At 41.3% G+C, this 219399-nt stretch overlaps 2 protein-coding genes, 1 long non-coding RNA gene and 1 other non-coding gene across 11 annotated transcripts; 2 read left to right on the top strand and 2 right to left on the bottom strand.

Moving 5' to 3' along the window:
• Window positions 1–1969: 1969 nt before the first annotated feature.
• LOC136017387 (uncharacterized) lies at window positions 1970–7107 on the bottom strand. The gene is made up of 2 exons (XR_010613923.1): window positions 6110–7107; window positions 1970–4437 (listed from the first exon to the last, which is right to left on the bottom strand). It is a non-coding gene; the product is annotated as an uncharacterized LOC136017387 (long non-coding RNA).
• On the bottom strand, window positions 4720–4990 carry LOC136018035 (small Cajal body-specific RNA 13). Its single transcript, XR_010614198.1, has one exon. It is a non-coding gene; the product is annotated as a small Cajal body-specific RNA 13 (non-coding RNA).
• A 311-nt stretch (window positions 7108–7418) lies between the features above and the next one.
• Window positions 7419–14287, top strand: GLRX5 (glutaredoxin 5). The gene is made up of 2 exons (XM_065685566.1): window positions 7419–7725; window positions 12903–14287. The coding sequence occupies exons 1-2, from the start codon at window positions 7440–7442 to the stop codon at window positions 13079–13081; spliced, it is 465 nt and encodes a 154-aa protein (XP_065541638.1). The 5' UTR covers window positions 7419–7439; the 3' UTR covers window positions 13082–14287.
• Window positions 14288–15203: 916 nt separating this feature from the next.
• TUNAR (TCL1 upstream neural differentiation-associated RNA) lies at window positions 15204–200395 on the top strand. 8 transcript variants are annotated; one of them, XM_065684861.1, is made up of 6 exons: window positions 15204–15386; window positions 16968–17214; window positions 53849–53965; window positions 139557–139677; window positions 170132–170427; window positions 199557–200395. In XM_065684861.1, the coding sequence occupies exons 5-6, from the start codon at window positions 170389–170391 to the stop codon at window positions 199740–199742; spliced, it is 225 nt and encodes a 74-aa protein (XP_065540933.1). In that variant the 5' UTR covers window positions 15204–15386; window positions 16968–17214; window positions 53849–53965; window positions 139557–139677; window positions 170132–170388; the 3' UTR covers window positions 199743–200395. The 8 variants fall into 8 exon arrangements, with proteins under 8 accessions (XP_065540933.1, XP_065540931.1, XP_065540937.1 ...); XM_065684859.1 differs by lacking the exons at window positions 15204–15386; window positions 16968–17214 and adding an exon at window positions 24036–24344; XM_065684860.1 differs by lacking the exons at window positions 15204–15386; window positions 16968–17214 and adding an exon at window positions 34133–34304.
• Window positions 200396–219399: the final 19004 nt, after the last annotated feature.

Genomic DNA, 219399 nt, shown 5'->3' with positions numbered 1-219399 from the left:
GAAGCACTTATAATGCTGCAGGATAACTACTCTCCCTTATTAGCATGACATGCCCATTTATTCACACTCATAACCAATGACAAACAAGAATTACAAGGTATTAGGATGTTTCCCTTTATGTTTGCTTGGGTACAGCAATGTAAAATTGGTAATCAAATAATGAGTCACATGGCAGTCTTCGGGTGGGAGGAACAGCATTTGTTGGCAGAGTAACATTGTGTGCAGCATACCAGTGACATATGTCTTTGGCATGACAGGCTTCAATATTGGGTCTTCTCAGGGTTTTGGGGTTTATTTGTGTGATATTTTATAGCTACTAGAAGTTGGACATTGCTTGACAGAAAACTGGGTGATCATAGGAGTTGCTACATAAGAACTCATCTCAGTCAGTAAAGAATGAAGAGCCATAAACTTTAAATGCTAATGTCTGATCAGTGTATCTTTGGGAGCACTAGGGCAAGGATCACACTGGTAAACCATGTGACTGGTACCTTGTGCAGGGAGTGAATGAAAGATTACAAGCAGCTTGCTTATCACCATTGTATGGCCATTATGGTGATGAATGGCACAGAAGGTTGAGACATTCTGCTACTGTTCTCACCTAAAATCTTTGAGGTTTTGTTTCCACTGTCTTGGGAAAGCCTATTTTGCATGCACCACCCAACTTCAGCCCTTTCAGTCCTACCCTCTCCACTTTTTCTGTGGTACATTTATTTTTTAAACCCCAAACTCTTCTATTCCTAACTTTATCCAGTGCTGCTCTAGTGGTTTCTGCTGTCTATGCCATTAACCTCTTTGCTACAGCCTTACCTACATTCCTAGTCAGTCTCATTCTCACTCCCCTTCACACTCCCCAGGTGTCCCTCGTTAGCTTACACATCTGGTCTGAGAATCTTCCTGCTCTGAAGGGACAGACACAGCAACTGGAATAGGCTTGGAAAGGAGACACTGTCCTATCCATCTCTAGGAGCAACCAGTGTAGCTATCTCATCAGATAAGTAGTTCCTCTCTGCCCGAGTCCCAGCCTGCCACATATTTGCACATCCTCTTCTTACTTTCACACTGGAAACAGATTCTAGCCCAACCCACAAAAATTCAGAAATATTGGGACAATATCACATACAATGGGGGAAAAAAACCAACCCACAACAACCCACCAAAAAACCCAGCAAACATTTTGCTTAATTTAGTTTGTAAATATACAAACAGGAGTTTGCAGAACCTCATACCATGGCCAAACATGGCCAGATTTCCATGCCCATCCTGAGAACTGATCTTTGCAGAAGTTTCAAGCCCTCAAATTCCACACCACAGCTGTCTTCTGAGAGGCATCACACTTCACATCTGCTTCATCCAAATTCAAGGCCTCTTTAGCAAAGCACAAAGCATTGTGCAACTCCTGTGAAAAATTTTAGTCAAAACGAATCCAGTTGGCATCAAAACTTGAAAACTTTGATCTATACAAAAAGATGCAAGCTAGATGAGGGTCACTTTATTCTGCACAACACTTAAATAGTGGGAGTAGGATCATCTTTTTACAAGTGTCATTGGTTGCAGTGACTAATTTTAGTTTAGGTACTTGCTTAAGTTTTTCTTCATCCCTGCTTTAAGATAGCACTTTTGCACTTCCACAAGCATGTGGTATAAGAATTACCCTCTACATTTTTTACAGAAATGAGAACTTATTTATATTACATCTAATATAAAATTACATTGGTAATACTGTAACTGAAGATGAATGGCTTAACAAAAAGCTTCCAGGCTCTCTAGAAATACTTTAGTATAGATCTGTCAAGCAAAGATTAAGCAACCACAGTACATGTGATTTAGGGTCACAGCATTAGCTAGACTATAGTTCCTTTTCAAAGCAATGTTATGAAAACTTAAAAAAGTGCTAAAAAGTATACACACATTCCTAAACAAACAAGCAAACAAACAAAAACCCAAACCAAAAAGACTAAAACGGGAATGATGAAAAAATAAAACCTTTATTGAAATATTGTGGTAACAACTTCAAGAGTATTAAGATTTAAAAATACTTTATAATTAAGATTCTCCACAACAAACACATCTACTTCACAAATACAGCCATGTGCACAAAACACTAATTTTTACTTGAAGAAGTATTTCATACAGTTGAAACTCACATGTAATGACACATGCTTGGTACTACATGTCTTCTGCCATGGAGAAGATCAGATGGCCAGCACTGTTTATTAAAATTGAGGCAAGTTCTTGTAAGGAGATGCATTTCTCAAACTGACAGAGAAAAATACCTTACTGTATTTTTCTTTTTTAAAAAACCTTTTACAAAAAGAAATAAGGGAATTCAAAAGTGCTGAACAAGAACAGCTGTAATCGCTCTGTGAGGCAACAAATGTCCAGTTACTACAGCCTGCCATTTTAATGAGGTTGGTAACTCAGGCTCACCAGCCAACAGACCTGAGCTATGGGAGCCCCCTCTTGGGCATGAAACACCTGCTAATCGGAGCTTTGTCTTGCCCCACTGCAACTGCACATTCTTAAAATAAGCCACGCCGACAAAAGCACTCTTGCCATCCTAGCTGTACACAAGAGTATGCCGGTAGAACTTAACTGGGGCACAAGAATCTTTTTTACAGGCAAAGTGTGCCCTGGGGGTTTCCCCACAGTTATGAAAGACCAGAAGACATTTCCCATATTTTAAACAAATTATAATTTGTCCAAATTACCATACCAAGTTAAATCAGAAACTCAGAACCCAGGATCCTGTTTCTGTAATACTGGTCAAACATGAATGTACAGGAAGCAAGGAACAGGACATGCATATCATTATAATCCTGGTCCCTAGCTTTCTATGGCCCAAGACTTGATCCCATAACAGTATCTGTATATTTAGCAGATCAATTTTATTTCTTGACTTTGCCCAGGTTTTTTTAGGCCCGTGAAAGATTTTGACATTCATAGCTCCTGGGTAAAAAGAGGCAAGAGGTATTTTCATTAAATGTAACATTTTTCAGCTCAGTATAAAAGTTAAAAGTATATAAAATTATGCCTCCTCTGTAATACTGAAAAAAATAAGCACCACTACCATCTGCAAGTAAGGAACAAGGATCTAAGATTCTGGTCAGGCAGAATAGTTGTAAGGATCCCGCTTATCCCAAATAATAATTCTACTCTATTACAAAGTTCATAGATGTCCTGGTTCCAGGACAGCTTCACAACTAACAAAGCAGAATGTTACTACAAAAAGGCATATACGCAATCTCTTAATGAGAAGCAAGCTTGGAGAGTGTCTTGTTTAAAGGTCCATGTTCAAACTTTAGCATGATCATTCATTCTATTTGGTAAATGTGGGACTCACATTTTTCCTTTGGTTATTAGCATGGCCTCTTTCTGCCAAAGGCATCCTTACATGATCCAAGTAAAAAAACCTGCCTTAGATCATGTAGATCACCCATCAGTTAAACTGACTTAGGTTACTTTGTACATATTCTTCACCTGTTGTATCTTAAAGTTAATACAAACACCCTCCTGGGAATCTGCTGTAAATCTAGAAATATTACTACCCATCTAGTTCAAAACCAAATTTGCTTATAGGTCTTCAGGTGAGATCCAAAACTGGAAGTTAGATACAGCTCAGATTCCAAAACATTAGTTTCCCATAGGACCTGAGCTTCTATGCCAGTAAAAGCCCTGCATCACTTCTACATTTTCTGCTGCTTGTTGCACAACTTCTCAAACTAGCACATCTTCAAAATAACCAGGAACTTTCCACAGACATTTCTTCAGTATTCACAGTTTAGGCATCCCACACAAATTTTAACTGTGCAGTCCAGCACTGTAAGTACATTTTAAGCATTCTTGATGCTCTCAAAATTGAGGATGTATTGGTGCTGCCAGGTGTTGCCTGGAAATTGACCTGGCATGCAGAACAGCTGCAGCCATCCCACTATAAAGCTTCAAAAAACAATAAAAGCACCCAAGTAGAGCTCAATTGTTAAGGCACAATAAGGGACTTCATTTCCAGGTGCTATCACAAGTCAGAAAGACGGACAGATATCTGACCTGGACACAAAGAGGTGTCCTGTTCTGATATGCTGAAATGGGACTTCTCATCTTTCTCATCAGCTAAGCTAGCCCTCCCATTTTTAAAAACAAAGCAAACAAAAATATTTCTGCTGACAATATCATTCTTAGATGCCTACCTTCTTGTGCACTATACAAGAACCTCAAACCACCAATTCATAACTAGTAGTTCTGTTCACCAGTAGAATGCCTGGAACTAACCTAATGTGTGACTGTTAGCATTTTAGCCCTGAAGTTTGAATACTGACATTTTTATTACTGTTTTTAAAATGAGGTGATAGGTCTTCTAACAGGAACATCAGCAAAATGTCAGGAGTCTTATAGGAGTCCCATTAATATTTCTTCTGAACAGTTGATTTAAATCATTATCTGGAAAATACAACAAGTTTCATTTAGACTGATAGAAGACTGGACGAGGTAACAAATAATTATCTCTTTGGTTCTAGTGTGTACATGGGCTAATTGTTCTAGGTCTTATAAGTACAGAAAGTGTTTATCCACAAGTAGAATGCTGCATACTGTATACTCCAAAAGCATTTGACCATATTAAATATATTATCTCACAGGCCAGTCTCATGAAACTACAGTGATTATCTGTAAATTCAAGTACTTTTATTTAACCCCATACACAGACTTGAGAAGCTTTCTAACATTTATAGCAGTTTTTCAGTGTTCAGCAATTGTTTCTAGTTTGCTAAACAATATCAGACTGCAAAATTGCTCTTACTGTTGATAGATCAATAATGACATGGGATAAGCCATTATCTCCGTGGCAACAGAATTGTGATGTTAGAGGAATATTGCGCATGTTACTGCTGCGACTCTTACAGGCATGCCTCGGCTTCCTCACACAGGTGCTCTCTCTGCAATCCTGGTATGCCCAGAGTACTAACAACCAAGGGCACCTCTTAGACTACAGAGTCAGAAACTGCAACTGTGATTACATTATTCTAGAAGAAGCATATCATCGTAAGAGTTTATTTCACTTCAGTTTAATGTCCTTATTTTACTTATAATTTCTAAAGAACCATGTCCTCATAGAAATAGAGAGAATGAAATTCAGGAAGGCAAGTAATGCAAAGTTCTTTTTACAGCCCAATATTATTTTGAAAGAAGACATTTAGGTACTTTCAAGAATAGAAAAATTTCTTTCTTTTTACTCAATTTTCATTTCATTCTCCTCTGACTCCACAGGATCTTAAAGTGGCAGGAGTCTTTCTGCTAGATTAGAATTACAAACTAGGCCACTTGTGCTATCACACTTAACACTTGTTAAGCATCTGTCTTCGTATATCACATCAGTTCAACAAATAGACGTATTTTTCCTTTGCAGAATTTACTGAAGTTTTATCTGGCATGAACTGGATGCTGGATTAATTTTTTCATATTGTGCAATTTTGCACCATATTAATTACAACATATAAACCACAGAAAACAGTAACTTCTTTGTGGCTTGATCAGTGTGACTATGGCTGGCTTCTGATGTTCTGTTGAAAACAAAACATACTAACGCACAAAATGCACAACGTTCATCAACAGTACGTGAACTTTACCTTTAGATTCATAACAGAAGCATTTCTTTGTCATCAGATATACTTTCAAATATAAAAGCAACACTTTTTTATTCAGAAACTATTCACATGGGATGACAAACTGAAAGTTTGCCACAATTTCCCAGGGAATGTGTGCTAATTAAATTCAAATAAAGGACAACAAAAGTCATGCCTGAAGGTGGTTTCACAGAAAATGAAAACCAAGTTGTCACTCAAGCATCACCTGGATTCCACAAAAATCACAAACTAGCAAACAGCCTTCTGAACGCTAAAAACAAATTGGTCTCATCTGTAAAGCTCTCACATGAGCAGAGCTGGGTGGAAAAAATATTTTCCTTACAAATGCAAATAATACAAATGGCCATTAAATATACCAAAAGGCCAGGTCCTTGATTAATTGTGGATTAATACTCAGAAATACACTTTTCTTATTTGCAGGACTGTGGTTTAGCATAGAGGAAAACCTTTCAATATTTTCTTCTACTTACAGGATGGACCTAGCTGGTGCAGGAGACTCCATGCTCTCCTCCAAGTTCCTGGAAAGAATACAGCATCTGCTCAGGAGCATAGAGTTGGGTGGACACGGTCCAAACTCAGCACTTCTCTGGCTGATGCTGGGCAGTTCTGTGCATCTGCTAGCATCCACTGAACCAAGCCCTCTGCACATACAGCCAGCCAGACCGGTCTTGCTCTCATCTCTCCCTCTTGACGTTAAAAAACACGTTAATCACAAAAATCACATTAAAAAACAACCAAGCTCGAGCAAGAGAAGGCAGCCAAACAAGTCACTAAGCACAGCCAGAGCCACCAAGGAAACACACCCACCCGCACTTTGTCAGCTACCCACAGAAAAACTCCACTGCCTCCGGTAACAAAAGGTGCCGACTCTGCGGCACTGTGCTTTTAAAGACATGCTTCCACCGCTACACCTCGCAGATCTGAACGCGCTTCACCACCAAGAAGCATCACTCAGTACAGGCAGCCAATACCTCACAGTAGCCCGTCCCTTTGTAATCCCGTTCTACCCAGGTCCCGTTCAGTCGCTCAACACTGGTTTGACTCCTGCTAGCACCCACACCCAGGGAGCACCGCCGAAGGGCCGGTGGGATGAAGCTCCAAACCCCGCCGCAGGGGCAGGCGGCGGCAGCACAGCCTCCGGCTCCAACACAGAGCCCCACCGCTCCACCCTCACTGCTCCACGGAGGCCCCAGGCTCTGCCCACACGCCAGTCCCGAAAGCAGCGGCTAAGCACGGCTGCGACCGCGCGGCAAGCGCGCCTGCTCTCCCTTCCCCGCCGCATGGCTCGGGCTGCGCCCCGGCCGCCCCATGAAACCGGCACATGAACCAGGGGGGAAACGGACGGCTCCGTGGAGAGCAGGGGAACGCAATACGCCCGTTCCAACAGGAGGCTAACACACGGCCACCGCGAGCTCAGCCTCCACCCGGAAACGGAAAGAGCTGCATGCCCATCACAAGTCCCCGGAACTTCCCGAGCAACGCGCCGCGCCGGGTAAACCCGACCAATTGCGTCCGCGAGAGGCGGGGATTAAGCAGATCACGTTAGATTGACAGGTCTTCCTCCCAGTGGAACTGCAGCAGCGCCGTTGCATCCACAAATAGAAAAGCACGGTAGCCCCAGGGTTGCTGGGTGGGACGAGGCTCACTGTGTCTTCACGCAACTGGCTGTCAGTGTTGATTGGCAGGTGACTAAGCCTATGTGTAGGAGGCGCTCCCCGTCGCGACCCTTCCTGCTCTCTGCCAATAGGCGGTGACGCTGACTTGCGCCTGGCAGTGGGAGCGGGTGGGTGGCGGAGGAGCATGAGCGGGTTGATGCGTGTGGCTTGGCGGTTGGGGGCCGCCGCCGTGCGGGGCCGGGGTGGGCGCCCGCTGAGCCAGGCGGCCGGGGAGGGGAGTGGCGGCGGCTCAGGGTCGCGGGAGGCGATAGAGCGGCTGGTGCGGGAGCACCCGGTGGTGGTGTTCATGAAGGGCAGCCCGGAGCAGCCGCTCTGCGGCTTCAGCAACGCTGTCGTGCAGATCCTGCGCCTGCACGGCGTGGAGGACTACCGCGCCCACGACGTCCTACAGGACCCCGACCTCCGCCAAGGTCAGCGGCGGGCCGGGGCTGGGGCCGGGAGCAGCGGTTGCAGGGGGTCACCTTTGGGTGCCGCCTCCCCCGCTGCCGGGGCTGACACATAACCCGAGCCGGTCCCTTGTTTCTCTCTGTGTAAGGCCGCTGTTAACGGGGCAGAGCCAGAACCACGGAGTGTTGATCTACTGTCGGCCAGCCCCTCGGGAGGTCCCGGCCTGTGCAGCCTTGCCGGGGTTACCCCGAGGGCTTTGGCTTTCCCGTGGGCCGCTGGGATACCCTGCGGAGCTCTGTGTGGCAGCCCTTGCTTGCTTCTCATGGGCATAGCTTGGTTTTGCTCACTTTCTTGTTTGCTGTTTTGTCTTCTCCTTAGTTGTGTTTGGTTGCTTCTGTAGCCCCTGCTGGGCTATGTGCCAGGGTTTTAGGGTCTGTGGTGTTCGAAGCGTATCATAGAGATGTGCTATTGAGGTTGCTTTGCCTGGATGTCCCTTTTCGTTTCTCTTACGCTTACTGGGCCCAAGAGCGTCTTAGTTATCAGCCCAGTGCAGTTACGTTTAGCGGGGTGATCAGGCTTTTCATGCCACACTGCCTTGCCTAGTTAACAGAGCTGTGTTAAAAGACCCCTAAAATATTTAGTTATCAGATTTCATCTTCCCTTGCAGCAGTGTGGTGAAATTTCATTAATTGCTTGGACCTCTTGATTCCCTGCTGGCACAGACTGTGGGGCTTATTTGATAAAGTACAAAATTATGCTAATCAGTTGCACATTTTCCCCATTACTGCTCAAGTGGTAGAAACTATTCCATGTACATTTTTTGCCAGTTGTAGAAAGCTAGTACTCTGCTTTTGTAATGGCATTCCTCTTTCCCTCTTCTGTGTGCATAGCTGACTGTTGAGGTTTTGTGTGGTTATTTGAGGAAGTTTTAAAAGCAAAACAGCTACATAGTAGCTAGTCTTGCAGGTGCATGGCATTAACAGTTACTGTCCAGAAAATACAAAAAAGTGCTTTAGAGCCACATGCTGGCAGGTATCTGGTGACTTCCTTGTCCTGTGTTTTTTGGTATCATTTGACTAATTGAGTTTTTCAGTAGCTTTTAGCTGAAAGGCTGATTTTTTCCAATCCGTGCAGTTCAAAGGTGTAGCAGTTGGTATGGTATTAAAGCTTAAGTATCGGAATTTGGGTGTGGTGATGTTTTTTGTTAATGTTGGTTTTGTTCAAGTAAATCTTCTACTACCTTTAGCAGTTGAGCAAGTCATGGTAGTTTTTTAAACTTTATTTACATATCTGAATTTATTAATTGTATGGTTTACTACAATAAACTTATAAACCAGCTTTGGCACTTGTCTGACTGCACAGAGAGACAGCTTGATTTATTAATCGCATTGCTGGGTGCATGAGTTGATATAGTTTGTTGTACTGTGAGGCGAGTGACAGAACCAGTACCAGGTTTGGAGTGCTGAAGAGCTGGAGAACTGCTTTCAAGGCCAGGAGGTTGTCTTACTGCTTTAACTGTGTTACTGCACCCTAAAAAGCCAGTATGTGCTTGCTTCTGCTGGATGGCAATCTCTGACAGAGGAGGGGGCAGGGCTACTGGAAGCTGTAGCTCTGTAAATTGCCAAGTGTGATTAGCAGTGATCACCTGAAGACTCTCGTAGTCTCCTCCAGGATCTGGCCTCAGGTTCTGAAAAGTTAGATATGCAGAATGAGACACTTTCCTAAACTCTCTCTGTAAATATAGTCTGATTTGCATGCGCATGGGGTTGATGCTGAACCTTTAGCTGTAAAAATACCAAATGCATCAATTAAAGATTGATCTATAAGGAGATTACTGTATGTGAGTTGGTCACCAGCTTTGTATTAGATCATAGAATCAGCTAGGTTGGAAAAGACCTTTAAGATCATCAAGTCCAACCTTTATCCCAGGAGTGCCAAGTCCACCACTAAACCATGTCACTGAGGGCCTGAATGTAACTTAAATGTGCTTAAATGAACTTAACTTACTATGTATATGTATGCTTATACATATATGTAGGAAGAGCAGTGTATTGGAGAAATGGTGATTCAGGCAGGTCTGAAGTGCTGATGGTTTCTTTCCTGTATCTATTGAAACACCTTGTTTTCGGGTTGTTACACTTCAATTGCTGAAACTTGCCCTGTGTTAAATAAGGCAATCTGTAAAACTAAAGCAACCCCTGTACTTGCCTCTCCACCTAAAAGAACATTCAGATCTGTTAAACTAAATAGGTTTTGGTACTCCATGTGATTTATCTGAACTTGAGCTGAGGATGTGCTTCCCTGAAACAAATCTTTCCTTATTAAAGCTGATTTAGGAGACCTCAGTACATTCCACGACAATCCAAGTTCCTCTGAGTTGGCTCTTCCAGAAGTGATGCTGCTCTCAGCTGATGGACAGCATTAGGCTGGTTCAGGTCATTAAGGTGGCAGAGAATCTTGGGATTACATACTGGACAAATAGTGGTTTAAACTGTTTTGAGCTGTTGTGGTAGTTCACCCTTGGATTTTTTTTCATTTACATTACCTCAGCATAGGATGCTGCCAGGAGGATGGTTGCGATCCATTTTCCCACCCTTGGACCAGCCTTCTGACAGTCATGCTTGCTCCAGTGGTAACTATCTCCATGAAAATGTGTTGCTTTCTGGGGCAAGCGTGGTTGGAGTGAGATTGGTTGCATGAGTCTGTTCTTTCATTCTCTAGTGCTACTGCTGGCAAGAGATAGGATACTAGTTGGTAAGTGGAGTTGGGAAAATGGGGTGGGAGTGTTCTAGGTACCCCTTTCAGTAGCACTTCGCACTCATTCTGGTTTTGCAGTTACTTTAAAGTGTGCTAGCTCGATGTCGAACTGTAAACCTGATCTGTGCAGTGTGGTTCAGCACAGAAGCTGCAGCTTCTGAAGCCCAGCAGGGAGTGCTGATCTGCAGGGAGGGGGAAGGATATCCCTTGGGGTGGCTTGTACTGCCAAAGGATTCATCATGAAAGTGCCTCCTGGGTGCAGCAAGTATTGACCAGGCTAACTTGCTTTAATACTACTAAAACAGTATCAGTAACTACTATACTAAGCTAGTATTTGACTAGCCAGTTCAGGAGGTGTTCAGTTTGTAATCTGGTTGAGCCCTGGCATGAACACATTTAAGGCAGCTTGTCCAATACATGAAATGCAGCATACAGAGCAACTAATCTTGACTGTATTCATTTTTTTGTCTGAAGTTGGATAAGTCCTGGAAAGTGCTGTTGGAGCTGGTACATATATGCAGCTGAGTCCTTGAAAATATTTCTGTGAAATGCTTATTAGCAGTGGGTTTAATATGCAGAGCCCTTGGTATTCAATTCATGTTTAGCTTTACAGTATCTTAAAACCAAACCCTGTTTTCTATCTGCTGTGGCTCCTTTGAGTAGGGTTATCCTTAAGCATGCCTTACTTTTGGGACTCAGTTTTGCACTGCAACTAGCTCTGTGTGCTCAAAGGTCAAGGAGTGTTTAAGACAAGCACTGCTAAACCCAAACTAACATTGAAGCTTATGGTTTCTGTAAACTGTATCTAGACAACTGATGGAGTCTGTAATGAAACACTAAGGAAGAAGTTACGAGTGGTGATGCGGGAGATTATGCTAGGTGGTTGTGGGTTCTCTTTGGCCTTGATTTATATGGTAAACTTGCTGGTTTGAACTTCTAAAGCATTAGGTGTTCAGACACAAAACCTGAAGTCAAATAAAATCTCCCGGCTGGTGGTGTACTTTGTTGTTAGGAACACTTTTTTTTTTTTTTTCCCTAGGTTACTATTTTAGTAGTTTTTTTTAACACACTAAGGGGAATTGGCCAATTCCCCTTTGACTAAGGGGAATTGTTAGCTCTATTTCATCTTTTATGCATTTGAAATAATAATCCAATCACATATTGATGCACTTATGTGTATATATATTTATATAACACTTCCAAGTGTTCTGAGTTCCAATAAAGTAAGCATAATTTGCTTATGGTTATTTTTTTACTTCATATATTTTGGGTTTTACCTTTAGACTCTTTAGAGGTTAAAATATTTTCTAAGGAGAGAGCAAATTCCTTTGTGTTTTCTGCTGTACAGGTCTAATATTTGCTGTTAGTACTTTGACAGCCTGTACTAAAGCTTGTACTTGCTTGTTTAGAGGGCTGACTTCCAAGGTGAATGGGCTCTGATGATCTGTAAAGGCACTTTTGTTGTCTGCAGGCTTAAATTTGCTGTATGGGTTTCTATGCCTTTAGTAGAAAAATTCCAGGTATTGCGTATTGAAAATGTATAAAGATGTTAATCCAAAACTTGGTATCTTTAGTAAGTGCTGGTGGGCTTGGTGTGAGAGCATGCAGATGTAGAATTTGGCTATTTCCTCTGCTATAGAAACAATGGCTTTGTGTGAAGCATCATTTAAAAAATGGCAAATTAGATATAATGCTGCTTCTGTATAATTTTTTGTGATGTCTTTAAGTGCAAGTCAGGATTTGGTTTATACCAGCTAACCAGTATTTTTGGATGGTCTTGCATTTGTCTTCTAAGAAGGATAAACTTTACTTGTGTGCTTCATAACTGTGAGTGGAGCTCAGTTTTGTTTAATGGGTACTTTCAAAGAGACTTTCAGCCTTTGTGCCCCTCCCATGGGCTGTAAGGTCTGGCAATGAAAGATAAAGCAATTTGAAATTCGTAAGGCTCCTAGAGGGGTGTGTGTATCTTGCAATTGAAGTTGCAGTAGTAAATGTAACTGTATTAATTCAGTAAGAACATAAAGTATTTTAAAGTCCCTTCTGGAAATATAAAGGATAACTGAATGTAAACAGTTCTCAATATTTTCCAATATCTCTCATTTAATTTATTGGAAAATCATATTTGCTTGTTTCCTGGGAGAGAAAAGAGGAACTACATTTTACCAGTTCCTGTTTAAAGTCAGTATGGGAGCTCTGTATCTTTCAGCCACATCTTTAAGCTTTTAAGTTGGAGTGAGGACTAACCTAAGTGTAATGTAGTTTTTCTGATAGTGCTCCTGTTACATAGATAAGTTTTGCCTCAACTGGAAAGAAATGAAAATATTAGTAGTATTGTCAGGTGGAAGCAATGTATTCTGTTTAAAATGCTGTATTATTTGGAGAGGGTAGAAGACTTAATGCTCTTCCTTTCTTTTTTTTTTTCTTTTTTCCCCCTCTTATGCAGGAATAAAAAACTATTCCAACTGGCCTACCATCCCACAAGTATACCTCAATGGTGAATTTGTTGGTGGCTGTGACATACTCCTCCAGATGCATCAGAATGGAGATCTTGTAGAAGAGCTGAAGAAGCTAGGAATCCGTTCAGCACTTCTGGATGCAGAAAAAGACCAAGACAAAAAGTAAAATGAGCAAAAACCACAAAGATGCTGTGAGAGGAATAAAGCAAATCTTCGATAAGAACTTGTTACCAGTAAAGCCTTATGTTCTTCAGCTCGAAGAAGGCATTTGTCGGAACTGACACTAAGATTTTTCTGTGAATGTCTGTTAGTTCATGGTAGATGTAGTGATCTCAATATTTTGATTATGGATATTGTGAAAATGTGAGTATAACTATTGCACTGTAAAGCTTACATTTGTGGAAATTTGTGTTTGGAAAAAGTTCACTTCTGAAACCATTTTCTTCTTGGATTGAGGGGAGTAAACCAACAGAACTTGTATTTTTATGGATTTTGAGTGTGTGTTTCTCTGTTCTTTGATACACAAACCTACGCAAACACTGTTTGCACTGCCTTGCTCCTTTTGAAAAAGTGTCAAGTAATAATGTATTCGTTTTGCCGTAAGCTCCTTCTGGTAAGACTTCCTGAGAGTCTGTAAAACTTCTGTAATCACACATGCTATAGGAGAAAAATAGTCTTCAAACAATATAGGAGAGAAAAATTATATGAGAGTACATGAAATATGCTTTCATTCCAAAGGGTAAAAATAAAGGCTTATACAAATTACATGTATAATGGTCATTATTACTTTGTAACTTTCTGATAGCTTTTAAAAGGTTGTTACGAATTGTGCCTCAGATTTTATAAAATCTTTTCTACCTCTTGCAAAGTAGCTTTCCCCCTGCTTATATGCTTTGTATAAGTTCTGTGTCAGTGCTAAAATGTGAGAATTATTTAAGGCTTCAGTATTCTATCTTGAAATAGTACAGGAAAATACTGCAGTTAGTGCTGTAATCTTGTATTATTTGCTAGTTACTTGTTATCTTGTTATATTTGTTGTATTTCCAAGTTATTTCACCTGACTGCTGTGCTCTGAAGAATAGGGTCTTCAGACATGGGATTAAGAGATGAAACGTTCCATGTAGATGAGTGCAGCAGAGAGGCTACTGAATAGATAAATACTTCTTTGTGGAAAGTCCCTGAAGTCTTCAATGCCTAACTAACCACATTTCTCCAAGTGAAAACATAAGATTGACCAGTGTAACTTCAGCTGTACAGCAATACTGCTAAGGTTAAAAACTAACCAAGCTGTTTCTGCTTTTATTAATGTTAACTAGTTTGTATGTCAATTAGGAAAATTATTAGAAATAAACTGTATGTTGATTGTCTACAATAGTTCCTTGTCATTTTAAATGACTAATGAAACTGATAATGCTTTTGTTTTGAAACCCAGAATGTTTTCCACTGCACGGGTTAGTTTTAGAGAAAGAAAAAATGGTTAAATGATTAGTGAAAGTCAGGATTGGAACTTGTAGACAAGAGAGATTTGATGCAGATTCCAGTTCTAAATACCTCCTGTCCATTTGAGCAAGCTGTCCAGTGAAGCAACTATACTGGTACATTTGTTGCAGAATTTGCTGAACTGGTTACAGTAAGTTTATTGTACAGTTACAATGCGATCAGTATCACCAGTATTAAATACAGCCTGTACATTTTCTGTGTATTGACTTGTTTGTGTTCTCTGGGCTTTCGTACTAAAAGTATCAAAACCAGAATTGGAATCTTATATATCCTGATTGGTTTAGGAGTGAGGGAAGAGCTTCTGATTTATAAGTTTATCATGCAGCTTCTTGCACATGCCTTCCCTGGAAGTAAGGCAGTAGGCTAGAGCAAAGGCAGTTTTCATTAGAAAGACCATTGTACTGTGTCCAATTTAGGGTTGTCGTAGAGTGTGACTGAGAGGAATGTACAGTGCTGTATATGATCAACAAGCATTCATATCTTCCCAGTTTCGAAGATCACTTCTTAATTAGACACCCAGAAATGCTTACAGGACAACAAGCTGCTAGCTTGTGCTTCCCTTCTCAAAAAGAAAGAAAACCTTCTAAGCATGGCTGTTCTTCTCGTATGAGTTTAATGTCTGAAGACCTTTTGAATCAGAGTAAAGAAACAAACTAGACTTCTTAAAGATGGAGGGAGTCAGTAGAAACTTTTCTCACAGGGGGCGGAGCCAGGAGCCTCGGCGGGAAATTCAAACCGGGCACCACCAACCGTTGCCGGCCAATTGCTGAGGTGAGCAGCTCGAGAGAGGACGCCTTTAACACCGGAGCGGGGGAGAGGTCAGCGTCCAGGAGCCTCAACTCAGAGCGGCCAGAGCCACCGAGGGAGCTTCCAGCCCTCGACAGGACCTGCCCAGGAGCCGGCAGCTCCGCGGACGCGAGCAGGGACTCACAGGGGGCGGAGCCAGGAGCAGCGGCACCAACCCTGAGTGGGTAAAAACCTGCCCCAGGGAGCGCGGCGAGCGGAGCGGGTCGAGGCAGCTTGCGCGGCCGCTCGCTCGGGCAGGGCGGGATGGTGAGCACCCGGCGTATGGCCAGGGCGCGGACTGGGGGCTCTGCCCTGGCTGTCCCGGCGGTGGCAGCGTAGGCACCCAGACAGAGCCGATGAGAGGGGAGGCTGCAGTGCAGAGCTCGGGGTGTAGAGGGTGCCTGCACTGGTCCTGTGAGGGAAAGGAGCACGACGGGCAGGGCTGCGCTCGGTGCTCCCTGGTGGAGGCCCTCCTGCAGCAGGGGCTGAGCTGCGGAATGCTATTAGCGGGCTTCAAGATGTCAGGGTAGCTGAGAGGAAGCGGGGCTGCTTGCTTCAGCCCCATACTGTGCGGGGGCCTCAAGCTTCCCCTCCAGCTCATGAAGGAAAGAAGGAGGCCACCAACCTGGGAAATTGGGAATTGGTGACAAAGAAAAATAACAAAAGAAGGAGGAAAAGGACAATTAAAAGCAAGGAGCTTCCTCCTAAATCTGTTGTCCCCACGCAGAGCCGCTTTGCTGTCCTGCTGGAGACTAATGGGGAAACGTACTTGCACCAGAAACAACTGCTGGTGCACTGCTAAAGAAGATCTCTAGTGGTGCTGCCAGGAAAAAGCAGTGGGTCATAGCAGTAGGGGACTCTATGTGGAAAGGCACAGAAGCACTCATCTGTTGGCCTGACCCAGTCTCAAGGGAGGTGTGTTGCCTACCAGCGGCACAGATCAGGGATGTTGCAGAGAGGCTGCCTTTTCTAGTAAGTCCCACAGACTATAACCCGCTTCTAGTGATCCATGTGGGTGCTAGTGATATAGATAATAGTAGCCTGGAGAACGTAAGAACTACAGAGCCCTGGAAGAGGTGGTCAGGGGCTCTGGAGCTCAGATAGTCTTTTCGTCAATTCTCCAGGATACAGGGGAGGACCTTAAAAAAGCTAGGAGGATTGGACAGATTAATAAATGGTTAAAAGGGTGGCGTCATAGTCAGGGGTTTGGGTGTCTTGAACAGGTCTGCTGGGGGCTGGTGAAGCTGCTCCAAGTGGTTTTAGTAGGAGGCTTGCCAGACTGGTCAAGGAGGCTTTAAACTAGATGTGTTGGGGGAGGGAGGCATCATTCCATCCCAACACACCCAGTCAGTTGCCAACACCTATAATAAATGCTCGGAACAATGTAGATATATTCCAGCCACTCCAGCCAACAAGCCGGCTTCAATTGGAGCTCAGCTCAGATGCCTCTATACAAACGCCCGTAGCATGGGGAACAAACAAGAGGAATTAGAGATGTGTGCACATCTACGGGGGTATGATATAATAGGCACCACAGAAACATGGTGGGATGTCTCCTATGACTGGAGTGTTGGAATGGAAGGTTACAGGCTCTTTAGAAAGGACAGGCCTGGCAGGCAGGGAGGGGGAGTTGCCCTTTATGTTAGGGATAGGCTGGAGAGTATGGAAGTCTGTCTGGGGACAGGTGAGCAGTTTACAGAGAGTTTGTGGGTCAGGGTTAAAGGGAAAACAGCTGTGGGAGACATTACTGTGGGGATCTGTTACAGACCGCCTGATCAAGGAGAACCTGTGGATGAAGCACTCTACAGACAGATAGGAAAAGCCTCACACTCACAGGCCCTTGTTCTTATGGGGGATTTCAATCACCCTGACATCTGTTGGAACGATGGCACTGCACGGCACAAGCAATCCAGGAGGTTCCTCGATTGTGTGGAGGACAACTTCCTTCTGGAAGTAATAGAGGAGCCGACAATTGATACACGAATTGACTCCACAACTCGTTAAAGTTGTAAAGTAGGTATGCTTTATTCAGTGCTGAGGTGCATGGGGATCGTTCCTCCAAAGTATGCACACCCAGGGTCGTTTTTCCTTTACATTTATTCCCTTACGCCTATACATATTTAGTATCTGTCCCAGCTTCGTATTATAATGAGCTAGAAGGTCCTTTGCGCCTGCGCAGTGCCCCCCTCTGGTCATGAGCAGGGGTCTCAAGATGAAGTAAATGAGTCTTCCTCCTGTGGGCAGGGGTCCTCAAGATGAAGTAGATGAGTCTTCCTCTTCTTAAACTTTTCACCTTTTAATCTTCGCACATGGCTTTAGGGTTTAGTCGGTACCTCATCCATAAATCATCAGCTTCTCCCCCTTATCAATAGACCCAGACATTCGCAGTTCCTTGTCAATAGTTGCTTATCAGTAGAATCAGCCCTCTGTCTCCTCCCCTTATCAGTAGTAAGCATGATAGGTGTTTACAGCAGACAATACTTTTGTTTAAGCAAGGGATTCTTCTAACTCTCTTATACAATCCCCTGTATTTTTCCTTTGTACATTTCATTAACCCTGTATCAATCCCCCCTTTTCTATAAAGTAAGTAAATTCTTTTACTATTATTTATGACAGAGCTATCCATGTTCTTTCTATCGATTTACAAAGTGATTTTGATATACATTGTACATTTCATTGACCCTGTATCAATCCCCCCTTTTCTATAAAGTGAGTAAATTATTTTACTCTTCAGACAAGTTCCTCTTTCAACCAATTCTTGCGGAAGGTATCTCTCAGCACCTTATTATATATATTTGATAGAGAGTTCAAAATCATTATGTATCGTAACATTCGCCAGTTCCAAACAAATAATTCAATAGACAATATGAAACTAATACTAACATTAGAAGAACAATAATGGGGTGACACAACGTATTCAGTATGCCAGTTGCAGTTGGTGGTCATCCCAAAGGTACATTTCACCAGTGGTGGCTTGTATCTGGTCCTACCCTTAGTAGGACTCTGCTTATTTCTTCCATATTATGATGGATGCCTGTTTTCCTGGACCCCTCTTATCAGGTTTGGATTTTATCAGTTGGTGGGATATAGCTGGTGCTGAATATGCAAAGTCACACCCAGTGATCTTAGTAAAATTATAAAAACAAAATTAGAATGATTCTTAACAGTCATGATTTCGTTATCATTATCTATTCTCACAAAAGCATAAGCAGTTCTTAAGCACACACATACACAATATATACAAGTACAATATATACAAGTACAGTCCTTGGAGTAATGCCTGGATGGATTTCAAAATGAGAAGTGCCTTGTTCTGTATCAAGGCATATGTTCTTAAAGGCTTCTGGCCAATCTGAAAAGATATCCGTTAGTGCCAACAAATATCTATACCCCCCTTTTCTTGGCAGTTCTGTAAAGTTGATCTGCCACTGTTGTCCTGGTTTGTTGTCCCTCCTAATTTGACCCATTTTGGGTTTAGGATTATTTTTGGGGTTTGTTTGGAGGCAGAGATTACACTGGTGAGTTACCTGTTGAATAATAGCATACAGAGTTCTAGCCATAATTTTGCTTATCAAATATTTATATCAACTCTCCAGTGTGTTTTGATGTGCATTCTTTACTAAGGACCATAACGAAGATGAGGGAACAATTATCTTTCCCTGTGGTGTACTAGCCCACCCTTCATCTTGACCTATAATTAATTTCTGATCTTCATTATAGTTTGGCTTACCTTTTAGAGAAATTTTCCCATCAGGAATTAAAGCTCCTTCAGTTGTTATCTCACCTTTTGCAGCTTATTTTGCCTCTCTGTCTGCCAGCTCATTTCCCTCCTCCAATTCTGAGCTCACCTTCTGGTGTGCCTTGATGTGCATAATTGCCACCTTCTCAGGTAGTTGGACCTCTTCCAACAGTCTCAGTATTTCTTGTGCATGTTTAATGTTTTTTTACTTGTGAATTCAACAGTCCTCTCCTTCCAAATGGCACCATGTGCATGCACAACTCCGAATACATATCTTGAGTCTGTATAGACATTTATGTTTTTTCCTTTTTCCAATTCCAGAGCTCTAGTCAGAGCAATCAATTTCACCTTCTGTGCAGAGGTGTTTATGGGTAACGGTCTGGATTCTATTACTTCAGCATGTTGTTTTCCACTGATGACATAGCTGTTCCCAGTAAACCAGGTTTCTGCGTCGTCTAAAGGGGTATCTTTCAGGTCCGGACGACTGGAATATGTGGCCTCAGTAGTCTGCTGAGGCTTGCTCCACCATGATGGCTTGATATTTCAGAAACCTTTGTGGGGAAAGCCAGTGCCCGCCTTTCACTTTCAGCACTGCAGACACTGTATGGGACACCAGCACATTTTCTGGCCCAAGGTAAATCTTTTAGTACAACTGCTGCAACGGCCCTGAGGCATCCAGGCCATCCTTCAGCTGCAGAGTCCAATTGCTTACAGGCCCAAGTCCTGTGCTAGTATTCCTAAGGCAATTTCTTGTTTCTTATGGGAGAAAAGAAAGAATGGTTTACTCACATCTGGGAGTCCTAAGGCTGGTGCCAACCTCAAGGCGTTTTTAATTGGTGGAAGGCTCAAGTCGCTTCTCTTGTCACTGAAGATTCTTGTTGTAGTGCATATAGAGGCTTAACAATTAGTCCATGATGGTAGATCCACAATCTACACCATCCTGTCATACTGTCCAGGCAACACAGGCCTCTTCTGTCTGGGTAGCTATTAGGATGTCATCTATGTACTGCAGTAACTTCTCTTCTTCCGGTGGGGCTTCCCAGGACTATTAAAGTCTTTTGAAAGTTGTTCTCCAAACAGGGTGGGACTGTTCTTAAATCCCTGAGGCAACACCATCCACATGAGCTGGATTTTGCACCCACTCTTAGGGCTTTTCCATTCAAATGCAAAGATTTTTCTGGCTGGCTTCATGGAGAGGGAGGCAAAAGAAAGCATCCTTCAAATCTAGAACAGTTAGAATTAAACCTAGCCAGGGATGTTAAGGATAATAGGAAGGGATTCTACAGGTATGTAGCAAACAAAAAACAGACTAGGGAAAAAATAGGCCCCCTGAGGAAGCTTTGGGGAGAACTGGCTACACAGGATTTGGAGAAGGCTGAGGTTCCTAACGACTTCTTTGCCTCAGTCTTCACTGGCAAAGGCTCTGACTGCACCACCCAGTTCTTAGAAGGTAGATGCAGGGACTGTGAGAATGAAGACCTTGGGCCCACTGTAGGAGAGGATCTGGTTCGAGACCATCTTCAAAATCTGAACGCGCACAAGTCCGTGGGACCTGATGGAATCCATCCGCGGGTCCTGAAGGAGCTGGCGAATGAAGTTGCTAAGCCACTGGCCATCATATTTGAAAAATCATGGCAGTCAGGTGAAGTTCCCGACAACTGGAAAAAGGGAAATATAACCCCCATTTTCAAGAAGGGGAAAATGGAAGACCTGGGGAATTACAGACCAGTCAGTCTCACCTCAGTGCCTGGCAAAATCTTGGAGCACATTCTCCTGGAAGGCATGCTAAGGCACATGAAAAACAACAAGGTGCTTGGTGACAGGCAGCATGGCTTCACTGAGGGGAAATCCTGCCTGACCAATTTGGTGGCCTTCTATGATGGGGCTACAGAATTGATGGATAAGGGTAAAGCAGTTGATGTCATCTACCTGGACTTGTGCAAAGCATTTGACACTGTCCCACACAACATCCTTCTCTCTAAATTGGAGAGACATCAATTTGATGGATGGACTACTCGGTGGATAAAGAACTGGCTGGCTGGCCACACACAAAGAGTTATGGTCAATGGCTCGATGTCCGGCTGGAGACCAGTAACGAGTGGTGTCCCTCAGGGATCGGTGTTGGGACCGGTCTTGTTTAACATCTTCGTCGCTGACATGGACAGTGGGATTGAGTGCGCCCTCAGCAAGTTTGACGATGACATCAAGCTGTGTGGTCCGGTTGATACACTGGAGGGAAGGGATGCCATCCAGAGGGACCTTGACACGCTTGTGAGGTGGGCCCATGCCAACCTCATGAAGTTTAACCATGACAAGTGCAAGGTCCTACACCTGGGTCAGAGGAATCCCAGGCACAGCTACAGACTGGGCAAAGAAGAGATTCAGAGCAGCCCTGCGGAGAAGGACTTGGGGGTGCTGGTCGATGAGAAAATGAACATGAGCCGGCAGTGTGAGCTCGCAGCCCAGAAAGCCAACCGTATCCTGGGCTGCATCAAAAGGAGTGTGACCAACAGGTCGAAGGAGGTGATCCTGCCCCTCTACTCTGCTCTCGTGAGACCTCACCTGGAGTATTGTGTGCAGTTCTGGTGTCCTCAACATAAAAAGGACATGGAACTGCTGGAACAAGTCCAGAGGAGGGCCACGAGGATGATCAGGGGACTGGAGCACCTCCCGTATGAAGACAGGCTGAGGAAGTTGGGGCTGTTCAGCCTGGAGAAGAGAAGGCTGCGTGGGGACCTAATAGCAGCCTTCCAGTACCTGAAGGGGGCCTATAGAGGTGCTGGGGAGGGACTCTTTGTCAGGGACTGTAGTGAGAGGACTAGGGGTAACAGGTTAAAACTTAAACAGGGTAAGTTTAAATTGGATATGAGGAGGAAATTCTTTCCTGTTAAGGTGGTGAGACACTGGAATGGGTTGCCCAGGGAGGTTGTGAGTGCTCCATCCCTGGCGGTGTTCAAGGCCAGGTTGGATGAAGCCTTGTGTGGGATGGTTTATTGTGAGGTGTCCCTGCCCATGGCAGGGGGGTTGGAACTAGATGATCTTGAGGTCCTTTCCAACCCTAACTATTCTATGATTCTACGATTCAGCTGTTGAAATGCAGACTATAATTTCCAAATTACCTTGGTTACCTTAAATATGTGCAGGTGGTAATGGTTTGTAGGGACCCAATGAGAATCTGCAGGTGGTAGTGGTTTGTAATGACCTAAAGAGAATCCACAGGTGGTAATGGTTTGTAAGGACCTAAAGAGAATCCGCAGGTGGTAATGGTTTGTAAGGACCTAAAGAGAATCTGCAGGTGGTAATGGTTTGTAAGGACCTAAAGAGAATCTGCAGGTGGTAATGGTTTGTAAGGACCTAAAGAGAATCTGCAGGTGGTAATGGTTTGTAAGGACCTAAAGAGAATCTGCAGGTGGTAATGGTTTGTAAGGACCTAAAGAGAATCTGCAGGTGGTAATGGTTTGTAAGGACCTAAAGAGAATCTGCAGGTGGTAATGGTTTGTAAGGACCTAAAGAGAATCTGCAGGTGGTAATGGTTTGTAAGGACCTAAAGAGAATCTGCAGGTGGTAATGGTTTGTAAGGACCTAAAGAGAATCCAAGGGCCAAGTTCAAAATTAATTTTGAAACAGCTTTGCCAGTTAGTGAAGTTAATTCTAACAAACAATAGAGGTATAATGATTTTCTCTTTTTAATTGTTGCAGCTGTTCTACATAAAAAGCCCTGTGACTGCCTCTACATGTACACTGAGGTGCTGGCATGTGTGTTCATCTTTTTGTAGCTATATGTTGCCCCTTAGAGAGGGCTTGCTCAGCATCTTTTAAAAAGGAGCTTCTGTAAAGTTAATCAGCAAAAACTTCTATAGGAACTTCTGTAAAGTTTCACTTCGCACATTCTTCAAAGCCTGAAGGTTTCTATGTACAGTTTATCCTCAAAACAGTGAAGTAGGACACTTGAATCTTCATGTTGCAGACTTGCAGAAACTGAAACACAGAGGTTTGCTACTTGTACTGTAACAGCTATAGAGAGAATAAAGTTTTGGAGCCTTTAGTCTTAAGCCTATGATCTACTGGTTAAAAAACATGTGCTTTTATGTGCTTTTACAAGGGTATCTCAACAAGCATTTTAGAGCTCTCAAATACACACTACAATGAGGATCTCTGAAATACTACTTGTCAGCCAGGATTTTCCCCTTGAATGGTGATACTATGAAACCTAATGTTTTGGTTCTTATCTACCATTTTACTTGTCTAAAATCTAAACAGCTCCTTAAGTACATTTAGGTGGGGATCTTTCATTTTGGTTGGTTAGTTTGGCTTTTTGTTTGGTTTTTCTGGGTTTTTTCTTTTTTTTTTTTTCCCTAGTTTGGGTTTTTTAGGGTTTTGGGGGGTTTTTTGTTACTTTGTGGGTTTTTGTGGGGATATTTTGTTGGTTTTGTTAGTTTGGTTTGGTTTTGGTGGGTTTATTTTGTTTGTTTGGTTTTGGTTTTGTTTTTTTTTTTTCTTAAAGAAAATACAGGTATTCTCTGAGAAGCAGTGCTTTGATTACTTCAAAGAGGATGTGCTCCATGAGGACGTGGTACATATTCAAACCTTCACAGCTCAGAAGAGATCAGTTTTAGGGGTGGTATTCCAGAGTGTCTTGTACTGCTGATTTTAAAAACGTAGAAAATCTAGGATTCTTCAGTGTTTCTTGTACTTGCCTGCCTGTCTGTGATGCTCCGTGAGAGACAAGCAATAGTATGTTAAAGGAAAGGTGTGCAAGAAGGCTGATGCTGCCTGGAAGGAAAGCAAATAAAAGAAAACACATTAAAAATTTCAGGTGGCTCCGGAGGAAGGTTGCAGAGGGTCGCTTTGGGGAGATGCTCTCGGGGCGTGTGAGCAGCCCGCTCGGCGAGCGGCCGAGGCCACCCAGGAGATGGTGCTGTTGAACCGGGGAAGCGGCATAGCGCTGACCCAGAAGCATCTTTCAATGCGGTCCTCCCTGTTTTCCATCTGTGTTGCATGTTATTCATTGGGATCCTCGTTTCCTTCTGGGAGAAGGTGTCAGTTTTGAACCCGGCGCGTATCCCGGTCTGGTACGTAATGCTGCTCCCAGACAGACGGCCCTACGCCCTCAGTGGAGATGACGCTAGCTCCTGAAGGCTATGTTCTTCCCGCGGACTGCGTGGCTGGTGAGAAGGTAATGCCGAGGAGGGGAGCAGCTTCACAGCTCACTGCCCTCACCCGAGCAACTGCCTGAGGAGCACCGCGCAAAGCCAGGCGTTAGCCCGGTGCCGGCTGCATCGCTGCGAAGGGTGGGAGCAGTGCACCCACCCCCTGCGGGGTCTCCTCAGGGACCCACCGCCTGCCAGCGTCCCTCCGCCATCCTCTGCCGTGGCCTGTTCCCACGTACACGTGTCTGGGAAAGGTAAGTGCAAGGGTGGCTCTGTTGCTCCACGTGAGGACTCGAGCGGGGCCGAGCATGGGGTGCAGTGCTGTTCTGCCTCTGGTGTACAGTGGGTGCAGGGTGTGCAGAGCACAAGTGCCGCAAGCACATGATGGGGTGTGCGGCTCTGGGTACCCTTGCCCTGTGTCGCAGGCCACAAGGCACCCACCTCCCTTCTGTGCACGTGGGCCACAGCGAGCATATGGGGCTGCAGCCAGCTCCAAATGGGAAAATTTGAGGTGGCAAAGGGGAATTTGGGGTGGCCCAGCAAAGCAAAAGGTCAGATGGTTGTGGTGATGTTTTCTATTGGTTTACTGTTTTACTAGCATCCTCTGATTGGGTTTAGAGGCTTCAAATCAGCGCAGAAAGAGCAGGAGGAGCTGGAACAGGTCAGCAGACGCACTGGAGGTGGCTGTAGCAGCATAAAGTCACCAGACCAGGGATTTGCAGAACACTTAGTGGAAGAGTTCAGGAAAGGCCTTTTCCCCATTTGCAGAAGGGCTCATGTCTCTTGGTGTTTCGGCATGCATAAACAGACAGTGACTGGGGTTTTATATGTGATATAAATTACCAGCTCCAATTCCCCAAGTCTTCTACCTGAGCTGTTTTCTATCTGAACAGGTATTACCAAAATTAGGTCTCTATACATTCAGGCACACAGCAGAAAGCGAGCCTACTGCAGGTATTTGGGTGGCTTACAAGGCCTTGCGAAGTGCAGCCACGGTTCTGCTACGAAGCTATTTTGGGTTAGTTGCACCTAGCTCTGTGGCTGGTGAGGGAGAGGGCCAAACCATACGTGATGTGGACCCACCAGAGGGGTCAGTGGTGTAAGGATTTGAGGATTACATTTGTTGTGCTGCATTTCATTGCATCTCTTCCTAAATCATTAACAGTGAATCAGTGGCCAGAGATAGGCTGATTTTCCTTTTTTTTTTTTTTTTTGTGGGTTGATGTGCTGTGGTATGGAATACCTCTTTGGCTAGTTTGGGTCAGGTGTCCTATCTCTGCTTCCTCTCGGCCTCCCCTCGTCCCTGGCAGAGCATGAGACTCACAAAGTCCTTAGTCAGAGTAAATATTACTTAGCAACAACTAAAAACACCAGTGTTACCAGCTCTGTTCCCAGGCTGAAAATCAAAACACAGCGCTGCACCAGCTGCTAAGATGGAGAAAAACTGCTACTGCTAAACCCAGGACATGGATGATTGTTCTCATAGTGAATTTTTTTTTCTGCTGGTGTCCAACTGGAATCTCCCACTCAGTAACTTGTGCCCATCACCCGTCATCTTTTCCATGTGACTCCTTGTAAAAAGGGAGTCTCTATCTGCTCTGTAGCCATCCTTTAAATACTGGAACATGATGATAAGGCTCCCCTGAGCCTTCTTGTGTCCACGCTGAATGAACCCAGCTCTCTCAGCCTTTCCTCATATGACAGGCTTCCCAGTCCTCTGACCATCTCTGTCGCCCTTCTCTGGACCCTCTCCAGCCTGTCCACATCTTTTTTGTAGAGCGGGGACCAAAACTGAACACAGTATTCCAGGTGTGGTAACTAGGTGTGTCAGCAGCAGGAAACCAGAAGAAAGGATGGAAGAAGTTCCTAACAATTTAGGAAGAAGCATAACAGAAGTAAAGTAGCTCAAAGCAAGCCTGTTCTGCGGAAGAACTGTCAAATTTTAGGGCTGGAGCTGCATGTCACTCAAGCCCAGGCCACAAGAGTGAGTGCTGTTTGGAGGAGATGTTTCAGGGCTCAGGCTGTGGCTTTAACACAATCATAATGGTCCTGCACATCTCTGTCTCAGAAAGATAAGCTCTTTCTGTGTATGGAAGGCAAGTCTCAGGAGGCATCAGACAGTCTGTTTTAGGGACAGTCTTGCACTGAAATTTTGGACAATATCAAGTGGTAAGGATCAGCACAATTACTCAAAGCTCTGAGATCTCTCTCCTCTGAGACCCCAAAACATCAAGATACAGTGTCAGGCTTCCCTTCACCTCAGAAACGTTGCAGTTCTTTCTGAGCCAGGAACCCTGCCCCCACAAGTATGACAGTATGTGCTGTTTTCTCTCCCAATGTCTGGTGCCTTGGCTGGTGGCAGGGTTCTTCATTTGAGATGGGCAGTGTTGGCTTGACCTCCCTTGCGTGCAGCCCTTCCATGTCCAGCAGCAAGTATTATCATCACTACACTTGCAGAAAAGCAGCTTCTACCACCAGGTTGTTACTGATATGGATCATACACTCTGGGTTTGCCAGGTACTGCCTAGCTTCTGCTTTTGTCAGGTCCAAAGCAGGGGGCATGTGACCTTGTTTTCCAGCCTGGGCCAGAGCCGTAAGTATGCCTTTTTAATATGCCTAAATCCTGATATCCTGATTTTTGGTTCTTAATGTTAAGCAAGTGCAGGAAGAAATTAAGGGCAAGATTGCATCTGAAGCTGATAGCAGATGTATTAATGTAATATGGTCCAGTATTGTAGTGGGAAATAAATACAGAAAATTGTTCCGAAGTTCAAATTTTGGGCATCTGGGCTTTAGTCACATTGAGAGGGTTAGTAAAGAACGCTCTTGAGGAAAGAGTGCAGGAAAAACAATCCTTAAGGATGCCATGAATTCTACTTAAGAACAGTAATAGAGTCTGGAGGGTATGTATGTTGCTAGTAAAAATATTACTAGGCAAGCAAACAGGATACCAGTACAACTGAGTGGCAGGGCTAGAGGTTTTTTTGAGTCAAATGGGAACCCTTCCACGTTTGAAAATCTAACCTTAGCTTTCCAGTACATTGGTTTATTAATTAGCACAAAGACTACATGAAAGGGAAATTAAAAGCAAATACAGTGGGCTGCAAACAGCTAATATAAGTAAAATAAGAATGTTTTGGGCTTGTCAGGCAGAAGAGTACAAATAATTAATTTGGTAGTTCAGAAACTGGATCATTGAAAGTTAAAGGCAGAAATTAAAGAAGATAAGGGCATTGCTGAGAATCCAAATTATTTCTTTGCATCACTCTTCAGCATAAAGAATATCAGAGCAATACCTACTGGGACTTGCTCTTTTCTGGTAATCAAGATGTGTTGGAAGAAGAGCTGGTACAAATCGATAATTTAAAATGCAGCAAATCATCAGGTCCAGATGGTACATTGAAAAGTTCTGAAGGAGCTTAGTATGAAATAACTGATCTGCAGCAAAAATATGCCTTCCCTAATTAAAAACAGCTATTTCATTGGAGAAGTGGAGGGAAGCAATTGTACCCAAAGTTAGAAACAGGATTATGATAATTTGAGGGTAAGCACACTCTTACCCAGGCATACATTTCTGCTTTATAAGTGGTTGAAAACAGAATGTGAAGTAGGAAACAAACAAACAGCAAAAAAAGGGAAGATGGTGTCATGATAGTATCTAAAGACCAAGAAAAGTCATTAATCAGTTGTAACTCAAACTGGGCCAGTCTTGTCATGAACAAAGAAGCAACCACTTTAATTTAGATAAACCTCAAAGGACCTTTAGCCTATGTAGGATCAAAGAGAAGGGAGCTTGCTGCATATCTCTTGGCTGATGTGACTGTGCCAGGCTGTGTGTCCAAAAACCCCTGACCAACCTTGACATCTCCATGCTGCATCAATCCCATGACTTGTTCCTGCTCTGCGATGGTGTTATCCCACCTATGTGACACCAGCCCCTTCTTCCAGCTGTCCTGGGAGGTCAGAAACCAAGAAAGGGCATGAGTGATCTGTTTCCAGCCTCTGAGAGAGGTTGGACTCAGGTTGTTTCTGTGTGTCTATTAGGCTTAAGAGTCTGTAGAGATGAATGTTGTTGAGAAAGCTGACAGGCTGCTTTTAAATTTGAAGTCTTACAGAGGATGTAAAGGCTGTTCTGGGGAACTGCAGGAGGGCAGAAACTACCAGTTGAGGAGCATCACTAGTAGCTGTGGTGGGGAGCGAGAGATATTAACCAAAAAGTAGAGACCCTCTAACCTGTTATGTAAAGCCAGGAGCTGGCTGGCTGAGTCCTCTTTGCCACTATCGGTGTCACTCACTAGAGGTATGCATCCTACTATTTAAATAAAAATTATTTTGAATTAGATATGTAACAGGAGGAATTTGGTACCAGGGAAATAGAAAATTAACATGGCAAAGAATGTAACTTCAGAAGAAGAAAGAAGAGGGAATATATTAATTCCCCCTCCAATGTCGATGCAGGAATTCATTAGATACCGTTTCAATGTCAATATCATTTTAACAATGTCCCTGTGTGTTTACAGTGAGTACTCTGGATGAGCTGAGAGGAAAATGTCATCAGAATCCATACCTTTACCATTAACAATTTTCTTTTTCTATTATAATTTTATGCAAATTTGGATTATTTGTGGCCTCTTCAGTGTGTTCTTTGTTCCCATGTGCTGCCTCAAAGTACACACCTGCTTCCATGCTGCCAGTGAAGACTGACAAATTGCCCATGATACCTGGGAAAAAAAGAAGTATGATTCTGTAGAACAGTTTTAAAACAAACAAAGACTTGTACAAAAAATTCAGGGCCAGACCTGTTCTTTAGTAGAAATTAGCAGTTTTCCTCAACTTCAGCCAGTGATTCTTTACTTTTATAAACAGACAACAGAACTACTACCTCCTTGTTTCCACTTCTTTATCCTTTGTTTTTCCCTGTCATTCCTTCTTCATTTCTTCTGATCTCTGTTTCCATGTATTCTTCCCTCATTCCCAGGATATCCCCTTCCTTGCCTCCCTTTTCCAAGGCAGTGATACTCCTCTATATTTGCTTCTGCCTCCTCATAGCATTGTCAGCTCACAGCTGTACTGACTCTGGTGCCCAGCCAAAGTCAATTATGCCAGCAAACTAATTAGAAGGCATAGGATGTTATGCCTCACTCTTGAGATCTGTGCATCTCAACATTTCTGTGTGCTCTGCTGGTTAGAAAATGCTGATTTAAAGTAACATTAAATGATAAAAACTAAAAAAAAAAAATATTTAAAGGCTTCTGTAATAACCCTTCTGGTTTTCTCTCTGCTCGGTGCAGTGCAATTATTTCCATATCAGTAAGCTCCAGTATATAGCACTTCAGTGTTTCATTAGGTACTTGGTAGGGAACAGCATCAGCCACAAGATGCCAGGAGAATCACTATATTTATGGGTGATAAACTGGACTGTACATTTTAGAAAGACTCTGTTTCACATTTTCCTTTAAATTTTCTATGCAGTCACAGAAGGAAAGAAAAAACAGTGCAGAGGTTCCCAGGACACTTTTAAATTAGCTGATTTATTTCTAAGATGTGAAATCAGTTCAGCCATAGAAGCAATGGAACAAAGCAGCATGGCTGATTCACTCAGCTCCCCAGTAGTCCTGAGTGTCCCACTGGTCAGCTTTTTCAGTGCTCTTTTCTACAAGTCTCCCCTCTCTAATGCTGTGGGATGCTGTGGCTCATGTTGTCATACAGTAATTCAGCTGCTTGACATGCCAATTTGATGATATACAGGCTTATAGGCTTTTCCAGAAGCATGATCTACAGTAGCATTGTGTTGCTAACAGTTCAGGGTTAGTAGGTTTGGGTCCTTCCTTTTCATTTATGAAAACACCCGTAACTGTCATACTTCAAGAGAGCTAAGACCCTACAAAATACTTGAACCACTTGTACATCAATTCCATCATCAAATCATAGAATAAAAGAATGATTTGGGCTGTAAGGGACCTTAAAGATCATCTAGTTCAAAGCTCCACTAAGCCAGGTTGCTCAGAGCCCTGTCCAACCAGGCCTTGAATGCTTCCAGGGATGGGATAATCTACGACTTCTCTGGAAAACCCATTCCAGTGTCTCACCACCCTCACAGTAAAGAATTTCTTCCTAATGACTAATTTAAATCTATCCTCTCCCAGTTTAAAGGCGTTATCCCTTGTCCTGTAACTACATGCCCTTGTCAAAAGTCTCTCTCCAGATTTGTCCTCTCCAGGCTGAACAAGCTCAGCTGTCTCAGTTTGTCTTCACAGGAGAGGTGCTCCAGCACTCTAGGCATCTTCATGGCCTTCCTCTGGACTCTGGACTTGCTCCAACATGTCCACGTCCCTCTTACGTTGAAGGCCCCAGAGCTGTATGCAGCACTGCAGGTGGAGTCTCGTGAGAGTGGAGTAGAGGGGGAGAATCCCCTCCTTCAACCTGCTAGCCACGCTCTTTGTGATGCAGCCCAGCATATGTCTAGGTTTCTGGCAGTTCTATGATGCTGCCAAGTCATATTGAGTTTGTTTCTTTAAAACTGCTTTCTCTGTCTAAGTCTCAGGCCAACATGGGGTGATCTTATTACTTCTACACTAGAATAGTGGACAGCTGACATCTCTTCCCATACCCAAAAGTGCTTTGGTCTGGATAACACAATAAGATGTTGTTAATGGTTGCCTAGAGCAATTCTAGAAACCATTTTACTCCTCATCAAGACAATGAGATTTTTCCTTCTCAATAGTAGGACTGTGGAGTGCGAAACAGAGATTATAGGCACAGTCCTGTGGAAAAAGCTTTGTGTTAATTATCAATAGCATCTTGTGAACTCTTCTAAGTTATCCAAGCTGTGAATGTTTGGCTGGGCTCCAGCTGGCAGAAAAATAGATGTGTTTTCTGATCATCCTGCCAGAATAAGGCAATGTGTAACTATGCAGTTTGTTACTCTTTTTCTCTCATACACCTCCCTAATGAAGAGTCCCTCCCCAGCACCCCTATAGGACCTCTTCAGATACTGGAAGGCTGCTATGAGGTCTCCACGCAGCCTTCTCTTCTCCAGCCTGAACAGCCCCAACTTTCTCAGCCTGTCTTCACACAGGAGGTGCTCCAGTCCCCTGATCATCCTCGTGGCCCTCCTCTGGACTTGTTCCAAGAGTTCCATGTCCTTTTTATGTTGAGGACACCAGAACTGCACACAATACTCCAGGTGAGGTCTCACGAGAGCAGAATAGAGGGGCAGGATCACCTGCTTCAACCTGCTGGTCACGCTCCTCTTGATGCAGCCCAGGATATGGTTGGCTTTCTGGGCTGCGAGCTCACACTGCCGGCTCATGTTCATTTTCTCATCGACCAACACCCCCAAGTCCTTCTCCGCAGGGCTGCTCTGAATCTCTTCTTTGCCCAGTCTGTAGCTGTGCCTGGGATTCCTCTGACCCAGGTGTAGGACCTTGCACTCGGCATGGTTAAACTTCAAAAGGTTGCCCACCTCACAAGCGTGTCAAGGTTCCTCTGGATGGCATCCCTTCCCTCCAGCGTATCAACCGAACCACACAGCTTGGTGTCATCAGCAAACTTGCTGAGGGTGCACTCAATCCCACTGTCCTTGTCAGCGACAAAGATGTTGAACAAGACCGGTCCCAACACCGATCCCTGAGGGACACCACTCGTTACTGGTCTCCAGCTGGACATTGAGCCATTGACCACAGCTCTTTGTGTGCAGCCATGCAGCCAGTTCTTTATCCACCGAGTGGTCCATCCATCAAATTGATGTCTCTCCAATTTAGAGACAAGGATGTTGTGTGGGACAGTGTCAAACGCTTTGCAAAAGTGCAGGTAGATGACATCAACTGCTCTACCCCTGTCCATCAGTTCCGTAGCTCCATCACAGAAGGCCACCAAATTGGTCAGGCAGGATTTCCCCTTAGTGAAGCCATGCTGGCTGTCACCAAGCACCTTGTTGTTTTTCATGTGCCTTAGCATGCCTTCCAGGAGAATGTGCTCCAAGATTTTGCCAGGCACAGAGGTGAGACTGACTGGTCTGTAATTCCCCAGGTCTTCCATTTTCCCCTTCTTGAAAATGGGGGTTATACTTCCCTTCTTCCAGCCATGATCGCTGCATCCAAGGCTGCCCTGGAGTACCACATTTCCAACAAGCCCTTCCCTGTTGGTGAGCACAAGGTCAAGCATGGCACCTCTCCTTGTCCCCTTCTCTATTACTTGCAGAAGGAAGTTGTCTTCCACACAATTGAGGAACCTCCTGGATTGCTTCTGCCGGGCCGTGCTATCACTCCAACAGACGTCAGGGTGGTTGAAGTCCCCCATGAGAACAAGGGCATGTGACTATGAGGGTTTTCCTATCTGTTTGTAGAGTGCTTCATTTGCAGATTCCTCTTGATCAGGTGGTCTGTAGCAGATCCCCACAGTGATGCCCCCCACTGCTGTTCTCCCTTTAACCCTGACCCACAAACTCTCTGTAAACTGCTCACCTGTCCCCAGGCAGACTTCCATACTCTCCAGCCTATCCCTAACATAAAGGGCAAATCCCCCCTCCCCACCTGCCAGGCCTGTTTTTTCTAAAGAGCCTGTAACCTTCCATTCCAACACTCCAGTCATAGGAGCCATCCCACCATGTTTCTGTGATGCCTATTATATCATACCCCTGTAGATGTGCACACATCTCTAATTCCTCTTGTTTGTTCCCGATGCTACGGGCATTTGCATAGAGGCATCTGAGCTGAGCTCCAATTGAAGCCGGCTTGTTGGCTGGAGTGGCTGGAATATATCTACATTGTTCCGAGCATATATTATAGGTGTTGGCAACTGACTGGGTGTGTTGGGATGGAATGATGCAACCCTTCCCCAGCACACCTAGTTTAAAGCCTCCTTGACCAGTCTGGCAAGCCTCCTACCAAAACCACTTGGAGCAGCTTCACCAGCCCCCAGTAGACCTGTTCAAGACACCCAAACCCCTGACTATGACGCTACCCTTTTAACCATTTATTAACCTGTCCAATCCTCCTAGCTCTTTTAAGGTCCTCCCCTGTATCCTGGAGAATTGACGAAAAGACTATCTGAGCTCCAGAGCCCCTGACCACCTCTTCCAGGGCTCTGTAGTTCTTACGTTCTCCAGGCTACTATTATCTATATCACTAGCACCCACATGGATCACTAGAAGCAGGTTATAGTCTGTGGGACTTACTAGAAAAGGCAGCCTCTCTGCAACATCCCTGATCTGTGCCGCTGGTAGGCAACACACCTCCCTTGAGACTGGGTCAGGCCAACAGATGAGTGCTTCTGTGCCTTTCCACATAGAGTCCCCTGCTGCTATGACCCACTGCTTTTTCCTGGCAGCACCACTAGAGATCTTCTTTAGCAGTGCACCAGCAGTTGTTTCTGGTGTGAGTGCGTTTTCCCCATTAGTCTCCAGCAGGACAGCAAAGCGGCTCTGCGTGGGGACAACAGATTTAGGAGGAAGCTCCTTGCTGTTAATTGTCCTTTTCCTCCTTCTTTTGTTACTTTTCTTTGTCACCAATTCCAATTTCCCAAGTTGGTGGCCTCCTTCTTTCCTTCATGAGCTGGAAGGGAAGCTTGAGGCCCCCGCACAGTATGGGGCTGGAGCAAGCAGCCCCGCTTCCTCTCAGCTACCCTGACATCTTGAAGCCCGCTAATAGCATTCCGCAGCTCAGCCCCTGCTGCAGGAGGGCCTCCACCAGGGAGCACCGAGCGCAGCCCTGCCCATTGCGCACCCTCACCTCACAGGACCAGTTCAGGCACCCTCTACACCCCGAGCTCTGCACTGCAGCCTCCCCTCTCATCGGCTCTGTCTGGGTGCCTACGTTGGGCACCGCCGGGGCAGCCAGAGCAGAGCCCCCAGTCCGCGCCCTGGCCATACGACGGGTGCTCACCATCCCGCCCTGCCCGAGCGAGCGGCCGCGCAAGCTGCCTCGTCCCGCTCCGCTCGCCGCGCTCCCTGGGGCAGGTTTTTACCCACTCAGGGCTGGTGCCGCTGCTCCTGGCTCCGCCCCCTGTGAGTCCCTGCTCGCGTCCGCGGAGCTGCCGGCTCCTGGCCAGGTCCTGTCGAGGACTTGAAGCTCCCTCGGTGGCTCTCGCCGCTCCGAGTTGAGGCTCCTGGACGCTGACCTCTCCCCCGCTCCGGTGTTGAATGCGTCCTCTCTCGAGCTACTCCCCTCAGCAATTGACTCAGGAATTCTTATACAGCTTTCCACTTGGAGAAGGTAAAGATGAAAGAAAATTAAAGCTTTTGCTTTTTTTTTTTTCCTCTTAAGATGTGTATTTTGTCTGGTCAGTTATTGTGAGTTTATTTTCCAGAACTGTGAAGTGCAGCTGGAACTTTAGGTGCCTGGTCACTTTGAAAATAATTCCCAGGGTTTCCAAATCCAGGGAAAAGTCCATGGTGGTTTATGTAGAAATTCTGGTGGTGAGGGGGAAATAGAGGGCCCCTTTTTCATAGGAACTTTCTTACTCAAGAACCTCAGGGATTATAAATACTGAAACCTTGCTGTTTAAAGCCCTTTCCACTTGGAGGTAAGTTGAACTCACAGAATCATAGAATAGTTAGGCTTGGACAGGATCTAAAGATCATCAAGTTCCAACCCTCCTGCCATGGGCAAGGACACCTCACACTAAACCATCCCACCCAAGGCTTCGTCCAACCTGGCCTTGAACACCACCAGGGATGGAGCATTCACAACTTCCCTGGGCAACCCAGTCCAATGCCTCACCATGCTTACAGTAAAGAATTTCTTCCTTATATACAATCTAAACTTCCGCTGTTTAAGTTTTAACCCATTACCCCTTGTCCTGTCACTACAGTTCCTAGTGAAGAGCTCCTCTCCTCTTCCTGCATCCTTGCAGGCCCCCTGCAGATATTGGAAGTCTGTTATGAGGTCTCCACGCAGGCTTCTCTTCTCCAGGCTGAACAGCCCCTACTCTCTCAGCCTGTCTTCATACAGGAGGTGCTCCAGTCCCCTGAGCATCCTCGTGGCCCTCCTCTGGACTTGTTCCAACAGTTCCATGTCCTTTTTATGTTGAGGACACCAGAACTGCACACAATACTCCAGGTGAGGTCTCATGAGAGCAGAGTAGAGGGGCAGGATCAGCTCCTTCAACCTGCTGGTCACACTCCTTTTGATGCAGCCCAGGATATGGTTGGCTTTCTGGGCTGTGAGCTCACACTGCCGGCTCATGTTCATTTTCTCATTGACCAACACCCCCAAGTCCTTCTGTGCAGGGCCGCTCTGAATCTCTTCTCTGCCCAACCTGTAGCTGTGCCTGGGATTACTCTACCCAAGTGTAGGACCTTGCACTTGTCATGGTTGAACTTCATAAGGTTGGCATCAGCCCACCTCACAAGCGTGTCAAGGTCCCTCTGGATGGCATCCCTTCCCTCCAGCATATCAACCGGACCACACAGCTTGGTGTCATCGGCAAACTTGCTGAGGGCGCACTCAATCCCACTGTCCATGTCAGCGACAAAGATGTTAAACAAGACCGGTCCCAACACCGATCCCTGAGGGACACCACTTGTTACTGGTCTCCAGCCAGATATTGAGCCTTTGGCCACAACCCTTTGCATGCTGCCATCCAGCCAGTTCTTTATCCACTGAGTTGTCCATCCATCAAATTGATGAATTCCACCAGGAAGTGTAGGAAGTTCTTGCTTTTTCAGTCTGTATTTCTCCCTTTAGATCTTCTGAAAATAATTTTACCCTATTCTGGCATTCAGAGCATTCCCAGTGAGTTCTGGAGACCAGTTTCTGGGGACTTGAGTTGGAGATCACATCCTGGAGGATGGAGGTATAAAACTGTAATTGGTTTCTTCAGAGTTTATTTTCTCCTCCTATTATTTGACCACAGACGAGCGATTCACTCACTTAACTTTAGATTGGCTCATGAGATTGAAGAACCCGTACTTGCACTCATATTTTAAGCATCTCCTACCGTTCCTTTATAGACAGGCAGTTGAATGATAATAGATTTGAACTCAAAGTACTTATTTTCTTTACCAAATTGAAGTGTAGCTGAAAGCATGCAAGGTTTGGTGTAGCTGTTAAGAAAGTGATTTACTGTTTTTCAAAACAGACTGCTGCTTTTGTTGATATGCCCCACTGGAGCTCAACAAATGTGTATTAGTTTTATTACCATGATGATACAAGCTGGTACAATTCTGATGAAATTCAAAGAGGCACTTGTGTTCTCTCCTGATTGTTATTAGGGCAGAGCAAACAGTTTAGGAGGAGACCATGAACTCTTACATCAGTTTGTATGGGCCATGGTGATGACACCAGAACAGGCATCCTGAGATTCTTTAGTCTTTGCTGCTGACTCTGCTGAAGATGCTTCCTTCAGGGCTCAGGTTCTGTTTCCCATTACATCAATGAATTAACCTAATTTTTAAATGTTGATTAACCCACTGAGTAGGGATTGTTCTTGAGTATGTTTCTGCAGTGACTTGACCAGTGACAAGTGAACAGAGATGCTAGGTTTGTTTGTATTGTCTCCGTGTCCTTCTCAGGAAAATGGGCTATATATGGTGGGGCACGCAGGCTACAAAGCACTAGGCTGTGGTGCTGCTGGGTCATAACTGGTGCATAAAACCTGGGTAGGTTTTAACATGACAGCTAGGCAAACATCATCTGCATGGAGGTATCTGCATGTGAAACAGCTGTCTGTGCTCTGATCATAGTTGCTGATGGTCGGTCAATACTGCCGGAGGGAATCCAGAGTGGTGTGCAAGCACCAGGGGCTTATTCTAATTGCTTAAATTTAGGTATCTGGTGCCATTTATGATGCCCTGGACAAAATGGGACATTCAGAGAGCTGAAGATACGACACAGAACTTTTGCCGTTCTGAAGTGGCAGCTACAGGCACCTCTGGCTCTCAGTTTACACAGTCAAACCTACCTGTCTATTTGAGGGTAGGCTGAATTGCAATCTGGACACATCATTCACATGTAGACACATGGATGGAGGCATTTTCATCTCCACCTGAATCCAGCCCCTAAAGATACAGGTCTGGCTCCTGAAGAAATTTGGAGTTAAATATCTGGGTAAGCAGCTCCAGAGGGCAATCTATTCAACCTTTTTTTAATACCAATTATAGGATGAGATGAATTGCCTTCTGAAAGTGCCTTTCACCAAACTGACTACAGAGAGACACTAATCATATTAACTGTTTAACTTTCAGGTTAAGAAAGTGAAAAGCTTCCCACCTTTTACTTCAGATGTAATCCTTTTAACTCCACTGACCCAGAAATAGATTTCTTCAGTTACCTGTAGGAAAGGTTGTACAAGAGTCCTGGTAATGATATTCTGAACCCCAGGAGCATCTTGAATGTGTCTGAACTTTGCAAAATGTAATTGGCTTAAAGATAGAATTGAGCTAAGCATAAGCTAAAAGCTTACTGTTTTCCCTTCTCCAGATAAAACTTCACACCTTTGCAGCCCCCAAAATTTGTGAAAACAGGAACGCTTTCTAGCTCTATTACCCCAAACAGTTTCAGCCTTCACCACCTGGATGGTGGTTTATTATCTCCTCCCACTATTTTCCTCCTTTTTGAAAGATGAAAACAGTACAGTTTCACTAAGGTTGGTCTGGGAGACATACAAACCATGATGGCTGCTGTGGGATTGATGGGGAAGTTTAGTGTAGGAGTAATGGCATTTTCAAATTAAGGCTGGCTGGCCCAGATGCTCTTTATAGACATATCTCATTTAGAAGCTTAAGTGAATTACATGGTCAAAGTTTTAAAAGGAGGTGGGAGGGGAAAAACTGGGGCAACTGAAAAAGTGCAGCAGTAATGAATGTCTGAAAAGTGCCATAGGGACTGTTTAAATCCACAATTCACCGATCACCCTGGAGATATGGGGAAGTGGAAATCATTGTAGAAAAGTAAACAGTAAATCTTAAATGGGTGTAGGTTGAGGTAACTCCAGTGGGATTAATTTTACTTACACCAGTGAGAAAACAACTTTCACAAGTGTGGGCTGATGGCTCTGGTGCGAATGTGATAATGTCACCTTGATATATCATTAAACAATGTTATTTTGTCTCCATAATTGTCCAGAATGTAACATTCTACAGTTGCTTTGATTAGTTCCAGTTGCTTTTAGTTTGGCTTTTTATCTGTATATAGATGGTAAGAATGACTTGAACTTTAAACAGAGTGCACTCATTTATTCTTGATTTACATATACGTAGAAAAATGCACATTTACTTATCAAGTAGAGTGCATAGAGCTAATGGGATGAAAGAGCCAGGGAGATACTGGCAGCTAACAGTTGCCCCATAGTCACTATTCTGTGCTTAGATCCATACAGAGGGGCATATGTATCTGTATGGGCTTCTAAGGAGACCAGTCAACAACTTAACACTGACATTCTGCTGTCTGTTTTCCTGTGGTGCCATGTTAATAAAGATCCTAAACGATCTTACAAGTTGTAATTAAAAGAGGGTCACAAACATTATGATGCCAGGAACAGTGCCAGGCTGCTGAAATCCATTAGGGAATTTGCACAGGAGCTTTCTGGCAAAAGAAAGAACAACATTGACATTCCTGGGTCTTGGCTCTACACCACAAAGGCAAGGGTCTCTGTAGCAGTTACCTAGGCAGTCCAGGATTTCCTCTACATGTGCTGGCTGTTGCAGTCAAGAGTGCTGTCTGAAGCTGTTATCAAGGTTTTCTCTTTGCAAATAAATTATAATGCCATAGAATCTTGGAATGATTTGGGTTGGAAGGGGCCTCAAAGATCATCTAGTTCTAACACCCCTGGTATGGGCAGGGACACCTTCCACTAGATCAGATTGCTCAAAGCCCCATCCAACCTGGCCTTGATGGTCTGGAGATCTGCTAGGTTGATAGGGTATGATTGCAGCATGAGCCCATAAGTGAACTTCTCTCATCTGGGACCACTGAGCTACCAAGCTCATGTCCAGTTGAGGATAACTCTCCTGCAGGATGCCATGTGCTGTTGGGAAGTACCCTGGCACCCAGTGGTCAGCCACATGTGGTGATGTGCCAGGCTGTGTTCCCTGGCTCTGACTTATTATCACGGCCTGGAGCTTGGAATAGAGCAGAGCTTATTGTTCTGGATAAATAGCTCCCTGTGCTTCCCAGGGGAACAGCTAGGAGGGAGTCCCATCCTAGGGAAACTGATGAGTAGTTACAGAAGGAAGGCAGCAGGGATACTTTCAGCATCCTGAAGTGGGAGAAAACATAACCAGGTTGTGCAGCATAGCTGAAAATGTGATACTTCTAATGAATCTGTACTAATCATTTTACTTCTCCCCCTCCATATCTGTGCTTCCCTCATCTCAGGCCTCTGTACATCTTTCTTTCTTTGAACCAGCACTAAAATCTCTTACTTGAAAATTTCCATAGGTGGAATTGGATGAAAATAGGCCAAAAAAAAAAAAGGGGGGGGGGGGGCATCTCTGCCTTCACATCCACTTTTACTGCTTCTTATAATTCTTTGATTTGATTTTTACCATCCTTTCACTCCTCCAGATGCTGTCACAGCTTTCATGCATCAGCACAAAGCTTAAGCAACCTCATCAATCAGTCATCCTACCTCAGGGCAGCAGGTGCCTTAGCAGGCGTTATTTGCTGGAAGGAGAGATTTCACTGTGCTTAGGTTGGTCAGAAGAGCAGTTGATATCAGCAGTGGAATTGGAGGAAAATCATGGTCCCATGCACAGTGGGTGTAGCTAGTGGCTAACTCTGTCACTAGAAAACATCACTTCTCTTTTGGAATAATAGATCTGGCAACTGAACCCACCTTCACTATTAGTTTGGATGATGACAGGAAAATGAACTCTCCCATATAGAAGACTCTGCTTGTCCTCCACTTACGTAAGTCAGAGCTTCAGCTTCTGGGCTCTCACTGAATGCCTCCTTGTCTTTGTACTCTTCCAGCTCATTTGATAGAGTTTTGTGTGTCAGTTTTGGGTTAGTTTTTTTAAATTATTATTTGTCCTGGGTTCAGCAGCAGCAGACATTTTTCTCCTTCTTAGTAGCTAGTGCAGTGCTGTGTTTTGATCTTTTGGCCTGGGAACAGTGCTGATAACGCCGATGTTTTCAGTTGCTGCTCGAATGTTTGGTCTGGCCAAGGACTTTCTGAGCCTCGTGCTCTGCCAGGAAGGAGGGGAGGCTGGGAGGAAGCAGAGACAGGACACCTGACCCAAACTGACCAAAGAGGTATTCATACCACAGCACGTCATGCCCAGGGAGATAACTGAGAGTTACCCGGAAGGACACACTCTCTCTCTCTTTGGGAGGGTCGAACTCGTTCGGCGGTGGTATCATATTCTCTTGTTATTGTCTCTTATCAATATTATCATTGGTGGTAGCAGTAGTGATTTGTGTTATACCTTAGTTACTGGGCTGTGCTTATCTCAACCCGTGGGAGTTACATTCTCCTGATTCTCCTCCTCATCCCTCAGGGAGTGGGGAGGGTCGGGTTGGGGTGAGTGGACAAGCTGTGTGGATCGGTTTAAACCACGACATTATTTTTCTTTAATTTTTTTTTTTTTTTAAGAACCAATGTCTTAATTACACAAACGCTTGGTGGAGAAGAAGGCTCATCTCAAAATGGTTAAGCCTTAGGTTCAATTTGGTTGAATGCCTGAAATTTTGCTCTGAACCAGTGGCAGTCTTTGAATTTATAAATGCTAATATCCACCTGAGATACTGGTCCAAATCAAGAACAAGTCTTTTATTCTATTCAGGTTCCTCATCTCTGCTTATCACCATAGCAAATGAGCACTTTTCAAGCAACAAGTGGCACTTTTTCTTCCCAGCAGTTTTGGTGAGAACAGCCAAGGTCTGGCCATTCAGGCCAAAGACTTAAAAACCAGGGTTTGATATTTTTGAGGACACTTTCAAAATTTAATACAAATTATCCTTGTTTGGCAATTTGTCCACTCTTGGGTGGCCCAAGTTAATCAAATATGGGGTGCAGGTTCAGCATCTTTTCTATATCCCAAAGCTGTGGAGTGACAGAGCGTCCACAACAGTGTTTAGCCACTGAAGCCAGTGCCCGGGGATGAGCGATCAAATCAGATAAATTAGAGTCCGAAAACAGCTGAAGGCATGACAGTAAGACAGGAATAATTCTTCAGTTATTATGAAATTGTAGGTTTTTAAATGTTCTTACATTTAAAAATTAGGAATTTATGTTTTCTTGCTCTCTGAGTAAAATTTAGATTTAGATTTAGAATTTAGATTTAGATTAGGATTTAGAACCGACACTGAACAGATAAGGGAAACCTGGATTTGGGATTGGATATGTAGATGATGGATTTGGGAATTTTCAGCTTACGTTAAGGCTGGAAATGTCACCAAGGCAGGGCATTTTGTGCTATTTGGAGATTTTTGTTTCCAGGTTTCAGTTTTCAGATGTCAAGGAAGACAGACAGAATGTTACCTTTCTGACTCCCATGCAAACATAGTCTGAGCACAGAAGGGTATCCAGCAATATTTTAGTCTGAAGGAACTTTTCTGTCACCTGCAAGAGGTGAGCAGAATTAGGAGCTTCTTTTCTTAACCACCCATGTTTGAATACTGTTAGTATTTAGTACTTGTTCTGAATCCCAGATAATTGCTTGAAGTGCTGAACTGCTATCTCAACTTACCCACATGCAGCTAATAATATTGATCACCCTAGATTGACCTTGAGAGTTAATAACTGTTTTTTCCCTTAGTTTTCCTTGATGAATGGTGCTTTCTACATGCCAACTTGTAATTTTGTCAAGCTATCAGATCATGGGGTCTGATCCTGCAGGCACTGAAATGTGAGCAACATTTGCTAAAATGGATGTTTCTTTGGGACTAATAGGACTATTTATGTCTAGGCTGAGGAAAAAGTACTTTTTTTACAGGATTTGGCCTGGGGGTAAGTCTGCACAAATGTTTGAGTATGTGGAAAATTACTTGAAAGCTGGGTAGGATACACAAATAAAGATTTGGGGCTGTAAAAGCCAGGCCTTCTTTTCTCCATCAAATAGTAATGCAGTTCTTTTCTCCATCTAATAGTAAAGTACTTCTTCCTCTTCCCTCCTTTCCCCTCCTCCCAAGTCTTTCCAGAAGTAAACACCCTGGTTAAGACACAAAATACAGAGATAATATTTGTCTCATCATATTTGGACGAACATTTAGAGGTCTTTTTGCTGTAGGTATTCTGAACATCTTTTTCCCAACTGGCCTTGAACCAACTGAAGACTTCAGTTGTGGTTACCTTATATTTATATGCTGCCCTGCTTACGTGATCCTCCTCTTGGGATTATCTTATAATGAACGACCAATACTGCTCTTGTTCTGTATGACATTTTTCTCCTAAGCTCCTATTGCACTATGTGCCTGGACAGTTGTGTATATTGCTCTGCTAAAGTTTTCTGTTGAGACCCCTCCAAGAAAGACCAGAGCTACCGCAGGACTGAAAATTGAGAATGTAGCAAATAGGGTTCTGTCAAAGTCTCTGGAACATTTTTATGGAACATCTCTCCTGCAGAGAAGACCAAACAAATCTGGAAAGTCTGACGTAGCACTACCAACTCAGAGCTTGGCACCACTGAGAAAAGCTTTGCAGAACTGTGTTATCCAAGAGACACATAGTGAGGGAGTTTCAGGGAAGAAACAGTCCTCTTCACAACAGTGTTCTCACATCAGCACTAATGCCAGTTGGCGGAGCAGTGTGTGGGAATGATGCGCAGAGAGTGTTGTCCTGTAGCAGCAACCACCCAGCACTTCTCTAGCACTGATTTGTCTCCCCCATAGGCATATATAACTGCCCTGTTTCCTTCGGACAACTGGCATCACCCAAAGACACCTCACATTTCTAAAAAGCATCTTGACAAACTAATCAAACACTGCCTCTTCCTGGTTTTATACTCAATTATCCCCTCCCTGTTGCACCCTCAGCTAAAGCAGATTGTTGCAAAATCCATTTAAAAAGCACAGCAGTTTTATACTGAAAGATATCTAGCGGGCAGAAAATCCAGAGGGAAATCTCATCTCTCAGTACAAATGAAACCTCTTTTATTTCATTTCTGAAAAATCAAGCACAGAGTTACATAAAGCCCTTTTTTTCCGCCCTTTCTACACAAAGCAGCAATAATAATAAGATATATGTCTAAGGCTGGGATATAATCATACCTTTAATCAAATTTTTTATTTGATTAAAGCTTACTGTAGTGGGCAAAGACTCTGAAGTTCAGGTGTGAGTTGTGAAGAAACTGCTCGGCCATCCATAATCCTATCTGAAAGCAAGTGTATTTTTAGAGTCCGGCTGTGCAACATGGGATGCTCCTGAGTTATTTGTGCATAACCATGGTTGATGTGGAGAATATATTTAGTTCAATATCAAGATTGTGCTACTGATCGCAATTCTGTTATTTTTCACGTTTGATTCAAATTGTAATTGGCCAAACAGTAGCTGGGATCCAATTAACTGTTAGCAATGGAAATCAAGGTTTCTGTGATATCTTGTTTTATTGCATCCTTCAGCACATTTTGTAACCCTTTGAGAAGCAGTTCTACAATTACACTTACTGAATTTCATTGCCAGCAGTTAACGCCTAGAGTAATAAGGGTATCAGAAATCTCTAGATCATCTCCCTTGCATCTTACATCTTACTCATCTTACTTACCATGTTGAGTGCCTTGAGACATGTCCCCCAGAACATGTGCAGTGTAGCTGTACCATTTGAATTTGACTTTGTGTCCAGCCCAAGCTGTAAATACAAAAGTTAGGGATCCCAGGGGAGCATCTCTGGGCACAAAAGCTCTTCTTCTGTTTCAGCCTGCAAGGAAGGATATGTGCTATTACTCACTTTCTGAAACTGCAAAATGTGGTTAATGAACTGACCTCAGTTGGCCTGATGTTTGCTTTTACATCTACTAATGAAAAATGTGATATGAGAGCTGTGGTGACTGTTATCAAGGGGCAAAATACCTGCACTGGAATAGGGTATGATATATACAAGAGAGAAGAGGATTGGGTCTGTGTGACAAGTTGTTTTGTAGAGAGCATGCCTGAAATGAGAAGGATTTATGTGTTACCCTGTCAGTGGGTATGGCAAAGGCTATACCGGAGCACAGACAATATCATGCTAATTGCATTTCTTCTGATGTCCAAACCCCTTTTCTTCTTTCATACACTTGGTGATTTTGCACATCTAGCATTATGATCCATTAAAATGGGGAGTTTCTGTCACTAGATTAGTCAGCTATTACTGAATATACAAAAGGCAGTAATTTCCTTAAATGCCTGCTATTTCTGAACATCCTGTGTTTCTTCTGCAGAAAGGGAAGATTCCCTTTCTTCCTCCAACTTTACTACAGTTCTCTTTTTGCCTCAGGTAACAGTTTATAATGTGATTGCTCCATGCTTTCCCAGTGCAGCTGTAAGTTGTGAGATGCTGGTTCAGAATGATGCACTGCCGAAACCAGCTGGCCTGCTGCTATTTAATGGCAATATAAGACTGCGCTTTTTGTTTCTTTGTTTTCTTAATTATTTATTTATTTTATTTTAAGATGCTTAATTCACATACTTCAGGCATTGGGCACTGTCAAACCCAAAAGCTTTTGTCCTCTGAGAGGGCTCAGCCTTTCCTCCCTGCATATGCAGTCAGTCTGGCCATCTGCAGGCTGGATGTGGCCCTCTAACTTTTACAGAGAGGCTTCTTGGCTGGGTATCAGCTCAGAGTCTGATCCGGGAGGTAAAATGCTACTTGGGCAGGATTGAGTGGGGACAGAGTGTACGGAGATGTAGTGAGGTGGCTGCCAGGTCATCTGGGTGAGGGAAAGCTGCTTGCAAGGAGGGAGGCCCCTGGAGTAGCTGGTGTTCGGGTCAGTGGCTGCTTGGAGAGGATAGCTGCTATCTGCCTGGGGCAGGAAATGCTTGTAAAATGGGGAAAGCATGACCAGGTCAGGGAATCTCACATGGGAGATAGGATTTCTGCTCAGAGTACTCTATACCATCACCCTCGATGGTACTGTGCTTTACCTTGATGGTACAGAACGGGCCCATTTCATGGGCTAATGTGAGCCAGTAAAGGTTACTCTTTCAGACTCCTGTGGTTGCTCAGAAAACTCACACTGGCTTGGGCTTCATAGATGAAATATAAGCACTACTTACATCTGCTTAAAATCTGATTTTAACTTGAAATTTGTGTTCAGTCCAGTGGTGAATGTATCTGCTATTAAATTGCTCCATTAACTGTAAAGCAAAGCTTAATCTGCTGTGTTTTACTTTCATGAAGTGCTTCTAAGTGCTGGTAATGTTCCCTTTATTGTGCTCTAACTTTACAGGAAAATGAAAGCTTTGTCCCAAAAAATAATAATAATAAAAAAAAAAAAAAAAAAAATAGAAAGTGCAAGACTGTAGGATTAAAACACCTGTGAAAGCAATGCAAAGACTCAAAAAAGAGAGATGGGAAAATCATCATTACCAGGAAGGATGAAGTGGAACAATACTGGAGCAATTCACTGTTTTGCAGTTTCCTTTCCAAATATCCAGCATGGTCAAAGAGCCCTACTAAACAGATTACCTTAAGTACTTGTGGAAAAGAGTACAAGTGCAATCCAGAAAGGCAATTACTTGTTTCATTCAGATGGAATTTTTCAGTTTATAACATGGAGTTAATTGCCTTTTTTTTTTTTTGTTGTTGTTGTTGTGGTGGTTTTTTTTGGGGGGGGGGGGGGTGACGGGGCGGTGTTCTCCTTTTTCCCTGTAATGGTCCTTTGCATAGGTTTAGTCATCCTTGAGGGCAGCTGCTCCATCTATACAGCAATTGCCAGATGATTACCTCTTTAATGTTTTCACTGAGTACTTTGCTGGTTAACCTCCTTAACTGGAGAGCTGCTTATTGATATTTATGTCTTGTCAGCATAGAGGTTCATTAAGCATTGGTAAATGACATGTTTTCATATCTGCTGACACTAGAAATGCAATATGATTAATTGCAAATTGACTTCAGCAATAGAGTGCAGCAATAGAGTGCATTTAACACACATCAGTGGATCATTCTTACAAGCAGGGCTGGATTTTTTATGGCTGTTTATGTCTCTCTAATATCCAAGTATAAGTTCTCCCAAGTCAAGCAATTCTTAGTAAAAATAAATGCAAAACTCAGTCCAACAATTGGTCATGTATCTCAAGCCATCTGATAATGCGCACAGGAAATTTTGGATGGCAGGATGCTGAAGGTCGTGAAACAGCCCTGATTGCCTCACCTCTGCTGGGAGGCAGAAAGGGGCTGGGGCAACTCTTGAGGTGTTTCGTCCCCTGCCTTGTTCTGCACCGGGAGCAGCTCTCCAGGGCTCTCCCTTACTTGCTAGCTTGCCACCACCTCCCTTTTTCTGCCTGGGCCTTCTCCATCAGGAGGGCGACACTGAATCTTGCCTATAGCCCGGGCTGCTCTGCAGATGGCCATGTGTATGTGTGAGGCCCAGAAGCCAAGCTTACAGCCACCTTTGTCACCAGGTCTTGCTGGGGGTCAATGATGGGTAGTCAAGAGCTTCCGGTTTCTCAGATGTGCATGGTCATTTACTCTTCTGTTGCTTGATTTTCTGGTAAAGAAGATGAGCTCACACTAAGTTGGGTCCAAAGTGCTGCTTTCTGATATTTTCTTACTGCAGCAGCAGCAGTTCCTGAGGAATATGCAGTTGCTTTTAATAGTTCAAGCCCATTGTTAAACTGTCTGTCAGCCTTGGGGATAGGGATACTGGGGTCAGAAGGCAGGGCTCTGAAACCCTGCTGCTCGTGGTGGTAGAGCATTCACTACAATAGCACAGTCAGGCACTGGGGATGTCCTGTGGTGTGGAGGCTTGGGGTGTTGATCATCTTCATCAGTGCTTTAACCTCTCCTCTAGGATGAGATCTGACAGCCTGTCAAATGCAGAAAAACAGCAACTGTGTTCGTTCAAAGTGTCTCCTGCCCAAAGGTGTGCGTGTGCATGAGTTTTGCTGGATATCCCTCGCTGGAGCACAGGTCCTGTTTGCTTTTGGCCAAAATTTCTAGGAGCAATTTCTGTTCCAATTTAACAAAACACTGGAAAATAAAAGAAAGCCATGAATGCAGGTGGTAGCCCTGGGAACATCCAGTGCTTATATACTATGCCAGGACATATCTCCTGTAGGGTTGGATTGTCACACATTGTTGCATGTTTGAGACTCCTCACCAGTAACTGAGAAAAAGTGGAGAGGATTTATTTACATGATGTCTGTTATTTTATATACTGGAGGAAAAATAGTTAATGTCCCGTGTTGAAGTCTCTTTCGGAAGAAAGTAAGACCTTTATGTTGTTTTAATGGGGGTAGGTTTGGTAACTTAAAATCAGTATGTAAGTCAAAACATAGAATCATAGAATAGTTACATCTTGACATTCATCTGAGCTATTCTGGCTCTGAGCTCATGCTTTTCTTCAGTTAGAGTATTTGCTATTGTCTTCATACGTTGTGTTAACTTTATTGGGGTTTTTTTGTCGTATGAAAATGAAATTAAACTTCAGATTGTCTCTGCTGTATAGAAAAAAACATGAGCTTCCAATCTAGTCTGTTTGGTTAGTGATCTTCCTGAAGAAAACTTTCAGTGCTGCAGTCTTCCTGGTTATGATTATTCTCATTGAAAATCCAGAATCATATTTGGTTGGTTGTGTCTGTTTGCTCTCTGTAGACTTGAACCCATGTGAAATAACATTGTTTCAGCACCGTGGATGACGGAATGCAAAATTAATATTGTGGCTTCCTAACAAAACAGCTTTGATGTAAGATTCCAATATCCTTATTTTGTTACAGAGCCATAATGCTAGTTTAGCATTCTATTTTTCACAGTGCTGAGACGATACTGGTGGACTTATGAGGAGTATAGCTTTGGAGTTCATGCTGAGGTAGAGTCAGACAGATTACAGCAAATTTCAATCCAAGTTTTAAAAAAGGGGGGAAAAAAGATACCTGTAAGTCACAAAATAGGAAATCTTATGGAAAACAATGATAGACTTGACAAAGGTTAGAAATGTGAAGAAAAAGGGGCTATCTAGAGAGGTTTGGTTATCTAAACAAAAAGTATGGCAATTCCACTAAATCCTTGACAGTTTAACCAAACTCCGCTTTTGCATGCAAGTAAGTACGAGCAACATTTGGAAGCAGGAAAGGAAGAAAGAACAAAAGCCCTGTGTATTTTCAGAGCATGCATACATTCCTTCTAGCATTCACCAGGAAGGATAGTATGTGAAAGTGCAGTTATGCACTCAGCCACTGATAAACAAATTGACATCACAAAGAGTTCTTCCGATTTCATTTTCCTTTCTTAAAATCAATTTAAAAGTAATTTTATTTCAAGAATGAAACTGCCTGAAAGATCAGGAACATGGCCAAGTAGGTAATTTATAGGCAATTCTAACTCTGGATGGTGATGACCACTAACAACAAAATGCAAGGAAACAAGATCCCGTAGGTCTTTAAACTGAACTTTTAAAATCTGCTGGAGACCTACTGGGGTCAGGCTTTCTCAGAGAAACTGCAGACTCCATTTCTGCTGCCTCTGTCCAAATAGGACAGCCACTGTCAGGCTGTAAGAGGAGGTGTCTCTCTTCTGGGCCGCCTCTAGACCCTGGGCAGAGCTGTGGCACTTGCAGATGGAGGAAAGCACCTCTGAGTTCCTCTGCAGAACCCATCATGGTCCAGCTAAAGGGTGGGACCAGAGATTCATCACTCCCTGGGTTGGTGAGTGTGCTTGGAGGCTGCTGCCTATGCCAGAGCTGTACTCAGGCTGGGAGCAGAGCCACTGACCCAGCCAGGGTGCAGGAGGACACAGAGTAGGAGTTGCAGAGGCTGGGGTCCTGCTCTTTGAAACTCCTCTGGTTTTGACAGACAAGAATCCAAGTTTCAAAGTTACACACAGCTGCAAGGATAAGGAAGAAAATTGACCAGAAATACCAAAAAGACCAGTGTTTCAGTGAGGAGGATAGATTTATTGGCTGTCTAGACTGAAGTTAGTTTCGTATTCATACTTTAAACGTTTTAATCAGGGTTTACACTAACACCGTCTAGCCATTCCCTGATTAGTTTTATGAAAACACTAACCGTGACATTTTGACAACTTTTTTTCCTTTCATTTAGCCTCTCATTTAAAGTTGTTTTCATTGTCTGCGGTTTAGCGATTCCCTTGGTCTGCTTACACAATCCAAGCCCTTTGAAGAGTGACAGCTCAGCATGCCTGATGGCAGTTCCCAGCATGGTGTTTAATTCTCAATTCAAGGTCAGCAGTGGAGCTCTACCTCTGTGGTACTACACCAGCATGATGCCAGGTTTTGCAGTCAGCGATGCAAAGTTGGCTTCTACACTCGCACAATGTATGTGTGAGAACAACAGCTTGCAGTTACCAGGGACCAGCGGAGGACATGGGGCTCTCCTTCCCCTGTGCTTCAGGCAAGCTGCTCCTGTCATCGTGTACACACACAAGTCCTGTACCTCCCAGTGCAATCTGACTCTGGAAGAGGCTCCAGCTCTAAGCAGTTCCCAGTAGCTTCTTCCTTGTGCTAGGACAAAGCTGTGCAGCTGTAAAGATGCTCTGGTGGTATCACATGTTGACTTGCGAAGTTCATGTTCAGCACCACTGTATCAAACAAACGCGCCAAATCACCTAAGAACTTAACGCAAGACACTTATTGAAGCAGAAACATATGCCACCTATGTAGAGTTATATTGATGCATGTGGGTGCTGTGAATGTCATGCCAGAATCCTTCCATGGCTTATGCTGCTTAAATACCTTTTGAAAGTCTGAGTCTTTAAGTCTTTTTAATACTGATGTATTTCTTCTCATTTTTTTTTTTCTTTCTTGCAAAGCTGCTGTGGTTTTTAATTCATTGGCGTTCATGAGGTGCTGAGGCAGGGCATTTGGTTGTCAAAGGCAGCACTTTGATAGACAGCCGGGGAAGAAGTTGTAAACATGTTTCCAGGGAGACAGGGGAGCTCACCAACTCTGCAATTGTCTGAAGAAAAGAGCGACTCTCATGTCTGCATCCGTGCACAGCTTGCCTTAGTTTTGTCCCAAAACAGGGTCTGTCACCCAGTGTGTAATAGCTAATTCACACATGGAACCAAGGGGGTGCTAGGTGGTATCGTGCAAAGCTAGCACAGGACCCCATGCAAAATTGATGTATTTGTACTATTCAGTTCAGGTTAGTAACTGCTCATAACCCTCACACCATTTAATGATTTGGCAACTAATTTACACAAGGTTACATCATTGATTCCTTTCTATGCATGCTCAGGGAAGGGTCTTTTAATCTGGGCAGGGGTCTTTTGACCTGTGGGTGTGGTTTTTAGTATTATAATGAGGATAGTTCATCTAAAGGACACGCTAATCATGTTGTGCTGACATGTCCAAGTCATATCTTGATGACAACCATGTGTTTTCAAGATGTACCAATCTTCAAGGATAGTTTTTCCTGATTAGAGATTTGTTAGCCCTGTTTCTTAATCCACCTCACAAGGCCAAAACCTTCTCCCCAGATAGGAATTCTTTTCGTTAGTCAGTGTTGTTCTCAGGTCATCCTAACCTTTTAGGAGGTCCCTGTATTTGTTCCAGCTTTTTCATAGTAACCCAAGTTCCAATTTTTTAATTATATGTCTAGATAACATAAGTCCCAGTTTTTTAACTGTATGCCTACAACATTAAGACTGCATTAAGTTCAGGAATTGCCATTCCAGTCGCACTGAATCAATGCGAGGAGCTGGTCTTTCAATTTCATTGGAAAAGGGGAAGATAAAGGGTCTTGGTGTCGTGTGAAAAAAAGTCCAGAAAAAGTGGTAAGATGGCACCATTCAGGCCAAACTGTGGGAGGCTGGAAATGTCGCTGGTAGCTGCTGCTGGAGGACAGAACTGGCTGCAGAGATGCTAGGAATATAAATAGTGTGGTTGTGGCCATCAAGGACCAACTGTTTCCTGTAAAAGCTGCCTTCATGCCCTCCTGCTTCTCTTTCAAATGCTGTCCAGCACGTTGATGACTGGATAAATCAAGTTCCAGTATAAGATAGATAAAGATAGAATAAAGATAGATAGATAAGTAGATAAATCTAGTTCCAGTTTTGAGAGCTCAAGATGAGAGCACAGAGTTGCTTGCTCTTTCCAAAGGTAACTTTCTAACTTGAGTGTGAATCAGAAGCTAAGAAGAATGGTGACATTTTACAAAGTTAGGGCGCCTGAAAATGTGAAAGATTCTGCCTCATGTAAGGCCGAGGGGAAAAGAAGGTTAAGACTGCATTTTTAATATTGTTTGGGAATCCAGGTCCCCAAGACAGGCAATGCGCATCCTTGTGAGCGTGAGGGAGCACTGGGGAGAGTGCGTGACCCTCTGTCACCATCTCCCTCCTGTAGATGGTGACAACATGTTTATAGCAGGAACATGGTCCCTGTTCCCAGGGCAAAGAGAGGCAATGGGGACCTGAGGAACCAAACAAATAACCACTTTTAAAAATCTTCTCTCCTCAACAGCAAATACATCTCTTCTTTACATAATGTGAGTACCTGAGGATTAATTAAGAAATAACAAATGTGGGATTTTGGTACTGGAATTAGGATTTAGAGAAATCTGATGAAGTGAGTAGTGTATAGGGCTTGAGATAAAATAGGCACAGCAATGAAATTGATAATAAGGGAAACACTCTGGCAATCCCCAAATGGAAACCCTCATTGATTTCTTGTGACGCTTAGAAAGAGAAAGGCCAATCAACAGATTGACAAGCACTGCATGAAGGAAAAAAACACATTACAGTCAGGCGATAATTCCAAATCAAAAGGAGTTTAGAAGAAAGAGAAGTGTCTAAGCTTGTTTGCTTATAACTGAACTTTACAAGCATGGATGTCATTCCCTGAGGGCATGACTGTATTGATAATTCCAACAATAAAATTTAAAAGGAAAAAAAAGAACAACCCAGAATAACAGAGTACAGTGGGGTATCCATAAATTATTTCTTCTGCTATGCAAAAGAAGGAAAAGACTGCCCATAAACAATTAATTCAGCAGCAGCCTGAGGTAATGATCTGTGTCAGAAATTCAAATCTCTACTTTGAATGATAATATTTTTTTAATCACTCCAAAGATTAGTAGTGCTGGTCTATGACTAATAACTTATTTTTTTTAGTTGAGTTTATTAATATTATACAAATCTAATCTGTTTCCTTGTATTAGTTTCTTTTTCTGACTTCACCTATATTGGATTGCAAAATTTGGCTGACAAAACCATCTTTTCAACACATGTGACCCTCTGTGATAAGAATATAGTTTTTGTTTTAAAGGACCTGGTCTGGAATTTAAGTCTCTGGTATCTGGTTCCCATTTCTTATACAAACTTTATATATGATCTTCAATAGAGGGCTTAATTTTCTGTGCCTCATTTCCCTTTTTAAAAGATGACTTTTGGGAAGAAGGTTCCCAGCCTTAATCCTTTGAATAACTGGAATCTTTCTAGTTTCCAGGATGGATGTCTGTGGTAAGTTTGCATCCAGTACCTTTACGTCAATATTTCTTTTAAATTAAATAGTTCTTTTCCTCTTCTGGTATGTAGTTCTTGGATACCTTACAGACTCCAATTCTTTCAGTCTGTTTTACTGTGCAAGACAACTCTTCTAGCCTTCTGTCATGAAACAATACTCCTCTGATCACCTCCATAAGCCCCTGAATGCCTCCATTTCAGTGTGAGTTCTTGCATGCACTATCCAGATGGGATTTCTCTGGTGTTCTGTGTATGAAGTTCCAGCAAGAAATTTTTCAGAAATGCTTGTACCCTCAAAAATACGAGAATCTTTCTGAGCCTGTTCACTCATAAAAATACATCGGATAGGGACAGGTACTTGTAGTATCCCAACACCATGTCTATCACTCTGTCCTCTAACCCTCAATGCACAAAGGAAGGTCCAGCTGAAAGGTCAGCATTTCCTGGGAGAAAGCCTGCCTGAGTAAAATACAAAATCAAACAATATGACAATAGTTACTCTCCCTTGGATCTCCAGCCTCTCTGCCCCTCTCCATCCGTCCATGTTCTGCTCTCTTACAGTTGCTGGCTACAAGAAGAGCACCTGGTATAGGCAAAACTAGCCCATCCTGGGGTAATGTGGCTGGCAGGAGCACCCCTCTATGGCATCCTGGCAGTTGCAGGTGTAAGTGCGTGAAAAGAGGCTGCTGCTGCCAAAAAGGAGCCAGGCTGAAGGTTCAGCCAGTGTTAAGTGCTACCCCTCTTCAGGGCTTAAGGCTATACAGAATTACCTTAGTTGCGTACCTCAGGGGAAACTACAGGTGATGCAGATACATGCAGTTAATGAGGCAACATTCTTACTGGAACCAATTCTTACTGGAGCCAGTTCTTACTGGAACCAATAGGATTTTCTTTAGTCCCTGAAAGATGGGTATGGTCCACCTTGCTGTTGATATGAAGTGGAGCTGGGATAAAAGGGAAACGTTAGGGACAGAAGTTGTTAAATGTGGGGTCTGGATATGTCTGATATTTCTGGGATTTAACTGATGATAGGCTCTAGTTACAAAATGCAGCAGCTGCGAGTGTGTGCAGTCTCCCTCGCACAAAGGTGTTCCATTAGAAGGTGCTCTGAGATGACTGCTGCCTTTTATTTACTTTTTTTCAAAAGTGGTTTTTTTTTTTTTTTCGCACTTACAGTTCTTGAATGGGTCTGTTTTAAACTTTAGGTCTTAAATATTATGCCTCCAGATTGAAGCATTTTGTTGTTTTTCTTGTTTCTAGTGCCAAGATCACAATCAAAAGGGAGTCACCAATAAGGATTTGGTGTGCAGCTAAGAAACTACCCGAGGAGAAAGTTCTGAACAAAACAGGTCATTGTTGTTTTTCCCGACTTAAGAGGTAAATTCTTTGTGAAATAATACAAAGTTAAATTTTTTGTTTGCTTCTTTTGAGTTATTTGTGAAAAATGTTGTCTATAAATAAGTTTTTTCCTGAAGTTGGCTAGAAACAAGGTGGATCCAAATACTCTTAAGCTTGAAAAAAATATAATGTGAATGAGGTGTGGCTCTGGGATATCTTGTCTTTTGCTTCCTCCTAAGTCTTTGTTTCCTCCTAACTTTAGGGGTGCACAAAGCCTTTTTTTGGGGAAGATATAAAGTGTAGTTCCAAACTGCCTGCTGAAACTTATCTGTCTTTTAACGTGCCTCTGTCCATCTTGTTTCTGTTAGAGTAATTCTCTCTTGGTCTGTGTGTATATATCTCAGCAGTGTGTCTCTCAGGGTGCGTTTAGTACTTTGCAGTATCATGTCCCAGTAGTTTGTAAATGCCTGTGAATAGCTCAGTTTTTCAGAGAAGTTTGTTGAGTTGGCATTTTCCTGCCTGGAGAGGAAGGCTCAGGTGCACTCAAAGAGGTTTCTGTTTTGTGACTTGCCTTGGACTCAGTGCTGCCTCTCCTTGTGTCGTGACCTGAGAGAACTCATTTAGGACAACCTCCCTCCCTTTGGGACCAAGGACCAAGTTCGTGATACCCTTGTGCTGAGCTAAGGTGAAATGACACCAGCTAGCCAGTTTTATGATTTATTAATACAAAACAGAAGGCATATGGTTTGATATAACTCAACAATGTTTATTCTGACTAGATCAGCAAGTCCCGTGCCACATGTTTTTCTTAGATCTAGTCAATATTCAAGGAAAAAGAGAGGAGAGAAGAGAGAGTAAGAAAGGGAGAGGGAGAGGAAGGGATAGAGAAGTATGTCATGTTGGTCCTCTTCACCCAGGGTATTGTCGATGGTGGGAACTCTCTCTCTGACTTCAGCCCTGCACTTTTATGTTCATGTTATTTTGGGGTGTTATCAATATTTTTAATATGAAGTGTAGAGAGGCATTACTACGATAATGATGGGCATAGCTTAGTGAGCACTTTGGCAGCTCCAAAGCTAGGGTTCCCTCTAGGGTCCACCAGGTGGTGGTTGTCCTTCATTTCATGGTGTCTGCCTTTTGAATCCATCCTCTGAGTCAGCTCATCCTTGAGTCATCCTTTCATATTCCTGTGGAGGCTTATCAGCTTTGAACAGAGGGGTTAGAACAATCCTATCGTCATAGTTTGGATAACCACCATCCTTGTTACTTGCTTTGTTTATGCTCAAGGCCTCCCATGGTCAAATGCAAATGGTGCCTGACACAAGCTCAGTTTCCTGTCTCTGACTCACACTACAGAATGTAAGTGGTGTTTGAGACAATGTTGATCTATACAGTCATCTGACAAAAGCAATATTGAGAATGTTTGGCTCAAGTCCCTAATTTTTTTAATTTTTTGGATAAAGAGCAAATATCTCGTGTGTGTATGTGTGTTTGTCCAGTATGTCCCTTATTAGGGTCTGATCCAAAAGGTTCCCATGGGATTTTGATCAGGCCTAATGGTCTGTTAGGACAAACTATGTTTTGACCCATCAGAGTTAATGGAATTAATCTGGGAGCGATTCTACTCTGTTCTAAAGTCTCTGGTTTAAAAATGTTTGCTTTTAGAGGGGAGGAAGCTTGAGTTGCCTCTTCTTTTTGGAGTGCTTTTTTACTATTAGTCTCACTCCTAATCAGGTTGCTCTTCGGTACCTAGATACATCTTTCTGCTAACATTAAATACACAAAGAACACCTCTACTTTAGATAAGATTTCTGGGTATCCGCACTCCCAGGTGTCTGGTACCAGCACACTGTATCACAGGATGAACCTCTCTGGCCACAGCTAGAACAAAACAGTATTTTGCCCTTGAATAAGAAAATTACTCTCCTGTGGCAGTAGCCTGAATAAATTATCTTGCTGGGTTTTCTTTTCATGCAATCAGCGATTTCTTCTTCCAACAATAGAACAGAGGTCAGAAAATGCTGATTCTAAACCACAGTTCTGAACACAAACACTTAGGTTTTTATGCCACTTCCTGTTTTGCAGAAACCACTCCCAAAAAGTAAAAATTGAGGCCAAAATCTCTGAGAAAAGAGCGACTACCTAAGGCCTTGTCCACTGTTCATCTCTCTTCCAGGGCAAGAAATTGCTGCTGAACTATTTACCAAGGAGGAGAATTGGCTCCAATCATTAGAGGAGCATTAGACTCCAGCAGGACTTTGAATACATATTTAAAATGTTTACTAGCGTGTGTGAACATACTCATTTAGAGCAGTTAGAGACTGAGCTTTTCGTTACAACTTCAAACGAGGTTTATTTACCCTCACTGTTTTTTAACTTCCCAGACTGTAAGATGCTGTCTCGTTTTTTTGTTCTGCCCTGAGCTCCTGGCCTTTCATATTGTGCTTGTGGAATCAGAAGTGAGACGTTTTCTACGATACAAGATTCTCTTACGTGGACATTGTCTGTGTGATGTTTTGTGTTCTAATCTACCCATGTTGGGTATGTGTGTGTGTGTAAAATTCTGCTGAGGTAATACTCCTTCTGCTGAAGACTATGATGGGGTGGTTGCAGTGGTTTTGGAATATTACCCTAGTATGGTTGAGAAGCATTTAATAGCACCACGTTGGATGTCGAGCTCATTAAATCTCTCATAGCTATTCCATGCTTGACGCAATCAGAGCTATATTACACTAATGGTTTCTCATAGCTATCAGTTTTTCAAAACCTTGCACTTTAAACAGCTCCTTCATCTTTTCTCAAGATTTTCAGTCTTCTTTTGGATAGCTTCTGAGAATGAAACACAATGAAACATTTATTAAGCTTTCTGGGAAAACTCTGGAGGCAGAATTTATTAATACTGAGAATCCATTGTTGATGCTGTTGTTCTCAACTGATAAGCAGTTTTATGCCTGCTTATGTTTTATTTTTACTTTTTAAAAAAGATGGACTGGATTGCAGATACTCATTATCAAAAATCTTTCTCTGGCTCCTGAGCTGGCAGGAGACTGAATCCTCTGTTTTCAGGCTTAAAATCTGAAGCTTCTGATCTGTGCCCATAAAATCAGCTCTGCTTCTATCAACTAAGGGAAAACAATTTCTTATTTTGTCTGCTCTTCAAATGTTTCTCCCAAGGGTACTTCATATTGGCCAAAGCTGACTTGTCTTTTGATGGCTAGCATATTTATATACATGCTTCATAGAGGTATTTCCATCCCCTCTGCCCTGACACTGACTTCCCTCTGTCCCAATACAGCAGTCTATGATATAGCACTTCCCTATAGCCTGTGATATGACTGAGGCTGGGAATATTATGACTGTGCTAGGGTGGAAATAGATGGTATTTGTTGTTGCTGAGATGGTGAGCAAAGCTGCGCTAACAGGGAAAATTACTAGATCCCCTTCAGAGCTTTTCTGAACTGCTAACCTTAATTTGACATTCTTAATGTGAACCTGAGGCACAGGTAGCTACAGAGATGGCTTAGGGATGGAGGCAAACTGAGCCCTTGCTGATGGTCAGAAATGAGAAGTGGCAAGAGAGAGCTTTCTTCTGGACTCTAGGACTCAGGGTTTACCATAATTTAGTGGGGATTAAGGCATTCATGTGTAACATTGTGTAAAGAATAACACCATCCTCAAAAATACTGGCGTTAAATAGTTTCTTTCACATCAGCAATACTATGTATATGATAGTATTTTGATGAAAATTGCTGTGTTATATTTAAATGTGATACGCAAATCCCATATAAACCTTGATCTTCTGAATTGAAAGCATTTTTAATCAGTGTCCTTGAAATACTTGACTTGCAGCGCTCCATCAGCAGAATGGTCTGATCAGGCTGCCCCTTCCTATACTCTGCCAGGGGATGAGGGATGACCACAGACCTGATCCTCCTGAAATACACCTGTGTCTTCTGGAAGAGAAAAAGTGTTACAATGTGTTATAATACACTCACACTTACTCCTGTAGCGGGAGGCACAGAACCTTTTTAGAAAGCATAGTCTGCAAACCATGCCCTGCTGGGTTTTTCAGTGGAGATATGTTTTGATTGACATCCCTAACTTAAACTGAACCCTTTGTGTTCTGGGTGTGCTGGAAGTATCTACTTGACAACTAAAGTCAATAAAACACAGCCCACTGTGCAGCGATTGGAGTTTTGGTACATATAATCTCTGCATCTCACTGTGGTGAGAAATTACTTCTTGAAATGAAATGTTCTTTTGTGCTTCAGAATGGATAATGGGTTATGGGCAAAACCACAGTTAGTTTCTTTGAGAAAGGGCATGTTAGAGTAGCTGAACTTCCAGTAATGAGAGTGATGTGAGGTTTGTTATCTGTATAAGGATTTGCATTCCAGATCTTTGTTCTGTCTTGATGTTTGCTATTTAGTTTACTTCAAAATTTTATTTATTTATTTATTTTTAATACGTCGGAGAGCTGTAGGGTTGGTTGGAACCCAGAGGTCCATGTACTTCCTCTGCTTGGGTAAGGGAATAAGACATCCCTTAGTAATTACATCTGAAATTGAAGAAGACCAAAGCCTTTATCTCTCATTAAAGTCCAGATTTGTTTTGGACTCTTTTCTAACTTTATCTGTATTTAATTAGAATTTTAGAGAAAAGGCAGCTTTGCAGCTGTTAGTAATCATCCTGGAATAATTTCTGAACCTTGCCATGACATTTTTCTGCTCCTTATTGAGGTCTTTATTGAGTTCTTTCCAAACTGCTGCAGTAAGTACCCTCTTCCCTGGGTGAACAAATCTCTCTCAAGATGTTTTCATGCCCAGTGTGTGCAAAACTGCAAAGAGTTAAATTCATAGAAGAAATTCCCTGCCTTTGTTATGCTCCTCACAGCACTGCTAGGCCTGGCTCATTGGCAAGTCTAATTGGTGCTCCGAGCCAGGTCCATCCACCCACACAGGGAGGCTTCAGCCAGCCACAGTGTTCGAGGAGCCAGGCCTGTGTAGATGCTATCTCTGCTTGTTGAGTTGACACAAGACAAGTTATTATCATATAAATGAGATGAGGTCTTAGATAATTGCGGACTGAAAGTAAAACTGAGCTGGACTGCTTGTGGCTAGAAATTTTAAGTGTACCTTTCTATCTTCAATTTTTTTAAGTCTGTATTCTTTTTTCCTCCCTCCCCTTAGCCACCTCTATAAATGATATAAAGAGCCCTTATGTTTTCTATCAGGCTGCCCGATGTGAACTGAATTTTTTTCAACATGGAACTTTCCTGGTGCCTGCTGGTTATTATAAAACCTGTATGCAGAGGTAATAAAATTACTTTGGGGAAAATACGGATGTCAATAACTTTGACCAAAATAATCCAGTGCAGCCATTTTATTCCATTTTCTTTAGAAAAGAGTCAAAGAAAATATCTTTGGCTGATTCCTTCATTGTTCCTTCATTGTTCTGCCATGCCAGAAGGTGGATGGCTGAATCTGGAAGAAGATACTTTTGCTAATAGGTTGGTGTCTTTATTTTCTGTTTTCAGGTATCTGACTACAGTGTGGAGTATAAGCAATTCAGGAAAAAGTGATACTCTGCTGCATTAATCTTACAATTTTCTTCCTCCTCTGTAGGTCATAAAACCCCAAGAAAAGGAGGAAATATTTTCATGTGTCTCACCAAGGCATGGTGGAATCTTAAGGGTCACTTTTAGTAGCTAAAAATAGTGTTTGGTGGTTTGTTTGTTTGTTTGTTTGTTTGTTTTCTCAACTAGAAATCATCAAACAGCCTATTCCTGAAACGGCGGAATATCTGTTGAGATAGCGAAGCAGTGATCATAAATCTCTGATTTGTTCTAGGGATCAAATTTGCAGGTCAAGGTCAGGTCTTGCTCACACTAAGCTTGGTTGAAATTCAGCCTTTCAGAGAAAACTAGAATCGCCATGCTGGGCCTACACCCAGGAAAAGATGCCTGAAGCAGGACACACGGCTCATGCTGGATGAATTCTGGGAAGCTCAACTTGAGCCAGAGGACTCTTGAGAGCAGCATACATGAATGAAGTCTATTTTTGTTAATAGCAGTGTGAAGCCTAAAACTCTCCTCTGCCTACAATCTGCTTTTTCTAACCTAGTTTCGGTTGTGGATGGTGGGTTTGGGGCGTTTTGTGTGTGTGTGTGTGTGTGTGTGTGTGTGGTGTAGTTTTAGAAAGAAAAAGATGAATTTCCTGAAAGAATGGCTAAGATATGGAACATTCTTTTTGAGGAAGATACTAGTAACACCTTAAGTCTGTAATAGGTATGTAGGGTAATAGTAATGTAGTGCATCCAAAGGGATGCTGTGTTGCAGTTTCTGCTTCTGCTGCACCAAGTATGATCTTGCTAAGAGTAGAGACAGGACCACCAGAAGCAGGAGAGCTTTTCTGCTTGCCAAACCTGGGGTCCTGCTACCGGAGGCAACTGCCATTTTCCTCTTGTGAAAATGTCTATGCCTTAAGATAGCTACTGATTTTTTTTCTTCCCTCTTCCCCAATTGTGAATATGTTCCAGAACCTGTCTCTTTGGGTGTTTTGAAGACTTCTCATTTCTAGTCTTAACATATTCATGGTCAATTTACGACCCTGTGACTAAATCAGGTAGATCACTGCCCTGGACTTCAAGAGAGCAGACTTTGGCCTCTTCAGGAGCCTGCTTAGTAAGGTTCCATGGGATATACCCCTAGAGGGCAGGGGGGGCCAAGGCTATTGGTTGTTATTCAAGGATCACCTACTACAACCTCAGGAGTGTTGCATCCCAACTAGAAGGAAGTGCAGCAGGAGGGCCAGGAGACCTCCTTGGATGGATAAGGAGCTACTGAGGAAAATTCAAATGAAAAAAGAGGCTTATAAAAAATGGAAGCAAGGACAGGTGGCCTGGGTAGAGTAAAGGGATGTTGTCTGGGAAGCTAAGGACCAGGTTAGGAAAGCTAGGGCCCAGTTAGAATTAAACCTTGCCAGGGATGTTAAGGATAACAGGAAGGAATTCTACAGGTATGTAGCAAATAAAAAACAGACTAGGGACAACGTAGGCCCCTTGAGGAAGCTCTCGGGAGAACTAACTACCCTGGATTAGGAAAAGGCTGAGGTTCCGAATGACTTCTTTGCCTCAGTCTTCACTGGCAAAGGCTCTGACCACGCCACCCAAGTCTTGGAAGGTAGACTCAGGGACTGTGAGAATGAAGACCCTAGGCCCACTGTAGGAGAGGATCTGGTTTGAGACCATCTTAAAAATCTGAATGTACACAAGTCCATGGGACCTGATGAAATCCATCCGTGGGTCCTGAAGGAGCTGGTGAATGAAGTTGCTAAGCCACTGGCCATTATATTTGAAAAATCATGGCAGTCAGGTGAAGTTCCCGACAACTGGAAAAAGGGAAATATAACCCCCATTTTCAAGAAGGGGAAAATGGAAGATCCGGGCAATTACAGACCAGTCAGTCTCACCTCAGTGCCTGGCAAAATCTTGGAGCAGATTCTCCTGGAAGGCATGCTAAGGCACATGAAAAACAACAAGGTGCTTGGTGACAGCCAGCATGGCTTCACTAAGGGGAAATCCTGCCTGACCAATTCGGTGGTCATCTATGATGGGGCTACGGAACTGATGGACAGGGGTAGAGCAGTTGATGTCATCTACCTGCACTTGTGCAAAGTGTTTGACACTGTCCCACACAGCATCCTTGTGTCTAAATTGGAGAGACATCAATTTGATGGATGGACCACTCGGTGGATAAAGAACTGGCTGGATGGCCGCACACAAAGAGTTATGGTCAATGGCTCGATGTCCAGCTGGAGACCAGTAACGAGTGGTGTCCCTCAGGGATCGGTGTTGGGACCGGTCTTGCTCAACATCTTTGTCTGTGACATGGACAGTGGGATTGAGTGCACCCTCAGCAAGTTTGCCGATGACACCAAGCTGTGTGGTCCGGTTGATATGCTGGAGGGCAGGGATGCCATCCAGAGGGACCTTGACACGCTTGTGAGGTGGGCTGATGCCAACCTTATGAAGTTCAACCATGACAAGTGCAAGGTCCTACACCTGGGTCGGAGCAATCCCAGGCACAGCTACAGGTTGGACAGAGAAGAGATTCAGAGCAGTCCTGCAGAGAAGGACTTGGGGGTGCTGGTCTATGAGAAAATGAACATGAGCCAGCAGTGTGCACTTGCAGCCCAGAAAGCCAACCGTATCCTGGGCTGCATCAAAAGGAGCGTGACCAGCAGGTTGAAGGAGCTGATCCTGCCTCCCTGCTCTGCTCTTGTGAGACCTCACCTGGAGTATTGTGTGCAGTTCTGGTGTCCTCAACATAAAAAGGACATGGAACTGCTGGAACAAGTCCAGAGGAGGGCCACGAGGATGCTCAGGGGGCTGGAGCACCTCCTGTATGAAGACAGGCTGAGAAAGTTGGGGCTGTTCAGGCTGGAGAAGAGAAGGCTGCGTGGAGACCTCATAGCAGCCTTCCAGTATCTGAAGGGGGGCTATAGGAATGCTGGGGATTGAGTATTCATTAGGGACTGTAGTGAGAGGACAAGGGGTAACGGGTTAAAACTTAAACAGGGGCATTTTAGATTGGATGTAAAGAGGAAATTCTTTCCTGTTAGGGTGGTGAGGCGCTGGAATGGGTTGCCCAGGGAGGTTGTGAATGCTCCATCCCTGGCAGTGTTCAAGGCCATGTTGGACGAAGCCTTGGGTGAGATGGTTTAGTGTAAGGTGTCCCTGCCCACCGCAGGGGGGTTGGAATTAGATTATGGTCCTTTCCAACCCTAACTATTCTATGATTCTATAATTCTATGATTCTATGATCCAAAACCATAGAAACACGTTTCTATTCTACAAACTTAACGATACCTGTGTATTAAATAACTTCATATCATAAATAACCAATTTAAACTCAGTCTAAATGCTTATCCATTTTGGGATATAATATGAAACTTTTACAAAAGATTGCCTGAACAAAGTTCCTCTTTAAATAGTATCTTTCTTAATTTCTAATGCCAGTGGTTCAATATTGCTGTTTATGCTTGCTATCCCATTTCAGTGTCCTTCATTTCATTTTGATGCATTGCCTGCAGCAGGGGAATTGCTCAGGAGCTCATTTACTTTTTTGTGACTTGGCAGAACAACCAGAGGAACAGCAAGCCCAAGGAAAAAAGATAACACTACAGATTGGTCATCAACAGTACCTACAGTGTCACAAGGTTTTAATATAAATAGATCTTTTAAACTTTAATGAGAGATTTTTGAAAGAGTGGTCAGAAGTTTCAAACGAAACTGGATCCATGTGAAGAAAAACGAATGTGTTCCTCTGGAACACAGTGAGTCTTAAAACCCAGAGCTCTCCCAAAGTGTAATGCTATGGATATTGAAACACAGACAGAGAGGACATCGGATGGCATGAGAAGAAATGTCTAACAATAGAGGCAGAGTGAAAGAATAATGAATGCTAAGATTAATATTTCAGCAGTATATTTAAAACCATGTTATTGCAGTGCTTGAGGCATTAAATTTGCTGGGCTGACTAGTGTGGGAAAACAGTTTATTTTAGACATTGTTCAGTCTTGGAGAACTTGCAGAAGTTTTCAACCAAGCTAATGCATTATGCATTTGAATTGGAGAGAAAAAAGTGTAAAACTACCTACAATAAAAATTGGTGGAGGAGTAGAAATGCTTGGAGTTGAAAAAAATAAAATATGAAGAGCATCCAAGGAGATTAAAACTTGTAAAGAAAGAACAGTGAAGGCAAAGGAAACAAATGAGAACAACTGGGAATTTCATCACACAATTACTCAAGGATATTTAAGATTCACTTTCTCCACTGGTTAATCTACAAGGTAAAAACTAAATCATCAGCTTGCAGGAAAACAGAAATGGAGTCAGTAGCTTGGTAATTACAATAATAATAATAATTGTGGTTACTATTCCAATAATAATGAAAAAGTTGTTATCAATAAACAGTGAGGTATATATTGTGGCTCCTGAGGTGGAGTGTGAATACTAGTATCCTGTATGAAGGAGAATTGGCTTCTGGAGCTATCAGCTGTAGCCTGCCCCACATCTTTTCCAGCTTTTCCGTACCCTGTTCCCAATGTGAGAGGACATAGGAGTGGCAGTTATAAAAATGCATGCTAACCTGCCTTCTTAAAAAGCTTAACTACAGTAAGGGCTAGAGCAGAGATCCAATGTATTCATTAAACATGGGGAAAAAATGGTGTTAGAAGCAGCCTCTTGCTGTTGGTAAAAACTGGTTCTCAGTGCTGAAGGAAAAGGAATTTGTCTCCATCTTTAAGATTGGGTATTTGGGAACAGTGTGATTTCATTTCTAGAGGCTCTTTTTAAATGTTTTGTGTATGTGTGTAGCACTTTATTGTTTATTGTGTGACCCCACAGCAGAAAACCTTGGGCTCTAATTTCTTCATTGCTTTCTGCCCTGCACCCCCAACTCATTCTTCAGCTTGCCAAGAAAAGGAGCGAAACAACATTTTCTCTTCTGGTTAAACAAAGCAGCACCCCCAAAGGCATGGACAAAAAACAACCTAACAAAGAGATAAAATTTAAGTACATGCTATACAATGTGTTTAAGTTTGATTGCCAGGCATCAGAGCTGGAAAAAAAATTGAGGGGGAAGGGGGAGAAATCCATACTATATTATTGAAGATAGTGAAAGTGTCTGTTAAGGAATCTTGCAGTGTAGCAGAGCATATATGCTGTAAGAATTCAGGTAACTATGTTTTAATGCCTTCACAATGTAAATAATAGTGAATTCTGTACAAGTCATGGCCTTGAGGTTGCTGAATATTTTCCTTCTAATCTCCTTGTTGGCCACTCTGTAGCATGAAAAGGGATGTGGAGGTGAAAGAAGTGAGAGAACAAAAATGTTAGCTGTGAAGGAAAGCATTGGTGGCTACCTGTAATCATGGAATTCAGCTAGCAAGGGTGAAACAGCCTCTGCCTATAGAAATGCTCATCAGTCATCCTCTTAGCACCTGTGGCAGATGCTTTCTCCAGGAGTGCAGTGCTGGTGGCTGCAGCCCTGCTTCGGCTCAAATCTGCATGGGAGTACTGCGGTGACGGCACACAGAAACCCTGACAGATTGCCCCTGCAAAGACAGCTGCTGCCTTTACCTTGCAAGCTCCCACACTGCTGAGAAATAGTGCAGGCAGCCAAAACCAGAGCTGTCTTGTGTCGGCACTGAATCAGAGTAGCTGTTGCCTGGGCTCTGTGTGTTTGGGGAAGCTTTCTCAAGGAGAGCTGGAAATTAAGTTATAGTCTCGGTTGTGATGTGCTATAATGAGGTGTCTTCAGGTTTTGCAGTTGCCACATCTGTTCCTCTGTTGGCCAGATGGCCCATTTGAAACCATCTCATCTGAGTTATACCTCTTTACTGTCAGCACTTGTTTTCCATCTGAACTTCTTAAACACAGCCCTATAGTCGTATCCAACCTTTAATTTCTGAACACAGTATAGTTATTACTCACCTTGCAGGTAATTCTCTGATGCAGGATTTTTCTGGGGTGTGATCTCTCTTTAAGTTTTCCTCATGGAATGCTTCAAAGCTTTTTTCTGTGGTTTTTTTTTTTTTTCTTTATTAGGGTTCTTTATTTCACAAATTTAAGAGCTGATTGTGGAAGAAAATATTAGCAGTCATAACCACAGTGCTACTGAAGTCCTTGTAGCCTGTTTAAAAGCAAGATCTAACTGGAGCTTGTTTGGGTTGAACACCTCTGTGTAATGTCATGGCAAAGCAACTCTTTCACTAATGAGTGACTGGACTGTCACTCAACAGGACTTGTTTCAGTGCCATGGTAGATCAGGTTGTCCTGTGTTCGATCAGCCCACATACAGCCAACATGGGGTTTGCCTTGATAGGTGGGCAGGACTACTCTCCTCCCTAAGCCCCAGGGCCAGGACCATGAGGGAGTTCCTTCCCTCCCTATGTATCCAAGTCTCCTCTCAGAAGAAACCATAGTGATCACAAGAAATGGTGATCACGCCATCTCTCCTCCTGACTTACAGGTAGGACATAGCAAACACATGCATCTGAAGACCAGGCCAGTAGGATAAACCCATCTCATGCTGAACCTATGGCTTAAGTCCAGTTATCATTTTTCTGTCTTTTGTTAAAATAGGGTTTTAAGATGCATTAGTATTTGGATTTACACCAGTGTCTAACTCTGGAAGTTGCATACTTGAAAGGTATTTGGGAGGGCTACAATATTAATAAATTTCCCTTTCTTGCTTTTAGCCATCTTTTTTCCTGACTTGTGCTCTTTGGTGCAATGATCCAGAGACTTGGGGCAATGTGTATGCTTGGAACAGAGCAGCATGTGGCTTTTGACTGTTCCTGTGATGTACTGTCAGCTGCAGAAATTGCAGCCTGGATTATGACAGGTGGGAAAATGCAGAGTGTGACAGGTCAGGTGTAATCTTGGCATTTGCAAAGAAATCTAAATTGCAATTTAAATTAAGCCAGGAATCCCCTTTTGCCAGCCCTTATGTAACTTCTATTCCCACCTGAAGAGCTCCAGGTCTAAAAATAGCAGAGAGAAGACTGTCATTATGAGGTTACGTAGTGATTTTAATAATAAAAATATGCTCAGGGTGGTTGTAAGCATTTCTGAAAATACCTGGCATGTCCTCTACTAAATGTTTGCTTACCACTTGGGCAAGTTTGGATTTCTCCTATGGTAGATCATTGGGCTGAATATCCAGGGGACTGAGTTAAAGCTTGAAGGAGAAAGGTGGAACAGTGAAAACGCTCAAGTAGGTTTGCTGGGTGTTAAGTTTTTGCCTATACATATACAAGTTATAATGTTTTATGTAGCCAAATCAAATTGCTTATCTTTGTCACTGTTATCCCTGTGCATAAGTGCCCATGATTTTAGTATGTGGGATCTGAGTTCCTGACTCTACTCTGTGTGGTTTAGTGTGCAACACTGAATACTTTCTCTATCTACATTTATTTCAATGTTTTGGGACAGAAAATGATCCAGGAGATTTGTTTTCCCTTGTCTGTGAACTTCTTTGCCTCAAAGTGTTGATAATTTAAGAAAGGAGATTTGAGTAGAGCTGGACTGTTCCAAGTCCTAAACATATATAGCAGGGAGCAAACATATACTGCTTATGCTTATGGGAAGATTAAACCTAAAAAACCCCGCTGAAATTCAATAACATAAAAGTAATGAAAAGGTCTTCATTCCCAATATTCTCCAAATTCACATGATGTTTGTATTGTGCTGTATTTTGACAAGTAAGAAAAAGCTTGTGGACTATTTGGGTCATGAAAGACTAAAATGTACTTTGCAACCATAACTTTATGTATCAATAAATACTTGGGCTTTTCAGAGACCTTGAGAGCTATTGTTGGCTATGAAAACATCAGTTGCTGTCCAGAAGAATAATATTGGAAACACTGATTCAGTAAAATGTGCACCATAAACCCCTCAGAGTAATAAACAACATAATAAAAACTGTCAGTGTCGTAATTGTTTAAAAGGTGCCTTCAAATCTGAAGCTGAGACCTTGTTGTTAGAATAATGACTGAAGATGTGAGAAATTTATGCCGGGTTCTCTCCTTGCCTGTGGGTTTTCTCTGTGACCCATGATCTGTCCCCATTTAGCTCTGCTCCCTGAGCGCTGGCTCAGATGTCCAGCTGAACTTCTGCTTCCCGAGGTTGCCATCAGTCAACCAAATGCGTGCATGCTTTTTACTTCACACTTGCAAGAGGTTTAAAGTATCAGCTTCAATTAAAAAGATCAAGCTTTATGTATCTTTTTAATTTTGCACATGTGCCAGGTGATAACTTCTTGCAGCTTCATTGGCAAATAGAACCTTACCATGTAGCTTGACTGGGTCCCAAAATGGGGACAGTATTCCTTTCCCACTTCATATTGCAGAGTACTCCTGTGATGGAAGCCATGTTATACCAACAAGTGGTTTTGGGTGGTTCTGGATAAAGGTTTATTTTCCTGTTCAAGTAGTACTTAGTCATGTGAAATATTCTCTAGCTTGAGTTCAGCTTGCTATTAGTCACTGCTCCACACAGCCCACTAGCTTTATGCCTGTGGCCATGTCTCCCTGACCAGAGGCAACACACATCGCTGCAGCTGCTGGAGAAACTCCATCAGCTCGTGTCCTTGTAGGATGGTGTTCCTACAGAACATCCTTGCTCTCTGCTGGTTGTACCACACATGAGATGAAGCCAGTTGTTAGGAAGGTATTGAAGATGAGCTGCCTTAAAAGGGAGACTCAGGATTAAATTACATGCGTAGATGTAGGAGATGCTGGGAAAAAACATACTGCGTGGCTGGGTTTGGTCAGGGGGAAATCCTTCCAGCAGCTTAGTGTGTTCTCTTACCTTGTCATGGATTATTCACTGACTGGCAAAGATGTATTAAACCAGTGTATACTTTCTCCAGCCATGGATGTTAATCGAAAAAATTTGAATACTGTTTGCTTCAACATTTTCCCTAAAACAATTATTGCTATTAAAATTTCCATGGCAATTGTAATAACTGAAAATACCAGAGGAGCTCACCTACATGTTTTATAATTTGATTTATGGCCAATGACAAGCAGCTAGGCAGATTCTGTTGTGCAAGAACAATATGAAGAAAAGCAAGTTTTTAATCTGTTTTAGGACCCTGTGGATGTAGGTTAAGGCTGTGCTAATCTTTTCTGTGTATTCCTGACTCAATGACACTTAAAGCTGTTTGGTAGAAATGCAAACCTTTAAACAGTAGCAAACTGGACTTCCATCAAAATAAATAATAATTTAAAGATTTATGCTGATAACCTCTGTTAAAACACACACGGAAATGGGAAGAAGGCTTCCAGTTGTTCAAGCATCCTGTGAACTTTCGTTCCCCCTCAAGCTGGCAGACTTTAATATCGTCCCTCATTCTTGGGCACAGAGCTCAGGCAAAACTGCTAAACTTGGCAATGACAGTTTTCTTAATCTCTTGTCATATCTGGATGAGAGCATGAAGCAGGAGTTTGCACTAAGCTTCTCTACAAGGAGAATGCTTCTCAATAGCCCTTGCATAAGACAGCTTTCAGCTCTTTACTCAGATGACCTGTGCAGGTGAATTGTGCTGGTGAGCTCCGCTGCAAAGGCTGGGTTTGTTACTTCTTTCTCCCCTTTAGAAAGACATGCTGTATGCTTTCTTACTTTGAAGTCTGTGTATGTGGAGGAAGGGTATGAAAGCAACCTGTACAAGATATCAGAGCTGTATTCAGACCTGATGGTTCAGGCTGAAAGCAAACACAAAATTCCCATTGTTGGGTCCCCCCAGGAGACAGAGGGTAAGGCAAGCTGGAAACGTAGCAGAGAGAGCTATAGAGTAAGCAGCTGTGAATAGGTGAAACCTAGACCAGCTGAGGTCAGGTGTGTGTGACAATTTGTTGTTTTAACGTGCAGCAGTAGTGACCTCTATCAGGATGAGAAAGTTACACCCTAAAAGAAAACGGGATAGGATGCTTGCTGCAAAAATCTTGTGCAGGCTGTCCAGGAATTTCTTCCATGCAGGAGAGCTGTACTGTTTGTGTGCTACGACTTCTTGCAGTGAGCCAGAGCAGAGGCTGTTTATGAACCAGGAATGGCCCCTAGGGGAAAAGAGGGTCCTGTTACCACTCTGGTGGCAACTGAGTTGGAGAATTTCCACCCTACAAGACATGGCGACACGAGTTCAGTTACTGTAGGAGGGGTAAGATGAAACTGGTGGACCTAGTAAAATTAGCTATCTAGATGAAAGAGTCATGGAATTCATATTACAGTTTGGAAAGCAAGTATTGTGTGCTATTCTGTTTACACTGCTGGTGGTATGTGTTCTTTGTCTTTTTTTTTTTTTTTCTTCTTTTCAAAGTGGGGTTTCCAGATAGGGAATTCACCCAGAGTTTTAGAAGCAACCCAGTTTTTGATTTACTCCCCATACAAGTCCCAGTGGAAGGATCAGATGTGGTTGAATAAGAGGGATGTAAACAGAAGAACCTGTATGAATTTGTAGGGCATCCTGCTGCAAGTAAGTTCTTGTTGATAGTGGAGAGATTTAAAGAGGAACATTCCTACTTAACTTTCAAATTTATTATTTTTTTTTTAACGGAAAAAAGTGTAGCTGACAGAGGGCTGTGGTGTATTTTGCTGAAAACTTCCCTTTTCCTTGAACACTGAAACCAAGAAAACCCCCAGTCATTAACGGGTGAACAGTGTTTCACTGTCCTCTAGGAAGCCTAGCTTTGTGGGCCATGAAGTAGTGCCCTCCTGTTGTTAGCAGTCTCATTAGCTGGTTAAAAATTTCATCAGTGAGTTAGTGTGACAGTGGGGCAGCTCGTAGGAAGCAGGTCAGGGATGCTCAGCACTGTTTGCAGGACTGTTTCAGAGAAAAGTGCACAGGGAGCTGGAGGGATGAGAAGTCTGGCTGGGAACAGTTTTTTCACTGGCCAGTGCTTTCCATCTGGTCTGGTGGCATGAAGTGTGTGCTCTGGGTGAAATTGGTACTGGGAGAGGCAGGAGGAGGTAGTGTGTTGTTCTACTCATCTGCACTCATCCATCTTCTAGTGAAATAACCAAACGCAGATCCGAAAGTGCAGCAGGCACCTACGCAGTCTCCTTCACGTCTGTTTAGAGTTTATAGATATATTTTTTTGAAAGGATCTTCAGCAGGTTCGAGTACTGATGTGGATGCAGACACAGGCAGTAGTTTGCAGTCCTGAATATTTTCTTTAAACGGCACTGACTTGCTGCAGCATTTGCTGCACAAACAATAAGGGCTGTATGGCCTTAGGTTCAAATATTAGCCGTTATTCCAGAGTACCTCTGAATCTCCCATGTCTTCTTCCAAAATACTCGTAAGATATAGAGAACAGGAGGAAGATAAAGCATTAGTCTTGACTCAGTACACTTTTCTGAATTTTCACTGTAGTCTAATGCTTTACTCGGCAATGGATCATAACTTCCTTGGGGCTCTTCCTCTCCAGTGAACTCATAGGATGAGGCCTGATGCAAGGGAAAGGTCCAGGCAACTGGCACTGAGCCAGGGCATTTCCTTATTAAAGCTGTCATGATCCTGTCATTGTGGGGACACCTTTTATTTTGTTTGGATACCTTTTTGGGCAACACATAATGTAAGCAGGTATAGCTTAAGACAGTTCAAATTTAAACCAAACTGATTACAAAGCTACTTTCACTTGCTCTGCTCAGCAGCTGAAGGTTTTGTTTATATTTCCATAATAGAAGCTCTGGGCAAAAACTCTGTGACTGTGACTCAAAATCGGGAGACTAAACAGTTTCCTTATTAAAGACTTCAATGTGGCACTGCAAATTGCCCAGCAAATATAATCCTATTAACCAAAGTGGAGAGATGATATCCTTTTATGCTTAGAATCAACAAACACTGCAGACTAAATGCTGCTTATCTCAGACACTTAACTAAATAAGCACTGAGAACTGAGTCTGATGGTTGGCTACTAGACTTACCAAAGTAAATACAGATAATACCACATGTTTTGAAAGTGCCAGTGAAATCCTGCTGCTGCTTTTACCGGTGTATCTCTAAAATTGGTTTGCCTGTTTGTTTTGCCTTGCATAACTTTGTGCTGGCTTGCTTTTCTCTCTTCTTATGAAAAGTTTCTCCATGTTGCAGTATTAGCAACCTTATCCCATTTGCTAAATTAATGCAAAACCTTCTACTTCTTCCAAAATACTATACCGAAAATATAGCTTCAAAAATACTATACCAAACAAATGCCAACAAATCTATAATGTCAAGTTTACAGAACCTGGTGAATAACAACTGTGAGCATCCATGAAATCTTTCTTCAGTGCTACTATGTACATTTGTCGTGAGGTAGTCTTCAAATGCAAGCTCATATAGTACTTTATCCTAAGCTTGTTTTAATAAGGATTTTCATGCTCAATCTCCTAAGGATTTAAAAAAAAAAAAATTTTTTTTGAAGTGTATGATTATCTTTGATTTTGGCTTTTCATTTTTTTTCCTTACAAAGTCTGTATATATATATATATATATATATATGTGTGGATAATCCCTAGGAGATGTCACATCTATCCTTCAGTTGTTGATTCCAGTCTTTTCTCATGTCTATACCAGTTTGCAGCTCCTAAAGTTTCTTTTGGGATGTATTTTATGCAGTTATTGCCCTGCCTCCATGTAATTCCTGGTCTTGTTTTACAGTTGATATTTGCAGATTACAGAAGTTTAAATAAGCCTTCAGACTCATTCTCATTTTTAGCAACGTCAGCCTCCTGTGAAGAGCAGATACTTGTAGAAGTCAGTCTTTACTATACTTGTAGAAGTCAGTCTTTACTAGTGTTGCCTATTCTACTTTAAGAGAACTCCAACCCCAGTAAATCAAACTAAAGCAAATACTATAAATAATTTAGCTGATACATGTGGCTGTTGTATTAGTGGCTTTAGCGCGTAAATGGTACCTACATCATCAGGGAACATATTGAGGATCATAGAATCATAATTCAGGCTGGAAGTGACCTCCAGAGATCATCCACTCTGTCTCCTGAAAACAGGCCTAACTAGATCAAGCTGTCCAAAGCTATGTTCAGTCCCAATCCTGGGTGCAGTGAAGCCCATGGATTGCTCCATGTGGAACACTTGAGACACCCCAGGTGTGCTGGAGAGTTACTTGTGACTTTCTGCTTTAATGATATGAAGCAGGATGCATGAATAAACTCCTGGGTAGATAGAAAGATAAAACACAGTTAAGTATAGAAAAGGCTACAGTGAAGTTTGTTCTCAGAGGAAAAGACTAGAATAGATGCTGAAGAAGTGAAAAAAGTGGTGATGGAAAAGAGGATCCGTAAAGAGAAAGGTGCTGGTAGATGCTGTGAGTTTTCAAGTGCTGAGCTGGCAGAATGTGAAAGTGAACTCTAGGTTACAAATTTTTGCCTGGGAATTTCATATCCTTCCTGAAAAACTTACCTTTAAGCCCCTGTTGTGAGGTGTGGGCATTTATTCTTGAGAGAACACTCAATATTTCTAATGCATTTTATTGTACATCATGTGTGTCTCCTGTGGTGTGATGTAATGTAACATGGCATGTGGTGTTATAAATAGAATGATGAGATCTTGCAAAAACCTGCCTGGCAGGCAGACTCACTGTCCCTCCTTTTAAAAGGCTTCCTGAGCTGTCCACTATGATCCTTTCTTTTGTTAAAAGATACCTTCCACCCAGGCACCCTCGTGCTCGGGTTCCTGGGGAGTGGTTGGGGTAGAATGGCTTTTTCTCCCAAATTCCTTTTGCTTGTCAGCAACACAGCAAAGACTTCATGGGGGTAGTATCTTGCTGCTCTCAGCTTCTACCTCTACTTTCATCTGTGTCTGTGTGTTTCTAATTTGCTCAGTGCTATGGGCAAGATGTTAATTTTAGCAACCCTGTGTAGTTACTCTGAAGTCACTGGGGTTAATGCATGTGTACAGTATAGCTCCAATCAGAATCTGGCCTTATGTTGTCTTAATATTTTTGGCTATTTTTTTGGTCACTGCCAGCAAATTCAATCTCTCTGGCCTTAACAACAACACTGCTGTTAGAATAATATTCTGACAGTAGTTTAAAATAAGGAAGGGAGTCAGAGTTACAAGCATGACAACATGGGAGAAATACCCTGGGTTTTCTGGCAGTGACGCTGGACTGCAATTTTATGGTCCCCAGCTTGCTCTGTGCTTTCTGGAAGAGTGATGGGTTACTATATTTATATCTATCAGTTAAGAATACAGCTTTACCAGCATTTACTTCTAGACCTGTTGGGGTTTCCAGGCAGGCTTTTCCTCTGAGTATCTAACCAAGAATAGTTCCTTTTACCTGCATTTTGTATAAGAGTTGAAGATCGTATCAGTTGCCTACTAGTAGTCATTAGTCTAAACCATCATCTGTAAAACTGGACCTATCAGGGCTCCCTTTTATGTTTCATGTCCTAGTGTGTGGCAAAATATATGAAAAGGGACTTTATTTTTTGCTAGCAATTTTTAGTTGCTTTGTCTTTGCTTTTCTTGCAGCCGAAATTGATGTATTTCTGAAGCTGTGTGGAAGAAGCATTAATGAACAGTGTGATTTACGTGTGTTTTGTCGAATATTTCAATAGATCTATGAGGATACTGTACCATATATCCCTGAAACCTTGACATGGCGTGATATCCTGTTGCAAAGCTTGTTACTTCTGTTGAATAAACCCCGAATATATTGTAATACTTCCCAAAGTCTTAAATGGTTTTGAGACACTAGTTGGCAAGTAAATACAAGAAGAGGGCAGTTTGGTGGCGTTTGCTCTCCTTTGGCTGAGTCACACAGGAGAAGTGTGCATGCAGAAGTGAGTTCACATAGTTCCTGAAAGGTGATGAGAAATAGTTAAATGTAGCAGACAAATAATTGAATGGTTTGATCACTTCCCACTGCTAGTGAGTCCATACATAAGAAAACATTAACCAGGGAAAATGTTAGTGCATGAATGATGCATTGAGTTGAAACTCCACACATTGTGTTTGGCTCAGTAATTTAAGCAAAACCAAAACAGATTCAGCCTAAAGCAGCATAGCTCTTGTTAAATTTCACAACTCATGAAGCATTTCAAATGCTATAGTGTTACAAATTAAAAGCACATTTATATGCATGATTGAAGGCATATCAAGGGATGGGGTTTATTTTGCCTTTACTCTTAATCTTTCCAGCTATACTGAAACATGATCCTTTATTAAACTGTTATCTTGTGGCTTGCCTCTAGGTTTTTTGTATCTCTCATCCCCATTTGGATCTGCTGCATGGAGTGTTATTTTCTTTCTGGCCACTTTTAGGGCTGTTCTTTGCAGCCAGACTTATTCTCCTCCAGCTGCAAGGATTTATTTCTACCTTCAGTACAGAAAAGCAGTTGGACCAAGTAATGAAAGGAAAGGTTGCTCTTCTTTCCATTACAGAACATTTTTCTTCTAGATCTAAAAGTGTTCCTCATCAGAAACAAATGGATCTTGCATGGGCTGCAGTGCCGAACTGTGCACAACAAATTCTGGACTTCCGCAACTATTTAGTTGATAGCCAGGAATTATGATAATACAGGGCCCTCTGATACTGCTTAAGGAGCAAAACCAAGTGCTACAATACAGGAGGATGTATGTGCAATATTATTTGTCTCAAATTTCCAAACAAAAATACATAGAAGTATTAGAAGAAATTGCTTATGAAACCTTCAATGCCTCTTTCAGTCACTGTAGCATCTAGTCTCTAGTTTCTGATGGATAAATGTGAAGATGGGGCTAATGAGCTAGGTGAATTCTGTGAGATTTGGAGTTTGTTTAATGTTTAAATTTCATTTTAAATGTGTAACCACATTGAAGCCTGGATTCAGCAATGCAAATGAATCTGACATTAAGCATGGCTTTAGTATCTTCCTTGTGTCAAAGAATACTTCCTAGAGTAACCTGTGTAAGTTTTGTAAAATTAGCCAAGGCTTATTTTCAATTGCCTTGTAATGAGACATACAGAGCAGCAGAAACACTTAGTAGAAAGGTAAGGAGAAACTACTTCCCCCTGAACTCCTCATCTTTGACTAAATCCACTGGTAGGCGATGTCTGTGGTGTTAGTTCTCATGCTCTTAACTCCACCACCACTTGCCCTTAATTACACAAGGAGCTGGCACCGGAAAGAAGATGCATCTGCAGCTGATGCAATGCTTTTTGCATCAGACAACTATCTAGTAAAACAATGTTTAAAAACAAATCTTAATGAAACAGCTTTTGCATGTTTTTAAAATGAACAAACAAAAACCCAGCACAAAAAAACCCCAACACAAACTTTCTGTTGCATTCATGGATTTGTTCTTTCATGGCACTCATAAGGGATTCCCTTTTACTGAAAAGCAACGGTTAGGAGCTTCACAGCACAAGGTTTTTTGTGGCAAAAAAGCAAGCTGTTCCTTCTGCTGCATTTACCCAAGTCTACCATTTGTTTGGCTGAAGCATGAACCATCCTCTCCTGCAGTGAAGTGGCTCAATAACTGCGTTGTGAAAGCTGAAGAACTGTGGATGAATACAGGGAAGTAATTAACTTAAATCCAGATGGTGTGTCTATGTTGTCAGAGACTCTTCAATGCATAGAGCTTCCTGCAAGAAAAATTACTGCACAGTTGGGAAAAGTAAACGAATTCAAGGACACTGATATGTAGCTGCTATTTTACACTTTTGCCTCCAAGACACTGAGATAGTCTGAAGTTCTGAGCTACAAAGAAATGCATTATACAAAGTGGGGTAGAAGACCACACATACAGGAAATACAGTGTGCTTTGGTCACACAGTGGCAACAGCAGTGGCAACTGCTGCCGGGACTCAGTATACCTGGGTGATTCAGTCATACTCCTTGAGATGCAAGCCTGACTGACTGTGTTTTCATGGTGGTTTGCCTAAGTAGCCTGTGAGTTGTTTTGGTTTTGGTTTTACCCTCCTTTATTAATAAAGCTTAAAAAACAAAGCAAGGAGGAAGAAAAAAAAAAAGCCTTCTTACATAACCATGCAGGGAATGTTAAGGACACATACCACACCTCACTACAGCAAATGTCATCAGCATCCTTAAAGTAAATGGTGAAACAAAGGGTTTTCTTTTTGTTAAACCCTATTGCACATTATAGCTGTGCAATGAAATTTATTCCTCACAAAGCTTGTTTGAGACCTGCGTGCCAGAGTTTCTATGCAATTCTTCCACAGTTGTCTTTGAGCTTAATAGTCTCCCAGAGCAGCTGAACTAAGCACCCAGTAGACTTTCCTTTGCCATGTCTATCTTGAATATTGGAACAGCTGAGATACGAGTTTATGTATCTCTCTGTTTGTAAGCAACTGGAGTCTGCATTTGCTCCAACCCATTCTTGTACATGCCAAGCTTGTCCCTATGGGAAGTCAGTCTCAGCATTTTTGCACAACCTATAACCAGGCAAGGTGTTTTCGGAACAACTCCAAAGTCAGAATAATCTTTCTATTGAGAACATTGCATGCAACTGAATGAAACATAAATTAGTTTCTTGCTTTAATACTCACTTTATTTTTTAAGGCTTTTTGCTAAATGAGGAGTTGGTTTGTTATTCTACAGATTCCTGATGAAAATAATTAGTTTCTCTCACCATCGAGAGTCAATGCAATAAACTGTTCTTGAGACCTATCCTGATGAAGATAGGTGTTTAAAAGGGTTCTTTCTGCGAGTAATTGTTTTCTGTTATCTGGAGAGAGTAATAGATTTACATCCCAGAAACAATTGCAGTCTGCTGAAATTGGTCACGTTCACAAAAGCCAATTAATTTTTTCCGCTGTTTTATACCTAAGAGTTCAATTTTTGTATGGAAACTATCTTGAGTTACAGTGATATGGGGTCAAACTTATCAGAATATATTTTTTGGTCATCCATCACTATGCTGTGTGGGTCTTGGCTTCAGTCTCCTCTGTTCCCCTTTTCCCCTCCCAGCCAAAACATGTCCTGCCTACTTATTTCCTTAGGATTTGTGTTTGTTGTTTGTGGTTGTGTTTCTTTTTTGTTTTGCTTTGTTTGTGTGGTGTTTTGGCTTTTTTTTTCCCCTTGTTGTCGGCTTTTTTTTTTTTGTTTGCTTGTTTTGTTTTTTTGTTCTCTCACCAAATTTGGCTAAAAGACCTTTAATCCTCCCTGCTTCTTATGCCTAGGTAGATTTCTCTTGTATCTGGAACATCCCCTTGGGGCTGGTGTTTCTGCTCAAGGGTGTTGGGGTTTGGATCGTCATCAGAGCAATACATTTGAGCCTGCTGGAGAATAGTGGCTGATCCTCTGGCTGCTCCTCTGGATAATAATGCCTGCTCCTTGTTTAAAAAATGGGCCAGTTCTTGGGCTCACAACTGGTAATTTTGTGACTGTGCTCCCTGAGGGCTTCTGGACTGCTTGCGTTTAAGTATGGGAGAATGAACAGTGATCTGGGTTGCTGAGTCATTATCATAAATGTTTTGTTCAGAGGGGGATCCTATTAACATTGAGCTAAATGCAAAATTTATTTTGACTACCTAAACCTGTAAGATATATAGGGCCTTTGTTTTGGTCTGCATATATGCTAACTTTGAATAGGATGATTAATACCTTATTACTGCTTGGAATTACAAAACCGAGTATAATAGAAGTTCAAACGGCTTCTTCATCTATTGTATATGAGTGCAACTCAAACAAGTTTCCAGGTTTCATTCACAAGAGAGCAAGGAGTGGTTAAAAACAGTACAGGAGGAGAACATAATTCATTTAGATTCTTAAACTCTAGCAAACCCATCCTGACAACCCTAGCAGAGGAAATACGAAGCATTAACTTAAGGATGAGGAGTCCTTTAAAAAATGATAGACATGAGTGCCAGTAAATGTGCCATAATGATTTACACTTGTTTGTTTTGGTTTTTGTTGTTTTGTGGGGTTTTTTTTGTCACTTTTTTGTTTTCAGTATATGTTTTTCTCCTGAAATATCTGCCCTGGCAAAATAATTTAAAGTTATTATGTAGCTAAGGACTTCATTCAAGGCTGATGTTACATTAGGCAACGAAGCAATATGAGATAGACAATGATCTCTACTGAGTTTACTCTCAGAAAAGCCAAGGCAGACTAATAAAAACAGGCAACAAAATAGAAAAATGGTACAAATTAATTTCTATTTGAGGCACAGCCTGTGCCGGGTAAAGAATAAAGTGTTCTAAAGTATTTATTTCCTTCTTTAGTAACTGCTAAGGGAATAGCATTCATATGTGCAAGAGCCAGGGATTTTCTTCTAGAGACAACTCAAGTAAAAATTGCAGAGATCATTTCCATGCCTAACCACACTGTTTAAGTGTATGGTAAATGTAGTCAAATGCTGTCTTGTATTCCTATTTACAAATATTAACTAGAGACAGTTTGGGCTTGTTTTAAAAGTAATATACTAGAATATCTGTGCTCAGCAAGTGTTGTTCAGAGGTCCAGTTCCAGTGAATTTGCTCTGCTCTTTAAAGAGGGATACAGCACTGATTTCAGTAGAAAGGGAAATGGCCCAAATGGACTAAAAAATTGGAACAAGTGGATTACAGAACCAGTTCTTAATTTCATTTGCCACAGAATGCCTGCAGCACGTGGACACTAGTGGAATTGACCTGGCAAAGCAGAATCCAGTTTTTTCTTTAGTATGGGTGCTGCATCTGCAAAGAGAATGGTGAGTCTGATTGTACTTCAGTTGCTGGAAAGATCTGTATGTTTACGATCTCAGTGCAAAGATGAAGTTTATAGGTCTATAAAAGAACCTTCTGAAAGACCAAGTAGTAGAAAAGGTATATATTAACACTGGCATAGCTTGTTATGAGTAAAGCTGGGAAAGACTAATGTGTCCACAGAGTCTCCTGTTACCAATCCTCTTGAATCCTATGCTTACACTTCCCTGACTGCAATATACTTTATCTGATCCATCATATGTTCTTGTAGAAACTTTCTAGGTAAAACTAAACAGCCATTATTCAGCTGAATGAACTTGCCTAGGCAAGTGAGTAAGGACAGAAGCTGCCAGTTACGAGGTGGAAAAATTTTACCTGCAAAATGGAAACACAGGCTTGCAAATATGGGCTTGAAAGCATTTTTTTATCTTCTCCCTGTTCTTACTAAACTAAAGTGCTAAGGTTTGTGTTGGCCCTGTTCTTTCTGAGGTGTTATCTCCTGTAGTAAGTACAATCTACACCTTCTTTTCGAAGATGTAACAACTGGGTAGGTAGGCAAACTCATTTTCTTTTGATTTGTTTTAGAAATAAATTACTGACTTGACTGTGAATTGCTAAGTTCACTTTTGATTGTAACTTGTTTCTGTCAGATTAATGGATGACCATATTCAGCTGGTTTGTAATGTATCACTGGATGCAATTTGCCCAGGATGCTCTACCCACCTATTATATATACACTTAACAACTTCTTTATCACATAAACTCTTCATGTCTATGGTGAATAATCAGATCCTGACACCTACTAAATCTTCATCGATTTTTTTTTTTTTTAGTGTATGATAGCTACATGGGTGGTATTCAGTGCATTGAACTTGGTCTGTTATCCCAGTATCTGATCTTTGACAGAAACAAGGTGCTCTTTATCCTTATGCTAGCTCTTGCATACTGGTTCACTCATCTCCAGAAGATCTCTGCTTCTAACTTTCATTTCCCTCTGAGATTTGCTGAGCTATCCAGTCTCATCTCCAAATCTTTTCACAACTCTTTATTTGTTGAGGGTCTGTGAGGGCCTTTGTAGGAATCCAGAGCATTTCCACACTCCTACACATGGAAATGTGGATCTTACATGTAGGAATATGGAAATGCTCTGGATCAACCATCTTTGTTTTATACTGCCTCAAACTCCTCTTCAAATAAAAGTCTGTTGTTATGCAGAGGTCTATTGTTAACACACATGCTATTTTAGCTAGTCTTACACTCCTGAATTTTTCATGAAGTGCAAAGTTAACATTCAAAACGTTATTGTGAAGCATAAGGAGACCCAGTGAGCCAAATAAATTGAGTCACCTGTTGAATAGGCGCAGCTCTTGATATGACAATTCTGCTGGTGCTGGACTCATCATAGTACAAATACAAGTGGGTGAATTGATGTGGTATGTCTGAAATTGCTTTTCTTCTAAAGAATATTGCTCTGGGGCTTTAATGTATGTCTGATCTCATCAGGTCCAGGGGATGTGTAAGTATCTCAGCTGTTATGCCACTTGTGACACTATTTGTTGATTTCTAGTAGAAGTAAGTAGAGTACCAAGTTTGAATATATTCTCTGTGGGCAAGGGCTCAGACTTTATATCTGTATTTCAATAAAATTGTTAGGGAAAAAAAAAAGTATAATCGCTAAGACAGAAATGTCTTAGACTAATAGTTTGGCTTCAGTGTATTTTAATAAATAAAAATGCATGACTACTAAAGGGTTTAGGGATCACAGAGTTATTCATATTTAGTCCTATTGTGTAATATATATAATTTAAACATAGACATGCAATCAAGTGGTTTAGGTAAAAATGGAAATTATAGTACAGTCCAGTCCAAGCTTCTAAAATCCTTTCTTGAAAATGTAAAATTTTCATGCTATCTCTGTCCAGGAAGGAATTTTTTCTTGCTGTTACCTTTTACAGATCATGAAAGGAAGGCATAGAAGTTGGAAATCTTGCTCAGAGTCATAGACGAAGCAAGCATTAGAACTTGGAATTTGGTCTTATTTCTTATTCTTGTGTTTGCAGTATGAAGGCATCAACATCAAATAAGCTTTGCATTCAGTTTATTTTCTTTCAGAACCTTGTCCAATCCCCTCTTTCTTATCTCCTGTTAATTTGGGTTTTTTTGTAGATAAGGGGATCTGTTCTCAGTGTATCTTTCTTTCCTGCTAATAGGATATTGGAGAGATACTGTCTCTGATATTGCCTTGCTTTGATGCTTGATGCTTTCTTCCACAGTGGCAACCCAGAAGACATGTCAGTTAAATAAGACTTCCAGCTTCTGCCCGGTTATCACTGATTAGATTCTGATGGAGAGGCCATTAGCAATTGGGTTCGCAGTCTCCAGATGTATCTGTAGTCTTCTTGACGTAAGAATCTAGGACATCTCTGAAATACTTATCAATCAGGCTTCAGTAAGAAATCTTACATAGGTGTTGTTCTTTTAATATATTTTTATTGCAAGCTCTAAAAAATATCTTGCAAATATGTGTGATAAGCTATGAAACATTCTGCTACAATAAGAACATTTGTGTGTAAGGGAAAGAATATTAAAAGGAAAAAAATCAGTGTCCCGTTCACACATTTTGAGATGTGTTGGGAAATTTTAGGAGCTATATTGACAGTGTATTCTAGTAGGTTTGCTGTTGTAAACTGGGATTATCTAGAGCGGCAGAATGACTGCTGCTCACACTGACACTCTTTTAAAATTAAACTTTATGCTGCTCTTTGCTGCATTGCTGAAGGTGTTTTTCAAAGTGAGAAGGCCAGTTAATGAAGTTGGAATGAGGAGGCAAGTTTCCCAAATGCTTTAATGTGAGGCTTACTCTGAATTTGCCCAGGGTATTGACAGAAGGTTAGTTTACATACATGGTGTGCCAGCAGACTCAATCCTGATATAAGTAGCAGTGATGGCTCCAGGTAACCTGGAAAATACTGAAGCTGAAACAGAAATTTCTGAGATACTTTCCTTAGGATTTGGCAATTACTTAGTGTTTCTTCCAAGGAATATAAAATTTCAGGGAGTCATTGGACAAAAAGTCTTAGAAAGTTCAAATTGTAAAAGATGCAAAGGACTGCAGGCTGTCAGTGAGCTGGAATCTACATCATCACTGTGAACAACACCAGATAAAAATTAGTATCTTGACTTTTGAAGTCACCAAAACTCAGATTCTTTTAATTCAAATTTGATATTCTTGTATTAAGATAGTCACCTAGACTCCTAGAGTTAGTGGAGAGATAAACTTAACTGATCCTAAAGCAGGCTCTGAAATGCTCCTGGAAGAGCTCATCGTTCCAAGTTTAGCCTATATGATTAGCCTCTAAACTACATGGAATGCATCCTGCCCCAAATTTCAATCAGTCAAACTCAAGCCTGGCCTTATAGATGATGTCCCCTTATACTGCAGGTTGAGGTGGGGGTTACTCTAAGGTGAAGACTGTCATTCCACAGCACTGTGAGCTGCAGGGCATGCTTAGAGCAGATGGTGGAAAGTAGTGGTGCTTTCTGTAGCCCCTTCATTCCACCATAAACATCCATCAAACCTAATGGCCAGAGTGCTCCCTGCCAGGCAATATAATGATGCATCTGTTAATCACCTAGCTGAAACCTGGTAATGGTCAGGCACAGTAGAGTGAATCATGGTGAAAGTCAGACATGTACACAAGGGTGAAAAAAACCCAAGTAATTGAAAAGTAGTAAAGTAATAATTTGACTGATTACAGTTTGAGTTGTAAAGCTGAAAATGCTTTTGAAGGGAATTAAAGAAGCTGGGAAGGGCAGAAATATTAAATTATCAGTGCAAAGAATGATTATGTTAATACCTTGCTGAGCTTCCAAGCATACCCTGTGGGAACTAGATGTTTACAGAGCCCTGAACAAGCACTTTCTCAGCTAGGTGCTTATGTACTCAGAACAACAAAAAAAATTCAACACAGCTATCTTCTCTGAGCCAAATCTTCTGCGTGCTTGCTAAATAGCACAGATGGAGAAGTTTCCACAGGGGCTTGAATTGAGGAGGCTAAAGGGATTGAGGGGAGGAGTGGGGAAATTCTTGATTGCTTAAAGAGATTTGCTCCAATACCTAAACTTTTGACAGAGTTTGAATGAACCTACCTCAGTTATCTTAAAAATTTATGTTAATTTGCCCCATTTCTTTAGGCTGCTTTGGTGAAATTCTCCCTATCTTCAGATGTATTACAAGCCCCATCTTAGCCGATCACCCAAAGCTTTCTGCAGAGTCCGTGGAAACAGGCACTTATTTCCTCTGCTCTGCATGTCTGCCTCAAGGTGAGATGAGCTGTGTCCTAGCGCTACCTTTTTCCCATCCTTGACTGTTGTGGGAGCCCAGATGTCAGTCATCCATATACCACTGAGAAGACTTTCAGCCTTTATTTGGATAGCTTAGTTATTTGGCCCAGTTAAAGTAGTCCTTTTAAGGAGGTGTGTATCTATGTTAAAACAATGTCATAGGCTAATGTTTTGCAACCTTTTCTTTAACTTTTTCTCATTTCCATGTCTAATCAAGGCTATAGATTCCTATTTTTACTACCTGAGTATCATGAAGGCCTTGTGGTATGATAATAAATGGCTCTTATTCCTACTAGGCATAAGCATGCTTTTTCCACACAGCTTTAAAGTCACTGGAGGCATGACAACATACAGTGGTGTGTCATAATGCCACTTTTTTAGATCAAATAACTTCCCTTTTTTGGCAAAAGGGTTCATACTGAATGCCTACAAGAAACCCTGCCAGTGTTACAAGTGACCCTGAGCAGCTGGTGGGAGAGAATTCGGCAGAAGCTTTGTTCGGCATTTGCAGCTCTGAGCTGGGGATGCTCAGTCCAGATGGAATCTACAAACCATTCAGCTGCCAAACTCAAATATGCCTTTAGTGGTCATGTGTAAAATGGCACTTTTTTCAGTTTGGAAACTGTGAAAAATTTGGCAGTTTTTCCTGGAAACAGGAAAATTCAGTAACCTTCCAAAACCAAGGTCCATCTTAAAAGTGAACAGACCTTTTTTTTTTGAGAAAGCAGAACTTCTGAATGTGTCACCTTGAAGGAGCTGTGTGTTGGCTTTGCTTTGTTTTGTTTTTTGAACACAGACGACAAAACGGTTATACGATTTTGCTGTTAATTTTCCAAAATTCAGCCTGAGGCAGGCACCCATTGGGAAATTTCCATGGCCTAAATAGACTCACAAAGCAGGTTCTACAAAGGGATGTTTGAGATAAAGGAGCACAGCAAGCACTGCTTATAGTACGGTGATGCTACCTCTGGAAATGCATGGATCATTTATTACAAAGTTTTTGTGGATTAAATGAGAGCCATGCTTGAGCTTCATTCTGCAAGAAGCAGATTCACACCCAGGAAATACGGCTTTAGGACTTTTTCCTATATACACAGTCACTGCTGGGCACCTCTGTGCCTTGTGTAAATGCTAGGCTCTCCTACTGGGAGAACCAATCCAAACCAATCCTAATCTTTTAAAAAAGTACAAGTCATAAATGCAGACACCCCCCTAAAGAATGATTTTTAGGAGACCTTGAAGCAGCTGGTGTTTAAAAATGTTTTATGTATCTCAGTGCACTGGCATAGACTAGACCTTCATGTGCCACATGGAGCTGAATGTGAAAGCTGGTTGGGTAATGCAGTTGCGTTGCCATCCTGGGTTAGGTAGATGGGCATCCCTGTGCCATGAGCATAGTAAGGACTGTATGCACGGGTGTGCAGAGTCTAACACAGAGGAGCTGCCCTGGGCTGGCAATGGGATCTGGGTAGCCAAAGGAGAAACCTGCCTGTGTCTGCTGAGCTGCTTTCTCTTTGCTACAATGATGTTTGGTGTGCATGTGCAATAACGTGACTGTGGATCCATGATTACATAGACCCTGCAGACAGTTGTCCCAGTGTAAGAGAATGTGTGAGTACTAGTGATGCTAATGAAGTTTTGGAGACATGATGAAGCTCTTCTGTTAGGCTGAAGGAGTCTTCCTATTGAGGTACTGCTCCAAGGACAAGATAAACATTTGGTCTGAACATGAAGTGCAGGATTCAATGTAGTCAAACCCTGAGATTTCTCAGCATCTCTTTAAGGGAGTGTGCTTACAAAGAAGGAATAGGGAGACCTTGTCTCTAGAGCCTGTCTCTTATCTCTTCTCTGTCATAAACCGCATTTCTTGAAGCAAAATATATGCATTGTAAATGCCCTCTGGCTGTATTGCTTAGGTTTTTTCTTTTTTTACCTTCTTCTTTGTGTACAATTGTACCAATTTCCTGCACTCAGGGGACAATGATCTGCCTGAAAATTACTTGGCTGCTCAGGACAGTCTGTCATGCTGTCTGGTGGGAAAATCATGACGATGTCTAGAAGGAAAGGGTGTTTTTTCTATCTGTATAATTACCCAATCTAGTTTTTACCAGAAACAGCAAGTAACAGCTTAAGCCAAGATCTGCCTTCACTAAGTGCAAGTCCAAGCACTTTGCACACTCTCAGGCATGGGTTGCCCCTGCTGGCAGCCACCTTGCAGGCACTGGTGTAAAAGCTCCAGGCATTTCTGGCGATGCTGTGTGATCAGGCACCCAGCTCCAGTGGTACCTAGGGCTGTGCTTACAGATCTGTCGCGTGCAGTCTGAAGAGATGTCTCAAGGGCCTCCCTTGCATCCAGCACAGTATCTCAACAGAACCAGTGTCCACTAAAGTCAAGAGAAGTGCTCCAAAATCATTTACTCATTGATTCTTTACCCTTTCACTGATTAATTCTGAATTTTTAGAATTATGTAATGGGCTTTGTTTTGTTTTCTTGCCTTTTTGTTTTTTATTTCACCCCAAACCAGATCAGTCTTTATCTACTCTTTGGTTACTTCCAGGGTGGCGTTAGCACCTGAATGTACACAATCTCGCATGTCCTGGAGGCAGGTTTGTGATATATGTCCCCTCATTAACCAATCTACAAGAAGACTAGAAATTTTAAAAAGGCAATTGTAACTTGAAGCAAATATCAGCCTAATTATTTGTGATAACTTCTGTCATGTATTTAAGGCAAGCCCCTGGAATAAAACGACTCCATTTTTCTTTTCCCTCATACTGTTCTTTTGACATTCTTGACCCCTGTGGTCAGAATTAATGCACTGAAATCCAGTGAAAAACACAGAAAGAAACATGTACTTAACGTTTCATGTTATCATTGAGAGTCTTCTGTAGATGGACTTTTAAAGATTTTCCTTTAGGCTGATAACATCTAAAAAGAGGTCAGATGTTACAGTAAATCTCACCTGTATGGGTTTATATCCATCCACATACTGAGGCTTCAGTCTGAAGCAGTAGGTTTTGTGGAAGCTTTTTGCAATGAAAAGGAGGCCATGCAGTTTTATTGCCACTACCCAGCGAAGCGTGGCTCCATCAGAGCCTTTTATCGGGAGTTTACAAGTGCAGCGTTACAAATGAGTTTGCTGGCAGGGAGCTGACCTCTCACTGTGGAAAGCAGAAACTAGTTTTACAATTCAAAACGTCAATGTATGGCCTTGTGGGATTTCCACCTGCAAAAAGACTGTCTGAAAAAGGCTTGAAACAGATAACAGAGGTACATGCAGAACGGCGAGCCCTGCCTGGAGAGTAAAGCTCAGTGCACGCTCTCTTCATCAGAGCAACCAGACCTCTGTGTCATGCTCAGAAGTTTTTCCCTAATAAACTGTGCTTTTCAGCAAGCACTTGCTAATTGCTTAAAAGTCAGCACAGAGAGCTTGCCATCTGGGGATGGCATAGCTGCATCCGCACTACAGTCTGCCTATGCTGATAAGCCTTGCTCAAAATCAGGGCTTGATAGCTCAGCATTGCACTGTGGGGCTGTGGCTGTGGTGATCCAGATCTCTGCTGGCTCTGGCACTTCTACTTCAGCTGCCCTGGCCCTACCTGCTCCCATCAGTGCAGATGTGCCCTAAGTCACCTCTTGTGTTAGTGAGATGGTGCCAAGTCATGTGCAGGGCTAGGGGGGGTAGAGTGAATAATTAGTTTTTCAGTTCATTGGGAAAGTGCGTGAAGTGGATGGAACATTCGAATTGGGATGGGAACTTTGAGAAGAGGGGTTTATTGTGTTCAAAATGAAAGAACATGTTGAAATGAGCAGTAGCTGTAGAAGGGAAGTGTGAAAATGTCAAAATGAAGTGTGTTGGCTCTTAAAATGGCTGTCAGGTTTTAAGGCATATAAGGAGACAAGTTGAATTTAAAGATTCTGGGGATGTTACTGAATTTATGCTTTTGGTGCAAAAAATATGGGGGTGAAAAATATCACCCAGCTCTGATGTGGAATTGTAAGAAGAAAGGAAACTATAGGCATTACAGGGGAAACTGGAACAAGAAATGTCTTCCTGGTACATGATATAGGAGAAGAAATAATTAAGACCAGGCAGCCTGAGCAAAAATGGTAGTGTCAGGTGTGGACTAACTGTTAATAGTGATAAATGCAGGCTAAGGGAAACAGTTATTCTCATTTTTCTTTTCACCCACTTTGTACTGATGTAAAGGACTACGATTAACAGAAATTTGAGAATCGGGTCCTTCAAGAGTGGTAGAGCCAATATGCAACCATATCTGTTTGCAGGGCACGTATGAGTAAGGTACAAGGAATTGGGGGGGGCAAAACCTTTGTCCTAGAAAAGGTCTTCTCATGCCCACACACAACATATAGGTGTCCATGTTTCTAAATTTCATAAAAAATAATTAAAACTAAACAAAAACTTTGGCTGGAAATTAGCTTGTGGCTCTCAAGGAAAGCTGATGGAGTAGTCCAGTACTCAGGACCCATTTGCTACTATACCTAGTTCTGTTAAACTGTTGTCACTGGCAAGCAGCAACCTTGACAAAGTAATTCCTGCCCACTTGGAGCCAGCCTGTTGAGGAAGGTTTGCTGTGCCCACACAACATGTGGCTTTTTGGGCTTCAGTGCAACAGCAGGCACTGATGGCTAGTATCAAAATTCAATCTCTGCTGTTGTTGCTTTCTTACCAATAAAAAGCATACAAGTACAAGTCTGGGGAGAATACGATAGTGTCAGGTGATGATAATTACTTTCCAACAGAAAGTTGCTTTATTCTAACACTGGGGGCTGTTTTTTTTTCTTGTTTTGTTTTTTTCAAGTATGTTACCTGTTATATTAAGTTATATTTAAAGTATGTTACCTACTCCACTCCCACCCCACCCTTTGTATAGCTTTTAAAGACAGTATGGGTATCCTGAAGGAACAGAAAGAAAATGGTTTGGTAGGGTAACTTTGGATGGGAAGGAACATAAGACTTGCTTTAAAGTCTGTACTTATCTTTAAAGTCTTCCAAATGTACTTTTTTAAATGCTCAGAGAACTCTGTGCACAATGAATTTGTGTGTTTCTACATTTCTGAGCTGAACAGTACGTGTGAAGCAAACTTAAGTGTGGCACACCGCTGACTGAATACCAATCTCTGCATAATTCTCCTTGTGCAGGAGGCGGAGATTTTTCATTTCATACTTCGGTAAAGACTTGCTGCTGCAAATCTCTGGATACAGATAACTTTATCCTGCCTTCAGTGTTCATTAGCACAGAGATTTTAGAAAGTTCTTTCCCAGACTGGGCTGTATAAGGTGCAAAGTGTTTCTAGCCTTTGCATTTGTAATGGGAGCGGCTTTGAATACAACCAATGTGCTTGTTTAAACCAGATTTCACATTACTGTTTGTAGAGAGAACACAGCCCAAAGAGCCTCTGTGGAGTTCTGCCTTCATTAAGGATCCTTGGGATTTGAGCAAGGAATTTGGATTTACTAACTGTATCAACTAGATCCTCATTAGCATCACTTTGAGATTTACAGAATCTAATCTTGCAGAAAGCAAGAGAAGCTTTTATTCACCATCCATTTTAGACCATAGCATATGCTGTAGGGGTGGCCAGCAGTGATAACCTGCTCCTTCCCCAACTCTGGAGCTTTGTGTTGCTTGACATAATTATAGTTGCATTGAACTTCATGCTTCTGCCCAGTCCTGGCACTTCTTATGATTAGGTAGCATTTGGCAGATTTTCTGTTTCTTGTAGCAACTATCTGTTGTGTGCCTTTTGGTATTGCCAGCTGAGCTGTTTCTGAACAGAGACTTCTGTCTGCTTCTTGGAAAAGGTCACAGATATTTTGCTGTTTTGCGCTCTGTGGGATAGAAGGTCAGGTCAGAAGCAGTCTGGTCTTACTAGATGATATTAGTTCAAAACAAGTTGGGTTTTTTGCATAGTGAAAATATTTGGGGTTTGTTTTGGTTTTAAACTGCTATATAAGAGCAGTCCTAATACTTCATAATTTAAGGTGAGTGCCTCTCACTCAGACTGAGTCCTCTCAGACTCTCAGACTGTTCTTTGCCGCTGCTTGAGACCGAGGTGTCCCTTAATTTCTTCCTAGCTTTCTCTGACTTGAGCACCAACAGGTCCTGCTACAGTCCAGCTTCACAATAAATAGCTCTCTTCTGGGTGAGCGACAGCTTCCAAAACCATAGTATTTTAGCCAGCTTTTTTTTTTTTTTTGTAGGCATTCTTTAGCTACCTCCTCTGGCAGTGGTTGCTGCTCTGTTCTAGTTCTGAATTAATTAGTTTGCCATGATGGTTTGACTTACTTGATCTGTCTCTCCCCTGAAACACCAGTGTGTTTCTCTCCTAACAATCCAGTTCTGCACTGGTCACTTAACCTCATACCAACTAAGATTTCCATTCACATACTCTGGTTAATGATAAACAGGGAATAGAGGAGTAAGAAGTGGTTGGTTCATGCTATATGATGTGTGTTTGCCCCTTCTTGGACTAATTCTGCCTGGCATGCCAGGGAGACCATTCGCTTTGAGGTGTGGAGAGCCAAGCTCTGCATCCTTTTGCACGGGCCAGCCTTAAAAGTCCTGCAGGAGGGGACCATGGAGGGCGTGCAGTACCTTCAAGTGGGAACCAGCATTACGGTTATGCCCTAGTGAATAGCTGGGGCTGACAGGACTGCAGTGCTTTGCTCTTGTGGTTTGCTCCTGGAGTTTTTTTGACTGCTTTTGAGAACTGCTATCATTTACAATTACCAATTTGTACAAATGTATCTTCTGTACTATGCATCTTCTTTATTGTTTCTATGTGGGAGAGCACTGATGGTTTTTGTCCCATCTATAGAATCATGAGATGAAATTACAGTTTGATTTCAAATCTTTCTGCATTTTGAAAGGTCAGATAGACGTCTTTACGAAACCAGTATTTGGGCTATGCTTGCTTACCAGTAAAAATGGATCGCAACTAATGAAAATGGATGATGTATGGTTTTGGTTTTTGTTGGGTTTTTTTTTTTTGTTTGTTTATTTATTTGTTTGTTTTCAAAACTTTGAGAGCAATTCAGCTATTTTTTTAAAATGCATTTGAAATTTTAAGTCCAAACTTTTTCTCCTATCGCATGAAAGTGAGCTTCTTGGAATCCATAATTTGTCATTTTAAAAAGACCTGTTTTCTTAATTTAGAAGGGGAGATGCTACACAGAGGAGGTGTGCAAGCAGGGAAGTCTGGAGAATTACACATTTTTCTAGTGTTTGCACTGATTATGACATTTTGGATGAGGTATCTTGTGCTCCAGTTTCCCCCATCTATGATCAGAGTTAATACTTGCTTCACTAAGAAACCTTAACTTCAGAATCTCAAATCCCTGTTATGTTATTGCTTATTGCAAATCAAGTTAATGTACTTAAAAAGACTCATATGCATGCAAGAGATTATAAAAGGACTGCTCACATGGTCTAAATGAAACACATTAACAATATATCTACTTTTCCCAATAGTGTGTTAGAATGCAGAGGCGTTCGCAGGATCAGTACTTTATAATGGAAAAATACACATCTTTATATTATGGAAGAAAAGTTTTCATTGTGCTATAAGTGGTATGGCTCGGAAGGACACCAGATGCTTTGAAAGTCTGTTAAAAGTTAAATGGCTAAAGGGAATGGTGAGCGAATGCATTATTATTACTTGGAATAGAGCCATCAGCTCACATGATGCCTTGCAATTGCCGAAAATAACCAAACTCCTACCCTTGAGAGAATATAAGGTGGGACATTGGTTCATGCTGAGGAGGGGAGAAATTAATTCTATTAGGAAGGTGGGCAGAGGACTGCCTCACAACAGAGATGAGCTTTAAAGTTTTCAGGAAAATGAATTATGTAGGAGGGATAAACAAAAATGGAATAGGTTTTGATTGGAAGATTTTACTGTGGGGGTGGTGAGGTACTGGAACAGGTTGCCTGGAGAAGTAGCAAATGCTACATCCCTGGCAGTGTTCAAGGCCAGGTTGGAGAAAGCCTTGTGTGGGATGGTTTAGTGTGAGGTGTCCCTGCCCATGGCAGGGGGGTTGGAACTAGATGATCTTGAGGTCCTTTCCAGCACTAACTATTCTATGATTTAAAATTCCTTCTAAGTCTAATGCAAGGGTGGTGAAGTAGGTAGCTGAGTACAGCAGTCTCTACCTCTAGAGAACTTTAGGTGCAAGGTAGACAAACATTTGTTTGCTTTGATATAATAGGTGGTTTATATCCTGTCCTTGTGTGCGCTTGGCAACCTATTGAGGCTTTTGCCTGCCAACTTTTTTATGATCTTATGAAATGTGCCTGCTTCATCCATGCTGCTTCTGGTTTTAACTGTCCCTGATTCTACGAAGACTTTGTGTTGTTTCTCTTTGCACTGGTGAGAACAGCCTTCAGATTCGTGTACTGCTAAAATTCCATCTTTTTCGTAGTATTTTCATTGCTCAGTGGAGTGTTGAACCCTGTTCACCAAAAAAATCACTTCAGTAAAAGGAGGGACATTTGGTAGGATGTGAATGTAGGGCTGGTCTAATGAAGTTTCACTTTTTTATAGAACACAAAAAAAAAAAAACCCGAAGAAATCTTTGCAGGTGCTGCTTTATGCTATACGTGTAATAGATGCAAGGAGAGCACAAACTCGCCCCTGGCACAAGCTACTCTTTACTGTCAAATTTTATTGTATGACAAAGGAGGGTTTCCTGTGCAGCAGCTGATGCATAAGAATTTCCTCTAAAGCTGTTGGAAAATAAAACCACTGCTGGCAGCAGGTGTGCTTCTGCATCCTCAGGGATTCAATCATTCACCCCTTCAGCCTGGTTCCCATCCCTATTGAACTTCATTATAGAGAAGCTGGTGTTTTCACATAAATGAGATGAACCCATAAACAAGTCCACAAGAAAATAAGTCCTCCTATTTGACTTTGCCTTGGGTACAAATTGCCATCCCGAGACTGCTTTTGTACATAGAATCATAGAATAGAATAGTTAGGGTTGAAAAGGACCTCAAGATCATCTAGTTCCAGCCCCCCTGCCATAGGCAGGGACACCTCACACTAAACTATCCCACCCAAGGCTTCATCCAACCTGGCCTTGAACACTGCCAGGGATGGAGCACTCACAACCTCCCTGGGCAACCCATTCCAGTGCCTCACCACCCTAACAGGAAAGAACTTCCTCCTTATATCCAATCTAAACTTCCCCTGTTTAAGTTTTAACCCATTACCCCTTGTCCTGTCACTACAGTCCCTGATGAAGAGACCCTCCCCAGCATCCCTATAGGCCCCCTTCAGGTACTGGAAGGCTGCTATTAGGTCCCCACGCAGCCTTCTCTTCTCCAGGCTGAACAGCCCCAACTTCCTCAGCCTGTCTTCATACGGGAGGTGCTCCAGACCCCTGAGCATCCTCGTGGCCCTCCTCTGGACTTCTTCCAGCAGTTCCATGTCCTTTTTATGTTAAGGACACCAGAACTGCACACAATACTCTAGGTGAGGTCTCACAAGAGCAGAATAGAGGGGCAGGATCACCTCTTACTACCCTGAATTTATCTGTCTCCCAAGGCTGATTTTGAAAGTTGCTTGATAAAACCTTCCTGTGTGTGTATTAGTACTCCTTTCTTTGGATACTGCTCAATGCAGCAATAGAATTGGGATATTTTAATCCTCTGTTTATTATACATGAGTGTATGTGAGGGCTCAGTTTGGATTGATGTGCTGACTTGGGCTTCATGGTATTAGTAGACAGCTTAATCTTCCATTCCTTTGCTTTAGTGGGTTTTTGTCCTTTTAGGATGTTGGAAAAAACATTTCTTTCAAATGTGTTTTCCTAATGATAGCATTTTGAGTCTCATGACTTATTTCAGGGCATAATAGTTAAATAATATCTCCTGCAGAACATTGAGAGGTCATTTTGAAAGAAGCTGCCATAAATAGTAGTGATTAAAATATGTCACATTAATGGAAATTCAATGCATAAAGGGACTTTAAATGGGGAAGCCATCTAATATTTCCATGAAACTGATGAACTTTTTATGTCAAAGCTATGTTAGGTTTGCTGTTTAAAAGCTTCATCCTCTATGTTATAACCTAGTCACTTCCATTTGGCTACAGATTCTCCTTGTTCATATCCTGCTTTATGCTAATGAAAGGCTAGTGTTCCTCTTCTACAGGATTGGGTAACATGAGTTTTTATGGTTTTGACTAAATCTTGTCTATAGTCAGATTTTAATTCTAAGAAATTCACCTCTGGCCACTTTTTCAGGTGTTCTTTGCCCCCTAGAAAACTTTTCTCAAGATGCATGTCCATGCCTAAGGTTCTGTATGCTCTGAAATACTTCTGGGTATACTTTTCCAGTTGTTACAGAATAAATGTATTCAGATGTGTTCTAGAACAGCTCCTCTGTAAATGCACTTGCTGATCCATGTGGGGAACATTCTGCAATAGTTACTGTGTTGTGCCCCCTTATTCTGGTTTAATCTAGATTAATTGTCTCATACAGGAGTCAAAAGTGCAGTTTGTGTATTCAGGCTGAATTGTCTTCTTTCTCCACCAGGTGGTCCATTCATCAAATTTTTGTCTCTTCAGTTTAGAGACAAGGATGTCATGCGGGATAGTGTCAAACACTTCACACAAGTCCAGGTAGACGACACCAATTGCTTTGCTCCTACTCATCAGTTCTGTAGCCCCACCATAGAAAACCACCAAAATGGTCCTAACCCCCTGAATTTCAGACTGAAAACAATTGTACTTTCCTAAGAGGAGGAGTTGGGGGAATTGGGTTTGGGAGGGAAATCACCCAATTTGACCTGTTAAGGTCCCAAATCCTGAGGAAAAGACAAGAGATTGTGCTATGTATTAGAAGAACATAGCTTCAAATACTGGCTGGTTAATTCATGAAGGTGTATAGGGCTTGAGCCAAATTCAGCATTATTGACAAGAACACCAAAGACAGCCTGATTTCAAAGCTGACATCTTGATTTAAATTCAACTTAAGGATGCTTAAAGCCCCACTTGATAGTTCTGCCAGGAGGAAGGCAAATCCTGGAGCTATTCTAAATGTCAGCCTTGTATACTTGCATTGCTTCAGCTGACAAAAACTTGATGGCCACTTGGAAAACTGACATGATAGAAAACACAGGAAAGTATACAACTACAGCTCATTTAAACCTACCAGATCTTTCATGATGTTGCTGCTGTCTTCCTTTGTGCTAATATAAAAAAAGAAAGAGGGGGGTGCCGGGGGAACTAAAAAGAAAAGGTCCTGGCTTTTGTATTCACTAACCTGTGGGTTCATCTGTAACACTGGAAATAATTCAAGAAGGCATGGCAGCGGGGCTTTTGTGTTCTCAAAAACAAATTAGCTATGAAAAACTTCCAGACTATTTCTCTGCCTGTTCCCCTGCCAGCCTTGTTCTATTTCCCCCTTAAAATTGCAAAGTTTTTATCATCTCTCAACTGTCATTGTGTGGAGGTCATTTTAGTGTTGATTTTCTTCCTTGCTTTCCTATGTTCCCTTCAATTTAGAAAGTTCCTCTGGTACAATTTGTACTTCTCAATTGCTTTCAATCAGAATTAAACACACGGCTTTGTACCTCTAATTTGTCTAGTACAAACACCTCACGCACTTGTCAGAGGGGATTCACTCCTTTGTTAGCTGCATTTATAAAACTAGTCTTGACTCATGCTGGAAGGTTTTGCTGGTCCTTTACCCTTCAGCACGAAATGACATGAAGTCCTATTTGAAGCAGTTTATCTTGAACACAGGTTTACGCATATATGCACATGCTGGAAAGCCAGCAAGGTTTCAAAACCTCACCCAGAGAAAATCAAAAGCCAATAAAAGCAATGCAGAGTATGTTTCTGAGGTTGCTTCTCCCAGTGCTCCCCCCTTCCTCTTACACTGGCTCAGACCTTGCACAGGGCTTGGCTCTGTGCTTACACTCCACTGCTCCCCAGAGCCTCTCTGAGGTATGAAATGAGACAAATCCAGCAAAAAATAACTATGAACCAAACCTACATTTAACTTACAAATATAATTTTCAAGGAAAATCAGAAATTTACTGTAAAAATGTTGGGGCAAAAATGCCAGCCAGCTAACAAAGAGTTAAAGCACTTGTACCTCTGTAATTTCACAGATGGAAATGTTTTTGCTGTCTCATTATATACTCTATTGGTCACCACCTGATTTTTTTTTCTCCTCTGATATTTACAATGTATTACTCTGTATTAGATATAAGCAGTTAATATAGTTTTTATGCCACTCTTACCTGCAGAGTAATTTCAGATAGTGATTTAAAGACTCATTCTTGAATGATCTAAACAAATCCAGAGACATTTTTTAGGGAGTCTCCCTCCAGCCACTTTCTTTTCTTTGCAAGTGGGCAGCTTCCTGATCCCAGCTTTATGTAAATCTAAGGTTAATATTTTTCTGTGGTGTAAATCTAATGCTTCATATCCTATAATGTGTGTATATAGTAAATCACTCCTCCTGGAGACTTGTTTTTTTGTTTGGTTGGGTTTTTTTGCTTGCTGGATATTCCTGTGCCATACAGAACCTGTAAGCTGACCCAGTAAGTAGAGCAATGGGACTATAAAAAGCTGAAGTCAGCCACCAGAGCTTATTGCTGTTCTGCTAGTTTTTGGGGTTGGATTCCTCTTGCCTAACTCTTAGCTGTTCAAAGTAGTGGTTTAGTCTAAGTTGGTATCTAGGTTTTTTCCACAGTCATTGTGGAGAGACTGGCACCTCCCTAGGGCTATTAAGATCATTCTTTAATATTTCTTTTGGAGGATAGCAATAGCTGTCTGCAGGTCATCATCTTAACCAGAAAGTATGGTTCAATGACCATCTTGGACTAGATATCTAGATCTTCCAAGACTGAAGTTGGGTTACTTGAATCCCATTCCTAACATTTAACTATGAAGTTAGTTAAATAGCTAAGCTGCCTCTCAGTGGCTGCTGTAATTGTTAATCTTACACTAAACTTCTGCTGTTCTTCACCAGTAGATTGGTGGTTTTATTGATGTTTTTGCAGTGTACAGAGATACTGTACAATAGATACGGTTCTTACTATATGGTGATTCTAAAATTGTCATCTATTTGCAAGAGTGTGAATCCAGTCTTTGAGTGCAAAAGCAAAATTTATGACAGTTCTGTTACTTAGTTACCAAGATCCACATTTATGACTGAACATTGTCTGCAATATTTTTTCTGCATATGTGATTTAACATGCCAATTATTCTTGAAAATAAAAAAATAGTAATTTGGTCACCTTAATCCCTGACTCATCAGTGACTTCAATGGCATTATGATATGGACTAATTTATCCCATCCAGTGTCACTGCATCCTCAGATACTACAGTTGTGCCTCTTCCTCGTTCTCATGCCAAAGAGTAGCAGATGGAGATATATTAGTATTTTCAGCTAACTTACATAAAGTATTACTTGTTGGATGAAAACCCATTATGTAATTAATACAAGCCATTTTGTGTGAAGGTGTTATCATCTTTTCTCAAGAGACAACCTTCTCTTAGCACAACGACCATTGTCCTTTAGCTGCATAAGCTGTCCTCTGTGCCTTTTTTTTACAGTCTAAGAAGACCAGCAGGGCATGGAAAATTCAGGGGGCAGTGAAAGGACACCCCCTCACCCCTTTTCTACCACCTAGAAGCCAGGAAAGTCTGGCCAGTTCAATGTCAGCAACAGATGATGATTAATTTGAAAGTCTTTCATCTCTGGATAGAGAAGCATCTCTCATTGTTTTCTGTCTTTCACTTCTTCAATGCTGCCACTGAAATCCACCACGACAGGGTTGTCTCTTCAATGAAGAAGCATCCTGTGAAGTCTCCTTTTCCAAACAAAATGGGATTAAATGTAGGCTTTTCAGTAAGGGTACCCTTACTGACAGCCCCTTGTATTGTGACTGCCGGTTCATTCTCATTTACCATAAAAGTTGTTAGACTCAATCTTGGAAACTGTGGCTTCAGGAGATGTCTGGTGTTCTTATGGATAGACTGATCTGTGGTGCTCAGTCAGGTTTGTGCACACCCACTTGGCCTGCTCCTACCTCAGCTTGCTGCATTCTCGAGTCTGCCATTTAAAATGCATGGCTCATCTGGTGTCCTGCATGTTGCAGTGGGAACCTCCATAGCTGATTCACATCTGGTGGCTCCACTGTGGGGCATAGGATTGCAAATATCTGTGACTAAAGTGTGGTGTAGGTAGTTGTGAAGTTAGAGTGATCAAGTCCGGGGGCAACTAGTTTTGACTGAACTAGTGAGGTGCCTTGGGTAAGGCGTACATGGTCACACTGCTTTTGACCAGTCAGAGTACGGACAGAACAAGGTCGTCTTTAGTCACAGTGTAAAGGGAGTCAGATCCTTAATCACTTCAAAACTTAGCTTTTGCAGTGCTGAGCTCCCCCATGAAAAATGTGGAAGTACATCTCTCTCCCACACTTTCAGAGATGTGACATCTCTGAAGTGCTTAGAAACTTGTGGAGGTGTAGAAAAGAATAAATGAGATGGACTGTGCACTTACATGAAATGCAATCAAAAAAGTTAAACACCACTTGTTTTCATACCTTTCCACCTCTCCACCCCTGCCAAAACCAAACCATTTTTATGTGTATACATTAGATGTACATTCTAAAGGCAAACATCAAGGCTAGATAGTAATTTATTTCCAGACTCAGCCATTTAATTGAAATGTACAATTACTCTAACTTACAGTGCACCTTAATAACCTTGATGAAGAAGAATTAAAGTAATAATGCATCAATTATATTGCTTATTCCAAAAACAGCAAATGTTGAAGTGGCAGAGCATCAGTTATGCTGACTTACAATCGGTCACACCATTAAAGTAACAATGTTAAATAGGTAGCCCTTTTTAACAGGGTTATCTCATCATGCCACTCAGAAGTTGGTGATCATTGTCTTGTAAGTGTAATTTAAGACATCCTTCCTGACAGAAAAGGATTTCCAAGGGCCTGAAAAGAATTGCTAAGTTAGATCCTCCTGGAGGAGCCTGTGTTTCTTCTCACCTGGGGAAGTTAACTTCATGATGCTAAACCTGGCCTTTGTGAATGTCCATGGATGAAATTCAGCCTGTGGCTCAAAGACCAGCTTCTCTCCTTTGGCTAATTGTACTTCATCTTTTATCACTGATTTGCAGTCTGTTTCTATGGAAATACAAATTGACAGTGCTTACCCAAGGTGTTTTCACAAGTTTTCTGTGGACTAGAACCCTCACCTTTCAAAATCAGTTTTGATTTTCTTTAAATCCAGGCAACAAAATTTCATGCTTAGTTGTGGATTTCAGTCCTTTGCTGTTGTGTTCAAATTCTACTATTTCTAATACATGTATGATGATGATGAAGTACATGCTCCTAAAAGGCTACCTTTTATACGTAGCCTTTTATAGCTTCCATGCTTTTTCCTAAAGCCTCATGATAATTAATAGCTTCTTGAATGAAAATTCAAGCATCTCAGTGTTCATACATTAAAGAGCAGGACTTCAGCATGTAGGGTTTGGGGTACGGGGGAATGTGAAAAGATTCTAGGGGGATTTAAGAAAAAAAAAAAACCAAACAAACCTAGAAAACAAGTAAGAAATCTCACAACTTTTTGGCAATGAACTGCATTAACACAAGTATTTTAATTTGTAGAAGCTGAGCTTCAATATAGCTCAGGTATTAGATATAATATCCCATGTGAAATGAATTTGTCTCACAGTGCCTTCATAGACTTTAGGAGTACAGACAAAGACTGCTTGGTGTTAGCATGACTTGATGAATCCCCCTATAGCTGAGCTACAGAACCTACCAAGGTCCTCTTCCTGGTCTGATTCAGTCACGAGATATGTGGTGGGTTAAATTGATGCACTTTGATTCACAATGAGTGTGCACATAAGATCACGTGCATAGTCAGGATCCAGGTCGAGTGACAAGTGGTAAGCAATTAAGCCGTCACAATACACTTTATTTGCAGTTAGAGTGAATGAGAGACTCTCAGATGGGCAGTTACCAAGGTTTAGCTGATGTATTAAGTACCTGTTAGGAAGTGGTAACACAATTACTTGTGATCACTGCCCTTAATTGCAAACAGTAGAGTATATCACCACTGGCTGTCAGTCTGCAACCCTGATCCGCAAGGGAAGCACCTTCTTTCTATGCGAAACCAAACTCACACTGTCCTGGGTTCAGCAGTAGCAGTTATTTTTCTCCTTCTTAGTAGCTAGTGCAGTGCTATGTTTTGCTTTTTTGGCCTGGGAACAGTGCTGATAACGCCGATGTTTTCAGTTGCTGCTCAAATGTTTGGTCTGGCCAAGGACTTTCTGAGCCTCCTGCTCTGCCAGGGAGGAGGGGAGGCTGGGAGGAAGCAGAGACAGGACACCTGACCCAAGCTAGCCAAAGAGGTATTCCATACCACAGCACGTCATGCCCAGGATGTAACGGAGAGTTACCTAAGGGCTGGGACTGCAGGGTTGGACGAGGTATCAGTCGGTGCTTGGCTGGGGGGAGTGGGGCGAGTTATTGGTCGGCTGGTGTTGAGGTGTTGTATTCTTTCCTCTTGTTATTTCCTTTATCATTATTATTATTGGTGGTAGCAGTATTGGTTTGTGTTATACGTTAGTTACTAAACTGTTCTTATCTCAACCCATGGGATTTGCATTCTTTTCGATTCTCCTTTCCATCCCTCCAGGAGCAGGGGGAGGGCAAGAAGGGGGGGAAGTGAGCGAACAAGGTTTGTAGCTAGGTTTAAACCACGACGGCTCATTTTTTTGGTGCCCAAAGTGGGACAGTCGGTTCCAAGTGAACTGGTCACCCCTCCAAGTTAAAGCAATCTGTGGCCTGCACTCTGCTGCCAAAGGAATTGAGAAAAATGCATTGGCAATATTAATCGTGGCATACCACTTGGCTGCCTTTGACTCTAATTCATGCTGAAGTTCTAGCATGTCCGGTACAGCAGCACTCAATGGCGGTGTGACTTCATTAAGGTAGTCTACTGTTAGTCTCCACTCTCCGTTAGACTTTCGCACTGGCCATATGGGGCTATTAAAGGGTGAGCGGGTCCTGCTGATCACTCCCTGACCCTCCAGTCTACGAATCAGCTGATGGATAGGAATCAGGGAGTCCCGGTTGTTGTGATATTGCCACCGGTGCACTGTTGTGGTCGCGATTGGCACTTGCTGTTCTTTGACTTTCAGCAACCCCACAACAGAAAGATCCTCTGAGAGACCAGGCAAGGTGGACAGCTGCTCAATTTCCTCAGTCTCCAAAGCAGCAATACTAAAAGCCCATCGGTACCCTTTTGGGTCTTTGAAGTACCCTCTCCTGAGGTAGTCTATGCCGAGGATGCATGGAGCCTTTGGACCAGTCACAATGGGGTGTTTTTGCCATTTCCTCCCAGTTAGGCTGATTTCAGCCTCCAGTACAGTCAACTCTTGGGATCCTCCTGTCACTCCAGAAATATAGATGGGTTCCACCCCTTGACAGCTTGACAGCATCAGGGTACACTGTGCACCGGTATCTACTAAAGCCTTATATTTCTGTGTGACTAATGTGCCAGGCCATTTGACCCACACAGTCCAGTACCTGAGGAGGAGTCATCATCACATGACGATGAAGAAGAAGAAGAGGTGACTTCTCTACCTCAGACCTCAACCGAGCTATGGAATATGAGAAAAGATTTTACCCGTCAACCAGGGGAGCGCATCATCACCTGGTTGCTCCAATACTGGGACAATGGGGCCAATAGTCATGAGCTAGAAGGTAGTGAAGCCAAGCAGCTGGGATCACTTGCTAGAGAAGGGGGAATTGACAAAGAAATTGCAAGAGAGAAAAAGTCCCTCAATCTTTGGAGGCGGCTCTTGGCAGCTGTGAAAGAAAGGTTTCCATACAAGGACGATGTTATGAGTCGTTTGGCCAAGTGGACTACTTTAGACAAAGGCATCCAGTCTCTGAGGGAATCAGCCGTCGTAGAGAGGATCTATTACATCAAGCCAAATAATGGGGATGTACCCATAGACCCAGATGAAGTCAAATGTACACGACCCATGTGGCGAAAACTAACACGGAATGCACCGTCATCATATGCCCATTCATTGGCAACAGTAACCTGGAATGATATAGTACCACTAACAGTGGATGAAATTATTCATAAACTCCGAGAGTTCGAAGACAACCTCACCCCTTCCATCATCTCAGCTGTGGAAAAACTGTCCCAGGATCTCAAACAATTGAGGGACGATCTATCTGATTTATCCAGCTCCTCACGTGTACCAACACACGTCTCAGCTATTAACAAAAGGCGTCCTATTCTTTGAGAGAGAAGATACAGGAGGTATACGCCACGGGCCAACCTATGGTTTTACTGTGGGATCACGGAGAATACATGACGAAGTGGGATGGAAAACCTACCTCAGCTTTGGAGGAACGGGTGGGTGAATTGAAGAGGGGAGCAAGGCCCAAGACTGATCATCCCATGAGAGCTGCGGCTTCAGTCTCTGGTGATCAGGCCCCCAGATGGAGTGGAAGAGCTGACTTTACTCCAGCTCCTGTGATAACGAAGAATAATCCCTTTCAATATGACTTAAGTGTTCAAAGTTGTGATAACTACTAGAGGGGCCCCGCCTCCAGCCAGGTGGAGGTAGGGGATAATCGGATTTACTGGGCTGTTCTTATCTCAACCCGTGGGAGTTACATTCTCTTGATTCTCCTCCCCATCCCTCCGGGAGCAGGGAGGGTCGGGGCGGGGGGTGAGTGGACGAGCTGTGTGGACCGGTTTAAACCACAACAGTTCTTTTTGGCACCCAACATGGCGTTTTTGTGGTGCAATGTGTGTTTTTGTGATGCAGGAAATGAAGACATCTCAAACAGCATTGTGCTCAGTCGTGTCTTTCTTCTTTTGTTATTGCTGCTGTTATGAATTTTGACTGAGATTTCAAGGAAAACAGAATAATGCTTTCTAGTGCTTCCTTTTAAAATTAGCTCAGAAATGTGAAACAAATTGGCAGCTGCCTTTGGAAGTGCTCTCAGGTCTCAGCTTCCTTCTGTGAAAACCTGAAGTAAAGTTTGGGGTTTCCCAAGGTAAGACATATTCCTTAATTCTCATATCCTTGAACTTACCAGCAGAGTAGAAAATGCCTGAGAGTCTGTTCAGGAAACAGGACTTAAACCTACAAGGTATACTTTGAAATGCAACAGCAAGCACAAAGTCACTTGAAGCCCCAGCAAAGTGAAGTAGCAAACTTGATGACTCTGGCTTTCCTGTACAGTGTTTTTGAAGCTAATTTGAAGCTGTACGTTCCCAATGCAACCAAGGACTACGAGATCTTAGCCAGCGTATTTTAAATGAAGTCCTTCCAACTGGGATAGTCCTTGTGTTGCACTGGACTGCATTTGCATCATTAACTTGGAGAGAGATCAGGCAGGCAACTTAAATATAGTAACTAAAATTTTTAAAAATCCTAAATTCTTTGCTACTGATCTGATCCCACTATCCCACTGGGGCCATTCCTTCTTGCTTTGGTTTGTTTAATATGAGTCAGGTCAGTGCCTGTTCAAAGAACAGAATGGTGTCAGCTTTGGATGGGTTTGGGTGATCTTACTGATCTGTTCTTTTTCTGGGTAATTTTCCTCCAGCGTTGTATGCATTTGAATGTAAAAGCAAAGCAGACTTTTCTTTCTTTGCCCTGCATGTAGTCTTTTACATGCATGTGAAATCTGGACCAAGAGCCTGTGGGAGATGCTAGACTGCAGTCACAACCGTCCCTTTCCAAGAATTGTCTTTCCACAAGGATATCAGGTAACTAATGATAATTAGAAAATTACCCTCTTCAGAGAAGATGTCCTAAAAAATACCTTCTCATGCAGACGTCTTGGCAGCCACTATGGAAACAAAACGACTGGTGTTTCTGTGCAGAAGTACAGCTTTTATAAATGTGCCATAGGTATGCAATACGGAGGAGATGTTGCCGTTTATCCATGGTACAGAGAAGAATGGGCGTTTCCTGTGCACTGGCTCTGTTACTGTTGTGAGACTTAAAGAATGAGTTAATCAAGTCATCTTTTAGAAGTTATGGGAGAAGTGGCCCTCTGTTGTGTTAAACACTGTACAAACATAATGAATGCAGTCAGTATTCCCTCGCTGTTTCCAGTAATAATATATACACGCACACTTAAAACATTTTTTCACATGCACAGTACAGTATTTGACAACAGGAGAGGAGGTCTTGCATCTGGATAGTACTTGGCACTCTATGAATAGCGGCAGTTTCTCCCATAGCAGTTTTCTTCGTGCTCTTATTCCGAAAATGCCTTTTTTTTTGGTGGGGGAAGATAGAAAGAAGAGTGTTTGAGGTAATTTTTCTGCCAGAGGCATGTTTCTGTAGCTTGAAGTATATGTTCCTGCCCTTGGAGGTGGCATGAAAGTACATGGAGGTTCAAAGCCTGGTGGGAAATGAATGAACTCCTTAGGATGGAGGGATCCCAGCTGGGCACAGTCCTGTTCATCCTGCCTGAAGCAACAAGTCCCTGGAGTGAATTAGTCTCAGAACTATACTCTAGAGACCTGGGAATGAACGGTGGAGCTATTTTACTTGAGAGAGAAAACACTGTTTATCAGCCTTTCTCTTCATCCCTGTCTGCCTTTCCAGCAATAAGAACTAACATGAGCTATAAAATACAAGGAGTTATATCAGCTAGTTATTTCCTGGCAAATATCTGGAGATTACATTAGGCTATATAAAAAAGTAACTCAAAAGATGAACATTTTGTAAATGTTCTGATTATTTGGAAATAGGATAGTATGAATAATATTTTAAATTATTCTTAGTTCTTGTTGACCTAACACTACAACACAATTTGCCTAGTAGATTCCCAGTATTTGTACACTTGTATTATTTGGCTGTACATTCTAATAGATGTAAAATAGCAACCATAAACTGTCACTTCAACCTGACCTCTGCAAATCTCAAAGGAAACTTTATGAATGATTGTTTCTGGTGTCCTGACATGTTAGGGAGAGTAAGATGTCAAATTTAGCATATCACTGCTACTTCAGCATGTCAGTTTTACTGTTGCTGTATCTGTGTTTACTAGATGCATTCAAAAATGCTGTTGTGTTTTTATTACTATGAAAATTTATCTCTTGAAGAAGTTGGTGGGGTTTATTTTTACATCCATCCCTTCAATTAGAAAGAATAAAGCAAAATGATGTTCTATGTGCTACAGGTACCACATAATCCATATCGTTCATTAATGAAGCCCTTAGCTTTAGGGCATGTGTTGCCATTCCACTGTTACACATGAAAACTGGCAGTCCAGTGCCTCAGCTGGTTGTGGGGAGGGACACATGCTAGGATGTGGCATACTGTATTATTCTTTGCTTTCTGACAGAGGATAGTGCAGATGAAATGGAATGAAGTCAGTGGCAGTTTGGGGTATGGAAGCCACCTTACAAGCCCCCTCTCCACAGTTGTTTTTGACTTTGGTGGTTACTCCTCAGCATTACTTGTAGAGAAGCAAGAGAAGTACAGGAAAGGGGAGTGAAGAATACAGCTGAAAAAGATGGAGGGGAAGAGAAGAAAGAAGAGCAAGACAAGGGAAAACAAGATAGAGGAGTAAAAGAAGCAGCGTAGTTAGGAAATATCTCCTCTGTCGAGCTAGGCAGATCTGAAGGCTGTGAAATCTGCAAGTTCATGAGGCTGTAGTTCTGGCCCTGGCAGCCAGAGGCTCCTTCATACAACTGATGTACGAAATGGTGGAATGATGTTCATTTAATTGCATAGCCTCAGTAGGTAGGCATTTTTTGGATAAGTTAGTTTACGCAGCGTGGAATCCCAGGTCTTTATTAATCCAGGTGCTGGTATCTGTTTCTATGGTTACAGTTGCAAAGCACAGCCCTCCACTTTTATTTGTAAGTTTATGAAACTGTCACCTTGGGAACAGAAATTTCCTGAGCTTGGTACCTTCCCTGAGGTAACACCTTGCTTTTAAGAGGAGTTTTGAAAGCAAGCTTGAGAGAGACAATTCTGCTGTTTTGACAGGAATGGAGGAAAGTATGATTTTCTTAACATCTGAGAAGGCATACATGTCATAGATGAGAAGACCTAGTGCAGACAAACAGGCAGGTGTGATAGGACATTTGCTTGTTTGCTGAATGCTTGGTGTACCTACTTTTCCCAGGAGTATTTCTCAGTCAAAATCCTCTGGCCTCACTCTTGCTTACTGTTATTCCTATTCTTACCAAAGCGAGGTGCTGTGGTCTGTCTACGCTGCTCCCTTCCATCCAAAAGGTGGTATAGAGACATGTACAAGCCTGAATAATTTTGTTCTCAGACTTTGAGAGAAAACGAACAGTAAAATGTCCACATTAATAGAACTGGTGACAAAGTGATGAAAGCCTCATTGAACTGCTAGTATAGTCAGTCATACAGCGTTTTGAGAACCACACTTTTTTGCCCCTCAAATAATTAGTGTCCTATATTTGAGATTAATAGGCTCTCGTGTTCCATCACTTTTTCCAAATCAAATTGGCTTCCAAAAGAAAATGTAATCCTTTTTGAAAATCTTTTCTGAATGTTGACTTAGAAGTCGGTCACTGAATTTCCAGCTATTGGGTTAGGCTATTTGCCAACAAGCACACAGAATGAAACAACTTTTTCATTCTAAATTGAATTTGAGTAGAAAATGGAAAATGCTAGCATATTAAGGCAACTCAGTACTGGATTTTAGGGGGAACATTTTTGATGGATAAATACAACTTGATACTTGTTCTCCTAGTTCCAGAGGTTTTCTTGTCTCTATTTGTGTTGAATCATAGTATGTATTTTTCTGGCATACTTTTATGTATAGATATCCTAGCTTAATTGAAATCAAATTGGGCTTATATAATGAGGTGGTTTTATTTGTGCAAGATTAGACAAATGATGATATGGCTGCTCAAAGACATGAGATTATATAAAATAAATTGCCGTTACTCCCTTTCAAGTCTAAAAAAGGAACTTATAAACTAAATGGCATTTATTACTGGTAAAGCCAGACCTTCTAGCACTCTCCTAACAAGGGTTATACAGGGTAATCACAAATGCTGTAGTTGTCTAATTTTTAAATTTAGCACGCACACATACGTGCACAATTCCTGCTTAGATGTTTACTGAGTAGCTACTGTCTTATAATGTATAACTTAGTATGAAAAGTTATGCAGCAGAATTTGTTTTAATTCAAAGACACAGTCAAAAAAGAAGGGAAAGAAAGAATCATTAGCTGTGAAGTAGGATGCAGAAGAATTGGGCTGGGGAAGCAGGGGAAACAGAGAAGGAAGAACAAGGATCTAGAAGAAGTAATACTGCACAAAAAAATGTAGATAAGTGCTTGGTTACCAAGCCATTTAAACAGTATATTTTTGAAATTCATCATCTAAGTCCTGCTTTCCCTTGTTACTTCCTGAGCCTTTGAGGAACATCTGTAATTTTAGATGCATAGAGACATCTTAGGTTCTATCACACAAACCTTTCTGCATTTTAGAGCAAGAGCTTTTGATTGATTGTACAATTGGGCTCTGACTTCTGCATAGTTCTGGTGTCCTCAGCATAAAAAGGACATTGAGCTGTTGGAAGAAGTCCAGAGGAGAGCCACGAGGATGCTCAAGGATGCTGGAGCACCTCCCGTATGAAGACAGGCTGAGAAAGTTGAGGCTGTTCAGCCTGGAGAAGAGAAGGCTGCGTGGAGACCTCATAGCAGCCTTCCAGGATCTGAAGAGGGATTATAAGGATGCTGGGGAGGGACTCTTCACTAGGGACTGTAGTGACAGGACAAGGGGAATGGGTTAAATCTTAAACAGGGGAAGTTTAGATTGGATATAAGGAAGTTCTTTCCTGTTAGGGTGGTGAGGCACTGGAATGTGTTGCCCAGGGAGGTTGTGAATGCTCCATCCCTGGCGGTGTTCAGTGCCAGGTTGGATGAAGCCTTGGGTGAGATGGTTTAGTGTGGTGTCCCTGCCCATGGCAGGGGGTTTGGAACTAGATGATCTTAAGGTCCTTTCCAACCCTAACTATTCTATGATTCTATGTCTATGTGTGGAAGCTGCAGCAATAAGAACATAATCTGCGAGCTTCAGCTCTGTTCTCTTTTGTGGAGATAAGATTGGAGCCCAGTAATTGAAGAAAAATCCTTATTAAGAAAAGCTTTCTCTTTTTTTAAATGCACAGAGAGGAATTGCAAAATCTATCAGTGCATGTGGCATTTGTTGATTGTGCTACCAGCTCAGTTCAGTGAAACTGCAAGACGAAAAGGAGAGGTCATTTTAGAGGCAGGTTCTGCCCGAATCTGTCTGCCAGAGAGAGTCTTTGGGACTCTGGTAGCATTCTTTACCATTCTGAACTGGGGGGGGAAAATCCAACTTTTTGCTTGTCGTTCATCTATTTTTTTTTTTAAATATATTTTGAAGGCTCTTTGCATGCTAGCTTCTTTTACTGGTATCTGTATACAGTAACTAGCATGATAGGGCCATCATGTATATTTGGAGGTACTTCCATGAATATGTTACCAAGATAAATAATAGAAATTTGCCCTTATTGTTAATAAATGTCACCTATATTTGTCTTCTTCCGTTTGCTAAAAACTTGCAAAGTTTATTGTAAATAAGCTTCGATGAAAACAAACTGAATGATTATAGTCTGAATTCCCTTCAGAGTGATTTCTGGCATGTGGGAAATACATCAGTGTCTTCAGAAAAAAAAAAAAAAAACAAACAGGTGCTTCCATTTGGGTATCAGAATATATCATGATTTAATGAAGAGAGCCATCTGTTTCTAAGTAAAATCCTAATTAAGCAATATATGAATCAGAACAAAATTAGGTCTAAAGCAATTAATACTGTAAGTGTTGCCAGCAGTGTATAGAAGCTAGTATATGAAATGTTTCTTTAAATATGGCTACCTTTCATCATATTTTTATGTACTGAGAAGGCTGTAAAGCTTCTGTTGACTATAGCTAGTATGACAACAATGGACTCTGATGCTTAAAATACAGGGGAGCTTAGAGAAATAATAACTGGTCCTGTATGTTTAATATATTTCAAGGGAAATACATTTTTTCTGGGCAAATATGAAGAATGTGGTTCCAGAGACAACAGCTTGAGAGCATGTGCAACCCCAGCTATGTTGTTGGGCTGGACTGGGGCCTGTTTGGGTTCATCTTCCATGGCTTCACCTTCAGGAGCATGAGGCTTGCAAAGAAATGAAGGAAAAGTGAAGTGGTGGAATAAGCAGGCAACACTTGTGTGCTCTGACTGACTGAGATATAGGAGGTCCTCATGCATTGTTTAATGAAAATAAAAAACATTGTAAACAGCGGTACTGTGTGAATAAGTAATACTTGATTGTATTTGTAGCAAATAGCTTCCTTCCACATGGACGACTTTTATTCTTTGCAGTGCTTTCAAACTAGTAAAAGATAATATGCAAAACAGAAGCTCCAGCTTGCTAATTGTGGATATAAAATTTAATATCCATGAGAACTTTCTTTGTCTATCCTTTAAGCTGAAGTGTCTGGGTCAAACAAAAAATGGAGTAGTTAGTATATGATGTAAAATCAGCTTGTCTGTTCACTGATCAGCTCCTTGCCTTTTTTCACAGCCTTCAAAGAGGATATAGCCAGACTAAAACCATAAGGCACATGCCTCCCTGCTATTTCCTAGTGCCTGTTGAGTGAAGGAGAGATTTTTTCTTGGAGAGTCAGAGCTATTGCAACAGGGTTTTGTCATGCTTCTGTCTGTACAGCCTCTGCCTTGCTGTGGCACAGCTATTTGTGTCCCACCCTGGGACAGCCTTGCATATAGGCTGCCTCAGGCTGACACAAACCAGTCCCAGAAGCAGGGTACTCCCATCAGCTATGAACCAAGACTGGGTGTGATAAGGGATCAGGACACATGCCACACATCTTTGTTATCAAAAATATCTATGGCTCAAACCAAAAGGACTTAAAAAAATCACTTTTTTTCTTGTTGTTCATTGCTTATCTCCAGGAACTTTTCTGGTTTTGTTCTCCCTGAGCAAGATATCAGCTTCTTCAGTTTAGTCGCTGAATAAAATGTTCCAGTGCTATACCGAGCTGGGCTACACACGCTGCAGGGGAATTTTTTCAAGGTAGATGTAAAATTGTTCTCTTTTCCCCTTATACTCTTGAAATTAAACTTCATACAACATTGGTGGATTCTTTCATTTCGCACCTAGCCTATGCAATCCTCTGAAAGAGGAACTGAACAGTTATGTCTTTAAGATGTTACTCTTCTGCCCATAGAACAGCAACAGTTGTAGCAAACCTAAATGTTTCTCTAGGTCTCAGGTAGAATGGCTTTAGTGGATAGATCCCCATCCACTGTGATCTGCAAGCATCTGTTCAGCTCTGTATGGGAATTCTACGCTGCTTTCTTTAGGCATTCAGCTTCAGTGCAGTTCCGAAGAGCAAAGTTAGCCACATCATGCTTCCCATAGAGGTGCTGGAGGGAAGCAACTGCTTGTGAGGGGAGCAGTTTGGATGGCCAGGGACTGAAGTCTGAGATGGCCGTACATGTTTCCTGTTTCCCAATAGTGACTTGGCTCCTGTGGGAATCGCCGGGAGACGAGCTCATCAGATGATGACCAACAAGTCTCGTTTATTGCTAAGCAGATGGATACTTATATACCTTGCTTGCATGTTTATAGTTTGGTTACAGAGAGATCATTGGCTTACAGCTTTTACATGTTACAAGATCATTGGTTTGTAGCTTCTACATTTTTGCAGCTACACCGTGCACCCCCCCACCATCCTCCTTCTCATGCACTTATCACTTAGTGGCCTTGGCTGTGATTGGTCATAGTATGTTGCTGTTTGCCGGTGTCCTTCATTTCCTCATTATCTGGCGTGAGAGGTTTGCATCATGTTCTACACAGATGTCTTGTTTCAGCTGGTTGATGGGAGCGTGACCTTTGACCTTTTTTCGACAAGCTAATCCTCCACAATTCCCCCTTTTTCTTTATAAAGGAATAAGGACTGAGTCAGGAGTCGTAAACAAGCAGAACAACATTGCAAAGCATAACAAAATAACAAACCCCCTATAATTATGAGACCTATAACCGCGAAGCAGCTTGTAAAGCAAACGTATATGCAGCTCTATGAAGTGAAACTTCTAAAATCAGCTAAGTATTTCTGAAGCGCTATAAGCGGGTTACATAAAAGATAATTTGACAGACTATACAAAAGGTCTTTGTTTCAGCTAACTCTGGCGAAGACGCCTTATAGACTGACAACCACCACAATATAATTCTACTGTAGGGTCACACTGATGACAAAACTACAGAGTTATCGAAGCACTTGTTGTATCACCAATCTCAGTTGTACCACTATATGCCTGTGGCCATGGACCAGATCTAGGAGGGCGACCGTGCTCAACGAAAGCTCTGTGTTGACTAAGGAGTTAAGTTCTTCTATTAGTGGCTGTAGCGCTTGGCGCAAGCAACGCTCCTCCCGGGCCTGCGAGTCAGGGTCCATACACTAGCTCAGAGACGCCGTCACTGGAGCTTCTGCAACAGCTGGTCTTAGTCACTTGGATGGTACCCACAAGGGTCCTGCAGGAGCACAAACACAGGCGTAACCACGGTCCAGATATATTACTTCTGCCGGTCCCTGCCACAAATCTGTATTAGGATCTCGATAGTACGCCTTAAAAGAAGGCTTTATCTTCTGTTTGTACAAAGTGCTTAATAACCGCTCGAGTTTGTTCATCACCAAAGATGCATAAATAATTTAACGTAATTTCACCCATATAATCAGCATCGATGACACCTGGAACAATGAATAGTCCTTTCAACGCAGATGATGATCTCCCCAGTAGCAAGGCTAGTTTCATAGATTCTTTTAACAATTCTGGACCTAGCTGGACTTGAGCCTCCTTAGTGGAGAACTGTCCAGTTCCCATCAGGTGTTGTAATTGCACCCCAATCAGGGGGTCTCCCTGGCCTCGCTGAACTGCAACTGCCTCTTGACAGGTTTTCTGCCAATACATGTTCCATAACAACAACTGCGAAGGGGTGAGGATCAATTTCACAATACTTTTAATATAACAACAAATCTGTTCCCCAAATATATGACAACATCTGCCTAGTGGGTTCAAACTGAATGCCTGTAGAAATAACAGTTTGCCTTAACTGAGATAGCAATTTCAATTTAAGGGAGACATTTCAGCATTTACTGCCTGACCTTGAGCGTTAATCTGGTACTTAACAGGAAAGGCGAGAATCTTTTCCTGCAACAATCAAAATCATTGTTTGACAGAGCCTCTCTCTGAATAGATTTCCAATCTATCACCTGGCTTCGCATTTGTCTACCTGTGCTCTGCAACTTTACCTTCCTTCCTTCTCTCCCCCCCTTTTTTTTTTTTTTTTTTTTTTTTTTTTTTTTTTTTTTTTCAAAAGTTGTTCGCTCTGCTTTGCACGGCTACAAACAGCAGCCTGCTCGGCAGCAGCTACAGCTGCCTGCCTGCTTCAGCAGCAGCCATAAATACCTGTCAGCAACCACACTTTTGCATTAACCCTTTCTTGCCTGAAATGTTAAACCACTACCTGTTAAAAACTTTTACATGAACACGATAACAAAGAAAATACATAGAACACCATCTGCCCTCATCACACACACACACACACATACGTATGCATATGGGATCCCACAAGCACATTTCACACAACTACAATATTTGAAACACAAAATCCAGACAATCATTACTCACACTACACAGTCCCATGTACAAAACGTGGCATAAGGACTCTGTGAAGACCATCAGGAAACCAGCTCCAACAAGCATCATCCCAGTGTGAGGTGGCAGGCTCAGCCCTAGCGAGCGTCCCCGCAGAGGCTCTGCCTCCCTCACATCGCATGAGGTTTGGGCTTTTATACTGATCAAAATGCACACTCATTCTGACACAGGTGGCCAGTCTATGTCAGAAGAAGTGGCCAGCAATATCTATAAAGGTTTCCAAGCATCAATAGAATCATAGACATTTGCTAACTTCTAGTACATGAGTATCACAGAGAGACTGTATCAAATGAGTTGTATACGGGACCCCAAGTCCACGGTCCGTCACAGTCCTCCCGATACCCCTGATAAGGGCATACGAGACCTTCCCACCGCGGGTCTTGATCCAGCACATACATCACAGGGAAAACACACAATACATCTGCATCAATAATTCCAGGGAGAACAAACAGTCCCAGCATTGAGGCAGAGGATCTTCCTGGTAGTTAGGCACCCATGGCTTGTCCTTGTATTATAAGAGGACCCTTAATTTCTGTAGGGATCTTTTGAGGTTGTGAAGTTACAAGTGTTATTTCTACAGAGGTTGCCAGGTCCAAGCCGAGGCTTCCGCTGGTTGCGGGTTGCAAGGGGGTGGAATCATCTGAGCTGCAGCGGCAACTTGTTTCTGCACGCGGCCGTTGGTGTACGCGCTCCTGTTGCAGTTTCCCGAACCTCGCCGACACATAGAGGTGTTATGTGAGTTGTTTCGGCATTTCTGACACCACACTCCTGAGACAGTGCATTCTCGGCGGAGATGTCCCATTCCTCCACATCGATAACAGCGTAGAGGGCCGCGGTTACGCTGGCCAAGTGCGGCCGACGCTTGAAGGGGTGCAAGAGCGGCTAACACCTGAGTCTGAGAAGCCTTAGCTTGTTCCTGAATTCCCTCAGCTAGCTGTTTTATGGCATCTACTACCATAGCTTGCGGCCCTGTTGGTTGTGAGGCCATTCTTTCTAATGCTTCCTCTATAGTCCAATTAGCTCCCAAAGTAAGAATAACATTTCGGGTAATGGGGTTGCAGTTTTGTAAAGCACATTGTTTTAACATGGCTCCCTTCATGTAGTCTGGGACGCCTGCTTTCTCAATAGCTGCAGCAGCTCTGTCTATAAAGGACCCAAATGATTCGTCTCGCCCTTGCTTGATAGCCATATATGAAGGCACACCTCCTGGGTCCTTAACTTGGTTAATAGCTTGCCGTACCAAATTCATAGCTGCTCTACACTTATCAGGTCCTAATAAAGCTTGTGCCTCGGTTCTAAAAAACGGTCCTGTACCCATTAACTCATCCAGGGTTACCCCGTAAAGGGGATCCCCAGGTTGTCTTTGTATAGCTACGAATCCATGAGCCAGATTTTGCCAATGAGCGTTAAAAAGCAACTGCTGATGTTGTGAGAATATAAGCTTAGCAATACTCTTGCAATCGGATGGTAGCAAGATATGAGCAGTCCAGATATAATCTAACACCTGCTTTACCGGCTCACTGGTGACTCCAAATTGACTGGCCGTCGCTCGTAATTGTGATAACAGTTTCCAATCTAAAGGGGTAACAGTTGCCATCAAACCACCCTGGTGTTGCTGAAAAGTCACCGGGCATGCCAACGAGGTCGCCACCTCATCGTCCCCCTTTTCAAGGCTGTCCTTAGCCACCGCTGCCCAAGCCTCCCTTCTTTCTTTAGCTATGGCCTCCACTAGGTCACTTTCTGCCCCAGGGATAGGCTCATTGCTTGAAAGAGGGTTAACAGAGGGCTTTTCTGGTTTTAGAGTCGTAGTGGTGGGGGGAGCTGTTGGTTCCGAAACTGAGGGGCTTGCTCCGGTGTCATCTGCATTTTGTGGAGATGGCAACATTACTTGTGAAAAAGCAGATGGCATTGGAATGGAGGAAGGCCAGTCAATTTCATAACTTCTGTTTTTTGCCTGAGCCGTGAGTGCCTGCTCGGCAGCTTTCTTTTCTGCCTGATATTGTAAAAGTTCATTATGTACCACCCACCATAATTTACCTAACTTTGACTTTAACATCTCTAAAATAGTTCTCCAAATGACCAACAAATGTTTCACAGTGTCACTGCCTTCTGTGGCTGCGTTCTTCGGAGCTTTCCCGATCCCTGCTGTCTTCCCAGCCTTTTGTTTTAACAGGGTATTATATATAGCTTGCCAAATCTTATCTCCAAATTTTCGCCTTTCTGCTAATTTATGGACAGTGTGAGGGTTAACAAAACATCCCTTAGACTGTCCATAAGCTAACAGTCCCTGCAGCTCTTTCTGCAGGTCGATCCCTTTAACCTGCCGCTTTTGTAAGAAGGCAGTAAATAAATCATACGCCGCTTGCCTTTCCATACCTTAGCGCGCTTGTTGAAGCCCCTTCAGGTTTCGGCGGCGCGTATCGGCCGGGCTCGTCTATACGGTCACCCAGGGTCCGGCGCTTAAAATCCTGAGATCTTGGCGCTTTGACCGTCCTGTGGCTGCGATCAGGACCCGAGCAGAACTTACGTCGTCCCACCGTGGTGTTCGAGGGATCGCGTCGGGGTCACCATTTGTGGGAATCGCCGGGAGACGAGCTCATCAGATGATGACCAACAAGTCTCGTTTATTGCTAAGCAGATGGATACTTATATACCTTGCTTGCATGTTTATAGTTTGGTTACAGAGAGATCATTGGCTTACAGCTTTTACATGTTACAAGATCATTGGTTTGTAGCTTCTACATTTTTGCAGCTACACCGTGCACCCCCCCACCATCCTCCTTCTCATGCACTTATCACTTAGTGGCCTTGGCTGTGATTGGTCATAGTATGTTGCTGTTTGCCGGTGTCCTTCATTTCCTCATTATCTGGCGTGAGAGGTTTGCATCATGTTCTACACAGATGTCTTGTTTCAGCTGGTTGATGGGAGCGTGACCTTTGACCTTTTTTCGACAAGCTAATCCTCCACAGGCTCCTCTATTACTTCCACTCAAATGATCCGTTCTGGTACTGCAGGTAACCAGAATTTCTGAAAGGACTACTCCCCAACCCCTTTTCCAGTCCTTGAAATCAGACACTGCTGTGAATCAGTAGGTGAATGTACACAATATAGCAGTAGTCTTCACTTGTGCAGTCTAAAGCCCCTAGCTACACCAAAGCTTATTTTCTTCCTTAAGAAATAAAAGTCAGAATTAGACCTGTAAAATGGCAGGAATCATGGTGGAGAGAGGTATGGTGACGAGGAACTTGCTCTATTCAGTTGTTTCTGAGCTCTAGTGAGGAATAAAAGAAAGATAATGGGGGATTCCTTCTCTTTCTTGATGTATTAGATACCTGTAGTGATGCTCAAGAAGCATCTTTGGGCCTTAGTATGATTAACTTCATGATAAAGCTGATTGCATCTTTTGTCTCAACTTTAGTAAAAAGGAAAGGCAAGGTCTACAAAGGAGCCTGTTTCTGTTGCCTGAATACAACAAAGACATACCTGCCACAAGCTTGCAGACAGAATTTTTTATAAGCATATCTATAGGTATGTATCTGGAAAAGGTAAAACCTGAATGAAGATAGCTGTGTTTACCTTCCAGCTCTAGCTTCTGACCTCTTTCCATGATATTCCTAAGCACCTATACTCCTGTCCTTGGGGCTGTCACTGTTTTCTTGCTTGGATAGTCTTCATAACTGATTTTAAATGTGGTCTTGGCAGCTCTGCAGAAACTATTCAGTGATATTTGTCCCATGTTGTACTTTCAGAGAAGTTCAGGTGTTTCAGATACCACTTTACAGAAATTCAGTATGTGGCTGACTTTTTCTTTCTAAATAAGTTTTAAAACCTTGGAACAGTGTCTTTCTGCCTCCCACCATGAAGGTCTGAGCCTCTGTGTAGCAGACTGTCCCTCAGTTTGTTCTCCTGCCTAAAAATAGAGCTGTTCTCAGGTGAAGGATTTGTTTGTTTTATTTCCATAGCAAAGTTTCAGCAGTATGTGGACATCTGATTTGAACAAAGATCTTTCCTCTACTTCAGTGAGAGGGCCTATGGCCAATAGACCATCAGGGCTTCCTCCATGACAGGAAGCGTATCCAGAAGGGCAGAGGATGCCTGGAGCTGTGCCTGCTCCCTCCCAGTGCCTGACAGCATAGCCAGGGAGGATCTTCCACCTGCTGCAGACCTCTCCAGCAGGGCCCAGAACCTCTCTTCTTATGTCCTTCTTAAATTTGCCCCATCAGTGCCTCCCCCCACCCCCCCACCCCCATTGCACCCTCCCTCAGCAAGGCTTTGCCTCCACTTCCTCCTGCCTCCCTCTATTCTGCATGTGCCTTCCCTTTGTGTGAAAGCCTGCCTTGATGTGTGGGCAGCCTGCAGGTGTCTAGTGGATGAATGTTGATACAGGGGCATCTATAGGCACGGGATAAGGTTTGGTGAAGGGCAGGTCTGAAGGACGGTACAGTTTCATCCTCATAATTTACTGCTGGCAAATGCTTTTTTATCTCCTCTTTCTCAGCTGTTGGGGAGGGTGTCGTGTCTTGATGGGTTTCTCAGGGTCAGCATGTCTTGGGCTTCGCATTTTGGTCAGACCTGTCCCTAGGGTAGCAGTTTAGTCATCAGACATTGAGCTGCACTGTGGTGATACTGAGACACACAAGAATTAGTCAAAATGACATTACCCTTATTGTGATCATTTGTTTGCTTAGTGTAGTGGTGTGACTGGAACAAACACAGAGCTCCTGACCCAGAAAGTGTGTGTGGGTGCAATAGGAAAGTCAAGCAGTGTCACGAACAGAATGCTAATGGGACCCAGTGAGGCTGTTCCTCTGAGCACAGTTAGTCCTTAGTTCATGCAGCCATTGCTAAGACTGGTTTCAGGGGGGAGGGAGGAGAAGCGTTGATGATTGAACAGGAGCAGTAGCTTGGGCAGGTCTTGCATCTCAGGGAAGAGAAGTGGATGAGAAGAGGGATAGCATTGCTAACAAGGGCAAGAAGTGTTGGGATGTGTGATGGGAGCTTATAGCATCAGTCTGAGCTATCTGTGAAAGCTGTGATGAGAATTTTAAACTTCATGCTTTAGAGTTCAAGCTTTTCTCTTTCGCCTGTCATTCCCCTAACAGCATTTTTCTGAGAGTACGCTCTATTTTCAGTGAGACTACTGGCAGGTATTGCTTCAGGCAAAATCTAACCCTCACATTTGAGGCTTTACACAAGTGATTTCTGCACTTGAACTTGTACAGATTAGTGATCATTCCAGTTCTTTCCTAAATGTGTTGTGGTTACATTACTTCTGCTGTGAATAGTATTTAAAAATAAGAGGATTTAAAATTGGATCTGGTAGCTATTTTCAGTATGCTTCTTTTGAAGAAGATACCTTCATATGTGCACGTCTTTATCTGCAAATGCTGAAAAGGTTTTCTGAGGCATGAAAACCGGTCTAAATTTAATATCCTTTATTTTGCAGCTCAAAATATGAGGAAATGTTTATTTATTGGGCAATCTTACCTGCCTTCTGCTGGATATTAATATCTGCCTGATATTAACAGAAAAATTTTGTAATTATAGTGTCAGTTTGCCTGTGAGAGTAGGTTTGGCTTCAGCACTCAAGGCAGAAAGAGGGTTCCCACATGTCACTCTTGACATTTTCTCAGAAGTATTGCTACCTCACTAACTCACCTGTCAAGCGTGGTGAATTGCATTTCTTCTCATTGATTATTAGCTTTCCTGTGCAGCTGGAAGCATTGCCAGCTATTCCCTGACATGATGTAAAATCAGTTGAACACTTTGGCAGGTACACTGTGTTAACAAACTATTTTTAAAGTGCCATTAAAAGGATGTTATTAATGTTGATTTTATTTTTTTTTTTCTTAATTCAGTCCCTGGACTGGCAATATTTCTATTTTAATATCATGTATGCATCAAAGTAGCTATGTCTCTACACCAATATTCTTCAGTATTATAATGATACGCTGTTTTGAACAGCGCATTCATAAATGATATAGAAAAGGGTTTGTTTAGAGAATGATTTTATATATTACTGTCACAAACCTTTAAAATCCACAGGGAGGGCTTTTTGGCGAATGGTGTTATGATTTTTAACACCTTTCCTGACCAAGGTTTGGAAATCACACCTTGTCCCTGGATACCCTGAGGATTACATATCTCCTTGTCAAAGATGGCACAGTTAATATTCACTCATATAGTGCCAGTAGTGTTCAGGGGCTGTAACTGTCTTGTAGTGATCCGTGTTATTAGATTCAGCAGTCTGACACAATTTACCAGGTGCCACTTTCTATAGCAGGAAGGGCAAGCAAATAAACCTGTCCTTACCTGTCAGCTGCAGCCTCAGCACCAGCACACGTTTGCTTCCTGGAACACCTGAGGCACAAAAAGCAACAGGGCTATTTCTGATTCACCTCACTTGTACGTGAAAAATACCCAGGTATTTGTGGAGAAAGTAATTTGAATGCCTGTCCATCTGTGCATGGGAGTTCTGCTTGGGACCCAGTTCGGGGAGGGCAACTGTGCAACCAGGCCAGAAATTCCCTTCTCCTAGAGCATTTGGAGCGTTTGCTACATGGCGGCTGGTTGATTCACTTGAATTAGTGGGCGTGTTAATTTTCTCCTGGAAGTGACAAGCTTTATCGAAAAGTCAGCCTGGTGGGGCCATTACAGTTGGTTGGAGCTCGCATGGGGGGATCTATGTAGAAAAGGGCCTGGTGCCCTCTCTTGGCCATCATCACAATAGCAGCCCAAACTAGGACTCAAATTAGCATCTGGGAGTGAAGCAACGTGGCTGCTTCAGTAATGGAGAGAGGTTTCAAAAGACCAAATAATGCGAATGTGACCAGAAGCGAAGATCCTAATCTAAACCCACAGTGCCTCTTGAGCTTTCGGTGAGACAACTAACTTCTTGGTCTCTGTTAGCACATCCCAGCATTGGGACTTATGAACCTCTGTACTGTTCTTAGGTACTGATAACAGCTAGAAATGAAAGAGTAGGGAGTTCCTTAGCCTGGTCTTATTATGGAGTTTCCTGTTTGGCTCTTGTAATTTATCACATCAGTCTTTTGTCATGTAATTTACATTTTGATGAAAACTGCAGCTATGATTATTTCAACAGGATTGCACTTGAGTGGCAACTGCGGGGCTGAGACACATGTGCCTGCATGCTGATGCCAGCACTTTAGTAAGGCTTATTGGAGACTTCTATAAAATTCCTGAGGTTTAGTTTATCAGCAATCAAACCTACCAGTTCAGGAATTACAGTATGTAAATCTTCTACTAGAAAAGCATATTCTGGTACTAAATAGTGGTTTCTCTATGTGTAAAATAAATGACGATTGAGACAGTATTTAACAGATGAATAAAAATAGGATGGTTAAGTAAAAAGATTTGATCAGCCTTTTATCAGTCAGATAAGAATACCTGTGTTAACTAGAAAATGGACAGTTTAATGAAGAAGACTTAGTCTACATAAAGTTCTTGTCATACTAATAAAAGAAGACATTCTACAAAGAATTTAAATTATATTTATGTGTCTAATAGAAAATTGTAATAATAATATTTTTATTTATGCTGAAGACAAATCTAGCTATTGACTGTAACGGAGCTCAGGTGGTTTATACCTGCTGAGGATCTAGCACCATCCTTTTTCTGAGCGAGATTTCTTAGTAATTTACTGGTGGATAAAAGGGAACACAGATTAGATCAAAACTGGGTCTGAGCACTGAAGCTGCACCCTGATGCTGTTCCAGGCAGCTTCTGGGCAGAAGATGACAAGACCATTAAATAGCAAGCACAGTGTTAGGACTCAAATGTATGCACTCTGTTTCCGGCTCTGATGTGGGCTTGCTATGTAACTTTAAAGATCTTGATAAACCTCTTAACTAATAGAGTTGTTAACTGAAAATTATGAACTCACAAGCATGTTTTTGCATCTGTATGTAAGCAGTGGTTTATAAAACACTCTTAAATGACTACTGCAAAGACACTCTTTGAAAGTTTGTTACTGGTTTGCTGTGTGGCATTGATAAAGATGCAGCAGTTGCCCTTACAAGACAGACAGCCCTTACTGGTGGGATGATGCTTGCATCTGCATGGCTACATCCCATGTTTAATCTTTCACCTTAGGTAAAACTCTTTGATGCTCAGAGTTAGGGATGGAGCTAAGTGCTTGAGTGAACATGAGTCTTTTAAATAAATGTGTGGCTTTGGGTGAATTTCCTTAGACTGAGAAAGCAGAAGGATTCAGAGCAAGCTTCGAGTCCAATAGGATGCATGTGGAGGCAGAGAGCTGACTACCAGTTCTGGGCAGCGATGTGAAAAAGGACAGAGCAGAAAGACAGGCCACAGAGATAAAAGGAAGCTCACAGCTGAGACATCTGAAGGGTCCAGGGAAGAGTGGTCAGCCATGAATCAGAATCAGTTTCAGTGCCCCACTTTTAGCAGGAAAACCCTTGATATTCCTTGTTCTGCGTGAGGCTTACCAGTGGCAAACAAGTTCTTGTTCCTACTTATTAAAACCAGAACGTGTTCAATACTGAAACGTAAAATGCCCATATAATTTACTTGTATTCTTCTACTTGAGTTAGCAAGTCATAACAGCCCTACATGAAATGGGACTTCAATATGCTCTGACAACCTATGTACAGTGGTCACTGATCAGACAAACATTTCCTGAGATGCATGATAAAAAGCTGGTCCTCATAGCCTTAGTACCAAGGACATACTGTGCAGACTGCCCACCCAGGCTACCTACTGTCATCTTGTATGGAGCTGTTTTAGATAATAAAAAGTAGAGGCGCTGTCATGTATTCATGTGGTTTTTATTATTAATCAACAGAGCAAGAAAAACATTTGAACAGCAATCCTGTGTTTCCCAAGGTAGTCACTTTTGAAGCATATGGTGTTGACATGCCTCAAGGCTGTACTTTATTAGTTTACTTGTCTTGCATATCCATACATCTCTGGGATCATAGGTGTTTTACATACAAATATAAGATGTGGGTGGAGGCGGGAAGAGGGCTGAATTATTTACTTTTCTGCACTGCAGCTTGTGTAATCATGTTGACAAATGTCCTAGGCAGCTTCTGTGAAGGGTTACAACTGCTTTATATTCACTACTGTGAACGACTGTAAAGAATCAGGTTTGAGGTCCCAGGTCTTCCTTACAAGTACTAAATAGCCACAGGAAAGCAGGGGGAATGACCTGAAAGTAAAGGTCTTTAAATGTTATTCTGAAATGTTTAGGTTTCTAGACATATATACAGGTAACTGGACTCCACTGAAGCAGACAGATGTCAGCTGGCTGCTCTTGAAGAGGACGGAAAATTGGGGGCACAGCAGAATTCCTGTTCCAAGCCATTAATTTGCTCTGGTTTTTGATACTTCATAAGCAACCTAGATTGGGAAGAAAGCTCTTCGTCTATGTGACAGTGGCATGCGTTAGTACACAAAGTAAATGTGAGGAAAATACCACATGAAAAAATAAATACAGTTTCTGAGTAATTAATTGCTCAGCACGAGTAAAGCAATGTACTCATTTATTAAAATAGACAAGGTTTTGTGTGCAATTCACAGCTGAATTGCCTGCTAATTAAGAAAGAGCTAATACTCATTTAGATAATAGTCTTGTCCATAATTGCAGACAAAAGGAAGAATAATTTTATTAACTGGAAGGAAAAAGATGAGATGGATGACTTCTGGATATTGCAATCTGAAAAAAATACTGAGCTTGAGAGATACTGGTACTAAATGGTACTGGATGCTTCCTGTTGAGTGGTTATATTCTATTAGACACCTGCCAGGACACTTTTCTCTCATCACTCATCATTATCTTCAGTTATGGTTTTATTGTATATTTGATAATGCACTCAAAGGAATATGGAAATATACTGTAGGGGAGTAAAGAGGATGGGAATAAAAATTTAAGTATATTATGCTGTTCACCTGCTGACAGAAATTTCTGACTTCATAATGTGGTATAAAGACACAATTGTCAAAGGTCTGTAGACCCCTTATTTCCCAAAAGTCAGTAAAGGACAGTCCAAGCCTCAGATGCAGTTTGAGCTGCATCCTGTAAAGCACTTGGGTCTCACAGAACATACCTGATGAGGTAAATGGCTTGCAGAGTGGGATACAGAGTGGTTTTCCTAGGGAGACTTATCAATCCAAATGAAATACAAAAATACTCCCAGTAGTAACAGTAAGTGCAAGTGTGTTCTGAAATCCATCCTGATTTCCAGCACTGGTGTCTCAATCCTTGTAGGTTTCATGGGCCTGGACCTTGATTTTGTGTGTTTTGGGGTTTTTTTGTGGGTTTTGTTTGTTTGGGTTTTTTTTTGTTTTTAAAAAAAAAAAAAAACAAACAACAGCAACAACAACAAAAAACAAACCACAAAAAAACCCCAGGTATTGTCTGTTTCCATTTCCATGACCAACAGTGATGTCCCTGCCACCACCACCTTGAAGGATTACTCGGAGGTTACGGTATTTGCCTGGAAAGTGAGAGACTCAGGTTTGCCCTTCTCAGCCTTCCAAAAATTTCTTTTTCAGACTTAAGTCTTAGGGACCAAATGCTTGGAATCAGGAGCTGATCTGAGTTCTTCAGGTCAAACGGGTAAGTTGCACAGTGTGAACCAGGTATCATCTTGATTGCAGGCACACAACAGAAAACTATATAGGTTTGTTTTTTTCCTGACACACTGCTGCAGTCTCCTCTGGCAAAGCTTTCTCTTTTCTCCATGCCAGAAAAGTTTAGATGCTTTTTCTGTAGACCCTAGGGGTAAACTTTTGCATATCTGATCTTAGAGATCTGAAGTGTAAACTTCAGCTTCTGCATGAATCATTGAGTCACTGTAGAGGAACAGGAGTCTCTTGAGTGAAGTCTTAATGCATTGTAAAGCAGATGTGAAAAATAGGTTGGGTGAATCCTGGCTAAAAATACTTATTCCTTTCCTCTAGGGAGCTTAAGGCAACTGGCTCAAGATGCACTTCTAGAGAGAGGTGTACATATCAGTGATGTCCCTATGAGATAAATCCCTCTCTAGAGTTCAAAGTCATTGAAGGAGTTAATGCAGGGTGAGAAATAGACTGCTCCCCCTGTGTCCTTCAACTTCTCTGTCTCAGACTTCTTTAAAATTTCCAGGAATTATACATAGTTGTAACCAGTTGTTAGAATATCAATTGTGTTTTGTTACTCCCTTTTTTTTGCAAGGATCAGTCTGGAAGCCTGCAGGTCTTCTGTTGTTCTGCTTTTCTAAAAGGCTTCAACAAAGAGCATGGATCATTGTAACTCACTTCAAGTTACAGCGTCTTTTCCGGGAAGCTTTCTGTATGTTTTAGCTATCCAACTTTTCTGAAGTTCATTGTTATGTTGCTTGTGTTTGGAACAATTTCCCTCTTGAAAACACAGCATAGTATAATCGTGGAGAAACTAGCATTCCCATGATGCTGTTTTCCTTATTTCTGCATCTGCTTTCAATCTGCATTCAGAATATTCTGGGTTTAGGGACTTGTTCCTTGTGGACCTGATGAACAAATGGTTCACTGACTGAGACATTGATCAGTGAGATGTGACATGTTACAAACATAATTGCCAGTTAACTTGACTCTAAAACATATTTTAACTGACAGTTTTAATTCTCAGCGTTCTTAATGGAGAAACACAATGATATGTTGCAAGATGCTGGATATCTTGGAAACCCATAACTTTTACAAAATAAACCCCAAATGGAAGGAAATAACTAGTTGCTGAGAAGCTCTGGCAAAGAGGAGGTTTGATCAAGCTTCCTTTCAAATACTGGAACATGCTCACTGTATCATCAAAAAATTCTGCATATATGGGCCAATAGAGAGATTTCAGTCCTGAATGCCTGTTACTACACAGCTTTAGAGTGTTTTTCTTCATGTCTAGGCAACTTTTCCTGACTGAGACTTCTGTATTCAGCTAGTTCTACAAAAAAAGCCTCAAACAAAACCAAAGTAACCTGTGTGCCCAACCCAGTCTTTACAATGTAGTGCTAATAAGTATAATGTGCACCAAAACCCAGCATATGCTGTTACCAGCTGGACTTTTTGGAAGATTAATATATATGTTACAATTTTCATTTTCAAGTCCTTTTCAATTAACACTTATGTCATCACCTATTGCCATTAGGGAACATGTCAGCAATCTCTGTGTAACATAGTACATTATTAAGGAGATTTAACAGATAAGGGTCCATATGCAGCACATGGCTAGCCCACTGGTAAGAAGTCACTATTTGCTAAGCTCATTCCAATAAACACTCATTTGTTTGAGTTTGGTTTGTGGTACCCATCTGAGAAATGTAATTTTTTGCCTGACAGTTTATTTTTCAACTTGATGCTATATCAAGGGGGAGAAGCCTCTTGGTGAAGCCTGCAAATACTTCTGAACCCAGAGAGGAAGTCTACCTGTCTATGACTGTACTAGACAGTTTCACTGATGGATATGAGGGCGTAACTGATGGTCTCAGGGGCTTAACATTAACAGTGAAAAAAGAGTTGTCCATGCACTCATGTCAGGGCTATCTATTGGTATTTGTTATGATTTCAAATCCCCACCTCTTTAAATGTTTCAATAGGTTTTGTGTTGAACAGTACAGCAGACCTATGCAAACTTTGTCATCACATCCAAGATCTTGACAGAAAAAAGTATTATCCAAAGATGTAAATAATTGAATTCATGATGATATGATTCTTCATAATGGTAAAGATTATCAGGCATAGGTCTACTAAGAATGTGGAGACATAGTCCAAGCTTATAAATAGCCCACTGAGTTAGGTGTCCTAGCATTCCAGTCTCTCTTGTCTTCCTATACTTGATCACATTTATGACAGATTTTAAAGTTCTTTAGATCTTTTGATGTCTCTATGTAGAGACAGTGTGCATGTAACAAAGGCTAGTAAAACTAATGGACTGCAGAAGTCTGTGACTTCACACATTCTGAAATTTGCTTTAAATTAGCAACATGAGCAAACATCAAAGTTATAGCAAAACTCAACCAAATTTCCTCACAGCTTATTCAGTGTGAGAACAAAATTTTACCAAGCGTTTGAGATTCACCTGATCTCTGTCTCAACCTTTGCCTCTCATCAGGCTCATCAGAGCTTTTAGGAAATAAAGCAATATTTTAATAAAAAGCAGGCCAGGTCTGCAGGATAATACTGATTTTTGATCTACTTTTCTTTTGCAATCTAGAACTATTTAAAAGCTAATTACAGTGGCTTTAAAGAGAAAAAAGTGTGATTGTACATGGTTTAAAGTAGAGCATCTAAAGAGGAAAAATAATACTTTATTTCATTCCCCCAATCTCTTAAACTTCTGGAAACTGATGAACCTTTCAGTGGTGGGGACATTGGAAGTCAGTGTGAAACTGGAAATGTCATGCCAGTGTGAGGTGCCTTCTCTGTAGAAGGATCTCACAGCTTTTACCTACACTCTGGCTTAGTCCTTGTCATAAGGTGGCTCTGAAAGTCAAGAATGTTTTTATTTTTGTTACCAAGAAACTTTCCCTCCCTTTCATTGTTTAGTTAAAAATAAAGACAAGGAAATCTAGCCAAGCATCTCTTTCTCTCCCCCTAAATCAGCTTGATGTTTGTTATTCCAAATAGGCTTATTTCCCAGCTGTGCCTGGCTGATTTGTAGGTTAGTAAAGAGATGAAGGATGCTTAAAAAAATTATTTCTACAGAGTGAGACTAAGGAGAAAATACTGAAAATGTCTTTCAAGCTGGTTCCTCTTGGATTACTGAATTTCTCTGTTTAGTCAAGGTATCTGCATAATTGTTCAATCAAGTGCTTTTTTAGAGGTCATTTACCAACAGTATTGGGACATCTGTGCCAAGGACACCTCACTCCATTTTCATGTCTGTCCTAACAGCCTCACCATCCCCTCGTATCTTGCCACAGCTCAAGTCTCCACGTTGACTCCCCTTAACTAGGGATCTCTCACATATATCACTTAGGCTGTGCCTGTTCAAAAAAGCTCCTCTGTGGTGTTTTATTCTTGGCTCTTCCTCTTACATCTTCTGGTTGCTCACATCCCACTGGCTTTTTTTGGGCTGCCCTGCCTCTGCCTGCACCCCTGACACTTGGCTGTCTGACATGTCCTGATGTTAACAGCTGGGCCCTCAGCACTGTTTTTATGCTGGCAGTAATAGCTGATATTGGATTTTAGATTTCACTTATTTGTAAGCTTTGATCATTTCTGGAGATAATACTCAAGCCTCCTGGTTATTTAGAAAGTCACTGTTAAAACTGCTTATGTGTAACTCATAGTCATGCTGAAATAAGTTTCAAGTTCAACTCTATGGCAAAGGCCAAATTCCACAAGTGCGGAAGTAGGAGAAATTACTAAGACCTCTCATGTATTGGATGTTTACTGGATGATATATTCATTTTTACTGTCATGGGTAAGAGCAGAAGGTAGGCTGGCACTGAATCTACCATTAATTATTTATGCTGTACCCATTGCAGTAAATGAATAACTACTTATCCTGGGTTCAGCAGTAGCAGTCATTTTTTCTCCTTAGTAGCTGGTGCAGTGCTGTGGTTTTGACTCTCAGCCTGAGAACAATGCTGATTAACACCGATGTTTTTAGTTGTTGCTAAGTAGTGTTTAGTCTGACCAAGGACTTTCTGAGTCTCATGCTCTGCCAGGGAGAAGGGGAAGCCAGGCGGAAGCAGAGACAGGACACCCAACCCAAACTGACCAAAGAGGTATTCCATACCACAGCACATCATGCCCGCTATATAAACTGGGGGCAGTTACCCGGAAGGGTTAGATCACTGCTCAGGTCGGGATGGGTATCAGTTAGCAGGTGGTGAGCGGTTGTATTCTCTTCTCTTGTTATTTCCCTTATCATTATTACCATTGGTGGCAGCAGCAGTGGCTTGTGTTATACCTTAGTTACTGGGCTGTTCTTATCTCAACCTGTGGGAGTTACATTCTTTCGATTCTCCTCCCCATCCCTCCCGGAGTAGGGGGGAGGAAGAGGTGGGGAGGGAGTGAGCAAGCAGCTGCGTGGCTGAGTGGGCTTAAACCACGTCACTACTGAATGCTGGAACCTTGGTAATACTGGCACTGAAATAACAGTCACAAGAGTTAATTGGCATTGATTGGAGACATCATCCTGGGCTCCTGTCCTCAGCAGAGACAGCTCTTCTCAGGTGACAACCAGACACTGCTGAAAGGGAGCTGCTGAAATACTAACTCTGGGACTCAAGGAACTGCAGGGATAGGGGTATACAACTGGGAGAAGCCTGCCATCAAACAGCATTAGAAGCTATAGTGACACCCAAAAATCTTGGGAGTATATTGAAAGCCCCATTTGTAATAACATGGGAAGATTTAAATTCTCTTTTTAACGTGTAAGATGTCAATCAATGGAGCACCATAGCAGCATGGACACCAATGGGCAGGAAGACAATAGGAGTGATAAAGGAGATGCTTGTTGCCAAAAGCCATTACCTCACTGGTCAAAAGCAAATCTGAAAGCTATCTAGATAGTGAATTACTAAAGGAGAAGTGAATTGCCAAAAGATAGTGCCTGGAGAATTTCTGTTCTTGGGAGATGCCTCCATCCTCAACAGAGTCTCTGTTTTTCCACTGTACGGTGTTACTGTAGAAAGAAGGCAGGAGCTGGGTGCCTCATGTCACCCCAGTACATTTGGCACAGGTCTGAGAGCAGAGCCTGGCTGACACTCAACCACTTCTCTGCTTTCTTTCTCCTCTTGCTACCAGATGGAGCCATTTTCTTTCATGGAAGCTACTGATCATCCTGCTTCAATCCAATGGCCTTCAGCAAAAGGATGACTTTCAGGCTTGTGGTCTGAGAAACCTCTTCATTTTCTCATTATTTTCTTCACTGAGTGCAGGAGGGCAGCAAAGTTCTGGCAACTAGCTGTCAGTGCCCTTAATCACAATCTTTTAGAGAGAGATGCCCAAAGCATAATGATCAGGCTGAAATTATAAAGCTACTCCCGTCACACAGTTTACAGGTTCTGAGTTGAGCTGTTTGTGCTTTGCTGGTTGTTTTCATTCTGCAAAGAAGCATGTAATTAAAATATTCATATGCAGAGTGCAACCCATTTAGGACTGAATCCTGTTAGATGCTGAGCAAAATTTGGATAGTGCTGAGAGATCTGTGCTGGCAGGGGAAAGTGGGAGGAAGCTCGGAGTCTGAGCTGCCCAGCATCTGGCAGAGTGCCTTAACATTGATTTGTTCGTTAGGATAAAACTGGCAAGGAATAGGGAAGCGGTTTAGGGCTCGATTAACAAACAGCCTTTAAAAAATGTATTTCACTTTCTGCCTTGGGCTTTGCCTTAGGGCTAGCCCTGTTCACAGAGCTAAGACTACATAATATCCTGTAAACAGTCATCCCCTCTACAATATGGGCAATCCAAAACTGCTTATATGCAATATACTTATCTCAATGTCACAGACAGCTCTGAAAAGAACATTTATCAGGGTGATATAGGGTCAAATTATTCAGTAGAATATCTATGATTGACTTTTAATTTTTTGTTTTGTTTTTGTTTTCACAGTGTTTGAGCCAGAGCAAAGTAAATTAGTATCTTTTGGATTTGGGTATAAAGGAGCCTGGGCTGAAGGAGTCATAAGGTTCCAGGCTAAGGCACAAAGGGACTGTTGCTTTGTTTGCTGGGCATGAAAAGTGTTGGGGTGCAGAGATCAGAGCTCTCCAGGTATTGAAATGTGCATTAGCTGCATTTGTTAATTATGTTAGTGGACACTTCTTTCTTTCTTGTTGCACTTCACAAAAGTCCAGACCGTCTATGCTATACCTATGGGTAGTTTTGACTGACTTGTGTAACCTTACAAAACCTTATGTTATGACAAAGAGGAAATGTTGTTGGAGAAGCAGTGGGAGTAATCTCTGCAGAGTGACTGTGACTCTGGCCATAGTCCTGTGACTCACCTTCTGGGAGGAGTCAGTGCCTGGAGAGAGGATGACCCGCTGCTCCTCTCCCTGTCGACAGATCATCTAGGAGACAGGAACTGAGACTCTTCAGTTCATTGCAATCCTTGTAATTCCTTAATGGGGTCTACTGTAATGCCACCCTTGGCTGAATTTTCTGGGGTTTTGCAGAGGTCTTTGTGCAGAAGTTGAAGCTGAATCAATAGAAGGGCAAGACAAGCATTCTTCTGTTTTAACTTGCTATGTTGGTTTCTGATTATCTGACTTTGAGGTCTTTTTGCTCCTCTTTCCATTCAAGACAAATTCAGCTGGTATCAAGAGAGAATAAATCCTTAGAGTTCAGTGATTCACTGTGAGTCTACATTCAGTTTGTCTATACAGTTTCCCTAAGTTGTTATGACAGTGCCAAAATAAAATCTATTTATGTTTTGTTGTTGTTGGGGTTTTTTTTGTTTGTTTGTGGGTTGTAAGCTTTCTAAATGAAGCTGATTCAAGGTTTCTCTGCACTCGAAGCAAAACTAAATTTTGCTGCCCCAAAGATTGAGCTTGGAGCAACTCCTGCCATGAGGAAGAAAAGGATAAGCAAAACGGATATACAAAGAAATGTTGCACAGTGAGAGAATGAGCCCTGGGGAACCAGGCTTCCTGGTTTTGCTTCTGCAGGAGGAACAGGAAGCAAGGCTGAGTTTTGGGAAGGGGTCCCATCTTATTTCTTTTGCAACGAAAGCCACAACAGTCAACCCACAAGCTGAGTCTATACAAGCTACCATAATTTTGAGCTATCCAGCTAACTGACCTGTAAGAAATGAAATAATATTGTTTTCTTAAATATAGAAAAGACAGCTTCTTTCTTAAAGACAGCTTCTGTGTTGAACTTATATGCAAGGCACAGCATGGAACGTAGGCTGAGGAATGGCATTCTTGTGCTGGTCTTCATTATTTCATTGCGGTATTCATGTTCAAGTCTGTAACAGAAGTTGATCTAGGGGTGATGGTAAGAGACAAAAACATTCAACTAGGCTCTTACAAAGGTTAGATGAAATGTAATTTTTTGTTTTAAAAATGGTATATTAATTGCACAAGTTGAGGCTTAAAAAATTAAGTCTGATATGTCATTTTTTTAAGTCCTAAGAGTCCCTTTGAATGTCTCTTTAAAGGTTAATTTTTTGTAAGCTTATGAATAACATGCATGTTTTATGAAAGGTTGATTAATGACTATAAACAAGCACAGGATCTTTTAAACCTATCCAGGTGGTAGTAACTGGTATAAGTACATAAAATAAATAGGACACGGTACTGTTGGAACAAGTCCAGAGGAGGGCTGCGAGGACGATCAGGGGTCTGGAGCACCTCCCGTATGAAGATAAGCTGAGAAAGTTGGGGCTGTTCAGCCTGGAGAAGGCTCTGTGTAGACCTCATAGCAGCCTTCCAGTATCTGAAGGGGGCCTACTGGGGTGATGGTGAGGTATTCTTCATCAGGGATTGTAGCGATAGGACACTATCGTTACAATAGATAGCAAATTACAATTATCAAAAGAGTAATGGGTTTAAACTTAAACAGAGGAAGTTTAGGTTAAATATAAGGAAGAAGTTCTTTACTGTGAGAGTGGTGAAGCACTGGAATGGGTTGTCCAAAGCAGCAGTGAATGCTCTATCCCTGGCAGTGCTCAGGGTCAAGGTGGTGAGAGCCTTGTGTGACATGATCTAGTGTGAGGTGCCCCCTGAGGAAGCTCTCGGGAGAACTGGCTACCCTGTATTTGGAGAAGGCTGAGGTTCTGAATGACTTCTTTGCCTCAGTCTTCACTGGCAAATGCTCTGACCACATCACCCAAGTCTCGGAAGGCAGCTGCAGGGACTGTGAGAATGAAGACCTTGGGCCCACTGTAGGAGAGGATTTGGTTTGAGACAATCTTCAAAATCTGAATGTACACAAGTCCGTGGGACCTGATGGAATCCATCCGTGGGTCCTGAAGGAGCTGGCGAATGAGGTTGCTAAGCCACTGGCCATCGTATTTGAAAAATCATGGCAGTCAGGTGAAGTTCCCGACAACTGGAAAAAGGGAAATATAACCCCCAGTTTCAAGAAGGGGAAAATGGAAGACCCGGGGAATTACAGACCAGTCAGTCTCACCTCTGTGGCTGGTAAAATCTTGGAGCACATTCTCCTGGAAGGCATGCTAAGGCACATGAAAAACAACAAGGTGCTTGGTGACAGCCAGCATGGCTTCACTGAGGGGAAATCCTGCCTGACCAATTTGGTGGCCTTCTATGATGGGGCTACAGAACTGATCGACAGGGGTAGAGCAGTTGACGTCATCTGCCTGGACTTGTGCAAAGCGCTCGACACTGTCCCACATAGCATCCTTGTGTTTAAATTGGAGAGACATCAATTTGATGGATGGACCACTCAGTGGATAAAGAACTGGCTGGATGGCTGCATGCAAAGAGCTGTGATCGATGGCTCGATGTCCGGCTGGAGACCAGTAACAAGTGGTGTCCCTCAGGGATCGGTGTTGGCACCGGTCTTATTCAACATCTTCGTCGCTGACATGGACAGTGGGATTGAGTGCGCCCTCAGCAAGTTTGCCGATGACACCAAGCTGTGTGGTTCGGTTGATACGCTGGAGGGAAGGGATGCCATCCAGAGGGACCTTGACACACTTGTGGGGTGGGCTGATGCCAACCTTATGAAGTTCAACTACGCCAAGTGCAAGGTCCTACACCTGGGTCGGAGCAATCCCAGGCACAGCTACAGGTTGGGCAGTGAACAGATTCAGAGCAGCCCTGCAGAGAAGGACTTAGGGGTGTTGGTCAATGAAAAAATGAACATGAGCCAGCTTCAGTGTGCACTCGCAGCCCAGAAAGCCAAACGCATCCTGGGCTGCACCAAAAGGAGCATGACCAGCAGGTCGAAGGAGCTGATCCTGCCCCTCTACTCTGCTCTTGTGAGACCTCACCTGGAGTATTGTGTGCAGTTCTGGTGTCCTCAACATAAAAAAGAAAATGGAACTGCTGGAACAAGTCCAGAGGAGGGCCATGAGGATGATCAGGGGACTGGAGCACCTCCCGTATGAAGACAGGCTGAGGAAGTTGGGGCTGTTCAGCCTGGAGAAGAGAAGGCTGCGTGGAGACCTCATAACAGCCTTCCAGTACCTGAAGGGGGGCTATAGGGATGCTGGGGAGGGACTCTTCATTAGGGACTGTAGTGACAGGACAAGGGGTAACGGGTTAAAACTTAAACAGGGGAAGTTTAGATTGGATATAAGGAGGAAATTCTTTCCTGTTAGGGGGATGAGGCACTGGAATGGGTTGCCCAGGGAGGTTGTGAGTGCTCCATGCCCAGGGTGGTTGTGAGTGCTCCATCCCTGGCAGTGTTCACGGCCAGGTTAGACAGAGCCCTGGGTCACATGGTTTAGTGTGAGGTGTCCCCACCCATGGCAGAGGGCTTGGAACTAGATGATTATAAGGTCCTTTCCAACCCTAACTATTCTATGATTCTCTGATTCTTTGAGGGACAAATTCTTGGAACAAACTTCTTTTGCCATCATGCGGTGTTTTCTGATACTTATTCTTTCCGGGGAATTGAAACTGCAGTTGTTATCTAGATTATGTAAATTAAGTTTTGCACTGGAAATTTTATTTTATTTTTAAGATGTGTGATATGAATAAAAAATACTGTAGTATTTAAAATTTCGCTGTGAAAAGCCTCTCAGATTTTAAAGAGGAGTCGCAATTAACTATTACTGTCAGCTAAAGATGGATTGTCATTTTTTCGTCTTTGCTGAGACAGGATTTTTTCCCACAGTCCAGGATAGTCAAGTGCTTTGTCTTCTTCAGGGGTGAAGTCCTTGATTTGCTTACCATGATATATTCTGATGTGGCACCTGCTGCTGTTCTTGGTAGACTTATTTATAATCACAGATCTAATAACAGGGGCATTGACTAATTTCTTTTTCCTTGCTCTGTTTCATTGTCTGCCCCTGTCATCTCATATCTTAAGCTGATAGGGCACGAATTTGTCTACTAATTTGCTTGTGCTGTGCCTAGTAGACCTGAATTCAAGTGGGATTTCTCAGTGTTATGTCCATCATAATTAGCTGTTCATGTTGCATCAGCAGGAGCAACTCTTCTAAATTTGTTCAGACCTTTCAAACACTCATTTTATGCATCCCTTTCAGTCACAGACTGGCTACCTTTTTTGCTAAACATGCAGAGATATTGCATATATTTATCTGTGATGCTTTTTTTCAGCTTTGCTTGCATAATTTTCTCCTTTCATTTACCTCCTTTTCTCTATCTTTTTATTCTGCTATGCATGTCCATTTATCCCCTTCTCAAGCAAATGATTCACAACCTTTTGCGGTATATTCCACAAAGTCCCCCCTGACAGCCTTTGTTTGGTTTCTGTGCAATTGGACAAAATCCTGACTGTGTTTAGTAGAGTTGCTTGTGGTACAGATTAGGACAGAATCATTTTGTTAAGTATGTAAAATCTCCAAAAATCACTGCATGATAAGGAAAGGAGTGGTTAACAAGGGGGTCCTCTGGGTCTCTTGAAAAACTTCCAGTGGTTTCAGAAAAATTACGGAAAAAATTCCAGGTCAGATGAATAACACTTCACTGACATCTCCCCTGGTACCTTAATATTTCCAAATACTTCTTATTTAGAAAACAGGATGACCAAGATACTTGCTAATGAGAGTGGGGCTGATAAAGAATCATTATGACATTTCAGCCTCTCAGGAAATGATGGCTGCTGAGTGTGTGTAGAAGGATGAGCTTACAGTTAAAAAGCACAGCTTGTAATCTTAGCCTGTGATCCTTTTCAACCTACTCTACAGATTTCTTGTAAATCACTTTATTTCTCCCAGTGCCTATAGCAATGCAACTTCTTTACCTCACAAAGAAAGTTGAGGCAAGGCTTTGTTTCTCTTTCAGAGGAGTATAACATCCATTTGTTAAGAATCAGTTTGGAATTCATGGACTGAAGATACATTTTTTTTAGTTTTTATTTCCTTACCATGCAAAATGCTTGCACTCCTGACCCCTCTTTCATCCACCTCATGTTCTGGTCACTTGTCAGTATAAACAATCTCTGAGTTGGCAATATTTCATGCAGGGCCACTTGCACTGTCTTCAGCTTCTCTGCAATTAATATTCTGTCCTGTCATTTAAGTCCAGCCTTGTGTTCCTAGTGTCAGGCTGGCTTTGTTTAATATGGCCGGCAAAGTAGCATATGTTTCTAAGTTGAGTCTCACTGCCATTTCTGGAGGTATCTCCCATTAATCAAGAAGGCTACTTTGTCATAGTGCAGCTAATGTTATCACCAAACTTTAAGTACAAAGGTGGAATAATAATGACTCCTCTTTCACTAAATGGAGTTAACACAGCTGAATAGCTTCCCTGATAGTTTATTATATTAGTCTTTTAGAACATTGACTGATTTGTTTTTATTACCAAGAAAGCTTTTGTTTTATGAAAATTACTTAGGACCACAGGTCAATGTTTTTCATGTCACATCTCCATAAGAAGTACATTGCTTCATTATACTTTGTATTCTGCTACTGCAACCTATATGTCACTTAAATTTATTTGTCACGATACCACTGCCAGGCTGCCATTAAATTGTTAAAGGATATTCAGGAAGTGTTGTTGCAGTAACCTTTAAAGGAAGACATATGGAAATGGGCTATATCTGTTGATTAACTTTTTGATATGCAAACATTCCAAGGTGTAAGGCCTGGTATGGATCACTATGTGTGAGCAGAATAGAGTGATGATGATCATGGTTCTCTTTTTCTGTGAGGCAATGGACACTCTAAGTTTAAATTTCCTATGTATTTATTTAAGCTAGGAGACTAAAATGTTGAAGAACAAAAACGAAGTCCATAGAATAACCAAAATATATGTCTATCTTCTGTCACTCACACCTAAAATAAAACGGCCTATGATGCCTGCCTGTCTTGACAATATTTAAAAATTGCAAATCACAGAAAATTAACAGACAGCATAAAAAATACGTAACAAAGTAAAAAAACCATGTGGATCAGTTTGAGAATCCACGGGAAAAGCTCCTGAAGTGTTTCAATCTAAGCTGAACCGGGGATCCCAGGTCTTGGACAGGTCATCCTCCCCTTTGGAGAAGAAGCTGTTAGAGAAGAGGTCACCAGCTCTGAGCTAACCCCCTGAGATGGTTCCCAGACTTGTCCCAGGAGTCAAAAAATGGACTGCAGGCAGATAAACTGAAGCTGTGAAGGATCAAGACTTCCTGCTACAGACACTATGATCTCTATAACAAGATAAGTATGTTAAGGGATATTTAAAATATTAATTGTTCATACTTTAGGGCTGCTCTGGCTTTCAGAAGCTAGAGCTCTTCATATTGATCCCATAGTAATACAAGTACTTTGAGATGGCATAGCACAGCCCTGCTGAAGAAAGAGGCTCACCGCTTTTTTTCTTGCTGAGCTTTAACATGCACTTGTTCCATGCCATGGTTTGGTGTGTGGCTGCTCAAGTTCTTGTGGCAGTATAAAGGAACACGCTGGTTCTTTTGGAGGCGCCAGGGTGGAGGAGCTGAATGTACCAAAACAGGTTTGGAGTTACAGTGGGAGCAGTAGTCACAGCAGGCAGGTGCTGACAACACGGAATAGGGGTAGAGTGTGGTTGAAGCAGGACATGTAGTGGTTGCCTGGGCAAGTATGCTTAAATGAAAACATACATACATAGTGCTGAAAGTGTAGTGATAGACAACAGAAACAAAATCTGCAGACTAGGAAAGGCACAATTGATTGCTCTGTAAGGAATACTTTTATCCATTGAACCTGGCAGAAAATCCCAGTTTTGCAAGGTTTGAACCTACCTGACCCCACTGTATGTTAGGCAAGAGCTGTAGCACAGCCTGAACTGCCTAAAAAATGGGTAGGGGGTAACTGAATACAAGCTTTTTTCCTGCGGACATCAAGGTAACTGGAGGAAATAGAAAGTTTCTGGTGAACTCAGGCAAAAGGCTGTATCAATCTTCTTGTGCTTTCCCAAGCACTGAATTAACGTGAAATTTCATAGACAGAGCTGCAATTTCTGACTATGTGCATGTGGCTAGGATGCCATGCTTACAGCATCTCTCCAAGAATTAGCCTTGACTGGCACAAACAGTATAGAACAGGTTGCAGGAGCTCTATGATCAAGCTGAAAGTATTCACAGAATGTAGCTGTGGCATCATATGTTTGAGAGGAAAAAACTATTGAGAGACCAGAAATATAGGAAGCCAATATAATTATTGTTTCCATGTTCACTGGTGTCTCACTTGGTAAAAACAGAAACAGAGGCATTCAAGAATGCAGTGTATCTTTCATGCAAGTTGCTTCTCACTACAGTGAATTTCAGTATCCAAAATGACATTTGTGGAAAAGTTCTTCCTACTGAATTTGCTGTTCTCATTATTCCTTTTCATTGTTGCTTATAAGCTTAGGGCTAACCACTAATTCTCAAAATATCTTGTTTTTCTGAAACCAGTTTGCTCTATGAAGCACAGGCCTAAAAGTGGATGCCCACAAGTTTTGCTTGAATTTTGGGGTAGCAATAAACCGCTAACATATTTAAGAATTTGCAGTTTTCATAGGGGTTGGGTGAAATAAAATGCATTGTAACATAGACATAGAAGAGAAATTGCTTTAAGGAATATTCCAATGCAGTTCACTAACCATTAAGTATCATTCTACTTTCGTGAGCTTAAATCTCTACTGACATGAATCTTTTATATCCTGCAGTGTAAGTTGTAATACTTGGATAACTAACAGAGTTAGAGCAGCTTTTCATTAGACCTGAGAAAGTGTGGAATTGCTCATGATCTTTGAGCAATTGAGTCTCTGTTTTGTGGTATTGAAAATTTTCTGTGTTTTAATACACAAATATACTTGCATGTACTTGAATGTACATTCCTGAACTTGATTTTAGCCATTACCGGTTACAAAAAAAAAAAAAGTGTTTTTGAGACCAGCAGTTTTCAGGTCTATTTTCTGTGTAGTAGTATAAGGTTTTTTCTACACCTGTTTTATCTGTGGCTCTGAATGTGAGTTTATTAGGATGGGAATTACAACTAATGACAATAAATAAGATGAGACAATGAGCAAGTAATAAAGGGGCATTGCAAAAGTCACAGAGGCAGTTATAACAAAAACAAGTCCCAAACTCTTCTATATGTACAATCAGGTGCCAAATTCAACAAATGCTTATGGAAATTATGTATGCTGAAATTATGGCATGTTTAATTGGAGCACGATAAAACAAAATTGTCAAACATTCTGTTTATTTAAAAAACATACTTGAGGCTATTCTGAAACTAATCATATTTGTATGCCAAAATGGCCTGAAAAAAATATACAATTTTTTTTGCTTAGAACTTCTAGGTTGGTACCACACTCTGATGATTGTGTGATTGGGGTGGCCTCTGAGATGCCTTGCAGTCTCAGTTAAGCATCTCTTCTGCCCAAAAGAGATTCCAGCCACTACAGCCTGTGAAGCCCCACTGCCAGGATGTGATGGGGGACCCAGTTTCCCATGCTGTTCCAGTGTGCCCAACAGCAGCCACTGAGGATGGCCCAGTGGCCATCCACTATGCAGGATGGGCCTCAGGAACGAGCAGTCCAAACCTTCCTGCCAAGTGCTTTCATTTTTGTCGTGTTTACTAAGTTTTGTCCACTATCTGTACTATAGCAATTGTTTTAGTGCTCTAACATAGGAGGAAGGTAACCTAGCTTCAACAAGGTAAATCACCTTTAACAATGACAAATAACCTTTAAGGATAAAGTAAGTCACCTTAGATAAAATTATTCTGTATTATTCTGAAGATGTGGATAATAGTCCATATATGTGCAGTAACCAAAGAACAGTTGCACTACTAAATTGTGCCTTGCCGCTTGTGTTTAGACTCTTACCTTCTGGGGACAGTGAGGCAGTCTGAGGTGTTTCTCTTCTCAGTTAATAGAGCTTGGCTTTTTATCTTAAACGTGCCATGGAGCTAAAAGGTTGCCCTAAGGCAACAGGGTAGGAGGTACATTAGATGAGGAACAGAAACTTGTTTCTGTATGACTCTTTAGCTTGCACCCAGGATCTTTGAGCAGCACCCAAGACTGTACTTAGATTTGTGTTTTCAGGTTTGTAATGTGGGTCAGGGAAGCAGGAGGCAAAAGCTGGAGATGGTGAAATGTGTGGTGGGAGGCATGAGGGCATGGAGAGTTGGATCCTAGTAGAACATTAGTCATGTACAACTGGTGATTGCAGGAGGCAGAAAAATTTAGAGACAGAGATGAAAAGATGACATGTGAGAAATACAAATACAGTTATTCTTTAGAACTAATCGTGATAAGTAATTCCTGGGTCTGAGTCGTTTTCTGCAGGGTTGCTGCTTGCCCTGCAGGTTCCTGTGATGTACTGTGACATGGGGCTGTTCTTCCTCAGGAGCAGAACTTTGCACTGTTCCTTGATGAACATCTTGAAGTTTCTGCTGTCCTAGTCCTTGAATTTATTAACATCCCTGTGAATTGAACTGTGACTTGGTACCTGTTGTAGTGTCAGTCCCCTAAAACTGATACTGTTAGCCGCTTTTTTTCTAGTCATCAGGGACCTCCTCTGATTAGTGCAGTTTTTCACAGGTGATAGGCAGTAGCTTCACAGTCATCTGAACCAGCTCCTCAGATTTGTGTATGTCCGAACTGTAAGCGGTTCCTGGCCTATGGCTCCCCTGCTGCTGGTTGCCCCTCTTTTTTGCAAAATACACTATATACAGAAGTCCAGGAGTAGGCTTTTCATATGTAGTCAAAGGCAAAAAAGGCATTCAGGCTTTCCAGTGCTGTTCAATACCATCACATCCACATTTTCACTGAGCTTCCTTTTGCATGCTCAAGGATCTCTAGAATCCCTCCTTTTGCCCCAAACCATGCAGTTACGCTTCTGTTTCATTGTCTCTTCTTGCTTCCATTCCTTATACACTCACTTCTTCTATTTTAGTCATCAGCAAACTTCTTACTAAGCTAGCTGATGCTTTTTACCTCTTTCCGAGGTTGCGAACTGTTTTGCCTGTTAAAAGTATCTTACAAATAATATCTTCTCTAGTCTTTTTCTCAGAAATGGATGGATTGGAAAAGAAAAAATAAGCTGAAAGAGAATACCTCAGTATAAGCGATCTGTTTGACAAAATCATAATCAAATGCAAAACTTGTTAGAAGAAACTACAGTCTTTCGCAATAAATGTTTTCTTGCTATTGATAAACAGAAATATTTTTTCTTGGTCAATGTTTCTTCATTAATCTCTTCTCTCCTCACTCTCCATAGGGAATTGTGTACCATGTAACCAGACAGCTATAAACCTTCAGCTGCAGACCACTGACAGGAGTCTATGGATCACCAGTCTGGAGAGCCTCTCCTTTAAACTTCTAAATGATTCAACATTTGTGTAAGTCAGACACATTCTAGTATTATGTAGTTAAATAATTTTATAGCCATTTCGTTGCAATGCTAAGAGGTTCAGACACTGTGTGAACAGTTTACTAATGCCACTTCTCTCTAATAATTCGGTAATAAGAATGGATAGTCTATGTGAACTATAAATACGTCCTTAAAAATGTGCATGAAAATCTGTGCACTGTTTACAGTCTGTTAAAGAAATTCTTGATACAGGAGCACATGACTGTTTTATGTAGGTATTGTAGTGGTTACAAGGTTTGGGACTTTTTTAATTTTTCTCTTTTTTTTTTACTAAATTGGCTTAAAATAATGTTGCTAAACAACTCTGGTCTCATATTGTTGGTTTTTAAAGCAAAGCTCACTTATTCTTGTATAATAATCAAAATGACTTGTAGAAAATACTATGTTTTTAAACACTCAGAAAATGTTGTATTATCCTTGTCTTTCAGACAAAGACAAATATTAGTATTTGTACGTTTAGTTCCTCAGCTGCTTTGTCCTTTCTTATTTTAGAATGGGAGATATTATGTAAATACTTAAGTATTACAATGGGAGGCAATTTGACTAACAAGTTGAAGCATTTCATGAATGAAAACTGAAGCACAAACTATAGAGATATCACTTAAGTCACTGATGAGATGCATCCATCTCTGGTAATGCATAAAAGCTAATTAACAGTGCAGTGAACTGGAGGCAATTATTAGATGTGGAAGCACAAAAGAAAGTGCAATGTCTTTCAGTTTACTGACTAAGGATATGTGAATACCTACAAATGTCCGTAAGTGACCTTGACAACGAGGAAGAAGAGTCTGTCTGGAGATGTTCTTTGGGCTGCTCTGTCTGTAGGAGTAATAGGATAAAGGAACAGGCAATCAGGTTGTGATGTAAAAGGCTAAGGTCTTTTCCATGCTAATGTCTGTCAGCTATTGAGGGTGCATCTATATAGCCCCTAAATGCAGATAAAAAAACGTTTTTACTGATTGAGCACACTCTAGTATATGACCAGCTAACATAAATTGCCATTTTCTGTTGTATATATAACATCTGTAAGTGGAGAAAGCAAAGCCACTGCATACTGAATCTCAAGCTTGGATATACTCCAAGGCAAGGAACTGATTCATGCATTTAAAGCTAATCTGGAAACTACTGCTCAGAGCATTTTGAGAACAGTCCTGCTCTCACAAAGAGGTGGACTTTATACTGTTAATAAAGCCTTTTAGACTGTATGTCTTGTTACGAGATAATAGTTTCCTACTGTCAGCCAGGGACAGAGCATTCACAGCCTCCCTGGGCAACCCATTCCAGTGCCTCACCACCTTTACAGTAAAGAATTTCTTCCTTATATCCAATCCAAACTTCCCCTGTTTAAGATTTAACCCATTACCCCTTGTCCTGTCACTACAGTCCCTAATGAAGAGTCCCTCCCCAGCATCCCTATAGCCCCCCTTCAGGTACTGCAAGGCTGCTATGAGGTCTCCACGCAGCCTTCTCTTCTCCAGGTTGAGCAGCCCCAACTTGCTCAGCCTGTCTTCATACAGCAGGTGCTCCAGTCCCCTGAGCATTCTCGTGGCCCTCCTCTGGACTTGTTCCAGCAGTTCCATGTCCTTTTTATGTTGCGGACACCAGAACTGCACACAATACTCCAGGTGAGGTCTCACAAGAGCAGAGTAGAGGGGCAGGATCACCTCCTTCGACCTGCTGGTCACGCTCCTTTTGGTGCAGCCCAGGATGCGTTTGGCTTTCTGGGCTGCGAGTGCACACTGAAGCTGGCTCATGTTCATTTTTTCATTGACCAACACCCCCAAGTCCTTCTCTGCAGGGCTGCTCTGAATCCGTTCTCTGCCCAACCTGTAGCTGTGCCTGGGATTGCTCCGACCCAGGTGTAGGACCTTGCACTTGGCATGGTTAAACTTCATAAATGTAAGAGAAGCCTTAAATCTACTTTGATTGCATGTCTTTTGCTGTCACTTTCTTCCCTCCTAGATTTTGTAGCCCTGTTTCTTCTACTCAAATGATAAAATGAAATGGATCTGTGTGCATCTTTACTCGTGTTAAGAATAATTAATGTTTTAACAAATTATTCCCCTTCTATCCATGATAAGTTATTACCAGGAGTTCTCTTTCTCTGTTGATATCCAGAATGAAGGTTTAATAGTGCTGCATCTTATTTTGAGAGGTATTGGTGAAACTCGGTAATTAGCCTATCAAACTGTGCTGTTGGAAAAAAGTAAAGATATGGGCTCTCTTCTTGCTTGTTTGAACTGAATGCTTTCTGTATTGAACTACCAGTCATTTGAAGAGTTCACATACAACTCATCAACATCGATGCCCATCACAAATACAAGAATGAAAAAATACCCCACAAATCTGTTTAGTGAATTTTCATAAACAGCTTTTGATGAGTTGCTGTTTTGATACCCCAGCTCTGCAGCTGAAGGTCCAACAGAATTCTGCGGAAAATGAGCTTTGCAGTAACTGGAAGCAAAGCTGTAATAGGTGGATACTTTCACTTAGCCATTGCCCTAGTTTGTGTGAGCTGTAATTCAGTTGGCAAAATAAGCCAGAAATATTTTATTGAAAATGTTTCTATTCATATGAGTGTGGGTATAGATCTTCTACTTACACTGGAGAGAAAACAAAATGAGTGGGAGAGAGGAAGATGGCATGAAAATATCAATTTGAGGTATTGTCACAAGGGAGGATTACACCTGGCACCATGTAATGTGTGAGTTAATCATCACAAAATTATTTGGAAGTGAAATAAGAAAGTATAGAAAATGACAAGAATGATATTCAAATGCAATAAAATCTGTCTGAAAGTCATTTACATTTTAAAAGTAGTTCTGTAATTTAAGAGTAGGCAAAACTGGTGTGTGAGAATTCAAAGAACTCGGCAGAATTTACCCATCCAGTGAAATTAATTTGAGGCTGTTTTTAACGGTTGATATGTTTTCCCCCGTAAGGTGTTTATTGATTGCAGTAGGCTCCTCCTTGTTGGGGACTACCTGAATTCTGTGCAGCACACCTTAAGAAAGCAGTACTGCAAACCTGGCTCAGACATAGTGAGTGAGCTTAAGTATCTTTGCACCTTAGATGGTTTCTTCATGGGCATCATTTAGAGAAATGCTGACAGTACCTAGTGGCTGCACTGTTACCTGGACTGTACTGCAACATGACAGGATATCATCAAACCTGTGAGATCTGAGGTGGACTTTCCCAGGAATTTTCCCCATTGCTTCTGAATGAGAGTATCTTCCCTTTGCCAAGTTTGGCCATTTTACTCAGTAGAAAGGGGTCAAGTGGGGCTCCCAGGGGAGTTCCCATGATGATGCTAATCTAGAAACAGCCATTCAAGACAGAAAAAGGAGGAAGACAAGATCAATAAAGTAAATCAAATGAGGAAGAAAAACATGAAAGCAAAAGAGACAAACCAATTAAGAAACCCCAAAGGACCAAAGGATAAATCTGTTTTCTGGGACAGATGCATTCTTGGAGCCTCACTGGTGCAGACCTAACCACAATGGATAACCGGATGAAGCTAAGGCATTCCCTGAAACATGACATCTGCTTACAGGACATTTCTGCAGCATGATGATGTCTTGTAAAATGCAGTTGTGTGATGTGTGATATCCAACCTTCCCTGAAAAATTGGAACCTTAATATTCATATGGGTCATGATATGGTTACAAATACAAATCTCAAGTGCTAAGACTTACATATACCCCTGAAATTAATTTGACCGCTGTGTACCAAAATCTAATTTATTTTCTTATCATCTCCTGGCCATTAAATTGCTAGAGCTGAGCTGTGTAAATGCTTTAAAGTAAGGCAGCTCCTAGTCACTAAGGAATATTGCAGAAAATTTGCCTTCCAAGCATGGTTATATAACGCCCACTTATTTTAATTAGACTTTTGCTCTCAAAGTCCCAGTCTACCTAAGTGGCATGATCACTGAAACATAGTACAGATCTGTGATAGAAAATGCAATCTATCCACTCCTTTCAGCGGTGACTTTGCTTTTAGTATTATCTCTTTCAGGCATGTGAGCCCCCAGCAGCTACTTGCAGTGTTGTCTATTATTAGTGCTTACTCAGAATGGGTCTTGTTCTCTATCAGAAATGCAAGAAATGTCTGTGTAAGCACTGCATAGCTTTAATTCTCCTACAGAAGAGTGGTCCTTTGGGAGAAAAGTCAAATAAACAGCAGCCTAAACTGTACTCCAGATAGCTGAAAAACAGGAATAAGACCAAACCCAATTATTCACAAGATGATGCTGATGTTAATCTTTTCTCAGGAAGAAACACCAAACAAAAACAATTTTTTGGAAGCAAGTAAATTCCAACTAATTAAGGGTTTCACTTCTTTCCAGTCTTACTTGAGAACTATTGCTGTATCAAAGTCTTTGGCAAGCATGAGAAAGGTGTCATGATTATATCCATTAATTCCTCTACCCCTGCAGACAGCTTCATCTTCCTCCTATGTTTTCAGTGAAATGTGCTGTTGGGGAGCACGGAGACTTATTTGGGCATCACTGAATACAATTTCAGTATACAAACAAGCGAAAAAAAAAAAAAGCCAAATTGTACATTTGTCACATCATAAAAAGATGATTTGTGTATATAGGTGGCAACAAACCCTTTCTGTTTTTTGACTCACCATTCTTGCACTTCTGACTGAGTAGACCAAATAACTTATTTCTCTGTAATTGTGTTAAGCCTACAGGAATTTCCTGACAATTGTGCTATGCTTTGTTATGATGATGAATTACTGTGTACGTTCCTGCCATGCTCATTAGTCTTACTCTGCAGTCCTCACCCTGCATGAGCGCTGAAATAAATTGGACATTGAGCCTAAAGGGCAATGTCCTCAAGAACCATATTGGTTTAAGGTTGCCTGTTTTAAATTTTGCTTTCTGACATCATCTGCTGTCTTGATTCTGTAAATGGAGACATCATATTTTTTTCTCTCACTGTCTGATTTAGACACTGAATACTTTATAGGGCATGTTATCCCTTAGTTGAAAAGCAGGAGCTGATTCCAAGAATAAGTGCCTTATAAAAACAATGAAACAACCCTAAATATACACATTGAGAAATATTTTGGAAAAGAGGAAAAACAGTCTTGGAGCAAAAGGGAAATGTGGGCTCTGTCTGGAGAGAAGAGATATAACTGATAAAAAATCAGGATTATATAGATTGGTAGGGGAATTTGAATAAAGCTGTGTAGAGAAAGAGAATGAGTAAAGTAATAATCAAATGATATAACACATCGTGAGCATTTGCAGCAGTTTATTTTACTGAGTGGGTTGTTTACTTCTCAGAGCAGTCACTGCAGTCAAGCAGGAAAAGAAATCCAGTCAAGCATCTGCTACATGTCTTCTTTCCCTTAGTGAACGCTACAGTTTTTGCCAGACATGACACATGCACACAAGAGGCATGTTGGGAAGAAACTTAAAGATCTTAGTCATCTGGCAGTATGTAATCTAATAGAATAGCTAACTACCTAATGGGTAAGTTACATTGGGAAATGTACCTTTGCAAACCTGCATCCATAATCACATTAATTATAATCAATTCCTGCCAAAGTATTGTATTGGAGAAGCAAAGATGACACTAAAAGCACAGTGATCACATGGGTTATAAGATTGTCTGAACATTTTTAGGGAAATGGGTTTAGGGAACTGATTTTTACAGAACATGAGGCTATTGACATTTTTTTTTTTCTTAGATTCTCTTAATAAAAGGCAAATTCTCTTTTTTTGTCAAATATGGACTGTCAAAAAATGAAGTTGTCTTTCTATGTAGAAACAGTGCCTCAGTGCTTCAGGGGTCTTTTGTTGACTGACGTCTCACTTTACCAAAATTGTGGTGATTTAGCAGCAAGAGGGTCAGCACCAAAGTGACTGAATAGATCTAAACGATAAAGGTTACTAGCAGATGCCGTCTATGCTCCAAGATACTGCAGCACAAGCCAGATCCATCTTGGAGTGTAGCCAAGTTTGTCATCTACTGAGCCTGCACGAAGGAGCTAAGAGGTGTGAATTTTTGGTTCAAATACTGTCCTGTGATAATGCATCTAGATGGCTTACAAACCTGAGGTGATATGAAACATGGAGTGAGTTAACTTATGATCATCTAAATCTGACCATATAGATATTGCTTAAAAAGACCCTTAAGTTCCAGGATCACTTTCTGGAACCCTTTTGAAAGTGATCACTGGTCCTTTTTCTTTGGTTCTGAAGACCAAAGTATGCAACACATCCTTGTACTCTTGAGGAACACATACAAATGAGCTTGTGCTATGCTTTTGTCCTTAGTTTCCTCTTGAATTATAGGAAGGAAGCCATCATAGGCTGCTTCATGTGAGTGCTGCAAATGCTATGGCAGTAACATGGCCTTTCCAGATACAGCTCCTCTTCAAGTTCTTAAATTCCAGAGGTACAGCTGGCAACTGAGATACCTAAATTTGCTATGCCTACCTGTAGGAGTCTGTCATGGGTGGAGGCTTGCTCAGTCACCCCCACCATGCCATTTCAGATGCCCTAGTGTATGCAAGGCACCCTGACAAGTCTGGGAGACCTATTGCCAATGGGAGGACAGGCAGGTTATGCTGCCTCATCTCAAATGGCACTGCCTCCCTCTGTGTGACCAATAGATTGAGCCCTCAGTATCAAAGCCCTAATTAGAGTCAATAAAGTCTAGAGTTACTGGAGCTGAGTGAGTGATTCAGCTCAGCAGCTAGTGGTCCCCTAGGTTAGGGTGAACTGAATCATGCTCTAGATTGTATTGGCTAGATTTCTGCTGATTACAGCAGGTGGATCAACAACTGATGCATGTGTGCATGTCTACATGTAGATAACTGTGTTTAGGTAGCCTAAACACAAAATATTTTGAAAGGTCAAGAATTCATTTTTAGAATGTAAAGGATAATTGCAGAAGCTTTCTTGCAGAACTAAACCAGAACAATCAAAGTACCCAGAAAGCCTAAAGGTCTCATGGGGAAGTATCTGTCCTATGGAAGGTTACAATGGGAAACAGAGGTATTTACCCTGTATACAAAAATTAATATGTAAGGCAAACCAACTAATAAATGAATTGTCAGACAGGTTCACAAAGAGAAACAGAGTATATTACCTTTAAATAAGATGCTTTTAAAATGCTAGAAGACACACTAATGATTGGTGGAATATTGAAAGTAGCTGAACAGGACCTTGATAGCACCACCAGTGGTTTTGACTGCTCTGATACCAATAGCTGTGTAGGGAATGGTTTTCCATTCCTCATTAATGAAGTGAAAAGGTGTGCCATTTCTTTCAGTAATAGATTTTACAGGGAGTAAAGGGCTGAGCTTTATGTGTTGTTCAGGTGCTACAGGGCTGGACTTGTTGCTCTGAAGTCAGAGGTGTAGTAGCATTCACATGTGCAAAATTTAATTACTCTGATTTATCAAGCAATTATTTTCCCTACTAGTTTAATTTAACTGTGGGAGATCTCATCCTTTCTTTGAGCATAATGAGTGCATTTGCTCCAGGACGCAATTTGTCATTCACAGATGAATTATTTTTAACAGTGACTTTGCCTTTATTTTTCATTTTCAAATGAAATTACATTCTCAATTTGTTTATAAATTTTAGTAGTAAATTTATTAGTATATGAGAACAATGAATTCTTTATTGCATGATGACAGAATTTCTGACAGAAAGTCATTCCCATGCAAACCTTTTTAGACAACAATGTTATGCCATGCTGGTGGAAGATGAAAATTTTGAGTTTGAACCAGCGGAATGAAGAAGCTATTGTATTCCAAGTTTCTATTTCCTGTATGAAAGCACTCAACTTCTAATCTATAGCATAAATTACAATCACCATTTCAATTTTTCTGTCATTTAAGGGAATTAAGGAGTCTTATGTTTCCAAAGTAGTTGTCATAAATACCAACATCCAAGACAGAGTTTGAATCTGTGTTTGATTCACACAAGCTTTTAGTGCAGTTTCAGCGAGGGGACAGTATGTCATCCTGCAATTATTACCTGTGATTAGCACAGTGCTCGCTATAATTACTGGCAATTCTCACTCCCATTCAGAAGCATCTAACTCTTCCTTGCATCATAGGAAGAACTTGTTTGCGCTATCTATGTCTCTGGTTTCTGCTGAGGGATCAGATATTATTCTGGAAAAATGGTCTGAATGGGGAAGTGAGTTGGTTAGGTCATTCTGCTTCCGCTGCCCTAGGGATAAAGACAAACATTTGAGAGGCTCTAAAATTCCCCATTACTGATGAAAACTCAGCCACAGGATGATTGGGTTTGTGTCACAAGATATGACTTGTGTATGGCAAAACTCCAGATTTCTGATAGTTTTCCCATGCAAAGGATTAGATTCGCGTAATATGGTTTGATATTGAAAGGTCCGTATTGGCAATCACTTATGTCTTTGCTGTCTTTTAGGTGTTTATGAATGATTTGTTAGACTATTTGTTCCAGGACTTTTCCAGAACTGAAATAAAGCTGAGTGGTTTTCTCTCCTCTTCCCTGTCTCCCTTCTCTTTTCTTTATTTTATTTTATTTTTAAATAGATGTGAGAGTGGCTTTTTCCCAGTTTTTTGAAGTCTTGTTTATTTTTATAAATATAATCATTTATCATCCCTGAGATAAAAAACTGGGTGAAGGAAAATACCTACAGAGAATTTTCAATGAGGCTATCTTATCTTAAAACCTCTCATTTACCTATTTTCCAATCTGTTTGCACTATTCTGGTTTTATTACTCCTCTGTATTTCTGCTGCTAAGTTTTTGATCTCTAAGATCACATTGACATTTTCAATGAAGACAGAATCAAAGATGTCGGTAACACTGTGAACTTCTCAAGATTCCTGTTGAGGAATGGATCAATATTTTTCTTAATCTACTACTAATAATGTAAATATGGAGCATTTTCTCACAAGTTATGTTTTGCCTTTCTGATTCTTATTCCCAGACTGTTGATACTCTAGTTCAGGGTACTTTGTGCCTATGAGTTATCCTTTTTTGTTTGTTTTGTTTTTAACAGCACTACTGGTTCTCCCCAATTCATTTTCCCCTTTTTACCGGCACTGTGTGAAATTCTAGCACTTCCACTTTTTAGTGTTTATTGCAGTCTACTGTCCTGAGCTTTATGATTTACGATGTTTGTGTTCTCCTTTCTAATTGTCTGAAAAAAGTTCTGTCATCTATACCATGGTCACTCTCAGACAAGTTACTTTGCATCTACACATTCTCAACCAGTTCTTCCAGGCTGGCCAGAGAGACAGCCAGAAGACTTTTTATTTACTTGCTTTCTTCAACCTTTATAGAAACAAAAATGTCACTAGGACATTTCAAGAGTTAGCTGCCAATATGTTCTGGCTGCCTTCCTTTCCCAGTGGTTGTCTGGATGCTGAAAGAGTTCCACCACAAATCTCTGCTCTGCTCTTCATGTTTTTGCTGGTTGCCCAGAAAATGCCTCATCCACCTGATCTTTGTGACTAGACCCAAAACATGACACCATTGTTTTACATTCAACATTTTATCAAGTTTTTATTCCTCCATCTCATGGGATTCTGAAGAATATCAGTGTGCCCTGGATACACAGAAAAACATCTCCTTTGTTATACTTTTCAGCAAGAGCTGAACAAGATGTCTGCTAAACAGTTATTTTGGGCAATATTGTAGCATTCAAATGCTGATACTTCAGAGTCAAACTATCTGTTAGTATAACCCCAGTGACTTCGATACATTTTCTCCATCAGAGAATGACCTATGTCTTCCTCTTGAAAAGGAGGAAAAATATGCAAGTCTTTTCCTAAATCTGAAATTTTAATTTGAATTTAAGAACTCACAAAACATTTGTGACATCTTTTCTGACCCATGTAATCATTACTTTAAATGTTATAGGCAGGATAGTTCATAGACATAGACATAGACATAGACATAGACATAGACATAGACATAGACATAGACATAGACATAGTAGTACTTCAGAGGAAAAAAAAATAGCAACCACTATTATAAGAGCAAAGGGAAAACCCAGAAATCAGAGAATCAGTTATTAGATCTTGTGGATACTGCATTAAAAGGCAATGAATAGTTCCCTTGATATGATTAATTCAGATTTTAATAACTAAGTTCTTCTGCACAATTGCAGTATTTCTTTTCATCACTACCGTAGACGTTCAAACAATGTATTCTTTCTAAAAAATGAATGGGCAAAAAAATTGTAATATTATTGACTTCCTTAAACCTAGCTCATATGATGGATTTATGAAATAGAAATAATATAGAAATTCCTTAGACAGTGACAGGAAATGCAAATCGTGTGAATGGAAAGGAAGTTGCACTGAAATAAAGACATTACAGAAGATAATGAGTTCGCTACAAAAGGGTTTTCTGTTAAGTGCTTCCTGTAATTCTGTTTTCAGTGGAGCACCTGACAAGACACAGGAGAAGATGTACTGGGTACATCACTTTTTTGTTCACTAGTAGCTGAAGATGTATTCAGATTGTAAGCAAACTGAACGCAGTGAGGGCTGGAAGGACCCTTGGGTGACTGTTTCCTGGTTAGTACAAAACCAAAACAAAACTAGCAAAACCTTCATAATGAATGACTGGTACTATAGTTCTGAGTTAATGTGTTTAGCTAAGGATGAAGATTATCCAGCAGCAGTGATTAGAGGCATTATACCTACAAAGATCAAATATGTCTTCTGGTTATCAAATGTGAACAGGAAAGTTCCATTAAGTTCTGTGAAAGTGAGTTTAGTTCTATAGTACCTTTATACTGTTTGAAATTAATTTTGTTGAAAAGTGGGCCTGGTGCCTATGGAAAATTTTTTAGGGTTGAGAGTGAGCTCTTGACTGAAAGTCTTGGGAATCATTGTTTTATCAGGAAAGATTGACCTAGGAAATAGCACTTGCTATATCTCTGAAAAAGGTATTCACACTCAGTGCTGGTGTCTGGGCCTGTTGCTTTGCACATAACACAGTATCATGGGTTTTGTGGAAAGTGTAACACAGAAATTCTTTCTTGAAATTCGGCGAGCTGATGTCAAAGATATTTCTCACTGAATTCAGAGATTAGATTTAGTAATGACAGTAGGACTGAGCACACAATCACTTGTATTCCCTTATTCCATATGGCAATTGCTAACTGTGTCATTTTGTTGTCAAAAAAAGAAAGAATACCTTTATTTTCTGGGGTGGTTTTTTTTTTTTTTGTTTTCTGGGGCTTTTTTTTTTTTTTTTTTTGAATAAAATTTGGAGCTATAATATGAAGAAAAAGGGACAGGCATAAAATTCTGGCAAGACTTTGCTTAGAATTGTTTTTAATCCTTCTGCCCTGAGATATAAATTCCCAACCCAAAGAATGAAAAAAACAGGGGAGCATTCTCACATACAATTGGAGCAAAATTTCCAATGCCTGCAAAAGCATCACCTCAGACAGACAGAAGTGCTTTTCAACTTCACATTCTCCTTTTTCTATGGAAGTAATAGGTTCATATTGTTTAAAACCCATTCTAAAAGGATGAAAATGATAAGTCTCACATTCACAGACGCTGATCTCAAAAAGCATGTTCACAGAGCAGCAGATACCAAAGCTGAAAACATCTTCCAAAATCTCATTGTAGAACACTTGAATATAGCCCTCCTCTTGTTTAATGTTTGTTCTTTTTATCTGAAGCACATTTTGTGCACTGGAAATCAAATTCAGGAATTGCATAATTGGCTACAAGAGAGATGATTGACTGCTTCAAGGAGTCATCTCCTGTTCTGCTACTTCACGATAAATCCAAAAGAATTGCTATTTCAATGAAAGTGGTCACTAGAAAGAAGTAGAGCAGAATTTCTTCCCTAGGTTTTAATGTTGAAACTGGGAAAGGGTCAATATCTCGAAAGTGCTTTTGGTGTACCTTCTCTACTTTAAGAGAATGTAGAAGGTTTTATATTTTCTTAAATTAAGCAAATAATATGTCTTCTCTTTTTTCTTTTTTTTTTTTTCTTTTATTCAAAATCCCAGATATAACAGTGTTTGAGGGCATGGGAAATATCAGACTTGAGGAAAAAATCTATGATGTATTTGTTATAACGTTCTCCACCGTAGGCCAATAAAACTGCTAAAATGAAATTTGCTTGTTGCCTTGTTCTTTATAACAGGCCCTTCTGGTGAAAGACCAAACAGCTGTGAAATTTTTGATTGGCAAAACATCTGTGCCCATTGGGCTGTGCATTGATAGAATGGATTGGTTTTGGTTTTGTTTTTTCTTAGGAAAGCCATAGCAGCATTTTTAACTTTTCATACTTTTTTTTGTTTCTTATCTAATAGGTATTCTCTCATGACTTATTAAGAAGTATAGAACGTGTATTTTGTTAAAACTGTGGAGAAATCAAGTACTGTAACAAAGAGATATTATATAAAAAGATAGAGAAATATTTATGCAGATTCTTGTGGAATTTTTATGCGTTTGCTGCATATAAATTAGCCCTATAACTTCACTGAGGAGAGACAAGAATAAATAAATTCTGAGAACAGGAATAGTTGAAGTTTTAAATAACTTGCTGAAGGACAAAACTGAAAAAAACTGGCAACAAAAGAAAAATGGGAAAAATATGTATTTTCTTGGGGTTAGTTGTGAATTCCACTGTCATTTGGTATACATATATTTGAAAATATTAAGACTTGATCTGGATTTCATTATAAAACCTTTGTGGATATCCATTAAATAATAATTTATTAAGCAGATTTTGCTTTAATTTTTAAACAGAAATTGCTTTATTTTATTCAGTTTGGGACTGTTTAAATTAGAAATATAACTCTGTTATGATCGTCCATGCAATGCTGTTGTATTTTATGAGAATAGGGTGGGAGAAGTTTGTACAGTAGGAGTTTAGAAAGAGACATACACTATAATAGATGGAATGCATGGCATAACTAGGTAATTGTTCCTGATACGTATGTATACTTGTTAAATTATTTCACAGCCTATGAAAGAAAGTATATTTTTGTGAAAATATTGCTAGTTGGTTCTCTTCATCTTCATGAACATGTGTATAATATATTGCATTAAAAAAAAACAAACCAAAAAACAAAGTGTGAGAAGAGCATGAAAGTTGCAAGGAAAAAAAAACCCCAAACATGAATACTCAAAAAAAAATCCCAAACTCACTTGCTAATATTAGAGGCTGGAATTTCAAAATGCATAGACAAACTTTGTACTCTTTCCTGTAGTTTATCTGTGAAAATATTACCTGGTTTTTATTTGATATTGAATTTCACATGTATTTTTAAGATCATAAGGAGATGCTTTATTGAGGAAATAATTTAGGAAAATGGTATTCAAACCTGCATATGCCTATGGCTGCTTTAGGATTGTATATGCAATTATAACGCTGTCACTGACTGACTTTTTGAATCTTAATCTTCCATTTTAAGGCTATTTTACGGCAGCTGTTTGATAAAATAAGTACTCGATATATCATTTGAAATACTTAGAGGATAATATTATTACCTAAAACCAACTGTGGACAAAAATGTTCACAGTTAAAAGGAAATAAGCCTATGCAGACCAGAAGTACCTTAATGGCTTTGTCTTCACAGGAGATGACATTTTCTTCACAGAATATAAATACCTTTTTCAGTATTATGTACTGTAAAACATGGGGAAACTCAGAAATGAGGTGTGGAAATGGTGTTTCTTTAAAAAGTTTAGCCTTTAAACATACATCTTTAAGTACAAAGACATTCAACGTTCATGGAACTGTTTGAGGTTTCCAACAGGTCTAGGCATGTGTCCACAAAATGAAGTCTATTAAAAGTGATTTAGTGTGACACTCCTTCTGCACCAAGATGGCCAACCTGCCCTTCACTGACAATAAGTCTCAGTCTGTGCAAGCTACTGCAACAGAGCTGGCCAAGACGGGCGGCCTCCTCAGAAAGGGTCACTACCCAGGGGCTGCTGATGGAGAGAGGCAGATAATGCTCAACTATGAAACTGCTGTGGGACAGCAGACATGCTGGTGGCTCTCTAGTGGTTTTGCTGAGATAAGTTTTTCTGAAAACTTCAGCCATAATATTCACAGAACATTTTAATGTTCCCATAAATTTCAGGCTTGCAATGACATTATAAGCTAATTCAGGGGTTCTGCTTGCATTTTTGAGCATCTGAAGGTAACCTTTGACCATTGTCCTTCTCTAAACAATTCAGGTTTACTATAATTAACTAAAAACATATTGTCCATTAGATCTGCTGTGTGAAAAACAAAGAAACAGATCTTTTCTTTCCTCATGTTAAGAATTCACAATCAGACTTTAACAAGATAGCTTCAAGAATATTTTTTTTTCAACACTTGTAAGAGAAAAATAAAAAGGAGTAAGAATTTACCAACTGTGAAGTTAGGGGCAGAGTGTAGAAAAATATTGTGTTAGCACAAGAAGTTACTTCTTTAACATAAGATGGCAAATAGAAAAGCCTCGTTGCTTCTTTGAATTTTGTTGTTAAAATACTTTGTGAAATGTAACTCTTTAAGAGTGTTTGGAATTAGGAAAAACTCTTGTGTAAAATGTTCATATTACTAAAGGCTGCCCAGCAACAGGAGTTTAAGATGGAGAGTGGAGAAAAATACATTACTCAGTCGAACCTGTAGAACTTATTTGATGTAGTTAGAAGGCAATTTCCTGAGCTGGTTTTTGTCCAAGGTTCTGCAGTTGTCACCTGAAGCTTATGGGAAAAGCCACAGGATCTTTCATGAGCAAAGGTTATTGTGACCTTTGCCTTAATGCCTCAGGACAGAAGATTCAGGATGGTTTCTCTTGACAAAGTGTGAGTACAGAACAGGTATGGGTAACAATGCTATTTATTTATTCCTTGCCTGTCTCAAGCTTCCGTGGTTTTTTGTTCTTTGATAAACAGAAAAATAAGAGATTTTTTTAAAGCAGAAATTTGTTAGACTGAAGTTGAGCAGTGTTACATCTCAGTGGGGACTGTCAGCTGAGGAATGAAGAGCTAAGATGACAAAAGCGCTATTTTGCAATGTGAATTATACTACCATTTATGAAATTGATATTTTGTTTCCTAATGACTTCATAAAATGGTGGGGCTCTTTGATATTCGTAGGACAAATGTACAAAGCATTATGCCAGAAGCCAGCGTAATCTGCTTCCAAGGATGAGGATAAAAGTACAAACTAAAGATCAAACAGCAGAAGATTCTGTGAGACTAAGAAAAAGCATTACTTTAACGGGAGTCTAGAAGTAGGCTGAAAAGCAACAACTTTCTTATGAATAAGAATTGTTTGACTTTAGACAGTGTTTTCCATCTGTGAATTGCAAAGCATTTCACTAATTATAATGAAAGCATCACAATGTCTTTCTGTGGGAAGTAAATATGTCTGTTTTGTGTATGTGTAATGATGATACTTGAAATAAAAAAAGTATTTGGGCTTCAAATACTGCTGTCAACTTCTCTCTTCAAAAGCAGCAAATTGAAAAGATATTGAGCTGTGATGAAAAAATAACAAGGTTTTTGGACTGAAATCCTTTTAACCTTTCCAGATTATTTTTTATATGACAGTCACAGGAGTGTTGTTACACAGACTGCCCATTGTGCCTACTTAAGCCATATTAATTAGAAACAGGACTGCAGATTGATTGGGATATTATATTCCTCTTTATATGTAGTCTGATTGATATGTGATGGTTCTTTTGAGTTAATGAATAACATGAGAGGCGAACATACTTTCTTTTTTGTTCAAGCAGTTTTAAAAAAATGTTGCTGCATGTCCTGTTCAAAGTGCTCAGGAAAGGACTGCGTTCACAGACTTTCTATAGTGAGAATGTTGTCATGAGTGGGTGACTGGGCTGAATCTTTTATATGTGATCTTTTCCTCACAAACCCAATAAAAGCTTTCCCATCCTATGCATGTATCATAACGGTAGCAGATAAAAAATATCTGTGATTTATTTATCTGTGGCTTATCAAGCTTACAGACTAGCATACAGTGAGAATGATTATAATACATTCATAATGTCTTTTCTTGAAGGTCTGAAATGAGAGAAAAATTTAAAAGAAAGAACAGCAACATCTGTCACATCTGTTCAAGACATACACACTAAGAAAAGCCTGTTCTTAGAGTTATGCTTGAAATAAAGGCGGGTGTTTATGGCAAGCAGGCAAAATTGGGTCAAAGGTTGACGAGATGACCTCCTGAGGTCCCTTCCCACCTGAATTATCCTGTAAGACTGTGTTTTTAAACATAAACTCACTTCAGAGTGTGATGCACTGTTCATAAAAGTCTGAGGAAAAAGAAATGACATTATATCCATTTATCCTGACAGGTTGTTGCGGTATCCCCCCATTCATGGCATGCATAAAGTATGCAACAAATGTGTTGTAGCTGTCTCTTAAAGCAGCTGAAGGATCAGAGACATTTTCCTTTGACAAAGGAGTTTCTGTCACTTTTTAGACCGTGAAAAAAAGGTGCCTCTTTCTCAAGCTTGGCTTAGATATTTAGGCATTTGAACACTGAACATAGGACAACAAACAAAAGTTGTTTGTCAGTTTAGATTCCTGTTGACACATGCATTGGCATGTTTTAGATATGTTCTACTCTTTTGCAGGGGACTTAATCTCTAGGGGAATTTTTCAAGATAGCCCATTAGCAGCCTGTCCAGCTCTGCAACATTGAAACTGATTTTGTATCTAACATATAGGAACTGTTTAAGCTTAACCAAAACTAAACACAATTCTTGAACTTCTTGCTGCTGTTGCTACAAGTAAAATTGATCACAAACTGTTATTTTAAAATATGACTGAACTTAATTAAAACCGAGTCTTAAGCATGCTGACTCAACTTTCTCATTCTTATGTATAGTGACTTGGTTCTTTAAGCACAAATAAATTTATTCCAGGTATGAGTACGGATATGCACAGAGTGTGACAGGATTTATGTTTCTGGCTAGAAATAAAAGTAACATAATCATTAAAGACACTAGTTTCCACCTGTGTTTATCTCTGTGTTCATCTCTGTGTTCATCTCCGTGTTCCTGGTTTATTGTTTCTTCTAATAAGACTCTGCACCCTTGACAGAGCGGTAAAAGTGCAAACTTTTAGTAGTTGTTCCTTTTTTTTCTATCATTTTCTTTTATGTCTTGGAACTATTTTGCCATTTGATTAAATTTCAACAAGGAAATTGTGCAGGATATATTATTTACTGAAAATAACTTGCCAACATGCATAAAAAGAATTGCTTTGATGAGGATTGTCTGAGCAGGATACAAAGTAAAAGTATATTTGGAGGCCTTTGGTGTTTAGGGAGATGCATACATTATCTAAAATGAACTGATCTCAGTCTGTCAAAGGCTTTTTTCATGCTAGAATAGTATGTAGGAAAATCCAAATGACACAATACTGCATTATGTCATGCTTGCTAGGATACTGGCTCTTTGAGAGGCTGTATGCCCTCACTGAGTTCCTGCTGACTTTCAAAAGAAGCTGAAGACTCTCAGAGTCCTTCCTAGGACACACAGATTCTCCCAGGATGAGCAGAGGATACCCATAAGCCCTCTGCAAGGGTAGTGTCACCTTACTATGCAAAAACAACCCTTGGAACAAATTCAATTTTTTATAGTCAGTAGCTGAAATGCCATGTCTCGTGGAAAACTATAGCTCTCCAGTGTTATTAATATCCTGGCTTTGGGGGACACACACGTTGACCTCTGTTCCTAAAATATACCTTTGAGTGAGGGAAGTATATTGTACAAAACATAAAGCAAGCGTTTTTACACAATAATTATTGGACCTGATGGATAGAGGGGTAATTCAGACTTTCAAAATAATTTGTAGAGGCAGATACATTTTATAGGGTCAAAACATTGAAGTTCTTCATGTTTAACAAGATAGTGACAAATGTCATGGCCACTGGCCTCTGTTCTGAAAGAAGCTACTGATATTTTGTTCTCTCTCTCTTTCTATCTTTTTTTTCTCCTACTCTCCAGTGTTAAAGTGGTCCAGCCTTTGAAAAGCCCATTCAACATCAGACCTCATTCCTAGCCTGGGAACCCAAAACAGGAACCCTGGGCATGCTAAAAAGACCTAACACATGATAAGCGGTTTTAGAAGTCAAATATGAGTTGAGAGCAGGATGGGCATTGAAATTTCTGCCATATAACACCAGAGACTTTGTTGCAGTGACATTGCTGAGGGTGACTTTCCATCTGTGGTACCAATCTACCACAGTATAAAGTATATGCTAGTGTGCAGAGAACACTATATGCTGCATCAGTGGCAGTGGTGGTTTCTTTTTGTGCGGAAGTGTTGCTGTTTACACATTCTGTGATAGATGGTGCTTTACTGCTTTTTTATTGCAGGGGTACTGCATGTGATGCTCTGTCAGAGGCTTGGATGTAGAGCAATCCTGTGCTAGTGGAAAGACTCCTGAAAGGAGCAAACACCCAGCCAAATTGCAGAGTTGTAAGGGAGAAGGGAATTTTTTTGGGAATCTAGAAGGGTCTGAGTGGAGTTGATACAACTCAAGAAGTCACTGAAAGTTGCTGGACTTGGTGGGCCGAGATTTCCTCCGCGATGCTCAGAAAATGGTGTTCCTACCCTTCCTATCTGTGTCTTTTCCAGGGGCAGTAGGGTTGTTGAGGATCCAGAAAGAGTATTTACCTTCCACCCTGGCATCATATATAGAAAGGGAGTTGCCAACATATCTAATGCATGGGGACATATGAGCAAATGCTTCCTCTATAGTATCAGCAACCAAAGCTTTATCAAGGGGCAGCTGTTTTTCCATGCACATATAAGCTTAGGATATGGGTTGCAGCAAAATACAGAATTGTGAATATGGCAAAGAAAGGAATATGCAAACTACACTTAGTGCTACAGCATTTTCAAACAAAGCCCTGAGCTATCAATGATTTCTTCTGTGCCAAGGATTTGGGATTTGCTGTATCTGGCATGTGCAGTTCCTCAGAGCTTGAATGGAAAACATGGCCATTTTTTAATCTCCATTTTTCATATTTTCAGCATATCACATGGATGCACGTTGACCACAGCCTTTGTAAAATCTGGGGTAATGGAAATAGGGGTTGATTTCTTTTCCTTTTTTTTTTTTTTTCCCAAAATGTGATATTTTCACTGATTGCAAAGGGCTAGATTAAGCTCTTCTAAGGGGAAAAAACAATGCAAAGTATGGCAGCATTAATAATTAGAAAGCTTAAATTCAGAAACTCCATTTTTTGCAAGATTTGGTGCCACTGCAGGTAGACAGTGTGTGTGGAAGGCATGAAAGGTGACAGCTGGACTGTAAATTCATGCAGCTGTGGAGTTTCTTTGTTTAATGCTTGAATAGTGTTTGGCTCAGTGGCGTTTTGGTCTGTGACTGGGCTCATCATACAAATAAATGGAATGTTTTCTTTTTGGCCCTGAAGGGAACAGGCATGTGTTTGTGCTGCATATGTTATCTGAGCAAATTCAGACCTAGCATGGCACCGTTACATCCGGGAGATCTTCAGGTCACAGGAGGGTTTCAAACAGCTCCCTCTTCCAAGATGTTTTTGGTGACTTTGTGGTCTAGCTGTATAGTGATGCCCAGGGACACAGGAGCCAGCTGGCAAGGGTCCTCATCCACAGCCTCTCAGAATCTATTTCTGTGGGCCTCAGTGGGATTTGAATTAGGGTTTTTAGGCTGAAGTTCCCATTGCTTGATGCCAGTAATTGTGACAGTTATTCCAAAGTGTTCATCAGTTATGATTTTTGTGACAGCCTTCATAGTCACATTTTCCAGAACGTCCAAAGACCTGGTGTGTTTAGGCTATAGAAAAAGCAGTCACAAATGCATTTATTTGTATCTAGGAGATATGGCGTTATTAAATGTTCGTTCTCCACATATGCTTCAGACAGTATTGGTAATAATAAAATGTTCTGTGGTGCTGATAAATGCTTTCACGTACACATCTCTGGTAGATTTTGGAGCTATCTGATAAGTTTCTCAGGGAAGCAGAAACAATTACAGTACTTACACATACTGAATTTTCTTTTCCTCTTCCTACCTGTTTGCCTCTAATAAACAGAAACTTCTAATTTCTTTTGCACTCTGTCGCAGTAGAAATTAATGGAGTAAATGCACATGCTGCTTTAGTTTGCCAGAGACTGGCTTATACAACAGATTTTTACTCTGTGAGACAGATTTTGCTGTATTTGTGCTTTTTTCATCTCCCCCTAAGGAGTATTAACTCAAAGCAATCACAAGACGCCCGTCCTTGCCTGCTGCTTCTTGGGCTGCTATACCCTCTTCTTTGCTTCTTGCTTCTCTATTTGAAGCTGCTTTTTTTTTTCCCTCCCCCCCCCCCCCCTTTTTTTGTGTTTTTTTTTTTAAGAGGAAAGAGCAACAACCAAAAAAAATCTAAGGGCTGTCTCCTTTCCTAAATCATAACTATTTGATGTGAGAAAGCTGAAGCATGTAAAACCCTTTTGTTCACACAGAATTTACTTTCCACAACTGTGTTCTTTCTACTCAAGTCAAGATAGGTAGAGTGCTCCGTAAAGTACAGTGTTGGAAAAGGAAGACGTGTACATGCTTGGAAAATGCTGAGCTGCTTGTGAACTATAGACACGGCATGTTTATGACTTGGTTTTCTAAGCAATCTCCAGAGCCTGAACGGATTACAGTGATATTTTAACAAGGCGGCTGGCATCCATCACCAGCTTTCACTTACTGAGAAAGCTAAAAGATGGAAGAATGTAATTATTTCACTGTAAGCTAAATGGTAGTGGCTGATTGTCAAAAAGAACTTTGATGCTTTAAACTTCTTCGTCTTCTGTAAGGCAAACAGGTAAGTCTCATGGGTTTCTCTTCAGCATTCATTTTGGTAAGGGAGAAGGGGCTCACAGGGGAATGGTGTCGAAGGAAAATGAGTTTGATATGAAAGCAAACTGTATTTCTAAAATTTTAAACGTAGTATTGCACATTGTCATTTTCTGTCTGTCAGGTTACAAATCCACTACCTATAAGAAATAGTATTTCATTCCATAGTCAAGATCTGAATCACACTCCAAATTAATCCTGAATATAAGAAACTATTGTATATATTTATATGCTATTGGAAGAGGATGTGTTTATCTGTCATCTGTGCATAGTTAAGTATCTGTGTCTAAACCTCTTTCTGTCATCTTACAATTACTTCTGGAACAATTACCCTGGTTAAAACAATGTTATTCCATATGATAAATGCAATAATATATATAGGATTGCATTTTCTAAAGATGATTTTTGTTGAACATGTTTTCCCTGAAAACATGATTTCCTGAACTGAAATCTTTGGGCAGCTTACATTTCAAATGAGTCCTGCATCACTGTAGAAATACTGTGGTAAAAAAGGGGTTTCCTAGCTCGCAAATGGGGATCTAACAGCATCAAAACTAGATATTTCTTTCCCTTTAACCCTTGAAAAAATACTTATTCTCTTGGACTAATGGCACTGCTGTGCCTCTAGAGGTAAGGCTTCCTATTTAAACACTTTTAACCTAAAGGACCTGATTACCATTTAGGAAAAAAAAGGACCCTTTGACCAGAAATAGTTTTTGCCTTAATGAAGTTTTTTTTTGTCCTCTGGGAACATTTGCTTTCTTATGTATTATTATCGAAGGGCAAACATTTTACGTAGTTCTCACAGATTTTTGTCTACAAGAACGACTATCAGAGAAGAGAGTATTTTGAGTAAAAAATATTAATACATATTTTTTGGTTTAAAATATGATTGTTTACAGAAAGCAATTAATTTAAGCTCCATTCCCAATCTGGCTCTGGTAATTGAAGGAAAGCCTGCTGGCAGACACAATTAGAAATAAACTTCTAAGAATAATTAGATGTGTAATTAACAGAAGACTGAGTTATTATCACATTCTCCTCCATATATTAATTCTGCATAAAAACATGAGAAATGACTCTCATTAAAATCTCACAGCAGATCAATCCACAAAAGGGAGTGAGACATTAAAACAGAGCATTAAAGATGTGCAAATAGTACAATTGATTAATTAAACAGAGACCAGCACCAAGGAAAAGCCTGAAACAAATTGAACATTTAAGAAATAGATATGTCATGTTTAGGATGGTTTGAGGTTTTTTTGTTGTTTGTGGTTTTAGTTTTGTTTTTTTAGGGAGGGCGGAATGTTTGTTTTTAAAAGGGATAACTCAGAGTACTTTGTGGATTTATATTTGTGTATTTTGCTTTTACCATTTGGCTCTGAAGAATTCTTCCGAATACCTGTGCTTTATTCATCTGTAAAGTTTTCAAATTATTAATTAATGGGAAGGAGTAATTACTTACAAAGGATTTAAAAGAGCCTGAGAGAGTAGTTTGCTTTACCCCCAGCTACAGAGCATTCTCTGTCGAACTTCAGGGACTTGCTGAGTTGTTCCCAGTGACTTTCACCAGAAAGCTGCTTACAAAGATATCTCTGCTAGTGGCAAACAGAAAACCAAACCAAACTGGCTGACAAGTCTTTTATGAAACAAAGAATAAACAGGCATGTATTGAAAGGCTTGACCGGGCAAAATACTGTGATTCTGGAGAATGACAGTATTAAGAATAGAAATGCCAACAGTTACTTAAACGTGGCTTCTGTCAAATTCTTCAAAGTGCAGTATTAACCCAACATTTACAGTTCGCATTTTAGAGTATTTAATAATGTCTTGGGTACTTTGCTGTCGTGCAGTATTCATGCTATCTCTAGCTGTGGATCATATAAATATTCAGGTTATTTTACTTTCCTTAGGGCTTGGAAGTTAACCCAGGAAGGAAATCTTCACCACTTCTATTAAAGAAAATAAAAATTAAAAAAAAAATTAAAATAAAAAAAATAAGGAAGAGAAAAGTTTTTATTCTGTAGTATTAAATAGTAATGTCATGTAATACACACCCAAGAGTTTAACAAAACTGTAGTAGGACTAGTTTAGCCAAGCCTGTCTAATCTGTCATTAGCATGCTATTTCATTAGCATGCTATTATTTTTTTGCCTGGTGGGTATACTGCTTATTGAGAAATAATGTGAATATTTATTCCGCAGTAATAACTGTTGCTGCTTAAGAGGTGGTTTGTTTTTTTTACAATGTGTGAACACACTTATCTAGAAAAGGATTTCAGACAGATGATCACTCTTGGGATTTGATGAATTCATGCATTGCATGTCCTGTTTTACTACATGGCTCTACAGCAAGATTCCTCTTTTTCTAATGCAAGTCCAGTTTGAACTTGGACACTGCAAACATCACCACATCTCAGAAAATAGTACCTCTTTAATCTGTACATGGAACTAGTCTATTAAAGCAGCATTAGAGGTGCAAGTCTGACTATTTGGTGCAACAGGCTAAGCAGTTTCTGTTTGAGGCTGTAATAGCTTCCTCAGAGGCCAGTCCTTTTCCCATAGAAACTGGGGAGCATTTTGCTCCCAGAGGAGTAGGATCAGACCACTTGTTTTGGTGCGTAACTCGTGTTCAGTATTCATGACCCAAAAAACCCACAAATGCCACTGCATCTTGCTTATACAAAACACCATTTTAAATCAAGATGTCCCTTTTTAAAATGAGATTATGAATTTATGTTCCATTGTGTGCAAAGAAGTTATTTTTAAACCAGGTTTTCTTTTTCTGAAGAAAAAATAGTGTTATGTATTTTCTGCAGTGAATATAGCTGTGCTACTAGCTAAGTAGTCACATATTTTATTCAGCTATATTGAAATGCTATTTTTAGTATTAGGGTGATGTAAGGGAAGCAGTGTTACATTACCAGTACACAGCAAATTTAAACTGAAGCTAACTCAGCAATGGACAGTTATTACTGCGTATGTACTGTTACTAGCTACACTGGTGTAAATTAGGGACAATTTCATTCCAATAGGTCATTGTAGGAGGTTTATTTTAAAATAAATAAAATTCAAATTAGATACATTAAAATTTATTTCAGACTAACTTGGGAAAGTATCAACAAGCCCAAAAATTAGTAACCACAAGCTGTAATCTTTTATTATTCTTTAGTTAGCAGTTAAGTTGTAGTAAAGCAGCATTTATGGAAAAAGAAAGAGAACAACAAATTTGAAATATCTTGCATTTTGCTGTTTTTACTTACAACTGATTATATTTTTTGCTTACCATAGCAAGTTTCAGGCAAGGATGATACCCTAGTCTGATTTGCACTGATGGAAACTAGAAAAGACTGAGACCAGTTGCCACATAGAATATTGAAAATAATTATTACAGTAATGTTTTATTAAAGTATATTAGAAACAGTCTGTAGGGATTCTAAGTATGCTGCATGTAGATGGAATTATGTGTACATTCTCTGTCATGCTTTTGGATTTTTTTTTCAATGAAAATTTGTTTCTTACAGTTAGATTTTCCAATTAATTGCTGGTGATGATCTGGAAATGCACTCACTGAAACTCAGGCTCTCATGCATGTATTATGGCATTTCAACTAAAAAGGCAAAAAATCAATTCAGTTGTTTGTGCTGCAATTGTCTGAATAGTAATTGAGACACAAGGTATTGAAAGGTCAAAAAGAGAAACATATCCAGAAAACTTAGAATCATAGAATCATAGAATTATAGAATAGTTAGGGTAGGAAAGGACCTTAAGACCATCTAGTTCCAACCCGTCCTGCCATGGGCAGGGACACCTCACACTAAACCACCTCACCCAAGGCTTCGTCCAACCTGGCCTTGAACACTGCCAGGGATGGAGCATTCACAACCTCCCTGGGCAACCCATTCCAGTGCCTCACCACCCTAACAGGAAAGAATTTCCTCCTTATATCCAATCTAAACTTCCCCTGTTTAAGTTTTAACCCATTAACCCTTGTCCTGTCACTACAGTTCCTAATGAAGAGTCCCTCCCCAGCATCCCTATAGGCCCCCTTCAAATACTGGAAGGCTGCGATGAGGTCTCCACACAGCCTTCTCTTCTCCAAGCTGAACAGCCCCAGCTTTCTCAGCCTATCTTCATACGGGAGGTGCTCCAGTCCCCTGATCATCCTCGTGGCCCTCCTCTGGACTTGTTCCAACAGTTCCATGTCTTTATTTGAAAATTATTTTCACAGGTTTTTAATTAAAATTTGGTTAATAATTAAGTTATACCTTCTGTTTAATACTTGAAATATTTTTGCACAGCCTGTGCATATCTTTGCATTTATTTTAAAATTACTGTACCTTTTGCATACAATGCTGCTTTGAAAAATCTAATTCAGTTCTCAGAGGGCAGCTACCAGAAAAGGTACATCTTGCAAGGAATAAAGTGATGTTCTCTATCAAGTATTTAACTGTGGTTACAATGAATGCAAATATTTTGGTAAACAAGTAATTTCATTTGATTCTAGCAGCCAGGCAATACTGTAGGAGTCAACTGGGTGAACTAGGGAGGAGGTTTCCCTTGTCACTCAGTTCAGAGCCTGCATGGGTGCCCTGCACTGCCCTGTGGGAAAGCACCTCCTGACCAAAGTGGGTGCTGAGGCTGTCTGAGCACCCAAGGAGCAATGCTGGTACACCTCTACTTCCACCTCCCATTTTCTCTGCTTCTGACACTTGCAGGGAGATTCCTGGGAGATTTTTCTGCTTCAACTTGAAGCCTGACAGCCTGTGACCACATCTTCCAAGTCTCCAGTGGCTTCTGCTCTGCTTCAGGCTAGGGGACAGTTGCCCAGAACAGTAAGGAACCAACACCACCCCACTGCCCTCCCTCCCTGAAGCGCAGGCATTCACACCCAGCCAGAGGAAGGCACCATTTCCCTAGCCTGTACCACCACTTTGCGCTTGCTGCAGCCCTCACTTGCCTTCTTCAAATGTCATCCTTCCACTTGGTCCTTTCCTACACTAGAACATACTGATGGAAGAAGCTTTTTTTCTTCCCATTCATCTCCCCGGGGGCTGTCTCTTGCCAGGTCTCAGCAACATGGAGGAGCCAATCTAAGATCTGAAGCTGCGCTTCTCCCAGCCAGTTGCCATAGCTTGCTGCACCTCTCCATTATGTTGATGCCCAAGGTCTTGCAGTATGGGCCTTATCTGGCTACAGGACTTGAACATGGAGGGTTGTTGATGGTCTGCTTCATCTGCAGTAACTGATGTAGTTTTGGAGGGACACCAGTTGTACCATTCCCCTGGTGAATGAGGGCTGACTGGGTCCTAGCTTCCTCTGGCACTTAGGCTCACAGGACACTCATTTCCTCAAAGAGGATAATGCTGCTATTGAAAGGATAGAAGGTGGGAAGAGAAAAAATAAATAGAAAATGGAATAGGAAGAGAACACATGTATTAGTCAGCCTTTTCAATGCATAATAGAAAGCATTTATATGGGATTAAATTCAAGCCTTGTGTAAGTAAGAGAGATACTGTACTTGCTTTCTGTGAGACAGAATTTTATCTCTAAGCAGCATTGCATTTTCCAAAAATAAAAAATAAAAAATTGCACAAATGTTGACATCTCAAAACCAATTTCTCCTACAATTTCTTTTAATAATCTGATGGCTCCTTCCTACAAGCTAGCTCGCTTTCATTTTGAAATCACCAGTTTTTGACTTGTTTCCTTTCTATAGTTGCTTTGTTTTATTGCCTTGCCCTTCAACTGCACTTCCTTAGCACTTTTTATGATATTTGCTCCAATACAGAGAGCTTCAACACTGTGTTTGGCATTCCACCTTGTAAAAATAAAGTACAAAATAAGATACATTATTATTAATTTGTTGGCAGACTTATTAAAGTTTGTACTGTTGAGGATTAAAATGGGCACTGGCATGAATGTAAAGGGTTACAGTGGAAAAGATAAAACAATTACAGCTTATCATGTTGAAACAAATCTTTCTTTACTATGTGAAGTGAAATGGTGAAATGTCTGATGAAATATGTTCATACACATTTAATGTCTTCATAAGAATTTGGGAAATCTCTCCACCCCTTTGTTCCCTTAGTCTAAATGCTCATAGATTTTCCAGGATTTCATCACTCCCAAGCACTTACTCCTCCTTATCCCCCCAATTTTTTCTCTATTTCTATATTTTTCATGTATTATATACCTGAAAGCTTGTGCTAGCTTCCATTTTCTGTTTAGTCTTTCCAAAATGATGATACAAATTCCAAGGAAAAAGTAGTCTAAGAAAAAAGGATGATGAAACACTATTTAACCTTATTACCACACTTAGTTGAAGCAGTACCCCTTGTTTTTCTATTCCTGTGTATAGGTGACTCACTTCCTAAGACAGACACTGTCTCTTTAGTACCTTTTACTTTTGCATGCATTAATGTGCATTCCTATGCACATGTAATTTCACACTTAGTTTTCTGTACTCTCATGATCCAGAGGTCAATGTGTGATAAACCACTCCCTAAAAAGTGACAGAAGAGTAATCTAGAAAAGGACAAGAATAAGAACAGATCTAATGAATTTTGTATACATGAAAGGTAGTTGCACTGAGGAATGGAGGAACTTTATTGTTGTGAATAGGACAAGAAATAGTGTGTTTAACATTGCAGCAGTGGAGCTTAGAAATACCCTTCTTGTAGTTACAGTAGTGAGACTTTGGAATAAATTGCCTTTTAAAAGCATGAAGTCTCCAGAAAGGAGGCTTGTAAGCACTGGTTAGAAAGCCATTTCCCAGAACTAACATTTGTGTGATTGATCCTGCTGTGAGATAGAGGTTGGTTGGCTCCCTTTCAGCCCTGCTTTTTGTCATTCTTCAGTATTTTATTGTAAACTTGTGGGCTAAAGGAAGCAATGTCACATATGAGCAGTGACATGCAACAAAATACAGTGTTTACATCAGCAGCTGCTAGAGGAAACACTGTTGGATTTATTCCTATCCAGGAACAAAGGTGAGGTACTGTGAGAGATAGGCAAAAGAAATGTCCAAAGAGTCAGAAGAAGAGATAAAGGGAGGATCAGTGATACCAGATTAATGACATAAATCGGTGACCATATAAATCAAGAACAGTATGTTTATTATGTGTGAGTTTACTGCATTTAGTATGTTAGACCACCTTCGGAGCCACATTTTCATGGAGCGGGTGAATTACACCACCTCTTCCTTAGACATACCCTGCTGTATTCTGCTGTTGGTAGGAGGTTAAATGACTTTCATTTACTAAGTCAATACCAAAGTTCCCATCTGACTCTGTATGCTGTACTTTGGGGATCAGGAATACCCAGTATGTGCTCTTACCAATAGACATATTGGATGAACTGAATAGGTTCTGCAATCTGTTTCATCTAGTAGCTCTGCTAACCTCATCTAATGGTCTTTCCTGAGCTTTGAATATATGTGAAGCATCTGGCATTGCTAAGAAAATGAGGCTAAATGGCAGATCTTTCTTGGTAAAGCATGAAAGCAGAGTGTAGTGGGGATAAGGTACTGTCAGAAAAAAATTAATCTTTTGCTGAAGATAACCTGTCCCCTTTTCACAGAGACCTGGTGTTTGCTGTTTAGATAGTGCACACAGGCTATAGGTTGGAATCTTTCAAGGGCAGAATGAGATAATTCTGTTCATGTGACTGCAAGCAAAGGCAGTCCTCAGGGCCTCGCCCTTTAACTTGTCCTATCACTACAACAGAATAAAGAGCTGATCTGTCTCATGCCTTTGACGGTAATCATGCGTGAGCAGCTTGGCCAAGACCTGATATTGCACTTACCGCCAGGACACAGGGAGAGAAATCCTGAGGTCTTTTCATTTTTTACGCCTTACCTGTGCAATGGAAAGACAGCTTAGTCAGTGCTGAACAAATGCCATAATCTGACTGAGGATTTATCCAAAACAAGAGCACAAGAAAAATGTCTTGTTTCAGACACTGTGGTGGTCTGAGATTCTTTTCAGGCTTTAATGCCAGAGAAGTCGTTGGAAGACCTGCCACAGACTGCAGTGGTCAGGTCCTGTTCAGGGTCCATCTGCTTGGCAACCTTGCAGAAGTTCCCTATGCAGCCATCAGTTGAGGCACTCTAGGAGGAGCCCCTCTGGGCTAGCTGCAGGCTACATGGCCTCATTGCTGCTTCTCTCCTATAAGGAACTTAAACACAACATCGGTTAAAACAATGACAAGGTTATGTCAGAGCTCCATTTTGCAGTATCTGGCAAAGACATCCAGGCCATTCCTCTGGATGGTGGCTCTGGCTTACTGCTGTACCCTTACAGCCAGAGAATTGTCTGCTCTGTCTGATGGGCAACATGAAAAAGAGGTCAGAACTAAGTAGTAAATTTGCCTTGTTATTGCAGGGACAGAGCTTAAGTGGCTGCAGCTTCAACTGGAAAATCACTTTGAACCCATGAGTTGACATAGCCATGAGAGTTCCTTGTTATTTTGATGGCATCTTTGCATTGCGCCTGGAGAACCCAGAGGGTTAACTTAGCTTCACTTTTCAGAAGGAAACTACATCACCCTTGTTCACTTGCCTCTCACCATGGCTGGGGTGTTTCCTATGCCCCCCTGGCCTAAGTACCCCCTGCAGGGCAGCTGCGGGACTGATGCCCTTTGGGGCTGCAGAGGTGCTCGCCTGAGTTCTCCCAGTGCTGCACAGGGTGGGGGCAGTAAGCCACATCCTCTCCCTGCTGCATTAATGGGGGCTTTTCCCTTTTCCTTGCAAAGCTTCCCTGCAGGGCAGCTGAGGGCATCCTGCGGGGGGTGAGGGAGCCCTGAAAGGAAGAGGGTGGTAGGAGAGACCATCCCCTCTCTCTGATGCTGTTGCTGATGCTATGCTGGAGCCCTCGTAGATGTGGCTCCCCAGAGTTAGTTGCTCAGCAACCAGAATCAATTAATATGCTTTGCAGAAAGTGCAGGGGAAGCCCAAGCTGCTGTCAGTGAGAAGGCAGGAGGCTGAGGGTGACTCAGGATCCCACTCCCTCCTGTCACCCATTTGGTCCCACCCCATCCTCTCCAAACTCATTATTAGCCACCGTTCTTTATCCTTTTCTTCCCTACGATGACTTAGTGTGCGTGTCCCCAAATTCTTCAGGCAAAGTATCTTCTTGGTCAAGAACTTCCCTGCTTTCAGAATTTTGGGTTTAGATCTAATTTGTGTTTTGGGGTTATTTGTCAGCCTTTCTTCAACACTTTTCTAGAAATTCTAATATTCATGTTCTTTGGGAAGGGAAAGAGCTGATGTTTTTGTCGGATTGTTTTAAAGATTCCTCAGGATAAGAAGGGTTCCTTGGCACTGCACAGCTGAGCAGCAGTAATGAAAATGCATCCTGTACGAATTGGGAAAGTTTTTGCTTCTTCTTTTATTACAAGTAATTAGCACTGCATATATGAGACCAAAGAGGTAGTACTGATTATTGTTGAACGCATAGACAATAGAATAAATGAGGGGTTATTGTTTTGTTTTCTTCTTTTCTGCATAGTAACTTCAGGGCTTCGGTAAGGTATTATTTTCTTCTTTTCTTTCTTTGATTTTCTTTGGAGTCCTTCTGATGACACCACGAATCTGGGAATGAAGAACTTCTTAGAGCTAATTGGAAATGGCATTGTGGAGCTGAGACTTAACTGGAGGAAATATACCTTCTGAAGAAGAAAAATATAATGCACTGTAAGGATCTGACTTCTGGTGAAAAATTCAAGCCCAGAAAAAACTTGTCTGCTTTGTTAGGAAGAATGGGTTGGACAATTTTCTTCAATTCCAGAGGATTTCTGAATACCATGCTGAGCTTAATCTCTGCAGCATGCTCTGTGCTTCTCATCTCTTCCTGATGCACTACATGGTAAGGCCTTTTTCCTTCCTTTTAATAATAACAACCATATTTCTGTTACAGTGATAGGTAAAAATAAAAGCAATAATCAAATGAATATTAAAAATAAAATAAATATGGAAAGTTAACAAAAGAATTTTTGTTTGTATGGTCGGTTCCAGGAGCAAGTATCCTGATTACTGCAGCAGCATTGCAAGATCATTTCTGTCTTTCTTCCTTGCTGTGTGACAGTGTGTGTGTTTATATATGTTTGTGCACACCTGTGCTGTCATTTGCACTTGGACTGGAACATTAGTAGTTGTATTGTACATATTTGCATGCTAAAAAGGATGCTTAAGAATTTGCTTTGCCTTTTCTCTCTTTTTTTTTCCTCCCTCCATTTCCCTCCTCCTGCCTCCTCTTCTTCTGTTTGTCTCTCTGGGGTCTCTGCACCTCAGTCATGTACTGACCGCTAGAAGGCAAAAATAGAAGGTAAAAGAAATCCAGTGCCAATGTAAGAATAGTTCTGAATAAGTATTATCTGAGTAGATAAAAGCTGCAGGAGAGATTAGTATGTCTGCAAGATCTGCAGGTACAAAATATTTACTTTATTTTGTTTCCCATGGGAAATAACTATCAAATGCAGATTTGGATGCTGTGTTTTAGATACAGTGTGAGGCAGATCCTTCTTCACGTCAGAAAGCCAAAAAATGACCACAGTGAATTATGATAATGTTGCTCTTGATGACCCAAGTAATAAAATAAGCAAACCTAGTATGAGATGTCCTCATACCAAATAATTTTTGTCATGTATTAGCAGGGTGTTGATAATCATTATAAATGGCTTTAGTGGATGTTACGAGATATTTTTCATTAACAGCTGTAGTGTACTTACATCTTCCTGGATGAAAGCTGCTAGGGGAATACAAGGTGATGTTATTAAGTAACTATCCAAATTACCAAAATTTTGGGTCATTATCAGCAAATTGCCAAGCAGATTAGGAATTATATAGTGAGTGTTCTGAGACAGGAGAGCAGATTAGTTTTCCAGAAAGCCTGGTTTTCTTGGATCTCTGTTTCAGTAATTAGGGTACAACTAAAAGATGACAGAATGGTGATGTGAAATGTATGTATTTCTCATACATTATGGTTGTTCACTGAGTGTAGAAGAGGGAAAGTTGAGTGCTCCTTCAGAAGCAAACTCTGGTAAGGGCCTGCCCCCACTCTGAGGGCAATCCCTCGCAAATCACGCTGCTTTTGGTGTTAGAAACAGACTAGGAGCGGGTTTGTGTGATGGTTGTCACTGGCTGTCCTGCTGGGTTTGGAGGTTATGAGTTCCTGGCAGCAGGTTTTGAGGGGGAGAGGGAAGCAGAAAGCCAAAGCAAAAAGGCCAGGCCAGGCCATACCAGGACTCAGCATCAGAGCTTAAATTCTATCCAAATAATGGAATTTTGTGGTAGTACCCAATACATCTCCTCCTTGCATGATGGACTCCGTAAGAGAGTTTTTAGAGAAAGAATAGTAATACAGCCTTTTCAGATCACTGCTGGAAAGAAGAGACAATACAAGCACATTCCTGTATAGTGACAGTTTTTCCATAGGGTTCAGAGGAAACACCCTCGATTTCAGGAGTTCAAAGTATCCATTCATGTGCACTGAGGTAGAATTTTTTGTGTGTTTTACCACCTAAAAATGTAGCTAATATAAAAACCAGTAAGCAAAACTGACAAAGGACAACAAAACCCATAAAGGTTATCAAAGTAGTCCCCTCAGCTCTTTATTTGAACAAGTACTGCACCTTAAGTTCAAGTTTCCCAGTTGAAATCTCTCCTTACATCAGCAGTTCTATTCCAATGGGACTTGTACAAGTTTCATGGTTTAATGCTAGCCAGCAACTAAGCCCCACATAGCCATTTGCTGAGGGAGCGAGGAGAGAATCAGAAGAGTAAAAGTGAGAAAACTCCTGGGTTGAGATAAAGACAGTTTAATAGGTAAAGCAAGAGCTGTGTGTGCAAGCAAAGCAGAACAAGGAATTCATTTACTTCCCATGGGGAGGCAGATGTTTAGTCATCCCCAGGAAAGCATGACTCCATCATGCATAACGGTTACTTGGGAAGAGAAATGCCATCACTCTGACCATTCACCCCTTCCTTCTTCTTCCTCCAGTTTTTCATGCTGAGTATGACTTTATGTGGCATGGAATATCCCTTGGGTCAGTCTGGGTCAGCTATCCCAGCTGTGTACCCTCCTAACTTCTTGTGCACTTCCAGCCTGCACGCTAGTGGGGTGCTGTGAGAGGGAGAAAAGGTCTTGACTCTGTAAGCACTGCTGTGCAGAAAGGAAAAGGTCTCTGCATTATCAACACTGTTTTCAACACAAATGCAAAACATAGCTCTTACCAGCTACAATGAAGAAAATTAACTCTAACCTAGCCAAACCCAGCACATTCTCCTCCCCTTATTTCATGCCATTTATGTCATGTTTAGGTCTCACACTATCCAGCACATTCTCTTTAGCCCATCCTTTTATATAATACACAGGTATCATTCCCTTAGTCTATGGACCACCCTTGTAAAAAGTCCTTAAAATGTCCAAAAATGTCCACAGAATGTCCCTTGAGTTAATTTAGTCCATGACTTCCACTTCATCTCTTGGTCACGTAGGACAGGAGAAGTCAAAACCACCACAATGAGTAAAAACTACTCATGTGGATAAATTATGAAAGGTTTTATAAGATCAAACTCTTTGATTTTTATTAGATTTATTAGGCTTCAGGCATAATTTGTGTTTTCCTTCTAAACAAAATCAGTTTTTCTTTACCCATGTGAATCCTTTTGCCTTGTAATTAGGACAAGAAAAATTGGTTAATTACATTCTTAAAGATCATGCAACTGTACAGATACACTGTTAGTGAAGAATTATCAGAGTATGCAGAAGTTTACTTTTATTAATGGTCTCCAAATCCAAGAAGAGTAGTCTTATTGGAATCATTCATTGCCTTATTTATTTTTGTGACAGTATTAGCATTGCTACTAGGTATTTTCAATTCTTCTGGCAACTAAAAAAACATAAATAGTTCCTTTAAACTATCAAGTTTTAAAAGTACTCACTATTATAATGTTCAGGGATACTTACCAAGCTTTCTACTATATTAGATATTCATTTTATAGTTAATACATGCTGTTTAGCTCTTTGCTTGATCCAGGAACACTTTTAATTTTAGGGTTTAGAAACACAGTATGAAGTCATAATTATAGTAAGCTTCCTTCAGAATATAGATATATATTGAAATAGGAAGCATAAAATCATCTAATTTTCTTCTGTGCAATTTTTTGTGCTTGTAAATGTCTGTATTGTTGATATATATTGCATAACAAGTAATGTTTCTTTTATTATAGTTTATAAAGAACAGTTATTTTTCAAAATACATAGGATTTTGCACGTATAGCAAACTTTAAAATGCATCCAATACATTAATGCGGCAATAGGTTTGTTTGTTTCTTTTCTCTATAATAATAGCAACATATACATAGGAAGAATAGTGGATTATTTTCTAAAGAGTGTGTGATGTTGAGAGAGATGATACAGGATATTTATTGTAACAGATATTTCTGTCAATGATTTACTGTGACTTAGAACTTTTACTTCAGTGACATTTTTAATCATTTAAACATTTGCACAACAGCTGTATTTGGCTTGCTCTGTCAATTCTAAAGCAAGTAAAATTAGTAATTTCCTTTTCTTTTATGATACTGTTCAGTGAAGGTCTGATGCTGAAAACACATGTATTTCATTTTAGTCCACTGAACTGTTTCTTTAGATAAACTATGTGAGTTAGATCTTAAACCATCTGCATTATCAGGGAAGTGATACTGAACAGTGGAAATACATTCCACACTTGCATCAGCTATTTCTGGTAAAGAAAAATGTAGCTGAATAATACAACACATAAGCACAACACGTTCCTGTATTTGGAATGCCTCAAGCTATCTTGATTCAAGATCCAGCAAAAATTTTGAAAGGCCTGCAAAATCCCAACCCAAACCAAATGAGTCTTAAGCTTTTGTTGTTTAAACATAAATCGACACAGAAAGAATATATATCTGACAAAAATCTCAGTAGATCGGCATCTGTGCTCTTCTTACATCAGGCTGAAAAAAATTGAAAAGGCATAATGTTTTTCAAAAATGAAAAGCTCTACAAATCCATATGTACGGAAATATTGATTTCAAAATGGCATGCCATTTCATGTTAACATTTTTAATTTTTCACTTGTCACAAGAAATTGTACTCATATTGGTGTACCTGTTTTTCTCAGTGAAAATTTGCAACACTAATTTTGTTGGGGTTTTCTTGTGCCAGGGAAATATTTTGTTGTATATATTTTAATTAGATCTGTTCTAGCTGCCCCAGTATTTATTTGATTTCATAGGTCAGTCTTTAATTAGAAGTTCTCTAAAAGGCCAACTTTAACAGAACATATTGTATAGCCTTTTATTACTGGTACTGAACAGCAGTTCTTACCAGCTCTATGGTAGACATCAGCTCTGATTGTCATTCTGTCCCTAATTCTTCTTTGTGTTCAATAAAAAGAAGGCTTCTATTCTGCTGAGTGCTTTACAGATACCAGAAGTACTTCCTACAACAAAAACCTTGAAGGCCCTCAAAAGACATGTGGGCAAGGAGTAGAACTAACTGAGTATTAACATCCTTATTTAACAGATAAGGACCTGAGGAACAAAGAAACTGCCCAAAGCTATAGTGGCAAAGGAAGAGTTCAGAATTGAACCCAAATGTCCTTATTCTGAGTTCATTGTTGCCCCTGCAAGGTTGCTCTTAATTTTGGGGTTGTTGGTGTTTTGTTTTTGTTTTGGTTTTGGTTTTTGTTGTTGGTGGTGGTGGTTTTGGGTGGGTTTTTTTGGGGGGGGGTGGGTGTTTGGGTTTTTTCGTTTTGTTTTGTTTTGTTTTGTTTTGTTTTGTTTTGGGGTTTTTTTTTGGTGTTTTTTTTGTGTGTGTTTTTTTAATTAATGACTTGCATTTGGACTTTTAAGTTAATACTAGTTGAAATATCATGTATAAAACGAAATTCTTGGTGCAGTTGTCCTAAAAATTCTTTTTTTCTTTCCTGAGCCATTCTGTTCGAATGTAACCATTAATTTTGCAATTACTTTACTACACAGTGGAAGTATGTGCTAGATGAAACACAAAATGACTAAATAGAAATATTCTAATCATGCCTTACTGGTTCTGTGGGATGTACAAGTGTATCTGTTTATGCTGACAGGGTTTAGGCATAGCTGTGGGGCTATGTAAGGGTTTTGAGGGCTCTTGGTAAAATAATCGAATTGCAGCACAGAAAAAAAATCCAATCGACACAAGAAGGCTGGTGATTTGTTATCTAGAAGTCATTATGAATCCAGCACTTGTGGGCAAAAAGATGACACAAAGAATATGGTACCTAACAGTGATTCTTATTATCCCCGATATGCCTCCTCTGTTCAAGGCAGTCTTTCAGCTTTTGATCCTCTCTGTGACAGAGGAAAAGAAGTTTTGTACAAAAACTACTTAGCTGCTAAAATTACATCTGAAGTTGTTGAAAAAAATACCTGTCTTGGCATCTTAATACAAGCCCAGGGAAATCTTGTACATGTTGAGAAGAGAAAAAAGCTTTTTGCAGATGTGCTTGAGTGTTGGACTGAGTTCTGCAGCAGAATATCCCAGAAGCTTAAAGGGTATCTGCCTCACTCTGGTCTGCTTCTACAACTCCAGGTGTAACACACCTCTGGAAGGTACTTGCCTGATTCCCTAATGACATATTAGTGTAGAAAAGTATAAAAGTCCTATTGAAAGCAGTACGTCATCTCATTTGTGTTTTATTCCTGAGAAATGTTAAGAAGAGAATTTAAAATGCACCATACTGCATCAAGTACACTCTCTTATTTTGCCTGACATAAACTTTTTACTGGCTCATAACAAAAAAGGGTTAGAAAGGAGTGCTTTAGTCAATACATACTCCATTATATTAATCAATTACATAATTAGATTCAAAGTACTGTTCACCAAAGCACAGAGCTCAGGGCAGCCAGGAGGATCCCCTGCACTCTATTTTCATCTGGAGTGATGATGCACAGGGTCTTCCCCAGCCTGCCTCAGCCCTCCATCTTAAACTAGACTTGTAAAAATCATAAAAGACGTTCTGAAAGGCTTTTACAGTTAAGCTGGCAATTTTTCCATGGAAACTTGGATGTTAGAATGCATGAAAGTGTTTCAGTTCAAACACATGCTGGTCTTTAAGAGCTTAATATATCGTATGGCCCCTAGTTCTTTTCTAAATAACCAGGACTAAGGGATCTGAACACCTTTGAGGACCTGAGCATTGGGTTTATAATATTTGTATATTTTCTACAACATGAATAGTTCAGAAAAGTAAATCTGATGATTACAGTAGGATAATTATTGAACTTTGACAGGCAAGGAGGTTTTTAGTTGGCTAAGAAACACTGGGCAACCACTGTAATCCATAAACATAAATAAAGAATTTCATACAAGGTAAGAGTGTCCAAAACAAAAAACCTGGAGAAAAGTTGATGAGCCAAAGAAATCAGTAAGCTTTGATGAAAAAAGGGGGTAAAAGATATCTGGTACATCTCTACATGAGGAAACGGGGTGGGGGTCGGGGAATGCCTGTTCCAGTTTTCAGCCAAGCTAGACAGAAAGGAGTGGCGTGAGTAGGAAACAACGTGGCATCTGAGAATATAAATTGTGCCTTAATAATTTGTTACTCTTTTAATGAGGATATTAATGCAGTACATATACTTGACTTCTAAAATTTGGGACTTGTCATTTTCCGCATATGTCTTTAGATACTGAAAAGCATCGCTTTCTCCTCCATGTGCAACTGTGACTTGTTTAATGAAAAAACTAAAACTTGACATTGACACATCCCAGACCCTAGCAAAACTGTCTCTAAAGTGAGATGTTGCTGACCTATGTCAGGAATACCAGAAACTTTCCTTTAAGGAAAGTCTGATGCTTGAAAACAAAACCATTGAGCTTTTTGGATGAGAGAGCAGATGGCAAAACTGCTTATTGAGACCTGTGACTTACTGGAATTTTTTACTTTGTGCCTAAACCAAGAACTGGTTGAAAGGTTTTTGTTTATGTATTCACAGGAAATGTAACTTTTCACTGAATATAGAAATCATACAAAATATTTAGCAGGAGAAGGTAGGATTTTGGAAGGGTTTTTAAAGCATTCTTGAAAGCGGCTCTTAATGGATGACCACGATGGTCCTCGGGACAATATTGTTCCTGTACTGCTGAACATAGTATTTGTTCTCGATCTGTATTAATCAAAGCTAGAAACTAAAGATTTCCTCAGGAAGACTAATCCATTTCACTGACATCATAGCTATGTGGTTTGAGTTTCTGTGGTTTTGTTCCATAGCAAATACTTTACGTTGCATTAAAATGCTCTGGAGCTTGGCACAGCTGAATGCGTTCTCAGAACGCTGCACTCAGTACAAAGGGAACAGCATCTTTGATATTACTTTGTGCAATGTTCAGAGTGTTTCAATGTGTCATGTCACCAGGAACATCCTGAGTGTTCAACGTGATTTACCTTATAATATGGTTTTAATATCACTAGTGTATCAGAGCAGACAGAGGAAGGGTTGCTCTGTTACTTCTGCTCCTAATTGCTGTCCCTCAAATTCTGCCTATGTTTGTGTGCTTTTTAGTGGAATTGTAAGCAAGCACTGTTATCTTTGGGTCTAGTTGTGTCCCCACCCTGAAAACCATGCTATGGATGCTTAGTGCACAAGGGCCCACAGACTATCTGCTCCATCCATTCATGCTCAGCACAAAATAATTCCAGTCTTCCTCGCTGAATTTTAGTAAGCTGGTAAAAGACCAAGTCACATCTGCAGTGTTTCACAAGAGAAGATAGATCAAAAGCATCACTAAAGCCTTACACTCCTTTTTCAGAGAGGAAAAAGAAAAAAAAAAAAAAGCCATTCAGTAGACCATGCCTAATGTTACACAGAGAATCCTACAATAGTTTTGCTTATTATGTCTCCAAATTAATTTGTGATCTCTAGTCTAGCTTTCTGTAGATTTACTGGATACATGAAGAAGGCACACCAAATGGGCATCAGAGGGATTTTTACATCAGTAACACTAGTGCTCCCTACCTCACAACCTGTTCCTACCCACACCCTTTCTCTGGATCCTCACACGGAGGTTCAGCATCCCTTTGCAGAAGTCAGGTCATGCATGAGGAGAGAAACAAACTTTTTGGATCCCTGCAGGTTAAGCACAGGAGTAGTACAGTGTGATTATGATGCAGACAGGCTCAATAAGCTATTTCCTTCATAAAACTGAAGAGACCTTCCTGACATCAGTTCCTTGTGGATAAATCCCAAATATCTTTACCAAATTACAACACATGAATTACTATAGAATCATAGAATAGTTAGGGCTGGAAAGGACCTTAAGATCATCTAGTTCCAACCCCCCTGCCATGGGCAGGGACACCTCACACTAAACCATGTCACTCAAGGCTCTGTCCAGCCTGGCCTTGAACACCGCCAGGGATGGAGCATTCACAAACTCCTTGGGCAACCCATTCCAGTGCCTCACCACCCTCACAGTAAAGAATTTCTTCTTTACGTCCAATCTAAACTTCCCCTGTATAAGTTTTAACCCGTTACCCCTTGTCCTTTCACTACAGTCCCTAATGAAGAGTCCCTCCCCAGCATCCCTATAGGCCCCCTTCAGATACTGGAAGGCTGCTATGAGGTCTCCACGCAGCCTTCTCTTCTCCAGGCTGAACAGCCCCAGCTTTCTCAGCCTGTCTTCATATGGGAGGTGCTCCAGTCCCCTGATCATCCTCGTGGCCCTCCTCTGGACTTGTTCCAGATATATCTTAAGAACCAGGTGGCATATTCTCCTTGCCCACACATCTCTAGCAGATGCCTGCACAGACACATCTTCACCTAACACTTTTTTGTGTCTGTCCTAGTCCATGTGGACACACATCATTAATCCCTAGGACTATATCTGGGTATATCAATCCACTGAATGAGTGTATGAACCTCTCACCCCTTTTTTGCATGCCCCTCCTATAAAACACACAGCTGTGGGAACACTTCCTGTCCTGCCACTCCAGAGACCTGATCTCCCAGTCCCCTGCTGCTTATGGATGACTCCTCAGCCTTCGGTCACACTGCAAAGAACAGATTCCTTTACTGTGTAAATGCTGCTTGCACAAATGATGTCTTCTAGGTGATTGAATGAAACAGCCAGCATAGCCTCATGGGTCATGACCGTGTCCCACTTTCTCATTTGGTCTATGAGCTCTGTCAGTGTGATCTTGTGAGCTGTATCCATCACAGGTCCTCTTTGCTCCTCAGTTCAAAACCAAAGCCTTTGGTACAGAACTCAGCTTTCATCCATGTTTAGTATATGGTGACTGCTACTGCTTTTAGAAACAAGTCCCAGTGAAATGAACTGAGATGCTTTAGATAGCCGTTTGGGTAAGGAAACTGCAACCAGGTAGGAATTTTCCACTTCAGCTGCTTGGTTTGCTTTACACTTTGGGTGTGAAAGGCAGTGGTTTGCACATGAATGCACCTGTGTCCTCTGTGCCAGGGTAAGAGCTATCATCCTACTTGGGATTATCACAGCTGGTGTGAATTGAAGAGGAGCCAGGAAATCAGCACTTAAGTCCCCATAGCGCCAGCTCCCCATAGATACAAATGTCTGGGCCAAAGCTGCTCTCTGCTTTGTGTTTCTTTTTCTTCTGATATAGAGGTATGAAGTCCCATCCTCTTTGCTGGGTAAAAGCTGCTGGCTTCTCCTGGAAATCAGGTTATGACCATTGTGTGAGTCAGCTTCCAGATATGTTCGTTAGGGCTACTGAACCTTGCTTGTGTGTCCCAAGGTGAGGTTTAATCCATTAATGTTTGTGAAAATCTATGTAAATTATCTGTATCATGCTGACAGGTCAAGTACTGCATTGCTCACTGGCTGCTCCTCCTGACAGTTTAAGATATATGCCAAGCAATGTCTGTGCTTTCAGACGATGTTTGCTGATGTAGTTTGAATGGCTTAACCCTCTCAGGATTTGGCCTCACTTTTTCTAGCTTACTGATTGGGTGATACAGCACAAATATGTAAGGCTGCTGCTTTTTCTCGTAACATAGAAAACAGTAACTCTATTGATTTTAACTTATGCAGCACCATGAGCTCAAAAGAAACCTCTTGGATCTATTATAGCACACGTGCAATTCAGGCCCTGAAGGACACATGGAAAGTGGTGAGGTTGGGTGGAGGGCAGTGCTCTGCTTGGCTGTGGGCAGGAGGCAGCATCAGAAGCTGCTTCTGCAAAGCTGTTGGCAGGATTTGTCCCTGCTGCACCACAGGAGCTGCAGGTGCTCAGAACAGCTCAGAGGCTCAGCATGAGGCCCTCCAAGAACCCTACCTAAGAGAAGGGTGTGCTTGAAATTTGGGAGCCTTTTTGCCCTGTGCTTATCACATAGATTATTATCTATGCTATTATCAGTTAATGATATCAGGGCCTGACACTGGTATATACTGTACAAACAGTAAGAGAAGCAGTCACTTCTAGAGAGTTACATTCACTTAGATTTTAATTTCCATGACTAACTCTGCAAGCGCACAAAACAACAAAGGTGTCCAAAAGGTAACTAGTTTCACTGGCTGCTTTACCACATACCTGGTCCCAGTTATCAGCATTACTTGTGGATTTTTATATTGATTTTTGGTATGAATGATTAATACATTCATTGTCTTTAATGCTTTCTGCAGTGATGATCATTTGCCACTGATCTTTCCTCATGTCTCTGTAGGTGTATCTATATTTATCCTTAAATACCTAAGCTAGAAAGCAATGCTGCAGCATGAAGCAGGGGCTGTTATTGCCACAAGATGTTACTAAATGAGAATATGACAGCCAAAAGAAAGGGACTTTCTGCGCATCTTCATTGTCACATGGACCTCTTCTTTGAGGCTACTGGAGATGATAACTTACTATATGGGCCGTTTTCAGAGACTAGCACAGTACGTATGCTAGCAATTTGGGAGACAAAATTATGAAAAAATATTTTTTGTTTCTGTCACTATTGCTTTTCTGGGCAACTTTTGCTTTCAAAGCCTAATCCAGAAACTGGCGGACTCGGCAAGAATTGTGCCCCTGATTTCTTCTGTAGCTGGATCACACCACCAGCTGGTTTCTTCACTACCACCAGTACAAGCTGCTGCGGTATAAAATATAAAGTGGCTTTGCACTTCATTTCTTTAGCTGAAATTTTCATTACATTCTTCTGCTTCAGACATTTATCTGTCACATACGTGGGCTTCTGCAAATAAACAGGGCGTATCTCTGTATCTCTGCACAATGCCTTTGCATGCAGATCTCCACTAGTATTACCAGAGCTGCTTCACAGCTGAACTGACTAAACACATCTTGTTTAGTTTCACTCAAACAGCCTGTTTGTCAGCCACAAAACTCTGTGAAAATGATTGACAATGAAAGGACTGATTTATTATTCCCCCTCATAAAAATAACTGTGCATCTCTATTTAGGGTGTTTATTTACACTTGTACTAAACAACCTGTGTAAATGTACCCAGCTGTCATAGATCTAGCCAGATTAGGCAACAGGCAGAGGGAAGATGATGAGGTGTGGGCTTTGGGGTACATAGAGTCACAAAATAGTTAGGGTTGGAAAGGACCTTAAGATCATCTAGTTCCAACCCCCCTGCCATGGGCAGGGACACCTCACACTAAACCATCTCACCCAAGGCTTCGTCCAACCTGGCCTTGAACACCACCAGGGATGGAGCATTCACAACTTCCTTGGACAACCCATTCCAGTGCCTCACCGCCCTAACAGGAAAAAAATTTTTCCTTAAATCAAATCTAAACTTCCCCTGTTTAAGTTTTAACCCATTACTCCTTGTCCTGTCACTACAGTCCCTAATGAAGAGTCCCTCCCCAGCATCCTTATAGGCTCCCTTCAGATACTGGAAGGCTGCTAGCAAGACTGTGGCTGTGGTTTCAGGTAGCTGTTCCCCTTATGGGGTGCAGGCCCTCATATTTTCCAGACTTCTGCTTCCAACTTGCTATGTTGGAGCAACCTTGGGCATGGTTATGTGTGCAGCAGTCCTGTCTGCAGCAGAGATACAGCTGATGTCAGTTATAAATGACTGCAAACCGGAACAGAAGGAAACTGTTTGGGAGGTTTTCAATACCTTGTTTACTGTGCTGTTAAAAAAAAAAAAAGTGTAAAATTATAACAAAATAATGAAGACCAAACATCTGTAAATCTTCCTTTGATGAGATGCCTAGTAATAACCTAGTGTTTACAGTTTTGACAGCAAAAAGACACAGGAAAAAATGCAAAATTATCATTTACAAGAAGTCAGGAATGAGAAAACAGGAGGAAGGTAACAGAGACTTGTGCTAACAGAGGGATTATGGCTCCTGAGAGAGGGAAATGCTCCATCTATAAAGAGCAGCCATTTTTGCAAATCTTTGTCTTCCTGCTTAGGAATTACCACCTGGCAACCGTGAGGGAAAGGCAGCCCATGTAGTGCTCTGACAGGGTGGAAATCCTGTGCTTTAACAAAATGTTTGGTAGCTCTGCACAGCATCCTCGCAGCAGCACATAGAATCATAGAATCATAGAATAGTTAGGGTTGGAAAGGACCTCAAGATCATCTAGTTCCAACCCCCCTGCCATAGGCAGGGACACATACCTGAGGAGAGAGTCTTCTTGAGCAGGGAGGAGGAGATACAGTTTCTCAGAGCCAGGATTGTTCATGCTAACCAGCTTCCCAACTGCAACAGGAGTCTTTGTGCTCCTCTAGGTGCCCCTTGGTACCCCAGAGGCCATAAGTCCCCAGTCAGTGCTTTGACCACTCAGCCGTCCTTCCTGTGACAGACAACAGTGTACAGCAAAAATGTTACTGCAAGTGTGGTTTGTTCCTAACTGGTTATGAAGGGTATGGAGAGTGGCACAGGCTTTGTGCTGGTACAGCATCGTGTACATGCAGGTGTCTACGAGAAAGCCATTCCGTCCTTTATTTGCAAATGCCTGTGTGTGGTGGAGTGCTGTGTATTTGTAAGTCATGCACATTTTCTTCTCAGTAATGCTTACTTTAGCCCCAGGGAGAGTGCAGAAATTGTAGCTGTGACCAGAACAGACGACTTTGTAGGAGGAGGGAAGTGACCCAGCCTCACTGGCAGATTTTTGTGAAGGGTTTCCCAAGGCCAGCCTGCAGCAGAGCATCATTATAGATGTGCTTCTGACATTTGTAGTCCAAGAAGCAGCAGTACTCAAAGTAAAACACTGCCAGTGGCTTTCCATAAAAAGCCTGATTCTTGGATTATTTGTGGGGGTTTGAATGTAACTGCGTTGTACAACCATAAGCTTTGTCTTGAAAGGACTCCACCAGCCTACATTTGTTTTCCTTTCCCCTCTGAGCACAGTGAGATGCAGCAGTGATGCTTTGCTCTGCAAGCTACCTACAACCACTCGTGGCCAGTGAGGAGCTCCTACTTTGGCTTGCACCCTCCAAGCAAGCTCCAGTGAAGAAAACTAGAGAAAGGAAGAACGAATTGGGAACTGTAATAAAGAGAGTCATGAACTTGGGAAGACAGATTCAGGAGTCCTCTGAATGTTTTCTTTCAGAAATAAGCCAAAAATGCACCCTGGCCAAACCTTAGCTTCCTGAAAATTTGACAGAATTAATTTCTTCTCCATAATATAGATTATCCTTTTGGAAAAATAACTGGAGTCTTACTAACCTGTGCAGAATAGATTGTCCAGTTTTCCTATGGCTGCTGCCATAGGTCCGAGCCTAATTATAGGTATGAAGTGTAGGCAAGTGTAATTATGACGCAGGCAGATTTATGTGTCCCCAGACAGGTTTTCAAATAACAAAAGAATCTAAATACTGGATGTATGGAAAGAAAATGTCCATTACTAAAATCAATCCACAAGCTTGTACCATAAAAAAAGCTCTCTTCTTTAACACAGCTGTCAGCCGCACTGAGATTTTAAATTGGAGTTTGTCTAAAGTAACTGTCTATTTAAAAAGTGAAGTCAGAAGCATTAAACTTTTGTCCTGGGTTTTTAAAATACAGGAAGCTAATATAATTGCTGTACTAATACAGAGTTATGAGCTTTTAGATTCTTCATTTTTTTGGCAAAGAAAGGTTAAATCTTTTGATTCATGTAGTAAGCCTTTTCCGCGTGTAAATTTGCCATATGCTTTCTCTTCAGGAAAAAAAACCCCAACAACTTCATCCCTTCCTCTTCTCTGGACCATTTGATGTGGTTTTTTAGTTTGTAACTTTCACTTGAGAGTTGGCTGTATTTCAGTTACTAGTCACTGCGCAGACTTTCTGTGTGAATTACTGGAGTGTACACGGCATCTGGAGATCTAAGGAATTGAAAAGTATGGTTCAAATGTCAGTCTACAACTTGAAAGACTTCCGGAGATGCGGAGCCAGGTCTGTGGCCTGACTGAGGCAGTTCCCATGCTAAACTCTACAGAAAAAGCTGCTGGGTGACAAAATTATGTCCCCTGTTGGACCCATGGCATGTGCAACATGGCTTCCAGCTTCAGCATAAAAAAAGTAGTTTACAGGGTAACACAAATTCCCAAGCGTGTGAGAACAAGGGCTGGATATGTTACCTGTGTCAGTGGTGCTTGAGAGAAACTAAGGACTAGTAAGGTAAGCAGAGTGGAACTTAGCTTGAGTTCTGAAGTTAGACAGGCTTATGTGAACGCAGATAACCACCTGGGAAGTCTCTGGAGAAAAATTACTTCAGACAAAGGGAAATCTTTGAAAGGTTGTTTTTGTATCAGAAGAAATGGAGAGGAATTTAGTTTAAAGATTTTTTTTCTGAGCTGTGCACATTTTATCATTTTATTTTGGGTTTTTTATGCCATTTCTTGGAGTCTGTAGAGCCACAGATCAATTGCTAGTGTTTAGTGACCTCCTGCCCGAGAGTGTAGGGCCTACATGTGGGTCTTCTTTGGCTGGCACTTGTACGCTGCATAATCTAAGATGACACTGACCCTTGCAGCCTTATGGGGATAATATTTTCAGCAGGATGAATTGTTCTTGAATGTTTTCTTCAATGTACTTTGTTACATGGCCAAACATTTTTTTCATCATTTTGAGCGTATGTCCTACATTTCCTCTCTGCTCTTTTTGTTGCATAGTTTTGATTGTAGCTAACAGCAAAGGTCAAAAGACATTTTAGTGCTTCTGTTTCGATATTTCTGTTAGGCTGAATTAAATTGTTGGTGCCGCAAGGTGACTTGTTAAAGAGCTTATGCTGCAGGACTTGAACCAGGATAAACTGAAGCTAAGCTGCATCAGTTTAAATCAGATGGTCCAGAGAGACAATGTGGTCCAAAGAATAGGGTACTGATCTGGAAACGTGAGCAAAAGAGTTTGGTTCGCTGGAGCTTCAGTGTGCAGCTTCATGAATTTAGGTAAAGTTTTTCATCTTGCTCTGCTTCAGTTTTTGTGGGTGGGTGGTAAAGTGACACTGTTTTAAAGCACTTTGCACAGTCAGTTTTTCACTCAAATGGTCTTATTCCTGTCACATCTAACATTAATCAGTACAACTGCCTGTTTAATTTACATTACAGATAGGTTCTGAAATCATAATATCTAGGAATGCTGTGGTATCATTGGATGGATTAATTATGTTTACCAGTGTCTGTGAGTATTTGCTAGAAATTATCATTTCTCAGTCCAAAATTAAACCAGCACTAAGTTTGCCCATCAAGCCACCTTCCATTTCTTTCCTACATAGTAAAGCAAATCCAGAAGTTTCCTTAGAGTATGAACAATTCCAACCAGAAGTTTCAAGTTAACCTGAACTAATACTTTGTTCAGTCTTTTAAATTACCCCTCAAATGGCCTTTGGAGAAGTTTGGCCCAAGTGTCTTTTTATTTTATTTTATTTTTTCAATCCCATCTATATCTTCATTATTTTTTCCTATCTACTAGGATTTCCTTAAAAGCCATGAACTGGCAATACCTGAATATCTCTGGTATGTTAGGGTTCATTTCCCCATTTTGCTTTGTGAGGAAAGTCCTTCCTCTCACCTGCGCCTGAAGAACATTGTTCTACTGCAGGGCTGCATCTTCTGTGGGTTTTAGATGCTCCATGGCCACAAGATTTCTTTATTTTTCCTGGCATGCTCATTTTCCCCAGTCATCTCGCCCCAGAACCCCTTGATGTTGGTGTTGCCTTACAACATGAAAGGGGAAGAAATGGGTAAATATATCCCTAGAGGACCACTTGGCTTTAAAAATACAAGTAGAGCTAAACAGATGATTTACAAATGTGAGCAAGGTATCTTAGCGGTCTTACAGGGATGGAATCTCAGCTGCTAGAATAAAAACCAGGTCCGTGTGAACATGCAGAATATCTTGGACAACACTTCACTACAGAGAAATACTTTGTTTTGAAAGTTAAGTTGAAATAAACATTATCAACCTATTGTTTCTAGGCATATTGCTATTCATTTACTTAACACACCTGTTCAGTGGGACTCAGTGGTCTCCCTGTGTGTTACAAGGACTCTGGGACTTTTCCAATGACCAATTTTGCATAAGCCAGACACTATGAATATTTTATTTATTATTATCAGTGTCTTTATTGCAAGCAATATTTTTGAAGAATATTTATGTGTTAAAAAAAAAATCAAGGTTAAATTTGGCTCTCTCTTCTGGGGGCATAAATCCAGATTAACTTTCCTTTTAACAGTAACTTTACTCAAGGTTTTGTGAATGGAATTTGGCTTGGTGTCTGCTGAAGAAAAATGTAGCAAAATATACACGCCTTTCTCTAAATCCTGAAGAAATTTTACCCATATGCTACTGAACAATCTTAATATAAGAAAGCAGTGAAATATTTTGAGTTTTGTGGCTATGTTCTTGGTCTTATTCATATTTTATATAGGCATTGTTTTAAATTACTGGCACTACATAAGAGTATGTCAAGATGCATCATATAAACAGATGCAATTTACCATGACCTTGAAGCAACATGACGTGTATGTTGTATTACATTAGCTATCAAAATATGTTCTTTATATAGTACAGTACCCACTGTACTATATAGAGAAAGATAGAGATAGAACATGGGTTGTTGGGCATACTGTACAGAGTTGGAAGACATATGCAAGTAATATCTCCATATCTATAGCCACATCATGAGTATCTTTTAAAAGAGATACTATAAGCAATAGGAGAAAAAATTAATTCAAAAGGCTTTGCTTCATTGTCAAGGTGACATCCTTTGCTGAAAAACTGAAAACTCTGAACATCAGGAAACATGTGAGAGTTACTGAGCACTGGAACAGGTTGCACAGGGAGCTTGTGAAGTCTCCCTCCTTGGAGACAGTGAAAAGCTGTCTGGACATGGTTTGGGCAACTGGCTCTAGGTGACCCTAATCAAGCAAGAGGGTTGGACCAGTTGACCTCCAGAAGCCCCCCTTCCAACCTCAAACAGTCTGTGATTCTGTGATATCCACAACTCCCATCAGCAAGCACTTGTATAGAAATTTGACAGTGCGCAGGGGTTAGGAAATTCAGGTCTTCCCATGTTCCTGTCTTCACTGCCCATCCTCATGGCCTTGCCAGAGCATTTGGTGAGTTAATCATGACTTTTTCCCATATACCACTCCTCTGCTGTGCCACAGAGCTCTACCCTGAACCCTGAAGAAATGTGTCACCTCATTTTCATGTTTCTCCAGACATGTTACTCCATGCACAGCCAGCTTGTTTCCGCAGGAGCGTGGGACCTGCGCAGTTGATCTGCCACTTCTCCCCGTGCTGTGCTTGCTCTGAGCACAAGCCAGAGGGACAGCTGCTCCCATGGATCAAGGGCCTGGCTCTCCTGACTGTGCCCTGTTTGTGCAAATTGACCTTCAGCAGCTCACTTCAACCTTCTGTTCTTCCTCACTCCCCTTCCTATGCTTCGTACTGTTATAATTTTGTAAGCTGCTTGGTCTAGGTATCATTCTCACTACCTGTGTCTGGTTTCTAGCCCAGACGTCAGCAGGGGTTGCCGCATGCTGCTGCAATATAAATGACTAATGATGATGATAAAAGGTGTGGGAGTTGGTTGCCTGGAGTGTTATCCTACTTTGATAACTTTGTTTTAGAAACTAGCTTCTTCCTCAAATTATCTGTTATTTTATCTTATTAGGTCTAATATTTTAAAAGTGGCAAGGGATTTTTGGATGCCTTTTTTGGTCTGTTCATCTTAGGACTTTGAAAGAGGCTTTGAAATTGTCAGAGCTTGGATGGTGTTGCTGTGACAGTGCCAGTAGTCTTCAGCATGAGTTGCAGGATATTGGCACTTTCAAAGAGTCAGCTGCAACTGTGTCCTAAAAGATGTTTTTGATAAAGAAGTGCTCTATTTTTAAATTTGGGCTGAAATAGGTAATAATTGCATACAAAACAGTATGTGAAAAGAGCATTATCAAGGTTGCACAGCTCAGCACTTGGAGCTAAGCGATGCTGCAAGTAAAATTGTCTCTGCTCCGTTAATTTGCCACTGTGCACAGGTGCATCAGTCACAGACTATTTTTGCCCAGGATCTGAGTCTCGCTTGGTGCACATAATAGATGGCACAGTTTGTGAGTTCAATACTTGATTTTCTTTTCACTGTTCAATGCATAGCTCAGAGTCTGCTGCGAAGGCAAAATTATTTCCCACTGGGACATTCCAGGCTGTTTCACTGCGCAGGTCCTTGCCACGTGCAAACACTGACTAATTTCCATTTACAGAACCTTAATAGCAACTCTCGGTATCATTGTTGCCTAGTACAGCTGGTAACCTAAGGCAAAAAAACAGTAAGATTACAAGTATCCATAAATGTGGATGCCTGAAGTAATTTTTTAGAGGACCAGACAGCGCATACTCCAGCTCCCACTGACTTCCATTACAATGGCTAGTACTCACCACTTTCAAATATTCAAGCCTCCATGTTTAAGGCTCCCAGAAATACAGAACAGGGAAACAGCTTTGAAAAGTGTGGTGTGAATGTGTTGTCCTGTTCCAAGACTGCTGCTTGTTTCTCCAGACTCTCCTGCCACCTTTTAAATGCTGAAAAAAAAGAAATTTTATATATATATATGTATACGTATATATATATAAATTAAGCATCCTACAAGCAAAAGCTTTTTTCTCTCCTCTTTGATGGCAATGCATTGTGCTCTGACTGAAGCTGGAATCTGGTGGACAAAATAGTGCTTAGTCTATCTGATAAGGCATGAACAGAAGGAGGCTGAATTCACCCTGGCTCACTTTTAATTGTGGTATTTTTGGTTGGTCTTTCAAATTAATTGCAAACCAAACAAGCAATCAAACAAACAAAAGATTTCTTTTCTAAAGGCAAACTGAAAACCTTTTGGTATTCAAATTTTGATCTTGACAAACATCAATGTAATTTCAACTTAGTGCTACAGAGATGCTTTGAGCTAAGGGAGTAATTAAACAGGAAAAAAATTACAAGAGGGAATTTTTTTACAAAACTGATCATTAAAAAATAAATGTATTTTCAGAGGCACAAGGCCTTCATCAGCACTGATAACAAACTTTCTCAGCTACAATAAAATTGAGAATGAAGTCCTTGCTATAAAAGTGCAGATACTTGAGTATTTCACAGAAAAGGTTGCCAGGTTTTTATACGGATAAAACAACAATTGGTTTCCAAGTATCATTTCTATAAACAGCAAAACTGGGCGATTGTTTTTTTTCCTCAGAAAATATGTTCCCTGAGAAAAATGGCTGGCATTTGTATAATTTCAGACTAAACAGTTATGATTTTTAAAAATTCCAAAAGAACTAGAACACAACTGTCCAACATCAGAAGGTACCAGTTGGCTAGAATTATTTGTTTTGCAGGGTCCATTAATATAACTGTAATTAATAATTAATTTTGGAATAAAGATATAGTTGCAACTAAAAGGGGGGACATTAGGCTTTCTATAGTGCTGTACCCACAAACCAACAGCTCTTTTCTAGAGAAGTTCTGGTGTTATATGCCTCAGGCTTCTGGATGCTCTTATAACAGATATTTGTTTTTTGTATGGAGAGGTCACATCTGACACAAAGGTAGTTTCATCCATTACTGGCCCAATTATCTTCTGGTCTTGGCTGAATTTAGAAATGTTCTATAGCAACAAATTAATACAGATTTGTGTCACTTTTCCGTCTCTTAATATTTCTTAAATGTCTTCTGAAGCAGCTCAGTTTCCATTCCAACATGCAGTGGTGAGGGCAGATCTTCAAATTGCTTATGACTGAGGTTATGTGCCTTCTGGCAGATAGTGGAGACCTGTCTTTCTCTGAGACTTGGATATTGTACGTTTTTCCTTTTACAGGGCTTCAATGTATTTTTGTTCCTAAAGGAGAACCCTGGAAATGCCCTTGAAATAGAAAATGAGGTGCTGAGATCTGAAATGACGGAAAGAGATACTTTCTCATCTGATTCTCTCACATAGCTGTTTCAGCTAATGCTATTTTTGTCTGGGCAAAAATGTGACTTTTATGGCTTTTAGCAGTTGGGAGACTATTATTTAATCTGAATATGCCAGAATCTAGGTCACTGTAAAGGTTCTTGATGATTCTGTTTTTTTAAGCTCTGGAAAGATAAGGTAGAATTGAAGGAATGTAGATCCCAGTGCACAGACTCCACATTAATACCAGAAGCCCAGAAAACTTTTGTCTTTTGTTTCTTCAAAACCCCCTCTTATAACTAGAAAAGGCAGGGAGAAAGGCAAGAAAAATAACCGAAAGCATGGAATGGCTTCTGTACAAGGAGACAACTATTCAGACCTTGATTTTTTTTCAGTCTTGAAAAAAGATTACTACAGGGATATGGTAAGAGACTTACAGCATTCTAGGTGGCCTACAGTGTAAAAGCCAGTTGCTCACTGTTTCACAGATTACATAAATGGGGACTGAAGTAACAGGTTCAAATAGCTAGGTATCTCTTCAAATGTCTGCTAATTATCTTTTGAGCTCATTACTAGAAGACACTGTACAGGAAAAAAAAACAAACAAAACACCATGAATTCAAGTAGCAATTAGACAAATTTAGAGAAAACAAACCTATGAAGGGGTATTGAACCCAACGATGCTTCCTCTGGAGGAGAATGTCCTTGAGCTGCAGATTTCTGGACCCTAGTTATGTATAGTGGGGTGAGCAGTACTGCAGTCATGCTGTGCACCTTTGGCTTGAGCTAACAGTAAGGGGGCACCTGGTCAGCTGGGCTGTGGTTTGGCTCCATTTAGCTACTTCTATGCCCATAACACGTGTTTAGACTATACTGGACATCTTATAACGCAGTTCTGGGAAATGCTCCCTGTGGCTAGCTCTTTCTGTTCCCACTGACGGTAAAGGAGCAGCAGTGAGACACAAAAGACCTGTTCAGGCTGATGTTCGGTTTCTAGTCTCCATTGCAGCTGCTGCTTCTGAGGCAGAAGCCCCTCAGGCTCTGCAGGACAAGGTTCAGAAGACACTATATGAACAGGCAGCGTGAGAAATCTGTTCCCCGTCATTGTATCCACAATATGAAAATCTCATCTTTCAGCACTAACCATTTGTTGCAGCAGAGCAGTAAATTGTCTGAAAATGGAGCACGCACAGTCAGTAATTTTTTAGAGCCAGTGCATTTGCACACAATGAGGAGGGATTCATGCGAAAAAAGTAAACATAGACCCTGTCATTCTTCCTCTTTTGCTGATAGAAGATATCGGGGGCTAACCTCAGGAAGAGTGGGAGGGTGGAAATGCTATTCTGACTCAAAAAGTCTGAAAAGAAATACAGAATAAAAGGAGGAAAATGGCAAGTGTATGCTGCAGTACCAACTGAGAGTTAAATGGTTTTGCTTTTGAGCATTAGCACCAAGCAGCCAAACACAGTGCTGTGTATCAGGAAAATGGGTTCTGAACACAAAACAGGCTTGTCTAGCCCAACCAGAATTACACTGAAATTTCACCACTGTTTGGGCCTAGCCAGAAAATTACTCATATCTGAATTTGTGAAATTTGGATTTCTAATGGTAGATGCTTCCGGTGTGTTTTAAATAGACTGGTCATTTTAATTAATAGCAATTAATTCTTCATAGTGCATCTTGTATCAAGGGGAGAAGGGTATGGGTTAAATATGGCCTATGTTTCAGTCAGGCTTGTTTCTATCACAAACTAGGTCTCATTAAGCCTTATGAATCCTGATGTATGGGAGACTGTGTAGGTGGAGGATACAAAGACTGTTAATGAGTCTGTGGGTAGCACTGTCTGCACGGTTGCAGGTAAGGGAGAATCTGTAGAGCCTGGATTTAAGGATCATCATCTTGCTATATGTCATAGCTTTGTTTCTAACAGTACTTACATTCAAAACATCTGGTCTCTTTATAATAGAGCTTAGGTATCCTAAGCATTTCAGGATTGTGCATGATCCCAGACACATGCATGAGGAGAAGGACGGTAAAACTGGCTGCAAGTTCTTTGCCTCCTCTGAGTTCTGAGCTGCCTGGAGGACAAAAACCCCTGCCAGAGCAAACTGGATCAGACCCATGGTGGGGAGCAGGATTTGTCCTGTAATGCATTACTTATTTGAATTCTGCCCTCTCAGAATAAGCTCTTTGTTGCTGAGTGCTTTCTCTTATTTTAGAGGAGGTCTCATGCTGCTGAGACCTTTGGAAATATTCCGGCTGTAGTGCTATAAATAGCATGTGTTTCCCACTGACTAAAACCTGCCAGCAGCAGCCTGATGTGGGTTTATATTCCTGCTTGAGGACTACATAAGTGCTTGTGTCCTCTCTCCACTGAGACATCTCTTTGCTTTAGGCACTGGTCTCTTTGCTTGATGCTGGAGTGTGTTACTGGACCTGGCTCGCATTCTTGATCTTTCTGATCTGGGTACCTTTCCTTGTCTCCCCTCTCCCCACTCTTATGGCAGGCCTTTGCTTTTTTCAGGTATCCTGATTTCTAACAGGTATCGGTTTCTGCTTATTCTATTTCAATTCATCTGCTGTTCATAGATACTGCATACTGTCTGTGCAAGCTGCTGTGTCTTTAGTGAAGCTTATTATGCCCCCAGAGCTTCTTTTGGCCTCATCTTGCATTTAGATGGTGCCTTTCAGTTTCCTGACATCCAACTCTAAAAATAAATACCAATGTGTGTCCCTGCACCCGCCAGTGCTTCTCTGAGCAGGATCTTGACTGATAGCTGACAACATAGTGTGTTAGTACAGTTTAGGAGAGGATTTATCCAGTCAAAATGGTACAAGGATCAGGAGTCACACAGAAGCCAGAATATGGCAAAGTTGTCACAGAAGTAAAAATATGGCAACGTATTCATTAGAAACAGGACTGCTAATGAGCACAAATGTGTGAGCTTAGTCTGTCTTTGCCCACAGAACATTAGCAGCAGTGCAGTATCCACCTAACTGCCCTGCTCAGCATCTTGCCTTTGGGGCTGGCCAGGACTTGAGCTGAGCACCCAACTTTCCCAGGTCTGTCCTTGCAGGAAAACAAGGTTAAAATAACTTGTTAGGAGTAAAGGAGCAAAATTCCACGTGGCTGTGATGTGCAAGGGGGGTTAAATCGTCAAGGACCGCTTCTTCCCTCCTTGGTAATACGAGCACTTTTGTGAGATAAAAGAAGGTGTCAGCTCCAGCATCTGAACTCACACTCCGCTTTGTAAGATTTCTGTGCCCTCTTCAGTTTGATAATCAAAACAAGTTTCTGCTGTGTGTTTCTTATCCCCAGAGGGTGGAACTATCCTCAGAAAACTAAAGCTCTCTTATCTCTTAATGTGTCATCACAACTAATAGCCTGGGGACTGTAAACAAGTTTAAATATCAAAACAATTTGGCTGGTGATTGTCTGTGATTATGGATTAAGAATACAAAATTTGTGCTTACTGATATTCAAGCTAGATTTAATACAAGGAGCCAGATCCTCAGCTGGTGTAAACAGAGGTGGCTCTGCTGAACTTGGGGAAGGGAGGCTGCTTCGTACCAGCTGACCATCGGACCCTGGGAGCCTTTCCAAAGTTTTTGTTCTTTTTTTTCAAAATGCCAGAATGGGGAGAAGAGGACGAGTGCAGAGGGCACCTGGCAGAGCCCAGACCGTGCTCCCCTCCTCTTATTTCCCCAGAGGCCTGTTTCTGCTGCGAGCACCCTCCACTCACGGCATCTTTGGGGAGCTCATAAATAATGACTTGGAAGAGAAGTGATTTAAGATTACAAAACTTTTTCAAGAGCAAGTCAAGGTGCCAGCATATTCAAAGCTGACAGATATATCAGGGCAGGCACTTCATGAGGGATGTGCTTTGTATCCTCAATATGATAAACATACTGCAGTAAATTCATGAACATGCACTTTCGCTGCTGCCTTTTCCAAAGCTCTGCCACTAAACCGTCACCTTTAGATCAGTCACTGCTCATGCTGAGAGCAGAGAGACAAATGGGATTATTCCCTTTTGCTAGAAATGTTTAGTCTAGTTCACCAGACTCTTTGCAATGACAGTTGGGTGCAGAAGGTCCCACAGATCTGGGGACATGGTAGTGGGTGTATTTTATAGCACTGGTGGATTTGAAATTTATTATGTTAGCATCTCCCTCTTTTGGAATTATTTGTCGGGTCTCACTTTTGTTATGGATCATTTCCTGTCATGGACATAGGCTGGGCAGTTCTTCAAAGAATTCCACAGATAGATAAGAAACTGAGGCAGGGAAACTAAGTGGGTTTCGCATACGTATATAAAAAGTCAGCAGTAGTGCAAAGAGGTGAATAGTGCAGGGAGTGTCCTGAGTGCTTAAATGTCCTTTCCTCCTTTGTGCAAAGCAGAATATATGGAATACGTATATTTTCATGGATAGCTTCTGGAATACACATCTTTTCAAAAGGCTGTGTCATGGTTTAAGCCCAGCTGGTAACTCAGAACCACGCAGCCACTTGCTCATCTCCCCCTTCCCTCTCCCCTCTCTGGTGGGATGGGAGGAGAATTGAAAGAATGCAAACCCCATGGGTTGAGATAGTATTGAGTCAAATAACTAAAATATAATATACAGCTACTAGCACTACTACTATTAATGATAAGGGGAATAGCAAGGGGAGAGAATATAAAACTGGCTGGAGAAAGGGGAAAAAAATTATAAACACAAGTGATGCACAATACAACCACTCACCACCCACAGACTGATACCCAGCCTGACCCAAGCAGCGACCTGGGCCTTCTGGGTGACTCCCCCCAGTTTATATACTGGGCATGATGTGCTGTGGTATGGAATATCCCTTTGGCCAGTCCGGGTCAGGTGTCCTGTCTCTGCTTCCTCCTGACTTCTTGTACCCCTTCTCACTCACTTGCAGAACATGAAAGACTGAAAAGTCCTTGATCAGGGTAAGTGCTACTGAGCAACATCTAAAACATTTGGTGTGTTATCAGCATTGTTCTCAGATTAGAGCCAAAACACAGCACTGCACCAGCTACTGGGAAGGACAAAAAAATATCCTGTTACAGCTGACACCAGGACAGGCTCTTAGGTTGATGTTAAGTTAATGATGAATCTTGCAAAATGAAGTAGGAAACATTAATTTTGATGTGGCAGGAAAGTGCTTTCCCAATGAAGTAGTAATTAAGTAAGAAGTATAGTTATTAAAGAACTGGTAAATCTAGTGCTCTCTGTCGCTTCTATATCAGCAGCTCTAGCAGCAGTTCTGTATAAGGAAAAGGTGTGTTTCTGACAAGCATGAAGTTCGATCAGAAATATATAAAAGGAGAATTGTGTCTTAAGAATCTTAAATACACGAAACAATGTCAAATAAATGAAATCAATTTCCAGAAGAGAATAATAAAGTCTGATAAAAGGTATCCAGAAAGCCAGAAAACTTTTCTATTTTCTTAATTGGAGCAATTATATTAAAACTGACAACAAATACTTTCCCAGTAAAAAAAAACACCCACAGACCTCAGCCAGCCAAAATACTGCTGTGAGCCTGAGATCTGTGAAGGTTAAAGGCTTGAGTCTACCATTAGGAGACTGCTCCTCTTCTCCCAAGGTCGGTCCTTAAATGTGGGGAAGCAATTTTGATTCTGGTCTCCTCACAGTTCAAAGTCAATTCTTACCTTGATTTCAACAGTGCTATATTTGGCAAAGTACTGATATAATTGTATTTGGTCCCAGTCTTGTCCTGTTTGAATGTGAAATGCCTCTTAATACCAAGCTCATTTCACTAGCTCTCTATCAGAGTTTAGGTGATGTATGAAATAGCAAGCAGTGAGGACCCACTGGAGAAATCCCTTTAGGGAAACAAATGGTGCCAGTGTCCACACCACACATGGTCTGGGGGTTTACTTTAGGACAGTTTCTATCTGGACCCCTGCTGACGTGAACTGCAATTTCTTTTATTGTTTTTATAGCACATGAAGCACTCCTGGGACACACCTTTTGTGTAGTTTCATCCAAAAAGGATTCAGTTCATGCAGTTGCGGGCTGTATCGTAGCATGAGCTAAGTACAGCACAGGCATGACTGGAGCAAGAGAGATGACCTCCAACAAATCACAGTGTGCATCAATCCATATATAAACTCTCAATTGCTGTTGCCTTCTTGTTGTTCCTTCATGTTCATCATGTCCCAGTCACCAGCTTCTCCATGCATATTTCACTGAATCCCACTGAGGACCTTTTCCCTCATTTAAGGCCCCTTAGTGGGACAGAAAATATCTGGCAGTCCAAGTCATGTTGGTGGTGTTTTGTTTTGAAACTGCTCAGCATCTCCTTGCTAATATTAAAAGAGGAGACAAGTGATAGTGCAACCTCAGATCAAAGATCGTGCAGCCCAGGGACTGGTTTGTTTGATTTTCTTTTTCCAAATAAACAGTGAAATGCAAACATTTGGACAGAGGGAAAACCTCCCAGTTACTGGAGGGGAAAAGAACACGATATCTAAATGACTCATGGCTTTATGGGTGAAGTAATTGCTACGAGTCATAGCCTGGGACATGGTTTTGTGGTCTAATAACACCCAGTGTATGTGCTTGGGTTGTGAGGTTAATGTAAATGGCTGTGGTAGGAATGCTCCTGTGACTTCCCAAGTTGCTTGTTAAGACACCACTGACTGCTTGGTGGCAATTACTGAGGGAGGGCACCCACCAGATGCAAGCAAGCCCTCCTCTGGATACCAGCTGGGCGCAAACATTACAAAGCTCTTCTGCTGCTGCAAGAAGTATGTCCTGAAGGACGAGTTGCAGATGGCTGTGGCTGGAGGAACTGTGGGGGTGAGGGCATTTCTGAAGGTCGGAAAAGAACCTGGAAGGGGACAGCAGGAGCCAATATCCCTGAGAGGTACTTGGTGCCTCTGAGGCTTTGCTCTCCTGGAGCAGGTTATGTGAAGACCTGCTGGGTGAGCATGCTCTGATGTTTGATGCAGTTCCCGTATGCCTGGTGCCCCTGCTCCCACTGACTGCATCTGCTGTGTGTACCCTTCAGGTTACTGACTCTCTCTTTTTTGTTTTCCTCTGAATCACTTGATAATGCTAAAGCAAAGCACGTAAATGCTAATGCAACTGTAAGTGTGAAGGCCAGTGGCACCTCTGCAGACTCCCACGTCTGCCTTACCACTAATCACTTGTACCTGCTGGGATTCAACTACAACACCCATTCTAGGAAGTTGCCAGCAGCTATTTGCTGTCCTATATATGAACAACTTACAGATGTGACAAAATACAGGTTGTTTTGTCTCGATTCTCTGTTTTCCCTCCCAGTGCCTCCATCATAGGATTTCCTCACTTTTCCCAGTCCTTCCATCTTCTCAGCTCAATGCAGGTGCAGGTCAGGGCTGCCCCCTGGTGATAACTGCTGATGGGGACATGTCCACAGAGGCGGTGGCCTGTTCTTAGGGAGCCCTCATCACCCGGAACATCCATGCCACATGGGATCTAATAGTTTTGCTCCATGGGTTAGCAGAGGGAGGAATGAGGAAAGTGCCTGTGCCCCCTTTCTCTTCCAACCAGACTCCTCCCACGGGCACAAGATGTTGCAGAGCATTTTTTGCTACATCCTACCACTGCTTCCTGCAGCAGAAAAATCATGGGATATGATTTACAGCTTGGGAGACAACAGCAGGGCATTGCCTGAACCCAGCTGTTGGCAGATCAGTTGGCTTGGGAAACCAGCCAGACTTCTTCAGTTTTCTAGGACGCTCTGGTTTGCCCATGAGGTTAGAATTTGCAGCATTAGATAAACACAGATAAATAGAATGTATCCGTTTCCAATTTGAACAATCAAGTGTTTATCCAGGTCTTAATTCCTGGTTGGAAGACCAAAGGAGCTTCTTTATCTGTGGATACAGCAGTACCAGGAGTTAGGGCTGGTCCCACATTTGAAGACTCTTCTTTCTTTTTTTAAGCAGTTCAGAGGCTAGGGCTGTTGCTTGGGAAATGACTGTATTCTCCCTGCAGGCAGATCGATACATTTCAGCTCACTGCACTGCAAGTAACTTTTCATCGTACATTAAGAATGAGGAAAATAAAAGCCAAGATGGATGTTATTTTTGTTTTGCTTTTATTTTGAATTATTTATTAGGAAGTTACTGCTGTCTTCTTTCTCATCAGGGGAAAAAAATGCTGTGATTTTTCCTATTAAAAGGAAATGAGCTCTTCCCAGTTTTATTTCCCTCACCTAGTTGCTTCTTGGTACTGAAGTGTAAATCTAGGGTCTCCACAACTTGACAAGAAGGTCTACTGCAATTCAAATGCAGGCAAAGTCCCCACTGACACTCCTGGAGTGTCTCATTGATGCGTTTCTAACCAGCTTTATAACAACATTGCAGATGAGTTATATGCGTAACAAACGGTAGCTGGCACATAAGCAGAGTGTTATAGGAGGTTATAAGTAATCTACAGGCTAGCTTAACTATCATTTTAATTAAGCATTTACTGAATAGTTAGTAAAGTGTTAATCCTTTTAAAATTAATTCTTAATATAATGCATTATGGGTCAAAAATTCTGCAATTGGCTCCACTAGTAATATGAGTTTGGAAACTAACAATCCATTTTGATGTTTTTATTCTGAAATCCAGGTTATCCTGAAGGGGAAGATAAAGAAACTGGCCACCAAGATGGTAATCACTAGTGGAAATGAAGAAGATAAAGGCAGTCAAGAAAAGGAAAGCAAAGAAGAAACCATTTTGGCAATGCTTGGAATTATTGGGACAATTCTGAACCTCATTGTGATCATTTTTGTGTATATTTACACAACGCTGTGAACTAGAAGGCATGCAAATAGACCAGATAAAACGGCCATTGAGTGACAACAAACATTGCTGACTATTGACAAGTTGTTTAATCAGAATTGACTCTGTATTATATTAACACATCATATAAGCGCTGCCTGCAGGCAGCGAAGGCTGAAGCACAATTAATTTAACAAGACTTTTTCACACAGTAACAAGCTTAACTCTTCTGTCTTGCCCTCTTCCTTTTGGTTTGGTTTTTGGTTTGGGAGAAAATGACTGCTGTTATGCAAGGTGTAGCTCTGAAGAAATCCATGAGGAATATGTTGGTTTAATACAATTGATTAAAAAAAGAAAGAGAGGAACTGTACACTATATACAATTAGAAATGTATACTGTATACCCACAAAGATTGAACTTAAAGATAGCTCCATAGCACAGATCACGTGTCTGTTATGTCAAATGACTTTTTTCTCTTGGTTTTTGCTTTTACTTTCATTGAATCTGACAAGCTTTTTATTTAGAATGAACATATGGTGCAATCATGAAAAAAACAATTTCATTGAGCAAGGTCTGCCTAAACATGATAAAATGTTGGGAGAAATATATTATATGATTGTTTTTCCTTTCTCATTTGCCTAGCATCTGTGTCTGTTCATATCAATGTTTATAAATATCTATTTTTAATAAATGTGCTATATTTTTAGCATGAACCAAATATTTGGAGACACTTGTATTCATGCAGCTAAATTTTGTTTGAAGTGCCCTTTTTGACAATGGATGTTATTTTTCTCAACAATTATACAGCAGCCTTGTTTGCAGCCCTCTCATTGTGGTTTGAAGCAAGCTCGCATCATGCTCATATGCATGACTTGAAGTTGGAATGTCAGCTGAAAAGCATTGCTGCTTAATACGGGAAATAGCAAAACATTGTAAGGTGACCTTTGGAGACTGGTTGCAGAAAAAAGGCTTTATTTATACTGAAAAAAAAATAATATTGAAGCATCTCAAAAAAAAAAAAAAACACCACAAAAAGAAAAAAATATCTACAGAATTCACAGAATTCCTGGCTTCCAGAATCTGGTCACACTAAGTGTGTATATTGAGAGAAGTGAAGAAGAGGTTTATGCAGTTGAAAAGAGAAATTTAGAGAGCCTCTAGTGAAGGGCTTAAGTGAAATCCAAACTGTAAATGCAGAGTATATTTTAAATGTGAAGATCTTTTACGCTTCTCTGACATGTGCTTTATCTGAGGTTGATATAATGAAATTCTCTGACTTGTGTGTTTTACAGGAATGTACAATGATGGTGATCACCATTTTTCTTCAGAATTCAGTACCTATAAATATATGAAGCATTAAAAATATGAGACCTCGATTGTGCCTCAAGCTGCCTAAGTACATTGCCCATTAACTGACATATCATCTTAAAAAATAGGTCAGTTAATTGTTTACTGACTTCTGGTTTGGATCGCATCCTTAGATGTACAAGGGGGTTTGCTATTGAAGTCAGCAGGAGCTGTAAAAAGTTTGATACAAGAGTGTAATTGATTTTAGTGATTAATTTTCTCCTTTTGGAATCAATAAGGAGTTTTTTGGTGAGTTCCATGACTAGGACTGGTCTCAAAAGCACAGAATTTCATTGCAGGATATAAAAGCAAGCCTGGAAAACCCTGAAGGGCACCCTTCATAAACAGAGGTGTTTAGTCTCTTGTGGTATCACACACTCAATAATATCGCTGAAACCAGGACACAAAACTAATTCGAAAAAGGGAAAAGGTCAGTAAATAAAATGAAATTAAATCAGATATGAAGACTGCAGGAAAAAAAGAGCAAAAATAATCTCATGTTAATGAAAACAGGGGTGAGAGAGGTGAGAAAATGACAGAGATTTAAACAAGCAAGAGAGTGCCAATCATGCTGGTGTGGTTGAGGAAACATTTGTGCTTGGACACTGCTGGTAGAGTGGTAGGTCTTGGAGAGGATGAGGACACTAGTGGCACAGTTCTGTGGAGCTGAGTGAGGCTGATCTTGGTTTTTAATTTATAGTTAGTTATTGGTAATTCTAAGGAATTAGCAAAGTCTGCTTTTGCTCATCCCGAATAAAAAAACCCCACAAAAACCAGCTAAAATATATTTACCTCCATGTTTTATCTTCTGGTTATACTACTGCTGATTGCAGACCATTGCAATGGCACTGGTGGTCTTGTCCCAGAGCACACCTGCACATACCCCAAGCAGCTGATTAACTCCAGCCCGCCTCTCATGCTGGCAGGATCTTCCCTGCGGATGTTTCTCTTGAACCTCTCCTTCTCCAGCAAACACAGAAGCAATCTGCCTGAGGCTCATACCCATCTTCTAGAAGTAAAGCCTGGGAAAGAGCAGTGTCTGAGTCAAGAGATGCCTGATGCCTGATATTTCTTCCTCTCTCTGCATGAAATAATACCTGTCATCTTCTTGTGGGTATGAAGATGCTTAAGGAATAAAATTTCATTAAGCATTTCTCTTAATATGGAAAATTAAAACTCTGCATTGTAAAACAACATCTTACACCCCTTAGCCTTAAAGTAGCAACTTTCGCTGTTCATCACAATTGTACTCCTTCAGACATGAGCCAGCATCTTCACCAAGACAGGCCCAGCAGACAGCCCAAATGTGCTTAAGCTGAACTGATGGATCAAAAAGCCTGAGGACTCTTTTTACTGTGTCTTTCCCAACAGAAGACCAATTAAGGGAAGAGTTTCCAGCTACAAGTGTTCTGTACTTCACCTGTTAGTCTTAGCATAAGCAGTGTGTCCAGGTGCCTACTGTACTGAGCCGGCAACAGCTGTGTGCTCTGTGCTTTGCCACAGGGCTTTTATTGCACCCTGAAAAAGTAGGAGGTTTATCTTATTCCATAAAAAGTTTTAATACTTAATATTTTAATTTTACAGGTTTCTGTTCACAGATAGACCTAGAAATGTCCTGGGGCAAGTACTTCTTAAGTAGATTAAGTATTCATTTAAATAAAAATGAACGGTTCCCTTTGAGGGCAATTTCTTTACCTTTTATTTGGTATTCATGAACACTGATATGGGAAAAGTATGTTTTCAAGACTGACTTTTGAAGGGAAATGTCTTATACAAAGGTCTGAAGGTATGCCTACCCAGGCAGCCGCGCACAGGCCTGCTTTCAGCTGAATGCCAGCTGGAGCCAAATTACTATCATGCTTTTTTATGTGAGCAATTTTCATCATGCACCTGTAAGAAATATTCAACTAAGTAACATATATACCATGGATACCTTATAGTCAGTAAGTGCAGTATAAATAGTTGAATAAAAGTCTCATTACAGGTACTGAATGGTAAATCTGCTTTGGCAAGGAAAAGGCCGATACTCTTATTTTTGGCTTGTAGTTAATACAAATAGTTTCCAAAGTATATTTTTAAAAATAAAATATTATTCCATTAGTAACAGGAACTTCATGTTTGCACTTGAGTAGAAGGCAGTTAATATACAATATCTTAATAAGATATGAAAACATCACCTTTTGCTCCTGCCAACTAAGAATATGATTGCATTTTTAAATTATCTTATGTAGTTTGACAGTTTGTGTACAGGAATGAAAAATATTTTCCTGATGAGACGGGAAGGTGAGATTCTCCCTACTAGTGCCTTGTGTGTTGTCTGATGGGTACTGAAGACTTTCAAGAAAGATGGTGGTAAAACCATGCTATGTACACAACAAAGTGAGGAGAAAGAAGAGAGATAGGCTATCCCTCATCTTTGGTTCCTATAACTGCCACTGAAAATTCGTCGTCTCAGGAATCATGTCTTCATACAGGAATATATCTTCCTGTGTGCTGGCTGACAGGACACTCTTTTCAGTAATGTACCTGACTCCTTCTGCTTGCATCTCTGCAACTTGGGACAGTTTTTACACATACGCAGGCTGAGAGTTTCTGGAAGCTGCTGGTTTGGGTTATTGTGGTGTAAAAGCCTACTACGGGGCAGAGTTTTATTATTTTAAGGACAGTCAGTAATCATCTTCACATTATTGTCTGATAGTGTAGGGGATACTTTGCTGGTTGAACTCCCAGACCCATCTCTCTCTGGCCCACAGGTCACTGATTCAGTTGACATCCAGTTACCAAAAAGCTTCAGTTGCAGTGTGATGAAACTTTAGCATGAAGCATTGCTCAAGTCCAGGAGTCTTATATTTCCATCTAACCTATGGCCAGGAGCTCACCTCAAATGCCCCAAGGTCTCATCCATGTTCAGAGTGCACGGTGGCATAAGCAGAGAACTTCGCCCAGAGAGGGAAACGGGGATAGAAAGTAACTGAACTAAAGCTTCATAGAGGCAGCAGTGCAGAATTTACTAATTGAATAGTTTGAGGTTTGGCTGAAGAACTTTGTTTCTGGCTAGCCAGTATTTTGGATAAAAAATACTGTTCCTTGGAAAGTTTCTGGAAGAAATATGTCTAATTGAAAGAAAGAACCTCATTGAAAATGTTTCAACAGCATTTTCCAGCAGCAGCCTTCTAAAGAAAACACTGACCAGGCCTCTCAGTGACTCTGGCTTGCTTCCCAAGAGTACTTCTTGGCAGCACAGTACCACACTGCACATGTGTGTAAGCACTGGAAGGCTTTGTCTTCTTTGAACAAGAATGCAAGAAAAGCTCTTCATCTTTATTTCCAGCAGGTACCCTGCAGAACCTGTGCTGCTTCTGTGCCTGGCTGTGCATTTTGGAGTCTCTTCCCAAATTTACTGTAGCTTTCCTTCCCCACCACATATCCAAGAAGAACAAAACCTGTTCAGCATGGAAACCTGAAATCCCACATGCATCCACGTGTGAACATGCATCTACATGTGAACCATCTGGTATCCAGTAAGACTCGTCTTAAGCATTAGGTTTGCTTATTGGCCTGGGGACTCAGATGGTGAAAGGCAATTTGTAAGATTGAAAGCACTCAACTGTTTCCAACTTTGCATCATGTAGCTGTCACCTAGAAAGGTGCCTGCTCATCCTGCAATATGCTTGTGCAGTGCCATGTGCATGACACACAGTCTTCCATGCACGGTGTCTCACTAACAGAGTATACATGACTGTGAGGCAGGTTTGGGCTGTAACTGGCCCCTTGTCCTGGGTTTACCCCTACATCAGGATTTTGTATCAAAGCCTAGAACCCAAGTCAAACTCTGTAGAGTGAAAGGACATCCTTCCTTGTCCATAGAAAGTACTTAGCTATGCTCACCCTTCTTCTGCAACCAGTACAGATTCAGCTTAAGATGGGCCATGCAACACTTCTGAGTCTCTTGTGGCAGCTGCAGAACTTCCTTCCTCCTGGGTGAAAAAAACAGCTTTGGGCTTTTGCAAGGCAGAGATGGCAGCAGGAGCAATTACTTCTTGCTGACAATGACTAGGTCACTTGCCTGGAGTGCTGATGGGGACCCTTTTCCCTCCCATCACCCCGCATAGCCTGGAAAATACAAGAGTACTATGTGGCCTCTGGGTTATCTACAGGCTCAGTCACCAGTTTGACTCAGGCAGGCTTGTTTTATGATGCTGAGACTTTGTTATGCTCAAATGCCTCCTGGAGCCAAATCTTCAGGAAGAGATTGAAGGCCCTGATATCTTAATCATGTCTGATATCATGAAGGTCTCAGGATAAGAAGTCTCAGTCATTATCAGTCTCTGACAGCAAAGTGTTAATGGCCTAGCACTAGCAAGGAACACCAGATGGGAGCCGTGGTGAGCCGGTTAGCGCAGAGGAGGTTGGCTGCCTTTCACAATACTTGCCTTCTGGAGGAGCAACAATATTATGGTGGATTGATATCACTGGTGGGTAAATGTAATAAAATGTTTGTGTAGCAGGGGAGTGATTTCTCACCTTTAGCTCCTGCAGATTTAATGGGAAAGGCTTTATAAATAATTCTGGCTTTGTCAATATAAGATATGGATTAAAATTTACTACATGTTTTCAAATTTTAATGTGTTGCTTTTTTTCCCTTACCAATCAATTCAAATTTAGTTTTTCAGGTATTATTCCTATTTTTGTAATAACACTGGCTAATACAAAAATGCTGGCATTGGATGCATACGGAAAAAATGAAGACGATATTGTCAATGTTTTAGTAATTTGCTATGGCTGGCAGAAAAAGATAGTGGTTTTCTTTGTATCCAGTGCACATTGTTAGCAGTATTTTTATAATAATATGATAGATTTAAGCTCCATTGTTTCTGGAGTTTAAAGGAATTCTGTGGGACAATGTTTCATCATTTATAGCTGTGCATTTTCAAACAGATGTCAGCAAACAGAGAAACATATGAGATGTTTTCATTAGCTAAAAGAAAGCAATGTCAGACATAAACATTTTTATCAGATTTGAACTCAAAAGTGAGACCACACAAGTATCATCATTACACCTCTGCTGATGTTGCGTAATACACACCAGGCCATAAATTAGGTGCTCACTATGCTAAGACTATGCATGGACATAACTCAGACTATGGGGCTAAATTATGTTTATTAACTTCACAGTTAATATGCATATAAATATGTATTTGCAGATTTGGGGCATTAGCTGACGTTTAGCTGACAATTCAGCTATAGCAGCAATGCAACTAATCAGACAGGGAAAACCAAAAAGTTTCCTGTACAACGAGCTATTTCTCTTTGCCTCATTGACCTTATTTTCAGCTGAACTGTTTGAGACTGTGATTGATGAGAATGACAGTAAAGCCTACCTAATATAACCACTGTAAGAATCAAGACAATGGCAAAATATTCGACCTACACCTTCCATCAGAAACTAAGCATTTCAGCATTTCCCTAAATTGCTTTGAAAAAAATCTCAGTGCTGGATGTTCTACATTTTCCTTTATATTATTCACCATCAGCCAATACACCAATTCAATAATGGCTTAATTGCATTTCTATTTGATTGTATAATAATATTTATGTACAGTTTCACTGAGCTGTGCAAGCACTAGCAAATGGATTTTGCATCCTTTGCAGCTGTTTAAGCTTTATAAGCCTTTCTAGTACATACTGATCTCCTGTTTTAAAGATCAAGCAGAGAAATATAATCACAGCCTTAGAGCAACATGCAATTATACAAAGCTCCTTGCAAGTTTAGGTGCAAAGTATATGGCCATTTACACAAAACAGGGAGGCTTATTTCTTGAGCCTGTTCATATGGCCAGCCCCTGGTGACCCTGATGCTGTGCTGAGTACAACAGTCCTGCAAGATTAGGTTCTTCCAACTTCATAAAAAGCAGCTCAGCTGCCAAACTCAAAGCAGTGCATCCACCTTTGCAACTTACAGAGCACAACAAAAAAATCTGATGATCACAGACAGTGCTCAGCTTCTGGCTGACCTTGTGCTGTGGGGCAACAGCCCTTAGTGCACCCCAACAGACCGAGTACCTGGTGCCCTTTATAATAATAGCTAGGCAATTAACTTTCTAAAATTTGAAATATCACTATTATCAATGTCCCTGGTTCTATGGTGCAAAGATGTAAGATAACATCAGAGCTATTAGCAAGGCAATAGCCAAACACTACCACAACAGAGAATCCTTGCTGTTGTGTTTGGGTGTTAAAACACCCAAACCTGAGGCTCTCCTCCTGCTGCTGTGACTTCCCACCATCAGAGATGCTTCTTCTACCCACTGAGTATTTGTTATTCTCTGAAATAGTTTTTGGCCTGAGCCAAAGCAAACCCTCAGCAAATTCAAAGATTGTCACAGAAAGCCATTTAGAAACAATTGCTTATCACAATTTGGTTTTATACATTTTGAACATGTTTTATTTTAATTGTTTTAATTTTCTTATAGAAAATGCATTTCAGACTAAAAAGTTGTTTCAGAGTAAAATCAAAACTCTGTTCCAAAAAGCTGTAATACCTTGCCTGAATGAATTTTCGTTAGCATCAAAGAAATTCTGTGGAGAAAAAAAAAAAAAGACAAACAAGCAATCTTTTTATCACGTTCTTATTGAAAGCTACCTGGATTACGATGTTCAGACCAACTCTTTCAAGCATCAGTAGTCCTTCTGTATGTGGTAGAAGGTATCAAATAGAGATCCTTAATGCTCTTAAATTTCTTCAGTTATGGTTTCCCATTTCTCCACTTACTTTCACAAAGACAGATGGTACCTTTCAGGACCAGCAACAAATCCCACAACTCTTGCACTTTAACCCCAGCTTCATGGTTTCCTCCCTGAGGTGTCCATACCCTACATACAGAGTCCAAAGCAGAGTCTGTGCCTAGGCAGGCAAAGCCCTCAGCCCTGCTTCCCCTTTGGCACTGGTTCACCCTAGGGATGCTGTCCCACGACAAACAAAACTGCTCAGCAAGAGAGAGCACTGGCCAGGAGGCTGAGACCTGCCTTATAAAATTTGTTGTGTGAATCAGCAGAGTATTCAGGAGTGTTCAGCAATCAATGCCTTTTGGTTTATTTAGGTTTTTATTTTTGTGTTTTGTGGGGTTTTTAGTCACTCATAAATCATTTGGAAACTGAGGCCACCCCTCACCACATAAATCCTGTGCATCAGATTGCTTCTCCCATGAGTCTGGGAGCACTAAATGGAAGTGGAAAGAGTGATACTGCAAGATCTTTGCTTGTTGTTGACACACTGTACAAAATCTACAGAGGTACACAGAGCCTGTGAGCACAGAGCTGCCTCTCCCCCACGCCTGGCTGTTGGCCGCATTGTCCCTCGTGCTCTCAGGGGGTGTTTGGGGAGCATGCACATTTTTCCCATAATTGAGTTTCATGCTCCGCTGGCTTTGCTGTGATCAGAGCGACTGTGGCAAGTGGCAGAGCACCAGAGGACCATGGCTGGGGTGTCTCTGGGATTTGAAAGGCTTTTGTTCAGCATCAAAGTCTTGCTGCAGTTGGTGGCCGCCTCATGCTTCCATGAAGCTTATCTATCACTCACAGGTACCAGAGCTGCTTGGTTTTCAGTTCTCAGATCATTAGGGATAATTTGTAAGTCCAGCTCAGCTTTCTAGAGCCACTTACATGATTCTTATGTGACTTGTAAGCACTTCCCTGGCATGTAAGAATACACAGTGTCACGTTTCATCCACAGTGCCTGGAGTACTCATAAATTCTTCATGCGATTGCTGAAATACTCCCATTATCTCAAATGCATAATGAAATTAAAAAAGAATAATCAGAATAGAAGAGGTTAGTAATTTAAATTGATTCAAATATTGTTGCTTGTACTGAAAATAAAGGGTTTTAAAAAAATCAATAGCAAAAGTAGTAGGCTTTGATGCCACAAAACCCGAAGAGGATTAAAATCCCATGTTATTAAAATACCACAATTTGCTTCCTTTGAAAAGAGGGGATCCAGGTAATTGTTCTGGTTCGGAAACTGCTCTGCAATTACCAAATGAGATATAGATAAAAAAATTCATATACCTTCTTTTTCTTCACAGAATATAACAAAAAGTCCAAACCCAGTGATCCTTGCACTTCAATTCCACCGCCTGGAAACTAAATAAAGAAATCAATAAGCATGCAGAGTGTTTCTCCATCAGCCCATGCTAGGTTTGCAGAAGGATGTATTGAAGTGTGGCTAACAGTAAAAGTCTGACTGGTACTTTCCAATATCCTTTCAGATCAGTAAGTTTTTATTTATAGTCCGTGTCCCCTGTACAGAGGATGGATATTCTTTTTTCCAATGACATCGTTTCTTCTTTCTGTGCACTTCTTATTCACCAAGGCCTATGTGATAGTATTGTCGATGTCATTGCCAAGAAGTGGTTTTAAAAGAAATCAAATAGTCCAGATGTAAATATAAAATGCATGTCAGTTTGCATCAATCAAAGCTACACAGAACAAAATGTATAGATCCCAGTAAGCAATAAGCGCTTTTGAGAAACCACGATTTCCTAAGGAGTAGCAGAAGCAGAAGGATGTGCAGCACATATCCAGGGGCTCTTTGAAAACTACCTTGGAAAATAAAACTCTATTACATAAAAATTCAACATATTGGTTCAATTCAGTGGTTTTCTACGATAAGACTTTTTTTATTGCGTTCACATGTATGCAAGGTGGTGTATCCCAGCTGTCAGTCCAGCCCCTACTGATGTTGCATGACTAGAGCTGAAGTCACAATCTAGCTCCCAGGTCTGAATACAGCAGAACATTTATATTTGCATTTCTTTCCAAGAAAATGTGTGGTCCTGTTGTCTTTCTGGGCTGCCCATAAGCTTGAAGGTAAGTATATGCTTAAGTGCTTCACTGGAGCAGGGCAGCATCCTACAGCCACACTGATGCATTCAGTCCAATTCACTTTTCAGGGAGGTTATTAGTGCTTGAAGTATTTCTCTCAGATGGAAGAAGGGAACAAATGTCCCAGAGCACTAATTCATTTCCCTAGCAGTCACTTTCCTCCTTTTTGCAACTCCCTTCTCCTATTTTCCTGGCTCATAACATCAGCCCTGCCAATTCCTTACAAAACATCACTGCCAAGCAGTCCTGCTTAACACTGCTAGCTCTCTCTGCTTTATGGGTCTCAGATTTAAATTGAAAACCTCTTTCTTGCCCAGGGCCCTATTTATACTTCTGATCCCATTTCAACCCCAATGGCACCAGCTGTTGAGCATCATCATTTCCCACAGCCAAGCAGCTGTGGGGTGTTTTCTACTGCATACCTGTCATACCTTGCACTTTCTACCAGCCTTGCTTCTTCCCTTATTTAAAGCTTGCCAGAAAAAAACCACACTGTGTAGTGATAGTATAGCTACCCCTCAGCAAATCTTTTCTGCCTGGGAACAAAGAGCAGCTAGTGAGGGAGAACTAGTACCAAGGCAGCTAGAGAAAGGGCTCTTTGCAGGTTGGTTTAAACTACCAGGGTTTCTTGAACTGAAGTGTAACCACCAGAGCCCCTGGGTGAGATTCTATGATCCCCAAAGGAAGAGCAGTATATGCATGGATCTGTGGCTATAATGAGTGCTGCTTTGCAAGGACTGTATGAAATTCCTTCTTTACATGCTTTGGTCAATAAAGAAAGAGCTGATGGGTGGGAGTGTCAGTATATCCTACAAAGAGGCCTCTGAGGTTTTTTGATAAAGCTGCTTAGAAAAAAGAAATCACTTTGGTTTATTGTCTGGTGATAACCCATTCTTCCTGCAGTGTTAGTCTTCACTTACAGCACCAGTGATGGTGATCAAGCTGATTTCATGCTTACAAGGTCACAGCTAATCTAATCAAATGCTTGCAGCAGTCTGTAAAGAAGCTGCTGCCCTATAAATCTGCCTAATTGTGATTCTGTATACTTTTTGAGCTGTTGTTTGTTTCAGGGGATTGGAAAAGCTCTGGAAGACACAGGCAGAACTAGTGAGACAGTCCTGAGACCTTATGTGCTCCATCACAGCAGATGTAGCCATGCTGGTGGTGAAGGGGTTTTGGGATCAGAGCAAATGCTCTTAATGAAGGCAGCATGGATCTGTAAGCAAATACATTCTCCTCAACATGACTAAGAACAGGCTTCAAAGGAACACTGGAAAGAAGCAGAGAAGTATGAGTCATCTGTAGAATGTCAGTTTTCATGTGTCTTTATGCAGCATGTAATTATTTTTATACACATGTTTAATTAATTCTTTGTTTTTCATCTGGGACTGCATTTGTTTGTCATTCTCTTTGCTGGGTATAGTGTTGTGCTGTTACAATGGCAATGACTGTTTTGGCAGTGGGAAGCCTTTGAAGAACACCACAGTGAATGCAGCTGCCCTGAAAAGTGTTCTGAGTTGGAGATAACATCTGAAGGTATTCTGTGATGAAAATTATATGTTCTGTTGCCCAGCTCCCTCCTGCACCTGTGTCCAAGGCCAAAGCTCATGGTTAGAGCAGAGGCAGAGACGCTTTGGTATTGGGACTTGCTGTGTTGACTGTAACCCTCTCCTGGCTGCAGGGAAGCAACTGCTGCAATGGGAATCTGCCCCATAAACACCCTGCCTGGGAAAGATAGAACTGAAATGCTGTTGAAGCCTTTACACTGGGGTAGCAAAGAGTGCTGGGAAAACAAGAAGTATAAAGCCAGCTTCTATGAAGTAAAAATATGGAGATGTGGTCTCAGAGCAGAAGGGCTGGAAGAGTGACATGGGGTTTGCAGCTGGAGCTCTATGGAGGCAGCTGAGAAGGGGGCAATGTCAATGTCCTGGTTCCTCCTTCTTCTTTCATTTCCATGAAGAGAAGAACTTCTTATCAGGAGAACTGGCTACCCTGGATTTGGAGAAGGCTGGGGTTCTGAATGACTTCTTTGCCTCGGTCTTCACTGGCAAAGGCTCTGACCACACCACTTGAGTCTTGAAAGGCGGACACAGGGACTGTGAGAATGAAAACCCTAGGCCTACTGTAGGAGAGGATCTGGTTCAAGACCATCTGAAGAACATGAACGTGTACAAGTCCATGGGACCTGATAAAATCCATCCACGAGTCCTGAAGGAGCTAGCAAATGAAGTCGCTAAGCCACTGGCCATCATATTTGAAAAATCATGGCAGTCAGGTGAAGTTCCCGACGACTGGAAAAAGGGAAATATAACCCCCATTTTCAAGAAGGGGAAAATGGAAGACCCGGGGAATTACAGACCAGTCAGTCTCACCTCTGTGCCTGGCAAAATCTTGGAGCACATTCTCCTGGAAGGCATGCTAAGGCACATGAAAAACAACAAGGTGCTTGATGACAGCCAGCATGGCTTCACTAAGGGGAAATCCTGCCTGACCAATTTGGTGGCCTTCTATGATGGGGCTACAGAATTGATGGATAAGGGTAAAGCAGTTGATGTCATCTACCTGGACTTGTGCAAAGCGTTCGACACTGTCCCACACAACATCCTTGTCTCTAAATTGGAGAGACATCAATTTGATGGATGGACCACTCGGTGGTTAAAGAACTGGCTGGATGGCAGCATGCAAAGAGTTGTGGTCAATGGCTCAATGTCCGGCTGGAGACCAGTAATGAGTGGTGTCCCTCAGGGATTGGTGTTTGGACTGGCCTTGTTTAACATCTTTGTCTGTGACATGGACAGTGGGATTGAGTGCGCCCTCAGCAACAAGAGCAATCCCAGGCACGGCTACAGGCTGGGCAGAGAACAGATTCAGAGCAGCCCTGCAGAGAAGGACTTGGGGGTGCTGGTCGATGAGAAAATGAACATGAGTCGGCAGTGTGCGCTCGCAGCCCAGAAAGCCAACTGTATCCTGGGCTGCATCAAAAGGAGCGTGACCAGCAGGTCGAAGGAGGTGATCCTGCCCCTCTACTCTGCTCTCGTGAGACCTCACCTGGAGTATTGTGTGCAGTTCTGGTGTCCTCAACATAAAAAGGACATGGAACTGCTGGAATAAGTCCAGAGGAGGGCCACGAGGATGATCAGGGGACTGGAGCACCTCCCGTATGAAGACAGGCTGAGGAAGTTGGGGCTGTTCAGCCTAGAGATGAGAAGACTGCATGGAGAGCTCATAACAGCCTTCCAGTATCTGAAATGGGCCTATAGGGATGCTGGGGAGGGACTCTCCATTAGGCACTGTAGCGGCAGGACAAGTGTAAACAGGTTAATACTTAAACAGGGGAAGTTTGGATTGGATATAAGGAAGAAATTCTTTCCTGTTAGGGTGGTGAGGCACTGGAATGGGTTGTCCAAGGAAGCTGTGAATGCTCCATCCCTGGTGCTGTTCAAGGCCAGGCTGGATGAAGCCTTGGGTGGGATGGTTTAGTGCGAGGTGTCCCTGCCCATGGCAGGGAGGGGTGGAACTAGACCTTAAGGTCCTTTCCAACCCTAACTACTTTATGATTCTATGATTCTATAAGTCTGAGACAAAGGGCTATTGAGCTATTTGGTTTAGGAAGAAAGTAAAGTATTTCATCTGAAGAGAAGAAAAAAAAAAAAGATAGAATTTACCTTTGTCATCAGGAGGAAAGTTGTTTCTTAGTTGTTTATTGATTTTTTTAATTATTTATTTTTTGGGGGGGTGGGGGGTGGGGTGTGGTTCTCTCTTTACCCATGAGAAGAAAGCCCTGATTTTTATGGAAAGCTAAGTTGTTGAAGCTGTTCCCTGAAGACTTGGTTTTGTGCATCTAAGGTGAAAGCAGCCCATGGCTCTCCTGTATGCTACAGCCTGGGACATGAGGGAGAGAAAAAAACTTCCTGCAGTAAACTACAGTGTTATTTTCAGCTATTAATGTATTATTCCTGTTGCATATAAGTTTAACATATCACCCGCCATTAGAGTCTTCTGTGGCTGCTGCCCTCTGAGCATGTAGTGGGTGGCAAATGGGAGGGTGTCTGTTCTGCCCAGGTTGAGATACTGCAGAAATGACCTGTGAAAGCTCTTTTTTCACCTAGTTAATCCAGTTCAATCCAGTGGCATTAGATCAGTATAAAATCTGACAAAACTGTGCTAATTAACCATTGCCAGCCTTCTGTCAGACGTACGAAAAGTACCTGAGAATGCCTCTACTCTCAGGATTAAAACTGGAATAACCCAGTTACCAGTTAAAGCGGAAGGGAAATCCTGTCTGCCACTTGTTTCTGGCATTTCCCAGCACGTTTTGTGAGCACAGGATGCTCACCGTGGGCCGCCTTCCCCTGTCCTCTCTCTCTGCCGTCTCTTTGGCATTACTTCAGGGTTTCTTTTGATGTTTTCAACCCTTGTTTGCTGGATGGTATAAACTGTCATTTACAAGACATGTTAAAATTCGCCACCTTCTTGAGTATTTTTGATTTTTGGTGTGTGTTTAGCCTATGTGCTTTGGGACATATATCTTTTTCTCGTATGGTTTCTTCTTTTGGAATATTTGGGAAATTAAGAACTTTTTCATATTGTGCCTTTCTTTACTCATGATACTTTTATCTCCATTCTCTATGGCTATCTCATAACATGGGTTTAACACTTTGTGTAAAGTCCTTGTCAGTACTTTGCTTGTCCTAGATTTTTAAAAGCCATAAATAACACTTTTGCATTCTTGTATATTTTCTAAGAGTGAAAATGCATTGGAAAAAAATTCTTTTTTCCTTTTCTGTGATAGGACAGGAAGAGCATGGAGCAATTCTGTCACTTACTTCAGTATCCCTGGCCTTACAGCTTCGGACTGCAGTCCTGCATACTGCACCACCACTAACAGAAGTATTTATACTCTTTTCATAGCGACTTCAGCTGGTACATCTCCACCCATCTGTGAAATGAATGGTATGCTTGGATTTCATCTCTTTGTATTTACAGAGTATCACAGGTAGTGACTCCATCTTTCCTGAAAGAATCCAGCAAACCTTTGTCAACCTCTCTGCACAAAAGGATCCTTATTGTCACTGTATATGAAAGTAAATTGGGAGTTTCATAAATGCAGGACCCAGACAAGAAAAATTGGAAAGTGTTGAACTTGTTAAGATATGAGACAAAAAATAAATAAAATAAAATAAATCTTCTCTTGCTTATAACCACAAGAGAAATGATCAAATCAGTGTCAAGAAAGCTTCCTGATTTGTTGTATATATTAAGATGTTGCTGACGCGTCTGCACTTTCCTGCAGATACCTCTTACCTTTTTAGAAAAAATAAATTTCCCCTGTTTAACTGTCTTTGGTTCAGAACTTCCATTTCTGAAAGATGTTTGAACAATTCATCATGCATTGTAGAGAATTTGGTAGAGACCAGACACCTTTATAGAGCTAAGCTTGTCATATATCTGAATCACTACAAAAGGGGGTAAGTTAAGTGACTGCCATTTCCCACAAAGATGACTAAAAGGCAAGGGCTTTCATCTGAAAGCTGGTTACTATTTTTAATTGAAACTTTTGACATACATTTGGCATTTCACTCTGTCTTCCACACAGACAACAAGATGGGCAGAAAGTATTCTACCATTCCCAGGATATACTTGACCATGGAGGGAACCCACACTGTACAGCCAGTGTACGTCTGATTCGGAATGATTTGATCAGCCCTTAAGACTTAGCCTGTTTTAGCAGTGGTTATTCTAATTCAGACGAATACATCAGTGGTTTCCCAGAGGTGGTATGTTCAGCACTGGTGACATGCAACCTGTTGTATGGTCCTTTTGAGACCTGCTGCTTCCTGTAGTGTTGCAGCTTATTTGTAGAGACACTGGTGGCTGTTCCTGGACAGAAAAGTGTTTATCAAGCTGTGGGATGAGACAGGCCAGCTGAGTATTTCCCATTCTTTGTGACTTCTATCTTCACTGCAGGTCAGGATATCTCCTTCATGGCAATATTGGGAAACATGGATGCTATTGTCTGGCTGGTACAGACCACAGACAAAAAACCCTATTAGACCCAGTCAATGTAATACTCTGAGGGGCACATCATGTGTATTAAAAACTGGAAATTACTATTGTGTTGCTCCTTTGTCTCTGCTTTGGTATGGGAGCTGGTGGATCTTTTCTGTGAAATGCCAAACACTGGGCTCGCTAGGCTTGTGTTTCTCTCCCAGTTATGGAGGAACCCAGCATTCAAGCAGGATTCATCCCTGCAGGGGTTCTTGCAGAGTGAGGTGCCAGCCAGCCATAGCATGCCTTCCCCCACAGCTTGAAATACTGTCAGAGGGAGAATCTGTGGAGGATTTCTTGTCATCTGATTGCATTATTTTTCAACCACACAAGCAATAAATATTTAAAGTCTGGTTGTAGGCAATGTAACAACTCTGTAAATATGTAGTTCTGAATACAGAAGTGAGAGGCTGATCTTTTCTTTTAAGAGGAAACAAATACATCTCTGTTTGGCACGAAGTGTCTTCCTCCCTGTTTCTTAAGGAGGAATACATTGAGGCAATTTTGCTGCTATGAATGAAAGTGGAAACTAAAGGCAGAAAAATACTGCTGCTTATTTATTGCTACCTCCTGGCTATCCTGTGTTCTTTTCCATTTGTCAGATTGAAGTATTAGATCAAAACCCAGTAAGGAAAGGCAGGGACTGAGAGAGAGAACTGAGAAAACTGAATAGCTTCACCCTTGCTGTATTGCTGCTGTTTTTTCTCTCTCTACCTGTCCCCACTATGTTCTTTCCCACAACAGAGAAGCTGTGATCAGCAATGGAGATCAGAAGCAGTATGGAAGTTCCTGTGAGGTTTTCTGTGTTCTCTACAATATCACATGAACTTGCACTTTTCTAAGTAATTTTGTTTTTCAGGAATACTTACAGCTGGTTTATGTAAACCAAGACTGATAATTGACAAGTGCCTGAAGATGTTGGGCCCGTATCACTTTATCCACTAGTGGAAGAGTAGTGAGAACAGCAGTAAAGGGGTAGCAGTAGGGGAAGAGGTGAGAACAACCTGTAAAGTGATTGAAAGGTAAGTGCCCTGTAGTGTCCTTAGACATGGACTACAGTGTGGAAATAAATCCAGGCCTGTTTTGATGTAATGTTCAAACTAGGTTTTGTGCCTTTGAAAGAGCATTGAAAAGGAAAATAAATACTCAACATTGACTGAAGGAAGATCTAGGCTCTCAGCTGATTCAAGTAGCAGAGCTTTGGCAGTGAGGGGAGGCTCTGGTTCAGCACGTTCCCTTCTCTAGTGTTCCTTGGGTTTTTTGAAAGTGTTTATTTTTTTTTAGTTTTTCAAGTGGTTTTATGCAGTGCTTGCAGTTAACAACCACCTCAGTGACTTGACTCGTCGCTTTTTTCTCCTCTGCAAGGCGTAGTTAGTAAAGTATGTATAAATAATTAGGACAGTGTGGTGATGTGTGCTGCGTCTTACACCTCTGCCATTTCTAAAATCAGTTTAGTGGACAAAAATCCTAGTGGCCATCTCAGAACAGGCTATTATCAAATAACTGCTACCCACAGAGTAGTTTGTTTTCTAAAGCCCAGCTGAGGCATAGTAGAATATTTATTCCACGGCTGGCAGTATCCTTCTGCCTGAGGGATGGACTGCAATTACAGCATGGTAAATATTTCATTAGAACAAAGCAAGACTGCATGGGAAGTAGCCTTCCCTTTATTTAAAACATTTATTAAAATACAATGTTAGAATCTACATGGGAATAATTCTTTCTACCCAATCTACCAACTAAGCTGCAATTTTAGGTGAGACATTTTGTTATTACAAAACCTTGCATATTAGAGTAATCTATCTTTCCCTTGGAAAAAGATTGACAACAGTTTAAACTTAGTGCACACTGATGTTCCTTATACCATTCTGGCTTCATTCAGCAAGTAACAGCAGGTACAGCCTAAACCCCTTACAAAATCCCTTCTCTTCAGAAAGATGGCATGAATATAATTTAAGAGCAAGAACCTCAACACGAATGTTGGAGTCTGTGCACAGGAGTGGGAAGTAGTCACTTCAATACTGTGTAACAGTCTTTGTGCAGTAGTGGAGAGGAGTGGTCTACATTGAATACCTTCTGATTTCCATTTATTTCAAAAATGTCCACTTCTCAGGACACTGAAAAAAACCACAAAGACCACCACTTTTTTGAGTGCTAACCCTACTACAGCAATTTTCTTAGTGAATAGAGAAGACATCTAAGAGCACTTATGAAAAATTAGGTCTTATTGAGCAGTAATGTGACAATAACTTTTTCAGTGGAAGTCATCTTTCTACTAGAGGACCAGATTATACAACATTTAGCCTATAATACTCCACTTTATCTGTTAGAGGCCTACAGTGAGGCCCCAAGTCTGTAGCCTGGTCTTAGAGTGGTAATAGCCTTCTTGCTTCTTCAAAGACTAAGGAACTAAAAGAAAAAGATAACCTTCTCACTATGCCCGTTACAGGAAACCTTAAACTCCTTTTTGCCCCTATTTTTCGTGATTATTGGAGAGATACTGCTTCCAGTTCAGGTTTTCAAGCAGGTGAACTCCTTTCCCATGGTATCCATTGTTCAAGCAGGAGGACTTTGCTCAGTGTCTTTCTCTCTCTAGGATCCTAATCAGCCCTTCCCTGCCAGTGATGAGAATGTTACCTACCTTGCTTTGAATAACGTGTAGTGTGCAAAAAAATATATTTTTGAAACTGCATGTTGTGGTCATGTAGGAGTGTGAACTAGCCTCCCTGCTGAGCATCCTAAGCCAGCCTACTGTCTCTCATGTGTTGGAGACTCAGTTTCGCCCTTGATCTCTTCTCCAATCCCTTACAAAGTTTCAAAACTACTTGATTATGCTGTGGTATGTACAAAAGCATTTTCTACATATCAGCATTAACCTCATAGCATGACTTACCATCTGTCACAGCTGCTGCCTCTGCAGCTGCCCAGTGGAGAACTTCTACAAGGTGCTCCAAGTTGTCTATGCACTTTTTCATGCCTGTGTGAGTTGTCACCAACGCCTTTTAAGTTGTTGTGACCTTTAAAGAAGCAGGATGACTTTAGCAGAGAAGAGTCTGGTATGTGCTAATTAATCCAGAGAATTTTATTGTCTTAACTGGTGTGTGTTGTCCTACTACACTCAGCTCCAATAAGGACTTTTCCAGATACACTAGAAAGCTGACACTCTGCAAAAGTTAATGTACAGTGAAATCTGTCTCTAGAGAACCCCTAACCGTTCTTGGTGTTACAAGCATACAGATGCTGAAAAGCTGTGTCCCCTATGGTTGCTTTTCACCCTGAGAAAGGGATCCTGCAGTAAAGCTGCCCTGGGGCATAACATTGCCATTCATTGCATATGGCAAGAGCTAGCTCATGGAATACAGCATCAGCTCCAGAGTCTAAAATACATTTAGGTTTAAATGCTGGTTTCCTT

Source organism: Lathamus discolor, chromosome 6 (genome assembly GCF_037157495.1).
Source record: "Lathamus discolor isolate bLatDis1 chromosome 6, bLatDis1.hap1, whole genome shotgun sequence".
Lineage (NCBI taxonomy): Eukaryota > Metazoa > Chordata > Aves > Psittaciformes > Psittacidae > Lathamus > Lathamus discolor.
Note: the sequence above shows the minus strand (reverse complement) of the source record. Positions and strands in the feature narration are given on the sequence as shown.

Excerpts from the sequence above, each read along its gene's own strand:
- GLRX5 (XM_065685566.1), top strand. The coding sequence starts at position 7,440 with ATGAGCGGGTTGATGCGTGTGGCTTGGCGGTTGGGGGCCGCCGCCGTG. Across the intron at positions 7,726-12,902 it reads GGACCCCGACCTCCGCCAAG|GAATAAAAAACTATTCCAAC; the intron begins GTCAGCGGCGGG and ends CCTCTTATGCAG.
- TUNAR (XM_065684861.1), top strand. The coding sequence starts at position 170,389 with ATGCTCTGTGCTTCTCATCTCTTCCTGATGCACTACATG. Across the intron at positions 170,428-199,556 it reads TCTTCCTGATGCACTACATG|GTTATCCTGAAGGGGAAGAT; the intron begins GTAAGGCCTTTT and ends TCTGAAATCCAG.